Genomic DNA, 287627 nt, shown 5'->3' with positions numbered 1-287627 from the left:
ATGTACAGAGTGTATTTCTGATTCATTTAATATTATCTTCATTGAAAAAAATCAGTATTTTTCTGTGAAAAATAAGAACATTTCCAAGCCACCTCAAACTTTTGAACGGTAGTGTAAGTGTTGTGTTTTTCAGCTTGTTCTGCCGCCCACGACGCGGCAATGAAATAAATAAATATAAATCCTTAAGTACAGCTTTAACAAAGAGATGGAGGGAGACATTGCTTTGTGTTTGTGCTGTAAATCTCGCCAATTGCAACTTTAAGACTTCCAGTTCATTGGAATGGATCATAATGTGACTTGTGCTTTCAGGAGTAGATGCCACTGAGCACTGTTAGGCAGTTTGTTCACACTCACAAATGTAACAGCGAGCCAAGTGGCGCTCGTGAACAAGACAATAGTACAAATCAACGGGCCGCTCGACCCAGCAGGTCTTCCAGATAAGATCCCTGTCGTTCGGCGACCGCGTTGCGTATTTAAAAAAAGTACATCGACAAATTCCTGCGTTTCTATATCACTGTGCAAAAGAAAAAGAAGAAGAAGAAGAAAAGGCTTCTGAGCTTTTGTGGCAAGAGAGATTGTCCTCCTCTCTTGTCGTGTCCGGTATCAGGAGGAAAGTCTCCTCGGCGGGACCGTTTGGACGGAATCTTCACTACGGAAGATGCATTTGAGTCCCGTGGGAGAGGACCAGGTTTAATAAAGATTATACTATTCAATATTAGGTTGCAGGTGGCGTTTGGCGACGTTTCCTCAGACATCCTGAACGATGACATTGACAAGTGATTTCCCCAGAGTCGGGTGAAACTAATGGCTTGTTCCCCTCAAAAACAGTAAATCCAATAAATAACGCGCGGTGATCATCTTACACCTTAGTACAGCCGCCGGATTGTTAAAGTAATGTTTGACGATGTCTTGCCTAACATGGAGGGAGGTTTAATATGAATGGATTCTAACGCAAACACGTCAACGTTTCAGTTAACGTGCCGATTATTAAGAACTGAGCGTGCGCTGATGGACAGCCGCCTGAACCTTCAAGCAGCCGCGTAGCTTGTGTTATATATTGTACACGGGCGCCGCGTTGGCCTCTCGCTCTTTGCGCTTGTTGTCCCAGACCACGGCGTGCGTGGCGGGCCGCGAGCGAGGCTGCGCCGGGCTCTGATTGGCCGACGAGGGGGAGGTCTTGTTGTCCTGGTTGTGGTTGTCGCGCGCCGCGAGCCTCTTGCCCTGCTCCTCCTTCATGAAGAGCTCCACCATGAGGATCTTCTCCTTGTGGATCTGGAGGCTGATGTCCTTGGGGATGTCCGGGATCAGCCAGTCCACAAAGTCGCTCATCAGCATCACCACGTTCTGCGCAGGAGACAGAAAACAGGTTGGAGCACCTCCCGAGGGAACCGGTTCTCTATTCTAGTAGCAGCAAACTCAACAAGCTGGCGCTCAGAAACTAATGGTCACACCAGGCCGAGTGCGCTCTGAAGCTCCTGAGAGTGCTGAAGTGATCGTTGTTCCATGTTTTATACATGTTTCATACATGTTTTATACATGTTGCCTTCGGAAGAGGAGGATGTGTTGTTTTGTGTCTTAGACTCACAGGATTCATTATTGATTTGCACGTTTTAAGATTCACATTGAAAGGACTGGATGTGATAACAAAGCTACCCGAGCTATCCCAGTTAAAACTGAAACTAGTCAAGCGTGATATATACTGTATATATATATATATATATATATATATATATATATATATATATATATATATATATATATATATATATATACTGAAAGTCATGAATCAGTGAAAAACAAAGATATAGTTACATTTTTACTACTTTTGTGAAAATGAACGGGTTAACTTCTGACTGACATATTAAAGGACAGTTATGTTAAATATTTATTTTTAAAATCTCTCATGATTATGGCTTTGAATGCCATAGTTTCATGATTATAAGGTCGCAAATCCTCATTTTGATTAAATAAAATCTCTGAAATTACAAAATCCTAATTTATAAAAAAAAAAAGAAAATCAAATAGTGGAGACCACACAGGAGAGTAAAAATGTGTAAAAACAACTTGTCAGTGCTCTGTGTTGGACAAAATTATGGGATGGTGACACTGATCGATCAGTCGAGCTCTAATTTAAACAGATATATCGTAATCTTTTACTCTCAGTCATGAGATACATTATTGCATTTAATTATGATAAATCAAATGATTTCTTTTCAGTAGCTCAGTACAAAAATCGACAAAAAGCCAGAGATGAAGGTCCAAAGAGGACAGAGCAGATGGTGAAAAACGTTCGCCAGGAACAAAAGAAGCCATGTGGCTCCTTTTAGATGGAGCACCATCTCTAAAGCAGCAGCAGACTAACAGCAAACAGGACCGGTGGAAGTTTTATTTTCAAGGTGAACAGCTTGTTGTCTTGTTTGTAAATCAATCACGCTGGGGAAATGCACGGCGGAGAAGCAGGCGGCATGTTTCTCTTCATCGCATGCAACTCCGCAGGGCCTCGCGATTCACTCGGAGCCCATTCGTTCTTTCAATATACATGAGTTGTTTGCTCGTTTGTTTGCTTTTCCCGCATGAAATATGAATACCGAAAGTGAGCAACGCGCGAGTGAGGGAAAGCATGTCGAGGCGTTAATATCCACGCGTTGTTCCAAACCTGAAAGACGACGACGAAGGCGAGGCGGGCGGCCAGGACGGCCCAGAACTCCTTGGACAGTTCATAAGGTGTGTTGGACAAGGGGAGCTCTCTGTAGTCCTTGTACCTGCAGACGGAGAGACGCGTTTCAGAAGGTTTCATTCACCAATAACACAAAAGGTCAAGTAGACATGATGAGTTGTGAGTAAGTCAATGTGTGCTGAAGTTATAAACTGTTTGACAATCAATTTTGTTGTTTTTTGTTGCATGTTTTTGTCTGGTGTAAGCAACATACATTTGGTTTCCTGTTTTGCTGTAAGGTGCTTTTATTTTGAAGGAGAAAAATGATAAAAGAGGTGCTCTGTTGGAAGGATGTGAGCTGCTCTCTCTTGGTTGTTGAATGAGAGATGGTTAAAAGATTTAACAGCAAGTTTGGCTCCTGAAAAAAAATGCGTATAAGTTATAAGAAAGCGTCTGAGTTTGGTAACTTTTGGGAGATATTTTTCTCATGAATTTGTAAAAGATTGTGACACTGAAGAGGCGTTGAAAGTGTGAGGAACATAACTTTGTTGTATTGTGAGGAATGTGTGCCTTACTTTGTGCATTTTTCATGTATTTTCTTTCATGTATGTTATATTTGGGGTGAGACTGTGGATTTTCTACCTGCGCCTTCAGTCAGAGTCGATCAGCCGTTCAGACGCGGCACATTTGTCCCTTTTTAAGTGAAACCTCACCTGCAGATCTCCACCTTGTAGCCCAGGTGCATCGGCTGCAGAGGGTCGGTGCCCGGCTGGAAGTCGCTGACGTTGAAGTAAGACAGAGTGTGGTTGACGAAGCCGTGCATGGTGCCGTCCAGGCTGTACATGTACTGGTAGACCAGCCGCGGGATGAAGTCCGAGGTGAAGGAGATGACGAAGGCCTAGGGGATGAAGAAGGGCTCGTCAGCTCACTGTCATGACATCACAACAGTAATGGACCTGTACTGTAACGCTTTCCACACATCGCAGGCACAGCTACGGGAGCAATTTGGCATTAAGCGTCTTGCCCAAGGACACATCGACACGGGCTAGCGGATAGCGGAGCCGGGGATCGGGCCGCCGATCCCGTACGGACGCCAGACTTACATTGACGATGACGGCGACCTTGCTGAGGCCTCGCAGGAGGTTGTACCAGATGCCTGCAGGAAGACGGAGAGCAACTGTCAGCTTCAACGCGTCTATGTAGAGTCAGTGAGTAGCAGCTACCACCAGATGGCGCAAGCACAGAGAGGGAAAGACTTCCCTGTGTGTCGTAGGAACTTTACCTTTTGACTGTTCGGTGCTCTAACTATGAACCGCTCTCAGATATTAGTGTTGAACGAGCCTCCTTCAGGGATGTATCTTCCTTTTCAACCTTTAAATAAACTTGTATCAACCGTTTCTGCATGAATGGATCTTCGTTTGCCAATTTTAACATCGACTTTCTTTTGCTCCAATAGATTTAGCTTGATCAATTATTGTTTCTGTGCCCTACAAATAAATAAAACAAATTAGTATTATGACACATAGGAGACATATCATGTTCTTTTCCAGGTTGTATTTGTTTTTTTTTACATGCTTCAAAAAATGTAAATTAAATAAAACTTGCTCATCCTGTCTGAATATATCTGTATTCACTTTTTCTCTAAAAGGCTTCGGTTTCAATATAATTTCATTGCTAAGCAATGGCGTGGGTCTATTTTTACTTCCTGTGAGCTGCAACCAAGGCATGCATCAATATATATTCCTTGACTGCAACCAGAAAAGAAGAAAAAAACTGGTTGTGCCGAGTTTAAAGGCTCAGGTTCTGACTACGAGTTACATGTTTTTATACTTTCACAGAGTTTATGTAGCACTTGGACCTGTTTTACAATAAATAAAGTAAAATGATATTTTAGCACCTTCCGTTGAAGAATAGATTAACACAGAGGGAGGTGAAGTTTATCAATATTACCCGACGTATACGCTTCGTACCCTCTTCGATTTTTTTACCCTGAAAAAGGCGGTGTCACTAAAAACATCTAACTTCAGTCGCGGTTGGTTGACTCTCACCAATGTCTTTGGCTTTGGCTGCAATCGGCCGTCGCAGCTCCATGACGAACTTCTTGGCGTCGAGGCGAATCTCGATGATGTTATTCAGAAGAGCGAAGAGCGGAGCCAGAGGGAAGGACGCCACGAAGAGAGTCACCATCCCGAACTGGATGACTGCAGATACAGACAAGGAGGAGAAATTAGCAGAAATTAGCGGACACTTTGTAATTATTTCTTCAAAAAGGGGAGACTGCTTGAAGTTTTTCTGTCTCAAACATTTGGACAAAGTAGCTGCTGATGAGATTTGTTCAGAGTTGGCGCTCTAAGAGCTGCAGCAACGACGGAAATCTCCGTTAAATTAACCCGTTGAAAACTGTGGAATAAATGTTGTCTCCAGACCTGCTTTGTCCCTGTGTTTGAGTCGTTGTAGGGACCCCAAATTAATTCCAATACTTGTGTTTATTGTATGTATTTGTTCAGCAAAGTCTTGGGAAAAAAATGTACCTGTGCAAAAAAATCACTTTTAAAAGATATTTTGGTCATAACTATGAACATCCAGCATGATATGAGCCAGATTCCCCAAAAATGCCTCCTGGATCGTCAATAAGACACCTTTTTGGAAAGATTAGGACCTAAAGAATCAGAATCTGCAACAAAAATCACAATAAAACAAAGCATTGGCCTGTTAGGAAGGAGTTTCAGTCAAGAAACTGCTAAGTTCGGTTCAAAAATGGAAAAATTACGTATTTTATGCCAAAAGATTGTCTGAATGGGGCATGCTGGGACTTAAAATTGGCGCAAGAGGATTTCCAAAAGGTTAAAGCTTCCTTTGTTACTCTTCGGTCACTCGGGAGCAGAAGAACACACAAAATATGACATCTGACATTGTATCACCCTTAAAAGCTGTTATGGCTAACATGTTAGCAAGCAGTTGCATATTCACCCTATTTGTTGTAAAGCTAACAAAGCGCACAGCTAACGCAGCTAAACTCACAAGCAGGACCGACAGATTCTGTTCAGAGGAAGCGAGAAACAGTCAACAAGAGGCGTTATGTCATTCACTTGAGTGTCTGTGCTTCCCTACACACTCTACATCTTGCGTAACGCAGGGTGAAATGTGTAGATCGTGTGCACTGAAACTTGTAGTGAAAAACAATTTGTGAGTCGCAGCAGTTGGGTTTACACTGGACGGCCATCAGAGACACTTTACGCTCTGCCGGTCGCGGCTAAACATGGAATGTAGCACTTCCTCTGAAACGATAAATATTGAACAAGGACACGAAGAAGTGAGAGTACTGAGCTTCAAGTAGCTTTAATCATCTCTGTCAGTCGCATTGTTATCAGCTGCGCCAGCCTCTATTATCTCCATCCCTCCTGGGATGCACTGCCAAACAATATAGATCCAAAAAGAGCAATTACACGACCGCAAGACAGCCGCTTTCATCTGCTTATCTTCATTAAACGCTCACGCGCTCAGTCACGGACAGAAATCTCTGTTGCGCATGAAGCGCGACCCATCCAAGTTCCCCCATCACTGTTTGACAGATTGTGTGAAATGTTCTTGTTCTTTCTCATTAAACCCAAAGGGGAACCACAGAGTACCTCAACATGGACAGGCGTGAAGCCGGAGCAAACACTGAGGAACGACTGACCGTGTTTGTTGTAACTTGGTACATAGAAGGCGACAATTTAAGTGATTGTTTCAAAGAGCCTGCAGCCATTTTGCTCGTTAGGTTTGACCTCAGCAGGACAAGCTCCCAGAGGGATGGAGTGTTAAAAAGGCGGATATTCCCACAGGCATTTCTCAGGGGGGAAAACCCTCTGACAGAAGAGAGGAGGATGAGGATTATTCGCTGTTAGGGGACATGCAGCAATGCATTACTGAGGAGGAAGAGCAGCATCAACGAGGATAAACCTACAACCCCCCACAGATGTTTAGGCTCACATGTTAAAGTACAACCAGTTAGGGGGTGGAAGGTTCTGGTAGTCCTCTAAATTTAAACCGCCAAAGGAAACCCTTTGAATATAAATGGGCCCTTGGGAGAACCCCTGTGGTGGGTTCTAGATGAAACCCTTGGACATGAAAGGGTTCTCGGTACACCTGAGTGTCAGGTTGGGTTCTTATGACCGACCTTCGAAGGTGGAAAGGTTCTGGGTAGAACATCTAGAGATGCTCCTGGGTGGAACCATTACACAATAGGGTTCTTTGGAGAACCTCTCGAAGGGTGGAACCTTGATAAAGGTTCTGCCAGGAACCAAAACCTCCTCTGAAGACAAGCCAAAGAACCCCATTAGGTTCTACTGTGTATAGATCTTCTACGGTTTAGCACCCTTATTTCTACAAGTGGAAAGCCAAAGAAATCTGCAGCGAGTCTCGTGTGCTTGTGTGTTTGTTCCTCGTGTGTGGACTCACTCATCTCCATGTACTCGGGGCTGAGGCCCGTGAAGGGACCCAGGATGTGGTCTTTCTCGTGGCGCTGCAGCGATTTGTTCACCTCCTCCTCCATGGCCGACTTTCGCCTCCGGAGAAGTTTCTTCAGCTTCCTGTACGGACCAGAAGCCAATCATTCAGACTCAGAGAGGTATTTCTTATTGATGGGAATGGGGACAAACAACAGGAACACCTCAATGCAGTACGATTAATTTTGTGAAATCTGTGGTATTTGTGATATTCTCCATCGTGAAACATGCCAACTGGGTTATTGGTACGCTAATTTGATTATCTGACATTGTTGGACTCATGTTAGTGCAATAAATTTAATCCGTGACACAGTTTTGAACTGTGATGAAGAGTTGGAACCAAACACACAGCACATTACACGTACAAGCCTCCATTACAGTGTACTGTGTGAACAGAGCACGACAGAGAACATTGCAGTACAGTTGTCAGACTTCGGCAAGGTGTTGTCGAGTTCCCAGGTAAGTGTGTCTGCATACCAGACAGGCGTTTCAATGAATCATCGCCGGCGCAAGTACGACTGAGTGGGTGTGCATAATTTGCTCTGTGGCTTGCCGAACCCACGTACTGTTGTGTGTGTCATGGGAGGGTGTGCGCGTTTGAGCATGTGGGGTGTACGTTCTGCACTCACGGTATGCCGATCTCAAACAGGTTGTTCTGGATGAGCTGCTTGCCGAGCATAGTGATGCACAACTGGATGCACAGCTCCATGAGGCAGCCGGCATGGGCACACTGGAGGGAGAGGAAGTGAACAGGTGTCGGAAAGGGAAGTCAAGCGTGAGGCGCGAGGGAGGGAGGGAGGGAGGGATTTTGAGGAGTTGATGGTGAGGAGTGAAAAGTAAGCAGGCAAGAGAAACTGCCCGGATCAGACCGGCTATCTGATCTCTTAAAAGCCAAGTGTAAATGTATCCAAGAAGCATTCAAGGCATATTAAAATCTGATTGTCCGAGCCGCCTTATCCACTCACTGTCTGAGCATCTGAATACACAGACGGCCTCCTCTGTCCTCGTGATAACAGCGGCTGAAACGGGCCGTTTGCTTTCTGTCATTACGTCGACGAGGAAAAACACACTCCCGCTATTTCTACCCGTACATCTGATCCCCGATCAGCTCAACCACTGAATGATCTGCGTGGGTGAGAGAGCAACATGTGAGCCCATCTATGCAAAGGTTTAGATGACGTGTCTGGTGACGTTCTGTTTTGCGTATCCTTGATTATTCTCATGCACAGCAGACACCAAACCAAATGTGTCATCATCAATGTGTGAATATTGTGTGTGTTTCAAAGCCTGATAGGTCTTCTTCCGCTGAGCCGTTGTTGTCCAAAAACGATTAAAAACACATAAATGAGCCACAGTGTTGCAATGGGTGACATGTTGCTTCATTACCATGAACACACACGCTGTAGTTTATTCCACAAACACCGTCCTGCTGCCACAAAGACTGACCAATGTGGATTAATCCGCTGCTGAAAGTAGTCCCCAATGATGACTCTATTTCCTCTCATTTGAGTAACGTCTGTTTCAAACTGCAATAATCAGCTTTATGGCTTCAGTAGGAACCAATGGGCTTGAGCTTGAGAGCCACATAAAAACGATTAAGATAAGGTGTAAGTCACACTGTATAAGTCAAGGAATAAGTCACAGTGTGCTCAGTGTTCATTACCTCTTCCATTCGGTACGATCCAACGACATACAGGTAGTTTCCGGGCCGCCCAACAAGCCTGTGAATCAAACACAATCACGCACACGAGATAAGTAAAGCTGCTAGCATACTGTAGTGTTTTGGGAAAAAAAAGTGTCTGAGACAATTTTTGAACACAAAAATGCCCCAAAACACAAGAACATAGAGAAGTCACGGCTTTACCTGCCCCTGAAAAAGGCCAAATAAACGATGGGTGTGAATGCGTTGACGAACTTCAGGACAAAGGTTTTGAAGATGAGGCGCTCTTCGTAGCTCTTGTCTGTCTTTGGAACCTCTGAAAACGAGACAACATGTGGCTTAAATATCTCAGATACACACGAACACATCCAGTGGATGGATATTATTGTAAAAACCCAGTTGCATCTCTTAATAAACCGGGTCATTGACGGTGTTTTACTTTTCTAGATGTCTAGCCAAATGCTTTTGCCACTAAAGTTATCCCACGAAATGCCGAAAATGTTGCATCTCCTCCTCCTCATTGGACAATCTGGAAACATTTTATTTTTTTTACATTGGTGTCTAGTGTGAAAAGTCTGGTGCTTTCAGGGTGCTCAACGTTGCCCTGGTTCTTTGGAGACTTGGGGGTAAGAACAGGTTAAAAAAGTTTGTTCTCAGTGTTTGTGAGCCGGACTCAAACATTTGAAAATGGGCCTCACCCAGTGTGTTGAGCCAGCGCGCGATGGCGGCGTAGATTTCATCCATGATGATGATGACGATGAGGTTGATGATGGCGGCGGTGGTCTTGACCGTGGCTCTGATGTTGGACCTCGCTGAAGGGTAGGAGCTCATGTGCAGCGCCGCCTTGATGCTAATCCGGTACAGGATGACCCCGAAGACGATGGCAAACGTCACGAGGATCTAAAAAGCGAGGAGGAGGAAGAGGAGGAGGAGGAAGAGGAGGAGGAGGAAGAGGAGCAGGAGGAGAACGAGAAGATCACCTCACAATCTGCTGAGATTGACAAAACGATCAACGTGAGGAAGAACTTCCTATTTTGATATGTCAGTTATATATTATAGATAAATAGTTATTATAATGTTTCTGAAAAAACTGTCATTTCTACTTCCTTTAATTGGATCTGACCCATCATGAGCACAAGAGGTTGTTGCTGCGTTGTCATTGTTATTTTTGAAACATGTCAATGTAAAACTGCTGTATTTGGATGTATTGAACACCATATATAATATGCAAATTAAATATATTGTTGGTTACATGAGAAAATTCAAATGTCACAGATGTGCAAATGTGCCCCAAGGAAAATATTGGAGTCCTCGTCTGAATGTTCTTTGTACTAAACCCTCTCTGACTTTGTTCTGCTTCACTTTATCAAAGTCAACCTTTGCAGAGAAAATGTTCACATGTTGAATGTTCACATGTTGAATGTTCCCGTGTTGAATGTTCACGGGTTGTGCTATGGTTTGGGTTAGAGTTGGACTTTACAGCTGCATCATTTCAAACTAGTAATCATCCTGAAAGTCATATTTTTATAGACAGACCTGAAACCTTTTCATTTTTTTCTGACTCATTTTCATTTCCTCTTAACCAGAAACATATAGACTGATATTTACACATCTGAACATAATCTCACATGTGTACTTTTTATCATAACAACATTATTCAAACAGCCCTAGTGGCTGCAGAGACACACACTTTCTAGTTTGATGAGAGGGGCCCAACAATGGGCTGGTTTTCTTGCCCGTCTACTTTTTACACACATCCGAGATGAAAATATCAATATGCATGAAAATTGTCAAGTGATGCAGAGCGCCGAGTAGATAGTAGATCACTCGATAGCTCAAAGAAAACATAAGAGCCCCAACTGTTGAGTTAAGTTAAAAAAAAAGAAGTGTTTAGCTGTAAATGTCATACTTTAGTTAGAAATAGAAACGCTGGAGGAAACAACCCTGCAGGGAGGCCGCTGAGACTCACCATGAAGCTCATCATCACCACGGTGGTCAAGTAAGCTGGCATTCTGTCAGTACAGGTCAGCTTCACCTTCTCGCCCTGAACACACACACACACACACACACACACACACACACACACACACACACACACACACACACACACACAGGTACGTGAGGGACATGAAGAACACAAGAACGTCTGAAACATTAATCGCATCTCCAGCTGTTTGGACCTGTGTGTCATATCTCCCTGTAAGCAGGAGCAGCTCTTAATGCCATGGACACACACACACACACACACACACACACACACACACACACACACACACACACACACACACACACACACACACACACACACACACACACACACACACACACTATGTGGCAGCAGTGGAGCACAGATAATTCTGCCCAGAGCCATCATGTCACATTCAAGCCTACTGAGAACTGGGTCAGAAAGCTCAGGAGTGTGTGTGTGGTGTGTGTGTGTGTGTGTGTGTGTGTGTGTGTGTGTGTGTGTGTGTGTGTGTGTGTGTGTGTGTGTGTGTGTGTATCTGATAAGATGTGACCTTGGTACAAGACAAAAGTCATCAGGATGATAATCCAGACAGACATGCTCATGTTTAACATGTCGCTGCTTGTTTTAAAGCTTGTTTCAGTGCATCAGGATGTAAAAGGCGGATGAACCTAAACGTTATAATCCGCCGATGGACAGTGTGTGTTGTTGTTTAACCGTTGCTGTGTTTGTGCGTATGTATATATTCATCAGAAGCGTTCTGTTTTCTGTTTGTAGTCATTGTCTGATTCTTTAGTTTGTCTCTCTTAACGTCATGTGAATGCAGTGGTTGAACTCCAACTCGTTTTTTTGTGTCTTAAGTTTCTGATCGGACTGTAAACAACGACCAGAAATATCCCCCGTTTTCTCTGCAAGTTCAATACCAAACTGCTCTGAAATAAGTCGAATGAAGCCGACGTCAAAGTGTCCTGAAACTATCGTTCTCTCTTCTGACCCGCAGGGGGCGACTCCATTGTTAGAAGTCTTTTGTTGTGAAGGTTTTGTTCACATTGTTTAACACAACCTTGTCTCAAGTGATTCTGACAGAAAAGAAGACACTTTTTTTGAATCAACGATGGCTCATAGTTCACTAAGTTACAGGAGATATAGACTCAAGAATGAAACTATTCTTTTCACTACATAAAGAAGCCAAAATTCCCTCAGGTAGGACAACCCCAAACCCAGATTACTAATCTCTAAAGGATGACGTTGCTCATCTGACTGTGCAGCAACACTTTAACTGGTTTTACCTTCGGGGTGGCGTGCTCCTGTCTCATCGACTTCTGCATGACCCGGAACTCGTACTCCGCTCGGTTGTGGTCCTGTAAAAACAAAGCAACAGTCAGTTTGCGTGTTACAGTTCCTGCTTACCTCACATGTTCTGAAGCAGCGAGTGCACAAGACAATAAACCGTTAGAAGAATGTTCATTGTGTGTGTTTTTTTTTAGAATGGAAACAAGGTTAAAATGAGCAGCCTGTTTGCGTGAAGCTTTTGCCAAATTGTGTGTTTAAATTAGGGAACAGCCGCCTGTGCAAGAAAAGAGAAAAAAAATGTGCCGACCCAGTCCACAGTAAGCCAAGAGAATGAGAAGGAAACTGTCACAAAAAATACAAAGCCGAGGGGTTAGACGGTCTCTTTTGGCCCAAAGGTCCACGTGTCAAGCGGATGTGCAAAAAGACAGACAAAGTTAAGACACAAAGACCCAAATGCAGAGAGAAGCTGCCTGTAGACAAAACAATGAAGCAAAATCTTGACTTCTTCTAGATTGTGGACTGTTCAAAGTTATATTCAATAGCAATAATAACCGTTCTGTCTTCATCATTATTGCTGCGTTACTTCTAGCAAAAAGCAACAAAAAAAACATTCTGGCTGCTTTGCACAACATGGAGATGTTATCGCCTTAAGTTGACACAAGAGGAGACCTATGGGTCTGAAACATGAAGCCAATGTGGAACTGCCTTAAACCTGCATTTCTTTTCTCATGGCCAGCAGGGGGCGACTCCTCCGCTTGCAAAAGTCAGATTGTATAGAAGTCTATGAGAAAATGGCTACTTAACCGCCAACATGCGTGTGTGTGGTCTCAATCGCTCTCTCGATCTACAATACAGCATGATGTTCATTTCGGAAATTATGATTACTTTTGAAAAAAGCAGGAGATGCTTCAGGGTGTGGCTACAAGGTGATTGACAGATTGCAACCACTGCGTTGTTCACACACAAAAAAACAAACAATTTTAACCCCTTTTTTAGCCAGCCAAAATTAGCATCCGCAATAATAGAACTGTTAACGGGAATCACGGATACGCATCGCTAAGCATGCTAGCTCGAGCTAGCTGGTAATGTAGCGTCGACTACGCACATCTGGCTCCAGAAAACCAAGATGGCGACGGCTAAAAGAATGCCCACAAACCCACGGGTGAGGTGAGGGCGTCCACGTCCACTCCTGATACGGTCTGTGAGATCTTGCGGTGAACGTCTTGGCCAACAGCTGTTTACACACGAGCTGACACAGACTCTAGGAATTACTTGGTTTCATGGTTGTAGCTGTCGCGTCTAAGTCACATATTTCACTGCCCTCCCAGCTCTGTTTTGGTCTCCACTGACTCCTGAGAGCAAGACCTGTCTCTTCTGCTGCTAAACGCTTGATGTTGAAGAGAGAGGGAAGGAGTAAGGAACCAAGGCTGTGAAGCAAAACAAGGAGCTCGAGGATTCCGTTGTTTTTCATTACTACAAGCGACACCTTTCGAATAAAAGATCTGTTCGTATTAAAATCAGTTTTTCCAAAAGGCTGTACTTGTTACACCGATTCAACCTTTATACAAGGCGCAAATTAGAACCAGCTGCCCGCATCTTTCATCTCTTTTGGTCACAGCAAAAACATTTTAAAGGTATTTGGGAAATGTGCTGGTCTTCCCAGCCAACATGTCCACATGGGCCCAATAAGAAGTGAGCTGAGAGTGCACGGGCCTTTGGAAGGTGTCTTGTGGCTGAGGACAAAATTGGACAAAAGAATCCCCTTTGATAGTCGCTACCTTTATTGCACCATTACTCAACAATATTGGAAACTTCACTGTCAAAGAGCTGAAGTAATTACACCAGCCACATCAATTATTTAAAAAGAAACGTTGCATGTAAAGTGCTAGAACATGCAAAAACTTCTTTTATTGTATTTTTAAAATGGTGCTCAGTTCATGTTTTGTCTTTTTTAAGGTACATTGGTTCACTGTGGGTCTTAAGAGGAGCAAGAAGACCCGACAATAAGAGCATTACGCAGAGAGGCCACACTAACAACATGGCCGCCAGCGCCACGACAAACCTCGGAGACAAAGAGAAATCCACAGAAATAAAAAACATAAAATTGAAAAAAAAAATAAGACGGGAGCAAAGAGATGAAGAGAGGGTGTCAAGTGAAAAGACCGCAGGCAGCTTGAGGGAGACAAAAAAAGGTTAGTGTTAGCGCCTGCAGAGCGGATCTATAACGCTCAGGCAAACCAAAAAAAAACAAGGAGAGAAGGTGAGTTAAAGCAAATATAAAGCGAGTCGGATCCAAACCTTATGCTCCTCCTGTAAAACACACACACACACACACAAAAACACACACACACAAGACAAAGATGTCAGTCAGCGATCGTTGTCTCTGAAGATGAAAACAAAGAGACGTGGTGGAGGTGCAATGTTCCGCTTCATCACAATGTTCAAAACACGCCCTGAGGCCAGAGATGTGTGTGTGTGTGTGTGTGTGTGCGTGTGTGTGTGTGTGTGATCAGTCCGGCTCAGGGCTGACTCACTACGCAGCACAGACCAGGTGCATTCCCATCCTAACCTCTATGTCGTCCTCGCTGCTTTGTGACTTTTCAGCTAAGTGCGGTGATAAATCGTGAGGTAGGAGCTGAAAAACATTCTTCCCCCTTTAAGTCGATGGCCTCGGGCTTGCCAACGTCTCGTGTATCTTTTGGCGCGTTGACGCCAAAGTCACTTGTAAGCCTCACCTCCTCCTCCTCTCCGAAGCCCGTCAGGTCCCAGATATAGTTGAGTCGCATCTGTCGCCGCTTCCAGTGCTCCATGAAGAGAACGGCTGCAGAAGCAAGAGCAGACACAGCAAACTGAACACACGCGTGCACACCACACAGTGTGAGCGCGCAATCTTCCATATTTGTCGGTCTTTTCTGCACTCGTGGCAGTTGTGTACACACATACGGTGAATGGACTTCTATTCATAGGACGCCTTTGTAGTCCTCCGATCCCATTAAAGCGCTTCACGGTTACATTCACCCATGAGCACGCCCAAACTATACAACGGCATATTAGGGCCATGGCTAGTTAAAAAAGATGAATGACCCGGGGGAAGAGAGTAAACATGGACATTTTCTTCGAAATATGTGACAAATATATGTGAAAAAAACAATGTCTGTACGGATGTGCTGCTTGGCCACTTGAAGACGTGTTGGCAGAGTTACACGTCGCACCTATTGCAGCTAAACCTCACTGGGAGCCTTTAATTGTAGTGTTTGCAATGACATTGGCGCTACAGATTCCACACTGTACCAGTAGTAGACAGTTTAATCCCTCAATACGTTACTAATGTAGTCTCTAGTCTTCTGTCGATTGCTATAATAAAATAAAAAGCTCAAACTATTTGATTCACACCCTCTGTGAGTGGAATTGTTGGTTTTGGGTCTTTGCACGGGAGGAGTTGAGAATATGTGCAACAGTCTGCAGCTTGATGAAGTACTTTCATCTTGTGTACATCCAGTGATTTTCAACAAGTACACAGAGTTTGACGGCATCCCCCTCCCCGCCCCTCCCATCAGGTCTGCGGTACGTGAGCCCAGATGGCCGGCGTGCTGGTACTCGGTCAGACGCCGGCTTCATCCAACACACACGACTCCTCTCCTGGTCCGCAGCCCTGCTGCTGCTGAGCAGATGGCGGCGAGGCTTGGCAAGACATCAAGACGAGGAGCGGCTCTGTGTTTACACAAGAGTTACCTTTGAGGGTTCCTATTGTACGCTCCCTCTGCGCCTCACGGGGCCGTACTTGTGTATTTCTATCCAAAAGCTGCCCTGAATGGAATTTATGGGCTTTATTGGACTCCCTGGTTGCCGTCCGTATGACTGGAAAGCGAACATGTCCTCACCCGAAGGGATGAGGAACACGCTACAGAGCAACACAGCTCCTCCTAAAGGGAGCTACTTGTTGTGCTGATCTATTGGTTTTAATTCTGCTCTGACAGCCTCTTCCTTGGATCCAGCGCCCACCCTGCGGAGCGCTGGATGTCTTTTCTTTCTTTATCTCACCCCAGAGGGCCATGAAGATGGAGAAGAAGACAGTGGCCGGGTTGTCGAACAGGTGGCTGGCTCGCGCCGTCCCGCACGCCGTCACCAGCTTCCAGTAGCTGCAGGCGCGGTCGCACAGCGGACACATGGTGATGTTGTTCCTGGGATCACAGATCTCCATACTGACAGAGGAGTTGTTGAAAAGGGGCGCAGGACAAGGAAAGAAAAATCAATGATGGTGGAGATCAGAAACAAGGGTTTGGATTTAGATCGCATGGCGAAGAAAACAAGACATAAGAAACAAGTTACATGTTAGAAGCTTCATGTTGTCTGTCTAAAGATCTGTGTGAGTGCGTGTGTGTGCGTGTGTGCGATTTGCATATCTTCATCCGATCTACTTCACAGTCGTTGGGTGTAAAATAGACGTGCAACACTTTCAATAAGGAACAAAAACATTGTTTTTAATGCACTGTCAATTTTGACAATTTTCATAAAATCTCTTCTTTCAGACTTAAAAAAATACTATAATAAAACTATTTAGGTGTTCTTTTAATTGAACACCAGTAGAGTTATACTAAATTCCCCAAAGCGGTAGATAATGGCCCATATATTTAAACGATGTGTAATGAAAAATCTTTTTATCGAAAGTAAATCAACTTTTTCATGGAGATTTCAATTAGACCATTAGTATCTTTAAAGGTTGTTCTCTCAGATCGTGCTTGTTCTCAGACTCTGAGTCGCAGCAGGCCGAGTTCAACAGGATCAAGAGGCCGGCAGCTTCACCGGGAGTCCGGCTCGCCGCTAGCGGGTTAAACAGAGACCGGCGGGGTCGTGACAGGCGAGCGGTCCGTGGGAGAGAGCTGCAGAGTCTGGCACGAAAAAGCGAAGCGCAATCTGGCTAGGCATGTCCGGGAGGCAGGAGTCTATATCAAGGCTGATTAATGATCAGAGGCAGCCGAGTGAACAGGTGGAGGGAGCTCGACTTGGCGAGGAGGGAGTGACCAATGAGTGAGGAGGGAGTGGAGCTGAACTGTGAGCTTACACTCACCCAACTGTCCAATTAAATGCATATCCATGCTCTGAAGATAACGTGACAATTTTCAGTCGTGAGTTCAGGTTGTCTGCCTTCCCGACTAGAACGGTAACCTCTTCCCAGGCGTTATTTCCTCCACCAGAGTTCGTTTCAGCCGCCTTTCTGACGGTGAGCGGCTGTGTCTTGGGTGTCGTGGCGTTGCACTACAGTCTGTTTTCAAACAGCTGGTATTGGGCGAACATGCAAACTCCATACAGAAATTTGGAGAACAAATAAACCTTTGTACGTTTTTTGTACCCGAGTGATACTGATGAATAGGGCCCGACCTCTGTGAAATGGATCTATTTGGGTGTTCTTACTGCTATTTGTCTTTCTGTTGAAAAGTACCAGATGATAAAAGGTTATTTCTGTCTTTCAAAGCATGGAAGCGGTCGTCTGCAGTGTTTCATGTGCAGCATGACCACGTGCTGTTTGTGAGGTGTATTGAGTAAGTTGCACTCCAGGGTTATGGGTCATAATGAAGGTATTATTGCAGATGAATATCCTCCTATATTGCTAAACACCCATGCGCTCTGTGCTCGTTAAGTCTGTAATGAGCTGGTGTCTCAATAAACCTAAAGCTTTAGCGTTGAATGGGTGGTCATGGGAGTCGGGGTGTGGTCTTAAGCCGGGTGTTTACCATCAGGCTGCGAGAGATCTGCATCTCGACATGCCATTTGTCTCTGATGAAAGACTGCCACGCTGTTTTCACAAAGTCCTCCTGGTTTCCATATGAATCAACCAGGTTTTAAGAATCATTATAAATGATTCAACAGTAAACAAGACAACGCTTGTTTCACATTAAACTCTTGTCACAAACACATTTGGGCTGGAATCAGGTGAAACCAGACGGCTGAATTGTGTCTGCTCATCACATAAAAAGCTTCTATTTTCATGCTGGCAGAGATCAGGGGAAGTGATCCAGATTTGCGGGTCCGTTATTGAATTTAACCATTTACCACCACTTGTTTTTAGCTTGCTGGCTAGATGGAAAGCTAACAAATAATAATGCAGCTGCAAAGGTATGAGACACAAACTAAGAGGAGATTCAGTAGGACGTTGTGTGTGTTGTGTACCTCGGTATGTTATCGTCGACAGTGGCACATCCATAGAGGAATACGATGACTCCAACGATGGCTGCGGGGATCAGCATCTGTGTGTAGACTCCCAACCAGGCAAAATATAGTCCAACCTTCTCCCCAAAGTACTTCCTGGAGAGATAGAGAAATGTGTATCAGTACACAACTGATGTCAAATGACACTCAACCCATTGAAAACTGTGTCTCTAGACCTCCTTTTCCCTGTTTGAGTCATCGTAGGAACCCCAAATTGATTCCAATACTTGTTATATATTTATTGTATGTATTTGTTCAGCAAAATCTTGGGATAAAAACGTATATCTGCAAAATTTTAACCGTAACTTTAAACATTCAGCATGATATGAGCAAGATTCCCCAAAAATGCCTCCTGGAGCGGTGAATAAGACACCTTTTTGGAAAGATTAGGACCTAAAGAATCAGAATCTGCTAAAATAAATCACAGTAAAACAAAGTCTTGGCCTGTTAGGAAAGAGTTTCAGTCAAAAAACTGTGTCGTTCAGTTTAAAAATGGAAAAATTATGTATTTTATGCCAAAGGATTGTCCGAATGGGGCATGCTGGGACTTAAAATGGGTGTTAAAGTATTAATGATACGGGTTGGATGATGAGGTTAGAGCATCTTTAACTTCTGTACTGTGAGGATTCATTTAGTTAAACGGCATTAAAAAGGAGGAATAGGAAGTCAATTTACTTTCCACCTCGACTTTGACAAATGAGATCACGGTCGATCTGCGACGTGAAATCAATATCAAAAGCCTCATCGTTTGTTCATCCAGTGTTTGTTCGAGCGACAACCGAATTCAGCTCAGCGACTTGACCGAGGAGCGAGGAGAGCGGCGCAAAACGGATCTGACCTGATGAGTCCGATGGGCTGGTACTTGTAGAAGACGCTGTAGCTGGCCCACTCCTCGTACAGCAGCTGTGAGGAGAAGCACAAGTCAGTAATTACACGCAATCAGAGAGCGGCCATTATCTGCACATCGCCCTGATTGATGAGTGAAGCAGCTGTTCAAGCACAGAGATAATTCCTCTATATTAACATGTCCGTTTGATAGATCCTGTATGATGCATATTCTCTGACAGACAATAGATTAATCCTTCCACTTTGCCATTTAAAAAAAAACTAAGTAGCGCAGTAGCTAACGATTATGTTCATTAACAATTAACCTCGTGGTTATTTTCTTGACAAACTGATGATTTGTGTCAGTAAACAGTGAAACGTTCCCAGAGCTTTCAACAATATCAAATATAAAACACATACACATGATAAAGTGAGGTTGGAACCAGTGAGCTTTTGCTATTTTTCCTTTGAAGAATAATCAAAACATTTAGTCGATCGCTGGTGAATATGTTGAGTTGAGATCAACAAGCTGATCATTCAGTGTTGAGCTAATCGGCCGCTACAGAAACGTCCTGCACACGTGGTTCACAGCAGCCGTACAGCGATAATAAACAGACTATTAACACCACTAGAAAGAAGTTGAGTAGTAATTATAAGGAGGAGAGGAGAGCATCAGAGTGGAAGGTGTCACATGACACCGTTGTTGCTGTGGAAACATACTGAATACCATGAGACTTAATAGACCTTTTATTAGCCCTTAGCTTTCATTTTCCTTATTCTTTTCTTTTTTTACGGTGGTCATCTGATTTTAAATCGCACCACTGGCTTTTTATTTGACAGTTCATTATTCATCACTGTGAATCACAGCCAGGTCACTGACGCACCACAGATACATATGCAAATATGTTTGCGATTACATTTTTTTTATATAATGCATCATGAACCCACTGATGCAGCGTATTCATGTGTTCGGAGTGCCAAGCTCGCTGTGTACGGAGAAAACCACAACGCACCCCGAAGGAGGTGACGACTGCCGAGTGATGAGAAATCAATTCAATCCCAGACAAACCTGCAGGCCGGACCACATGTCAGCATCAACCTAAAAGAGCGGCGACCCTGCAGGGACTTCTGTCCGCTCTTTAATGTGAAACAGACCGTTCTTGACAATATTAATGTTCAACGTTGTGCTCTTCCCTCCTATTGACAGCAGTATTGTTTTATTTGATGAAGTAAAGATTTTTAATCGTGACCAAATGCGGTGAACCTGAATGGAAGGCAGCCATTTTTATTATAATCAGCTGACCTGCCAACATGGATGCATTTTGTGTCGCAGGTGCAGGTTTTGTCTCCAGACCTCCTTTTACCTGTTTGAGTCATCGTAGGAACCTAAAATTAATTCCAATACTTGTGTTTATTGTATGTTTTTGTTCAGCAAAGTCTTGTAAAAATAAATGTACATCTGCAAAAAAAAAAAAAATTATGATAACTATGAACATCCAGCATGATATGAGCCAGATTCCCCAAAAATGCCTCCTGGAGCGTCAATAAGACACCTTTTTGGAAAGATTATGACCTAAAGAATCAGAATATGCAACAAAAATCACAATAAAACAAAGTCTTGCCTGTTAGGAAGGAGTTTCAGTCAAAAAACTGTGTCGTTCGGTTAAAAAAATTACGTATTTTATGCCAAAAGATTGTCTGAATGGGGCATGCTGGGACTTAAAATGGGCACGAGAAGAGGGCAGTTGTCATTGTTTGGGTTTCTTTTGTCTCTAAAGTGGTACTAGAACAAAAGTAGTGCAGGGTTGGCAGTCTGGTCCTGCAGAGCAAAGAGACGGCCCTCTGCATTAATAACTGCAGAGGTTTGATTCCTTTTCATTCTTCTTTCTTCATATCTACTCTGTAAGATCTGCATTTGCAAACGTCGACCTTATTTAATGCAGTGAAACAAAACTAAGACAGATGCTCTCTGTGGATTGATGCTTCGTATTGTATCGGGGGCCAAATGTGCCCCTCAGGCGGTCAGTTAGATGGGCGGGTGACATTTAGAAGTGATCTCATCTCGTCTCATTACCGCCTGCAGCCGAGTCATCAGCAAATGATACAGTCAAAGCTGCGTTTTCCCCCAATTTATTGTTTCAGTCCAGTTGAGTTTGGGGTGTTTTATCCATATCAGACTTCATTTATTGCGACGTTAAATATAGTCAAGTACAATTTAGGATGTTGGATGGAAAAATGTAAGACTGTGAACATCGCGTTTTTGGAGTTCAAACCAAAATAACACCGAAAACCTCTGTGCGTGTGTGTATGTGTGTAAGTGTAGGGGTGTGTGTGAGTGTTTCCCAGCATAATTTATACACAAATGACTGCTGCATGTTCCGGTCTTCACAATGGTCATCAAACAGCTGACTGCGTATGTGCTCTGGCAACGACTCGCAGGGAAAGATCACATTAATCACCGTGAAAGGCTTTTTTTTTCTTCCTTCTTTTTACACACAGGATCACACTCCGTTCACAGGCAGAGCTGCGAGGCAACAAGGCTTTGAATCACAGGAGACGGGCCTCCAATCCAAGCTTCTCCTTCCGACTGTCGAGGAAAATATATTCCTTAATCGTGTATACGTGGGATTGCGATATATATATATATATATATAAACGGCTGTGTGTGTATGATATTTATATATATACACATATAAGTATGTTGCTGTGGAGGCACTTGAAAGCACCAAGCCGAAGCGTTTTCTGATGCTTGAGAACAACAGAGGGGGAATTATTAGGCTGTTGCCTTAGTGACACACAGCCCACAGTATAATTATGGAGCGCGGTAGCAGGGGAGGAGATGACTTCAGACTCAACGTGAGCTCTTGTTTTCTTTACAGTCGCCTGGTTAATTTTATTCTCGTACAGTAGGAGGTAAAGGCTCAGAGATGCAGGAGCGCTGTCGCGTTAGCAAGGGAGTCATGCAAATGTTGCTAATCTAAAACGAACATTAAAAAAAGATCCCTCACGGCATCACTAATCAAACGGCGTGTTTCTTGTGCGCTTATTGATTTTGTACCGCTGGGTGGCATTCAGGTTGGAGACGAGGACAACAGCTCGACAACTCATTTTAAACACGCTGGAAATATTCATCTCCACGAGGGAAATTGATGGTTTCACAATTTTGGAACTTAATTAATTTAATCTGCTCCTCTTTGAGGGTCAGATATAAAGCGTAAGATAAGTTCTCATTTCTGTGATGGCGAGGAGATTTGGTATTACTTTGGGATACTTTTCTTTTTGTGTTTTACTCCTGCATTTTTTACTTGGGTCTGGTATCTTTACGCTGAACATCTGCGTTGCCTCCGGCAAGTTTTAAAGGCCTGGATCGAACTTCAAATAGCTGAGCAGTGGCAAATTGACAAATTCTTTATAAGATTTTTGAAGTGCCGTAAAAAATAATTTAAAAAAAGCCCTAGCAGATAGTTTAGAAACTTCTTAAATCTGCAATCTTTAAGTAATAATGGAACGCTATGTTTAATTTTATATTGTGAATTTCAAATGTTAATTTTCCTATTGCAAGATGCCAAAATGAAAATATAAAATTGCTGACAAACAATTTCCAGTGTAGCATAAAGCATAAAACAGATGATGATGATGGAAAAGATGGATTCCTGTTAGTTTTGAGACGCAGCGCATGGACGAGCCTCATGATGTCTTTTCAGGCGGCGGTGATGAAATGAACCAAATTGGTGGACAAATGGGATTAGAACATTTGAATCATGTCCTGCTTGTTGCTCATATCTGGTAAAAAAAAAAAATCAAATGTTCTTTTTCATGTCATTGTTCCCTCTGACCTCATTTGAGGAACCAGACAAAGTCCTCTATCCAAACCCCTGGACGGGATGAGGCATCCCATTGGCTGAAACGCACCAATCAGAGGACACCACCGCTCTGGTTGCTAGCCCAGGTTGCCGCGTCTGCGCAGTCTAAGTGAATTTGGGCAGCTTTATTGAACATGAAGGCACTGCCGTCGTTCCTTTGGGCTGATGATTATCTGTTAATGGACCAGAGGTGTTGCTGTGGTGACGTCTGACTCAATGTATTGACCGGAGGAATTGATCGACTCACCTTCCTGTCGTTGGGTTCTGCGTTCGCCCCCTCGATGTCTCCCTGTAACGACGAACACGCTTTGCTCATCATGCATAATGAATACTGACTGTAATTCAACATTTAAATGCGAGCTGCTAAGCAGGAGAAGGTTGTGTGATTTTCACATTAAGAACTTGCTGAATGGGAATCGTCCTCTCGGCCCGTAAGCAACAATTTATCAACTGATCTCTGGCCGGCAGGGGAAGTGTGACGGAGATACTCACATCGTGCAGAGGATAAGCAGACGTGTAGACACCGTTGGCGAGCAGACTGGTGATCCCTGTGAGAAGGCACATTTAATAGGATTATAATCCAGGAGGAGACGCAGCAGCGGCGGAGAACTGAAACTGAAGAGCTCTGCGAGTCTTATCCATTACGTTTTCTCTTCGGAGCTCAGACGGAAGACTTCATGGTGAAGGAGGGGGGATGTTTTCCAAGATGGATGAACCTCCATCATGGATTTGTCATGGTTACAGGAAAGCAGGAAAAAGACCCTAAAGGGTCATTTCGACTTCATCGTTCCTATTATTAATGATAACGATTCAATAGTTGCGTTTGCCCCTTGATTCGTTCGTCTCGTTGGGTCTCATTGGGTCTCATTGGTCCCAAATGTTAGAAGATCTGCCTCTAAACACTTTTTTTTCTCTTCTGGAGCACCAGCAGAAGCATGTATGTTCTCATTGCGTTTATGTGGGCACGTCAAACGTTACGAGTTAAGAGTTAGGAGGAACTTGAATTTAGATTTATTTAAAATTAAGGACAGCACAGATTGTCAGTAAAAATCGAGATTCCAGACATTTAAAGCGAAGAGTTTTGAACACGTGTTGGCACACTGAGCCCCCTCCTGAGGTCGTGATCCTACTTTACTCCAACGAACACAATACCTTCATTAATTGCATATTGATTCATCTTGTATGAGAGTTCCAGCCAGAGGTCTTACCCATGATGTATTTGGCTCTGGTGCACCTGGTCCTCTTCAGTACCTCGTAGACCTGACGAGACAACAAAGCAATCAGTCTCAAAATCATCAGAATGGATGTTGAACTTGTTAAGTAGCACAGGTGAAGTTGCAGAGCTCTGTTCTGTTCGTCCTCAGAGAGGTGGAGAGTTTTATCGATGGGAGCTGAGGCTCAGCTGGGAGCCAACGACGGCGCTGATTGAGGAGCTCCATCCAGTAATGAGAAGCCAATCATATTACCCAGTCATTAGTCAAGCTCCAAGAGGTGCTGTGTAGGTGTATGTGCGTATGCCAACGCAGCAGCACATGTACGACACAAGATTCACAGAATTAATTTGTTTTTCGTGGGAGTCACTCAGAAGCGAAGGGTCTTATTGGATGGGAGTGCGTATCGGGGATGACAGGGTCGAAGTAGAAAAGCACACTTGTCAATATTAAAGGAGGGGAATTTACATGTCAGACACATGCTGTCACTGCGCTGAATTAAACACAGTTTGTCGGCCTTCCAACCGAGCCTTTCTCAAGCCTCCATCGTCTAACACGGCGGCTTGGTCTGCGGTTCTGCTTCTGGCGATGGCGCTCGGCGCTGCCACAGTAATCGTGGGTGTAAAGAGTCAGGCGACATAGTACGGGTCAAACCCAGGAGATCCCTGTTGTGTGTGAAACCAGAAGTCAACATTGACTTATTTAAAGTTACGTATGCAAGTGCAAATAAGTAGCGTTACCTAACAGCATACGTTCTGTACGGACTTATAAAGTTCTGGATTTGTTACCTAAACTTAACCCAGTAGTTTTGTTGCCTAACTTAACCCAGTAGATTTTTCCTCTAAACCTAACCCAGCAGTTTTGTTGCCTGTTAAAGTTGTTAAAGTCCTGGATTTGTTGCCTCAACTTAACCCAGTAGTTTTGGTGCTTAAACTTAACCCAGTAGATTTTTCACCTTAACTTAACCCAGTATGTTTGTTACTCCAACTTAAGCAAATAGTTGTGTTGCCTAAACCTAACCTGGTAGTTTTGTTGCACAACGCTAACCAAGCAGTTTCCTGTGAACACTGAAGTTTATTTTAAAAAGTATGGAAAGAGCAGAAATTGATACGTGTAAAAACTCTCGAGGGCGACGTAGAGCCTCGTAGTTGGAAGCGCACAACTACGGATCACACCGCCGCGTTTGACAAGTAGGAAGTAACTAATAATACTTCAACTTAAACTAATACTTACTATTGAGTTCCTGGTCTTGCTGTCGAAGAACTTGTCCCTATCAGACAAGTCAAATCTAGAAACAGAGAACATCACATGTTAAACGGCTGGCAGCTTATTTGTGAAACAAGCTTTTCTTTACTTGTCAAGTAGGAGATAGAAAGAGGAATTAGGTAACACTTTATAATAAGTACACACTATTTAGCATTAATAAAGCATGAATAAACACTAAATTCATTATTCCAACTTGGATTTGTAAATATATGAATAAATAAAACCTGCAATTCCTGATTTATTGTATACTAATGAGTGTTCATGTTGGAAAAATGCTTTATAAATGATGAATTAAGTGTTTATTCATGCTAAATAGTGTGTACTCATTATAAAGTGCTACCAGAAATTGAAGTGAGCTGAGATGAACAACATTCGTACGATAGCGCAGACTAATATTATTAATTAAATGCTGAGGTTGTTTTTTTTTCTGTCCACCTCGCAGAGAGATTAAAGACCTCTACAAATAGGAACAAATGTACAATAACCATGAAGTCACGTGATGTGTGTTGACGCACACGTACAATGAGATGGAGGCTACGTCACGATGTTTCAGTGCAGGCTGCAAGTCCACATCAACAAGATCAAATGAAAGAAAGACAGACAAGACGGCTGTGAACCCTTCAGTCGACCCGGTCTCCTGCCATTCGGGATCTACTGTATGTGGAGCGATGTGTGTTTGAGCTCCACAAACCTCAATCAATTGGAATTAGTTTCCTTAATTACCTTCCTAAGTCAGGCTCCAATTGATGGCTCAATCTTATGAATGTAATCCTAAATTATGGGCAAGGTAAACCTCTGGGAGAAAGAATCTGTGAAAGAAATACAGAACATTTCCCATTTGTACAGTCTCTGTAACACTGTTAGCGTTAGCGGCTAACCTGTTGTTGCTGCCTCATTAACGAGAGTCCTAATTTAGCGTCTAGCTTAGCTTAGCTTCCTAGCTGTTCCAGTCACCCACCAATCTTCCACTCGTGTGCATGAGCTAAAACCACCAGTCCTTCAGTACACGTGGACATAATTATTAGAAAAAAGAGCACTTGGAAGTGTGTGCACTGAAAAGCATCTCATCACAGTACTGAGTGGGCCGCCGCTGTCAGTCAGTTCGTACTTAGTGTAGCTGGTGGTGCTTGTTGGCACTGACGCGGTCCTCATGTCCCCGCTGCCTCCAATTCAAGACGAGCCTAAATGTAGAAGCAGCATGTGCGAAAGGGCTTTGAAAGCCACCTCACGCTGTCGTCTATAACTCGGCTTAATCTCAGAGAACAGGCCTGCCGTGTTTCCATGTGTTTCCAGAATGGATGAAGTCGAAGTGATGGAGAAGATGTGGAGGGAGATCTCCCGCTAGCTGTTAGTCAGAGATGTAAATATAGCTGCCCGCTGCCCACTCTCTCCTCCATACGTCCCAGCAGGCTGACGTGGATGCGAAGACATTCTTCTCCTCTGATCACCGCCTTTTGGAAGGGCTTGTTCTCGATGGGACTGAACAGGAAGCAACAGTGAAGTCGTGATTTCTGTCCTTAGTTAATCCAGTTAGTGAGTCTAATCTATTTTCGTTTTTTTTTTTTTTTTTTAAAAATCCTCCAACACAGTGAGAAATGACTTGTGATTCAGCTGGATGTGTTTATTCCTCAGGGGAGAGAAGGCTGAGGCAGCAAGGGAGTGTCACGCCTTCCTGTCACGCTGTTGGGAGGATTTTTTTATTTTGATTTGTTTGCTTCAATTCGCTTCTCTGTGGTTGTTACCCCTCCGTGCCGTCTGCATGGGGAAGCTGCTTTAGCTCACAGGGGAAGCAACATGAAGTAATGGAAATACACTTTTTTGACGTTACAAAATGCTGCAGTTGATGGAGAGAATTCTTCCCCATGATCTCGATATTAATACCGATTTTGAAATATCGGACTGAACTGGGAGATTGTTGTAGTTTGGGGGGCATTTTGTCTTTCTTGAACACGCAGACTATTGTAGAGTCACAAGCAACACTGAGATGATTTCCGCCTTTTCCCTTAAATTCAGATTACGCTGTGCAACATCATTTGCTTCTGAGGATTTTTCAAATGGCGCGTCTGTCCCACCCGTTCTCCCTCGCAGCTCGTCTCAACACCGCCCTTGAGCAATGCCCCTCTGCGTCTGCAACCGACGCACCGAGGCACCCTGTAACGTCTGCATGAGTCACACCGAGCCTTTCAACTAACTCACGATTATTAGACAGTCGTGGCAAAACAGATTTTACATGCTACGATGGACCGTGGCCGTCTGAAGCTGGCCCTGACCCCCACCCGAGGAAAAGATCGTCATTTTGGTTCTCTAATTTGCTCAAGTTACGTGACAAATAAACCAATTTTGACTTCTCGCTTTACAGGGGGAACGAACAGCAGCCTTCAGGTGTGGACCAGCGTGGTTTTGCGGTCTTCATACTTCCCTGTTCATGACGATGTGGATAACATACATCATTATTTCCGTGGAATATCTACAGAAGCTCCGAGGGTTGAGGGATAGTTCTGCGTGGGTCCGTCAATAAATCAACCTCTTTCACCTACTCATTGTCATTTGTCCCCTTAAAATAAGAGTATTGATTTAAGCAGCACTGTGAGTCATTCATATCATTAAAACTCAGCAAATTAGCACTCGCATAGCTTCACATGAGCTACATAAATGTACCGTTTCCCTCAGGCAACTGTGGACTGAAATACAAATGTATAAATCAGTAAATAGAGATCCCCTGAGCCTCTGCTGGACTGATGTCAGAACTCGTCAAAGTATTTTTTGTAACTTTCGCCTCCTCATTTCTAGTTTGAGTCTATCTTTATCGTAATCTATTCCATAATCTGCCCTGAACACAAAGCAAAAGGTGTAAAAGTCTGAGAGTCTTCACGAGCCGAGCTTTTACTCACAGATGCTGCTTCTCCCTGGAGAAGGGGTGAGACAGGGACTTGACGCTTTGCGGCCGGTTGGCGTCCACTTTCGGGTGGAGAGGAGTTGTGACTTTGTGAATGAACAGTCGGATCTTCTCCACCAGATTGCTGCTTTGTTTCACCTCGTAAACCTGCAACAGGAGGCGAGAGACACTGGGATTGCATCCTTTGCATCCTCTATTTATACACTTGGTCTCATTGACATCCACATTTATTTTTCAAGAGTTAAAATGTTCTGTGAGCTGATATTATTACGACAGAGGCAATTTGTCAGTTTTTCTATTCAAGCCTATGTCTATGAGGGTCTGCTTACTCACTTTGAGAGGGCTCTGAAGTGTTTGGATGTGGGCAAAAAGCTGGACTATCTTCTGTGTTGTAAGCATTTAAAACAAGCTTGTCTTTTATAAGACTGATTTGAAATGCGCCAAAAGGAGACTGTCGGTTTGCAGTGGCCAGATAGAGAGAGAATAAATACTTTTTTATGTACAGTAAATAAATAGTGAACAGAAAAGGGCCTAAACTTGAGCCTTGTGGGACTCCTTTACTAACATGAGGAGAGCTTGACTTGAACCACTAGCACTGCTTCAAATCTACCTTTAAACCTTTAACTGTGTTGTTCCCCTGTAGTTCTAAAAAAACACATAGTCTAAATCCTGTCTGCTGAGTTTGTATTATATTTTATAATTGTGTTGATATTTGTCTCCAAAAATCATGTTTTGAGCTCCTATCCAATACATCTGATCAGGTACGCTGTCGTGAGGTGTTCGATGGTTATTGTATTCCTTTTTAAAATCTCTTTCCAACACATTCGTGTATGAGCCATTACTAATTGGCCCCATTGAGGTGTTGCAATACACAAAGGCATATGACAGATGAAACATGATATTAATCATCACGCTCAGCAATGCAGCTCTAAGAGCCAATTCATTTTGCCCCAGGGAAAGCAAAAGCTGCAGCATATAGGCATGTGACGAATGAAGCATTAAACCACAGGAGGCGTACCTTCTTTGTCGGCATCTTGAGCTTCATGAACTCAGCCTCTCGACACAGAACGTCCCAGGGAGCATGGATCTTCAGGAAGCCGATTCCAGGGATCTTGCCCTGAAATGCAACAAAGTTTTGTACTTGTGAACGCATGAATCACATCTAACAATACGTATTTGGACAGAACATTGCAGCCCGCGCAGCAAGCAGGTTGCCCTTCTGTTAGATTCAGATTTCTACCGTCTGGTAGAGTCCGGTTTCCTGTCAGGAAAATCCACCGCATCCATTTCAGCACAAACACGTCTTTATGCCGCATATGGGATCTTTCTCTCTCTGCAGCTTGTACAGTTATGTAAAACCTCTCATGCACTGCCAGACTCACTTCGCACCCTCCAGCTCGGCACACTGACCTGTCTGGATACAGAAATACACAAGAACCAGTTCAAACTCGCTGACTGGCTGTGTACATCACACAGATTGACCATGTTATTTGTTATGCCTGCTGACAGGAAGCAAAATGAAGTCGCACTGTTGAGAAGTAAGGTTGCTGCAGCCAAGGCTACTGTACTGTAAACATGGAATATTACAAATGAGGTTTACATGCATATGCGTTTGAAAAAAAACAGCAATTATAGGTGGATGTCAGTTACTCACATCGTGAAATGGACTTGCAAATTATAATTGCGCCGGCTAATGACAGCTCCTGTTATTGATCTGCTCTGGTGCACCGCGGCCAGCTGCTGAACAGCTGATGGACTCTGAGTGAAGGCACAAGTAGAAAATCCACGGCTCCGCCACGAGTGGAAGCCAGCAGGTTTTTTAAATGTTTATTTGGTCGGATGACAGAAATACGGTCTGTGGTTTAGACGCGCTTGAGAGATTTTAAGCTTTTGTTCTACGACATAATCCTGTTCTCGTGGGGTTTTAAATCTTTAAAGCCTTTGCGTTCTTCCATGGATGATACGCCGCATGAAGAGTTAAATGATCTGCATTTGTCTTTTCGACAGAAGACGAAGAAATGACAAATAGCTCTGCTTCCCCGTTAATGAAAACAAATCTCTTTGCGTTTCACGGGAAAAACAAGCGTCGGTTTACCACCCGACGTCAGCTCAAATGAGAAGTGTCGACACATCCAACTTAGAAGAATCAGCTTTAAATATAAAAACATATTTTAAGTTTATTTTATTATATTATTCAAATGTGTCATGAGGTTATTAAACAGACACCAGTAGACTGCGTTGGGTCTTTGATGTGCAGCTTTAAGGGCAAAAGATTTGTTCAGTTCCACTTTAAAACCAACAAAATAGACAAATTCCATATCTAGCTTTTCTAATTTACTTTTTTTTTCTGAATCAAATTTGGTTTATTGCCAAATCAGATGAATGAGCTTGAGAATTACAGTCAGAATAAATACAGTAAAGAAAATTGAAATATAAAAAATTACTGGAGATGAATCATAAATATAATATCATTTTACGATAAGAAAAAAAACGTATGTGATATATATATATATATATATATATATATATATATATATATATATATATATATATATACATTTATATATATACATATATATATATATACAAATGTATACATATATATATACATTTATATATATATATACATATATATATATATATATTTATATATATATATATACACATTTATATATATATATATATATATATATATATATATATACATATATATATATATATATGTATATATTAAAGGAAAAGACCTACACTGTGACTGATTACACATCATTCCCCTGAGATAACATGATGTTACATTATAACACACACACACACACACACACACACACACACACACACACACACACACACACACACACACACACTGTGGCAAACCCTGAAGCTGTTTGTTAAAGGACACTTTTTGTTGCAGCGCCACAGTCTGAGTCTCCTGTTTTATTGCTAAATCTGGCCTCCAAGTCCCCCGAGTTGCAACAACACACACACACACACACACACACACACACACACACACACAAAAGGTCATGTAAAACACCTTCTGTTGCTGACTGCACAGCGTCACACACTGAATCTACAAGCTGAGTCTCCGAGCTCAGCTCGTATGTACAACATTAAATATTCTCACCTTCTTCATACAGCTTAACCCCAATTTACTAAAGCACACGCACATATTCACTCAGACTACTTCACTTTGATCCTAAATGTACCTGAAGCATGAGCTCATGACGACAGCTATTTTATGGCAACTAGCTCCTCTTCTGTCGGGCGAGATAATCAGGAAAATCCATCACGCGCATTAAATTCACAGCTGATCTCAAATGAATTGAGACAAAAAGAAATGCAACCTCGCTTCCGCCACGCGACTTGCTCGATGTTAAAGCTGCTGTCTCGTGAACCATTCTTTACTCTTTTAACCCCAGAACACTAACACCGGGTGACTTTCAATTGTTGTTGCTTTATTTTCATTGTGTTGCTTTTGTCTGAGTTGTGTGGGTCTTTGTGTAGCTTCATGCTGCTCACAGATGTTGTTGAAGGTGGGCGTGTCTTAATGAAGGTGGGCGTGTCTAAATAAAGGCGTCTTCCTGCTCCAACTCATGTCCTAGGAACACGTGAACCAAATAACAAGCTTATAGCTCCTTTATTTATTATTAAAATAATCTTTTATTGACGATTCCCTATTTTTTCACCAGATTTTGAGCCTTTTTTCAGGGTCTCCCCCTGATACCTGTTTTTCGTTTTATGAGAAGTTCTGCAGGGTAAAATAAAAGAAGAGTACTTCAACTTGCCCTATATATTGCTGTATTTTATCAGGTACATATCGGGTGAAATTCACCCGACGTTATCGATTGTGTGACTATTTTCAACATTAGTGTTCTTGGGTTAAATGTCGACTATCAGCATAAATGCCTCGAAAGACAACTTTCGAAGCAAACAAATTAAGGAATAGTTGATTTTTGCAACTTCAGCTGAACGAATTATAAGAGATAGCTTAATGTTTGCAGACCGATTGGTTGGATCTCATCCAAAAAGCCTTTTTTTCACATTTTTGCAAGAAAATACAAGCAAGTAGGTATGCTAAACAAATTTCTATGAGTGTTTTTAGGAATTCCCTTTCTTGGTACTTGCAGCTTTACCTTCAGTCTGCAAGAAGCCGTTGATTTAAAAAGCACTACAAATGCCAATGAATGAATTTGCCTCTGTTGTAACCGCAAGCTGCCTCGGCGCAATGCTAATGGATAGCTTGACAGACGCGGCAACGGTAGCTCTCGAAAGGGTCAAGTGTCAGAACGCCACGTCACATTCGGCTCTCACCCCTTCGTCCTTTTCCAGCTCCAGCCCCGTCTCCAGGAGGTTTTCCTCGAACTCCTCCCGCCTGAAGCGCTTGTCGTCCTCGTGGTAGTCCGTCCGATGCTTCTGGGCGGCGATCTCCGGGTCTTCCTTGGGCTGCAGCGGCGCGCGGCTGCTCCTCATGCTCATGCTGCGCCGGAGCCGCCGGACGAAGTTGTTGTCGCTGAACTTGGAGGACTGGCGCCGGATGCTGGCGGGCTTCTGGATCTGGTACGCCAGCACGTAGTCCACCCGCCGCCGGCCATCAGTGAAGTACGGGCCCAGCCGCGGATACAGAGGGGAGCCCTCATCCGCGTACATATTTTTCATGGGCTGAGAAGCAAGACAAGACAAAGAGAGAGACTATAGCTTATTTATAGAAGCATCTTTTATTTCTGAAAAATAAGGATAACGTCACCCAAAGGCCAACACTCTCCAGTACTTTGCTGTGTGATAGTGATCTGATGGGTCAGTTTCATGCAGACTTTGATATGCAATCATTCTTGGCGATCACTATGCTAGCAGTCACCGGTAAAGGACTTCACCTTGAGAGCATATCTGAGAGTATATATTATGGAATTTTGACTAAAATGCATTAAAGACAAAGTGAAAGGAAAAATAAATGTTCCCAGTTCTGATCCTGTGTCCCCTGGCTCATGTAAAAAATGTAGAAGACATCTGTTTGGCAACGGATGATTTCCTTCTGGGGGAAAGAAAATGCTTTTGTCAATCGAGCGACGTCTCGGGAGTTTCAGAAATCAGTTCGGCAGCTTATGAATAAATATATAAATGTAACAACAACCAAATATGATTTTGACGAGAATTTCCAATCCTCTTGAATAAACAATATGTAAATATGTGTTTTTCTATTACACTTATTCAATAAAAAAGTATTTGTGTGAGCATCAGAAATATATTTGTGAATCCTATTTGGATTCTGTTTATATAATGACAACTACTGTGTGTGATTCATAAGGTACCAGCGACAGTTCACACTCATATGGTTAAGTGCATCACGCTGTGGAATAACTGGTTCGGTGTCGATCACAAAACAACTTGAATATGATGAGAAAAAAGATCATGGTTTGTGTTCACAAAAATATCATAACAACAAAGTGCAGCAAACGTAACAAAGTAACTACTGCAAATAAGTAAACACCCTTTCTCTGTTGACTTTCTTATGGAACAATATGTAACAAGCACAAACTCATCTTTCACTTTTGGTGTCAAAGGGGACATGAACAGCGGTCTCCTGGGTGTAAGTCCAGTCTGTTTGACCCTCCCACCTGTTGCTCTTTATAATTAATATTTCACTATTTAACTTTAAATAATGGACGCTCCATAATTCCCTAAGCTCTGTATGTTGCTCATTTTATTACACATCTTGATCTGCCAGAATGCCAAAATGTCCAGATTAAAAAATAATAAAAACATGTTTTCCCGACAACTGGGCTGTTTATCCACAAAGCATCTGCCCCGAAATATGACACAAAAGTGGCCAGTGGTTGTAGAAATATGTGAAAAGAAAATCAAAACACAAACAAAGATGGAGACTGAGTTAGAGCGCTGGGTGCGGCGAGGGAAGTAGATCACATAGTTGCTGTTTGTCACTTCAGGCTTTTCAGTCTCTGCAGTTTATTTACATGATGGTTCACTGGACTAATGCACTCCTGGGCCCCGTACACTTTTACACATGCAGTGTAGCACCATTTACCGTCTCCAGAGACGTATAGAAGAAGGCCAGTAGAGATAATGTAGTGCAAACAAACATGTAACCTGACCCGCCTGACAGTTTGTCACACGCAACCTGAAGAAAAAAAGCTTTCAGGGATGTTTTTGCCTGTTCAATACTCTCCTCTTCAGGCAGAGCATACGCTATCGTAGCGTCGACGCTAACCTCTGCAGGAGCCGCCATTGTTGTGCGGTCACTAATGCGTTATTTGAGGCCTCACAAGACGGATACGTGTGTGATGTGTGATTCACGCGTGACCCTTTGACGTGGAGAGAATCCATCAAAGAAAACGTGTGCTTCTCTCCAGCTGGATGATGTCGTTCGCTATTTCATAAATATGCTGTGGATTATAAAGCAATGCAATATGTTGATAGGCAGTGTCCCTGCACAGATGGCGCCTCATACATTAACACACATGTTTTGCATTTCACTGGGTAATCATGTTGCACCTGGACACTGAGAAACCATTAGCCAGGTAGTTTATTTCTGCACTATAACCCACGTGGGGGTCAACATGCTTCTTGAGCAGTTAAGGCACAAGGAGCCACACCGTCGCACCGGGTGACATTCTCCTTCTTTAACACTCACAGCACCGACTGTGGATTCATCCGCCTGTTGAAAGTAGTCCCCCGTACAAACAAACTGTTCCTTCTCGCCTGCGATAACTTCGCTAACAGTCGATACCGCATCCTCGGCCCCTTCGCTGATTTATGTCGATGCTCAGTTGCAGGCACTTTGCATTTCTTAAACAACAAACACGATTACATTCAGCGTTTATTTCTAGGTCATTTATTGTTTCGTCAATCCCTCGAGTCGTTTGATGGTTTGGACCGACAGCATACATTTCCCCCTCATGTGTCATGAATAAAGTCAGCTGTGTCTCTGCTGAGGACAATTAAGTCACTCAGGTTAGTAGTTTAGTTATATTTTTCTGACGTCTTTTAGGGGTTAATTTTAATTATTAATGTTTTTCTTCGCCATCTTTATTTTATTTGAGAGCTGTTTCTAAATATTTACCATGACAATGTGAATCTAATATACCTGGTTATTGCGAATGATCTCAATAATTTGAATAAAATATTTCAACCAGACAGTTTTGTGCAGCCAGGTGACATTAGGGGCTGATCCACAGTTAAAGTCCTTATTTGAAAGCAGCCTCGAGAATAAAAAACATCTGTGTTTCAGTGGCAGGAGTCTTCCATCTACAACACTCGTAATCAGCACAGTACAATAAGGATCAGGGACGAGAACACGAGTTTAGAAAATGGTATTGATATAATAAGAAAGTTAATGGCGGTGGAGAGAAGACGATTAGCGTCCTGCAGGGTTCAGCAGCCTGGTTTATTAAACCTGGATGAGCCGTGGGGGCGTGGCACTAGTTTGGCTTCAGAGCGTTTCTTGTCCTCTCCCCGGTTGATTTAATCCACCGGGACACTTTTTTCTTTTGGGATTTTTACATGTCTGCTCCAACGAATGTGGGATTACGGCGGTTATGTGAAGATAATTTAAAAAAAATCAGCATTTACGTGACGTGAACATTTGAAGATCTAGGATGTAGATTTATTTTTTAATTCAGTTTTATTTTCTGACATGATATTCCAGAGTAAAAAACAACAACCTCTGTTTGTCCTTGTCCAGTGTTTTCTCGTCTCATTACAGATGACACCACTTGAAGTTACCTCCAGGCTATTTGTTCTTTTAACCCTGCGTGTGCGTATGTGTGTGCATGTGCATGTGTGTGTGTGTGTACTGGCTAAGGTTATCTGGCGAAACCTCGAGGCACACATCGGTCAAACACACACAGATCCTCCCCTACTTCCACTGACCCCTAGCAAGTTGAAACACTGGACAGAAAGCGAGCTGTTTATCGCGCTATCTAAACTCGTAACAGAAGAAGAAACTTTGTTTTGATTACGTTAGATGAGAATTTATGATGCTAGCGGGGGAGAGGAGCGTATGACGTCACTGTGTCACCAGAACGCAGAAGGACACCACAGGGGAAAAAATAGAACATAGACATAAAAATAGAGTATAAACAACTGTTGCCTTAAATAAACACATAAATCTAAAATTGAAATTTGTGCTAAATACAGTTTTGTCGTATAAATCCGTGTCTAAACAAAGTTAAACAAGAGTTTACAGCCATGATAGCCGCTCCATTAAGTTGAGGGTTAGAATGTCTTGTTGTTGTATGGAAATAAATGTAAATAAATAGAGACGATGTTTTGAATGTGATGTTGCACGTTCACTATCTTAGTGGAGCATGTTAGCATGCTGACATTTGGCGGCGTGCTAACAGTCTCCAGCTGTGGTTTATGACATTTTTTTGAGCAGGTATTTGGTCATGAACCAAATGAAATTATTATTCCTCGAGTTCTGTCATTTTGCCGTCGCAATCTTGGATTACCCCCGTCGCCATGTTGGTTTTTTTTACAACCAATGGACAGAAGTGACCATATTTGGAATGTGGAGGAGTGATGCAGAGACGCCGTAGTCTCTGGTAGCTGCAGCGACCTGTCAATCACACTAAGCCCACCCTAATGCATACTCTACTTTATGGTCTCTGCTATAAATTGAGCATAATTTGCTAAAATAACACCCTGCTGAATTAAAGGAGATGTTGAAATAAAGAATGAGACCTCAAGAATCAAGTGAGAAGGAGGGTCATATAGACTAGTCTGTAAAAGGTTAAATAAATCCTTTTAAACTGCAGTGTTTTCCCATCAGCCATTGTGTTCTTTAGTCAAACACATAGAGACAGCTGGATTTCTACATTTTTTGACATATTTATTGATAAATGAGAGAAAAAGAGCTAGGCTGACCATCATCATTACAGATCTAAAAGGGTTAATCACCCGAGTAAATACGTGAGTAAATACGCGAGTGCGCCGCAGACGAGGTTAGCGGCGAGCTGGTGAACACGGCGCACAACAGTGTGCGACAGTGAGGTCGCCGTGCGAGTCTGAAGACATCACACTGCGTGGGAATTTGCGTGAAGCACTAAAAGTAGCCGCATGTCCAACACGGATGTTTACATGGTGATAGCGGGACAATTACAAGGCAATTCATGTAGAAGATAACACAACCCGCCGTCAATGAAAGAGCCATCAACTCTGAACTTGTGCGGAAAACTAATATTGACACAGCGGGCCCCACGCTGACGTGCACAGAACAGTGTGTGTGTGCGCGTGTGTGACTGTTATAGTAGGATAAAGGTCTGGTGTGTGTGTGTGTGTGCGTGTGTCTATATATAAATATATATATATATATATATATATATATATATATATATATATATATATATATATATATATATATATATATATATAATTTGTGTGTGCGTGTGTGTCTGTGTGTGTGTGAATCTCCAGCCCCCTGCCTCATCCCTCCCCCATACACACACTCATCCTCATCCTCGCTCGACAGGAAGTAGTCATCGCTGCAGAGGTCAGAGGTCGCTCCTCAGAGGGCGCATGAGGATGTTGTGGTGTACGCATCGTTCTCCAATAGGAACTCTTTTCTCACTAAGCCACCGGGAAATGAGGTTCTCCTCTCCTCTGGGCTTCCACAGGCACACAGCCACCCACACACAAACAAACACACACACATACACACACACACACACACACATGAGCCATAATAAGCTTAAGGCTGAGACAACCCAGCAGTTTTCAAGTCAATAACGTGTTCCACGGCAGCAGTAAGCTGCATGTGGCAGCTGGATCTCTCTGTTTTTCAGTGTTTTTTACATGTTGAATGCAAATCACAGTTTTAACTCCAGCAACCTGCAAGGTCACAGCGCCGAGAATACATGAGGCATACGTCTCCCCAGCCCAGACAGGTAGGGCGACGGGAACTTAAGGGGTCAGTTTGATCACTCATCGCTCCCAGATATCTGTACAACGCGACGCGGTGGAGGTAAAGTTTCATTTGCTCGAGACATTAAACAGATTTGGATGTTTGAAAGTGGAACATCCGCTCCATCCAAAAGGCCTCGTTACTGCGGACAATCCACGGACCTCGATGTCAGCAGGTTTCGCAGCGCCCGTGTCTTCAGTCGGAAGTATTTTCAAAGACAAACACCACAAGAGGGAAGTGAGAAACACGCCATCCCACGAGAGGAAAAAGAGAAAGCAGCTTTCATTTTGCTGCCAAGCAGAAGCACATTTGGCACCAAAACTTCCTCTGAGCCCGACAACATAATAAGTGTCTCGCGCCAGTGGCCGCATATAATAATCAATTATGCAAATACCCCATGAAGCAATATTTCATATGCACTGTAATTGGCCACGGCTGCTTTTCTGTTAGGCCCACTTCAGGATTTGAGTAATATTAAGTCCTCATCATACCATATTTTCTTACGCTGTACGTTTGACAGATTTCTTGTGATTGCAACTGATTAATCTGAATTATCTCATTTTCTCAAGACAGCAAATGATGTGTGGATTGTTTTGTCATGAGCGATATCAAACTTTTACCACACCGAAAGCCAAGAATCTCAAAGAGAATTGAACAGAACATGAAGCACAGGAGAGATAATACGTGGATGATGAGATATTTTCACTGTGAATAACAGAGTGCAACACTTGATCGATCATTCGTCTTCTTTTTATTTGAACACTTGATATTTTATGTCGTTATTTCTTCAGTCCAACAAAACATACGACACTCTAAAGTAAGAAAGAATGCAAGAAACTAACCATGAACGATCGATCGTCCATCTCTTGCCACTTGGGGTCGGCGCTGCAAGCTGTTAATGCAACTATGACATATAAACTATCCTGAACTTCATATGGGGAACATGTGTTCTCCGGTGGAGGAGGAACATTGACCCGTGTGCTTTTGTGTGGGTCTTTGTTCCGCAGTGTGCAAGATTTCTCTCATTTCTCTCGTTTTTCGTGGCAATGGAAGAAAAAAGAACGCCGGCCGATTAAAAGAGAGCCGCTGAGCTGGAAGAATATCCTTCAGCTCAAGTGGCACTCAAAAAGCGCTGCTCTCTTATGAGCCACTCCACTGCTGCTCAAGCTCAAAAATTCTGTCCAATTCTGAGTCGATTAACATGTAAAACAAATCACTTCCTGTTCCCCTGACACTGCCTGGTTCTATAAGCAAAAGCAAAAGCGCAAGAATGTGCTGAAGCCCGGATCCCCGCTGTGTTATTTATCATACGGAGCAGAACACTGTGAATGCTTTTAACAAACAATTTCATCAATGCTATAAAGATATTAACTAGTAAAGCGTGAGTTATTAATGGCTCTTTGAAACGACGTTACTTTGAGTTGCTTACTGGTCATGAACATTTCCATTGAACAGCAATGTCTTGTGCAGAAATGTAACATGCCCAATATACAAATATATCAATTATTCATCAATTATTTCCCACCTGTGCTGAGCCCGGTCATTAATCATAACCACGACTCAGAGGTGACGTTGGTTGGCTGCGTACGAGCTCCCGACCTTTCATTAGTTCCCACAACACAGCAACGCTCCTCGCAGGTGAACAACACTGATGCAATTTACTGGAAGAGACAATTGCAGTCAATGGTTTGCAGTTTCCTTCAGGAAATCTTTTTTTTTTTCCTATAGTGTTCCCCGTTGCTGTGTGGGCAGATACACAAATCGTTGTGTGAAAATGTTGTGTCAGCACATTGACGGTGCGTACAGTGTGTGTCAACAAAGTTTTAATGAGTACTTTTCCCTCGCAGACACTAGATTTAAATTAAAATATGTCTTCATAACCTCCCTTGAATCCGAGCTACCAGTCCAAGCAGGGAAATGAATTCATTTCTCATGATATGAGCTTCATAACCAACTGCTCTACACACGGGACCCACATACATGTAGAACCTCCACGGACCGTTAAAACTATATTACATATATGTACTACACCGCGTGTCTCGATAGATGAGACTCACAGCTGCAGCTCTGAACCATAGGCGGCTGGGAGTTATATTTCCAGGTCTAGGCATCAGAAATGTTTTTAAAATAGATGTTTCAGATATCTTTTCTCGGCTGAAATGTAGAAAAACAAAGTAGGAAACCCTCCATGACGTCAGTGAGAGTGTGGTTGAGGAGGGAACGTGCGTGGCGGTGGATAAATAAGGCAAACAGGTTGTTCCTGATTAGGAGCATTGATTGTTGCTCCAGTGGCCCTGAACGCGTTGCGGGTAAAACCGTTGGGTTCTTGGTGAAACTCCCCAGGTGAGTTATCGTTAGTACTTCCTGGAAGGTGGAAAGGTTCTGGGTCAACCCTCCGAGGAAGGAAGTTTTATTATAAAACCTCTCATAGCCGGCTGTGAGTGTAACCTTTCACATACGGTTGAAGGTATAACTCATCACACCCTCAAGCGAGGAAAACCTTTAACATATGAGGAAGTTTTTATCGGATCTCTGCGTTCCCATTTCAGCTTTTTGATTGTGACACAGTGAACACAACGCGGCTCGTGCCGAGGTCTGGTACTCTAAGTGTGACTGCAGATCCTGGAAAAACTTCTGGCCCTCACACCATTCATTGTATGTCAGCGTTAGTAGTAAGTACATGCATCATGGGCCTTTTATGCTTCATTAATCACAAGTCTTTAAATCATCTCCTTGGAAAATGCAGCTTTCCTCATGGGAAAACATTTCACTGCCTCCAGCCGCTGCCCGACACCACAAATCATGATAATGACAGCGTGGGCGTCGTGTCTTACTATGGACTCGTTGCTCCTGCCGTCGGTGTTGACGAAGTCCGCGCCCAGGTTCTTCTCCTCGCCGGCGACCGGCAGGTAGTTGTCGCTCCTCCTCATCGTGGCGGGCGCCTCCCGCTGTTGGCTGCCTGAGCGATCACGAGCCGGAGAACCTGGGGAAGAAACGAAGAGAGGGATGTCCCGTTAGCCATTTGAGAGAGAGAATGTAATGCAATTTCATATATCTCTTTTTAATGCATTCATTTTCTAAATTATACTTTGAAATGTCTATCATAGGGAAGGAGAAATTCCTGCAAAGCCTGCCTGTGTCGAGGGTAGAGCCGTGCACAGATTACGAGGCAATGGAGAACCTCCCCCCTCCCCTTAAACACAAAACAAACACAGATAAGGTGTTTGTAGTTGACACACCTCTGCTTGCATATTACACCCAGAGCACATTAAAGAGGAACCATCGGAGACACCGCGTCTGTCCTCTTAAAGCAGAGCCGTTCTGGTTGAAATGGCTTTTTGTTCATGCGTCTGTGTTTGAAGGGAAACGTCCCGGTGGCCTCACTATGCAGCGCCGCTGTCATACAAAGTCAACAAAACCCGCAAAAACAAACATCCAATTCATCCAATATATCCAATTTATTTGGTCGAGCACAAAATCAGCAAATTGCCTCAGACGGCCTTCGGGTCAGATTTGCTTGTATGATATTAAAAGATGTTAACAGATCGCCCTCACCCCTGATAATTAATCCATCGAGAGCAAAGCTGTATGGACATTGTGAGAGAAACATAGTGATAACAACATTGCCCACTCATTTGAGCTGTACACTGTATTGCACAAACATTTGGTTATCATGTTGATCATCATCACATATTCCAGTCATAGCAGCCGCTCCGCATATCCTGCATAAATGTCCAATATCAGAATCATTAGGAAACCTTTTGGATTAGAACAATCCTTTGTGTCTTTAACGCCCTCGCAGCCCAGCGCCCCGGAGGATTTGACATGTGAACACATCACGGACGAAGCCTGGTGGCTCTCTGCACCAAAGAAAAGGAAGAAACACCCTCTCTCCCCTCCACCCTTTACAGGAAACATCTGTCCCCATGGATACAGACGGACGCCCTGCTCGCATCACACGCTGCTCCTCTGTGACGTGTCGGAGACGAGCGTCTTCCTTTTCGTCCAACGATCCAGCTGTCAGGTGATTAATACGATGTCATTACTGTACGACCGCGGCGAGGTATTTTCTCAGAACAGGTTTATGGGTTTTGTGTTGGTTTTACCCTGAGGGAACACAAACGGCAGAACAAGAACCTGTAATGGAGCTCGGGGCTAAGAGAAAATCAGTCACAGACACAGTAACAGAGTTAATTATCTGAGTCCCTGCCTCTACCTGCTCCCTCGGTGGGCCACGGTCTCATAGTAACATCTCCAATCACCTCTGACGGATATCGTTAATGAATAAAAACCCAAGGGGGAAAGAAAAAAGTTTGATGTGGCTCTTCTGGGTTTTTGTAGACGCATCTCCTTTTGCATTACCTATTTAAAGAGGAAAACCTATTTTAATTTCTCAGATATTCACTTAAATGACAGCGAGCATGAGCACAGCGGCCTCTCCGAGTCTGGTCAACACAGCGTCACATGTTTACTTAAAATGTTAGCCCTTAGTCTGCTTTTTGGAAAAGATAAACCAGGCTGAACGTCCAGCGCTACGTCCTCCACGAGCATCTGGCCTTGCTGGAAATTGGGAAGCAGCTTCCATACAATGTTGGATCCACACTCCAGGAGAAGCTGCGCAGCCTGAGCCCGCTACGAGGAACACGACCACGAAGCAGAGCCGACCACGAAGCAGAGCCGACCACGAAGCAGAGCCGACCTCTACCGATCCAAATGAGGAGGCAGTGTGAGAGGAAACAGAGACGTAAAAAGCTGGCATTCATTCTCGGCTAAAGGCTAAAGGCTAAAGGCTAATCTCGGCAGATGTCTAATCTCGGCAGATGTCTGATCTCGCCAGATGTTTGTTCCCTGGACAATAAGCTGGACAGATTGTTGTGTCTTTACTTTCACTGAAACGTGGCTTCATGGGAGTATCCCCGACTCGACCCTTCAGCCGAACAGATTACACCTTTTTCTAGCAGATCCCATAACCGACCTGGCTTGTTGACTTTGAGACATTATTTGCTTCTGTCATTAAATTCTCCCTCCAGTGTGTCATAAACATTACACCTCCATTAATCACAGGACATTATGCTGCTGCAGTCGCTCAGCTATGATGCATCTCATCGCATTTCAGCACAGTCCAACTCCATTGTGACATATTTTTGCAGTCCTATGGGAGAACATCCGAACCCAAACACATACTTTTGTATTTGCGCTGAAAAACGGGTGAGACAATTCGAATCCATCCCAAACAGTTCATTTCAGTAAAGAATGAAAATCAACTTGTCGACGTTGCCAACTCAAATCGATGATTTATTTGCAATGAATAGAAGTGAAAACGCATCTGTCTGCAGGTTAACGTGTGTCTGAGCCCACACGGTGTGGTCGTATTGGAGAGTATCCGCTAATGGGCTTAAATACACAAAACCACCATTGTGGTCCTTTAAAGCGGCACAGGGCGGGTCGTCAGCCGGCTGAATCTCGGAAGACCTCGAAAATGTTGCTGTTGGTTTTCTACTTAATGCGCTGAACCACAGCACAGCCCCTCCACCGTGTCTTTAAAGCTTCACATGCTGGTGGCCACAGCGAGGAATCTTTCAAGGAATGTTAAAGACTTTCTAAAAGTTCTCAGCAGTGATGTCTATTCTGTGCACACACAGACACACTTTAAAGTCAACGCGTCTTGTCCCTTTTCGTTACAATTTCTTGCAATATTGAAACAAAAGCAGTGGTGAATGAAGCAAATGCCTTCAAAAGCGAAACAAGTCGTCGGCACTAGAAAAAGGACTGCGCCGGTTGTTCCTTCTAGCACTTATACGATCTTCCAGACAACCGGCTCTTTGTGGCCGTGCACATAATGACTGACTCCTGCAGAAGTAGCGTGGTGCTGCTACGCTGCTGCAGAAGCTCTTAGGCGGAAGGTTGAGGTCGACGGTCGGGCGGGCAAAGTGTCTGCAGTTCACGTCCAGAGCTGTGAGCACTTGTTGCATCGAAGTTGCCCATAAGATCGACGTTAAATCAAAAGGGATGTGTAGATGGGACATGTTAGCCTGCCTTCTTTACGGCAACTATATAAAGAGCGAAGTATCTTTAGCCGTATTTTCATTCAATTCTCCAGCTAATCTTGTTGGAAAAAAATGGAGAATTAGCGGATAAACTGAGCTACAGCAGAGTTTGGTGAGATGTTGGCACTTTCGGCTGCGCGTGGCTGCGGAAGACGCCGACAGAAAAGAGTTGATCAGTCATGTGAGTTTAAAACTTTTCTTTGTGATTGAGTTTGATTGAATTTTGCCGTTTCCGTACAGCTTTTGCTTTCCATCAATGCAACGCTTCAAAATGTGCACAAACAGAGAAATGGAAATGAGTAAATGGATCGTTGTCCTCAAGTGACTCGGACACGTGAGGCGGGCAGCAAACATGAAGGAACAGAACGGTGTGGTTTTGTTTGCGCTAATTAAAATACCCAAATAAAAGAACTTGATGCTACATGACTGGTGCGGCAAGTTTGACTTTTTCCCTTCTTTTTTTTGCACTCAACTCTTTTGAACCCAAGTATGCATCCTTAAGTATACGTAGTTAAGGGTATTCCACGACGACACAACCGCGCCCGTGACTAGATATCACCTGCCAAAACGTTTTGGCAGGAAGCCCAGGCAAACAAAACCGAGCGTGGGAGTCTCGTCGGCTTTTGGCAACACTGGAGATCTACACAAACTGTAATTAGTCCACCTACCAGAGATCTGAATCTGCATGTTCAATTACGTTAACTATTAGAGCATCGCTTAAACATCCAGGGTAGTGGTTAATATCTCCAGGCAAGAAAAACAAACAAAACAAGTTCATTGCCTTGAGAACTGTAACTGGGAACATGTTGCCCGCTGAAGGAGACCAGCCGCGCCCGTTGTTGAGGAGGAGTGGTTTCAACGGAGTGTATTGGCATCTCATGACAGTATTGACGCTGATGGGTTTTACGCTAGCGGCGGCTAGCTCATATCGAGTCATATCCACGCTACAAGAAGCCAGCAGCTCTCATGTTATGGCCCAGAGTCCATGTCACGGCAGTGGGTCCCGGTGCTGGTCACCTCCCTGCCCGATGGGGGTGCCGTTGTGTGTTTGGCCGTGCTTTGTGCTTGCAGGCGAACCTCTGGAGGCCGGCTCTCTCTCCTGTCTCCAACCTGGCCATGTTGACACAGAGTCTTGGGTGGTGGGGTTGAGAAGCCTTTTTTTGTTTAACCTTGTTTCTCCTGTTTTTCGGTTAGGGAGATAGGTGAGATACCTGCACTTTGTTTTGTTACTTTGTGTGGTCTAGGGAAGTTGGGTTACTTGCACAGATTGTTTTGTGTGTTATTTTGGGGCCAGGCTCACCCTGAAGATGATGTAAGATATGTAGTATTGAAAATAAACAAGCGATTGTGACCTCAAACTGCAACATTTGGTCCTAATTTGGGAGAAGGGGAGACTCATCGTATAGCATTGTGCTCGGGTTCCCCTCGACCGGGTTTAACGCTCGGTGTCGTAGGATCGCTGAGAGCGCCGTGTCACACAAACCACCATGAGCGCCATGTGCATGCAGGGATTGTACAGGACAGGTGAGCCAGAGCCAATGAGCTCACTGGGCAGCGGCGGGAAATATAGAAACACGTGACAACGGGGCACTCCCTCAAATCTGCTTTTACTCACATGGACTCTTCCTCTTGCCGAACACACTGCTGCCGCTATCAGCCGCTAGTTTGTTTCCGTCAATGTGATTCTCAACGTCAAAAATTACAAAAAAGTCTACGTTGGACTGAAGCGACAATCAACACAATGTTTATTTTAGTTGGTTTAATAATGTAATGCAGCATAAAGAATTGTTGTTATCATTGCTCATAATTAGGATGAGCATGGCTATTGCCAGCGGCCCTCATACATTGATTCTGTTCAGATTACTTTAAAGTTTAAACACTGATGTTCAAATATGATCAAATGAATGCTTAATGGTAAATGTGTGGGAGTAACAAACATATAATGATCTATCTCTGTTCCCCTCAGTTCTAGACCTACAGGGGGGTTAGGACCCGCAACTTTATTGTTTCAGGTTCACTGCTCTAATGTTTCCAGCAGCAGCTGGATTTTAATAATTGATATCATTAAATTGTGAAGTATCCCGTCATCATTGGGGTGAAACAATTTGGGAAATCATTTCAATGCCAGCATAAAGACCACCACGTCCAACAGCAGTGCAGCGTCTGACTGTGAAAAGCTAATTAGATGGAGTCCAGGTGTGCCAGGGCTCCCATCCGGCATCGTTGCGCCCATGTGAGTTATCATCAGCAACAATCCACCTGCAGCAACAATCCACCTGCAGCAACTGCAGGGAATATAAGGACCTTACTGGAGCGCCAACAGACGCACAGCTTTATTCCCCCGCTACGCGCTCAAATCACCCTCATCATCACCATCCTCATCCTCATCGTCGGCATCATAATCCCGCGTTTCTTTCGGGTTTTTTTTTATGTGTGAAAAGTGTTCATCAAAGCGCTCTTACCGGGCTCCTCTGCGCTCTCATGACTTACGCTCCCGAACAGCTCATCGTCTCCGTCCTCCTGTCGCTCCATCGGGTCCAGATCGAGACTGAGCCGACGCTCTCTCAGCTACAGCATCGATCCCCCCTCCGCCCCCAACCCACCACCCCCCGTGCGTATTCCGGGGCTTCACAGCCGCCCGCGCTGTTGCATGGAAACGCAGGACGGACAGATACAGCACTTCATTCCTTAAGAGGAGCCGCTGGACCTCACTGTCAAACTGCCCCTATGTCCAACGTGTCCAAAAGAAAGTACCTGTCCAATAGGCTGAGTGTTAAACCTTCAGTGCGATTGTTACAGAGGATGGAAACAAGTTCTGCCTCCATGCATCGTCTGTCAGCGTGAGTCTACTCTGTGCTGGAGCATCTCGTCCGCGCGTGAGGGCGTGCTTTGTCTAAATGGGATTAACCAGTCGCGCACAAGACAGCAGAGTGATAACGCGCAGGGGAGCTGAGCCAATGTCGTGCCAAAACTGTCTGTAGCGGTGGTGCCTTCGGGTCCCGTGGGAAAGCCGGGAAATGTGGGCTGCCATGCCTCACCTGGTCCACAGCTCCTCTCCTTTCACGTGATGAATTGAAACTGCTCGGCTTGTACAGTCCTTGCTGCAGAAGAGCTGTGGCTCCGCATTGTTTTGGAGAATTGAAAATGGAAAACTCTGTGGCAGAGAGGTATAACTTTATCACCCTTAAAGATAAAATATTAGGCTAGTCCATACAATATGAACTAGCGAGCATTTAACACAATTTATTCATAATCTGTTTGTTGTGCAAAAGGTGAAGTACTGTTTTTTTTCCTCTTAGGATTCTGGGAATGCCTTCAGAGCATCAGCAGCTGCTGCCAAAGGGGCCAGATAGGGAATCCCGGGCATCTCCATATTGCATCCACTCGGCTCTCAACATGGCGGCGGCTAGCAGCGAGCAGCGCATACCGTGTACACAGCGACAGTGCCGACAAAGCTAACGGCTGAAACCAGTAGAGGGGAACCAGCAGGTGGGCGCTACACGCACTCCATGTGTATACTCAAAGATACGCGTGGCCCTGTCTACATGTCCGATATGTCAACAAAGCACAAAGAAGCTCCCACAGCTGTACACACAGAGGGAGAGTGATTTAATGATCTGATCAGGTTCCTCCAGTCTAGTATACATAACGAATGTCAGGTCTTTTGCGTGTATCATATTAATTGACCTTTCAGATACTTCCCCGTACCTCATTGTTCATTCATAATGGAAACAGGGGGGGCGCTAACACGCTCTCCCAGTTTATGTTACCTTCTGTTACCGCAAGGCGCACGAGTATTGTCATCCCCTATGGGGCGTGAACGCAGCATTGTTCTCGAGCGGCGCTGCGCCAGCTGGTGCCGCCCACTCGTGCCAGAGTCCTCCAGTCTGCGCGAGGCGGCCGGGGGCGCACGGGCGAACGGCCGCGGCGGGGTCTCTCGCGTAAAAGCGTCTCGCGGCAAGGAGAGAAGGGAAAAAAAGCACACTCGTGGACGCCTTCGTGGCGACGTTACACACATTAGCAACGCGGAGGGATACGTACACGGAGCGGCTCTCTTGAATGGGGAATACACAGCCTCAGAATGTCCTAAATATCTGCAGCCACGTTACTACTGCGTGTCCCCAAAACAAGAACTACCCAAAGTACATCATATTATTGTGTTGTTCCATGCGTAAATGAGTATTTTCCTTCTATCTGCACAACTATCTGTTACGCCGCCTGTCCGCGTGCTGCGAGTCGCGAGGACGCGCTCCCTGCAGGGTGAGAGATGCCTCGAGCGCATTGCATCCATACGACAAAGCAGCCTTCCCCTGGAAACCTAGTGGAAGAACAAGTATTTAAACCCGACGTTACTTCCCGCGTATTTGAGCCTGTTCCTCGGTTAACCGAGGAGTGGACTCGAGTCATTTGAACCTCTCGTCGGTCAAACTGTCCTTCGACGAGGCGCTTCAAGCAGATCTTATTTCCACCTCGTTTTTCTTTCTTTTTTTCATACTGGAGCCCAAAAATGCTCTCTAATTAGAAGCATTAGAAGAATTAAAGTGCCTTTAAGCCCCCCCTCCCCACAAACAAAACAAATAGATCATACATAGCTTAAAAGGTGGGGGTAAACTGGCAAGGTGCCATTTTACACCACTTAATTAAAGGGGAGCAAACAAGTGCAGGGTCCTGACCATAGTTTTAAAGGAGCATCTATGATTTGATTATAGGAAATGGATGATTTACCTGATGATTCTCCAGAGTTGAAGTGAAGAAGCCGCTCGGGTTAGAAGGTGGACTGTAATAAGAGCAGGTTTTGACTCAGGTAACACTTCCCACTCACCTGTGTGTGCATGTGTGTGTGTGTGTATGTGTGTGTGCCTGTGTGCAGATGGGGCGGAGGAGGAAGTGCTGTTGGCCTCCTCAGGTAAAGTCTCTCCTCCCACACAGCGGCTCCGGGAGAACAAGAAGTCATTGGTGGGTTGTGAAAACGTGACAAGGTAAAGGCGAGGGACCTGCCTATCGGCCCCCCGGGGGGGCAACGGGGGGGGGGGGGGGGGGACAAAAACAACACAACCTACAACAGACATCTCGTCAAGGCCCGGCCCGTCCAACTGTCTTTTTATTCCGGTGTTGTTTCTTATCTCTGTGTCACATTGAATGGACCCTTGGCGCTACGATTTCAGCCGTGCTCACAGGGAGTCTCCTCAGAGGAGACAGTCATTACAGGCGTGTGTGGACTTGCAGTAGACTGCCAGAAAGCATGTCAAACACACCCCTCCCACTCTGGAGGAATGGAAGAAAAGATGAAAAAAAAGTGACACAGAATTTCCAGGGAAGCCAGGTTTTTTTTGGACGATCAGATAGAGGTTATCAGTTTTGCCACCAGCATCTCCACGGTAGAGCAGGATCAGCCTGAGCGGACCGATCAAACAACAACGAGGCCCTCTTGCTGTATTTTCCTAACAAAACGGTTGAGCAATATATTCAAACATTATTCAAAGTGTGGCTCGGTCTGCATGCCGTCTCATCTGAGGACAAAATGCGGGACTTACCTTTGCAATGCTGGTCTGGGAGCAGCGATCCAGATGCTTTACAACAGAAACACTGGAGCAGGACAAACAGCAGTAGCCGTGGCTTTAGCTCTGTGTTACTGCTGTTTGTGGCAGCGGCGCTCAGGACAAGGAGCGGCGCTCAGAGTAACAGATGTAGAGTAATCCGCTGCCGTATTTGGATTTATATATGTGGTATTATAATGAGTATAGAAAGCAAGAGTCCCTAAGTGCAGGTGGGGGTGGACAGAGCCAAACACACAATTTTCACCCCGTGGTTCACGTCCAGTGTGAAACCAAAAGTCAACGCTTTTTTTGTGTATAACATTGTTATGCTGGTTACGTAGTTTAATGAAGTGTGCAACAGGTTGTTGTCTCCTCCCCCTCCTACAAAGGAGCCAGGCTTTCAGACTTTATAATAGTTTAGCTTCTTTTTGTGGTCATTTTGTGTCTCTTTGTAGTAACTTTGTGTCTGTTTGTAGTTCTTTGGCCCTGTTTGGTCTCTCTGTGTCATTTTCTAGTTGTGTTATGTTTGTCTGTTGTCACATGGGTCTGTTGTCACATGGGCAACAGGTACAGGTCTCTTTGATATTCTGTAAGTGAAGGCTAGAGGGGTCCCTAACAATTTGGCCTGACCGGCCGTTACACAATCATTACATTGTTCTTTTAACTTAAACCATGATCTTTTTTCCAACCATAACACAATAGTTTTTGATGATAATCAAAAAGCATAAACCTCGTGGCATTGTGCGTTGCTGCAAATGTGTCGTGTAAAGTACCGATCGAAGCTGATAGAAGAATAAATCAGCAGGGAAGGAAGTCTGCTTTCAGACGACAGATTCAGCATTGTCTCTTGACGAGCTCCGCTCGCTTCTTTACACACACACACACACACACACACACACACACACACTCGCAAATCAAAAGGAAAAGGGTGTGTTGTTTGCGAAATACTTCCCAAATGGGTGTCAGTGTGGACACTGGTGGGAGACTGAAATTCAAGCCTTCCCAGTTCTGCAGGTACGGGCCAGTGCAGCACATGCTCTGATGCTCTGAGGGAAAGGAAAGGGGCATTTGCATGAGCTTAGTGCTGCTATTGTGCTTCTCCCTAATACCAAGACTTTCATAGCCCTGGGTGTTGTTTTACACACCACACCCAAACCTTCATGCACAACCATGAGAATGGGCATGGCAGTCTGAAAATACGGGGCGTTTTTTTTTGGTATTTGTTTTAGCTAAATAGCAACAGAACAAATTGTGCATTTTTTACATACAAATAAAAAAAACAGGTCAAATACTGAAGAATGCAGCTCAGCTTTACGGTCAGTGGAAAAGATGCGAGTAAAGTTGAAGTAAAGGATCATAAATCTCCATCTATCTTTAGCGCTGCAACACTTAGAGGAGGCCGCGTGGCTCTCACCCCACACAAGCCCTCTCAGGCTTACCTGCGAGTCTGTACATCGTCCCACACAAACGCAGATTTTCAAGGAAAGTGCTCGGCGCTGTTGTCACTCAAGGTCAGGAAAGGCCATTCCACGCTTTGAGTCATGGCTTTTACAGTGTCATTTAAAGTGAATCACTGATGACACTGAGCCCTGAGTTGTAGCGTTCAAACCAGTTCTGGTGGACGAGTTCACTGCAACTGTAAAATTGCATCACAGTTTCCAGTCAGCCGCAATCCAACAAGGTGGGTTTCCGTGGGAGGATTTGTCTTTTCATCTGAGCAGCAGCTCGTTTGTGAGGTAGATAGTTGATTTGTTAAGCCGGCTGGAAAACAGGACGAGCAGCTGTCATTGTTTCCATGTAAAGAAACCATGTTATTAGCACAGTTTTTAATGAGAAGGTTTTCTGTTCTTATTTGATCGTTTGAGTCAATCAGAATCATGTGGGTTCGACACGCGGTGTGGGATTGAGGATGAGTGGGTCTCAAAACCCAGAAGTCACGGTTACTTCTGTAATTGACTGGTGCAACTTTCACAGTTGTTTTCCTGACTTATAACCAAGTTGCGGGCGCATTGGTTGCTGGAGTTGCCGGACTCAAACGCACAACAAATAACAGAATCACTTTTTTAAAACTGTTGTGCGGCGGTGCGTTCGAGGACCGCTCAAATGGGTTATGTATTGGTGCTTACGGTGTAGCAGCAGATCATGTAACACCACTTCTCTGGATCCAGAAATCCCAGAAACTGTGAAATCAATCGTGTCCTCAGTTGGCATTTGCGGAAAAAAAAGTCTTCTACTTCTTTCTGAGATCACCATAAAAACAACATGACCGCAGATTGTTTCCCGTCTGCTTTCGACTCTGATCATTACAGTAATGTCCTTCCTTTAACCATGACTGAAGGTGTCATGGCCGCAGTGTTTGAGTTGTAAGTGTTTTCATGAATCATTGTTTCCTCTTGCCTTTTAGGCTAAAATCATCTATAACAGATAGTGTTGAAGTGGCATCTACATCCCACCAAACCTGTAACATCCAATCGCCAATAACCAAATCAATCTGGATGTGTTGAGATCCGTCACATCTTGCAGGATCAAACACCTCCATTTCTCAAAAACAAAAAAAAAGCACAGAAATGACTTATTCGAGGGAATGTACTGTTCCCACCCACTTGAAGAGTTGGCCGACTCAGACTGAAGGTGTGAGTGTCTCTCACCTCTGTGTGCTCACGTCTTCTCACCGCGGTACAAATTGTGCTCTGGACCTTTGGTGGGAATGTGAAGAGGAATATTTGGACGACTAACACAGCAATAGTGTGTTTCTGACCTCAACACGCTGTGTGTAGGTGCGGTGAGAGGCCTGAGATGCACCTTTTCGCTTCTTTTATTGAAAATGGCTTTCAGTGGAGTGCATTTTTGTTAGTTTGATGACCTCAGAGGTTCCCTGCTGCCGCCCACTGAAACAGAAGATCATTATTTGTGCTGGACGCAGATACTGTCAGGATTTTTTTGAATCTTAAGGGTGATAATGTTTTGAGCCTGAATTATACCTTTGTGTCAAGATCTAGCTTTACCAACAGCAGAGCAAGTGATTTATCTTTCCCTGGCCTGTATTAATTCAGAAGCATGGAGTTAATGCTGTTTCAGAATCAATCTGCAGACTTTAACGTTGAAGAATATTACTGAAATGGAGTACTGGAATTTAAAAAACATTTGTAAGTTGGAGACCACACTGTTCACTGTTTTTTATATGGATCTTTACAACCCAGTCGACATAAGAAGTGTCGGCCTTGTGCGTTTCTGCAAACCACTAGGTTACTTGAATGTTGCTGTGTAAATCAGACCATGTATCCTGTCTTCAAATACGCACAATGCCACACGGTTATCGGTGTGAAGCCGTTGGTTAGGTTTCGGCAACCAAATCACTCGGTTAAGGGTAGAAAAAAGATCATTGTTTGTGTTCAAATAGCAACATAGTAACGTAAAGGTACTTTAACAACACAGCGTGAATATGTAACAACCGCCCCTGAGCGCAACAAAGTGATCAACATCACGCAACGACCGCTACAATGTAGCTAATGTGACTAAATATCTAGCGGACTTTCGTTGTTACGTAACAAGTGCAAAGTAAAAATTCACATTTTGGCTCGACACGCGACAACAGCAGTGTCCTGGGTGAAACTCCTGCGTTTACTTGACCCGTCCACTTCCCGCGTAACTTTTTTAAAAAAAGTTGCTCGGTTATAATACGTCATTTGCTCTATGCATCTCTCGTGGGGAAAGCTCTCTCGCCCTTATCAAATGCAACAAAAAACATCCACGATCAACACATCTCTGGTTTTTCCCAAAACTAATTCTGGCGACCGGGCTGATCTTTGACAATGAATGAAGCCGTGAATGAACCTGTGGATGGAAGATGTACATGATGAATGCGAAAGGTATGGCGAAGCTGATGCAACTATATCTGTTAAGTTGCGACAACTTAAGATTGAGTTTCCCTTCGAGAAAGAAGGGGCCCCTCCACCCTGATGATCTACCCATTTCCTGCTGTGACTCCAAACTCTCTCATAGCTGCAACGTCACAACTTGTGGTGCATGAAACACACAAGTCATCTGTCTGTGGTCCTGTGTGCCGCCTCCATCGCTTGTTTGCATGAAACTGGCTTTTCCAACAATAGTGTAATGTTATCCAGGCATATACACGCAGGGTGTAATAGTTTAGACGTGTGAGGCAAGACATCAGTAAGTCTTTGTTGTTTTCTTATTGCAGATCGTCTTTTCCAATGTGAGTTTCCCAATCGTGCTCCCACCCAATGGATGTAGTTCTTTTTTCTCTTTAACTCTGTCTGTCTGCTGTTTGGTGCTCAGAAGGTAGTGAGTCGTGTTTTATTCATTTTTTAAAGAGCTTTTACTCTGAAATGATGATGAGAGTGAGGTTGCGGGCTGTAAAACATAACAGGTGAGCTGAAAGACACTTAAACGCTCCACCGAGCTGAGGGGAATTGCACAGCAGGCGATCATTTTCTGTGGGTTCATCACCACAGTTGACCACTTTCACATTAGACCAACACTGATATCATAACCCTGATCGGTGCAGCTTCAAGGTAACACAAGTGAAAAACGCCCAATGCAGACAAACAGCTCCTGTGAGTGTTACATCACAATATTACACACAGAAGTTCTCTTCCACTCTTTAAACTGGGATGGTGTGGTGTAGTCTATATACTACTCAGTAGTTTAGTCTTCAACAATGCATCCTGTTTATACAACTAATGTGTTTTGCATGTGGCATTGTGTTGTTGTAAAGTATTAATACGTGTCAAATAAATAAAGTGGAGTGGCGTAAAGGGAATTTCTGCATGAGAGTTGTGCTAGTACAAGTAATGAAATGTAAATACTCAAGTAAAGTGAAAGTACCTCAAAATTATGCGTAAGTACTGTACACAACGTACATGTGATTCGTCCAACACCAGAATCAAGATATGAAAACTTTGCATGACCAAGCTCATCTACATGAAATAAAAAATCATGAAAGTGTTGCATGTGAGGACGAGAAGCTCTTTCCATATCTGTACTGAACTTCTGTTCCAGCTATGCAAAACACACACACACTAAACCTTGATAACAAACTGCAGTGACACAAAGGATGCGACACACACTGTTATTCGAACCGCACAGTTCCTACTTTGGCTTTCTGTGCATTGCGCGCAGTTCAGCATACAAATACTGAAATATGCCAAAAAAAATTGACTTGGGAAAGTTCCTCTGCAATTATTTCTGTTGAAGCCGAGTTCCTTATTTAATTGTAATGCTGCATGCGAGTCCAGCAGAGAAACATTGATGTTAAAGTGTCTAGTGAACCTGATTTAATTTCTTATTTTGCAATGCATGTGTGTCCTTATCTTGCAGTTATCGTCGTCACTAACTGAACGATCCAGAGACAGATGACTGGTCACACTAATATTAGTCCTGGTTGCAATATTTAGCATCAGTGTGAACAGGACCCGGGTCAAGCAGCCCTCCTAACACCAGTGTCCCCAGCAAAAATAACTCCATTAACTGTTTCCCATGCACCGTCCTCCCCGCTTCCTGTTGTCCCCCCACGCCTCCAACACACACACATACACAAACACACACATATCCACACGCACACAGACTTCCTGTCATGACAAGGCTGAAATTAAAACAGGCTGTTAGTTTGGACCCCTCCGCAGCCGACGGTGAGATTAGGGGCATTTTCTCACAGTCTTACACTAAGAGACTACTGTTGTTGAGTCACACAATGTCATTTTAGAACTTTTTCAGGCGAGAAGTTAGTTGTTTAAGCAGCAAATCTGTGGTCGGTTTGTCAAGAATCAGCCAATTGAACCTTTTTAGTACGGAGCTTGTTGCCGGCGACAGAAAGTAAAATGCAAACTGGAGGCAAAGCTCATTTGACCGTAACTCCTCATATATTTACGCCATCAACGTAAAACCAACTGATTCTGAACGCTAAGAATGTCCATTACGCTAATGGTGAAAAAAATAATTCAAAAAACAGCGGCAAACATGTCTGTGGGGGAGGAAGTGAGCAGCTGCAGAGAATCAGGGGAGACACTTTGACTGGCATTTCACTTCTTTGGAAATAATATGTTGGCATTGTAAATAATAGGCTTTCATATGTGTCCACGTTCAGGCGTTTTAGAGATTTGTTTATCTCCCTGAAGCAGTTTTCATCAGCTGAAGACAGGACCCATTATTATACTCCTCACACATCCAGAAAGGCACACTGATTCCTCCCAGAACGACTTTCTTTCCGTCCATTTCAACTGTCTTTCTGTGTGTTTGTGGGGACATGAAAGTGTCCTTTATTTGGGGGTGTAAGTGGGGCAGAAAGTGGCAGAACTCTCATGAACTATAATACTATTATTTACAATGCCAACATATTATTTCCAAAGAAGTGAAATGCCAGTCAAAGTGTCTCCCCTGATTCTCTGCAGCTGCTCACTTCCTCCCCCACGGACATGTTTGCCGCTGTTTTTTTGTGTTTTTTTAATTATTTTTTTACCATTACCGTCATAGACGTTCTTAGCGTTCAGAATCAGTTGGATTTACGTTGATGGAGTAAATATATGAGGAGTTACGGTCATATCAGCTTTGCATCCAGTTTGCACTTTACTTTCTGTCGCCGGCGACGAGCTCCGTACTAAAAAGGTTCAATCGGCTGATTCTTGACAAACCGACCACAGATTTGCTGCTTAAACAACTAACTTCTCGCCTGAAAACATGCTAAAATGACATTGTGTGACTCAACAACAGTATTATTCAGAGAGTTTTCTCATCAAGTACAGAGAAGATCGCATATAACAAGTAAATACATAAAATACCGACACCTACTGGTAGAAAGGTAAACCTTTATTCTGGTCTCATACAGGCTCTGCTCTGTGTTCACTAAAGAAACAGCACAATGCGAGAGAAAAATTAAATATGATCAACTCTACACACACAAATTACTTGATTAAACTATATTACGAACTGTGTTCATTAAACAATGCAGCGATTAATTGAACAGTTGATTCTTGCTGTGTACATATATATATATATATATATATATATATATATATATATATATATATATATATATATATATATATATATATATATGCATATTAAACTGCCTGTAGTCTCTACTGTTGATAACTTAACCAGGTTTATTTATTTATATTTATTTATTAATGTTCTTCTAACATTACTCTGCGATGTGTTTGCATCATATACGACTCTAAATAAGAATTAAAACACTGTAAATAATCATATATATCGCTGGCTTTTATTTTGGATCTGTGTACGCTTTGTTCGTTGGTTTTATCGTTCATATGCCAAAGTTCCTGACAGCCAATACAACAAATACTTGTTTTAGTGTGTGTGTGTGTGTGTTTTACCTGTGTTGTTGGGACATTTAATTGTTTACACAGTCATATTGTGGGGAAAGGTTTTTTTTTATGAGGACAAAATGCTCATCCACATAATGTAAATCATTATATTTGAGGATTTAAGGTGAAGATTAGGCTAAGATTAGAGTCAGGGTTATAATTAGGCGAGTGGGGTTCTGGTACGTTAGTGTAGTGTGTGTGTGTGTGTGTGTGTGTGTGTGTGTGTGTGTGTGTGTGTGCAGGAAGAAGTGGCATTCAGTGAGGTTCACTGAAGTTTATGTCAGCAGTGGACGCGCGTCAGGACCTGACAGTGGTGCACAAGTGGAGTCAGTACGAGGTGCCCTAGTTGTTACCAACATGATTCTGACATTATATTGAAACGTATTTGACTGGACAGCCTCAAAGACAGTGTAGAAATACAATGCATTCGCTCAGTAACCATTTACATTTGTATTCATAATATTAATACAGCACATAGCGGATTGGTTTCAAATTGCAGTCATCAGTGTTTCATGGGAAAGCTAGGGTTGATTGTGTTAAAAACTAACAAGAGAACGCTGGATTTAAAAATAATTGAATCAACAGAAAACCCCAGCCCAGTGTTGCCAACGATTTTCCAATGAAAGTAGCTAGCAGCGCTAACTCCTAGCGACCAGCGAACCGCTCGCTGATTAGTGACAAGTAGACTTAATTCTTCAGGGAACCACAAACATAACTCTAAATGAATTTTATGATTTCTTCGTGTCTGCTGGATGTGGAAAATGAAGCGTGCTAGGTACGCCACATGTTCACTATATCAGCTTAAAAATCCTTGAAGATGAAGGAAATTCATTTGAAAATATATTTTAATATAGACGTAGTAAATAATGATTCACACATTGATCTGTTTCATCACTCAGCAGGTGAGCGTGCCACATTGAGTGTGGCTGAAAAGAATGTCACTTTGCTTTACTCATGCCATGACTCAGGTGTTTGTTTAGCCACAAGTGATGAGAGGATTATGAGTGCTGTTTAAAACAGATGAAAAGATTAAGACATGCAGCATTTCTTTCATATTAAACCTACTCCAGGGAGACTGCAGCTAAACATCTGCTTGCTCAGAGTTGAGTTGTCTTTCCTGGATCCTTCTCAAATGGTTCAAGTTTCAAGAGGTTTTCTTTGCCGGGCTGTTTGGTTTTAGCCAAAAAAAATAAAGCTTCATTTTACCGAAGAGCAAAAAAAAACTTATGCCGGAGGTAATGTTTAAAAATTGCACACTGCATTTGGCCTCTAGATATTTTGTTGATGTATACTGAGAGACAGAGGATTCACGTGACTAATCCGGTACATGTTGGTAAGAAAATGTATAATTAATATGTTTGCTTTGGGTAGAAGAAAACAGGACGTTGCTCAAAGGCCAACATAAAGGTGTAAAATATCATTCATAACGAGATAAACTAGTCATTTTTCACATGAACTAAGTAAAATGTCCCAGAAAGGAAAGCCCATTGTCCAGAGCTCAACAGAGAAGAATGTCACACTTTTTATTGGGAACCAGTAAAAGCACAATCTGTGATTTAAAGGAGCAGTTCCTCATTGTGGGAAACATATTTAATTGCTATCTTTTGCGAGAGATGAGGACATGAGTTAAAAGGTGAATTTAGAAATGATGTAAAATCGAGAAAATTGACCTCCCTGAGTCCCTGAAGGGTTACGGTGCAGAGCTGGAGGTAGAACATGTTTAAACTGGCTTTGCTCTTAATACACAGTCAAGAAGAGAAATGCAAATTATGTTTATGACCCATTAGAACAACTGTGAAGTTATTTTCAACAAACAAAACATTTCGGTGTCAGTGGAAAACTACCAGGCTGTCGGGACCACGCGCTTCATTATTCAGTGCATCCACAAGACGTGGCTGAACAGAAACCTGACAGGCGGGTTGTATTGTGTCGTGCAGGTGGTGGTGTTGGTGGGTGTGGTGTGGTGAGGGGAGAGAGATCATCAAAACACAGCGTTACGCTTCTCCACCCACTCGCCCACTGGCTATTCGTTCAGTCAAAACAAAGTCTGCAGCTCACAGAGGCGCCAGCATGCTGCACGTGGTTCATCGTCGCCACCGTGTGGTGTAAATCAACCTTTTATTTGTGATTTTTTAAATAATATCTTGTTATATCTCTTTGCACAAGCTCCTGTCTCATGTGTTCCTCAGCTCAGGCCAGCAGCAGTGTGCTTGACAGATGGTTAAGTAGAGCTCAGCTCAACAGTAGTGCGTTAAACGACACTGTGTGCACACTTTGTAAATGCTTGAACTATTGTGCACTGGGGCCCATTATAACTACCTTACTAGTGTACAAGTAACACATCTGTCACGAGTCATGGGTTCAAATCAAATGTGGTTTAACGAAGCTTTCATGGCTAATGTTAATAGGAGCAATAAAGTGTATAATCCAAGTGCGGCTACTATATCCAAAGCATCTTCTACAGCATATAGCTGCAGTCCAAGCAACATCCATATCCACAGCTTAAACCAGCACAGCAGCTGGATACCATCAGGGCTCTGTCTCTTGGAAGGAGGAATGAGCAATACATGAATCATGCTTGCATCATATCTCCTCAGCTCTGCAATAATCAATATCTTGACATTAACAATAAATCAAATGACTGTGCGTAATGTGAAAGGTGTCAGTCCCAGCTATGAACCCATAAACAACTTCCCCGTTCTGGGGATCAGCTTCACTGCCCTCACCGCGGTTGCTTCCAGCAAAAGCAGAAGATAATACCAATTTCAGTAGCTGGTGAGCAAAGATTGATTTCTCTCCTCATGATTTCCCTGAGGAGTCAGCAGAGAGCTCAACGGAGCTGAATAAGAGAGTGAATGATGGGAGTTCAACAAACACAACCCCAAATGAATGCTAATGACACCTCCATTGGTTCCTCGCAGGTCCCATGTATGTTTGCTCCGTAGGGCCGAGGCGGGTCACGAGAAGCAATCACCCTCATGTCCGACGTGGGCCGCTGTTATGAGAGTTCAGAAAGCGCCGATACTTGGTTTAAGAATGCGTTCTGAAAGTAAAACAGACAAGCAAAGACATAATAAAACGCCCCTGTGTGGCCGTGCACCAATTTAAGTGATTGTGTGTTGACGTAGCGCATTCTTGACCAAGCCTGTGCAGGTAGACTATGCATACTCTGCTATGGCGAAGACAAGGCCCTTCTCTGCCTGAGATCATTGGGTAAGAATATCTGTCTTTCCACTGCAATGGGATTGGTAATATGGTGTGCAGGCCCGGCTCAGGATGCTGCAGAACTTGGAAATCGACACTTGCAATTGCAACTGCGAGTAACACTCACGCCTCTCCTAATACTGTGCAAATCAGTGAAATACAAATGGGGGGAGGTGAGGAGAAAGAAACCTCACCGGTATTTGGATAAATGTCACTTTGGAGAATAAAAAAAAGAGAACGGTACGTGCCAGCACTTGTACCCCCACACATGATTTTTGGGTACACAGTCAACATGAATGACTCCTTTTGTTCAAATGTGGGACATGAGAGCCAATCAAAATACGTTTTCTTAAACGCACGCCCGATTGGCCCAATAACTATTTGAACTTTCTTTGAATTACACGGGCTGTCATTTTCTCTTAATACACCCAAATGATCTGCATTCTACTTTTCTTGCGTTATTAATTTAGTTAATAGCGCCACATTTACTTCTCCTTTAGGCTCTGCGTTATGTTATTAAATGTCACCTGTGAAAAAAATGTTGTCGGTGAGAGACCAACACCCTAAAAAAAGTCCCAGTGGCACGTGACTCACTCCACCGCGTCCGGGTGGAAAACAACATCACGTTTGTTTTTGTCGGTGAAGCAGTGTAGCTTATACGTTCAAATCCAGCTGTGGGGTTTATGACATCACCTGGTTGTGATGCGTCACCGCGTGCGTCTCATCCCTGCCCTGGGGCCAAGAAACCCCTAACTTTATACGTTAATCCCATTAAATCTGACATAATTTTCACGTTTCATTACATCCTCACGTTGCCCACATGGACACCCCATTGGAGGGGAGGGGGAGAAGGAGGCACGCCACCCGGCGGCCACCGCGCGCTTCCTTCCGCCTCACTTCCTTGTTCCTCTGTGGAAGGAGAAAACTTTTCACGGAACCGGATACGTCCGGACTTTTGGTGACTTCTCTGCGGCCATCCACAGCGCTCACCGCTGGAAGCATCGTCCTTATCGCCCCGAGAGCTCTTGCTCCGCGCTGACCGACATTATTATTTTTTTTAAGTTATGGCCGACCGCCGGGAAGCGGGGAGAGAAGACGCAGGCGGAGACCGGGAGCCTCAGGGCGCCGAGGGAGGGAAAGGTACGTGAAGCCGTGTCAGGTGTACGCACAAACTCAGCTGCACCTTTTTTTTACGGACAGAACTTCGGTGAATTGTCATAATTGTGTTTTAAGCTTTGGGTTCCACGTTTTCTCGTCAACAACGGAGGGACCGGTGTTATGCGTTGCCCCCTTCAGCCTTTCCCCAGAAACTAGCCCGGCGCTTTAACCACAACAAGTCGTCTGGTTGTGGCGCTCCTGGAAACCTTCATATGAAGGACGGACACTTTTAAATGTCGGTTCAGAAGGGACATTTTCGTAACGTGAAACTTTTGAGCTCGGGTTTGCTGTGTTGTGAAACACTACAACGAAGTTTACAGTGTCGCCTTGTTACAGAGACAATAGCTTCCTCCGCCCCGCGGTTCATTCATAAGGCGGCTCTCTGCGGACGCGACGCTACAAAGTAGCCAAGTGTTGAAACGAGCTCATTGGATGTATGCCGAGTCAACGTGAGCATTATGGAGACCCGCAAAGGCCTCGTGCCCCGGTGCTTTTAAGTACAACGGGTGACAAAACAAGGTCATAAAAACCCGGCTGCTTTTGGCCCGAGTCCGGGACACCGAGGCAAGGGTCACTGCGTTTCACACTTTCGTTTGTGTGCTACCAAGCGAGGAAGACGACTGATTTATTGTGTCAAGAGACGGGACTGACGATGTCACGGTGTTGGAATTGCCGCGGATGTTTTTGGGACGGTGACGTCACCCTGTTGGACTTTTTTTTTTTTAAGAAGTTGGACTTTCAAATCAAAGAATAAGAAAAGACGCAAACTTCTGAAAAACATGAGTCTGTGCGTTACATAAAAAATATCCCCAACTTTTGTCAATGTTCAATGTCTTATTCTACCTTGTTTCATTAATATAGATTTTAGAAAATATAATTAAAAACATATACAACTATTTGTAACAATGTTGTCAAACTTAAGCCGCGAGAATATTTGTTCAAACTTGTTAAAGTTACGAATAAATCAACCGACAAGAAACTGTTTCCCCCGAAGCTGCCCAGTGAAACAGCTCAGTGTCCACGCTAGAAATGATTATCACGGGTATGAATAATAAGTCCTCTCATTGTTCCAGATGTGGTCGATGACCCCATCATGGAGCAGGGCGCCGTGGTCCTCAGAGGGTGAGTCTCATCATTACAACATGAACGATAACACTGATAGTGAACTTAAATCATACGGCACATATTAAAAACCAAGGTACACAGTGCAACAATCATCCAAGCACATGTATGATCTTCTAGGCATCAGGTCAGGAGAGAAGTCTTCTGAGAGACTCGATGAGACGTTCCTCACACGAATTAACAACTTTTGTAGCTTGTTTTTCAAACAACATGTTGCTGTCAGATATAATTTGGCTGCAGTGTTGACGTGTTAGTTGACGGGGAGCCAACGTGTTTTTAAAAAAGATTGACAAAGAGTTTGTTTTCTTTCTTCTTAAGTCGGTTCACAAACAATTGCATACTTAACGTAGTATTTTCTCCTAAAACAACCCATAGTGTATCAGGTGTTTTTAAGTATTTGTTTATTTTTGCACAGCATGAAACTTTGCTTAAGATGCAAAGTCCATCCAGGGCTGAGCCATACAACACATTAATGATAATAAAAAACTCTTCTTCACAACACGTGACATACTTATCAATTTGATCCGGTTGAGTATCGGAGGTCGGTGGGCATCGCATAGTAATGCACATATTTGAATACTGAATCAAATACATGACATTTGCCCTGGGAAAAGATCATCACAATTCATTTTTTATCAATATTGAGATCACGATTGTGGAACACAACATGTTATTTATTGCACGTTTGCATTTAAAGAAGCACTCCCGTGTTGTGTGGTCCTGCAGAAATTCCCACTGCGCCACTAGTTTACGACCCCGGGGTTCCCCGAGCTCCTGGTGCCGTCGAACGGACGTCCGGCGCTGCCTCTGCAACTCAAAGTCTCAGAAGTTCAAAGCACTTGTTGTTGTGTATTCTTGCGACCTTTTTAAAAAAAGTCAGAGAGACCGGAGGCCCGTGAGACTTACATGCAAATAAATACATTTAAGTACATCACATAGAAAACTCTGCTGCGTATCCAATACAGCGCTTCCTGAAAAAAATTCTCCTTGGGGATTAATAAAGTACTTTTCATTCTTCCTAAACTACGTAGCCGGCCACCAGGGAGCAAACCACATGTTTACGCTTCACTTCTGGGGAGTCTGCCTCAGTCTGAAACACTTTTCTTTGCAGTTGCAGTCAGAAGAGTAATTTACTGTCTATTTCACGGGCAAAAGGAAACTAAATTTAGGCAAAAGAATAACCCTCTCGCTCTTCCCAGGTACGTGGTGGCGCTTGTAAATTCGGAGGATCCCACTCGACACCTGTCCTCGGAGCAGCTGGGAGGAAGTCCCAACGAACAACAGGATCCGCAGGTCAAAGAGGTGGTGCAGCAGCTGCTCAAGATCGCAGATGAGATCAACAGGAATGCCGAGCTCACACGGTACGCCACACACACACACACACACACACACACACTGGTCATCAGTTCATTATACGGTGACTCTTTCATCAGTATGTACACTCGTGCTCATCTGCCAGCTGTTCTTTTAGTCTCAGTCAAATGCCCTCGATAGGTCTCATCATATTGAGTCGTTCATTCTGGTTCAGTCATCAGGACTATGATTGCACGTCTAGTCAATCTACCGTTCAGGACCACACGGCTCGTGATCTCGGACAAGAAGTTTGGCCGTCAGTGAGGTAAAACGTTAACTATTGACTGTGTGCGTCTCCTCCCGTCAGGCTGATCAACCAGGTTCAGGACAACTGTGCTCAGGACATCTTCATGCAGGTGGCCAGGAACATCTTCGCTGACGGCATCAACTGGGGTCGAGTGGTGGCTCTCTTCCATCTCGCCTACAGACTCATATACAAGGTAAACACATGAGTCACATGAGAAGGAGGTGGGGGGGAGCCCCGCGTGGCTCACCAGGTAAAAGAGAGCACCATTAAAGGCTGAGTTTTTTTTTTAACTCAAAGGCACTGACAACCAACCACGTGGAGAACATCAGAGTCATCATCAGCTGGGTTCTCCGGGTCATCAGAGAGCGACTCTACCGCTGGCTCGTGCAGCAGGGAGGCTGGGTGAGTGTCGCCTCGATCCCACAAAAGATCGGGTCAGCCGCGTCGCCTCGAGGCTTTCTGGACTCGTCGGTCGGCTGTAACGCTCTTTGATCTCGCTGTCTCCGTCTCTCCAGGTGGGGGTGATCCGAGACTTTTCTCGGTGGAGGAACGTAGCCATCGTAGCGTCGGTAGCGTTGGTGGCGGCCCTCGTTTACTACAGGACGACGCGCTGAGAGCAGCGGACCTCACAACCCAGGGCTGCGGTCCCATCTCCTGGGAAGAAAACGCAGCTAGTTCATATATAGACTTTCTAATTACAACCACTCCTCACACTCCATCTAATCATCCAGCGGAGGATACCGTACTGTACTTAAAAGGGGGGAGGGGGCTCCTCCCTTCTCAGGATCCTAAGAACAACAAAAACAAAAGTGCACTGGGCGTCTCCATCCTCTTTCAGCGGATGCCGTATGGAAGCTACACACCTTTCAGCAGCCATGTTGGAGGCTGTAGATGACTTCATACCAAGCTGAACCAAGTCTCGGGTCCACATTGGTCCTGGGTGAGGGGTCCAATGTAGATTTTTCCAATAAATGTATGTATTTATGTAGTTATTTAGGCAAAATGTGGAGCTCTATATCTGAAAAGACATACAGATGCTTGAAAGAGTCTAATGACGACGTCAACAACAGCAGCAGCCAATCAAAATTAAGACTATAATGTAGCTTTATCACGTCTGCTTGGTTTTAGCATATTGCAGCCTCGCTGGCTCTGTTGTTACTCAGGCCTAAAACGCAAGTTTCTGTCACAGGCCACAAAATTAAAAGGAGCTGCACAGTGGAGGAAAACGCTGAAGAAGTGTAACGATTCCCACTTTTAAAGTTGTTTCTTAATAATATCCTCAGGATTGACCCGACTATGCAAAGTTTCCGGAGGATCATTTTATTATAGCTATAGTTTTTAATGATTTTAGTCTTAAGAAATGGTGAATAATTCTCAGTCACTCCGCTTGTGGAAAAGAAACCAAAGGGCACACATGTGGAATTGAATGAATTTAAACATTGTAATTTCAGACTTGTACAAAAATAATCCATTATTATTCTTATTATAACTCCATTATTGGAAGTTTTTTACACAAATGCTTCTTCAGAGTCGTTTGATGACTTACCTCCAGTTTGTATGTGCCTTTTGACTATTAAGAAAACAAAACAAAAACAGATATTTTCTTACAGAGTTGCTAAACATTTGTACTGATAATTCAACCAGAGATTATTTTTTTCCCTACGGCCATCATTTCAACTTCTATAGTTGTCTTTCTAGAAAATGAACTTTTAACTTTCTAAGTACTAACTTAAAGTCGTGCTTGTTGCCGCAGACCTCCTTTTCATGCTCCTGTCATAACTGCTACCGCCACTAGAGGCCGCCCCTTCTCACAATATTGGTTGTGAGAACTTGTACAAACCACCTGTGGGGCCATTTTTAAGGAGGAGGACAGTTGCAATTAAGTCCCCAAATAAAACGCAACGAGAGGCAAAGGCGACGGAACAAACTTAAACAGAGCAACAACCCGTAGCAGACATTTGTCAAAGTTGATCCAGTCACTCCTTTCCACACAATAAGGGAGAAGACACTGTCGCTATTATTTTATTCTTCTTGTTTTTTTTTTTTACTGTGACTGGTAATGTTTTTCGAGCTCAATCGTGAATAATGCTAATGTGGATTATTTAACATTTTTGTTTGGTCGTATACAAGCTTAGTGTTTCCACATGGACTTGAGCTGATGCGGTCAGACTGAGACTGTTAACTGTGCCTACATCTGGAGCATGTGCAGAACACACACACACACACACACACACACACACACACACACACACACACACACACACACACACACACACCATCACAACCATCACAACCTTGTCATCATGCTCCAGCCCAGTTGCTCCCTGCAGTATTTCATCATCATCTTCACACACTCAACACTTCTCTAATGTATTTTTTTTTTCTTTTACAATGAACAGATGCTGGTTGACTTTTTTTGTTTGTTTTCAAACCTGTAAAACCTCTGTAACTGCTACCAAAAGGGGAGAACAGGGGGAAAAAGTGAGATTCATTGTTTTCTAAATTTGCAATAATCTTTATTTATATTCTCGCGCAGGAAGACCAGACTTTTAAAACGTACTAGAAACCGTTCTCTGTGGTTCATGGATAAAGATGTAATTTGAGTGAATGTCTTTGGGTGTATTGAGATGTGTCGGGGTCAGGTGACCTGATGGATGATCTATACGGGAACAGTCGGGGGCTGATGCACACCTCGGTGCCACGCAGGCTTTTCTCAGGTGTTTTGCTTCCCAATCCGTTGTGCACTTTTGAGAAAGATATCACACTATGTATCTGCTTGTTCCAATGGTGGTTTGAAAAAGAAAAAAAGACAAATGTAATTGTGACCAGATGATTAATTTATTGTTTGAACAATGAACTCATTGGACTCCATTTCTGTGAATAAAAAAATAATAAAGTGTCATACCACTCATTGCTGGCTGAGAATGTTCTGAGGTCGTCGTGGGATAACAATGAATGTGTTCACTACAATGTCTGTTAACGGGGCTGTAAAGTACACAGTTTAAAGATGTTGATTGAGGTATTTGCAAAAATATAATCTAAATTAAAGCTAAGAGGGAAGGGCGGGGGTGGGGGGGTAAAACAATGCCTACTTTGAACCTAACTTCAACTAAATAAATACAACATTAACAATGGATATTTAAACTTGGAGACAACCATGTGAAACATCCTTGACTGTCCACAAGAGGGCAGTAAAGATTCGTATTCTGATTGTATTCTGGAATATGTCCCAATTTCTACCTGTAGACTGTCAAGTTTAAAATGAAGGCAAAAATGCCTTTACAGTATTTTAAAATAAAAAACACCTCTATAACTAGCATTCATGCCAATATTCAAGGGGATTTGAGTCTTGTGAAATAAATTTAAAATGTTTAAACCTAAGTCGAACGTATGATGCACCCATTGAGGTAATATTCACTTCAGGGCTACATGTTGGTCCCTCAGTCGGAGGCTGAGTGGGCGGGAGCAGGTTGGGGAGTTTTTGCTGGTATGTGTGACGGGTCAGGAATGCTGAGGCCGAGGGTTTCTGAGGTCGGGCTGCAGAGCATGTGACTGAAGCAGATGAAACTTTGAAGCTTCGCGAGTGGGGGTGGAGGGAGGAGCAAACTTCACCTTTTGTCGTTGTTTTGGGCTATTTGTACATAGCTACAGCACCGTGAATTAAAAAAAACAACACATAATCAGAAAATGTCATCTCAGGTATTTATTCAAATCACACATAACACTATTGATCAAGGCCTTTGTTCATGTTGAGGGGGATGAGCACTGTAGCGAAATACAGATCAAAAACTATTTACATATCTTTCAGTCAAGACCTTATTGGTTGTTGTTTTTTTGTCAAAAAATGTACGCAGCTCCTTCATTCATACAAGCCCCCAATTGTTTTTATTCAGAGATATACAAATATCCTTTTCTGATGTCACTTCCTGGACACTTCTCAATAAGCCCAAAACTATTTATTGTTGTATTTGTTCTATTTGATTTTAAAAGAATATTTCCTTCACATACATCTATTTATTTCCTTTTTTTCCAATAGAAATTATATGATTGATTGTTAATTCTTATAACTCCACACTGTCGAAGGATGGGGAGACTGTCATGTGATTCCATTGTGAGTGACAGATGACATCAGTTTCGACGAAGTAGTGATGCTGGGGCAGCATATACGGCTCTGGTAGCGACCTGTCAATCACAGCAATCTGCCCTAAAACATACTTTGCTTTATTGAACATCATGCTGTCATGAATAAGACTTGAAACTAGAGATTGAGACATAAACTCATGTTTGCAATACTTACTGAGGGATTAAATCAAGAGAGAAGTCTAGTCATTTTCTATAGACTTCTATACAATCTGACGTAGTTTTTGCAACTGGAGGAGTCGCCCCCTGCTGGTTAGTAGAGGTAATAGAGCCTGAGGGGTTGAAGCCCCTCTCTCCAGCTTTTCCCAGGACACATCCAGGCCTTCCCTTACCAGTCAAGCCGGCCCCTCACCGTCCTCCATCTGCTGGATAAGTGCTGCTGCTGGTCTGCAGTTTCCTCCAGCAGATCCAGAGGTTAAAGCGCTCTCCCCCACACGTCCTTCCAGAGAAATCCCCTCGTTGACTCCCACTGGCCTCTCTTCTCCTTTTAATCTAACATTGTTTGACTAGATGGATTATATGTGAAAGAGAAGGAGTTTCTGATTTAATTCTTAAATAGTATACTATTTTCTTTGATCCTATTCCGCTGCACAAACCGTATATTTTTCTAGGTCATGATTTTACTTATTGGGAGCCTCGAGATACTGTCCTGTGTTTTGGTTAATTTGTGTTTTGATTTCACGTTTAGTGCGTTGGTGGTATTTCTGCACTGCTCTTCTGTGGTCAAATGTTGAACAAGCAGTTGTTTGGCCAATAATTTGTATGTCTGCTGAGGTGTAGTTGACGTTCCTTACTCAAACTGTCACGGTGGGCCCTCGTGCTGTGTCTCCAGTTCTTTTATCAAAGATAATCAAATGCATAAGGTCCTGTGCATACGAGCATTCCCAGGAAAGATTTTTTTTTTAAAAAAGCAGGTAACAAAATGCAAAACATCAAATGAACAAGATGTGAATAGCTGATATCTAAAGTTGAAGGTTCTCCCTACAATATTCAGAGCATGAATATAGCAGCAAATAGTTATTTGGGATGTAAAAATGATAGTGGAGTAATGTCTAGCTGAGCAGAGAATGAAGTCACTCTAAAAGTCAACTCCTCTGTGTTCTTATCTGAGTTTCTTTGTGCTTTGTTGTACCTAGCTACCTTGCTAGCTTGTACCTAACTAGCTAGCTACAGCTAGCTAGTTAGGTACAAGCTAGCTAGCTAGGTACAACCGATAACGGTGTCCCGAATGAGGGAAGTTTAAGGAAGCCCCAGCTGGTAGCTGTCAGCACTGTTGCTGTCGTTTGCACTGTTAGCCCAGTTAGCTGTGAGCCGCCAGCTTAGCTGTGGCCATTTTAAGAGCTGTGTGGAGGCAATAGATATGCTGAAATGTTTTAGTTTAGCACCATTTAATGAAACCTGGAGCTGCTTCCTGTTTTATTTTGAATTAAAAGGGATACACCCCAACTTTAACATCTGAAAGAAAAACACATCTGAGCTTGTTTGTTTAAAAATGACTCACAAACAGCAACGTTAGCTTCTCCGTGAAGCTGTTTAGGTAAACATTGAGCTACGTGCCGAGGTCATTATGCAGACACGCTCACAGTGACAATGCTAACACGCTGATATTTAGTCTTGGGATTAGTCTTAGCCTAGCGAGTCAGTACGCTAAAATTCGCTAAATAGCACTAAAGTAGCAGCTGAGGGAGATGGGAACTATTTTTTTTGCTATCCCTTGAGCCAGTATAGAGAAAGATACCATCCCTAGTATTTGCTAGCCTTATCTAACCATGATTTCAAATATGACTAGGCACTATTGTTTGGTCTCTCACTCTAATATGCAGATCATTTATGCATATCAGCAACATTCATTCAAAGGGATTGGAATCAGTATCAGTGTCAAAAAAACTTATCAGTCAAACCCTAATATACACAACGAGTAGAACTTTTTGGGGTGAAGTCCACTGTCTGTGTGGACACCATGTTCATGTCATTACAGGCTATCTGCTGCAAGCTACGCCAAGATAAACACACCAAGAGCATCAACCTTTTATGTCCATCGTTCGATTGGCTCTGGTCCATTTTCTTTTCTCTCTTCCCGTAGGTCCATCACAGTGAAGTCGGCTCTGCCCCTCAAGCCCGACTGTCGTTCTTCGTCTTTTCCTCATGGCAACCGTGACGCCGAGGCCAAATCTCTGAATGAATCGCATAATGTGCTGCGGCCTAGACGGTGACATCTGTGAAGTCTCGTCTGGCAAATCCTTTCTGAAAAACATGAAGACACAATACAAACAAGATAAGATAAGATAGCTAGCTTTCTGACATTTCTAACATTTATTGTAGTGTACTTTTCACCTGCATGTTTGAGTCTTTGATCACCTTCAGCTTGTTCAAAACTCTGCTGTCACGTTGCTTTGATTTAAACTTCATTACACAATGCCTTGAAATGTTACCACAAACTAAACATAACTCAAGTGTAAAAAGCCCTGCAACACCGCACCATGTATGTGATTCTTGTTTAATGACCTTGTTTTCTGACACAACACACCCATATCTTTGTATATATTCTTGTCTGCCACCCAGTGCGTTTTCATATTACAGTGTCTTTTGTTTTTCTGTTTAATCCACCGTTTTTTATTGGCTTGGTTTGCTGTTTTTTGTTGACTGGAGTAATTTAGGATGCAAGAAAAAGCCAAGTAATCGGTCCTTACCTATCAAGTGTGATGTTATATATTCGAGAGATGACTTGAAATGAACTGGAAAGGGGTTAAGTGTGGGAAGGCATTCGCCTTCTGGGGACCATGGAGAGCCACAAAAAGCAGCTGATTTCATGGTGTACTGTTTGTACAGTGACTCGTGAAGACGGCCCAGAGTGCACAGCTATCTATCAAAATGTTATAACTTTCCCATAGCAAACAAAACTGTTAGATAAACACGGCTTTTGGTTTTGCTGTGTCAGGTTCAGTGTGTGTGGAGGAGGGAGGTCATGCAGGGAGAACACAGGGAAAAGGGGCTGCCAAGTCCACATAACTAAACTCTCTTTTTATTCAACCCAGAAGGCACAAAAGAGACAAAAAGCAAAACATCTCGGGCCAGATCCTCAGCATTCTTGCTGCGAGCGGTCACTCAAACTAAACCTCTACTAAACCCAGACCAGTCAGTTGATGTTTTGGAGATAAAGCAGGGATCCTCACAAGAATGTTGAGAGAAGAAGCGGCATCACTATGTTAGGAAAAAAAGTCTTTAAAATGATGTAAGTGTAGTTATCGCCATTTAGAAAACACAAACCCTTAATATTTAAGGTAACAGAGGAATAAAGTGTTATCTAATTCAATCAGTGGGACATTCCTCAGCAGATTGGTAAAAGTCCTTCCATAAAAGGAGCTGCTTCTCTTGTTCGTGCCAAAGCTGCTCTAATCCATTCACCGTGAGTCTTCATCAACTTCCTGAACTGTTGAAAAAAAAAAACAGCTTGTGCTTAGTTGTAACATATTGTCTGCTTTTTATGTTCTTTCCCAATTTAAATAACTGCAGGCATTGGTTTTCCTTCTTCATTAACCGACCAGCTGATGCATAAACTCGGTTCCTTTTCCAGCATAGATGATGGAAAAGCAACAATAAAGTGCAACCTGGAAGCAACTTAAAAGCTGCTATAATTTATAGTTTCATATTGACACTGGAATAACTTACACTGGTCAACACTTTCTCACTTTCACTGTGACGCTCGGTGGAGTTTCGTAGCATCCGCTTGGACGTTGTTTCAACTTTTGCTTGTCAAATGCTGCTCGTTACATCCATACACCGTCTTTCAAAATGAACGGTTAAGTGTAGGCAAAAAAACATCTCGGATGCTCGGTTAGGTGTATGCCATTTAAATTAATTGAGTTTTGTCAACTTTGCAATGTTACGTAACCTTACGCAACTTAACTCAATTTGCAATTATAACGCAAACTAAGTCAATAAAATGACTTTTGCTTTCACACGGGACAGGAACAGCGGTCTCCTGGGTGCTTGTTGTTTTTTGACTCATCCATCCCAAACTCCTTCCTTCACATACTTAATGTGTACCGCTGGAATATGTTGTACGTAGAATTATAAATCAAGCATGAACATGTATTGGTCTTTAGAGGATTGTTAAACTAACAAGACAACATCTTCACTTCCACAAGTTCCCTGACTCCACTAAAGTCTGTTTGACAGGTTTTGTATCATCATTTCACTCGATATTCACTGGACATATTTCACTAGATACGTTCGAATCTGCTGCTGGTGCACTATGATCATCAAATACTTCTCAGAATCCTGCTGTATTTCAGCCAGAAATGATGAATTAAATCATTTAAAACGGGTTGTTTGGAGTAAAAAAGATGCATCACCAGACACTACTGATTTCCTAACGTCTGGAACGGCCACGCCGACGCAGAGAAGAACTTTAGTAACTCTCAATCTAATTACCGTCAGCTGCAGAGAAAATATTTACATTTGCAGAGCCAAGTATCACCAGATAAGACCCGTCTAGAGGCTGAAAACAGGCTTTCAGGACAGAGCATACGAGGACCAATGGGAAGAGAGGAGTGGAGCTCAAATGAGATACAAAACAGATGTGTGCAGACGTAGACGAGAAAAGCATCTGGTGAAGACAAACGTTGAGAGCACAATGTCAGCCAACACCCACGCGTTCTGCTCTCCATTTTAACTTCACTCTTATGGATGAATTCACTCAAACAGCAGAGTAAAAATAACACATTAACATCATGTTTGGTTCTTCTTACATGCAGTTCATTGTAGTCCAACTGCAAACACAACTCAGTAAATCTGGGGGGATTAGGATTGTCTGTAACAGCGATCATCCAGATATATATCTATACTCTGCATATTGCAATGCATATTGTATATTAATTTGCAATTGGATACACTTAAATATGTGTTTTTGAATGCAGATTAATTAATTAATTCCACTAGACTCCTGCTAAGTGTGTTTGCAGGAGTTTATTTTTTGGGGTTTAAACAATCTCTCATGAATAATTCCTCAGTTCATCAAATTGATATTTTTTAATCAAAGTTACCAGCTCAGGAAACATCTGTAAGTTAATTAAGTTTGAGGCTGTAACTCACCAGCAGATCTCCCTTGATAGTGCTGTTGCCCTTTAGCTGTCTAGTTTGCTTTTTTTCTTTGAACGGTAAACAATATTCGACACAAGCACACTGTCCTTTCTGATTTTGTGGGACTAAAAAGATTATAAAATGTGCCAATTGTGTGAATAAAGTTCTGTGTAGATGAGTCTTCCAACATATTTGCACGTTTGTTGTTATTGTTTTGGTATTACAAGTTGAGTATATATGCAGGAGAGATCTGAGAAAACCTTTTTTTCTATCTTGCACACAGAAAAGTCTCAATGACAATCTTTAAAACAGGAAATAGGTGTTGTGGACAAACAAGGAAAGAAGACGCCGGTGGTGTGGAGATACTTTGTCTACTTAAAGTTCTGTTTAACCACAAAGTCCACGAGACAGTTTGAGGGCTTTGAAAGCATCTTCAAGTCTGATATGAAAAATAGACTAAATAGTTCAAAACAATTGTTTCTTTTGAAGGCCGACCGTTACACTGTTTTTACTGGATTCAGGATGACAAAGTCTTCTACTGATCGACTCAGAAGGTCTTTTGTTCCAACAGCAGTTTGTCTTTTTATTAATGAACCAATTGAGTTGTGTTGTTTGTTCTTTATAATGCGTTTCTTGTCTGCTGTACACTGTGAACTTCTAATCTAATCTACTGCTGAACTAAACCAAAAACATCTGCCGACAACAACTGACGATGTCATCATCAGCTGAAGCGTCAGAACCTTTAAAACACATGCAGGTGTTCAAATACTAGCAAATAGACCCCAAACAGGGTTTGAGCTACACAAAGAGAGGTTGGGGATACAAACAACGTTTCTAGATGTTGTGAACACGAGGCAAACGTCGGCATGGCCATCTACTCCTGAGGGGAAATGGAAAGGTCTTGAGGAAAATGTTTCAAAGTTGTGATATTCAGCTGGCCATGCGTCATCAGGTCCCTGAACAAAGACAACATGAACATACATGCAGGAAGAGAGCGACAGCAGGAACAGCTGGTTGGTCATGTGCTTTAAAGGTTACAAACTTACCCATAAAAGGTGTTTCCATATCCCGTGTAGTGCATCGAAGCGCCTCAAACGAGCGCAAACTCAATTTTGCACAATTGAGAAAGATGAATTTTGTCATTTCCGTACGAGTTTTATGTGGTATTTTCAAAATGAGCGTTAAACTACGTGAAATGGAACCACGGCAAGCATCAACGGAGACGACGTGACCATTGTTAGCAACCGCAGAACGAGCAAATGACTCTTTTGTCACAGTTCATCTTTTTTTCGATCAATCGCCAACTCTGGTTTGGTCGAAATGAACCCTTTTAACTCTGAATTAAATGTGAAAATAAGCTTCCCCGTCTCTCTTTCTCTGCAAAGTGGGCAGCGGCCGAGTAAAAGTCAAATGTAAAATGACAAACATCGCCCCAGAAAACGCTTAAAAACCTAACCGGCGATGTCGTCGGCTTTTGCTCATCATCTGATCGCCCGACCTCACCACCCACGCACGAATAGGACCCGAGCCATGATGAGTGAATGTCCTGAAAGCCTCCATTACAACACCGGGGGTAAACGACTTTAATGAAGACTGTTGTGATCTGGTGTCTGAGCCTTAACCGATGTTTACCCCGAGCCGCTGGATGAGGCCGTCGGGTCACAGCGCAGTGACGCTGCAGAGCTCACTGAAAGCGATTAGTGGCTCAGGACCGAAGCCAAAGGCCTTTCAGTTACTGCAACATGTCCTTTCTTATGATGGATGTACTTAAGAATGAGGTCCTTCTCTCAAATCACGGTCAAAGACAAGACCACAGTGAAATCACGGGTGCGACTAACCAGAAGCCCTGAGAGAGAAATAACAAGCCTCGCTGCTGCCACCCAGCAGGAGCTCTGCAGCTGTTTGCACTTTAAACAAACAACTGTATTCAGGAGCGTCCAAGTGAACTCTGTGTGTGCTCAGCTGTCAGCAAGAGATGAAACACTTACTTTCAGCAACGACAAAGGAGCCTTACAGTTTATAACATCGAGTAAAATGTGTCAACCTTTAAATCTGTCGGATGTGAGAAACCATTATGTCCACTTCAGTTTTCAGCTTGTCAAGGCTTTGAGGTCCAACGAGGACATGAGAGTTATAACCAAATGTTCGCCGGCTTTTAGTTTATTTTGTATATGTTCAAAGTTTCAAAAACCTGATGAACCCGTATTCACCAGCTGCTCATGAACGAGCAGCAGACAGAGTTACAACTGGGTGAGCACAGTTAGCGCATTTAAACTTTTATAAAACCACACAAGAAAATCCTCCTGCCTCCATTTTAAGTCCCAGCATGCCCCATTCAGACAATCTATTGGCATATAATAAATAATTTTTCCATTTTGAACCCAACAACACAGTTTTTGGACTGAAACTCCTTCCTAACAGACCAATACTTTGTTGTATTGTGATTTTTGTTGCAGAATCTGATTCTTTAGGTCCTAATCTTTTCAAAAAGGTGTCTTATTGATGCTCCAGGAGGCATTTTTGGAGAATCTGGCTGCTCATATCATGTTGGATGTTCATAGTTACCATCAAAATATCTTTTAAAAGTGATTTTTTTTTGCAGATATACATTTTTTTCCCCCAAGACTTTGCTGAACAAATACATACAATAAACACAAGTATTGGAATTCATTTTGGGTTCCTACGACGACTCAAACAGGGAAAAGGAGGTCTGGAGACAACACTGGTTCCACAGTTTTCACTGGGTTAAAGCAGCTAAAGAGACCGATGCTCCCATAAGAGTTGGTGTAGACCAAAAGTAATTTTATTGAGTAAACAAATAATCAAAAAACTTTGTGTTCTGTCTTTTGTTCTGTACCAAGATTTCAAGATGTTACTGCAGAGCCATGTGCATGCAATGACTCAACATTTTGTGGTGTTTGTGTACGGTGTATCGTGACACCGGCAGCTGTGGGTCTCACCAGTTTGTAGTCTTTGTGCAGTTTGCTGTACTGGAACATGTTGCAGAGGACCGTCGAGGCCGCTCTGGCAGCTTTTAGACTCCCGGAGCTAAATCAAGACACAGTGGCCGACGATTAGAAACAAGCAGGAAATACCAGAGCGGAGGCAGGGGGAGGCATGAACACTTGAATGACCGACAAATTAGCAAAAGGTCATGTTCTTGTGCGGCCAACGACCACAAGGGAGAGCAGTGACAACTCCATCGAGAGGAAAGTCATCGACAGCACACAGAGGTCACAACGCACAAGTACAAATGTTCAGTTTTCGTAGATTTAACATCCATGGTGAGTTATTTTACTCAACTTGTTTTCCGCGTTCTCACTGGTCAGCGCTGATATTTGAGGGTTTGCAGTCGGAGTCGGTCTTACCTGTTATCGTGGCTCGTCTTGATGCCGATGAGTTTCGGCAGGCCGTTGAAGTAGGAGACGTCGCGGGCTGCCAAGGAACTGCAGGTGACCAGGTGATTGAGGGCTCCGCAGATGTTGACCACCACCTCGCAGGACGGCGTCTTCTGAAGGCCGTCGCTGGGCAGCTTGGACACCAGAACGTTCACCATGATCTTAGCTGTGAGGACGAAGATTGAGGGTTTGGTTCGGTCATACAGAACTCTTTCAACAGCCTCTTTCCTTGTGTAACATTGAACGCTTAGGAAAACTCATGAGGCCGTTATGTTTGTATCCCACGAGGGAGATGATCATTTCAACACCTAGCAAACACACACACACACAGTACCGTGTTGCTTCCACGTTATACGCAGCAGGAGTTCTTACTCGTGTTAGCTAATTGATGGGTCCAACCATTGGGCCTAAATTGACCAAGTTGTCCGTCTTAAATTTGCTCTCTGCCGAGTCTAAATTAACTCCCATCCAGTCCTAAGTTGCTGAGCATTCAAGTGTAAGTTCCCTCCTTCTTTGGTCCAAGTTCACTCTGAGTCAGGTCAAAGTTAACTCCCTGCAGGGCCATAGCAACTTTTACATTTTTAATGTATTTATCAGTAATAGCAAATAGCTTATTAGTTTAAATAGATCAATAGTCACACCATAAACTTGTGATCTGACTCCATAGAACTAAAGTGTAAAGATGAACCACACACACAGACAGCGTTTCCAGCCCAAAGAGGACTGAAACACCTCCAGTAATCGTTGGTTGTGTCTTAAGGCTGATTTATTCTCGGGTTTTACGCAGAGACGCAAGCATGCAAGACACGCATGGCCGACCTTGCGTGGTCAAACTGGCCATTTTGCGTGCTTGCGTGCGTGATATCGGCTCTAAACGGTCGTTGCGCCACCTACTGTTCTGGCATATTGAAAACGCACGAGAACTATAAACCAAAACGAGTCCGTCAATCCGACTGTGTGGCCAGCCGCAGTTGGAGTTGCAGGAGTATAATTCGCCCTTTACCCATGTCGTCTTTACTGGCGGAGTGTCTGGCCAGATTTCTCAGCAGGCCGGTCAGCGGCCTCAGCTCCATGTCGCTGTCAGTGTCCAGCAGATCCAGCAGGACGGGCAGCATCTTCTCCTTCTCCACCACCACTCCACTCAGCACCGACGCCCACTGGCAGAGAGGGGCGAGGATCACACGAGTCTGTACTGAGTTCTGTTGATCGTTTGCTTTGCTTAAGGAAGAAAATCTGACAATTTTAGGAGTTGCACCCTACCCTGGCGTCTCCTGCAGTGATATTCTGCAAGGCTCCTATGGCCGCCTCGCGGCTGTTGCCGTTGCTGTCGCTGTTCTGCAGGACGAGCTTGTACAGCGCCACCACGTTAGGATGCCACAGCCACTCAGCCCCCCGAGGCTGTCGAGACACCTCGGACAGTATGGACATATTCTGGTTACGCTGTCGGGGAGGAGATAAAAGAGGAAGAAAATGTCTATTAGTGTACAGTTACATACAGTACATTCTGTTGTAGCTACACACAGTTTATTTTGAGACGCCTACATATCAAAAGACTGCACTGCATAGAGCTCATACCGATGCTACCACCGATGGTAGCACCGATGCTAAGGGCCGATGCTAACGCTACATGCCCACGCAGAAAAACGTCATATAATAAGAGCGCTGTCCTGGTATTTCTGTGTAAAACTAGCTACTCCGGGTGTATTATGTGTGCGAGGGCACCACAGCTTTACCCTGTTTGGCTGCAAAGTTTACATACGTGGACAAAAGAGATTTAATTAACACATTTCACACCGAACGCTTCAATTACATGAGCACACAAACAGACAAGCGTACTGTTTTTGTCTCTCTCTCTTGGGACACCACCCTGCAAACTCTTTAAACGCAGAGTACCGCGCTTAGCTTAGCAGGCCTGCACAGTGCCAGTTAGCGTTGCTAGGCTATGATAGCACAATTACTGCTACAGGGGGGGGCTCCGCACACAGTTAATTTGGCCATTGGGGTTTTTCAAGGTCTTCCGTCTCGAACCAAAGGCAGGTCACAGCAGTTTAGTCAGGAGTTCAGTCAGAGATCTGTCTCCGTCTCCGGGCCCTTCTGAAGCATCACATAAATCCTCCTCCTCGATGTCGCTTGGCTAATAAACTCCTCCAAGCAACATGGAAAAGCATGTCGTACAGTCAGAAGGGTTCTCTGCCGACTCCAAAGGCGACTATGAGAACAATTATGTGACGATGGGCCTCTCCGCACAAAGCTGCTCGCCGGAGAAAGGAGTCATTTGATCTGCCGATCGTGTGTCATATTGGAACCTGATCCTCCCTGAGGTACCGACGCCAGGTCTAGAGTTTCCACCTCGCTCATTATCTGACTATTACTGAGATACCTGAGAGAGCCTGACTTGCTGGATGCCAACGGCTTGATCTAAAAGCAGAATATCTTCAAAATCACTTGCATGAAAATGACTCAAGCGCATTACAAAAAAAAATATTCTAAATGTCCGATAAGGACGGTGCATCAGATAAAGGGCGCTTGAGGTAAGAGGCATGTGCATGAGCAGTGTGGTTTGTTTCAGGCAACAGCATGTGCACATGACAGGAAGTTAAATGACCTGCATATGCACAACAATGAATCCTCAACCATGAGGATGTTGTTAAGCGTGCAGGATGTTGTCTGGAAGAGTCCAAAAAAGAAAGATATCATAAAAAATAAATCAGAAAAAAAGCATAGAACAGCTGTAAGGATGTTTTCAATATTAGTATTATTGGTAAAAACATAAATCAGTGACTGAATATAACCATACAGATGATTTCTAATCAAATTAACTTACTTATGCTCAAGTTAATTGACTATAAAAATACTTCATTTGACCTTTGATGCAGTGTTGATACAGCAGTAATAGTTTTCATTTTTCCCACTAAGGGAAACGGAACATTGACATATTATCACTTTCTAAAGTCACACAGAACATCAACAGCAAAGGTTGTGTATTATCAACACGTCTTGCAGACACAGAGCTTCGTCTGCGTTGAAATTGTGCGTCCGACGTGTGATCATTTTTTACCTCTGTGTCTTTCTTGTTATACAGAGTGAAGCAGCCGATGGCCTCGCCCTTCCTGGAGGCAGAGGCTCTCGTCGGGCCCTCCAGACGGAGTCGGACCGAGGGAGGAAGCTCCGAGTACAGCTGGTAGGACAGATTCCTCATCACACACAAAGAATTCTCCAAACCCTGAACACGAAGACGGACAGAGAGGAGAGAACGGAAAGTAAACAACCAACTGACCCAAGTGTCAAACTGTAACGTAGCATGATGAGTACATTTCAAAGGGTTCAGTGGTTTATGAGCGGGCTTGCACAACCCTAGTCCAGAGAAAACAGACCGGACTACCGACCCGGGAGCGAAGTGATTAAATTTTTTAATTTTTAGACACTTATTGAGTCCAGTACATGAGACATTTTCAAGGCTCATTTAAGAAAAAGCAAAACAAAATCATTTTTTCAGGTTCCTGTTACACGTTGTGCACAACAGTTTCAAAAAAGGTGAAGTAAAATGGGGTTTGAGGGACTCTCCACTGCAACGTTTTTGTTTTCTGTTGTTGACGTGTCTTTAAACATATAATCAGTAAAGATGTTCAACATAGTAGATTTAGCAACAAATCCATGTGGAGCATAAGGATCAAAGGGAACAACATCAGTTGAAGCCTACTTTATATTCAGAATATTTTTGCAGTCTGGGAGAAGTCATGCAAAGCCTGACTGTGGAGTCGCAGTCAGAATCACCTTCATTGGCAAAGCACATGTGCACATACAAGGGATTTCCTCTGTGCTGCAGAGCTCCATTGTTGTCAGAAAACTAATAAAATCCTTCAGTGAGCCACAATGTTTCACTGAGTACAGAACGGCACCGGAGTCATTCGTTGACAATAAGAAAAGTTTAGAAAAGCACATGCCTTTTTCTTCCACGTAAATACGTTATTAAAAAGTCCTGCGATGCCGCGAAGTCTTTCATTTGGTGTAATATTTGCTTTTTGGTCTTTTAAACTCCAGCGACTGATGTCCTGAAGCCCATGGTGGCTTCCCAATCAGCCGTGGTTATTGACGGTGTATCACCTTGTCGTCTGCCCTGTCCTCTTGTTGAATGTAGGACACCAGGGCGTCCACCAGGCCTCGCATGTCTCTCATCTTCTGCCTCGTCCTCTCGTTCACTGAGCTCAAGTTCCTACGCACACAAACACACAGAAAGAGACAGGAAGTGTCAGGACGCAGTGAAGCCGTCTTACTGGGATTCATCTGGGAGTCATTTTCTCTCGACGTTGTGAATCCCTCCCAAGACCCTTCAGTAGCACCTTCACCTCTTTGAAAAAACAAGGTACCTTTGGGACCGTACTGCACTTGCATGTAACTCTTTCTCCGTCCAGAAAGTCAGAGACTGCATTTACTACACAGCACAAAGCCATCCTCCATTCAAATGCACTTTCAAGGGGCGGCGCTTTAATGAATAAAGGGCCGGTTCAATAAATCATGCTGGCGGTTTGTTTCCAACAGAAGCGATCAAGTGCTGCTCCTATTCTCAACTCTGATTTGTGCCTCGGCCTCCAGCCAGCGACTCCATGGCAACAGCAGACGAGGTTCATGGATGCTGTTTTGTTTGGTGCCATTCAGGAGACCACATTGAGGGGGAGCAAAGAGGAGGACCATTGGAACATTGTTTTTTTGGAGTATTGCTGTTACTCTTTAAACTTTTCATCCAGCTCAATCGTCACGTCAAGATTCTGATTTCTCAAGACTTTGATTGATGACAAATGACTTCAAAACATGACACCCATCAGCCCCCGAAGGGCCGGACTGCTCCATCAGGAAGTTCGCCCTTTCGTCATGGAGTTTTTTTTGTTTTTGTTTTCTTTCTGATGTCAGTAGTTCCTGTATCGTCCTGGCAGATACATTTAGAGGGGTGGGATACCAGCGGCCCCTCCCAGTTTGGACTGACTCTAGTTTTTGTTGAAATCAATTTGACGTTTTCTTGCTAAACGTGACAAAATTGGCCAATTTGACAAATTTAAACTTTTGCTACGGTGACACACGGCGTTGAATCAGAGACGTCGGGCTCTGCGTTGAGCCAGCGCTGCCGAGGCGTCACCTGAGGCAGCCGCTGGTGTTGTAGAAGATGTCTCTCTCGGATGGACTCAGCGGGACGCTGCTGCACAGAGGAATCAGTACTTTCTCCGTCAGCTCTGACAAAGCTTCTTTGGACAGCTTCTCCTTCAGGTTGTCTCTGGAGGACAGATTCCACAGGACGCCTGCAGCCAAAAACAAACCAGATGTCACTCAGTTTGTCTGGATCGTGTTTCAAACCAACGCACGGACGTGAGATCGTATCGGCGTTGGCGTCGGAGCCGGTCCGAGGTCAAAGACCAGAACTACCTGTGATGGTCTTCCGGAGCTCCTCGTCCGGTTGGCCGAGGATGCCGACGAGGCGCGTCACGCCGCCGGCGTCGATGAGCGCCACCTTGTTGTCGGCGTTCTCGTAGATGAGGTTCCGCGTGGCGCCCGTGGCAAAACGCTGCACTTCCTGGTTGTCGCTGGAGAAAAGATGAACGAGAGCGGGAACGCCGTGCAGGACACGGACCTGAGGGGGAGAGAGAGAGAGAGAGAGAGAGAGAGAGAGAGAGAGAGAGAGAGAGAGAGAGAGAGAGAGAGAGAGAGAGAGAGAGAACACACACACAATATACTGTCAATACAACCGTGCAGACAAAAGAAAAAAGAAAACCGACAGTTGAACACATGAATACATTTCAGCATGTGACCATGTGACCATGTGACCCGACGTGCAAGCGCGTTACCTGGTGTTTGGCTTCGTTGCTATGGTAACACTTGTGCTGTATGTAAGCAGCTCCCAGAACTTGCAAAGCAGCGTCCGACTCAGAGAGATATCTGACCGCTGTAGCCATGTCCAGACTCTGCATACTGCACACAGACACGCACACACACACACACACACACACACACACGCACACACACAAACACACACACACACACACACACACACACACACACACACGTAATAAGTTGTAGTTAGTTCAGATAAACATGAACAATGTTTTCATATATATATATATGTATGCAACAGCATACATATATATAGTGGCAACGGCATACATATATTTGACGGGCCTACAATTGTATGAAGGACAGAAAATGACTTAAGTATAAATAAATAAATGCATGAATAAATACAGGAATAAATGAACACTTAAATAAATAAATACAGGAATGAATAAATGTATAAATAAATACATATGAATATGAATATAAGTTATACATAAACAGGACATCATTAAATAAATCTATTTATACATTTCTGTATTTCTCATTTATTCATGTCCACATGTGCTTCTTCATTTATTTATTCCTGTATTTATTTATACATTTATTTATACATTTATTTAAGCATTTATTGATTTATACTTAAGTCATTTTTTGTCCTTCATACGGTTGAAGCCGACCCGTGCCAGAGGCGGCCCAGATGTTCACCCGGGGAAATGAATGAATACTGTGCCTCACTCTTCCAGCGGGTCGTTGCTGTGTATCGACGCTCCGTCCAAGATGTCCACGCCTCTCCCGACGCTCCTCAGGCTGCGGAGCGAGGCGGCCCGGTGGAGCGAGGCCTGGCACTGCCCCGTCCCCGCGCCGTGGCCGGCCCTGGACACGTGCTGCTGCCACTGCGCCCCCCAGCCGTCGCCCGCCATGGGGACCCCCCTGCCGGTGCACCCCCAGCCCTCCTGAGCGAAGGCAGAGCTCTGCGGCTGCTGCTGCTGGTGGTTGTAGTGCTGCTGTCGGTTGGTGATGCGGCTGATGGTGCGGTGGGAGGGGCCCTTGTAGGTGTACTGACACGGCAGCTCCTCCTGCCAGTAGCCTCGGTCCTGGGCCAGTGTCCCGCTGAGACTGCGCCGAAGGGTGCCGAGGGGAGGCGGCGTGATCAAGAAGTCCGGAGGAGGCAACGCGGCGGCGGGAAGGGCCTCCTGGTCTGCTTGGCACAGCGACTTGGAGCGTCGGTTTCTGCTGTGGGACTGCTGGGAGGACAGGAAGCTGCTCTGGACCACGCTGGTTGCTTTACGGCCCACCTTGGAATTGGTTTCCACAGAAGAGCGAGAGGAGAAACCAGAGGAGCGAAGGGGTACTGTGGGCATCTGCAAGGTGGGTGGTGTGGGAGGAAATAAAAGGGTTAGCAGCAGGGAAAGACACCCGAAAGGGCAAATTGATATACAGAGAAGCATTCACGCTACAGAAAAGAAGACAAATGTAATACTCGTATATTCTTTTCTTAAAGGTGCTCAACATGGGATTAGAAGCATAGACATTGCCTCCACATGGTTCTCAACATGGAGAAAAAAGCCTTCTGTGGACAGGTGTTGGAAATTAGCGTTCGCTACATACACTCAACACAGTGCATCTGGTTTTCTTTTGTGCATTGGTATGTGCTAGGAATTTGAATGCCATTGTGAGGTCCACATCAAATAAATAAAGTCAAGGGTTGAACCGGCAGCGAGCAGCTAACGGTGCTAACTACGCCTGCAGTGCTGACAGAGCTAACAGTGCTAACGTGGCGCGTAACAGGCGGGTGGGAGCGCCATCCTCATCTGCACCACTCTGCTATATCCTTACACATAGTAGACACACAGTGTTCTGCTTTATTAGCGCCTTTAATAGTTTTTGATAAGAAAACCGTGTTTGAGGAGAGCGAAACAGCACAAAGGTGTCGCAGGAGGTTCCCCGAATAAAGAGCTCTTCCTTTTCTCCTCCATCAAAGCATTGCTACCGTACGCTGCAGGAAGCGCGCTGCTGCCTCTGCATTGTGAGGGCGGCGTCCTGTTATTTTTTTCTTCTGTCTTTACATTGTTCTGGATTCGGCCGGCCGGGTCAGACAATTACAACGGAGAGGAAACATTATTCATACACATTACTGGCGCATTGCCTTCCAGTGTGTGTGTGTGTGTGTGTGTGTGTGTGTGTGTGTGTGTGTGTGTGTGTGTGTGTGGTGTGTGTGTGACATGAACAATACCTTACTCTTTTAGAGAAAAGGCGATGTGTTAGATCACGATCGTTAAAGTACTATTACAACTTAGGTCATATTTTTATAGATTTGTCTTGGCTCACACTAAAATTTGGACAAGAAAAGGGGCAAGAAACATGTCAGGAGGTGAATACACTTGGACTCATTGCACAGGAAACCTGCACTCACAGTTTAGTACATTTCAACTAGTCTGTAAACTGTTGCATTATGTTTACAAAAGATGACTCAGTTGATAGTTTTACAATTGTCTCTTCTTCTTCTTCTTCTTCTTCTTCTTCTTCTTACTCATTTTTGCGGCCCTGATTGTGTCTGATAGTCTGCCCGCTCGTGTCCTATCAGACTTAGCAGCGTAGCGGCGCTCCCATATCTCGGCCAAGGTCACAGCTCTAACTGAGGACTCTGAGATCATGTCAGGATGGTCTGACTCACCAGGATGCAGACTGTTGGCATGTTGTTGGTTGAGCTGTTAGCGTTTTGCAAAGGCACCGTCGACAAAGACTATAGAAGCAAAGAGACGAATCGCTGATGCTTTTTGCGCTAAATGGCGCTGCAGTCGGGTTGCGGCCATTTTGGACTGACCGCGCCAATAAATCTGTCTGTATTTATGCAGCGATGTCTGTAGAGCTTTTCTTTTTTTGGGCTAACCACCTTCCCAGGACGAATATTTATATTAATAAAATTAATATTTATATTCTGGTTCTGCCGTCTTCCTTCCATGTCCATGTCTCACTTTAAAAGTTAAGTAAATAGGTAAATACATAATTACATTTATAGTTGTACGTTTTATTGGCGTACTTATAATATGTTAATCACTTTCTGTGCCTAGCGGCCGAGGCTTAGCTCTCATGCTTCACTTATTATCAATGTCTTGATAAGACGGTGCCCAAGACAATTGTGATTGCTTTATAAAAACACCTCAGAGCATTTTATTCTTCCTTACTGTGGAATTATGATGGCATCAGCCAGACCCTTTGGAGACAGGTCTGGTTATCTCGCCGAGCGTTCAGCACTTGACATTTTCCTTGTTAATTAGGCTGAGGGCATTGGATGGACTGTTTTCTAAAACCTCAGCAATTACCTTGGTGATCACAATCTCCCCAACCAGATTGTTTTTATTTCTGTCTGAGGGACTAAACCTTATGAATACCTAAACCAACGTGCACTTCTTGTACTGATATCAAAGAGCCATCCTTACAGGACACTGTAAGTGCAAAGTTAAAAGTTATTGTGTTTCCTGTCCTTGACCTACTGTATTTTGCACTGATCGGTACTGGGTGGCTCTTTACATATGTTCTTGCATGTATTATCACAGTGTAATGCAGTACTTAATAAGCACAGGCGGTACTCACAGCCATGACGCGGCTGGGTGTGTGTATCATGGATCTGGAACTGAAACCAAGGGTGTGGGAAAAGCTCTTGGCCTCAGGAAAGTTGTAGTCTAGAAAAAGAAAAGAAAGATCATCATGCCATTGTGTGAAAACAGATTAAATATACATCTCCAGAATGACGCCTTGTCTTATCCTGAGCTGCATGGATGGATAAGACCTGGAGAATATGAGACGCCCACTTTTCTTTTCGGGTTTTGAACCGATTCAGTTTTGGTCAAAACGCTCAAAACGGTTCAAATCATGTCTCTCTATTGTATCAAGACTATCTCTGAGAGGAAGAGCTGCTGGGATTTGTCTACAAGACCTAACAAAACAAAGAAGGGTCGTTCGTTATCGTCACTCAACAGGAATCGTCATGTCCGCCACGTTTAAGTCTTTGTATATACCAGCGTGTAGGTAGAACTACTGTAAAACTAATTAAATGTGCACAGATATTAAGGCACTGTAACCACATGTGTGAACACTCTCAGACTCATTATTCTGTAAAACAATGTATAGGACAGAGCTGCTATGAGTTGAGCGGCGAGAGGGCGGGGCAGCCTGAAGTAAACGCTCGGAAAAGTAAAAACAACACACACCATCCAGTCCAGCAGGACGGAAAGGAAAGGAGGGAGGGAGGAGATGCTGCTGGGAAGGGTGCTGGCCCTGCATGCCTGAACGTAAGCATCATCAGGTCAGGGGTGAGGGAGGCTCAGATACGACCACCACAGTAAAGAGAACATACACTGTTTATGTAAGCCGGATGTCTCATTACACAGCAACTGAACCACAGATAAGGCAGATTTATTTTTGCACAAAATAAGCCAATTTATTAGATTCAATGCATCAATGTTTAATGGAACATGCCTCCATTTTACGAATGTTATCCTCAAGCCCTGCCAAGAGCTACAGGCCCCCCTTTTTTTTAGATAGCTAGTAGTGATGCATAGGTTTGGGAAAACTAAGAAAATACCACGAGGCGACAAAGCACCGCTCCGATTAAGTTATAAACATTGTGTGCAATAGTCCTTCTCTTCTGAAGTTGTTCATTTACGGGACAGGTGGTTAATGGATATACATTGTGATTTGGCGAAGGGCTGGCAATATAATCTAGCAACACGCGTGGACATGTTGGGACATGCATGATGACGGCGGACAGATCGAGTGTCTTTACGTAGAGATAGCCTCACTTCCTCACGCGCCCCGCTGGCTCGCTCGCGGCCGCCGCTCCGCGCCGCTCTCATGTGGCGGTCACAGCCGGTAACGGCGTCTCGATCCAACGGCGTATCGCCCACCCTCCGGTTGGCCCTCAGGTAAACACCGCTAGCTCCGGCACAGGCGCTGCCATGTTGAGAGCCGTTGAGAGGCAATCCTTATCCCATTTCTGCGAAGAGTCCCTTTGACTTTTGAAGGTTTTTGAAAGTGTATTCAAAGTGTTAGATGTGAATTTAAAAAAGGGGCGCAGTAGATCCATTGCGTGTGAGACTGCCCACTTTGTTAGACTTTAGCATGAGGTTACAGAAATAGAATAAGGTTATATCTAAACCTTTCCCGCTGGCTAAGCTAATCAGTTACTCATCAGTACCAGTAGCTGGAACAACCAAGAGTCATCGACCAAACTCTAAACTCTGTAGTTAGGAATCAGTGCCCCTCCCCTTCCCGAATGAGCGGGCTGTGTCTAACGATACCTGTCACTTCTTAAATATGACATTAACAACCACTTCACCCTGTGATTGGCCAGCCCTGCGGAGGAGAGGAAAGCCAGTGTACTCCTCAACTCTTCCTCTCCACCGTTGACACAACTATTTCTAACCCAGTTCAATACGCTTCACTTATTCTGAGAGACAAACAATAAGTCAACCAGGTAGAAGGCTTAGTCAGCTAATATGCGCTTACATATTGACTGTGTGAACAAAGACCACTCTTGCATGCCATGAGGAATCCAGAATATGGGAGTGCTGCTATCTGAGGTATGTTTTTAATCAACTCCTCACTCCAAAGTCTTATGTCGCTGATTAAGCCCAGATGGCTTCTGTGAAACGAGAAGCCTCTGTCGGTGATTTATGTGTGTATTGCGTATGGAATGTGTGCAGCTCCTCTCCCTCGACATTATTGGGCGATAGCACCAAGCCGAGCACTTTCTCAACCATGTGTTCTCTCCATCTGCCCTTCGTCTCCAACTCATCTTCGGCTGCAGCTCCGGTCCTCTAACCCCGTGGTATCCGACACTTGTCTCAACTCCATACACAAAAAAAAAAACGTTTCCTCTCGTGTAACTTGAGAGTATACACACAACCCCACTTCAACAATTCAAAACTTGGAAAAACTTGCTTTCACATCATGCACAGCTGGATTTATCAGATCATCCTACTATGGTAAACTACGCCGCTACTCTATTTCCATCAATGGCTCATTGGGCGTTTCCATTTTAAAAAACTAATGCAGGTGTAGTCGACTTTTGCCACTGAACGCCTCTCAACATGTCAACGCCTGAGCATGCGGCTTGAAGCTAACGCTGCTAACAGTGCAGTCCAAACTACGGCCAAGGTGCTAACAGAGCGCTGTTCTCAGCTGTAACCGCAGAACACAAACACACAGATGGAGGCTGACTTCATTCTCTGTTCACGACATCACTCCACTAAACCTTTCCAAAGCAAAAACATGTTTTCCTGCTATATTAATGCTCTGGATGTCGGATCATACCAAACCAAAACACTGGAGACAGGGTTGTGTCTAGAAGGGATTCTTTCTCATTTCATAGGCTGGAACTGTTGGACCTTGGCCTTGGTGGTTAGGATGGTTACAGTATGTCCGTTGCTTGATATCGCACTCGACTGCGAATTCAGAATATGGATGTTTTCACAGCCTCTCGCACTTGGTAGGTTTGTATTACATCCGGTCGTGAAATCGAATCTCCTGAGAAGAGTTACACAATCTTTTGGACGTGGTGAAAAAAGACAGAGCTCTGAGATTCTGATGGTATATCCAACAATTTTTTAATTTAGGTCTCAGAATAATAATAAAAGGCCAGAGGCGCTTTCACTGTGGGGGAAATCTTCTTTCTTCAGCCGTCAAATGTTCTCAAAGTATATCCAATTTTCTCTGATGTTTCAGCCCATAAAGCGTGAGCTGTATGAGACAATGACGGCGCGCCTGACCCCGGTGCACAGCGGTCAAAAATAGCCTGCGATAACAGGCTGTGAAGAAGAGATTGGAAAGGAATGTTCCACACACAAGGTGGTCAATGAGCTCAGGAGGGTGTTGAACCAGACATCAGCTCACTTTTTTTTCTACATTATAATTTAAAGTCGAGTCCATTCACACTCACCACGAGCAGCGTCTCTTGTGACTGCGTTCACTTCCTTCTTAGTTCGCATTATTTTTTGCTCAGCTCACACGTCTGTTTCCTTTGCTTGCTTTTTTTTTTGGAGCTGGACAGCTTCTACTTTAGGTTGAATTTATCCAACTTTGTTCCTTTCAGTTGCATCCAACTTCAAATGTCACACAAAAAACTAATCCCACACTGAGGTCACAACAGGTAATGTGATGATTTTCTGACTACATGAAAATAAGATCCATTTCTTCATGAACTCAAATATGCAGACCTGACTTTAAACACCACGCCTATTTCCTGTAGAACAAAGTTGAAAGCCTGACTAACATTTCCATGTTCCTTAATTTTGGTGTCAGGAAATCTAAATTGTGTATGTTTATTATTTCAATTTTAAAAACAGGATAGCTTTGGGGTTTTTTGAGGCATATTTGAGGAAACAGCATTTCAGTCCCGGAGGTCTGACGTTTCCCCTCCAGGCGCATTAATATCTGTAAAGTGTGTTAATAATGGCATTGTTTACAAGAGCACAATGTTCTTTTTAGATCCATCATCTTCATTTTGCTCTTAAAGTGCACCACATTAATGCATTTAGTGTTTTATGTTTGAAGCAAAAACTTTTTTTGTGGCATTTCAGTTTGACTTTTAAAAGTTGTGTGTGTGTGTGTGTGTGTGTGCGTGTGTGTGTGTGTGTGTGTGTGTGGAGGCAACGCATCATTTGTGGGGAAACTCCACATGAAAGGAAAACAAATGTGGTTTTAGTTGCACAGACTAACTTAGAAATGATAATAATTCTGGATTTCAGCATGATATAAATTGTGCTTTGCTCTTATTGATGGCTTGGAGATATGGCGGTTAGTCATCCTACTGATGAAAGGCCGCCTCACACAAGCCTCCATGCGGCTTCAAACAACACCATGACTCCTGTGTCGGGTCAAACTGAGGCGTGGCCGTCTTATCAGACAGGAGAGGGAGTAGCGGTGGACTTCTCCTTCATCTCCCTCACTTTTCATTTAAAGAGAAGACTTTACAGGACTCGGCCCGCGATGAGATAGATGAGGATCGTCTGAATTTCCCAGCCTGGCTGAGAGAGTCAGAGATCGAGAGGCGGATGAAGCAGTGAACCCGTTCGACGTGTGTGGGAGGTCATAACTACGAGACGTCCGGACCGGACCTGTGATGTCAGGACTAAAGTTTCCATGGAGAGGGGGAAAAAAAGAGGAAATGAGCAGGAAATAACACACTCCTGTTGAGGTTCTCATTGTGCACAAAACACCAACCTGTGTGGAAGGCGAACAATACTCTGAGCATGAGCGGCTACTCCGCCCTCATCTACACACACTTTGTGACATGTCATACATTCATAAATGTGTCATCGCCGATCAAAATAATCAGCAAAATGTTCTTTTTAAAGTCCCATTACGTCGATCCTCTGGAGACTTTCAGGACGAACTGGACCTGCAATAATCACCGGCGTGTTTAGCTTTAACGCGGGGATGCTAACAGGGTGCATCGTGCAACCAATCGCAGTCCTGAGCCAAAGTCTCTATTTAGTTCAAAATTCAACACCATCACGAGAAGCTGCGCGCCCGTGTGAATAATAATGTCGCTGTGTGTTCGCTCCAGACAGTTTGGTACATGACATTAGATTCTCGGTATGAGGAAAACAAAAAAGAAAAAATAGCTGTTGACTCAATTCGGGCTAATGGGTTCGACGATACATTTCCCATCATGCAACTGCACGGCATGCCTCATTTGACCCTCCTTCCCTCCTATGAGATGCCAGCTTCTGTCACGCTTTCTTTCACCGACGCAGATCTTCTGTCAAACACCCTGTTGACCTCTCATGACATCGCTAGCTCGGGGAAGCTAGCGGGCGCGCTCGAGTCTTTCGGTAGAGAGTTGCTGACTTGTTGACTTTTTCTTCCTCTCTTCGGTATCGACCGGGTGCCAACCCTTCAGCATCTTTTTAGAGTACGAATCATTTAATGGTTATATTTACGCCCTGACATCCTTCCGCCTCCGGAGCAACAACCCAGAAGCTCCCTCCCGCCGCCGCCTCTGTGTTCAAACGGTGTACAGTTACTTTATAGGAAAACGATACGGTTAACCCTCAGAGCGCCGCGCTCAGATAAAAGAAAAATGACATGTATTATACACTGACCCAAAACAGATCCCTGCCGACTTACACAGAAAGGTCACATTAAACTGCTCGAGATCAATGTTTGATCAGCCGCTTGCTGAGCGAATGCCGAGCTTACACGCCGACCCTCTGAGAAAAAGATGTTCAGTCATGTTGCGTGAACAGCGGGCGGGTAAGGGTAAGTATGCATGTAAAAAAAGTATGATAAATAACATTTAAAAAGAAAGAGAACATGGTGAAGTAATGCTATAAATCACACAAAGCTGTAAACCCATCATCGAACACATGAACACTTTGGTCCCTACACAACATACACACAATTATCATGTTCAACCGGAGCAACAGAGAGTAGGATCAGGTTAGGGCGAGCAAGAAAATGCCCGATGGGGACATTTGCAGGAGCTTTGTGGTAAATGTTGGGTCATAAAAGTGTCACATTGCCAACAACCCTTCACCGAAAACCCACAATTCAATCCATATGGTGATGTTGTGTGTCATTATGGAGGTTAGGAGTGTGTCCGGCCCCTAAAGCAGCAGCAGGGCGGCTGGTTTCAGAACAAAAAGCTGTGATCAAACCCTCTGCTCACTACCAGCCCCGGCACCGCTTATGAAGCCAAGACATCAGATGTTTTCTCTTGGAGAAGTGGTGGAGACTAAAAACCGAGCAAAAACTCCTGTTCTTGGCTGAAGTCACTGTTGTGTTTACCAAAGTGGTCAAATAAGTGTATTCCCTCACTACATATAGTGGGCACACAGCCAAAATATTGGTGTATCCGTGGAAGTAGAGAGATATTCATCTCTCTGCCTTCTAATTCCTTATCCCTGCTGTCTGACCCGCTCCATGTTATTGCGTAACATGTATGTAATACTCTGGCAGCAGCAGCGCTTCAACCTGCAGTTTATTAACTGGAAAACAACTTCCATCTCCAGAGAAGCCAACTTTTCCTTCTTTCTTTCTTTCATGCGGCGGCTCACCTGTCGGTCCGAGCAGCGGGTCGTCCAGCCTCGGCATGGAGGAGCTCCTCTTCTCCGCCAGCCGCATGCGGACCTGCTCCCGGACCCTGCGGGCTTTGGCCACCGGGTCCGGGGACGGGCCGTCCCAGGGAACCACGTAGGCGGTGCAGGAGGTTTTGGGCTGCAGAGCGGACAGAAAACATCCCTCCGCCACCGCCACACTCATCCTGACAGTGGAGAGAAACAAGCGCGCAACCTCACGGGGTGAAGGAGGAAAAGTGGAGGTGAAGGGGACCCGATAGTCCTGCAGCGGAGCGGAGGGATGGAGGTGGAGGAGGTGGAGGAGGAGGAGGGGAGGCGGTGAGAAGCTCCGCTGTCTGCGCGTGTCTGCTGCGAAATGGAGACGGGTCAGCGACTTTGACTGTCTGGAGGCGGGACGTGCAGGGTGGGTTTATTTACGACCCACCGAGTGACCGTCAGCGCGAGCGCGCGTCCGAGAAGTGACGTTCACGGCGAAGTTGCGACAGCGGATGAAATGTAACGCCGGGTTTTTCTAAACGTGGTGTATTCCCACTATGCAGCAACAAGTGGGCCACTAGTCCAAGAAGGGAGGAAGATCCAACAATGTTGCACAGACTTTTTTTAATCATACTATTTTTTTAAATATATTATATGTTTATTTAAACTTTTACACTTGTTTACTCCATAAGGAAACTTAAATATCGAATTCAACGACACGAATCAGTAAAGAACAATCCAACAAATTAAGTTTAAATTAGCATTAGCATTAGATGCCGAGGACAAGTTTAACATCTTTCAACATACATTTAATGTCCAGTTCATCATTTATGAGTTATGTTTATATGTTTGTTTGGGTTAGGGGATAAAACTGCACACTGCTTCTTCGTTGCTTAAAAGACTTATATTAAGTCTGAACTTCTCAACCTGCCACACATAACTTTCCCAAAAAGGATGGCTGTTGCGTTAGTGCGTGGTGGGCACAGCTTACAGGTCTGATGAAGCCCAGATGATCCGTGGACTGGATGGTCTTTGTTGTTTTTTTATATTACATTTATTTGCAGATCATCCATCAGCCTGAACCTGGTTGCTGCCTGTTGAGTGTGTGAGACTTTGGTGACTCCCAGTGGTGTGATCAACAAACACAAAGTGGCAGACAATGCACACACAAAAACACAGAACAGCGCCTATTTATAAGGATTTAAGTCAGACAATGAGAGCCTCAAACTCGAGTGTTTTTATTGTGTGGATTCTCTGAAGTGCTGTGAAAGTCAGGAGATCACAAGGAGCAGGAAGAGTGTTTTTTTAAAAGGGAAAGAATGTGCTTTGTAAACTCCTCGGCCTTCCTGGGCAAAAGAAAGTGACAACATGCAGTAAGCGTGTCCTCAGATATTAGTACATCTGTTACGTCATGTGTGTGCAATATCGTGTTGAAGATGAATCATTCTTATCTCCAACCTGAAACATGATGGAGCCACAAGGAGGCGCTGGGCGGGGGGAGCTGCAGCTCATGTGACCATTCAGAAGAAAAGCGATTGCTCACAATGCTCATGAGAAGTCGAGGTTCATGTTTCCATGTGCACACACAACACTGCTGCTGAGGTGAGAGGTTGTTATTCTCTTCTGGCTCCAGCGCCGACATAACGGGCCTCTTTTTAACCAGCAGATCTCTTTGTTCAAGAGCTCAGGAATGTGGAAATAACCTCATCACCAGCACGCTGACATGAGGGGGGTTGTTCTGAGAAACTAGGCCTGGGTCTGAGGAGCAGTAAGGGTGGGGGGAGATTCCTGCAGCCTGCCTCAGAAAACAATACTGAGGCCCCCGAGGCGTTCACACGACACAGAGAGACTGTGATGCGTTGTGAGGAACAGAACTCGGGCAAAAGCAGGAAGCAACTCTTTATTTTTTGGTGGTAAATCCATTCCAGCTGAATTTCTCCCCTCATCAGATTATTTGGGGTTAAATCAAAAGCGACCGTACTTTAATGCTCAGCATCCCACAGAGGTGCAGCTTTGATAAACACGCCTGTTGCTCTTGAGTTGTTGTTGTTGTTGTTTACTTGTCGTGCATCCAAGAAGAAGATTGGGAGCATTTCCGAGCAAACGGTTTTGAAACGTCAGCCTTAAGTTAATTGACACTCTCCATATGTAATAATAATAATAATAATTACTCTAAAAAAAGCTTGAGTCGAGTGTTTTTTTCTTCTTTAATAATGTAAGTGATCTATTCCAGATGTGGAGTTTATGTTCTTTCATGCAGTTATTTTCCAATTTCCTTCCAAAAGAGAACTTGGACAGCGGACACGGATCTGAGGCGACACCATTTTCCCTCTTGTGAATGATGTTCATCAGGGTGTCGACTGGAATGAAAAGCTTCGAGTCAAATGTGAAATGTTGAATGTTGAATGCATGCCCAACATTTTCTCTAAAATGTTGTTTCGTAATCTCCCTCCTGAACTCCCCTCAGCACATTTCCAAACACAATGGAAAATTGTTGGAGCCATTTCTGAAATGAAGTGCATGTAGTGCATACTTGCTCCAGTAGGTGTCCCCCTCGAGCTTTGAGGGGACTTTCACCCAGGTGACAGGTGTTGCTGGACGGAGGGCCGCCACGCGGCGCTGGATGACGCTCGCCGTGTCATTCAGGATTCTTGAATGTGATGCGTTGATTGACATAAACGGTGGGAAATTAATATTCCGTAGAAGGCGGAGAAGCAGAAGTCGGATCTATCTCTCCAGACGCTTCGGGGCGTGCGACTGCTGCTGCCCGCCATGAACCCTTCATCTTCTGGCGAGAGGATTGTCGATGCCCTTGGAAGCCGTTTGGGGATTGTTCTGTCACGTTTATGGAGTTTATGGATCAAAATAACTTGGACTCTGGTGAAAAAGCTACAAGCTAAATCATGTAAAGAAAAGCGAGGGCTTCTGCAAGAAAAAAAAAAGATTACCATTTATTTGATGAAGCAAAAGGCATTCATGGTTCTTTGGATCATATTATCACCTGATGATGAAAAGAAAAGACATGGCACCTGGTTTGAAGCAAAAAAGGTGTCTAATATTAATTTATCCCGATGTGAAAGCAGAAGTAGTGTGTTCTAAAACATTATGCATTTACTGATTGTTGTGGCAATCAAGCAACAAAGAACCAGACGCCCAGTGAGACTCTGAGTCTTGCATCTGTTTTTCCTCCTGCAACTGAGGCTGTTTAGCATTTTGCACAAAGAGAAGTAGGTTGTCGGCTAGCTTGTCACAGTCTGTGCTTCTTTGGTGCATTCCATGCATTTTGCTTGCATTTTTCTTGGCACCAGCCTCTCTCATAGCGGACATCCTAACGGCCCCAAAGGTGTCGACACACTTTGTTTCGCTTCCGATGAACTGGAACACACTCGTGTCGTCAGTCCAGATGGTTGAATGTTCCAGCTGTCGTTGCAGTTCTGCTCCCAGAATCCCGTCAACCCAGCGCTGTTCGTTCCGTCCTTGGCGTCGTCTCTTTCTTCCACCGAGCAACTCAAGACTTTTCTAGAATGAAGGCGGAGACGGATCTTTTTCTGGTTTTGCATGGCGGCCTCGGTAACAGTGTGACAGGGTAAACGTGTGCCTTTAGCATCCTATGAACCATGGGACAGGAGCGTGTTGGATGTGTCTTCCATAAGCTCCCCTGAGTCCTCACCCAGAGGGGAAAGAAGTACTAACAACATGGATGTTTGGCAAGACGGCGAAACCTGTCAAAGGTACGAATTCCAAGCATAGCGGCTCGTGTCAACCCGTTAATTGGAAGCAAGAAAGATGTTTGAACCTTGGTAGTTCATTGACAGCCACAGGGATGGCCCATACGCTATAAAAACAGGCTTGGGATGGGTTGGTCGTGGCCTTTTGCAAGAAAAAGACAGCAGCTTGGAAGCAGAGGCCCCTTCAGAGGTCATCCACAGGAAAGAGCTGCAGGAGAAGACACCGAAGAAGAAAGTCTTCCAAAGTATCCTGTGTATGTGAAACTGAAATGTATTCATCATTGTATTAGTTTGATTATAGCTCCTTAGTTTGTAATTCTTAGAATTTTAATGTCATTACACTTCGGGGCCGGTAAGTACAGGAGCCACTGTGCCAGCGTTTGTCCTGTTTGATTGCCAGCTCGTTAAATGATAATGATGGTGTTACATCACAGTTAAGAATGGAAAAATAACACTATAGTTGCCTGTATTTAAACAAGATTCTGTGTCATATTTTAACTCTTCTAAATGAGGAAAGAAGAAGAAGAAGAAGAAGAAGAAGAAGAAGAAGAAGCTGGTGTGCCACATCCATCTGTTTGTGTCCAAAGTGTCAGTTGAAATAAAGCAGCATCACAAGTCTGTTTGAGTTGAGTTGACTCGTCTCAGTCTCTCGACGTGTCTTAGCTGTTGGAGAGACAAACAGTTTCCAGGCTGTGTGTCTTCAGAGACGTAACGAGCACCAGGTGTGCAGAAGCTCACCTGGATCCCGTTGACCAATGGATGAAAAAACACGGCTGTTTGTCTCCATCTAGTGGTTAAAGAAAGAACCACTGAGACTCACCGCTCCAATGGCATCACGCAACACAAAATAGTCCTTTATAATGTTATAATAACATCTAATTGGCATTATATATGTAAATATATTACAGCATAATATTTGTGATGCCCTGATGTCATAATACAGTTTCCCAAAAGTGGGAGCGTCACATTAAACAGACGTGGGGGTCACGTCTAAATCCCATGAGGTCCCCTGGTACGACCAGTCTGGAGCCAATGGGGCCGTTTTCTACGCTATTTGACCCCAAAGAGAGTCCACTTTTTTAATTTAGTTACTTCTTGTGGTCACTTTAAGATGCTAGAAAAGGCCTCGTTAGCCGAGTGGCCGGTAAAAAGACGTTTCCGTTCCTTTCATTCTCATGTTGGTCTTCTGAGTCACCGTTCATACTTTTCAAGTTAAAAATTCACGAAACAAAAGACAAGAACGCCCGACTGTATTATTTGTAAAATACATTTAATCCCTTTATATTTGGGCAAACCGAAGTCTACAAGAGTAGAGAGGGGCTGAGATGGAAGTGGCAGTGGGTCCCGAGCGCCAGTCCTCAAATTAAAAAGAAAGTACGGGGCTCAGAGGAACGCGCCCTCGTCATGGGGGGAAACCGGACTGGTGGCTTTTTAATTCATTTATCTCAATGATTCCTTGGGGGGAGAAACTCGCTGATGCGTTAAAAGTTTCGACTTTTTCACATTCGCCACTGCCACAAAACAAACCACCCCTTCCTTCTTGACTCCTTGGACGACGTACCAAACACTGATATCACAATACGAGAAGAAAACAAAATTAAAAAGAAAAAAAGGCATACATTGTCTTTCTACAGCCTTCATGATTTGTGTTAGTACGTCAACGCTGTAAATATTATAAGACACTTTTTTTAACAAGAGATGTTAACAAGACATTTTTTTTTTTTTTTTTCTCTTTCTTTTTTTTTTGTCGGCCCGACGAAAGCTGTGATAATACTGGAGGTTACGCGAGACGATATGACTTACGCGCGGTGCAGCGGGCGTGCGGCTATGCTACGTAGCGTGGGAACAGACCTCAGGACCAAAAGGTTTTTAAAAATGTACTCCCTGCTGGACAAAATAAACGGCACGTTCGGTCGACCGGGTGGGAGCGATCCGATTGGCTGGACTTCAGCGGACGGGTCAGGACTGACTCGCGGTGCAACACTGGAGCTGTTCATGTGCACGGCACAAGTATTCCCAATGCCATCAGTCAGAAAACAGGATTGCAGGGAGCAAACACGCAATCAAGACCACTTGTGAAATCCAACGCAACTGCCCACATGTAAGAATAAGATACGATACCGCAGGTTTTACGTGTTAAGCTACATGCTGGAACTACTTCTTCTACGGGATTCTCCGCTTTCTTGGCAGTAATTGGCCTCCATACGCCGCGCCCAATGGCTTCATCTGCACTGGTGTTCGTGTTAATCTGTCCAACCCCCTGTCCTGTGCGAGCGTACAAATACACAAGCGCTCAAACGGTTGTTTTTAGGTTGCATTCGGGGGACAAACCTGCAGCGAAGCGACAGAAGCAAGACGGCAAGTGCCGAGTGCAAAGCCCGGAGGCTTCTGACACGTTTCTCTTGGGAACAGTTACTACCACGAATGGAGACGACGGGGGAGGGTTAGCATGGGTCTCGGAGCCGGAGGGAGAGTACAATGACAACCAGGTCAGATGAGACTGGACTAGACTCAACCAGACAAGGCAAAACGCTGGATTTTCGGAGCGCCGATCGGAGGCTCGTTCTGCGGTAACGCCGGCTACGAGCTGGAGTTCATTACGTTCCCGCAGAGCTGAGCAAGCGGAGGACAGGCGGCTGACGCGCTGACGGTCAACAAGCTCGTTGAACAAGAAAAAGCACGCGACCGATACACGGACGCATCCGGAGTCTGAGCCGACCTGCTTCAAGGGTCGTGTTTCAGTTTGAGTCCTCTGATTTAGAGAGATTACAGTGATACACAAGTTGCCTCCACAAATAAGTGCACAGTTGTATAAAACTGAATGTTTCCTTTTCAGATTAATCGGAGTTCTTTCATAAAGATCGCACCAAAGGGGGCGGGATCACAGACGTGTCTTTAAACAGATTTCTCCGTCCGGCAAAATTGCGATAAAGTTAAACTTCCTGCCACTGGACTTAAAAAAAAATATTTTTTTTTATACAACTGAGCCCTCGAGACAGCTTTTGGACACACGACGAACGACAAACAGCCGAAGACGGATCATCGACACGCGGCCAAAAAACGACAGACATCGGGTCACTTTGACTTTGGTTCCAGCTTCCAAGAATAACTGAGATTCCTTCTTTAGTCGGCTCCGGCGGACGTCACACAGCGGCGTGGTTGTGAACCGGGACAGTGGTCTCGTAGGACAGGGTGTGTGTGTGTGCGTGTGTGTGTGTGTGTGTGTGTGTGTTCGCCTCCTACTTGGCGTGGTGAGGCCGACACGAGCGCCACTGGTTTAGTCGAGAGCGAGACGGACAAGCAGAGTGCAGGAAGGACACGGGGAGGAGGATCTACTGCAATGCAATTTCCATGCTTTCGGCAGTCATAAAGCACTGTTAATATATATATATTTATATACAGTTTTATACATAAAACAGTGAAAAAACATCCATTAAAACCAAGAGAGAGTATAAGAGCATGTTCATAGGCGAGGAAGCAGTAAAATCACCAACGGATTCGAGCACCAGGGCCGGTGGACGTCATTCATGTGTGACAGTGTGATATAATATCTACATATCAGGGTTAGGAGAGCACTGGGCAATTATGCACGACAGCATTTGTGACTAACGGAGGGGAGAAAAAAAAGGGACAGTGTAATTAAAACGCTCGATGAAGGACGGTCCTAAGAGCCGACTAAAAAAAAAAAAATCCAGCAAGCAATATATGTGACGTTTCCTGCTTTTAGAAAAGAAAGTGAGAAAAGAAGGAGACGGGCGGCGGCGCGCTCGTCCCTCCTCCATCGGCGCCGCGAACCGTCGCTTTAGTACACCGGGCTGTTGCGGATCCCGCAGCACAACACCATGCTGAAGATCATCTCGAAGATCTGCGGCACACAGAAGAGAAGAGAAGTTAGAAAATTGTCGATTTTTTTTCCCGGCCCATTCCTGCGATACACCGCTGTGATGTGCGTGCGTGAAGACTGGAAGTAAAGTTTGTAAGAACACTGAAGAGACCGACAACAACAATGAGACAACCCTGGTGACAATTGTTTGTGTAGCCAAACGCTGATAAACTTTATTTTCCACTAGAAACGAGACGATGACGACGTCATTAAATTCAGTCGGTGCAAAATATGTGAAATACTTTTGAACATGTGAGTCTAATTTACTCAAACGTATTATATATACTGCACCAACTGTGTTTGATGAAGTCAATGCTGTTTTTTACTAAACTTTAATGACTCGACAATGAAAAAAAAGACAAAGCACGACTACAATGTGACGACAACTAATTGACGTTAAGACCGAGATTGAATCTAGAACAGCGGCCGAGCGTAGAGCTCAATTGTATGTAAAGGTAATGAAAACACTTCACTACAATAAACTACACACACGTGTGCTGTAGTTTATTCTGACTCCGCTGCACACAACAATCTGCTGCGGAAAACATTCCCCAAACGCACAATTTGTTCCCGATCAGAGCGACGTTTGTTTAAAAAACGACAGCGCTCAGCTGTTCAAGGAACACGTGGAACAGTCGACTCTTTAATGCTTTTTAGTCCAATTGGCATGAGGCTCTTTAGCCATGTCGGAGAAGTTAGAGGGTATTATGGGATGGACATACACAATGTTGTTTTTGATCTACTTGTGGGGTCTTCTGACAGCAGTATAAATTTATAATAAGCCTCATCCTTTAACCCAGAACAATGAGTAGAAATGTCCCATAGACAGAAACGGCACCAAAACTTAAAAAAAGAAAAATCTAAACACTCGCGGCCATACAAGCACATTTAATTGACATCAAAACATTTGCACTCGTGTCACTAAGACGTTGAAAGGTTGGATATTCTCACCATAATAACTGCGACCACCAGGGCGGCGATGCCGATCAGGTAGATCTTGTCTGTGAAGAGTTCTTCGATCCTCTTGTGGCAATCCTGCAGAAGGACAACGGAGAGCACAACATGTATGAAGGCGTCATCGTGGCTTCATCGCCACTGGTTCAGTGGGTTCAGTGGTTTCAGTGGTTTGTGAGGTCAGGGGGGGGGAACAGACCAGCGGCACGCTTCACTTCAGCCTCTGGTGTTCATGTCACCGTCGTACCAGTGACCAGTTTGCCCTGCGGCTCGTTGTCTGAACGGCGTCTCTGGCGCCGCGCCCGCTGCAAAGTGTGTGAAATCAATCGCTGCAGCACTAGAAATGTTTTTTTTTAATTTATTATCCGGGCTCGGGCGTCTCGTGGAGGGAGTTTGGAGGAGCTTCAGGATATCACACGCCGCCGCCGCAGAGCTTCAACCACATTAGCATTTGAGACCTTTTGGTTTGCACTTAATGGTCCATCAGCGAGGCGCAGCGCCGCGAGGCTTTTCTTTCCTCACTTTGGATGAATGGGAACCGACATTGTCGGACACATTTATGTTTTTTAGAGTCTTCAATTGTAGACTTTATCAACTTTCAAGTCCGTGTCTCCTATCACCCGATGTGTCTCTGGGGGTTAAAGGCCAGTGCTTCTTTGTTTTTTTTAAGATGTTGGCGATATGCGCTGGAAAAATAAAACCCAGAACACAAGACAACCCTGGCAGGCTTGGATTGGACTCCGGTCATTTCAGTAATGTCAATGTGCTGCCAAGAAATCAAGTGAAGGCCCCTCCTCCTCCTCAACCTCCTCCTCCTCCTCCTCCCCATGCAGCTCGAGTGGTGAATGCAGATAACTTTCCTCTGCGTATCTTTCCATTAGGACTTTGCACTTAAGCGGCTGCCTCGTGTCTCTGAGTCTCTGCACCACAGGGTTTTTTTGTGTTGTTTTGTTGGAATTCAACACTCCCGTTTATTTCCCCCCATCAAAAGACGAGAACCCTTCTCCGGCCCCACAAGACCTTTCTCAGAGCAGTGGAACTGAAAAACACTGAAGAAATTGTTGCACTTCATGGCAAATACACACACTCACTGCTCCCACTCTCACATATCTGAGTCAGAGCTGGAGCCAGAACGATGTATAACACACAAGTTCAGCACGTCTTTTCTATTAAAATACTTAATATTCAGAAGAGAGATTGTTTTCTCCCCCGACCGGTAAGTGGAACATGTCATGTGTTCAGTAACACGCCTCCATGCATCATGAGTGCATCTTGACAGCGCTGTGGAATTAGCGACATTCACATTATTTCATAACAATAATCAACAACACATAATAAAGCTTTTTAGAGCGACTTATAAGGTCAAGTGTCACTGTCACTTTGTTATTTATTACATATTTTTGCAAGGATCAGTGCAATATAATTCTCATAGTTGTCATACATTATAATCTTTTTAGTAATGCGCTTTAATCTCTGCGGTATGGAAGCCTGTTTCCACCACTGTGATAAAAAAATGTACCTTGTAAGTCATAATTATGAGATCATAATTTCGATACTATCTCATAATTATGACTTACTATCTCTTAATATTGATGTACTATCTCATAACATCTCATGAATGAGATGATATCTCATAATTATGAGACAGTAACTCATAATTATGAGATAGTATCTCATAATTATGAGATACTGTCTCATAATTATGACTTACAGAATCACATTTTTTATCACAGTGGTGGAAACGAGCTTCCATACCGCAGAGATGCATTATAATGTCATTATGAATTTAAACATATTAAATCTATGCAAAATGTAGTGTGATACATTTGAACTTTGCTTACAGCAAACAATGAAAGATTATAATATAATGTATTATAACTATGGGAATTAGATGATACGATCCTATCCTACGATCCTTGCAAAACAATAAAACAATAATAGTCAGTGAGTGAGTCTGATACCTGAAATAAGACGTAATAAAATGCTTCATAAAGAATATCATAGCACATTTAAAACGCATGATAGTCATGCGCGTGTTGCATTATATTCGTGAACTTTAAGGTTTCTTCTAACATTGGTTCATGAAATGGGAGCTGCTCAGAAGCCGGTGTGTGGCGTTTCGGGTCCGGCTGCACGGTGAACACAGCGGCCCCCCGAGCCGGTGACGGCGTGGAAGTGTCGGCGTGGAAGTGTCGGCGTGGGCTGATCGCACTTACGATTGACAACCCGGCGCTGGGGCAGATATCGGTGATGCCGAACGCGTCCGTCAACTTCGACATGACGGAGGTGCCCACGCCTTTACCGCAGCAGTTCAACTGAAACATGAAGAGAAAACACAACACTGTGACGATGACGCCGCTACACAACAGCCTCTTCCCGCTCGGTGCTCACCCGCAACTCACTCCTCTCGTCATCCATCAACTGCTTCACTTCACATTGTCAGGCTTTGTTTTTTTTTATATACCTCTGGTTCGCGGAAGTTTTTCTTTTTCTCAATTCCTGCGAAGTAACTGATTACCTCGCAGGAAACATTTGAAAAGGGAATCAAGGTGACAATGACTCAAATTCACTTCGATGTGTGATCCGGGTTGGAAGCATCACATTTTAAAGTCACATTTCTTGACTCTAATGCAAGTCATTTTTTACAGAGTTACTATTTTTTTCTTCTAAAGTTGCAATTTTTCATCATTTTGGAACGTAATTACGAGCCGTAGCCACTAGAGGAAGAGTAAATATTAAGAATAAATGCTGTTGGAGTAAAACCGCGTGGCCACGCCCACCACGGTTCCTTAAATTACATTTCTGGGACATTGTTTTTGAGTAAATTGTACTGTGTAGTCAGCTCCATTTGTACATTATATGAAAAGCACGTAAACAAATGAACACATGTCTAACGCGCTGTGCATGAACACAACAGCGCGTGTTCGTACCGTCTCGTGGAAGACCTTGAGCACGGCGCCGGCGGCCTTCGTCTTCTCTGGGTCAGCGACGAGGCTTTGTGTTATGGCCTTATCGTACACCGAGTCGTAGTACTTCACCATCTCCGACGACACCTGAAACGGGAACAAAGAGGTTTCAGCCTCAAGCTTCTCAGGACAGAGACACTAAAAACAATGTGCATCGAATGACATGAAAGGTCCATTTGTACTGAAGACGACTGCGCTTTGAGCCTCCGGGTCCGAAAAGCGACGCTCATGCTAAAGTGTTTTAAACCTGCATTCTTCAAAATGGCCGCCAGGGTCGACTCCTCTCGTCGTAGTTCATGTATAGAAGCCGATATGACACAACTTCTCACTTCATTCATGACAATCTCTCTTTTATTCGCCTCATAATGAGTAAGCGGTGTTCGGTCGTACTTAGCTCCGCCCTCTCCTGTCACTTCTTTTACATTCAAAGCTCCTTCGGAGGTTTTCGAAACATTCAGATTGCAATTTAATCTTTTTTATCCGTGTCTATTCTTCTCGTTTGAAGCCGTTCTGTATTTCGGTACAGTCGCAGATGAAGTTTCACTGATAGTATTCAGCTATTTGTAGACGGTTCCAGTGTTGTAACTTTACTCCACTATCGTCTAACACCGAAATATATTCAGGAAAATATGAGATGTAACTCCAAGATTCTCAACGTGCATTTGTCAACATGGTTTGTTGCCCTTTATAGCCTTTAAAAAAAATGTTGCATTTGCAATTTTCTCATTTTTCACTAAGCACAAGAAGCTGCCGCTTATCGCACACAAAGAAAGACCCTCACCTGTACAAACTGACCAGTTACTTTTAATAAAGTTTCAAATTTAAAAAGGCAAAAAAATTGAAGGACGTTTAAGGGGGATGACATCATTAAATGCATCATTTAAACATTTCATGAGAAGCTTTGAATGATTTTTAGGGTTAAATTCAGATACTAGATATCCGGTGCAGCCCTCAATATTTCCACCTACGGTGTGTGTGTGTGTGCGTGTGTGTGCGTGTGTGTGCAGACTCACAGTGTCTTTGTGCATGTAGCCCCAGATTCCAGCAGCGACCTCGCAGGCGAACAGGATGACCAGGCAGGTGAAGAACTGCGGGAAAAGAGAGAGAAAAGTCAGATTAGGGCTCGCTTTTAAGTTTTTCTTGTCGGCAAACAAGAGTCCACAATGGGCGCTACACACGTTGTGTGAACCCTAAGAAACTTGTTGAGTGCATATCTGTCCTCACAGGACTTTTCCCTCTCCAAGTATTTCAAAATCCAGCACTGATACGTCCATTTTTGTTTTATTTCTAGAGCCCCAAACCATAACCGAGGTTACGTCATGACACTTAGAAACAGAGCAGGTCGAGCCTGTGCTCTTTAAGAACAAAACACACACAGCTCCATCTTTTTAAAACTAGAGATCTAAATTTAAATGTGACTCACGGTTCCCAGAAGACACTGGGACTCTTGGATGGCGCCGTAGCATCCGAGGAAACCGACCACCATCATCACCGCGCCGACCGCGATCAGGATGTGGACACCTGGACAGAAAGAAAGACAGAACGGGTTGATGGATCGATGCTCGTTGGCTTCACGTGGAACAGGTTGGAAACAAGATGGCCGACGGGAACGCTGCGGCGAACATGATGAGTCTTCAAAGCCACGTTAACGCAGACAGCGATTCAGAATGGAAACCACTAAAAGGCTTTCAAACCACGGCGGCTTTCAAGCCGTGGAAGTAGTTTCCCATCCCCTTTTTTTCTTTAAAAAAAGAACCATGATATGCGTGCAATAGCTTCTGACGGACAGCAGGGGGCACAATTTTGTATCCGTGCCAGTAGAATAAAGTGAGTCATGTTCCAGTTATGTTCACAGGAAGTTGTTGCTCCCCGGCTCCATAATTCAACCCGTTATTTGATTCATACCGGACATGAAACAGGTGCTGCACTTGTTTCTTCTTTTCTTTCTTCACCCTCCTCACAGCATCGTGTGTTTCCTCATCAAGCAGGAGACACTCTGATGCCTTCACGTTCATATTTGACTCCAAGAATATGTATTTTGTCTGAATGTCTGCTTTGGAAAATAAATACAAAAAAGAAAATACACTTTAATCTGCAGAAAAAATCCCTTCAATCCTGCTTTTTTCCTTAAAAGACCGATCTCTTTCTTTTTGGCGAGTTTCAGTCCAATAAATATAAATGATTGCCACAAGACTTTCCTGTGTTCTAGAGGGTCGAATGGGTTTTTCCGTACAGTAGTTTTAGTTTCCATTCAATGCGGTTAACATGAAAAAAAAACAAGAAGCAGGCGGAGATTTGTTTTGAGTGAGGTCATTTATTACGCTGATTACATCTGGTTTTTAACCGCGCGGCGATGCCGCTGGAAGTGCGGACGCCTTTCAGACAGGTCAGCTGCTAATTGGGGGTGTGTTCGCGTGCAGATGAAAGGCACGGAAAGGTCAGCTGCGAGCTGAGTCGTGGATCCTTTGACAGACGAAGAAGAAGAAGGCAGACGTGAACACGGAGAGAAGGAAAATGAATTTAAGGGCTTCTTGTTTGAAAACGGGGTAATTCAGCCTTCGTATATCTGATAGCTGCATCTTCTTCACGGACGCAACAGATGGCCGCGCATTTGCTTTCACGCCACTGCACATGCCCAGTTGGCTTGTGGGTCGTCGCTCCGCATCAAACTTCGATGTTCAAAGCAGCAACTGGCTGGTCGACTGTGGGGTTCGCTGGCGGTTTTGATTGCGAAGACGTTCAATGTTTTGGATCTTTTTTTTTCCCCTCTCACTACGACTGTTGAGTCGTACTTTAGCGGCGGCTCCGTCGATAACGCCATCTCGACGCGTATCCGACCAAAACCGCTTTCCGGCCTCCACGTATTGATGAGCGGGCGCGTCGGGGAGTGCAGCTCTTTGTGTGTTCGGCTCCAGCGTCATTACTCCTGCTTGTCAGCTCTCACACGTAATTAGATCCTGGACCACTAACTGGTCCTGTACCACATACCATCCATCCCCCACCTCTTTCTCTACCCACAGAGCCACTCACACACACACACACACACACACACACACAAATGCTAATTTGTAAATCGATATCTTGGAGACGGACCAAGTGCTTCTTACATCGTGGCTCTGCAGTCGGACACGGTCCCTCCCGGTCGCTCCCCTCCCTGCGCCACCGCCCATCTGTCCTCTCCAGTTAATGCATCTGCTCGTTGGGAATTATGCCCTCAATAATTCCATTTACTTAAAACGTCTTTTCCTGTCTGCCTTGATTTAATCTGGCCATGGATCCTCTTCCATTATGCTCTCGGTCTGCTGCTCTCGCTCGCCATCCGCACTCAGATCCACACAGATGTGTCAAGGTTTTCTTTACAAAAAGACGTCCACATGTTGCGCTAAGTAGCAACGAGAAATGGTTCCCCAAAGCCATGCGGGAAGAAGGGAGATAAATGGTTCTAAAACCAAACTAGCAGGAATGTATACTGATACTGACCGGCTTCAGAGACTGAGCTTCATGTGTTTGGGGTGTGCCTCAGCCTCCGTGCCTTCGAGCAAGTTCATGTTTGGATCTCTACTCCACATTAAGTATACATGTTGTTGCAACGCGGCGTTCCTCCTGTGCACGCAGGCAGAATGCATCTGCACACGCTGGAGAAGAGGACACGGTGAGCTTGTAGCCTGTAGTTTGTAGTTTGTAGTTTGTTGAATGAAGCGCTGCTCGTCGTTGTTTGGTTTTCCTCTGCAAGGCGAGTCAGTAAAGGGCCTGCTGGGCACCATCGTTCAGCATGGATTTCTCCGTCTCCATCTTTGCTTTTTTTTGCATCCGATTAGTTACCGTACTTGGAATGCAGAGGAGTGACGTAGAGACGGTGCACACAGCTCTGGTAGCAGCAGCGACCTGTCAATCACAGTAGCCCCGCCCTAAAGCATCCCCTGCTTTATGTTTGACTCCAAATGACCATAATTTACTAAATTAACATCACGCTGTATTGAAGAAGACTTGAAACTTGAGATTGAGACATAAACTCATGTTTACAATTTTTACTGAGGGAATACGTCAAGAGAGAAGTTGAGTCATTTCCTCATAGACTTCTAGAGAAGTCGCCCCCTGCTGGGCAGGAGAGAGAATGCAAGTCGGCTTCACTGCAGAACCGGAGGTTGTCGCCTGGTTGAGACTCAAAACACCATCGTCACGACCGTTCTTAAGTGTCAGAGTCGTGTGGACGTTAAGCACAAACAGAGCAAAACCTTTTCGATCTAAATCGGTCGCCTAATATTCATCATGTGACACATCTGGCACGCCGCCTCATTCTGTTAAACTGGAGATTTGTTTTGTTATCTGTTCAATACCAATAAAAATACAAGTAAATGGTTCCTTAACACGTACTCATGTATGGGAGGGAATTCACCTTATAGTTAACTTAAATCTAATCTTTCTAGTATTATTTAAGTCCTCGAAGAAGAAAAACACACGTGTCTTTCTTAATGAGCAGAAACATTAAGTACATGCTTCCACCATTGTTGATGAAATTCAGCCTATTGTGTCTCATCCGCTCACGGATACAAACCCACCGAGCCGGAGGGGTTTCCCTCAGATGACGCTGGTGGAACAACCCACCTCTAAATATTTTATCCAGATGCGTTCAGGTGCTGCGGTGGAGTCATCCGACTATTGTTTCTCATACAATGACAGCCTTTCTTTCTGCCGTGGGCAGTTTATTCTCAACACTGCAGCTCATTTAAGGACACCAGGAGTTCAGATCGGTGGAAAAGACCTTTTTTTGTTTTATTATGGAATTTCACGGAGACACCCGAAGGTCCCTGAACCCGCAGACGGCACGTCGGCGCCGCAGACTAAACTGTTAAAGTTTTTTATTTCTCAATTGTCCCGCTTTTCTTTGGGGGGGGGGGGGGGTCGGTTAGCGACGACGAGACATCCCTCCTCTGACAGACGTGCAGCTACACGTCCGTGGTGGCGGATCAGCTGGTCTGTTGGTAGCGGGCTCGATCTGAGATCACAATCCAGCGGCATTCTTGACTGGCGACACTGAAACATGGCTAAGCTGCAGCCTTCGGCGCCCACAGGATCATCTAGTTTAGCTTCATCACATGTGCGGTTAGTCCTTTTATTTTTCTTATCTCATAAGAAGAACAGTGTGTTCTTCTTTTACCCACATACACGTTATCCTCCAGTCCTGGAAATGTGGATCTGGGGTTTAATGATGGGAAGGAGACGTGTTTACTCCTGACTATGAGAGGAAATTAACCGGCGAATGCTTTAATCTTAATATAGCGTGTCTTCCTGGACAAGATGCCAAACGTGAAGCCCCGCCCCCGAGCGAAGTGGAGACGCTCCTCTGACTGCTTCTATTTTCGGTGGCGTGGTACCAGCCACAGGTCCGGTCCGCTGTGGGACTTCCCAACAGTGACTCATGCCAGTCTCATGTTCTGGGAATCACCTCGGTTGCCCGGCGACACTGAACCGCCTCACGGCGCGGTTTGCTGCTCAACAGGAAGACGAGCCGAGTGGTTGAAGTGATAACTTCCTGAAGCTCCTTGCAGAGTTCGTCCTTCATGGTGCACTCGAATGTGATTGTCTTGATCTTCTGTCAGGAACTTTTTTTTCGGGGCGGTGCTTATGCATCCTATTTGCTCTCATGTTTGTTATGAAGCACTGTAACTTGGTTTTGGATATATAAATATAGTTATTATTATGGTAGTTCTTCTGTCTTCCTGTCGGCTGCAGGACAGACGCAGAAAACAAACCCAGCGGCTCGGCCTGAACTGTGTTGTCCTCCGTTATCCCTCATCTTCTGGCAGTGGCTTCAAACTTGTTTCCACACATTCTGTCTCACGTGGTTGTGCGTCATCATCCGCCCAGTTTACGTGACGACGGCGCGTTGTGTGTTTTAGACGCGTAACTGGGAGTCATGGGTCACAGTTCCTCACCACTAAACTCATTCATGATCTGCATCGTCAGCCTCACGACGGTTGCTCACCGTGACGCAAAAGCTGCGATGATTACGTAACCTGTGAGGAAACTAACTGACCTTTCCAGTGTGACAATGTGACAACATGACTTTACAGAAACATCAAGCGTGAGCAACACTTACATTTCCTCATTCACTTCACTTTCAGTAGATCCTTGCTAAAAGAGTTTAGGGAGCAAACTTCAGTCAAAATGTTCTCCATTAAGCGAGCAACACGCCGTATGGAGGCGAGAGGCGGCCCCCGCCACCGGGCTATTGTGTCTGCGGGCGGGTATGGGCGAGAGAAAGGAGAGAAGCAGAAGTGAGCGGACTCCATATTGAAATGCTCCTGGCAGCAGGAGATAAAAAGAGGAGGGGGAGGGGGAGAAAAAGGCCAGACAGAGATAGACGGAGAGAGGGGAGGACGAAAGGAAAAAATAAGGAGAAGTGAGACAGCGCGACTCGGGACGCTAACCACAACCAGATGGGCTAGTAAGAAGGAGGAGAGAGGGAGGGAGGGGTGGAAATAAACCAGGCGGAGTGAGGGAGAGGAAAAGTTTCACAGAGGAGGGAGGAAGAGGGTGGGGCCGGTGGTGAGCACCGAGGAGAAGAAGAAGGGAGGGCCAGTGAGGAATTTTTTCCTATATACCGACAAGCTTTTTCTCCCCTCCTCGGGAATGAGAGGGAGGCTTTATGTAACGGGGAGGATGCAATCATTAAGGCCGGGGAAGAGAAAGTCCCTGATGGAGTTCCTCTCTGAGTAGCGAGCCTTTTCTTTCTCTCTGGTGTTGTTTTGTTTTTTGCATCGAATAACCGTAGCGATGCGGCCTCGAGGAGACGAAAACAGTGACTCAAACACGAGTCGCCGTGTTTTATAAGGAGACGGGGGCGGAGGAGCACACACACACACACACACACACTTATTTTGTAATAAAATACCATTATCCTCCTCCTCATCTCAGCGGCAGTCGTCCTCCTCGTGAGGACGACTGGTGGGCCGGTCCGACCAACTTGTGACGGAGTCAGATGACGGAGCCGCGTGTCCTCCCGTCGGCCGCGGTCACGAGTCGCCGGCGGACTGGGCGAGGCCGGGCCCCTCCTCGTCCCGACGCATTTCACACGACTTTAATAACGAGGGTCCGCTTTGCGTGTACGTCGTGTGTGTGTGTGAACGACGACGGACCGGAGTCCATCAAGCGACGGGAAATATTCATCAAATGCAGGAATTTGACGCTCATCCCCGTTTTTGTATCGCGGCAAACTTGTCGGCGAAGCGGTTGAATTAGAAATGCATGTATATTTAATAAATAATTAGATCATTTGTTAGCTGCAGCCTTACCGTTCAGTTCTGATAGATCGTCATTTATTAGGACAGGATTTGGTTTTGTGATCCTAAAATGTTTGCGGCTCAGAACAACAATATACAGAGTCACAAGATATCGAGCAAACATCCCAAGAAATGAGCAGTTTTTATGCATCGTATGAAGAAAGATGTGAATATGAGCGAAATGTGAGTTGTTTCTTCTTTTGTCTACATTTTTTTCTCTTTATTTTCTGGTTCAGGAGCGGTGATGTATACACCGTAATACTGCAGGGAGCATAGATTTACTGTTGAAGATTTTAGGATGGACTAATTCCCTATGTGTGGCGCTGCAGTCCACCGTGACAGCCGACAGCTCGTCAAAACTGTTGATTGATTACTGGATTGAAAACGGGAGCGACAGCCCTCTTCATTTATACGCTAAAGTCCTCCATCTCCAACTTATTCATAATGAATATCATATTGATCTCTGAAGGAGAGCCGCATATTGTGGCCATGAATAGTTAATGTGGACTTGGATCATTACAGGTACATTATCGCACACTTTTCTTCTCAGGACACGTCCCTCTGGTATCACACTGGTTCTTCAGTCGCTGTCGTGAAAGGGAGACCCGCTTTAGCTCTTTTTTTTATTTGGCTTTGGCGAGAATCCACGAATAAATTACACGATATATTAAATGTATTTTATTTTGAAAATTCAGACCAACGACACATTATATGGTCTTTCATCGTATCCGTAACCTAGAAAGACATAGAATGGGTTGTCTGTATGATAGGAGTTTGTTTTCAGACGGCTTCCTGTTTTCTTGCAGTCTTCAATTTCTTTTCTTCTTCTTTTTTTTTTTTTTACTTAACCGAAATTGTGACTTTACGTTTTTTTCTTTGAGCCCATGAAGCATTATTTTTTTTAAACCCGAGCAGAATGAGTCTAATGAGAATAAATAAAAGACTACAAAAAAAAAGTAAACGTAACCGGTCGGTGGACAAAGAGCGTGTGGAAATAACCGAAACGAGCAGAAATGTGTGTTTTTGTTTCCACTGAAGATTCCTCCAGCGGACAAAGACGGAGACAGGCAGCGGCGGTCCGGGACCGATGAGACACTTACTGACGTAGAAGGTGCTGGGGGCGTGGGCTCCATCCAGCTCCAGCTCCAGCAGGTTGCTGGTCTGAGGTTCATGTCTCAACCACAGGGCCACGCCCAGGATGACACCTCCCGCGAGCTGCAACACACACACACACACACACACCTCCGTCAGTTCAGTACATCACACTGCATTGTGCTGCAAAAACACAAATAAACCCACCTCCGCAAAATGTACTTATTCATGTTACTGTGTGTATTATAAGTGTTGCGTGGTGATGATATTTTCTGTGTTTAATTTAATCCAGTAACGTCTGTGAGGCCCCGGGGCCCCAGTCAAACTACTCTACTGGTTGCACTGGCACGACCTCTTCTCCTCGGGTCGGCCTGTCTCTGACGCCACACTTTCATCACCATTACCGGGACCTCTCGTGTCTCTCTCCCTCCTTATTCTCCCAATTATAATTTGGGGTTTTGGTAGCAATCAACGGCAGGCGACGGGGCAGCGTCCGAGACCAGAACGATCGGCACCAACAGTTTGTTTGCGTCTCGTCCCCTCGCCAATCTCACCATGAGGTCCTAACCCGGACGGCGGACGCTCATAAAAAGGTCCTCTCCTTCCCCTCTTTGTTGTCCATACCTCTTCCTCTAAACCACACTTCCCGGGGGAAGCCCTGCGCACACCGATCTGTGTCCCCGTGGAGCTGAAGTATTGTTCTTCAGCGGTGGCTTGCATTGACAGAAGCCGGCCATGAGCCCTCTTGTTTAGTCCAGGACAAAGAAATCCTAAATATAACCAGAGTATAAAACCAGTGTCTGTAAAAAGATTATGAACCAAAACAGCCTCAGCCGCCCTCCCTCCCTCTCTCTCCTCTTCCTCCCTCCCTCTCTCTCCTCTTCCTCCCTCCCTCCCCCTTCTCCTCCTCTTCCTCCCTCCCTCCCCCTCCTCTCTTAGTGAGGTCCATTCCAGAGCGAAGGCCAGCTGCTGCCCAGCAACCAGATCAACACCATAACTGGCAGGAGAGCAGCGATTCAACACACAACCACAGCGGCCCCCACAAAGTGACTCACTGACTTCAAGAGAAGTGAATGACTCGTCACTGAAATGCCTGAAGGTTTATTCACATTTAAACAGATTTCCGAGAGGCGTTTATATAAATGATGAGTGGAGGAGGGGGAACCCACAGGGAACATGTTCAAGCCCTTTGGTTTTTTTTTTAATGCTCCGCCTGAGACGCGACCCGAAGCCGGGTCAGCGCCGGCTACCGCTGACCGAGGTCAGGACCCGTCCTGGTGCCGGGTCAGCTGCGACCTAAAGGACGCGCTAAGGGGAGGGGTGTGAGTCTGTAACGCACCTACCAGCTGCTGCTTTAAGAGAAAGTAACAAACCAGTCCATGAGACGGCCTTTGGGCAAACTTTTTTTTTTTTAAAACATGGCATCTGGGTTGTTTTAAATCAGAGGAACTGGCAGACTTTTGAAAATATTAACGACATAGAATAAACGGTTTGAGAGAAACTTGAATGATATTCTGCCGGAGTAGTTTGAAGACTTCAAAAAGGTCCACGACCGCCCACTTGTGAAATTGTGAGTGACTCAGTAGAGCGGAAACAGTTTGGGTAATTCTCAAACGTCACTCCATTATATCTTAACATAGACGTGATCGTAGTTTGATGCTATATTCACGCTCTGAATAGCGACACTAACGCCTTTAAGCTCAACCTCTTTGCAGCAGAAATGTGAATATTTGTTGGGTTTTATAACTCCTCCCGAACCCTGGCAGGCCGATTAGTGATGTTGTTCACAAGTCAAAATGTCTGACGTGAAAGAGCCTTTTGTGAGAGAAACATCTGAACCGAGCGGCCCGAGGACGCGCTGCCGTTGTGTCTTCGGTTAGCTAATGACATTATAGGGAGAAAACGTAACCACGGCACCGCTGATAGGCGACCTGTTTTTTGAGCGACTGATAACATTGCTGGCATTATCTAACGGCCTGTTGCTCGTTAAACCACCGCATTTGCAAATGCCCAAAACGGGCTTAATCCTCCCGCTAAATGTCTAGCAAAGCGGGTAAAAGAGGGGGGAATCTCTGAAATTGCTTCAGGTGTCATCCCGTGTGTGAGGGATTCGCCCCCCCCACCTCTCCGGTGTCTATTTCTGCCCATCGCCCCTGAGTACAGGGGGTTGTAGAATGCTGGGCATGCTGGAGGGGAGGGGGGATGTCTGCTGTTCCAATCAGCCTGCTATACCACTAACCCCCCCACCCCGTAGCCTCTTAACCCTCTTCGTGTGATTTATGGGAACAGGAGGTCTCCCCACCGCCCCCCCTCCTTTTTTCTTTCTTAAAGAGACAGCCTCCGCGGCCGCACGTTTTAAGTGTTTTCTCACATCCAGCGGGCTCGTCCGCTCTGACGGATCCTCTCTTTAAGAGCTCTTTAGAAGCAGTCGATAAAACGCTAAAAGGGTTAAAGTGGAGTGCGTGTTGAAATGAAGGAAAGGAGGGAACGCTGTGACGCCTCAACAATCCCATTAACAAGTCACCTTTCAGGAGTTTGGTTGCGCATCGAGTGGAGACTTGGGACTTGTGTTGCAAACTGGGAGCTTCGTCTTCTGAACTCCCGCCGAAGGACTTCAACACTGACGACTTGACGTGTGTGTGTCTGTGTGTGTGTGTGTGTGTCTTATCGTAGAGTTGGGTACTGAAAACCGGTTCCTATACGCCCAAAACGCAACGCAGATTTTGGTGCTTCCTTTTGGCGCCTGAGCCAATATATTTTTTTGTACACAACTCTGATGACTCCGTCCTGGCAGCCGCTAACGATAGCCTATCATTTAGCTACAGTAGCTAGCTAGCCATCAACCATTTAACAGAGAGAATGCATAAAGGTAAACGATCAAAGGCGTGGCTGTATTTCGCAAAAAAAAGATTCAAACAACGCAACGTGCAACAAATGCAATAAAACGATTGCGTGTAAGGAAGAAGAGCCGAACTCCAAGAGAGACACGCTCTGTTTTCTACACCAAACCTCATTGAAAAAATGTCTGTTTAAACGCTGGAATCTGGACTCTGTTCCCTTTTTTTGTATATATATTGTTGATAGTTTGAAGTTCAAAAGTTTGAAGCTGTAGTTTGAAGTGTTTTGTATTCATTTATATGTATAGTATGTTTTAAACAGTTAATATATTGTTTAATTTAAAGAAGAAAATATTGGCCTTTCTTTAGTATAGTCAATTGTCGTTCTTCTGCTTTTTTTTTTTTAAAGGGACATTTGTTCTTCCAAACGTGGGTCTGGCACCTGAACGCGTCTTGTGTGGAAAGGCGGGTGCGCTGTCTGTGTGTGTCTGTCTTATCTGTGTCAGTGTGTTGAAACTGTGGCTTAATCATTAGCTCCCTGAGCCGTTAGACCGAGGTAAAGTGCAGCTTTTCAACGCCAGCACTGTGGTTGTCATTCATAATGAATGACGGCAATCGGAGATTGACAACCATCAGAGGAAACGGCGTTTCCTGTTGGGGTGTTTCCTGTTGGGGTGTTTCCTGTTGGGGTGTTTCCTGGGCTCCCACTGACGGCCAATTGTGAGGAAAACATCAATACGTATATTAAAATATATATATATATATATATATATATATATATATATATATATATATATATATATATATATATATATATATATATAAAACTGTGCCATGTCCATAAATGTTTCAAACTTAGACGTAGAGACGTTAAAAAAAAGAAAGTAATACACAAGACAAGTAATTGTGATATTTACCAAAAGCAATCATTGATGAATCAATAATAAAACATGTGATGAAACACAACGAAACTCTGCCTTTTAATTGGAAAACCTTAATTTCCGACACACCAACCACAATGGAACATCAATCTGCATTTTTTTCCGCAGACGTGTGACTCCGCACTACTTTACGTGTTTAACGTGTACTGAATTTGTGCTGTCTGATACAATGACACAGCAATTGTTATGCACGTCTCACTGGACGACTCCGGTACAAAGAAGCACAAATATCTTAAGAAGGAATCCAGTGGGACGTCGCAATTGACCTTTTTTTATTACATGCAACAAATGAAACACTTTCAAACTCTCACTGCGCTTCTTTATTTGCCAAATTAAGCTGTTTCTAAACGAAGGGGGCCCACCTGTACTGCACTTCAGCGTCCCGACTTCTCTCTGCAGAGGAAAAGTGTGACCTTTATCAAAGTGACTGATGGGTGGGAAACGCCCCCCAGCTTTAATGTGGAAGTCACTCTGGAAGAGTGTATTTTTTTAAACAAATGCACAAAGGCACCGTCGGCTCTCATTATCACCTTCTGTTAACCCCCCTCCCTCGCTTCTGCTCGTCTTAAAATACCACACACTTTCTCTTTCCCTGTCTGAAATTCTCGGCTGCGTTGCCCTTTTGTTCCATGTCCATGACGTCAGCTTTAAAAGGGTCTGTGGATTGCCATGAAACATCATGGCCCCGAGAAGATGAGCCCCACAAGCAGCATCACGACATTTATTGGCTTTTAGTCAAGCTCGACAACTAAATAAGGTTAAAAAAATGCATTCTGTTCCCCTTCGGGATGAATTGTAATTGCTTCATGTTACCGTTGATTTAACGTCTCATCTGGAGCCGCGCTTCAACTGACTCCTCAGTTTAAAGTGACAGTAGCCCCACGTTGATTTGAAGGTAGCCAGGTAGCGCCTAACGCTGGCTAAAGCGTTCGCTGCAACGCAACCCACTGCATTAGCCAATCAAACGGATGCATGCGCAGAACCACGATTTCCTACATCAGAAAGAGCTTTTTATGGCAGAAGTAAACACGGTTCCTGGAACGGTTTCCGACTGGTAGTCTCGCAAAATCAGAACATCATACCGTGCTCAAATCGTGTAAACAAAATGAAACATAGCAGCTCTCATGTTTGGTCCTTGCTGTGGATTTTGAAGAACAAAACATCCATTCACTGAGGACACTGACGTTTCAGTTACATTTGAGGCAGTGCCTTCTTGTTTGGATGATTATTCATTTAATTTAATGAAGTGATCGCAGGAGAACGAGATTGACTTTTCACACAGAGAGAGCGGCGCACTGCGCTGTCGATTCTTTCTATGCTTTCAAGGGAAAATATATAGTCAGGCAGGATTTTTTCTCAGCTCCCATCTTGCCAACAATGTTTATTGCCTCTTGCCATGAACCGAGACGGTGACTGCATGTGCACTGAAAACGGCTGACACACATTCAACACAGCTGGAAGTCGTAGCCAACATAGACACGCGTCCTGAAAGCTCTGTATTTCCTGAACGTAGCTGATATATATTTTTTTTACTTTTCCTATCTTATTCTAAATTAAATTTCCAAAGCATCTTTTGCTTCGTCACAGTGGGGGAAACTGTTTTCCTTATTCTCGTGTGTCTAAATATCCATCCTGATTATGAAAATGTGAAAGAAAGAAAACAAGTTATCCCAGTCATTTAGGATGGGCTGGTCGTGCAAGTGGGCGTGGCCTATGCCAGTTGGACCCGCCCACATTCTCGGTAGCTGGTGAACTGATATGGTGACTGATGACTGCGCAGTCATCTGCTATTTTGTAGTCATACAATGTGTTGGGATATTATAAAAACGTTTAATGCATCCATTTGCAACTCCACCTCGAGATCCGTGATTATATGTATTGTCTCAACAACAACAACAACAACAACAACAACAACACGCCCCTATCGATGCAGACCCTCCAACCAATCAGGTTGAGCCAACTCGTGTCAACCAATGAGGTTGCACCAACTCAGCTCCGAGCATATTGACAAATGTAATCAAATGTAGCCACTCTTTGATGTTTATGGGCAGGAAGAAAGAAAAAGTAGCGGAGAAAAAGGGGGCGGGGACAAACTCTACAGCAGCTCTCACACGTCGAGTCGAAGCTAAACACACGCACATTTTTTTCCATGATCCATCACCAGACACAGAGCCTGGACTCAACAAATGGAAACCACTACGAGCCCCCACCTTTCTCCTCCACTCCCCACCCCCACAGACATTGGGTGGAGGATGTAATCCAAACAAAGCCATTCTCCAAGCCCGAGCGGGGCTCCACCGCCCGCCCCGACATCTCCGCTTCACAGCGGACCCATGAACTCGATCCTCGGTATCCATGAATCAAAACTGTTCAACCGCGAGCTTTATTTCACAACAAACTCAAAGTATCGCGGGAACTTGTCTTTTTTTTAGGGCTAAACGTTTTTCCCCCTCTTTTTCCATTTTATTTTTCATTATTAAGTACCGACGTGACCACGCGAGGTGGCTTCACTCCGGCACGTTCGAGGTTTCAGCCGCACAGACCTCATCACCTCGCGGAGGTGTATTATAGTGCCATTAGATTAAACGCGCACACCCTTTTTCCCCTAGCTATTGGTTTGGTTAACCACAATTTCATCACAATCCCCCCTAGCTGTGAAGTAAAAACATCTATGAATATCCTCTCACGTGGTTATTCCGGCGGCATAGCGGTACAAAGATGTCACGTTACCGCGGATGTCGTCGGTTTCCCTCCGCGTCGTTCATTCTAACGGGCCGGCAGCGTAAACAACGCCAATAAAAACCCCGCTCGGACTGGAGGCGCTGCGCACCGACGCGAACGCATAATGTGTTGAAACAAAAACAACCATGAGGTTTGCTGCTCACCCAGAAGATGAAGTTGAAGAAGAAAAGCATGTACTTGATACATTTGGTGCAGCCTTCGACTCCCATGGTGGTCCGTTAGTCGAGTGTCTTTCGGAGGAAGATTTGGATGCAGGAGCGCGGGCCGGGTGTCTCACGAGGTGCGTAACGGGGACTGAGCCGCGGCTGGGAATCCTGACTTCAGCTCGAGACCGAGGCAACACCCAACTCCTCCCCTCCCTCCCGGTGTGAACACCCCCCACCTTCTCTCTCTCCCTCTCTGCCCCTCCACACACGAGCCAGTCCGGCTCACAGACGACTTCCGGTAAACGCCTTCCAAATAAACCATCAAATATGTATACACTGCCGTTCAAAAGTTTAGGCTTAGAAGTAGAGTTGTTATTTTAAAGAAAAGCACAGATTTAAAGTGAAGATAACATGAAATGAATCAGAAATATCCTCTCTGCATTGTTAATGTGGTAAAAGACTATTCTAGGTGTAAACGTCTGGTTCTTAATAAAATATATACAGAGGTGTATAGAGGCCCATTTCCAGCAGCGATCAGTGTTCTGATGGTACATTGTGTTTGATCATCGCCTTAGAAGACTAATTGTGCAAAACAAGAAACCTTGTGCAGTGATGTTACACAGCTGAAAACAGTTCTGCTAGATAGAGAAGCTATAAAACTGTTCTTCCTTTGAGCTAGTTGAGTATCTGGAGCATCACGTTTGTGGGTTCCATTAAACCCTCAAAATGGCCAGAAAAAGAGAACTTTCATGTGAAACTCTCTGTTTGTTCAGTCTGTTCTTGTTCTTAAAAAGGAAGGATGTTCTATGCCAGAAATTGCAAAGAAACTGAACATTTGTTTGGGTATAGTGTATATATTTTAGAAGAGAAAACTTCATTAATCCCCAGAGGGGAAATTCATGTGTCACCAAATGTCATACTGACAACAACAAACTCATATAGACAACAACAGACTCATACTGACAACAACAGACTCATTCTGACAACAACAAAGTTCACAGTGCACAACAGACAAGAAACACACACAAAGAACAAACACCAGAAAATACCATATGACACGTGACCGACATCAGAAAGATGCTAAATCTAAAAAAAACTAAAGGTGTTCATTAAAAAGCCTAACTGTTTTATTCATTTCTAATCAGGGCATTCGTAATATCCCACTGTTAATAAAAAACTAGCAATAGACTCCAACATACTTTGTAAACTCATGGACATAATACTTATAACCCTCAGCGGTATTTATGAAATGAAGAGGGAGGAGTGTCCTCTTCCCTCAGTCGTATGTCTTATTACTGGACCCAAAGCTACAACTTCATGAGCTATAAATGTATTTGATGAAACATTGATGAAAGCCCCTCCTCACTCCCTGCCTTATAATACTCAACACGTCTATGGTTTCATATTTAATACTTTTGCTTTTATTACTGCACTCTATGTATTTGTATCGCCCAAAATCACAAGTTTGCTCCAATCACGCAAAAATGTCTTCATTATTTAGTGTTGTAAAACAGAAATGTTTCATAAGACAGCAGTAGAATATTAAATTGGCTTAGACAACGATGTAATACACAAAACCAACAGCATCACACATGCACAGTCTGATATGAACCTTCCACAAACTCTCTGGCTCCTCTGTCGACTGATCCATATCAAGTTTTTGTCGCAATATTAGGTGATTTCTAAAGGAATAGACATTGTTCTCCTTTCTTTTTTTAATTACTTGACACCATTATGGCAGCCTTACAAGAGTACCCAAAGAAAAAGAAGTAAATTACCACTTCTGCATCTCAAAAATAAATTAAAAATCCCCCAAATATCCTTTTTCCGTATTTAATATGAACCCTGTTTCACTTTCAGCACAGTGGTTCAACAAACTGCCATGTCTTCACATCATTATATTGTGCAATGAGTCAGACTCTGAGCAAATGTAACCACAGACCCAATATGTTTGCACACATCAGATCCGTTATCCATCATTTATGAACACCTCCATTAAAGCTTCTCAAACCCTAAAGGTGGCAGGCCGACATGTACCTCTGTGCATCTCATTGGTCTCTGGCATCTTTCCAGGTTCAAAACAAGTTCAAAACATTGATGCTAGGTGCAATTTAAATAAAGTTATTATCTTAATTCACTGGTTACACTCATCAAACTCTCAGCTCGGGGCACTGGTTTAAAAACAGATTTCTACATGGGATTTTCTCCTCATTATTAATGATGCAAGCTCCAAGGTTAAGTAGTGCTCCCCTCAGGGGATGTCAGGGTTAAAGGTCATCGGATGACCCACAGAGCAGCCCATTGCTCGTGTGTGATACCCACCGGGACATTCTGACTGGGAACAACACTTTGCACTCTCTCTAAGGTATTTGCAGTTGATATGATGTACTTTTACTCTCTGTACCACCTCACGATACGTTGAATGTAGATGATACTTTATGTATGGTAAGGTTGAGGCATTTTATATTTTCCATATTTGTCGATATGAGCCTGTTTTTTCCAAAGTTTAGGAACTTACATTTACTCAAATGACGGGGAGAAGTCTATATTTAATGACTAAGATTCGACAGATGTTTGAAATACCAATTTGTATCCATGTACAATCAACGTGAAGGAGAATATGATGTATGAAACCAACTGGAATGTCACAGGGACCGGAGAGAGCAACATGAAGCATGTCTTCCTTTGCACATATTCACTTTTATTGTGAAAGGGAGAGATGAGAAAAGAAGACGTTTTCACATATCGAAGAAGAAGAAGAAGAAGAAGAAGCACATGTGTAAATAAAAGGCTGTGAAGCTCTTACAGCGTTTAGAAAGTCACACTTTCAGATATTTTTGGAAGTGACATGACAATTGTTTAACCATGGGTGGCAATTTGGGAGCATAATATGTACAATGTGCTCTCAAACTTAATGTAAATTTAACAATACATTTGTGGTTTCTTTACAGGGTTTGTAATAATAATACTCTCATTGTTCTTATCGGCCCCCATATGGACTCAGTTAAGTTCCCAGACCACCCTTCTTTGTGACTGATGTGTGCACATATTAATATAATTGCATGTTCATTCAGCTGCATTCACGTTATCTACAATCATGTGAATTGCTCCAAGCAGTTATTCACCAACTTCTCCCTTTGAAACAAAAACCTCAGGGACGGGTCTTTATTTCTAAACCACTGCCTACGCTGACGATGGAGCGGTTCCTTTGGGTCGTTGATGCCATAGAGGCGTCACGGTTCCACCTGGTGGTGAAGTTGTACAATGTGGTAAACCAAAAATATGTGTGTGCTTTAAAAGTCGTCTCATGCATACATGTCACAAGCAATGTGCTTGGGCGCCACATGCAGCTTATGTGTTTTATGGGATCGATATCCACTCCATGAAGCCTGTTGCACACCCGTTTGACCAAAGACATTGCAGTGCTCCGTTAACAGGAACACAGAAACACAAAGGAGCCATCTTAACACGGTAAAGTAAATTGGACAAATGCCATTAATTTTCTATTTTGGCACGACATTATCACCTCACGTTCCCCACATCGTTACACAGAAAAGACCCTGACAGAAAAAAGCACTCTGATGTCACTCGTTTCCAGTGGCGGGCCGTGGATTTTGTCACTGCGCTTGCTGTGCTGTTAAACTGATTAAAAATAAAATAAAAAAATTAAATGATAAAATAACTCTTAACTTTGACGGCCTGCCACTGCTTGTTTAATTCATTAACATTTACAGTTTACCATGTGCAGCCAAGTATGAAGCTCTTATTCTGTGACATACATGTCATGGCGTGTCATACATGGCATATCGACTAAACCAATGCTGCAGAGTTAATTTTGTTCTTTGTTCTTTTGGAAAGTCGGCAGCAGTCGGGGTCACCACACCCTGTGAACTACCTGGTGCACCCGCACGCATGTCTTCACTTCTTTTATGAGGTCTAGACCCCTTTTTAGAACTAAGACATTCACAAAGGACGTGTCCCATCGCTCAATTTTAATACAGCCCCGCCCTCCTGTAGCCCCCCGAACAGAGTTTCCTTTAATTGTTCCTTTTGTTCCATGGTAGCCACTGCATGACCTGCAAGTAGCCGCTCACAATGATATGGAAATGTAAGTAGCTTTGACGCTTTGTGGTATGATTGGCTGGCGTTACCTTCAATGACAGACGTTGGCTGAGTTGAGGCTAATTTTGATTGATGTATTATAGCTTAAGAAAAAAAATCCAGTCAAAATAATGAAGCTGTTGGGGGGCTTCAGTAAGCTCCACCCAAATCCTGGCCCAGCCTTTTTGAGTTGAAGTGTAACTTAAAGCCAAGTGCACTCTGCACACCATGTCCCATAAAGGAGGTACTAAGTACAGTATACCCTGTATATCTTGGGCTAAAACTGACTCTCAGCCCCCTATTCCCCATCCAACTTCTCAATCCCATTTCATTTATACCCACCCTGAACCCTTTCAACTCCATCTCACCTCTTCTGACCCCCAGAACAACCCCTCCCCTCAGACTCTCAGGTGCTTGTTGAGATGGTTCAGGGCGTCTTCTAAGATATCCAGCTCATGCCGGATGTTCTTCACCATGCTATTGATGCTTTTGGTGTCCTTCAGGACGTCCACGGTCTGGGTGTAGGGGTCGTAGCGAACTGTGAATGGTCGCCAAATGGTTGTAGCAAACTCCCTGCAGGCACAAAAGGTCAGTAACTGTACATCTATAGCCTTGAATATATCAACATTAACAACAACATTGTGGGTTAAGGAAGGCCTTGGTAGAAAAAAACCTTAATACAACTAAGTCTTGGGCTTGCAAACTGTCACTTCATGGAGACTAACAACGCACTTTGTCAACCTTTGCTGTGATACGGTAGATGCTGGTGAAGAAATAGCTAAACCTTTCGGGAATGGCACAAGATGGATAACACATTCAATGTGTGCACCAAGTTTGCAACTAGAGCGAATGGAGGGGATTAGCCTAATTTAGCTTAAAGACTGAAAACAGATTGCCTGGCTCATCCAACCTTACAAAGGAAAGCAAATGATGAAACTTGGTTGTTTCTACAGTCCTGACGTAATCCTTTCCTAAGCCCCGCCCCCCACTACTACTCTATCAAACTGTCAGAACTACATTGGAGCCCACACTGTCACTAACTGCACTCTTTGTGTCACAGGATTTTTCACGTCATTTGCGCCGCCTGGTGGAAATTTGCTTTTCTGCAACCTATCTGCGCATTGACTTTGCACGTGATCTACTCGCGGAGCAGCACTAGATAGTAGTTGGTCCCTTGCTTCCCATAGTAGTCCCACAAAGTAGGTTGTCCTGACCTAAGTGTTGCTTCTTTCATCGCCCATGCATGACCGGCACCATGTGTTATGTGACTGTTGCACCAGGTACTGTTGATTTTTTTTTGGATCAGTGGGCATCCTTTCGCAGAGGCAATATCATAGTCAATGAAGTTCTACTGAGACGTGATTGTTGCTGGTTGAAAACTTGACCCAATTCCCGCCGAGTTGACTTGAAATATAGTCAGCTTTGGCAATTTTTGTAAGTCTCTAAGGAGACTTTATACTCTGTGAAAATTAAACCCAGCGGTAGTTGGTGAAGCATATATGGAGTTTGCTCTAACAACTTTGAGCTTTCTTGTGGTGTTTGACTACAATTTACCAATTGTTTGCCATCCACAATCACACATGCCTGGCCATTGTTATTCTTGTGTACCAGAGTAGTCTCACAAAGTATGTTATGATGACCCAATTATCTGTTCTTTCATCTTCCATGCATGACTGCCTATGCATGAGAAGGCGTGGCTTAAAATCAACAATCAGATGCACCTTTGACATTACCATAAACCCTGTGAGGTTGGAGAAATGCACCATGTGTTATGTGACTGTTGCACCAGGCACAGTTGATTTTTTTGCAATCAGTGGGCATCCTTTCGCAGAGGCAATATCATAGTCAATGAAGTTGTACTGAGACGTGATTGTTGCTGGTTGAAAACTTGACCCAATTCCCGCCAGGATGACTTGAAATATAGTCACCTTCGGCAATTTTTGTCAGTCTCTGAAGAGACTTAACATCTTGTAAATATTAAACCCTGAGATTGGTGGTAGAGTTTGTTTGGGACATGTTTCCAAAAACTTTAGCATTCTTGTGGTGTTTGTCTACAACTTACGAATTGTTCGCCATTCGCGATCACACATGCCTGGCCATTGTTATCCTTGGTACCAGAGTAGAAAAAGAAAGAAAAAAGAAACATACACTTTTAATAATAATCCTTCTCTGCATTTGACCCATCCTTGATGAAGGAGCAGTGGGCTGCCCTGTGAGGCGCCCGGGGAACAACGAGGGGTTAAGTGTTGTGCTCAGAGACACTTCGACGTGTGAACTGTGGGGGGACTGGGGATCGAACCAGCGACCTAACCTGACCTAATTGTCGGTTCTTTCATCTTCCGTGCAAGACTGCCTGTTCGTGGAGAAGGCGTGGCTTAAAATCCACAATCAGATGCACCTTTGACATTACCATAAACCCTGTGAGGTTGGAGAAATGCACCATGTGTTATGTGACTGTTGCACCAGGTACTGTTGATTTTTTTGGAATCAGTGGGCATCCTTTCGCAGAGGCAATATCATAGTCAATGAAGTTGTACTGAGACGTGATTGTTGCTGGTTGAAAACTTAACCCAATTCCCGCCGAGGTGACTTGAAATATAGTCAGCTATGGCAATTTTTGTCAGTCTCCAAGGAGACTTTATACTTTCTAAAAATAAAACCCAGAGGAAGATGGTAAAGCATATCTGGCACTTGCTCCTTTTGTGGTGTTTGACTTCGCCATTCATGATCATACGTGCTTGGCCATCACCTAATGCGTCAAAAAAAAATCTTGACGCCTGTCGAGAAAAAGTGTGTTCACGCCAAAGCAGCAACACTAATCGCGGCGCCACAAAGGGGGCGTGGCTTATCGCAGCCGCTATTATCCGTGAAAAGAGCGATCTTTTCCATTATAAACTACATGAAATAACCACTAAATCTGCTTTATACTTGTTGTGGAAGTCACAAAAACGTTGGAACATCAAACTCTATGGTGTCTGGGTTCGTAATAGTATTTGTAGTCCCACAGCAGCGGCTGAATGAAGCCGCGTTAGGTGTGAACACAGCGTCATCGCTGGACAATGCTGCGCTGTGATTGGCCAGTCTGCGTTCGAGGGCGGGACTTAACGGAGAGTGAAGTGAGTTGGTTAGACTTGAAAGATTTTACCTCATCACTCACTAACTGAAACAGTGATGGGGTCAAATCTTAAGTCAGAGAATGAATCAGAGCGGCAGCATCCAGGGAGGAGACTTCTACTGACCTAATTTTGTTCTTGGCGTCCTCGAAACTCTCAGAAACGAAGTAAACGTCTTGGAACGTAGTTATCATGCACTCCTGATTACAGGTCACCACGGGGTCGAAAGGAAGGATATTGGCCTTGCCAGACAAAGCATGCTAATAGAGAAAAAGAGACATGTTTACATACTGAGAGAAGTCTTAACATGGTTAGTTAAGTAACAACTGCATGTAAATAATGGTACAGGATTAAGGTAACCTGGATTATTACCACATAGGATACATGTAAAGTATTTTGTCTTTCTGCTATAAAATCTGATGTGGTACGAAGCTAGATATGAATTTCTTCTGAACATCTTTTTGAGCCGATGCTACAGGAATGCGATTGGTTTAGCTGAGTATTGGTTTATCCCCTTAAATCATGATCACTAGATGAAAAGGTCAAACGCAACTCGGTCCAGGTGACTAGAACAAAATCTCAAGTCATATATAAACGTTACCTTGAGTTCACTGATGGAGGAGAGGAGTCCAGCTCCATAAGCCCTGAGCCTGCCATCCTGCTTACAGAGGCCAAACTCCACTGTGAAGAAATAACACTAGAACAAAACAGGTTTTCATTTTTACATCATCCTTGATATTTGTCTTAATCTCAGGGATGATATTGTTCAGACTTTATCGTTACGACTATTCTTATTGATCCTCTATACAGGTGTATAGATAAAGTAAAAACTTCCTCTATACACCTGAACCTTTCTTTTTATTGCTCGTACATCGTATTCAATGTACCGATCACAGCTGGCAGATAGCTTTTCTTTCTTCAATAAATATCAGTCTACGATCAAAGATGTGTTTGTGTAGGGCCACAGCTTCAGGATCTCACTGACTATTTTACTTGCTTCACCCTTTCCGTGCATGTGTGTTTACTCACTGTGGCCAGTTTCTGGATCGCATCGTCTGAAGCTCCCAGCGATGCTAAACCGATTTCTTGGGAGAACTGTGCGAAGCTGGGCTCGGCGAGCAGAGGAACGTGACCCAGCAGCTCGTGGCATGTGTCTCTACGGCCAAACGCGGGAAAGCAAAGGCTCGTATTACTTCATGGAAACACAACATGAACAACGACAACATGGTGCGAATGGCTGTTGTCCGTACATGCGTGTACTCACGGTTCAGGCGTGTACAAAGGATCGGAGCTGTGGCGAACGTACTGAGTGCAGTTGAACACTCTGAAGGCCAGGCCCGCGAGGAAGTCCCTGGGGGAGAGGTACCCCGCTACTGGCCGGATGATGAAGCCTGAGCGTTCTACACACACACACACACACACACACACACACACACGTTAGCTTGAGAAAAGTTCCATTGAAAATGTTTGACAGCAAAGTCTGTGAGTTCCTCATCAATTGGCCTCAATTAATTAGCATGATCAGATTTACACCTAAGTGAATGATTTAAAGGTCATATTGATAACATTTAAAGGTCATTGCGCTGATTATTTTAGTGTCATGAAGGTGCGTTACTTACACGCTGCTGTTGACATTTAGGTAGAAGCATTTCTTATTCTTGAGGTAAGACAACGTTACCTCAGTCGGGTAAGAAACGTAAGATTTTTCTTTGGAAAAGTTTGGTAGAAAATATTTTAATTCTTGATATCCACGTTTTGTCTTTCAATCTTTCTTGGCGGTCAATGCGTCCATTGAGGCAATCGAGTGAGAGAACCACCTCCCAAAACACACACACACACACACACACACACACACACACACACACATTAACAGCTCACCCACCAAAACACACACACACACACACACATCACTGAACCGTGAACGGCTGTTGTGACTTCATGTTATCACCATACTTGGACATTGTAGCAATGTTGTAACAATGCATAGTGTATGAAGATATAATGAGCAATACTATTATCATATTTTATCCCATTTTTATCATAACAATACTATTATCATATGTTTGTGCAATACTGTTATATCTTTTATATTTTGTGCCTTATTTTTTATTTATTTTTTACCTTAAGTTAATTGTAATTCTGTGTTAGGAGGACAGAGTAAAATAAGCTTTTCATTGTATAGAATAACCGTCTGTTATCTGTGCATGTGGCAGTAAAAACATCTTGAATCTTGAAGTGTGACTCCAGCGGTTACCCTTGAGGAAGTGCGAGACGTCCTCCAGCTGGGGGATGTTGTCCTCGCTGTAGCCGCAGTGTTCGGTCAGCAGGTGGAGGTTCTTCAGGTACTCCTTGCAGGCGTGGCTGGGGTAGAGCTTCTTGAGCTCCCTGAACACCTCGCCCCAGGTACGCACCTCCTCGCTGGTGAAGTCTGCGCGAAGAATAGGATCACCACTAACCAAACATAGAGATCCATCACATCCGTTAGCTCATCATTAAAATACAGATTAAAGAGATCAAACAGGATGGAGGAAACATTGTGGCAATGAATTCTTTACGCCGTGTCACTGTGTGGGAGAGTATTGGCGTATCTTCACAACTTATTTTCTTTGATTTGCCTCTGAACTTCTTCCCAATCAATAATGTGTTCATTTCATCTATTGGTCAGATAAACTGTTAAGAAGGCCCAACCAACACCAACACTTCTGTGTTTTCATTTGATTATCATTTTACCAAAGGGAGAAAACCAGACTAATGTCTCAAAGAATTATTTCCGATCATTGATTACAGTACACAGTACATAAAAGACACGAGAAAACAAATTTAAAGCACATCTTCATGCTTCAAATGTAGTTCACAGCGGCATCTGGACTGGTTTTCACTGGAGGCTTATTTATCGGTCGCTTTTTGCTTTTAAAGCATTTTTTGGTCAACTATTTAGCTTTATTTACTCATACACCCTAAATTAACTTTCTTAGTTTTTTTCTGATTTCTAAAGAGAGCCTTTAAATTAAAAAGCTCCATCCTACAGCAATAACTAGCTTTCTTATTTTCGTGACTTTCAAGACTCATTTGCTTGTTTACTCAAATATGTGTGACATTATTTTATTAGGTCTGGCAGTTGTTGATCCATTTTAAGAGACGTACTGGGTGTGCTTTGTGCGCTCGAGGGTCTCACCCTTTAATTTGTAACAAAGGCACCTAACAATGTATTTAATACATATGAAAGCGGAGCGCAACGGTTAAGAAACAGTCAAGGAAACAGTGGAACTCACAGTTTGTAGCTCTTCGCCAAGTCAACAAAATACTCTCTTCTTTTACGATACACGTTGTCTTTAAACCCCTGCAACAACAACAAAAAAAAAGACTCACAATCTCAGTTTTTACAATATCCCTTTCATTATAAAGGTAAAGAATGTATCAGTGCTAGTGTGTAACTAATCCTTACCGGATGGTCGGCGTCTAACTCAGAGCCATACATCAAAACCTTCGCAGACCGATCCAAATCAGAGATCTTCTTCGGGAACCAGGGCACACTACTCATGTCTGTCACACAATTCAGGTCAATTAGGATCCTGCCTGCGTCCCATTACATGACGGTAGTATTTACTGCTATTGAAGCATGAAAAGTTCTCTCATTGTAAATCCTGAGTGCCTACCGTCATCGGGGAGACTGGAGTTCCCAAACGGACTGATCTCAACTACATCGGTGTGCGTCCTCAGCAGCTGAGTCAGCTCCTTGAACTGATCGTGGTCAGTTTCGCAATCCACGAAGATCTCAAAGTCAGAACTCCTCTGCTTGGACTTGCGGGATTCGATGTGAACGAGGTTGACGTGCTTTTCCTGCACGCACACGCCATGCGAGACGAATGTGGGATGAGCTTCCGGTACGGGATCAGTCCCGTCCGGGGGTTGGATCATATCAACAAAATGGACTCAGCAGTTCTAATTTACAGATTACACATTTAAAATAAAAGACTTTTCAAATGAAACAACCCACCTGGAAAAGCCGAAGCGCCCTGACGAGACCGCCGACTTCATTTTTCAGTGAGAATATGACGGTCACGACTCCCTTCGCAGCGCTGCCTGGCCTTGCAGCGGAGATGCTCTGGTTGTCTTGCTTCTCAACAAATTTACTGAACGTGACCTCGAAGAAAGAAAGCATTAGTGAGTCTGCAGACTCGATCACCCAGCAGCAGCAACACTCTCCCTCGCATCGGGCCGCCGGAACAATGGAGGTTTGTTAACCATTGGGGTTTGGGCACGATGGGGCTGTCCGAAGAATAGCACTTTACAGCTCAGCCGTCGCCATGTTGAGAGCCGTTGAGACGCAATAGAAATGCTCCCAATCTCGGATACAGCATCTTCAAATCGTACGTTGGGTCCGCTACAGCAAACATATCTACTATAACGCATGTTCGCCCATGACACGTCAGCTACAGCCGTCTCTCTCTTTCACTCCGGTGTGACACTCTTTTCAGGCTGTCAATCAAACACATATTATGAGATGAAAAAAGGCACTTCTGATATTTCCCCAAATACTTTTTTTTTTATTACATTAACAATAATACCAGTAATATAAAAACAGGTTGAAATCATTTGTGTCTACCGAAAGGGACTTGATTTCCATTTTCAGATTGGCTATCGTTAAGAGTTCAAATAATGTGTGTGTGTGTTTTTTTTTATTAAATGGCCAGGTGGAAAATCCTTCAAAGGGATTTCCTCTCATCTTGGAGTTTGAGGTGATATTGGGTCACTGAAAATAAATGTTTAAATATTTCCTGAACTTACTTCATTGTTGAGCTGCTTCTCCTCATAAACAGGATGAACCGAGTCAAGAGACCCTTCTCTGCATGACCCGTGGTCTTCTGAGTTCTTGGAGTACATGCTGGTCTCCGGATCAGTAGCAGAACTGCACTTGGTTGCTCAGATCAGCTTGAAACTGGAAGCGTTCTCGGGAAAAGGAAGACAGCTCAAAGGCTTTGGAGATGGGCTCCAGCGTGCAGCGCCAGAGAGCAAAATGCGGTGGTGCTGATGAGCGGAGGGCGCACACAGTGCACGGACAGAGGGAGCGCCAATTTATGTCAGCAGGAGGGAGGTTAGGTCATTATTGACATCAGGGCATACACGTCACATGGCGGAAGCCTATGAGAAAATGTCTCTACTTTATTCCCTCAGTCAACATTTTGAAACACTTCATCAACTTCTTATTTACTGTATAGCGGCTACATTAGAGGCTGTGAAGTACGTATTGAATTATAAGTTAGCACATGAGAATCTTTACATATATATTTCCAAAGTTACAGGCTCCTGAAAAAAGAAATAGAACAAACCGAGGGAGGAATGAAAAGAAGCTCACAGCAGAGTGGACTCTGTAAACACACGGTTCATGAGGCTTCTGGTTTATTTTATAGTGATAATGTCATGTGGTGATCAAGCTTTGGACCCAAATGCTGATGGAAGTGAAAAATAAGTAACTTTACGCTTTGCAAAAACAGGCAGGATTCTCAAAAACAGGGTTCTCAAAAGCAATCGGTCAATGTCAAAGTCATTTTTGTCACATTGCTCTGGCACATGCTTGCTTTCCCCACACAATTTTCACATATGATGAGTAATTGTAATTACAGCGAGAGACAGGAAGTCTCCATCTGGTTCTTTAATTTTGTCCGAAACAGTAGCCAGTCTCCATATGAGACCTGGCGCATTAAAACACGTTTACAGCCGGATCTGACCTCCAGCAGCCCTCTTGAGAAGAGAATCACTGGTGCTGGTTTGTTCTCTATAGGAGCAACTTATCTGCAGCCTGGAGGGTTTTTTTCTTTCTTTCTGAGAGGTAAATCGGACCATCGGTGCAGCTCTGCTCCTTTTGGAAAGCTTAATGAAAAGCGATCTCAGGGTGCGATCCATCTGCTCTGTCTGCTTACACGATTAGAGCGCACAGGCCCCGTTTAGAGATAATTCACGCAGAGCACGTAAATATAGAGGTGGATCACTTCTCTGAATAAGGAATGATAGTAAGGCTCCTCCTCCTGTGAAACTCAGATGGAGACGAGGAGAGAGAATGCAATAGTGCATAAAAGCTGTGGTCCTTCTGGTCGGTAAAAGCAGCTTGAATGCAGGTTCCAGGTTGCACACTGTGCAGATGCTCGTCACACACAGTTCATCCGAGTTGACATAGTTTCAGATAACGCATGAGAGGGAGGAACGTCTCATTTCATATCATACTTATAGCGAGAGACACATGTCACTCTCACTGCAGGTGGCCTCGATGGATGACCGACACAGCCGGGATGGCAATGCACTAGGGTGGTGGGGACCGAAATGTACAACCATAGCTGTATGTTATATTGTGACGCACAACACATTTATGTTCTTGTTTTCCCAATGGCTTCCTTCCCCGTTTCAGCCAGTGAAGCCCACGCAGCTTTGATGTGGTGAATCAATATCTTATTACGAGAACGTATGAGAGAACTGTCTCAGATTTACGAGGAAAAAAATATTTACAATCATGAATGCATACCTGAGGTCATGCACTTTGGACTCCACTACGATTATTTGAAAATGAATAAATAAATCAGAATTACTTTCATTTTACAGACAAATTACAGTTTGGCCAACGAGTCTAAATACTACAATACCGATGTATTGGATTGTTAACGATGCTAGTTTACTTTTGCTTAAGTAAAGTTATGAATGTGGAACTGTTACTAAAAGATCTGCATCTGAACACTTTCTCTACTGATGTTTATTCACGTAATTGGCTAGTGTCTTCTGTGACTGCCTAATCTTTATTTATTTGTATTGATCCACTTACTGTTATTTTATTTTTAGTCATCTGTTTCTTCGAATATATTGCATTGCTTTTCTTTACACACACAGGTACCCCATATACGTAGACTATATTTATTTTTTATTTAAAAGTTTTAATGGCGTGAACACCTCGCACTCACCAAAGAGGAAACACGACAACAATAATTGTATGTATTGTATTGTATTTTATTTTTGCGGCGATTGCAAGGTAAAAGTCCCCAGTGGCTAAACAAACAAGTACGGGACGCGGCCCTCCTTTAGGTCGCAGTAGGTGAGAGCACGATGTACGGAACGCGGCCGCAGCCTGTCTGGTTCCTGTCTCCGGCTCTCCGTCATATATCGGGGCTCCCTGTCGGACTCAGCGCCTTACCAGCCGCCTTAGGAAACTTTGAAAGAAAGTTACTCCGCACAGCCGGACTATTTGACACGCAGAAGAGAACGCGTCCCATTAGCGGGGAGTGAACCAACATGCCTGCTGTTTCTAAAGGGGACGGGATGCGTGGCCTGGCCGTGTTCATCTCTGATATCAGGAACTGTAAGTTGTGTTTATCACCTTCACAGACCGCTCTCGGTTAGGCTAGCCACGAAGCTAGCTGGCGCAAAGAGAGAAAGGGGTGAGGGGGGATTAGCGGCGTGACCTGTGGTTTACCGGAACACTCCGGGGGGCGGCGTCCGGTCCCCACGATACCCGCAATGACGGGTTTAATTTACCGGAGTGGGGTTTGGACGACCACTCGGCAAGCCAGCCAGCCAGCTAGCTAGCTGCTGCTAGCCGCTAGCCTCCAGTTGCTAACGTCACGTAGAAGGGCGTGGACCGCGCAGCTAACTCCAGATAATGCACGCAAACTGCCATTTTTATAGAGTCAGTTTAGTTTACTAATAGGTTCCTGCGAGGACTTCAACGTGAGCGGAAACGCTTTTTGTTGTTGTTGTTGTTGTCAACTGACAGTTTAGCTAGCTTAGTCCTCGCGAGGAATAGTTCAGGTGGCGTTAGCATCAAGAGGACGTGCACATCTTTCAACGATTAACCTCCGCGGTGGGCTTTAAAAACCCGGCCAGTTAGTAAACTAGAGCTCAAAGGTCGGTTTAGACGTCCCGCCGAAGACCTCCGAAAGGGTCATGCTACACAACAATGTCAACACATGGCGGGACTGTTGCCAAATAGGTTGCCCAATGTGTCCCTTCTCCCCAAGTGTTCACCAAGCATCGTATAAATTATTCACAGATTTATGGCGCTCAAGTAGATACTAGTTAAATAACATAGTTCAATTGCACATCCGATACTTCTAATGTATAATCGTGTTATAAGGACATTAAAAAAACTAGTTAATGAAAATAGCTTGGATCTGTATGGCTTTATAATAACTTTTTGTAATTATGACATCTTTACTGGGTAATTGCGAGAAGAGGTAAGGGGGGGACAAAAAAGATTTAGGGACAATGCGAAAAGTCATCTCCATCCAATATCCAATATGACAGATGGAGATGACTTTCTCTGATTCAATTTGCCTTTTATTGCTTCCGTGGTTTGAGGCTTCAGAAGATGTGAATATCGTTTTGATTTACGTATTTCTGTCACCGTTGCTCAGACACTGTTTTGTTGGGAATGTCCCGTCATAACACGAGATCAGGGTTGCACTGATCTGCTTGTTGTCTTGTCGGCACACACTCTTGGGGCCCAAACTGTTTCCATAGCTATGCAATTCCAGTGCAATGGCCACAGTATGTAGCCTCGCCAGCGTCGCCACCCAGAAATGTTTACCACCACTTCATGCTGGTGCAGCTTCCAAGCAGAGGAGGTTGGTGAATGCAGGCTCACTGTCACAGAAGATAAACTCTGTTGGATCTGCTCAGCGCAGCGCAATCAGTTTTCCTCAACATCACTCGACTCATCTTTCCATTTCCTGAACGTCCCTGCTGCCACAACAACCCATGACCTTAGGTTCGACGTATGCATTCATGATTGTAGATCTTTTTTTCCCTCGTAATGCTAAGACGATTCTCTCATACGTTCTCGTAGTAATAAGATATTGATCTCCTTATTGCGGGGTGCATTATATGTATATTTTCGTCTACACCTTGCTGGTTACTTTGACAAAAAGCCAACAGAACGTTTCCATTGGTGCAGTAGTATCCTCTGATCATTTGTTTTATTGATTATATCTCAGAATAAATTGTTATGATCGCTTGTGTTTACCACAGACCTTACTTCTAACCTTTTAAAATCCTCAACTTCCAGACCAAGGAACTGCAACAAAAAAAATCGCTGACTAAGTTCAAAGTTTAGGGACTCATTCCTGCGGCACTCCGCAAAACCACACAAAGTAGCCATAACATTGTCTTGAGTTACACATTCTTTCTTTCTTTTTTTGTGACGACACACAGCAAGTGGACTTTATTTCTCTTGGTTCGACAAAAAGAAACGAAGCAGTGAAAATGGGGAATAAGTATGATATTCAGATAGGTGATTGCAGCGCGAAGTAACGCGGCAAATGTCTTCATCTGTTTACAGGTAAAAGTAAAGAGGCCGAGGTTAAGAGGATAAACAAAGAACTGGCCAATATCCGCTCCAAATTTAAAGGTAAGTGAGCACAGCTCGCTCCACTTCAGTGTACAGGATGGCCTCCAGTTCAAAAGACTGATTTGTAGAATAATTTGTAGTTATTTTATATTGTTTAATTATTGTTTTGATTATTTTAGGAGGGCGGACACAAAGCTGTTTAAAAACAACGTCAACTGAATATGACGAGTGTCACAGCTGCATCAGCTGTCCACTATTTTCTTATCACACTGTATTTTATGATCTCGGTCAGATGATCCTAACAGTATTTACATATTTACTTTGAACTTGGCACAATAGGACAAGAACGTTGCACTCCTATCTATAACGAGAAAGCGAATTGCAAGAGATTGTTGTTATTGATATAATAATGGCTTTTGCTGTCTTTTTCTAAGTTCCCGCACCTCAGGGTTTATGTCTGCATTAACGTTCTGTTGGTGTTGTTTCTTGTGCCACCTGTTACGCGCTGCCTATAATTAGTTTGCTCCGTAATGAAGCTGCCGCCTCCTGCCCCGCAGTGCCCACTCGTTCTGGCCTGTGTTCATTCACAAATTGATTATTTGACCATAAAAATTATTTAAAAGTTTCTTTTCTTCAATTAATCAAGGGTTTGGTTGTTTAGAGACTGAATCCCTGTGTTTTTAACTTCATGTAGACGTTCATATCCATACTTTTCTGTGCGTGTGTGAATAGGAGACAAGGCTCTAGACGGCTACAGTAAAAAAAAGTATGTCTGCAAGCTGCTCTTTATCTTCCTTCTGGGCCACGACATCGACTTCGGACACATGGAGGCCGTCAACCTCCTCAGCTCCAACAAGTACACGGAGAAACAAATTGTGAGTTCGTCCTCGTGCTCATCGAGTGTCTAAAGTTGTCATGGAAAATATGTTGGTGAGGAGGGGCGGAGACTAATAACCAATATTACAAAATAATTGTGTATGGTGAAATCGCACTCTGAATCCATGCTCTGCTTTCTAGGGTTACCTGTTCATCTCCGTGCTGGTGAACTCAAACAGCGACCTGATCCGCCTGATCAACAACGGCATCAAGAATGACCTGACCAGCCGCAACCCGACCTTCATGAACCTCGCCCTGCACTGCATTGCTAATGTGGGCAGCAGAGAAATGGCCGAGGCTTTTGCGTCTCAAATCCCCAGCATCTTGGTGGCAGGGTTCGTACACGAACATTAACGCAGTGACATTTCAACCGGTTTTGACATCTCTGAGAAGTCGGGACTGTGCGCCGTCCACATGAAGCATAAAAATACATCATTCAAGGAGCCATCGTGGCACATTTTGATGGGATAATACTAATTGAAAGGTTAAATTTGGTGTTTTGAAAGGGTTCAGTTTCACCAAAGTCAACTGTAGACAGTTTGTAAAACACTAATTGTGGATAAGTACCTTATACGAACCCACTTAGAAAAACATCTAAACTATCACTTTAAGTTAAACTCCTGAAGATTTCCATTATTTCAGACCAAATTCAGTTTTAATGTCAGCATTTCTTCTGCATTAGCTTCCCCCCTGTCTTTCCATTCTGTAATGGCCTCTTATGGAGCGGTTTTCATTGTAGGCGATGGCATTTAAATCACAATAATTTGAATATCAGTCACTCGCCCAGTGTTAAGAACAGAGGACAGTCAGTGAATAAGTTTAACAGCTGCATCTTCGCTTAAACCTTGCTGTTCAAAACCGCTTTGGACTCGTTAAGACTGTCGATGAGCTTTGGAGTACAGAACCAAAATCTTAAGGATTATAACTTTTCATTTGGACCATTCGTATGTTTTAGATTGTGATGAATCAAGTTGTCTTGTGCTTGCCGCCCCACAACAGGGACACGATGGACAGCGTGAAGCAGAGTGCGGCGCTGTGTCTGCTACGACTCAACAGGACGTCCCCTGACCTCGTACCCATGGGGGAATGGACGGCACGAGTGGTCCATCTGCTCAATGATCAGCACCTGGTGAGACGATGCACATACCTGTGTTTGCTCGGACTCTGGCAGTACACAGAGGTCCCGGCTTGGTTCGTAAACGGAGGTTTAGGGGTCATGATGCGGTGTTTGGTGAAAATAAAGTTGCATAAAGATATACTTCTTTTAAATTTATTCTGAACAGACCGTAGGGACACAAACAGACACAGTCCTTTTGCCCGGCACTGGAGTATCATTTTGCCCACTTACACTATTTTATTATGAAAAATAAGAAACATTTACTCCCAAAAGGCTACAAATCCTAAAATCGCTGCGCTGACTTCACACACACACTGTCCTCGTCTTTTCCATGAGTCTTCCGTCTCTGGTTTGTTACCGACTCGCACGCCAATCAAGCTCGCTACGCTAGCTTCAGCACACACTCGGTACACTCCTCAGCTTGTGAACTTTGGTTACTCATTATGTGCCTCTGTCGACATACCGTGAATTCCGCGTGCAGCTGCGTGCGCCGGACTGCAGCCAATGTGTGAGCCGTTACAGACCGACAAAACAAAGTAAATTCAAATCAGACAGTATGCATACTAAATATGTGTGCTGGTGTGCCACAATGGCATGTTCGTAGTTGCTCACTGCTGGAAAACACAAGCACGCTCTATCATTTTCTGTTCAAAGTTGTACTAACTGCTAAAAATGGTACACTGATGATAAGAATGCAGAACATATTGTATAAAATTAGTATGTAGTGTTTGTCTGTATCTGACGCTCTTAATATCTGTGAACCTGAAACGGTTCCCCAGGTTGATGGAGTCATGTGTCTGTAATCTTTGTGTGTTGTTAGGGAGTGGTGACGGCGGCCGCCAGCCTCATTACCACTCTAGCCCAGAAGAGTCCAGAGGATTTCAAAACCTCCATCTCTCTGGCGGTGGCCAGGCTCAGCAGGGTGGGTCTCTTTCTGCAAACCTCACACGGTGATCTTGAAATGATTCAATTCCGACGACGCACCAATGCGTTCTCTTTTTCCCGCTTGTCCAGATCGTGACCTCGGCGTCCATCGACCTCCAGGACTACACTTACTACTTTGTTGCCGCGCCGTGGTTGTCCGTCAAATTGCTGCGCCTGCTGCAGTGCTACACTCCACCCGGTATGGTGCAGTCCTGTCTGTGCACGTTTACAGTTTGAATAACATTGTTTCCCAGAAATCTTTCAATAGAGACTCATAACTTTTTTGTCTCATTGAGCATCTTGTCAGTGAGGCGGTGTTGGCGGTGTTGGACGATCCACTATATGTACCCCTACCGGCAGTCTTTTTGCTAAGCTAGGCTAAACACCGCTTCCTCTTTTGTACTTAACACACAGACGTGAGGTTGATAATGATCTGCTCGTCTTGCTCTCTCAGAAAGGGAGCCTAACTTGTCCTGTAAACGACGCCGTCAGCCTTGTGAGCTGTTCATTCCCTTAGAAGTGTTGTAGAAAACGGTTGTCATCGTTTCCATTTCTGAGCATGGAATGCAGTCGCATGAGGTGATCTCTGACACCAGATGGCGCCAGAGTAGAAAAGTCGAATAGGGCACCAAATAAAAACCAACCAATGGTGTGAGCTTTGAGTTAACGACATATCAGTTTATCTCATTCTTTAGGATAATGAGGAGTTTAGTGAGACACCCAGCAGAAATCCAGCAAAATGGGCATTGAAGTTTGTAATGTCTTTCTTTGTAATGAAACAGTGATTCATGGTTAATATAAAAATACAAATATTGCTATGGCTGCAGAGGATGCGGCGCTGCGTAGCCGTCTGACTGAGTGTCTGGAGACCATCCTCAACAAAGCCCAGGAGCCGCCCAAGTCCAAGAAAGTCCAGCACTCCAACGCAAAGAACGCAGTTCTGTTTGAAGCCATCGCCCTCATTATCCACCACGACAGGTAGGCCACGTTCTAGTCGAGGAAAATCATGTTATGGGGAATTTCTTTATTTGCTTTAACCATAGTACACTAACGTTCAAAATAGTCACACTATTACTAATGTCTGGTGAATTTCACCCGATATAATGTAGCCGATAAAACATACTTCTCATCGAAATGTATTCAAATACAACAAGACAAGGCGAGTTGAAGTACTCTTCTTTTATTTTACCCTATAGAACTTCTCATAAAACGAAAAACAAGTATCACGGGGAGACGCTGAAAAAAGGCTCAAAATCCGGTAAAAAATTAGGGAATCTTCAATAAAAAATATAAATACAGGAGCTATGAGCTTGTTATTTGGTCCACACGTTACTGTGACATGTGAGTCTTGTTCTGTGAAGGAAAAGTCTCCCAGAAAACTCATCCAGATAACGTTCACACTGATGTCGGGTGAAAATCAACCGATCACGTACCTGTAGTAGGAAGCAGGAAGACACGCCCACCTTCACTCAGACACGCCCACCTTCAATAACGTCATTGAGCAGCATGAAGCTACACAAAGAACCACGCAACACAAAATAACGTGACAACGATCGCTCGGGTGCAAATCACCGGACGTTAGTTTTCTAGGGTTAAGCGAACCCTTTTTGCCTCCGACATGCTGCGTCTGTGGTTAGTTATCAGTCCTTCTGGAGCCACCGGACTTTAACGCTGCATTAAAAACGCCAAGAAGCTTTTAACCTTTTGGACTTCTCATCTCGGTCTCAGAGCAAACTCAGCCGCCGTTAGCTCCAGTGTCGCGTAGCGCCGGGTTTGTTTGTTTTGGAAGTTGAAATGTGCGCGGGCCTTTATTTGTCTGGTCCGTTGCAGCGAGCCCACACTGCTGGTACGAGCCTGCAACCAGCTGGGCCAGTTCCTGCAGCACAGGGAGACCAATCTCCGTTATTTGGCCTTGGAGAGCATGTGCACGCTGGCGAGCTCCGAGTTCTCCCACGAGGCGGTGAAGACGCACATAGACACCGTGATCAACGCTCTGAAGGTGAGTCCTCCTCTCCGCTGTGAGTCTTCTGATGGGTCTGACCGGTAAGGGGGCTATGGAGGCTCAAAAGTGACGCCGGGATTGTTCTACACCTTTATTTTGTGGTTATGTGTGATCACTTAATTGATAGTTACTTTTAAAAACAAGTGAATGAGTGAAGTTTTTGCTCTATGAAGGATTCATAAATTCTTTTTAATACTAAAATAGTGTAACGGTGTAGTGTCTATCGCCTTAAAACTGGAAGTTGTTGAATCCAGGCTACGTTCCTTCTTTAATTTGTTCATTATAACTCTGTTCTTATTCCATTGAGGGTCATTGATCATAGCAGTAATATAATAATAGCGTAATATAATTTTCCATGAAATTAGGACATTTTCTGAGATGGTTAACATACTGTGAGAATCTTCCATCATTCCATCTCCAGAAGTTAAATCATCACTCCAATGTCACAGTTTTACATAAAATGAGTCACAGCTCGTATAGTTGTTGGTCAATTTATTTTATATTCATGATAATTCAACTTAATCCACATTTTGGTTGTCTACGACACGAATGAACATTTCTTACTCAAGTCTTTTTGTTTGTCTCTCATACGAAAAGCACATCTGAATAATCAAAATATTTCTATCTTGGCATACTTAAAGCCATGATTTACCCTAATTTGCAACAGCCTGGATTTAATTCAGCGATTTGTTCATTACAATCGGCCACATTGGCGTTTAAGTAGCCGAGGAGACGTCTTTTCACACGTTCTGTTCCTGTTTTGTTTTTTTCCTCCGTCCAGACGGAGCGAGACGTGAGCGTCCGCCAGCGGGCCGTGGACCTGCTCTACGCCATGTGCGACCGCAGCAACGCCAAGCAGATCGTGGCGGAGATGCTGAGCTACCTGGAGAACGCCGACTACTCGATCCGAGAGGAGATAGTGGGTCCCCGGCTCAGGCCCGTGCACCTTTCGCCCCCCCACCCCCGTCCCCTCTGTGCGCGGCTCCCGTCCTCACACGGTTGCTTTTTCGCCCCGCAGGTGCTCAAGGTGGCGATCCTGGCAGAGAAGTACGCCGTGGACTACACCTGGTACGTGGACACCATTCTCAACCTCATCCGCATGGCCGGCGACTACGTCAGCGAGGAGGTGTGGTACCGCGTCATCCAGATCGTCATAAACCGAGACGAGGTCCAGGGCTACGCGGCCAAGACCGTCTTTGAGGTGAAGATTTTGGATTTTGTGTGATGGCTCCTCGGTGTTGAAAGCCGTGGGAATTGGCTTCAACATGTGTAAATCTATACATGGGATCAGTCCCATAGGGCAGTCGTCCACCATCTTCTCTTTTTGGTGCACATTTAACATTCAGTCCTTCTTCAGTAGTGCAGGAACTATGAATGTCCTGAGCTGTGTTTTATTTTTTGAATGGATAGGTATCAGCTAAATATTGCCCTTTTTTGCTCTGGATGCTCCAGCTTCATGGTGGCTCTGTTAAATAACACTTGAACCTCACGAATAACAAGTGAGTCATTCAAAAATATTATTGGAAGCCATTGAAATCAAGCTGGGATGCCCTTTTTTGTTAATGCACAGCTTTGTAGCAAATTCCTTTACAAATATACATTATCAATACTCAATAGTACTAGATCGACTACATTGATTTTTTCTTCTTTTCAAAAGCAACAATAACCATACGAGACACTTTTAGCCCGATTTCTAAACTAAGAAATCCTCAAAAAACCTCGCCATTGGGAAGCAAGTGAGGATCGTATCCCCGTTGCTGGACAGTGTTGGCTGGCTGCTCACCACCACTCTGAAATCACACCTGCAGTCAGGTAGCCGCGTGCATTCCTAACGTCGTCCTTCTCTGTTTACACCCGTAGGCGTTGCAGTCTCCCGCCTGCCACGAGAACCTGCTCAAGGTGGGCGGTTACATCCTGGGAGAGTTTGGCAACCTTATTGCGGGTGACTCGCGATCCAGGTAAACGCAATCCAATATTATTTTGAGTTCAGTTCATGTTTCAGCTCCGGGGTTGCCTCAACCAATCATGTCCTCTCCCCCCGCCCCCTCTCTTCCATTCAGCCCTCTGGTCCAGTTCGACCTCCTCCACTCCAAGTTCCACCTGTGCTCTGTGCCGACTCGGGCGCTGCTGCTGTCGGCCTACATCAAGTTCATCAACTTGTTCCCCGAAGTGAAGGCCACGATCCAAGAGGTCCTGCGCTCCGACAGCCAGCTCCGCAACGCCGACGTGGAGCTGCAGCAGAGGGCCATCGAGTACCTGAGGCTCAGCTGCATCGCCAGCACCGACATATTGGTGCGTGAGCTGGGGTTGAAACACTGATCACACTTGACAGTCTCGCACACGCTCAAGCTTTCACAGACACAACTCCATGTGAGACGTTTCAGGGTGGAGGAGTTGTATTATCGGCCTTCACAGTATTGACTCCCCCCCCTCTCTCTTTCTTCACAGGCCACGGTCTTAGAAGAGATGCCCCCATTCCCAGAGAGAGAGTCATCCATCCTGGCGAAGCTGAAGAAGAAGAAGGGCCCGAGCAACCTGCCCGACGTCGACGACACCCGGTGGAATGGCAACGGCAACGTCGAGCACAGCGACAACGCTGAAAGCACCAACAAGGTAAACCCCGCGGTGGAGCTGTGAAAGTAGCTGAATGATATCCGACCGGTAGGGCTGAGCTTTTTTTTTACACCAAAGATCTTTTATGTCACTAGTTCCTCACACAAATGAGCACGCTTTAAAGATTTCTGAATGTGTTGGACTGTCGCATGCATTCGGAAAACAAGCCTGAATCTCACAAAGTTACATTCTTTCAGCATCTTTGTGTTCTTCACCTTTACTTGTCTTCTCTCCTTCCTTCTCTGTCCTCCCCCCTCTGTCCTCTTCTTTCTGTTCCTCCTTTTCTTTCTCCGTCAGTCTTCTCCTTCACTGATGGCCGACCTTCTCCCCACCAACAGACCCCGCCCTGCCTCCTCTAGTCCCACCATGCTCTCTGCTGGGACCATGGTACACTGCTAGCTAGAAAAGACACATCCTGTGATGAGTTGCATAATAAGGCAGCCACTTTTGTCTCTTATTAATCCCACGTGATATTAGTCCTCCATGTTCTTTCCACTTACTTCTCTCTTGTTTACACTAACCAGCACCGAAGAGCTTTGGGTTTAGTCGGTTTTGTCAAATCTTATTTTACTTTCTTCTGCGTCACCACACGCTGCACTGCAATAACGTCAAAAGAGGCGGCTGAAGTCACAGAACTACGCGCCGCAAAGGGTGTTTATGTTCTTCTTGCCGTCGCAAACACACAACGTCTCATCTCCACAACGTGGACAAACGCAACACACAAAGAGACGGGACGGGGCGTGTCTTCTCTTGGTAACCTGACGCCGGGGTTAAGCAGCGTCCGCCTGTTTTGTGTTGGCGGAATAGAAACTGAACAGCCCAGCGTTGAATGTTTTCGAAGCGACACACGTAGTGACACAAGTGTCAACATAATACAACACTGTAGTGATTTTCAAAATCAATGATTTGTTTTTTCTGTGTGCGTTTTTTTTCCCGCAAACCTTTTCGGTCTCGTTTTCAGAAGCGTTCGACCTCAAATCAACACACATGATGACGTTCTTCAGCCAGTAGCGCCTCACAGAACCTGGCAGGGCGTCACTAACAGATAGCTGTAGCGTCATTATAGTACACACTTTATTTCACACAAAGGGAATTCAAGCTCGAGTTTGATTTTGAGCTTTAGAAAGCAGGGAATTAAATGTATTATTATGGGATTGTATCTAGCCTTGCACTTTGAACTCGTATTAAATGTATCAAAAGCTAAACACTTCTGTTTGTTGTATGTAGATGCTGTACGTTAACGTGGTTTTCTTTCTTTTTTTTACGTTTCTCTCCCAGGGTTCTGCCCACCCCTTCACAGACCTGCTGAATCTAAACTCCGCCCCCTCAGCAGGAGCCAGCCTCCTGGTTGACGTCATGTCCGACAGCTCCCGCCCTGCGTCCCACGACGTGTCTGAGGAGAACTTCTCCAGGTGGGCGCGCGGCGCTGTGAGCTTTATTTGGCAAAAATTAGCAGAAAGTGTGGTTTCACGTGCTGTGGAGTAATCCTAGTGTTACAGGGACAGCTGGAGGACACACAAGAGACACATTCAGTGAAATAATGGTCAAAATTCATAGTGCAGAGGCCCGAGATACTAGGAAGGATCAAACTCCAAACTCACAGGATCTTGCGTTCCCAAAGACATCCTCTTGTGCTGATGAACTGATTACAATTTGGTGGTTAAAGGTCACCGTGACCTCCAAAAAATAAAAGTTGGCCTCAATTATCCATACACTGATGTCTTGATAGGATAAAATTAATTGATGTGATGTAACTTAACTGGTTGGCGGAAGGCAAACAACCGTAGGCTGGTAATTCGGGATACTTTCTTTTCCTTTCGAGCCACTTTTGCACAATGGAAATAGTCCAGGAGCCAGTTTAACAAACTTTTAGGGGGTTCAGTGGATCCTCCTTTGGTCCCTTTTGATAAATAAGCTGCAGTAGTCTACTTCAATGCTTTTATTTTATGCACTCTGGCACCTTTTCTCTTTAATTTACATTTGAAACAAAAAGTACAAAAACAGAACTGCCATCGACTGACAAATTCCCCGAGTTCTTCGTTGTACATTTGTGACTGTGTGCTTGTGAATTCCAGGTTCGTTTGTAAGAACAACGGCGTTATCTTTGAGAACCAGCTGCTGCAGATCGGACTGAAGTCTGAGTACAGGCAGAACCTGGGTGAGCAGCTCTCCGACAGTAATGCCTCCAATGTGTTGAGCTCCTCAGACCTCACCACTTTTTTTAACGCCGTTTCTGACAGAAGGGTTTCTATCAGTTTCAATGTGGTGGATGCTGATCACTCCTTTTTTTAAAGATTGAACTCAAAGATGGTTTCCTTCCTGTCCCACAGGTCGCATGTACGTGTTCTTCGGCAACAAGACCTCCACCCAGTTCCTCAGCTTCACGTCATCGGTCACCAGCAGTGACGCCCTCAAGACTCATATCCTTAATTAACCGCTGCTCGTTAGCTTCTTGTCCCAGACCTGACTGGCCCGTTCCAGCCTCGCACTCGTGGCTAGATCAACAACAAAAAAAGCTGTGGCACGTAGGCTGAGATGCTCGCTCGTGTCATTCAACTTTCCGTAGAATCCTTGACCCCGCCGTCTCCACAGCTGAATATCCACGCCAAGCCGGTCGACCCCACGGTAGAAGGCGGGGCTCAGCTCCAGCAGATCCTCAACATCGAGTGTCTGTCGGATTTCACAGACGCACCGGTGCTCGACATCCAGTTCAGGTCGGTAGACTCGTACTTTGTTGTTGTTGTTCTTCTTCATACTTTTAGCTCAGTTCCATATGCTAATTTCTCGCCGCGTGTGCAAACAGATACGGCGGAGCTCTTCAGAACATTGCCGTGAAACTCCCCGTGATGCTCAACAAGTTTTTCCAGCCCACAGAGATGACATCCGAAGACTTCTTCCAGCGCTGGAAACAGCTCGGACTGTAAGGCTCAATTTACATTATCAACGCACCAACGTTAGATTTAGTGTTTTATTGCTCAATGGTCTTTTGTCGGTGATGTCAGCAGCGGCCGGTATCGAAAGTGCAGTTCTTAAAGGGACGGCTCACCCGAAAATGTAAAATACACATTAGTGCTCATACCTGTAGTGCTTTTTATCAATCTCGATTAGTTTTGGTGTGCTCATCACAGCGCAAGATGTAAACATAAAGGGCGTCCTCCTCGGCTGAGCTGTAACACCAGCTAGCTCGGTGGCGCTAGGTGAGCTAGCCGTATCGGTTAGCCCGAAACAATAAACACGAGCCTCTCATCCGTGAGTCGTGCACGCCTCCTTCCTTCAATGCCAATTGGCCAGTGTAGTTTGGAAAATAGAAGATGGTTCCTCCCTGAAACTGCTTTCAACAAGGTCTGTGTGTTGTTTCAGTCGCCAGCTTATGATTTTCGTCAGTGAGCGACATCTCCTCTCCCTGTGCTCCCGGAGATAACTGACTCTCTTCTGTCTCTCAGTCCTCAGCAAGAGGTTCAGACAATCTTCAAAGCCAGACACCCGATGGACACAGACGTTACCAATGCCAAGGTAAAGACAGAAACACGTCTCATACGCGTGACTGTTTATTGAGCGAATCTGTGTGAAGGAGTTGATGGTTTATGAAGCTGAATTTATCGCAGCTTTTCTATTAAAAAAAACATGGCAATGCTGTTTGTTGTTTTGTCCAACTATTTAGTTACCGTAAGGGAAACGTGCATCAACAGAATGAATGCTATAGATTTATATACATGAGGACCTCGTCAACATGAACGGATTGTTGCCATCACCAGCTGGCGGGCGGTGGTCCACGGGGAGGCCATTGTTACCGGTTTACACCGGATAAGATGAAGTACTTGTTGATGCCAAAGCAGCCGTCTGAACGCAAATATCTCTTCTGTGACGTATTTCCTAGATCTTAGGTTTTGGCGTCGCTCTGCTGGACGGGGTGGATCCCAATCCCACAAACTTTGTGGGATCCGGAGTCATTCACACTAAGAGCACTCAGGTGGGCTGCCTCCTCAGACTGGAGCCCAACGGACAAGCCGAGGTAAAGCCGCACACACACACAGACACACACACACACAGACTCATGCTCGTATTGAACCTTTGTATCGTTGGTGCGTAACTGTGCGTTTCCTCTTCAGATGTACCGCCTCACCCTCCGGACCAGCAGGGAGTCTGTGTCCCAGCGACTGTGTGACCTCCTCTCCGACCAGTTTTAGACTCGACAGCACCAGTATTTCTACACCTTTCACTACCCGAGTCTCTCTTTAGATAGAATTGATGTATTGTACAGTGTAAATTTGTTTTCTTTTCTTTCTTTTTTTATTTGACTAACTCCTCATGTAAATGAAGTGAAATGTATTTTCCGCACATAGCTTTACTAATATATCACTGCTTTAAACCTGCCTTGTGAACACACACTGAGCACCTTAGCCAAGATGTTGCGGACGGTTTAAAAAAAAAAGAAAGAAGAAGAAAAAGCTCCGGATGCTTTTCTTCCGCCGCTCCACAGTTCAGAACAGTTCTTGAAATCGTGTGTTTTATTGCTCGGGTACTGCCTTTCTCTTTCTCGTTCAGACATTTTGAAGAGTTTGTTTGGTGGCATTATTGAGATTGAGTTAGTTGAACATCTGTAGCTTTGTAAGCTTCATTACCAGTGATCTCAGTTCGCCTTTCTGTCACACTTTGGTGAAAGAAAAAAGAAGGAAAAAAAAAAAGATGATTATTCACAGAACTGAGAAGCTTTCATTAACTTCTCGACTGTTTTGCACTTGATAGTTTTAAAAAAAAATCACATAAGTAGAACTACGGAAGCCTGGAGGGGAAAGCGAATACATCCTGGGATCCATTTTGTCTGATCTAAATAGTTTTCTCTCCTGTGCTTGAAAAAATAGTTTTGGCCAAAATTATCTCTCTAAATTTCCTAATTGTTAAATTAATAGTGTTTTTTTTGTAATCCTCATTTCGGTCACATGACTTTACGTCCATGTTCTGACTCAAAGTGTTTGTTGTCCTCATGGTGAACTTTCTGTGGCTTAACTTTTGATCACACAACAAATCCACACTGTTTGTTTATAGCGCGTGGAGATATTAAAACCTGGAAGAAAACATGAACGTGTTTACTAAAGATGAACCGACCGGAACTCTAAAAGGTTAATGGGAAAAAAAATAAGATCAGACTTTTGACATCAAAAGAAAGTCCTCACTTTCCTCCCGAGGCTTCCGTACAGATAGCTTTAGAACAAATCATCTTTTATTCTTAATGATTTCACTAATTTTACACATCTGTCATCTCAGGAGAAAAAGCTACACTTTGCATTGTGGTATTTTAGGTTTTGCAGCAACACACAAAAAAAAAAAAAAGCCTTTGGATGCAACCATTTTTTGGTGGTGGGATTTATGCGCTACGCTGTCCAGGAAGTTTACACACAGAAACCCGGCACTGCGACAAAACGGCAAAGCAAATCAACGTAGAACACTAGACGGCAAACAGATGGAGATCTGAGGCCGTAGTCCGATGTCGTCTGGGCTGCGACTGGCCCGAGTATTTCACAGAGCACCTCCCTTCCCTCCCCCCTCTCTCCCTCCTCCCTCGCCCCGCTAGCTGCGCGTCTGTTTGTAAGGGCTATTTGAGGACGACTGCAACGAAAGACAAGACGAGAGCAGAACCGCAGCGTTCTGCGGCGCTCACTGTGGAGAACATCTACCGAACTCCACGCAGCGGTGCCTGAGGACTCCTGCTACTCTGTCAAGAACAGAACTAAACCTTCAAATAGCAAAGAGTAATATTTCATTTCAATATATATATATAAACATATATAAATATATACTTTTACCTAAATGCATTTATTCACAGAACACTGCCAAACTGGTAATATTTCTACATTTCAATGACGTATTGGTGTATTTTGTGTTTTATAAAATGTACTTTTCTCATAATCATTGATTGCGTATTGATGCTTTGCGTGAGGCCGGCGCTGTCCGAAGGCAAACACGAAAACCGTCCCGCCGCCGCCGGGTCGGTTACGTCCTGAACCCCAGGAAACAACCTGTCACTCTCACTCTGCCTTTTTTTTGTGTGAGGATATTCAAGTAAGACATGGAAAGTTTGGTGGATTGGATTGAGTGACACAATCTTAATGCTAAGCTAACAACTCCTGGCTGTAGCTTCATCTTCACCAGTTAACACATTCTCTTATCTAACAACCAACAAGGGTCTGTTCCAACATGTGAAACTACTCTTTAAAGAGCTAAATATTGACGGGCATCTCCAGTTCACGTCTTGTATGACATCATAGTCATTGTTTTTTATGTACTTCAAAAGGGGTGAAACTTTATATCTTGATAACTACAAAGTATAGCTGTTAATTACCAGTTGATACTAAGCACTGATGTACTTTCCAGCCTGTTGTGGATCCAGTACCATGACCAGAGCTTAATGTCCCGGCGGCTCCTGGCGGGACGAACCAAATACTGAACTTTGATTAGTGGATGAGGTTTGATAACCTGGGTCTTGTTTTCATATATATTTTGTTGTGTCTAGTAAACTGTTCTGTGTTTAGTGCACAGCTTCATACCCAGAGTCCCATGAGGCCACCAACATACGAGCCACTGCTTTCATGGTTCACCTCCACTTAAGAGCTCCACTGGACTCCGACACCACGTGGAGCTCAGGGAGATGCAACTTCAATTAAACTACAGATATTTGGGCCTCAAGTCGTGACATTAGGGACCTCCTTCGGGCTCCTTGGTACTACATCCAGCACACACACTCAGTGCTTACTATCAGTTACTGTACCGCTTTACTACTTTACAGATTGTCTCAGTGCTGATGTGTTTTTTTTGTGTGCCTTCTAACGAGTGTTTCGGCCTCTGTGCCAGACGGCTGGATATCTTGTTGCTATTTAAATGTAATGTAATTTCAACATCCAAAAGTTGGCCTTTGTAAACAAATTAAAATATATACTACCTTTTTAATGGAAAAAAGATGATTTTATTATACTGTATCCTTATACAATATGTTCCAAATCCCTCAATGTCCAGCTGACTGCAGGGATCTCTGCTGCGGACGGTGGGCCGTCTCGCCCTCACTACTGTCAAGCACCTTGGCTTCAGAAGACTTCAAAGATGGCCGCGCCAGTTTCCCTTTCCTGCTATGCCTCACCTGTGCTTTAGAAAAGCTCTACACGCCACAGAGAGAGTGAAGTGGGAACATTTGTCTCAACTTAATAGTGAACCATCAATCTTGATGTTGTAAATCGGAGCTAAAAAGTTAGATATTTATCCTTTTTTGTCTGGATTGGGGAAGCGTGTTAGTGTCATTCAAGCCTCACTTGGGTCACTGAAGCTCCTCCCTCAGCTGTCATGTGGGTCCTACCCTCTCAATCTTCATTTCAAAATGAGGAAACTTGGAGTAATTAGTATCTAACGACCAATACTGGACTGGTACCATTTCCCACAGGCGTCACCTGGTTGATGTAAAAGACTCAACGTCGCATCCGTTCTAGTTATTAAACAATAAGACAAACACACGGGTTGTTGACTGCATTACAGGCTCTCGATATTAAAAGCCTTTAATTCGCGTCACAGTTATAATAAAGCCCAGAGTGCACGATGAGTCATAAACCTCAAATTAATTACCATCAGGAAAACCGGTTTTCTTTTTTTGACAAATAGGTGACAACCAGTGCAATGCATGTGATTTCAAAATAAATCTACTTTGAATTCTTTGGAACTTCAATTTAGGTAAAATCAATGAGTTACTGTCATAATTTGAACTTTGTATGTCATGATAACGTCCTAACTCACTCACCGTGAGTGTTTTATTTAATGCAACACATTCATCTTTTACTTTCAATAATGCCGGCAATGAGCTTCTATATAAAAGTTGATGTATAGAGGCTCAAGAAAAACACGTGGACGTTCATTTCTGACCTTTGGGAGCAGTTTGTAGAACATGATGGAAGTTTTTTTTTTAACTTTGATTTGCTTTAAGGCTAAAAAGGAAGCAATCGTAGAAGATGAGGGACCACACTGGCAATAAAGAGCAACAGTCTACTTTTCACAGAGTCCTTGGATAGCTTCTCCACGGCCTCGCCGCTGGTCTGGAGACGGCTGCGTGGCGCCGCCACAGAACATCTCCCGTGTTTGTCCCCGATGGAGCCGGCTGATGAAAAGTAATTCAACTCCTTGAACAGGAGTCAAACTGCGCAAAGCTCTGTAAGTAAGCGTGAGAAGTTTTTTTAAGTGGATCCTTACATGCTACATGTAGCCAGTGAAGAGATCTGATTATGGGGGTAAGGTGAGACCGGCTGTTGGGCCCAGTGAGTAGTCTGGCGGCAGCCTTCTGGACCATCAAGAGAAAAGTGCGTTACGGTCGTCCATTTAAAGAGATAAAGGCTTGTTTATGCGTCTCTTGTTCAGCCGTTGGAAATACACATCTCAGTTTACTTATACTTCTTAAGTACTTCTTAAAACAGATCTAGTTAGCGGCTCATCTTGGGTGCCGTCCACTCCCTAATAGCGTTAAGGCAGAACAGCAGCCGAGATAACCTAAAAAAGTCTCCCGAGGTTCGAACGAAGGGTAGAGTTGGGTATCAACTACATGTAAGTGATGTGCATTATTAAATCTGTTCATGTTCCATCCCGAGGGTCGCACATTTAAAGCCAACAGGACAGACGAGCGTTATCGGACACTGAAGCGCAATAATCTCCACCCTCGCTGTGCTTACTGTGGTGGTTGAGCCCGTTGAGGGATCTATGGTGGACGTTTTGAACCCTCTGCGCAAGTCTGAACTCTATGCAGGCTTTGCCAAAGGGAATTACCCACAATGCATAGCAATATGACACAAAACACGCATTTTACCACGATGACGTAAACGACACATGGCCGTTCAGTCGGTTTCAGTTACGCAACGTTAAGGATGAAAGGTGGAGCGTTCAGGGACCGGGCCTCCGTCTCTGAGAACAAGATGAAATGCAAGTCAATGCATGTTTGACAGAAAGTAGTTTAGTTACATTTTCATTCATATGGACTGGATATCTTCTAGATGTGTGTATTTTTTCTAAATGTCCCTTTTACAATCGAGAGAACTGTGAATATGAAAATAATCAAACAAAAGCACAACAGCTTTAACAGTTCATTTGAAAATTCTAAACAGAGGTTTATTAAAAACACTCCGATGAGGAGTGTGGGGATTAAGACACGGTACAATATCTTATTGTAGTTTTACAGAGTAAAGTATACGTTGACATTCTGTCGTACAAAACATGTAATTATTAAGTGTTCAGTAGACAGATAGTGTTCTAAACATCGACTTCTTCCTTGTTCAGCGGTTGATGAAGTACTCAGATCTTTTACTTAAATAAAATGATTGAAGTATTGACATTAAAATATATCTCCATGTACTCCATTTTCAGAATAATATCTGTAATACCACTAGTTTAGAATTGGCTTAGCATTACGGTGGTGACAATTTAAATTAATATATACACGTCTGGGTAGCTTAATCATTCATAATGCCTCATAATTTAATAGTTGATGTCAATTTTTTTTATTGAACTGTAAATACATGTAGAATAAAAAAAAATACAATATCTGCCCCTGAACTGTAGCGGAGTAGAAGTATATAGTGATATAAAATGGAAATATTTCAGTAGAGTACAAGTACTTTCAATATGTACTTATAGTACATAGATTCAGTATCCCTTCCTGCTGTTGGGGTAGACTTCATTTGGCACAGACATCAAAGGGAAACATCAATGATTCACAGTTCCTTTTTCCCTGCAACAAAGTACAAAAATATGCGGCGAGGACTCTAATTGTACTCGGCAGGCCCGACCCCCCAAAAAAAGTCCACGTGGCATCAGAGCTCAGTCTTTGTAGCGCACCTCTGCTCGGAGCTCTTTGGTGACGTAGTTCAGCAGCGCGGCGGTGACCTGCTGCTGGAGGGTGGCGTTGCCCATCACGAGGGCGATGAGCTGCGCCGCGTCCGTCCAGTCCAGGTTGCTCAAGATGGCCGCCACCTGATCGTAGAGCTTCTGTCGCTGGACGGGCGGCAACTCCATCAGGATCTGAGGCAGAGGCCTGAACGTACCGCTGGTCAGCCAGCTGCCCAGGAGACCGCCGACTGCTCCACCTGAGGCACATGAAGGAGGTGGGGGGGGGTTAGAGGGTCACAGCGGACACTGTTCTACCTGTGGGCAGGAAGGGGACGAGGGAGGAGTACTTCCTTTTTGTCTGGTCTCAGGGTTCTTGACATCAGGGGTCTATGTTCGAAATAAGTATTCTTACCAACAGCGATCCCTGGAGGTCCACCGAGCAGCCCGCCCACGAAGGCCGTTCCTCCCGCCACGAAGGCTCCTTTGGTGGAGTTTTTCACCGCCACCTTGATCTGGTCGTGATCAGACAGCGTGCAGCACAGATGCATGACGTCATCCATTCGCGGCGCCATCCCTGCACTTTGACACTGGCACCACAGGAAAGAGAAAAGGTCAACTTTTGGGTCGCCAGTAGACAAAGCGGGAGTCACATTTTTTTGCACACCAACAGTCCTCACAACTCTGGGGAAGAGATCAAGCTTGCCATCACTGGGAATATAAAAACTGTATTATTGTTAATACCGTGGTCGACAGACTGAAAGGGAGTTTTTATCTCTTATCTACAAGTGATCCCACTGAAACCCCACAGTGATGTGATCCTTTGGTTTTTTCTGGAATGACGACAAACAGACAGAATACATTTGGTTTCACTTTTGGTTTCACGGCACAAAAACTACGTCATACAAATCCTTAAATATAGTACGACTCCATTATATTTCTGAACACATTTGGAGTTGCATTTCATAACGTAATGCTTTTACACTGCGGGTACCTCAAATGACAACGCGGCTGCTGTTAAGTCATAAAGTCAAATTGTCAAAAAGTCATAAAGTCAAATTGTACGCACGTTATTGACGATGAGCAAACATCCTTTAACTTTGTACGTGTTTTAAATGACCTGGTTTCTGAATGGAGTTTGGCGGGAGAGATTTCAAGTTGCGCTCGTAAGTGAGTCAAAGTACCCTTCTAAACGTGATACAAATTGACTTAAAGTACGCATGATATGCTCGCGAAATGTTTTTTTTTTTACTAAAAGATAACTTAAAGACAATGACAAGGGGGTTAACTCGACAACGGTCCGCTTTGAATGCAACACATGTTCAAGTTTAGTTTCTATTTCAATACCGAACAAAATAATTCTTCCCAAGTACGGATTTCTTCGTCTCCATGTAAGAGATAGAAGACAGCCGACATCACCCTAAAGAACAGTCTAACGCTACATTGTTACCTTCAGTCCTGTCCTGGATGTGCTGCCAAGTGGAAATTCGTGCTCTTTGCGAGCTTTCGGCTTTGTTAAAATGCACAGTCAACCAAACTCCTTTGCTGGTACTGCACTCTTTGTGCCCTCCCTGCCTGTGAGTGGCGGTCGCCCCACTTCCTGCTTTCCAAAAAATAAAAAAAAGCAATCAAAGAGTATATACCGGACAGTCGAGGCAAGATGAGTATTTTTTTAAATTTGTTTTTATCAGAATGCCATTGAAATCACCCTGTGTGGTGTCATCACTCCTCCTCTTCTCTCTGCGGGTTCAGTTAGAAAATTCCCTCTTTGAAACCAAAGACGCGGTAGCAAGTGGTTTAATAAATAAAGAACTTATATTAGCACATTTTGCGCAGGCGCACTACACAAACTGGTTGTTTTGGTGCAAGAGGTGACTTATCTGGATTTGGTAGAGTCTTCAAACTCTTCAAAGATAAGTTAGTTACTTTGTTACTTATTTACTTTGTCAATATCCCATTCCTTCATTCACTTTTAGTTCCATTAAAAACTATTAAACAAGTTAATGTATGGGAATGGTTGTAGCATTACTGCCCACTTTTACAGCAATGAACAGAGACTTTGAAACTGATATCGCTTTTTTCACGTCATTTTCGGCGTTTGTGCGCTCGGTTATTGTCCCACCGTTGCAGTGTAAGAAGACACGTGACCGTGAAAACGGGGATATAACCGCAGGCCCTATAGTAAGAATGATGAAACATGGAACAAAAACAAAAAACGTAATGTTTCCGTCGACGCGGACGTTTCAAATGTCACTTTGAGAAGGAGAGAGAGCGCGTGGGTTGGCTCGTGGATACGTGACGCGCGCGCGCCCCGCCTCTCTCGGGCTGGGTTACGTTGACGCGGGGAGGACCCTCACCGATAAACAACTCCGACATCAAAACAGTCTCTGAAAAACAGCAACACAGCGGGATCCCTCTCTGCGCCATCGGCCACACCCGGATACCAACACACGTCTGTTTCTTGGTCAGGTACGTCAAAGTGCACACCTCAGAGCATTTGCTGGGATTTAATGAGCCCCGTATTGTATTTGTACGTTGTGTCCTATGTAACTACAGTGCAGTTCAACCCATGACGCGTTCATGTACATGTAAACAGTAGGACTAATGATGCATGTTCCTTCAGCTCCGCAAAACTCACCCGATGCGAGCAGCTGTGATTAAAAAATAAATAAAGCGACGATATAATATCCTCGCAGGCTGTCAGCTGTTTGACTCCGTAGATATTGGGCTATTATTGGCTCTCGGGGGGGGGGGGGGGGGGGTGTATGTCTGTGACGGCAAACACAGCAGTGTGTGTGTGTGTGTGTGTGTGTGTGTGGGGGGGGGGGGGTATATGTCTGTGTTTACATGGAGAGGTCTGGGGGCAAACACTTGACAAGCAGGCGGTAACTTGTGTATGTGTGTGGGAGGGGTGGGGGGGTTATGTATCTATGTTTTGTCATCGCCACCAACAGCAGCCACACGCTAATACTTGTGATTATGGCCATAATGTGTACTTTGCGATGTATACCCTCAGGGTACTGTAAACAGAAGAGGTCCTCTTGTAACATTCCTTTGCGATCAGCTGACGAGAAATCGACAAGTTGCACCTCCCCACATTATATTCAATAGATGGGCTGACGTCACGGCCTCGTGATCGCCACCCGGACGAGCTTCTTTGCTCATAGGTGACATTTCATCAGTTGCCCAAGAATAGCAAAGAGACTCACCTATCTTCGGCCAAAAGGTACCAGGGGCGAACTATGGGCCAGAACAGGGAGAGTGGGTCGTCTCATTTGGGACAAAAAAAAGGTCACCTGCAGTGTGAGGGTCAAAGTGACTTCCTCTTCTTCCCGGATGAAATCTGAGCCAGCGTCCCAGATTATACAATATGTGGGCAACCGGTGTAATTGCAGCCTCTTGAGTCACCCTGTTTCCCCTCAGCTGTTTTCCCCCTGCCTGGACAGCATAGCGACAACCAAACTCAGGCCGCTCAGGTTTCTGAGCTTGGCGCAAAGGAAGAGGGAGCACTTGTGTTGCTTAACCGACCAAAGACACAAGCACGCGAGGCAGAGGATGGATCCACAATCAACCGGTTGATCCTTTTCTAGTAGGGATTCGTTTCGATGTGGTCTGCTGACAGGAAACTCTCCGAGCTGCTCCACATGTGATCTACATGCCCACTTGTTGTTCTTTTCCCTCCTCAGATTGCTATAGAGGCACCAAGATGATCGGCAAGATTCTCTCTCATCTGCTCGGGAACGCCGGCGAGGACTTTGAGGCGGCGGATGACACGTACCAGGAGCTGATGGAGTTTGAGGAGGGAGGATGGATCGTTGTTAACCTCCAAGGTGAGAAACAGAACCGCATCCTGGCGCTTCATCCGCCCCCGTGTGTGAAAACTGATCCGCTTGAACCGGGGGTGTTGTGTTCTGTTCAGAGAGCGGGACGCTGACGGCCTCTGAGGTCGACCCCCTGGAGAACCTGCTGATCGAGCATCCCAGCATGTCCGTCTACCAGATGAGATGCGGGGCGGCGGGAGCAGAGGAGGAGCTGGGCTCCGACGAAGAAGAGGAAGAGGAAACCTCCAGGTTGGTCTCCTTTTGAGCTCTTATACCTTGATGTCTTAGTGTTCCAGACAATCATGCTTGTTGCAGGCTATAATATTAAAGGAACGCAACTCGTGAGTACATCTATCTTTTATTTTATGGATTCATGGACACATACCCCCTTCCCTGCATCATCATCAGTCAGCCATAATGATGTTTTTTTGCAACCGATAAACAGAAGTGACTATATTTGGAGCAGAGACCACGTAAACAGTCATTTATCAACAGCATATTCTAATTTATGGTCTATTTGGGTCTAATGGACCCTAATTTACGACTGGAACCGAGATTGAGACGATAAAGTCATGTTCACAATAGTGATGAAATGAAGTGAGGAGTCTCCCCCTGCTGGCCAGTAGAGAGAATGCACATTTAAAGACACTTCTGCATTGGTTGTGGCCTGGTTTTGATACTTCCATCTCCCACATGTTGCACCTGATGTTTTTAATGAACTCTCACCTCATCTCTGCCGCTGCATCCCTCCAGGCCGGTGGCGGTGAGGCGGCACGTGTCCTGGCGTCTGGCCGCCTGGGGAATCCCGCTCCCCTGCAACGTCCAGCTGCTGGCGGTGCAGAGGGCCGAGACCCAGGCCGAGCGGAAGAAGCTGAGCCGCGGCGCCCTGTGCAGGCAGAACCTGGCCAAGGCGCGTTTCTCCCCGGCAGAGAGACGCTACGGCCACTTCAAGCAGCGCCTCTGCAACTACTGAGGAGCGCTCTGGCACCGCCCGTCAGCGAGGAGAGCGCTGGGAGCTGCAGCGCGGCGCCGGGACTCTGAATCACTCAGGAGTGGTCTCTCACCACTATTCCACCTCAAACAGTTAATCCTCTTTCCACGACTGAACCGCAGCAAGTTTTAGTTTTTGATTTTAATAGAGGCAACCCGCACTGCAGCTCTCTCACGCCCCGAAACCCGCTGAGGACGATGAGTCTTGATCTCCTGACATCATGAATGAATCGCCTCTCCGGTTGGAAATAATTACAAATAAAAAAACCTCTGCATTATGAAATGAGAACAGCTGGGTGGATTTAGATTGCTTAGTTGTTAAAAGGGGGTGGGGCTAATCTGTGAAAGTACATCTGTGAAAGTTATCGTGTGACACTGATCAAAAAATTATGAAAAAAACAACTGTTTTATCTTATGTGCCTTAGCTTTAGACAATCTTGTGAATGTGAGTGTGTTCATATTTTGTTTCATACCACAGTGTGACATATTCATGTGGTGTGGGGAAAAAAACCCACCTGTGGATTCCCTCATATGGATGCTGCTTTTGTTTGACTCTGCTTGAGGAATCATTATCAAAAAACACTGTTTTGTATTAAGTCCACCATTTTGTTCTTTGGAGCAGGTGTGTACTGACTTTATTCATTTTACTCATGTTGGTTATTGAGTGTAAATACAGTTCAATATTATGTGTTTTTCTATTTGCGTGTGTTTATAAAATGTACCAACACAAAAAAATCATTAAAATCTTGTTTTCTTACGTTGGCGATACGTGTTTAATGTGCCACCACACGCAGTTGTAGTACAAGTACAAGTACACGTGTTCAAGCCTCTGGGATTCTCATTTGCGCAGGTCACATATCTTTCCCATGAACCTCTTCACCTGCTCCGGGTCGACTGCGTTGGCCCAGTGGCCGCCCTCCTTGAAATGAGACCCGACGATCAGGCCGTTTGCGTCGAGGTAGCGCTCCACGTTGTCGTACGTCACCCCGGAGCCGATGAGCACGGGGATTCTCACGGACTGGGAAACCTCTGAGGAAAGGAGCAGACGATGAGCAGTGGCAGTATTGTATTATTAATACCAAGGCAGACAAAAACTTTATATCCTACTCTTCTCTCCCCAGCATCTTCAACATATTTAGTTTGATAAACTGCAGCTCGGAAATTTATGCTTATGTTGCTTCAAAAACGCTGGGCAATGAAAATTTCTGTTTCAAAAAATGTAAAAGTTAATCTTCCCCAACTGCTCTGGGGGTTGAAATTCAGAAGTCCATCTTAGAGAAGTACTCAGATATCGTTACCGATCTAATGCTGAAAACCACACTTGAGTTAAATTTTTTCAGAAGTAAAAAAAATGAACTGTGTTTTTTTTTTTACTCGCCAACTGGCTTTTTCTCATACTGGATGTGGAGGAGTGAGCAAAGGGGTATTGAGTGTGTCACAATCTGCACCCACACCGCTAGATGCCACCTAGATGCCACCTAGATGCCACCTAGATGCCACCTAGATCCTACACGCTGTCGCTTTGAGTCTCTTGTAAATAATCGGGGCAAAATAGTAATTTTTCACGGGAAAAACGTTACAGAAAATGTTATCCGTTCATGTAAGACAGTTTATGCTTTGCTGCCCTCTCTCTCTCTATTGTGCGCAGCATGAACTTATATAAAAGTATTATAATATATATATATATATATATATATATATATATATATATATATATATATATATATATATATATATATATATATATATATATATATATATATATATATATATATATATATTCACAGTAAGAGGAGCCTAAATCAAGAGAGGCTGAGATACACTCAGTGAACTTTGGACATGGGAGTAGTCTGACCTCCACAGCGGCACGTGAGCTCAGTATCATTCTGTCCGACCAGTTTTAGATATTTGTGCTACCAAGATAGACTGCACGTGTGTGTGTGTGTGAAGGAAGGAGATGGGGGAGAGTGTTTGTGTGTGTTTGTTCACCTGTGTGTCAACACACAAGTGCTTGCGGGGCATGTATTAAACATGTGCCTGTTTAAGTGTTGACAGTCTCGCATGTCGTGTTGGGGACTCCGTTACGTTACAATCTTCTCTGTGTCATTGTTAATTGGGGTTTTTTAATAATTACCATGTATATAAACCAAATGATTCAGTCTAAAGATGGATGTCAAATCAAAAAATAGCTTGTGTTGCAGCTTTGTGTTGTTGTCCAGAGAGATGACGCCCAAAGCGTCCACGCGGCTGCTGCTCCTACGGGCTTGGAGGGTGTTCAAGGTGTTGGTACCTCTGAGCTGCCGCGGGTCGGCCTGCGCCCCCGTGGCCGCCCCCGTGACGATGAGTCCGTCCGAGAGGAAGAACTCTGCGGCGCGGGCCGTCTCCTCGATGCTCACGTCTGACGTCAGGGCGTGGGAGCTGAGGGCAACGCGGCAGACACGAGTACAACTAGTCTGGACACCAGGTTGACATCATCACATCACATTCAGTTGATGCTTTTATCCAAAGTGACTCACAATAAAAGCATTCAACCGTGAGTACAAACTCAGAACCACGAAATGATTTCCTCCACTCAAGAAAGTATAATTTCTTCAACAAGTTAAACTACAAAGTGCTATAAGCAAGTGCCATTTAAGTGCTACGAAGGTGCTACTTGAAAGTTATACGTGACCTTTTTTGAGAATGTGTTATTTGTTGAAGTGGGAAAAATTATTTGGGAAAATATCGTGCACAATGTGTAACAGGAACCTGAAAAATGTTTTTGTTTTGCTTTTTCTTGAATGAGCTTTGAAAGTGTCTCATGTATTGGAATAAAAAGATGTGTTTTTAGTTTGTGGCAGAAGAAACATCTTTTTTGACATCAGTTTGTCTCTCTCTCTGTCCTACACGGTCTTATAGGACTTTAATTGTTTTAATGATGTATAAATAACAAAAGAAAATGCAGCTGTACGTCTGATGAAACTGGGGCCGTCGCTAGAACTCTCTCAAATTGAAATGCATATTTAAAGCCAGAAGAAATGATGAATATGTCCTAGCTTGAATGCAAATGAAGGATTTATACTTTGACTTAATTCCACTTTCAGCAGTTTGACCAATAAGCTAGACATTTAAAACAAAACCCTGCCTGACCCAGTTGAGGGCTAATTCATTTTGGTCACCACAAAACAAGTTCTATGAATCTTCATTAGCAGTAAACGTGGCTGTATCATCACGTTGCTCACTCTGGTCACATGACATCTATTGCTTCTGTCCATCCTGGAGAGGGATCCTCCTCTGTTGCTCTCCTGAAGGTTTCTTCCCTTTATTCCCTGTTAAAGGGGTTTTACTATCTTTATTTGGGGAGTTTTTCCTGATCTGATGTGAGGTCCTGGGTCAGGGATGTCATGTGTACAGATTGTAAAGCCCTCCGCGGCGAATTTTGTATTTGTGATTTTGGGCAAACAAAATAAACTGAATTGAATTGACTGAGGGAGGAAAAGTAGTTCAGAGTGAACCTCATCAGGTTTAACTGTACAGATGGAGATCTCACCTGTGCTTCTTTTTGATGTCGGTGAAGATCTGCACGCGCTCGGCTCCGATCTGCTTGCGGTACCTCAGTAAGTCTCCGGCGCAGGCGTTCAGGAGGCCCTCGTCGGCCACGTGAGAAAACACAAAACCCTCGGCCCTGATGAAATCCAGTTCTACAACCACACAGTGACGTTATACCACGTTTATACCAAGTTCGACACACACACAAGTGGCCGACCTTTGACCATTTGTCGCCTCACACACGGCACAACAACAATTGAACTGATGTAAAGACCGGACCTGAAGCCAGCGCCACGGCCAGGGCTTGCTGGTTGGCAGAAGACAGTATTTGCACTCCGAGCGGCAGGCGAGGACAGACGCTCCTCACCGCAGCGCAGACGGCGGTCATACAGGCGGACACCTCGGGGCCCGCGGAGAAGGAGTACGGGATGTCGTGCATGTTCTCCACGATCACGCCGTCCTGAGAGAGGGAAGAGAGGGGAGCGGTTACTGGCTCGCACCAAGAGACCGCGGTGTGTGTGAGGAATGTGCACATGGTGTTGAAATGACCTACAATCCCTGCATCGCGGTAGATTTCGGCCTCCCTGCATGCTTCTTCAATGATTTGGGATACTTTCATGCAACCCAGAGGGGTTCCTGAGAAATCAGAAAGTACAAATCCCATCATATGCAGTGATGCAATTCAACCAAGTACGTCTGTTCAAGTACAGTGCTTGAGTACATTGTACTTTACTTGAGTTATTCCAATTCATTTCACTTTACACTTCTACTCCACTGTTCAAAGATGCTATTGTAGCTTTTTAACTCAACTACGTTCATTTTCTTTACAAATTTCCCACATGAAAAGTGTTTTTTATCAGTGGTTTTGCAATTTCTACAACTTTTTTTGGATTACTTCGTCTGACACTGCAAACATGTACATTTGAACATTGAAGGGCGCCGTTCAGTCTTAGTTTACCTGGTAAGGCTTTAACATGAATCATTCCAATAACCACGGATTTTAGGCGTCCAAAAAGATCCAAAAACTTCATGATCCCGTTTTTTTTGTGTGTGTGGAGGAATAAGAGAGCAGCGAGAGAAAGAAAATGTTTCTTGTTTTTGTCTTTCTAGGTCACGTGACTGGCCAAGGGTCAATTTTGGTAAATCAAACTAAAACAAAATTGAATAACAAACCGTCTCCAAAAGACACACAGTTTAATGTCTCTTACTTCACCGCACTGCAACTGGATTAAAAATATATATATTTTTCCCAGTCGAAATATGAAAACGGGGTTTACGTGACGTGTGCGCAAAAGGGGACGAATGCATCCGGCGACCCGCGCTGTTCGTGGGCGCGCCGGCAGCAGCATCGGCGGGCTAACGTTGCTGCTTTATTTGTGCTAAATAACAGATGCGCCTGCGGTGACGGCGGGAGACAACCCGGCGTGGAGTCCACGCAACGAAGTGGCACCATTGCTTCGCCATAATTCGGCCGCGTTAACCTTCAATTTTAGCCTGAATCGAAAGGACCGCGGCTTTGTTTACATCCGACAGACTAGCCACGCGGTGCCCGGGCACTTCCTCCTCGGAAGCCCCGCCCCCCGCAGCTGTCACAGCGGCGGTCACGCCTCCTCGTTTTGCCGGCTAACTTATAATCGTATTTTCCCTTTTCTTTGGCGCAATACGGATCTCCCGCATAGAAAGAAAGGTCCTCCGGGCGCGACACGGAGGCGAAACGGAGCAGAACAGAGTTATAATCCGCCATCGGAGAGGCGGCGGACCCGGAGGTTTAGCGCCAAGTTAAATCCACTCCTCTCTGACGTTGACGCTCCAAGTCATCTGTTCCCTGCTAGGCGCCAGCTCAGAGGAACTAGCCCCGGACTGGATGCACACACACTCGGACAAGAGAGCACCCCAGAGTCTGAACAACAAGTCTGGGAAGTTGCACGCTCTTCACATCCATCTCCCAGACGTGGACGAGAGTGAACTTCAAGAGGCAGAATCTGGAGGCGAGTTGTCGAAACCAAACGTTCAACGTCGAGATGCAACTTTTTTTTGTGTGTGTGTAGCCGCGCCGACTTGAATGCTAACTTAACTCCAAACCTCAACAAGTTGGACAATGAATTAAAGGTGTGCTTGCACGACATGGCGGGTGCTTCGGGCACGATGTTCCGGAGTTTGTCGCCGTTTAAAAACGGACAAATTGAGGAGGGAAAATACCAGCAGGGCCGCCTCAGCTGTGCCTGTCGATAGGCCATTATGTGGCGAGCCAGCTGTCCGGAGCTACTTGGGGGGTATTGGGGGGGAAATAACCAGCTTCCCCTTAAAAAATACACGAAATAACCACGCCGAGAGACCGACACGTTGTCCGGCGTTGGTCTGCGGGTGGTTTCGCGACTGTACTCGTGTGTTTTTGGCGACTTTTAGCGCCGCGCACCGTTTCCATTTCCCCGCGCCAGGCTGCGTCGGGCTTTGTCAGAAGGAGGGAGTTGAGAGTGGGGGTTGGGAGTGTGTGCAATGTGTTTGTTTAAACCCCCCGAAACCCAACTTTAAACACTTCCCATTCACAGGTTTACTCTGAAACGGACACCCATCCCAACCATAAATATAATGCGAGGGCAACGGTGAGTTTCCTTCATTTCATTCATGTCTCTCTCTCTATTTTTTTTTTTTTTAGCGCGTCAATCAAAGTGTGCGCGTGTGTGTGTGACGACAGAAAAGCAAAAGTTGAGTGGATGGAGCTTTAGCCATCCGGCTAGTTAGCTTGATGCTAAAGTATCTTGTTGTGTGGCCTCATTCGCGTATTAAACTTGTGAAAGTGTGTCTTTTCTTCACGTGTCACCTCTGGAGACTCACGTCGTGTCTCTTCTGTGTTTGTTTCCAGGGAAGAGACAGAACCGACGTCTGTTGCTCCCGAGGCGCCCAGAGAAAATACAGTACGGTCGAGAAAGAGGAAGGCAGATGTTGCCATTGTAAGTAACGTTGGTGTGCAAAGGGCTGGTCGGCGGGCCTGTAACGGCCCCCACCGCCTCCAGTGCAGGCTAGGCTGCTAATGTACCAACAGGCCCGCTTTGACCCGAATGTAAAACTGGTGATGTGCATATAAATCTATTAGTGCCATCAACTTAGTGTATTGCCCGTTGACCTATTACAGATCGATGCATCTGATTTAGTGTTTATTGCATGCAACTGTATAGTTTAATTTAAATAGAAAAATACTTTTATTGGAGCTTATGAAGCAAAACACCTGTGGGGCAGGATTTCAGTTTCTACCTTTTTCATGTGGAAGTAGAGTTGTTCTAACCAGCTTTGTTTGTGTGTGTGTGTGAACTGAATCGCATGCATATAACAATACATTAATGTCTTCCCTTTTTTTAAATTCTCATTTTTTTTGATAGCATTTACAGGATCTGGACGATGAGGTAGCAGAGATGACGAAGAAAAAGCAGCGTGACTGCGAGGTAGGCGTTGTTTTTTATTGCATTGGATCAAAATGCAGCGCAACTTTGACCTTGGTTGCTCATTCCAAGAGGAAAATGTTGGCTGATCTGTTAATTATGCCTCTCCACTCTGGACGTCCTGTTAGCTCGTTGGTTTATTTTTTTCAGGATTCAATGTTCTGTGCGTCATCTTTCCGTTCTTCTCTCTCTCCTGTGAAGCTGGACTGGAGTCCCGATGCCGGGTACACAAGTCCCCACAGGTGGATCCCCACACCTGACCAGGAAGAGGACCAGGCCGTTGCTCTGATAAACGCCGGTTTCCCCCACTACAACTTCAACAACGTGTTTGTGACACCCGTACGCTGCGCGCCACTTCCCGCGCTGTGGTGAGTACTGTTGTTGTTTAAATCTCTAACTTTGGCTAAACTAACTTAGCTCAGTAGGAAGTAGATTGAAAAGTGTCGACTCCGTATTTTCTTTGATATGCGAGGAAAATCATACTTTAAATGCAAGTGATTCATTGATGTAGGTTTGCAGGTGTTGTACAACAAATAGGGGAGCAGTCAAGAGTTTGCATTTATTTTTTACCATGGTGTTCGTCTCTGTTTTTGTTATCAGCTGGGCCAGTAAGGATGTGGTATGGAACAACATGTTGGAGAAGGACAAGACCTACTCCAGGGACGTCCACGTGCTGGACAAACATCCTCACCTGCAGCCCAAGACGCGGGCCGTTCTCCTGGACTGGCTCATGGAGGTGAGTAGCGTGTGTCTTAGTGTTGAGCTCAACAACCCTTTAACGTGCAGCTGATAGCAAGAGCGTCCAAATGCTTGAACCTTGGCGTCTGTTGAACTAACTCGCACTGTTATGCACTTGTTCGTGGAAACTACGACGAGGACGTCGGCAGCTCTCGGCTCTTACGGCTTTCAGTGTCTTGATTTTACAAGTGATGTCTTTTCATGCACCGCATTCACAATTTAGAGTTTCCTCTGTCTCAACCTCCTCTGGGATCAATAAAGGAGTATAAAATGGGAAAGACTGTAGTTGGCAGGGATATTAATTGCTGTTCCAAGTAGCAATAAAACTTTGCCTGAGACAGTTTTCTCCTGATTAATACGTGTTGTTCCATCATCATTGTGACCTTCCTCATGCCATTTTGTGACTGTGGTTCGAGGCTATGTTCGTGCGTGCGTTGACATCCTGTTTCGCGTCCACATTTTCTTTAGGTGAGCGAGGTGTACAAGCTGCACAGGGAGTCGTACCACCTCTCCCAGGACTACTTCGACCGCTTCATGGCCACGCAGAGGAACGTCTTAAAGTCAACGTTGCAGCTCATAGGCATCACTTGTCTCTTCATCGCTGCCAAAGTCGAGGTAAGACGGGCTGTTGCTGCCTAGAGTGTAGAGTGAGATGACGACATCTTGGAGTTGCATCACCTCCTTTCTTCTATAACACTTCACACACTATGCTGTTTGGTATCATTGATTCTAATAACACTTTTTAATCTCCATCCCTTAGGAGATGTATCCTCCCAAAATCCACCAGTTTGCCTACGTTACAGACAAAGCCTGCACTGAAGATGAGATTCTCAGTATGGAAATCATCATTATGAAGGTAAAGGACGTGCACACATTAACCGGCCCTCTCGTTTCCTGGGTCATTCATAGTCGGCAGTTGGTGTTTTCTTGTAAGACGTTACAAATGCTCGTTGGTGATGGTCCTAACACTGCCGGTTGCTCTTTCTCTGCGTCGCCACCACAGGACCTGAAGTGGAGTCTCAGCCCTCAGACTCCCATCTCCTGGCTCAATGTTTACATGCAGGTGGCCTACCTGAAGGAGTCGGATGAGCTGCTCATCCCCAGATATCCTCAGAGTACCTTCACACAAATCGCAGAGGTACGTGTCTCTGTGCCTCGCTAATATCCTGAGTACCATCAGGTACAACAACACAGAGCGTCGACCTGAATGTGTATCTTAAGTAGATTTACAGTTTGGTTAAAAATGTTTTAAAATCTAACCAGACTCGTGTCTTGTTCTTTTTCCATATCCTGCTCACTTTTGAAAAACTTAAAACTACAGAAGAGCAAAAATGTTTGTGTAAAAATCCAACTCTAGCCTTTATAAACTGCAGTTACCTCAGAGAAAAGTATCTAGTCAGCAGTGGTTAAGAAACTTTAAATGCACAGCTGAAGGTGTTCCACAACCTTTTGTTTTGTCAAAGCAAATGACAAAGTTAAACTTGAGAGTGACACATGGTCGACTTTGAATGACGACTTAATAATATATATATATATATATATATATAATATAATGTAATATAATATTACCTGGTCCAACTTATCCGTCTTAGTCATGAAATTTGACCTGAGAGACGCCTACGCGCTGCTCCCACAACCATCTGAGCTTGCCGTCTTTCCAGGAACAAACACATAATCAAACTATCTGTGCATGATGCTGGGCGATATGGACAGTGTCTTCTATGTAGGTCCTTTCATATGTCTAACAATATACAGTGTATTATAAGAAAAATGGGAGAGGATGCAACTCTCCTGATCCACGAGAAGCACCAACGACATCGTTCCTCTTTCGCGGAGACGTTTAAGGTTGAAAAGCGCTCTCTGTCCTCCATGACGCGTTCCCGCCATGACTTTGACCAACAAAGGAGCAAAATTAAATTCATTTAAACATACCAGTCTTTCTGCCCAATAATAAATTGTCGTTTCCGATAATCTATTATAGTGTTTGACAATAATCAGCTGATGTGGTGCAGTCTGGACCAGACTTTAGTCCCATCTAGTAAATACTATATAGATACGAAACCTACACAAAGACACCGTTATTCTACTTGTTGCAGCTTTGAAGAGCAAAAACAATCTTCTTTATTCTTAAGTCTTAATCCCTGTGATACGCAGTAGTTACTCATAATACTCCAAGACAGATTTACCATGGTAGTTACATGTTTGCAGTATTCATTTTGAGGTGTGCGCCGGCATTTAATTACAGTTGTTAACTCTTTTTTTTGTTGTGTTTTCCCTCCAGCTGCTGGACCTGTGTATGCTCGATGTGCGATGCCTTGAGTTTTCCAACGGCATCCTCGCTGCTTCAGCCCTGTTTCACTTCTCTTCTCTGGAGCTGGTGGAAAATGTCTCGGGTAAACAAACCTCTTCTTACAGAGAAGAAAAGTTTTATTAAAGCACAATGTTTAATTTAAAAAAAGTTGCATTGGCCCGAGGTCTCACTCCTTCTCCCTTTTCTGGCCCTGCAGCTCTGAAGAGGGTGGAGGTGGAGGAGTGCGTGAGGTGGATGGTGCCGTTCGCGATGGCGCTGCGTGAGGCTGGCGGGTCGTCGATGAAAACCTTCGCAGGAATCCCCGTAGACGACGTGCACAACATCCAGACCCATGCCGCCTACATCACGTGGATGGTACGTGACAGTATCACAGTTGCGATCTTTAAGGGATGGTTTTTGTGCTGTGAGTGTATCACACAGTGGTTGGCCCTCAGTTTGAAGAAACTGAGTATCTGCACAGGAGGGAAGCAATGTACAACATCTATTTTGGAGTGTACGCTACGTTTATATATTTTTTAAAGATGTTTTCTTTTCTATCTGCGTACAGGACAAGGCCTACTCGTACCAGGATGTGGAGCTGGAGCATCACGTCCGCTGCCCCGTACCTTCAGGCGTCTTGACTCCACCTAAGAGCAGCGAGAAAAGCGAGGAGTCGGTGCAAGAGGATGCCGCGCTGCTGAAAATCCGTCCCAGGATTCAAAACTCATCCCCGCAACTCGGCACCTTTCGACGGTGCGCTGCCAGCTCTGAACCTGACAAGACGACGGCAAATCCTAATTAAGAGGGTTTTTTAAAAACATTTTTAGCTGTGAGCGGAATTAAAGACTTAAATGTGTTCACTCTGACCGGCCTCTGCAGTGCGATGGATCTTCAGTGAGGCAATGAAACCTTTTTTTCCCCCCTTTTTTTAATTATTTTTTTTCAAAGCCATGCTGATAACTCAGATCCAGACACTTTTAAATATCTGAAGCAACACTGACGCACAGTGAGCAAATGGTTTGGATGGCGTCTGTCCTCACAGGAATCTTACTTATTTAACCCTCCAGTGAAGATGAAACCACAAAGCCAAGGGGCTGTTCGGACAACACCGCCCAAAAAGGATATACATAGATATATATTTTGAATAGCAGAGCACCTAATTGCTTGCAGAACGAATACATTTTGTGTTTGCCATTTTTATTTTCTATGCAGAGGCCAAATTGAATGGACAGTTCGCGGAGTCTCTACTTGATTTATTTTGTGTGTGTGTGTTTTTTGGGGGAGGGTGATTGCTGTTTTTAATCTATTCGTGGCCTCATTTGCCCAAAAACTATTCCAAGGGTCATATTTGGCTCTTTGTGCTGCTATAAAAGTGGGCTTTGCATGATGGAGGGAGAAGAGAGAGTGTGTCTGTGTGTGTGTAATGTGTTGTTCTTGGTTCTACTCATGCCATTTTTTATTGGACAAAACATGGCCATGTTTTGTTTAGGGACCAGTAGCTTGGCTACCTAAATAGACAAGTGAACCAGCCGGGCTTCAGAAGCTAAGATATTGATTGTATTTAACTTTTTATTTTCTTTCCCCACCACCAACATGTAAGATTTTTATTTGACTTTTAAAAATAAAATGCTGCTACATATTTTTCATGGAAGATGGTTTCTGAAGGACTTTGTTGAATGAAATCAGTTTTTGTGTGTTGCAGAGAAACAAATCATTGTGACAAATGTTTCCATGAGATCACAACGGTGTCAACACGTCATCAGTAGTGTGTCGCTCTCACGCCAGATGCACGCCGGCTTCAGGCCACTAGATGCCAGTGTGACGCTGTCAGCCTTTCAATGCTCTCACCAAGAAAGAGAAACGTGCAAATATACCGTCATCAAAGCGCCATAATACATTGACAAGATATAAAGACCATTCAGTCAAGGTCCCAGGTGTCTGCGGCTAAACCGCAGCTCATTTATAATGAAAAAACTGAAATGTGTATTTCTTCTTTAATAATAAAGAAATTGTTTGTGGACTGATGTAGGATTGAAACGAAAGTGGAACATCAGAGGGAGCAACTTTGGTGAAGCCTCTTGTGTAGAAGTGGTTGGCTAACTTCCAGTTTCTAAACAGTCGGCCCTCACCAAATGCCCGGACAAATGTCACGTTTGTTCGAGATGAAGCTGTTATGCGCAGAAATGAATGATCTGACATCAATGTACATTGTTCTCCTTGCTTACCAGAGTAGTCTCACATGGTAGGTTATCTTGACCTTATTGTTGGTTCTTTCATTTTCTACGCATGGTGGTGTACGGTGGCTTGATTAGCACAAAAAGCATTCAAACGAAAATGACCAATATCTCAATATTCAAACAGCTGTAAAAACAGATCCTTGTATTTGTAAAGTAAAAATACAATGCTCACATGTAATAATGATATTCACAACTTCACAATTTCCAATATTCAAAGGGGTATAAAAACAGATCCTTAATTGTTATCCTTGCCTACCAAAGTAGTCCCACAAAGTAGGTTGTCCTGATTAAGTGTCGGGTCTTTCATCGCCCATGCATGACTCGCACCATGTGTTTTGTGACTGTTGCTTCAGGTACTGCTGATTTTTTTGGAATCAGTGGCCATCCTTCCGCAGAGGCAATATCATAGTCAATGAAGTTGTACTGAGACGTGATTGTTGCTGGTTGAAAACTTAACCCAATTCCCGCCGAGTTGACTTGAAATATAGTCAGCTATGGCAATTTTTGTCAGTCTCCAAGGAGACTTTATGCTTTGTGAGAATTAAACCCAGAGGTAGTTGGTAACCCATGTTAGGAGTTTACTCTGACAACTTTGACTTTCTTGTGGTGTTTGACTACAATTTACCAATTGTTCGCCATCCACAATCACACATGCCTGGCCATTGTTATCCTTGTGTACCAGAGTAGTCTCAGAAAGTAGGTTATAATGACCCAATTCTTGGTTCTTTCATCTCCCATGCATGACTGCCTATGCATGAGAAGGCGTGGCTTAAAATCAACAATCAGATGCACCTTTGACATTACCATAAACCCTGTGAGGTTGGAGAAATGCACCATGTGTTATGTGACTGTTGCTTCAGGTACTGTTGATTTTTTTGGAATCAGTGGGCATCATTTCGCAGAGGCAATATCATAGTCAATGAAGTTGTACTGAGACGTGATTGTTGCTGGTTGAAAACTTAACCCAATTTCCGCTGAGGTGACTTGAAATATAGTCATCTTTGGCAATTTTTGTCAGTCTCTAAGGAGACTTTTCACACTGTCTAAATTAAACCCGATAGTTGGTGGTTGAGCTCGCTAGGACCTCGCTTTTTCTAAAATTTGAGTTTTCCTGTGGTGTTTGGCTACGATTTACTAATTGTTCTTCATCCACGATCTGGTAAAAGTTATCGTTTTCTACCAGAGCAGTCTCACAAAGTAGTTATCCTAACCTAATTGTCGGTTCTTTCAGCTTCCATGCATGGTGGTGTACGGTGGCTTATATAGCACAAAAAGCGTCCAAAAGTAAATTCTCAATATCTCAATATTATCTCCATTTAACAGCTATAAAACAGATCATTACATTTGTTAAGTACAATTTCAATGCAGTCTTGTTTAGGGGGACCTGTGCTCTGCACATGTTCTTGGCCATGAGGTTTTACTGTACAGTTTTGGAGAAAAGTGACTTCAAAGTCAGCTTCAATGACATGATAATATTAATCATGTCACAATTTCCAATATTCAAACTGCTATAAAATTGTCGGTTCTTTCATTTCCATGCATGACTGCCTATGCATGAGAAGGCGTGGCTTAAAATCAACCATCAGATGCACCTTTGACATTACCATAAACCCTGTGAGGTTGGAGAAATGCACCATGTGTTATGTGACTGTTGCACCAGGTACTGTTGATTTTTTTGGAATCAGTGGGCATCCTTTCGCAGAGGCAATATCATAGTCAATGAAGTTGTACTGAGACGTGATTGTTGCTGGTTGAAAACTTAACCCAATTCCCGCCGAGGTGACTAGAAATATAGTCAGCTTTGGCAATTTTTGTCAGTCTCGGAAGAGACTTTGCATCTTGTTAATATTAAACCCTGAGATTGGTGGTAGATTTGGTTTGCGACATGTTTCCACCAACTTGAGCTTTCTTGTGGTGTTTGGCTTTAATTTACCGATTGTTTGCCATCAACAATCACACATGCCTGGCCATTGTTATCCTTGCTACCAGAGTAGTCTCACATAGTAGGTTATGCTGACCCAATTGTCGGTTCTTTCAGCTTCCATGCATGGTGGTGTACGGTGGCTTATATAGCACAAAAAGCATCCAAACACAAATTCCCAATATCTCAATTTGTCTCAGTATAACAGCTATAAAACAGATCCCTACATTTGTAAAGTACAATTTCAATGCAGTCTTGTTTAGGGGGACCTGTGCTCTGCACATGTACTTGGCCATGAGGTTTTACTGTACAGTTTTGGAGAAAAGTGACTTCAAAGTCAGCTTCAATGACATAATAATATTAATTATGTCACAATTTCCAATATTCCAACTGCTAAAAAAATGTTGGTTCTTTCATCTTCCATGCATTACTGCCTATGCATGAGAAGGCGTGGCTTAAAATCACCAATCACATGCACCTTTGACATTACCATAAACCCTGTGAGGTTGGAGAAATGCACCATGTGTTATGTGACTGTTGCACCAGGTACTGTTGATTTGTTTTGGTATCAGTGGGCATCCTTTCACAGAGGCAATATCATAGTCAATGAAGTTGTACTGAGACGTGATTGTTGCTGGTTGAAAACTGAACCCAATTCCCGCCGAGTTGACTTGAAACATAGTCAGCTTTGGCAAATTTTGTCAGTCTCTAAGGAGACTTTACAGATTGTAAATATCAAACCGTAAGATTAGAAGTAAAATTTGTTCCCTAGCCTGAATTTTAAATTTTCCATGCGTGGTTGTGTATGATGGCTTATATAGCACAAAAAGCATACGAACGTAAATTCCCAAAATCTCAATATTGAAACAGCTATAAAAACAGTTCCTTACATTTGTATTTGTAAAGTAGAATTACAACACAGACTTGTTCAGGGGGACATCTGCTATGCAAATATACTTGGCCATGAGACTACAATGCAGCCTTGTTCAGACTGACCCCTGCTCTGTCCATGTGTATGGCCTTAAGATTTTACTGTACAGTTTTGGAGAAAAATGACTTCAAAGTCAACTTCAATGACATACTGATATTCATAATTTCACAATTTCCAATAATCAAACTGCTTTAAAATTTTTGGTTCTTTCATCTCCCATGCATGACTGCCTATGCATGAGAAGGCGCGGCCTAAAAATCAACCATCAGATGCACCTTTGACATTACCATAAACCCTGTGAGGTTGGAGAAATGCACCATGTGTTTTGTGACTGTTGCACCAGGTACTGTTGATTTTTTTGGAATCAGTGGGCATCCTTTCGCAGAGGCAATATCATAGTCAATGAAGTTGTACTGAGACGTGATTGTTGCTGGTTGAAAACTTAACCCAATTCCCGCCGAGGTGACTTGAAATATAGTCAGCTATGGCAATTTTTGTAAGTCTCTAAGGAGACTCTACTTCTTGTAAATATTAAACCCTGAAGTCTCAAGTAATGCTAGATTGTTTCCAACAACTTTATCTTTTTTTGTGTTGTTTTCCTACAATTTACTGTATTTTAGTGCTTTAGTCTGTTTGTCTAGTTCAAGACAGGAATTATTGTGAAATAATTCCTGTTATTCTGAGCCACGTTTGATCAACTGCCACTCAAACCATACCTCCACAATCGAGACTGTGAGTAGCCACACAGAAACTAGACCGGCAACGACGCCCAGGGTTGTTAACCAGATCTCGACTTGTTTGTCTCCAGTGGTTAGTTTATTCTCCGTGTGTTGATGCTGCCAGTGGTGTTGTTTGCTTCAGCTGAGCAGAGTTAAAAACCAGGCCAGACCTCCCTCAGGGCTTTGCCACCGTCCCATGTAAACAAGCTGCAACAGTGTGTATTAGCAGACACTTTGATGTCATTGCTGACTTAGTTTCTCTTCTCTTACTCTTAAATATTTTATTGACTTCGGCTAATTCACGGCGGCAGAGTGAGATATTGAATATAACAAGGGCTTTGATTGCTGTTTTTCAAGAACTCAAAGGGATAAGTTTATCTCACAAACATGGCGTATCAGCAGCACGTACTGTATGAACATCTAGCATGATTTCCAGTTGACCAATTTGAGTTGCTGATGGGCCGGTGATTGTTTAGGGGCCTCCAGACAACCTGAAGTACCCTTAGACTGTGAGAAGCATTTCTGTTTTAAAACGCTCAGGGACTCTTCATGTACAGTACACGCCGGTCGTTCTGCGATGCTCTTTTAAATGTGTGACTGCCTCCCTCTTGTGGCTCCTCTAATTAAATGCAGGACCACTTGCCCAACCCTGGATTCCCTCATTGGAGCATCGGGCGCTTCCCTCTGAGAGAGCATGCGGAAATCCATGTTGTCTAATTGGGATCAGAGCCAGAGAGCTTTCAACATACCATTAACAACTATATAACTGAATGATTTGCTTCAGTCACTGGAGGTTCCCTCTGTGTACTCACACATATTTGATGGGATGTGTAACATTTTTTTAAATGAAAATCATTGAAATGATAAGCGTCCACATGTGTATCCAGGGAGGTCACAGCATCCGGTCCAACGGGGAGGTTTAAGGCCCCCGAAACATTTTTAAGGTCAGCCATATTTCTCATACTTACAGCGTATGAAAAAGGTATTGCAGGGCTGATTAAGTTGAATCCTCTTTTGAATAAATTGTTAGGTTGAATCCAAAGCTTTGCATTGATAAACTTCCCTTTTTGTGGAAGGAGTGCTTTGACAAAGTAATCCTCACACCGGGAGATTTGTGTTGTGAAGATACACAAAACAACTTTAATAACCTTTCACTGTGATTTGGTTTGTTCAGATCTCAATTCTGGAGATACTTAAAGGTCTTTAAAGATGGTTTAGAGGTCATATCTTCAGGTGCCACAACCAGTAGAGGACAGGGGGCATCCAAATATTATAAAATATTTTTGTCCCATAGGGAAACAAAACGGTGCGCTGCTCTGAACAATGTTTGGAAAAGTGACCTCGAAGGATCACTTGATGAAGATACACAGCCTCAAGTTTGGTGATAACTCTTGTTCAGTGTCTTGTCAGTTTGAGGATGACATGTAATGTTGTTACTATTGCAACACCTGCTTTTGCGTATTGGGTGACGTAGATAGGAAGGGTTGCTGCGTATGAAAGGAAGTCATATAATTGTAACGGTGTAGAATAATGTCAGCTGAAGTCTGGAAGTTCTCTTGCTTTTTTAAGCGCAGAGATTGAAGGTGAAAGCAACGTCCTAATTTGTTTTGAGAATTAATACATGCATTATTTAATTTATTACATTTTCTTTACATACATATTTTATTCATGTCCATATTCACACAATACTGATGTGTTGATTGTTGTGCGCGCCTCTTGTTGAGTTGCACAGGGGGAGGAGGAGGAAGCAGTGGGGACAGATATATTGTGACATTGGATTTTTGACTGTTTTGCATATAAAAAAACGTACCATCAACTAAAAATCTCTCTGACAAAGTTAAAAAAAACAACTCAACTATCTCAAAGCTGTCGTTTTGCAGAACTGATGTATGTACATGCAAATATTGAAGCTGTTTATGCACAAGATGACTCGTCTTGGTTTGATTTTTATCTGACTGGCCTGTTTCCAATCGTCACAAACATCTTCATTTAGTTCTCCTTTTTCCAATTAGAACGTGTCCCTCTGCATAAAGTTTCCTAGTTGAGCAAAAAATGAATAAAAGAGATCATAAATCATTTGAATGATGTGGATATGCTCCACAAATACAATGTTTCTACATGCATTTCTTTACATTTCTCAATAACACATCAAATACAGAAACGTGAACAACATTTTGTCGCCCTGCATGTGGCAGTGCCTCAGAAGGTGCAGCACATCAACACAGCATCTCTGTGAAGGAGGGAAGGATCACGATGTGACGATGAGGATGACGAGGATGATGTGTCGCCGTTGGTTGGTGAGCCCCCTGGTTTTAAATCAGTGTGGACACAGTGTACAGACCTGTTTCATAGCAGATATGTGTGAGGCCGTCAAAGCAGATGTGTAACTAATGGCATTGATGGTGGCTCTGTTCCATTAATTTTCACAGTAAGCCGTGCCAGTGAGCCACACTCGTGTCCTGGACTGAAACTGGCACACCTAAATGGAATACAGTCATTAATAATGTTATCAGGAACACCTGTGCTTTTCTTGCTATGGTCCAAATGTCTGCAGTATAAAAGGTCTTTAACCCTGTGCGTGTGCCGAGGTTACACTCTTTTTGTGTACTGCAAAGCATTTAACATGAAAAAAACACTCTGTAATAATAACCACCATTAAGTGAAACATGGTGATGTTTCCCTATTGAATCCATTATTCTCTTTCCAGTCTTTTGCGATTCATATTCAGGATTAATAGTAAAAAGCAGATTTACAACAGCTTTAAATGGAACAGATAATTAGGCTTCACAGCTGTGTCCTGTGAGTACCATATGATCTGAAATATTTAAAGATATTTGTCAATGAGGAAATGCATCCCACCAGATACAAGATTTGGATTACATTTTCATAGATTCATGTCTCATTTATTACTATTATTGTTTTATTTAATTCATTGTATTAACTTCACAACGCCATTTAAATGACCCATCCCTTGTAAAATGACACTATATATATATATATATATATATATATATATATATATATATATATATATATATATATATATATATATGTATATATATATATATATATATATATATATATATATATATATATATATATATATATATATGTGTGTGTGTGTGTGTATCTCCAACATTTGGAAATGAAATACAAATCTAACACTCAGTCTTACGGCTCATGTGATACAGATCAGGAATAGTTTGTTGTCCATGTAAAGTTTGAGAATTTCACCTATCAAAAGTTATTTCTCTCCTCCTAATACGTGGTATTCAATCATCCTCAATTCTAATTAAATTGAAATCTGGAACATGAACTTTGAAGGCAAATCAAGACTGTAGAGAATAAAATTAAGTTAATTCTTCAACTCGTTCAGTTCTCATTAGTCACGGATTCTTCAGCCACACCTCTGTATCTTCTGGTTGTAATATGCAATGGCAGTATACCACTTTGTTTTATTATCAGTGAACACAGTCTAAAAGGACTTTATAATCCTTCTTCAATAAACATTAAAGTCCTCAGTTTTGGCTTTTGCCAGACATCTGCCCATCGCTGTGTGCGTCCAGCTGTCATTTGGTATTTAAATACCTCCACATTGGTTATAATGAAGATAATGTAACATTTTATAGTATTTTAAAAAGACTCTACATGCATTATAAACACGTCAGGTCTTAAATGTGACATAATAATGTAAATCAAATCTTCCAGTTGCAAGGGCATGATAAGTGAGTACAAAACATACATGTTGCATACATTAAATATTCTACTTATCCAATTGGAAGGGAATAAAAATACATATTCTTGTACTTTGTTGTCTCTTCATTCATTCTCTCAACAAACTGTTTGACATCGTTTCTGGGCTGCCAATGGCGCAACACATTTTGGTTTTGCTTCTGGAAGTTGGTCTGTTGCAGACACATGACTTCCAAAAATGTCTTGGCAAAGTGCTCCATCCTCATGTGATAAAAGGTTTATGGATATATTGGAGTAATGTCGATGGTTGGAGTCACCAGACTGCCGATGAAACCATATCATCATCATGCTACGATTTTATGCCAATACATAAAAAAAAGTACATTTATATTTCGTTATATTGTGATGGATTATCGTTTTCAAGTGCAGATTTTTCAAAATCTGTTTGATCTCATAAGATTAAATATTTTTCTCGGTTCATCTCACTTCAATTATTTTCATTGGAGCAGAACAGGTTTGTCTGTGAAGAAGAAAGACTGACCAACACTGTCCCCAGTGCATCCATACAATATTGCGATATTGCTGTTAGCATCGTTAGCTGCAATTTGCTGACACAGCTGTTGCCATGTTGCGAGCAGACGGCAACCTCCAGTTCTGACGAGTGAAGCCAACGCGTGTCCTAAACTAGCAGTCTTTCTAATGGCCAGCAGGGGGCGACTCCTCTGATTTAAAAAATAAGTCAGATTGTGTAGAAGTCTATGAGAAAATGACTCTACTTCTCTTTTCATTCCCTCAGTGATCATTGTAAACATGAGTTTATGGTCTCAAATCTCTAGTTTCAAGTGATTGTGATTGACAGATCCAAATCTGAAGTCCAAATATGGTCACTTCCCTTTTTCTGGTTCAAAATGGTGACAGCCATAATCCAAAATGGCAGCAAACAAAGCGCCAACCTCATGGCTTGAAAACGTCGGTCCACAAACTGCTGGCTGACGCCATGATGACGACGTCCTCTTCTTAAACACAGTCTGTGGTTCAGAGCCTTTGAGGAGCAATAGAAATGCTCCAAATCTCACTTATAGGACCTTTAAATACATGTAAAACCACTCTTATTACCCCCCTAGACGAACCAACAGGATCATGTATTTGCCTGTATTCATTTTGTCGTCCCTGTTTAGGCAAACAAATACCTTATTAAATAGTATTTAGGGATTTGTAATTTGTTCAAGACACATTTGTGATTGTTCTTCAGTGGGTGTCACGCTTCCAGACATTACTTAAGTATCTGTATCTTCCCCTACAATTTAGACTGAGGGGGACATATTTGGAGTAAATCTTAGAGCTGCATAGTACAATAGAGCATGTGTGGATTAGGCCTATTTAATAATGCGAGCACAAAGGCACTCTGTTCTTTTAAGTCTTTATGGGATTTCATAATGCGTATATGCGTGTGTGTGTCACACATGAGAGGCCGCTTCCTGTCGATACTACTCCACACATCCCCGGTTCCTTTTCCATTGTAATTCCTTTAATTAAAGTGATTTTATTCACAGGCACACAGCTGGCACCGGCTACTTTCCATTAGCCATCTGAGTGGACGCCTCGTTCAGTGGGAGGACCCGCACTGGGGCTGCTTCCTATGGAGCACACAATACTATTTTCATCTCCCAGCTGAGTTTGTTGTGTGTTTTGAATTTATTAATCATTGATTTTAATGTGCTGCCTCTTGACAGTGGCAGCTACCCACGCATTAATTAATTCCTACTTCCCGGCCTTACAAAATGGCATTTAAAAACAATGAGAGGTCGGCTGGTGTTTCCTCTGACCTATAAATGGAAGGCGTCAAAAAAAGCAAAATGTCAAAATTTGCTTTTATTTGTTCTCCTCTTGGCAGATTTTATTGCCTCCTTTTATTTGATAGAGCAAGATAGAAACGAGGTTATTTTAGGTCTATTGAAATGATGTGTAAATACAGTTGTGTCACCTTTAATATTCCGCTCGTCTTTTTGGGAGGTTGTGAAATGCAATAATGTCTCTTTTGTCGGGCATGTTTCCCTCGCTGCACCTGCTTTGCATACGGCATCTGCCAGCAGCACTCTCAAAGGAACTGTGGGTCTTAAGTTGGGGATAAAGGTGCATTGCCATCAACAATAGGTAGTCTGTGTTTATCCTTTGAGGTCTTAAACAACTATGTGTACAAAGATTTGCCTTCCGCGAATTGGTGGAAATAGAAAAAGGGAGATTAGATCTTAAATTAAGCATATGGTGCTGGAATTTGAATGGAGTTGGGATTTGAATGAATTTATGGAAGTACATTCTTTTTTTATTTATTGAGCAGACCTGAATTGTTCATCCATTTAAATGAGTGACTGGTCTGTGTGTTTGAAGAGATAAAAGCTCGCTCCTAATCCTTATTGACACTCCGGGATGCGTAAAGACAGCTATTGCTAAGTCCCTGCAGTGCCCTGCCCCATGGAAAGGGCCTCATCCCTATTCACACTGGGTTGTTTAAAGCTAAAGATTTCCTGACAGATTGCTCTCAACAGATTGATTAGCACATGTTGTGAGACAGACAACTCACCAAACTGCGCTAGGTGTGCGTTTTGCATGCACGCATGGCGGCGGCGGCGCTGCTGCCGTGCGCGCATGCAAGCCCCGAGAAAAAAGGGGGGAGCCGCGGAGTGCTTATCGCACGCTTCAAAAAGCATTCCTGCTATAATTAAAAAAGCAAACAACCACAGTCGTAACCTGATGGCGTTTAGTGGGAGCCCCGTGGAGCTTCGCCACAAAAAAAACTGCAAACAGTGCTGACAGCTGCAAAAGATAATACACTTGCTCCTCTCGGCTCACCTCTATCACACTCGAAAAACGACTGTTATGTAGGAAGAGGAGAGGTAAATAGATACTGTGTGCATACGCACAAAAAAAAGTGCTTATGCGCCACAAACCCACAGTACAGTGCGGCTGATCTGTTTGGATTGCAACACAATGAGCGTCTGATGCGCCCAGGGTTCTTTTGCAGGGCCACAAGCCTCCTTCTTCTTCTTCTTCTTCTTCTTCTTCTTCTTCTTCTTCTTCTTCTTCTTCTTCTTTCTTCTTCTTCTTCTTCTCCTTCTTCTTCTGGGAAACAGCCGTAAAATAATCAGCCATATTGGTTTCGATGATACAGAATCTGAGACCGGATTCGGTGAGCGTTGGCACATCCGCGCCACCTCGCGTCCCCCGCCGCGCGAGCGCTGAGTCGCTGAGTCGCTGTTCTCCTGGTGCGGATGCGCAGCCTCTGGCTCGGCCTCGCTACAAAGTAAAAGAAAAAGAAAAAAAGGAAAATCGTTCCCATGCAAATGCTGCACTGTTTGACATGTTCAATTAGACCCTTGTGAGGAAAACGATCGGCGCTTTTGAAGAGAGACAGTTCCCACTGTTAGTGCACCTATGAAGCCCTAAAGCTGCTTGGCCTTTCCCCCTCCCTCCCTCCTTCCCTCCCTCTCTCTCTCTCGCTGTCCTCCCTGTTCCAGCCTCCCCTTACTGTGCCTGGCCTCTGAAGGGAGAGAAACAGAGAGAGAGAGAGAGATCCATCGATCAGTGGCGATCGTTGAGGGCCCGCCCCGCCTCCCGCCTCCTGCCTCGCATTGTTTTTATCTCATCTCTCAACCCTGTTGCCATGGCACTGAAGATGGCACTTCAACCCTTGTGCTTAATGATCTCTTGGATGATAGCCTACTTGTCAGGCATTCATGCCCTGTTCTGTTGAAATGCAAAGACAGAGAGGAATGAGCCGCCGCTGCTGGTGGAGGGGAGGGTTATTTGAACATTTTATTCTAAGCTTAACTGGTAGTGAACATGGCGTTATGGGTTATTTACCAAATGAGCTGTCTTAAACAGCTGTTTTGTTTCCTCTTCCTGGCCGGCTGAACCGTGTTCCCCGAGATGGACATCCAGAAAGACAGAGAAGCCAATTTGCATTCATTTAGTGTCTCCCTTTTGTTTTGCGGCATTACTTTAAAAGCCATCCCTCTTTTCTGGCAGTTCAGCGCTGGGTGAGGGATTACCGCTCATATAAATAGCTGCCATTGATTTGACTAAGAGAATGCTTTGTGTCATTATGAAGGCAGAAAATCCTAATTTGGAAATTGGAACACACAAAAAAAAAAAAAAAAAAGAGCCGAGCGTTCAATTCAGATCCGTAATCCACCACATTGCATGAAATCAGGGGTGTTGCGCCACAATACGAGATTTTCGTCATCGCCGCGATGGAGACAAAGGTAGCGCCTGGAGCCATCGTGGTGGTGCTACTCAGCGAGGGAATGTGTCATTTTATTATGTTTTTAATCTGGCAACCTCCCCTCTGAGTGAAAGGCCTGCGCGGGGAGACAGCTCAGGGGTTGCGATCCTGGAAGAGCCGGGCTGTAGACGGCCAACAATCGTTACGAATCCGTGACGAAAAAGTCAATAATTAACAGCAAATATGTTCAAATTGCGAATGCAGTCATGCCTAATCACATATAACTTGGGGGAGATGATGTGTGCAACAATGATTTAAATATGGATTCAGGCATCTCGCCGAGTCAAACACATTAGTGACTGCTTATTGATTGAGATTCCTGGAAAAGAAGAGATATGCCGGCTCGCCATCGCTGGAGACGGAGCTGTTCGATCACATCTGACCTATTATTCATGTGAGGCAGGGCTACGGTTGTTGCTTTTGTCTTTGGCGCAATTCCCCTCTGCGTCTTTAGGGATTCGCGCTCATCGGCGCACGGAAAGGATCACTTTTCTCGATGATCAAAATATGTCCATTAAGAGAACGAGTTGCAGAGACGGCGTTCATTTAGAATGACTTCATTGGTTAAAACGCTGGCGTAGGAGCCGGATAACTTTGATGTGTGTCGTCACTTTGAGAGGATGAAGAGAAGTCAAAAATAGCCCCTGCCGGTCTGAGTTTAGTTAAATGTGATAGCTTGTGTTTTTGTCTGCTGAACACAGGCTGGCCGCATTAGAAAGCGACTTAATCCTCTCCTCCCTGACAGAACAGAACACAATGAAAAACACACTCCTCTTTTTATCTGCTTTTATCTCCTTTTGTGCCGAGGAGCTTTAAAGAATCAGCGTCTTTATCTCTCCCCCACTCCCCATAATGCAATAGGGCGAATGCTTCCTGTGTGTCATAAATAAGGTATTGAAAGGTCCAATTGAATTAAACTAAAAGATCTGGGAAGAAAATGGGAAGTACTCTCACTTTTTCCCTCTCATTTTTAGACGGCGGGAATTGCTGTAAATTGACACTGAAATGGTCCGTCTCGCCTCCCCCCCCCACCCTCGCTGGCTCCATACGCCCCCTCAGCGCAGTCGGATAACGTGCATATTAACGGGCTCTGGGCAAAGTGTGTTGAAATGGGACAGAAATGCAGTAAATGAGATACCCATTGTCTATAGCAGATAGCATTTCCCCTCATCAGAGCGGCTTGCTTGATTTCCTCCCCTACCGATGCCTGATGGGTTTATGACGTAGCCACTTCAAATTAACTGACCTTGGCCTTGCTGTCTGCACACACACACACACACACACACACACACACACACACACACACACACACACACACACACACGCACAAACTGGAATCCGCACAATTTGCACACGTAGAAATAAAGGTGCTAACTAGAATCACAAAGCGTTCTTTCTCAACCCTAACATTGTTTTTAGTTTAACAGGTTAGCTGCGGGCTAACACTATTTTAAGGAAGCAGAACTTCTGCCCTTCAAGAAAAAGCCTCTTTAATTTGAAATCTGTATCGTCAAAAACGATGGCAAAAGTAGCATAGCAGCAGTCATTCATATTTTCATAGAAGAAATAGATCACATGACGATGTGTGACGCTAGTTAGGTGAATAATTGGATCCTTACTCTCGTCTTCATCTCAATGTTAGCATCTTTTTACGTTCTGCGGTTTTACTGTTTTGATTCACTCTTTCGGCTCTCATGAGTGCCGTCCTTCAATCCTTCAGATTAAAAAGGTTCAGTCGACTGTTCCTGCCCCGCCTCAAACAGCAGACAGACAAGTTGGAAGCGAAATGTAGATTAGCATCATGACGTTCAGATGCTAAAGAGCCAGATGGGTTTTAAAGAAGAGATCAAAACAGAGGTAAAAAGGGAGTTACTGAACTTCATGAGGGTAAAACTTAAAAAAGTGCTAACGTTGCTATGTGTCAACGGTTTAATATGATAGAATAGAAGATCGACGCTGTGTTCAACATCCTCAAAATGCGAAAAAAAAGAGGAAGAAGAAAAAATAAATATATATACTTCGAACTGGGTGTGAATTTACAAATGCAAAGCTAGAGGTTGTTAAGATATGTTTAGACCATTTTCATGCTAATTTCATGTGTGCTGGAGTCTGGCCGCTGCCAGAGCTGCTTGTTAACATGTACGTGTCAGTATAACGCATGAACATATACATATACATACGCATATGTATAAATCTGAACAGCAGGCGGGACTTCAGTTTCCTCAGCTGGGAAGACGTCAGCAGTGCAGAGCGCTGGTGAGTGTCCCACCGATACCTGTGAAATGTAGGTTAGATGTTTCGTGGAACTTGCATCAGTGTTTAGTGAATGTCACTTCTGCATCACTGCGGCATTATGGGGATTCTCTCCCTTCGAGTGGCAACTGTCGCAATATTTTGGTGCGTCAAAAAAAAAAAGAAAAGAGCGACGCCTTGAATACACACGCTATTAATAATTAACTCTGTGCTTTATTCCCCTTTGAAAGTTATTATGCAAAATTAATATTTAATACGGGTACAGGCTGTACATGACAACTGTGCTAAGACAAAGGATAGTAATGGCACAAAGTTTGACAAGTCTTTCTGGGCTTGCTCAAAAATCATTGAGCCTTCATCTTATATTTAGCATTCAAGAGACGCCATGAGATGGATCCCTATTTTGGTTCACTTTCCTATTCATGAGCTCTTCTTTCCCACCCTATGTGCAAAATATAAGAAGTCTTCCATTTTGCATGAACACGCACAGCGGTGGGCTTTCGGGGGTTTGGAGATGGCAACTGTCATTAGCCCATCAGGATCTGGGAGCTGCTCTTGTGATCTACATCAGTCCTTAACAGGAAGACCTGCAAGCCACTTGGAGCTCTCCAGAGACGGGGGCGCAGCAGGTCGATGGCAAGCAGCCCACCTTACCTCTCCGGCACTTGAGGGGACTCTCTGCCAGCCCATCATATCCTGGGCCTACAGGGTCTATTGTGCTTTAGCGTTGAAAATCTGCCTCCTATTTGCACATCTGAAGGGATATCATAAACCTGGTGATTTTGTGACGCTCGCTTGACCTCCTTTGCTTCTTGGCAGATCCGCATCATATACTTGCTGTGCTTAAGCAGCCTGGTCTCACTCCCACGGTGTACAATACAGACGCTTTGCTCGGCGCCCCCTCTGGGTCTTGATACCTCCGCACAAAGGTGCCTTTCAGCATCTGCATGGGACGCACCGCGCTTTAATGTTAGAGGCAAAGCATCGGAGGTAGTATTTAAGAATGGGAAGTCCGCTGAAAGCGGGAGGGCCAAACAAACTCAGGACCAAACCATTATTTCTTTTTTACTCAACCTTAAGTGGTGTTGTTGGCTGAACCCAACAGCCACAGTTTCACTAATGAAACTGATCTCAGCTCTGCCAATAATACGTCGACTTTCACTCAGACTGTCTACGTTCGGTTAAAAATAGCGAGGCTGTCAGGTGCGTTTTCTCTGAAGTGCGATACTTTAAGATGCGATGCAAAGAATTTTCAGTCATGCACTCACAGGTACGGCGCAAATGGAAAAATGGGGCACATACTTTCTGAGTACATACAAAGTGTAAATGCATAAAGAGACGTTCAAATCATAAATCATTTCTAAGATAAAGCTTTTATAATAACAATAGTGAAAACGTTGGAGTTTTTTGGGGAACTCCCAAATCATACAGCCAACACAAAACGAGTCACAGCAATCTGTTAAAGCATAGTACATTACAAACCATCCTCCTGTGCAATGCTATCGGCTGTGATTACATCCCAAATTCCTTTTTTTAAATTTTGTACATCTCTTTGTCTCAACATTTCCCTCTCCCCCCCTCTTTTCTCTCATTTGGTCCCTCTCTCTTTACTCCCTCCTCCTCTCTCGTCTGACTCTCTTGTCCCATGATATGCCACAGAGAGACACAATTATCCACTTCATTTGAGTCGTGGTGCTAATGGTTGAGACTGGCCTCTTGGGGAGTTTGGGGGTGGGGGGGTGATAGGTAGCAGTAATTGTAAATGGTGTAATGAGTGTGGAATGGCCACAATCTAGCGCTCCGCCATTACAGGTGACCCACTCCTGCCCCCCCCCCCCTTCCCTTGAACATCACATCGACAACAAGTGAGCGCCCCCTCACCCCACCACACCCCCACCCCTCTCCTTCAGGGTTCAGCAGAGACAGAGGAAATATTAGCCTCACAGACCATTACTCCCAAGTGGTTTGGCTGTTGCTCCTTCTTGCCTCGTTCTGTGGGTGGCCCCCTCGCCTTCTCTTTCACTTTACCCCTGATCTGACATTTGTTTTTCATCTTCATCTTCCTTTTTCGTCCTGACTTTTGTCTTTTTTCCTGACGGATCAAATTAACCATGTAGCTCTGTGCTGGTTTCAGTGTTTGTACAAAGATGTCTCTTTGAGCCGTGACATCCAGAGCATTGCTCATTATTACAGAACGGATGTCTCTCCCTTCTTTTTAATCTTTATGTCTTGAATCTATTTAGCTTTTTATCTTGTAAAGGTATGAACTAGTGTCTCTCCTTGTATCAATAATGTGATTGGTTGATCTGTCCATCTGTCCATATATATATATATATATATATATATATATATATATATATATATATATATATATATATATATATATATATATATATATTCTTGCAGCTTTTAAACTTTAATATGATCATTATTTTACGCACATTTGTGCATGTTCGGGGCAACAGGGAGTTCAGAGACGCGGATTACATTGAGGCCAGGGATCAAAAACAACTTTATTCTGTAAATCTTTTAATCTGGAAAGCACTTTTGTGTAGCTTGGAAAGTGCTATATAAAGCCAATTATTTTTACAATTTGTATTATTATTATAACTTATTGCTAATTTCTTGCGTTCGATAAGAAGAAAAAAAAACCAGTGAAACAATTACCTACGATATTTCTGAAATACAATAACTCCAGGCTCTGGATGAGAATGAGCCTTTGCATCTGTAACGCGTCACAAGCTAACAAGCTAAGTGATGCTACGGCTAACACAAGCAGATCGCTATACTGCTCAATAACATAGGGACACGTAAATCTGAAGAGAGGATGCAACTATCTCTGCACTGTCATGATCGTCACTCAGTGGTAAAGTATTGAGGAGAGCTTTTGGAAATCATCATTGTATCATCATGTATTCTGGATGTTCACTGGTAACGACGCCAAGGGAGCATTCCTGTCCCGGACGGTCATTTTTGGCTCGGTCAAAACATGTCAAATGATGGTCATTAGCATGGAAAAAATGAATGTAATCAAAACTTTAATCATGGATGAATAGGAAATGGGAACAAACGGGTTGTCGCACCTGACGCCTCAGTGCTTCCACTAGCATCCTCCTTCCTCCTGTCGGTCTCTAGACCTCTACAGAACAGAATGAGCTATGAACAAACATTAAAAAACACATGTTAAATAAGTGAATATTAACATTCAATAAGAAATCTCTAAAAATATACCACTGAGCTTTGGCTTTGCTGCCTGGTAATTAGTCCAGTCCTCACTACAGTAACGTATAGAATTATCTTTGGCTATACAACGTGAACATAAAGCTGTGTCTGCTTTGCACCTGTTAATTATAGGTAACAATGCTGTCATGTTATCAGCTGCATTCAAGCTGACTCCCCCAGATTTATTTGATATGTTATTAAATACCAAATACTATTGATACTACGGCTTGACTGAATACTTGATGGTTATTATTTACTGAGCGATGTGCGTCCATATTATCCAGCATGCCCAGCTCATCAGCATTGTAAATATCAATCCATTGCTTTCCATCCTTTATTAGTCCAGAGTTTTAACTGAACCTCGACTGAGAGACTAAATAATCATTGTCTGGTTTTAAAACTATGAGGAGCGTTATCACGACCACACCTCGTCTGTCCTCCCAGACGTCGCTGCCGGAGTTTTATTTTCAAGTTTTATTTTGTGGAAGCTGAGGTGGCCCGGTTATGCCGAGTGAAGCCGATGCCGAAGTGTCTGACAATCAGCGTTTTCTCCACTGACCAGCAGGGGGCGACTCCTCTGGTGGCAAGAAAAAGTCAGATTGCGTTGAAGTCTATGAGAAAATGACTACTTCTCACTCGATTTATTACCTCAGTAAACATACGTTTATGGTCTCAATCTCTAGTTTTCACTTCTTCAATACAACATGACGTTAATTTTGTAAATCATGATCCACTTAGAGTCAAATGCTTTAGGGCGGGCTTACTGTGATTGACAGGTCGCTGCCGCAACCAGAGCCATACTCGGCTTCTCTATGTCACTCCTCCACGTTCCAAATATGGTCACTTCTGTCCATTGGTTTGCGAAGGATCCAAGATGGCGTAATCCAAGATGGCGTAATCCAAGATGGCGTAATCCAAGATGCCGGCGAAATCGCCAAATTCAAGGCTTCAAAACATATACAGTCAATGGGAGACATGCGAGTAGGCTCTGTAGCTATGCTTTAACACCGTACCACACAACGATAAATCAACTTTAAATTGCGCTATTGCACTTCCCAGCGGTCACAGATAATAAATGAATAACACGGCTTTAAATGAGCCCTCCCCATCCTGTGCCTCACTCAATCACATAAACAGCAGCTGTTTGGGTGGTGGGGAAGCAAAAGGGGAGGAGGAAGAGGAGGAGGAAGAGGAGCCGCTCCTCTCGCCGGTGGGCGATGACATCCCAGCACCTGCGCGGAGACAGGTGAGCGAGCGCGCTGACATTCCCCAATTATCACAAGTGACACAGTGTCAGCGAATTACCTCCCTGCCCGCCGACGCCTGGCGTGCCGGGGGGAGCAGCGGGAGGCCCCGGCGAATCTCAGGCAACATTCATCGCACGGAGTTTGCCCGGCCGCCTGCGGAGCAGCGACACTCGCAGGTTTTTCCCCGCTCCCCCTCACGTGATCCCCCTCGCCGCTATTATCGTTCTCCCTCGCACGTCAAACACACACTCGCGGACATCTCTTTCCTCGCTTTCGGTGCGACTGCCTCTCTCTCTCGTTGACTCTACCGGTGTTTTGAGATGCCTCGTGCTGTTTCCTGGAGTACGTAGGAGAGATACGTGCTCTCTTGAAAATTCCTCTTTTAATTGTCTGACCCTTTTACTCCCCATTGCACCGTCCGCATGACTCAAGTCCTTCATTTTGGTTTCGTTCGACAAGCAAGTTGAGTCGTTTCTTCACTGAGTGACGCTGCAGAAGTACAATTAGCTTCGTACGGCCTATGCTAATCACTTATGTGAACACTTGTGGCTGAATAGGCTCTCGGAAACATTATATAACTTTCTTGAGTGTAATCTAATTGTGGGGCCTTTAAATGCCTGGAGTGAAATCAGCACAACTAAATTTGGTGCCAAATGACGCTCTCGCGGAAGCTCAGTCAGGAAAATTGTCTTCTGCATTATCTGGAGTTTATTTTCGTACATACGCTGCCATTCGCTCCTCTCACGTATGCACACTCATTGTCCTTGCTTGTTGTCCTTGACAGGTGCAGTATATTGGTTGTGAGAATGTTTTCTGGTCAAGAGGTCAAGGGTCAGCTGTTTTCATCAGCTGGTCACATCTTGATGCATGATTGTGGAACGACAGAGACATGAACTCCACACAGTTTCTTCAAGGTAAAAAAAAGAGCTATGTGAAACTGGAGTCAAATTCCATGTATGTTTAAACACACATGTTGAATAAAGCTGATTCTGATGGTTGATTCAACCTGATCGTGTTGTGAAGTAGGTATAGTGTGCCAGATTAAGAATGACCCGCAAGGTCAGAGGTTAAACTCACGCTGCACAGAGAGATTTGCTCATTAGCATTAGCAAATGTATAGTTACTTCTTATGGATATAAGAAAGTGACTTAATGCAAAAGGATATTGGTAAAGTTAAACTTGAACAAGTTGTGGGAGGAGAAAGAGACAAAATTCACGAGAGAAGGCTAAGCTAACGTTAGCCTGGGAGATACGGTGGGACTGTCAGTGAACCACAACCTCCAGATTATCTTGAATTGAGAGAAACTTCCCTCTCGGTACCGAGGGAAGCCTTGAGAGTGAACCAAGTGAGGTGGTGATCGCCTCGTTCATGCCGGGTGTTTCGGTTCTGTGATACCATCGGACCGTAACCGGTATGTTGGGTGCAGGTAATTAAAAGTTCTGTACCTAAAGTGAAGAAAGAAACACACGGTGTGTATATGTGACGGTGCTCGAGGCGCTGATGCTGGGGGCGTGTCCGCTGAGAGAAGCCACGAGGCGCTCCGGGAGATCTTTGACTCGCGGTGCGTCTCTGGGAGAGGATATTAAAGGCTTCACTGCCAGAGAGACATCTTGTGTCACAGCTGAGCCCTCCTCCCCCGAAGCCTCCAGCAGCTCCCCTCCCCTTTGTCCTACAACTCCCAGAGGCCTTTGCTCTTCTGGAGAGGGCCCTGAGAGAAGCGTGTCGAAGAGCTACGGTGGCCTTTTGGGCAACGTCAAAACGCAAAAGGTCTCTCTCTAGAGCCAGTGTGCTGTCCTCTGACAAATACAGGAAAACATATGTATTATTAAATAAAGGCTACGAGTCTGTCCAGCCTGAAACACCCTCACACCTGAAAGACAGAGTCATTGTTTCCTTTCAAATCTAAATATGAGGAAAGACAAATACTAAAAAGACAACCACTGTCTAATATCTAACAGACCATGGGCACTTTTCTTCTTATAGCTTTTAGTTGTGGCACATTGGTTTCTAATAGCCTATTATGTATTTAAATATAGCTTTTGTATACTGAAACCTCATTGCAGACATTACTATTCATCTGTACGTATCAATAGCTTTCAAACGTATTAAAAACACGCCTTATTGTCTACTCGTGTGTAATCTGACCTCTCAGTGGGCTTTATTATAATTACATGGAGTTAAATAATTTAGCAACAACGCTTTGCTCACCTATATCTATTTGATCGAGTGAGGAATACATATCTCGAGAGTTTTGTCAGTACATTTGAATACATTCCGCGATAAATAATAAATAATATAGTATAATAATATAATAATAAGCGCTCCCATGCTGAGTTACCAGGGGCCCGGGTTCAATGCATGGACATTGGTTTAAATGAAGAAGGATTTCTTTGCACCAGGAAGTCTTTATTCATAACATTTCAGTCCACAGTCTGTAACCAGGTCAAGTTCATTTAGAATATTGGCACCATACATGACAACATAACAGTGGAAACTGCTGTATTTAGAGTTTGTATATAATACAGGGGATGTTTGTCTTTTTCTTCAAGAGGAAACAAAGTGAATACATTGAGACACAATCGCAGCTCACATGAAGAAGCCATGAGACAAGTCCACCGTCATCATTATTAGTAATATTATTTGAGGGCTCTGATTTTATTTGAGTTTGACATTGAGCTTCCATGGTGAAAGTCCTTCAATGAAGTCATGTTTTTAAATTAAACTAAGAGTAATAGACACACACTAAACCTGGACACACGTGCAGGTAGCGCTGGTTGTGTAGTGTGTATTCAGAGGGCACACACACAATGCTCAAAGAGCGTGAGAAGCAGTGCATCACTGTGTGTGTGTGTGTGTGTGTGTGTGTTGGGGGGGGTCACATTCCCACAGCTCCATATTGGGTTAATCCGGCTGTTGTTGGTTCACATGCATTTCTTCTTTAGTATATCGTACAGCACATACACAGAGAAAAGGGTGGACATAAAAAACAACAACCCAGCAGTGGCAAAGCGATCTGCCGTGAGTCAGTGCCCCCCGTCCTCCAGCAGGGGGTGGTATTAGCACTTGTTTCCCTTCAGCTGGGGCCTTTTGGGAGAGACAGCTGAAATGCCAGCACTGCCTACAGAGACAGAAGGATAGAGGAGGGATGGCAGAGCCAACAGAAGATAAGGGGGGAGGTAGAGGGGTCTAACTAACGCAGCGGTATCAGGCATGTAGTCTTAACGGAGTCAGGAGGAGCTGATTGTTATTCAAAGTTCTGCGTGCGTTGGGGTCGTTAAACGAGTCGATGACGGGGATTTCTACCGCGGCCCCGCCGCTCGATCCCACGCCGTACCGGGGGCTCGCATCCATCTCAATTCCCTCAACATATGTGTTTGAACAGGAAATAAATCACGGTTCATCATTGGTGCCTCAAAAAAAAAAAACCCCGCTGTCAGTCAGTCAGTCGCTCCCCGCTCGTCGTCGTGTTTCCTCGGCTCGGCTTCGTCCCCATTGTGTTCTGTTCCTGTTTTCTAGAAAGCCACTTCTCGAACCGTGCAGGCATTAAATCAGCCATCCTTAAAATCACCTCCTTTTAGAGCTTAATCTGGGTCTGGTCAAGTGAAAAAAAACAACCTCCTCCCCCCTCCTCCTCCTCCTCCTCTCCCACTGATCCACAGTTAAAGAAATAAGCTTTTTCTCTTCTTTTCTTTCTCTTTTTTGTGATATTCCAGTGGATTTAAAGTCAGTCAGGAGCATTATGAGGCCGGGCCCAGCCGAGCAGAAGCATTCCATAACCCCAACCTTCCCCGTCTGACCCCTCCCTCGCCTTTAACAACTGCCGACATAGTTTGGCTCTGTTATGTGATCATGCTTGGATGAAATCTGTCAAACAGCTCCCTGAGTTATTAGGCTGTCTGCGCCTGACCTTTCCGCAATCAAAGATATATGACTTAAGGGCTCGGATTTGCCATGGCAACGGCTCCAATTTGCCGCCGTGAGAAAAGGTCTAATTGTTGCAGAAATTTAATGATCTAGCCCCGACATCAGGGGCTGTGAGATTTTATGAACTGTTTACGCTATAATTTTCTTTTGTTAATGCATTCTGCCTTAACCCCTTCCCCGCCGGCTGCCTGCAGGGAGGGGAGGAGTGTGTGTGTGTGTGTGTGTGCTGAAGTAGGGAGGGGAGGGGGGGCATACTGGGTGAGGGAGGGTGGTGACGAGGAGGCGGAGGGAGGGGGTGATATTTCTGCCCCCCAACCTGTTAGCTTGTGTGTCTGGCGCCTCTTTAAAAAGGGCAGTTTTGTCTTTAAGAAAAGCAGCTGCCTGCCGCATTATCTGCTCTCAGCGATGTAGACATCAGTAATATATTCTACAAGGTCAAAGACAACTGAGATTAAAATGTCTAATCAGTTAATTTGTTTTATTGAGAAGGACTGCCGTGTGATTGGACACACAGAGAGATAGGGGGGGGGGAGAGAGAGAGAGAGGGAGAGGCGGAGCAGGGGGTGGAAGGAATACGGAGAGATGGAGAGATGGAGGTGGTTCGGATTTGCACATTGGTATTTTGACTGATGCTGGAAAAAATATGGCCGTGCCACCCAGTTATAGCATGTTGATGAAGCTCTGACACCCTTTGTTTTTTTTTGTCTCCCCCCCTCCTCCCCTGCGTCTCTCTCTCTCTCCCCCCTCCTCCCTCCTCCTCCACCTCATTCATTTTCAATCTATGGCACATTCATACAAGGCTGATTTTATTAGTTGCCGAAATAGACTTATATTTTATACCTCATTAAATATTCTAAATAAATGCAGCATATTTGGAGCCGTTCATACATATTCAGCTTCTGTAACAAGGATCAGACTATTTTGATTGAGCCTGTACAGCAGAGAGACATTTTTTGAATTTTCTTTTTTTGTGTGCGCAGATAATTCCATTCAGGGGGAATGAGTTGAATCACAATTGATCTCGTTGTTTTCTCCCCCCCCCACACACACACACCACCCACTTACAATTAAATGTGGAGGAATACATTTCTGTGGGTGAAGTGGGCGACCGAGGGTATTGGTTCGTGCGGGCCGGCACATTTAGCGGTTCAAAGGCTTCCGATGAAAAAAAAAAGTCTCCACGCCGAAGACCCGCTTGACTCCTGCGCCGTCCGTACGCCATCGTGTGTGTGTGTGTGTACACTGTGTGTTACATGTGTGGGCAACCTGACTGAACACACCATATCACAGGGATTACTGCGATGACCTTTAACGCCTCGCGATGACCTATATCATCACGCCGGTGCGGTCTGTGATGAAATGAGATACTCGAGTTGGATGTAACCGCAGTGTGCTGCCGTAACGATGTGCGACACAAAGTGAGATTTACCTCCATACGTTAAAAACAAAGGGAGGAAAGATTTTAAGGTTTCAATCGTGGATCGTTCAGGTGATCGCTGTGAAGTGGGACGTGTGGCACGCTGATTTGTTTGATTGACCTCATTTCAAAGTTGTTTTCTTTGAACAGCAAAAATACGAATATCTGAATTTAAAGACGTCACCTCCCCTCCCTCAAACATTTTACAATCCAACAGTCAATCAATCATTGGAGACATTTTCGTATCGATGGCCGTCAGCGTCCGCTCCGGTTGAAATTCTTTGAAAGCAAAAGCTTCAAAAGAGTTCGACGAGGAGCCGATTTTATTGAAGGGAGTGAAGGCCGAAGCCACTAAACGTGTCTCCGTTAACAGGTACAGTGCTGATGCAGTGATACAGCGGGACTCCTCCTCTGCTCGATGCGCTGCATCGCCTTCAGTCACGCGAGTGTGTTTGTGCACGCTGGTTTTAAATAAAGTAAATGCGTCCCTGTGAATGTGACCTCCATTAGGAGCAGCTGAGCAGATCCATCCAGGGGCAGTTTGTTTCCCGGAGAGGAGCAGCGACGGCCGACGGCCCTTGATTTATTAGAACCGCGAGCCGAGTGACCGTGATGAAGTGCATTTCCATTAAACAAAAAAAAACACACACACACACACAAAAAAAAACATACAGCTTCATCTGGAGAAGGGAAGGGAGGAAGAGCGCTTAAAGAGAGGAGGAGGATGAGGAGCGGCGAAGACGGAGCCGACCGCCGAGCCGCGATAATCACAAAGACGGGAATGGAGGCTGTTTTCAGTTCATCCAATTTCAGACATTTTTTTGGTGCTCAAATGAGATATCTTACTTTATGTTCCTAAAGCTAACATAAAGTAAAGCCGATGAGCGTGGCTGCCGGGGAGAGGAAAAAGAAAACGAGGAGGTACGCAGGAAGAGAGAAAGTAAACGATTTAGAGGCGGAGAGAAAATGTGTTTTTTAGACGGGACATTGATATTAGACATTTAATCCTGTGTGAAGTTGTTAACACAGAGTAATGCCTCATACTTAAGCGGGGGAAACATTTTGGGCTGGCCGGTGCCAACCCTTGCAATCATGCAAGGGTTGTGTAATGAAAGCAGGGTTTTACCACTACACGCTGGGAGATATTGCTTTTCCCCTTCTTTTAAAAGAAAAAAAGTCAATAAAATCTAAAAAACATCCCAGATCAAACCCAGCTGAACAACCCCGATGGATGCGCTGCAGAGCTCGCTGTGCTTCCCCTCCTCAGACGCACCGAGCGGCCTCCCATCCCGCCCGAAGTGATGGAGTGTTTCTTAAATGAAAATACACCTGTCTTTCGGACAAATATGTGCCACTAATTACCTGTCTAACCTAAATCTCTGGGCGCCAGATGTTGCTAAAACACAGCGAGACAGAGACAAATTGCGGCATGCTGTCGGAAGCCCCGCACGTAAATATAGTCGGGGCTTAAATCATCTTTTCCTTGACCCTGTTAGAGAAGTTGCTCAATGTGATTTGGGGAGTGTGCGGCACCTGTAGAAAAAAGAGAAGGGAAAAACTAATTGTAAAGATAGAGCAGAGTGTCACATAATCCCCCTCTCTCTCTTCCTCTCTCTTTTTCTCTCTTTCCCTCTCTCTCTCTTCAGCCGGGCCATATGAAGGATTACATTTTGATCTGTATCCTTGCTTCCAATTCAGATTTCTATTTCAGTTATGTCGCCGCCTCCTCCTCCTCCTCCTCCTCTTCCTCCTCCTCCTCCTCTTCCTCCTCGTCTTCCTCCTCCTCTTCTTCTTTCTCCAGTCTCAGGCCAGATGACAAGAGGTGGACAAAATACTGCAGCTTGAGGACTTGTTCAGAGCGGTGAAGGCTTTTCAAAGCTGGAGTCGTAGAGGACGCTGAAAAAGTTGCCAGGGTCGAAGTGAGGGTATCGCAGTAAGAAGCCCTCCTCCTCTTCCTCCTCTGCCTCCTCTTCTCACCTCACACCTCTGTTGCTCCTCTAGAAATGTATCTGATCCGTCATCCATCCGTCTGACATCAAACTGTTTTTTAAGATTTTGTTATCACGTGTTTTTTATCACGTTTACTCCTGGATTTTATAGATGAAAATACCTTTTAGTGCACTTTCACATTGAAATAAACGGCTCTCACTGAGATGCTGCACAAACCAAAAATACGACAGGAGATATAAAGAATCTCCTGAAAGTCAAATTGAATTGTGCCAACACTCTTTTTTTTTGTACAGCAAATCAAATCAACAGAGCGCTGCTCTCCCTGCGTCACATGTTACATTCCTGTCAATTCACACAAACCTTCATCAAAATGAGATTCCTCCTCACCTAAATTCACTGCTTTTTCTTTGTTTATACTTTTTATTTTGCAATAGCTCAGCTTATATTGAGTGTAAACGCTAACCTTTGCGTACACATCTACACCGACACATGCTGATACACAACCATCCACATATACACAACCACCTACAGAGGAATTCAGTGCATTTTGACATGTTTGATCACTCTTCTGCTGGACTGGAGCTTGCAACATGTGACTTTAGGGTTAGATGTGCAGCAGAGTTTTCATTTGCGTTGTAAACGTCAAAATAGCAGTCGATCGCGTTCAAATAATTGTGGGATTACTGAAAACCTGCAAGTTAGGGAGGATAAGCAGGCACAAGCTCTGGGGGCCCGGGGGGGTCAGGCGGCCCCTGTAAGCCGGAGCCTTTGCAGGAAGGAGCTGTCAGTGAGCAAAGAGCTGAAGCCAAAGGTAGCAGTGTACCGAGATCCGATGCTGAGGTTTTACTTATTGTTATTGCATGTATGCATGTATGCATGTATGCATATATGTATTAATGTATTAATGCATTCATGTATAATAGTATACAGCCACTGTGGCAGCTGTAAGAAGGGATTTTATTATCAGTGTCAACAAATCACTGAAGTTCAGGTGCAGTTTTCAGCATGAGAGTAAAATATAAAAACTATATGTCAAACATGGGAGGGGGAGGAGGAAGGGAGGGCAGAGAGGGGGGGGGGGGGGGGGGGGGGGCTAGTGATACAGTATGTAGGAAAGGGGAGGCCCCATTATGTGTCTGCACCGAGGGGACCCATTCACTCCAGATCCGTGCTTTATGCGCTTCATTTGCTTGCCAGTGTTGCGTCAATGTGACGACTGTCAGGCCTGCTGTCAGGAAAGATCCTCCTCTCCTCTCTCCTCTGTCCTCCCTCCTCTGTCCTCCCTCCTCTCCTCCTGCTCTCTCCGACTAAAAACAATCAGTCCCGACGTAGCCGAGCACCTACTCAGTCGTTTCGAGCCAGAAACTGAATCGCCGCCCTGACCTCTGACCTCCCTGTGGACCAGGTCGGATAAAAAAATTAAAAAAAACCTCGACTGCACTACATAATGTGAGGCCCAGCTGTTCTTGTAACATGTGTCAGATCCGCCATAAAGCTGTCAGGCCTCCCCCGCCGCCCCTCGCACATTTATCCCGGTCAAACAAGTGCCTCCGATTCTTCTTGGTCTTAAATCCCGTCTTCCTTTCCCTCCGTCTTCTCCTCTTCCCCCGACCATCCGTATTTGAATTAGAAGTGAAGGGGTGATAATAATAGGGGCGCCACAAACAGCCGCGTTCGGCCTTTTCCTTAAAGGACAGGATAATGAGACGGAGTATCTATTTGCACGGCGTAATGTGTGTGTCTCCAGACGCCAGTTAAAAGACACGTGGACATCTCTCTCTCTCTCTCTCTCTCTCTCTCTCTCTCTCTCGCTCGGCCGCGGTGGGATGCGGGTCCGGGAGGGGTGGAGGATCACACGGAGCTGTGTGTTTTCCGCTGTTCTGTTCTCTTTTTTTTTTAACCCCCGCCCACCCACTTCCACTGAACAGCCCCTTCCAGCAGATGTGGAGGAATTTTGCAGATCCGGGTGGAGGTTTCTGGGCGGTGAGCGTCGGGTGGAGGGGTCAGGAAAGTGCGAACGCATTGGTGCAGCTGCATGTCAATCTTAATCACAGATCACCGATATGCAGCAAAGGTAAATATGTCCATTAAAGGAGCCCCCACCCTTCTCGCCCTCCCTCAGGGGCGGGATTATAAGTGACGAGCAGCCTATGAAATGCAGATTCCCCCCATTCAGGATGCTACACACACCGCTCTCCTGTGTGATATCAGCCATGAGCGCTCATTCTAATTATTTGGGCAAATGTACTAATTAGCTATCAGGTGCCCTCCCCCTTACACACACACACACACACTCTCCCCCCACCCCTCCATCCTCACTTATCATCCTCCCCTGACATCTTTTGTATTCAAAATAGGTTCCCAGCATGGTTGGAATTTTTCAGGCCATCAGCAAATATTTACCAGTTCCATCTCATTATGTTCGGGGCTAAAATGCTGGCTGTGAATATCTTAAGGCCCCTGGTACGCGGCGTCTAAACTTTGCCTTGACCTTTTACTGCCGGCCGCCCGCGCTGGCAAACCGAGCCGGCGCTTCAGTTTGTGGGCGCGCACGCGCCGGGCGGCCCACGCATGTACGCGCTCACGCGGCATCTGTGTCATCGCGTGTCAGTGTGCTGTTTTCGCTGTGGACTTAAGACTCGAGCAAAGTGATGATTATGCATATGCACCTTTCCTCTGCATGGTTTAGCCTCGCCGCCCCTGCCTCCTGCTCTGATCCATCTATTAACTTACATCCTGTTGTGTGTATATACTGTATGTATGTATATATATATATATATATATATATATATATATATATATATATATATATATATATATATATATATATATATATATATATATTTGTGGTTTAGCACGACCAACGGAAATGCTGACGTTTTGTATTTCCTTTGCATTGGCGATTAGCAACTTGGTCCTTGTCAATACGCAGTAATGAATGAGCCAGATAAATGCAATTTGGGGGCATAATCATTTTTTTGTGATAGTTTGATATTGCTGGTCTGCATTTTTGCTTAAAAAGCAAAGTGATTAATCAATAATTAATTTTGAAGCAGGGGCACTGATAGAGGCGAAACGATGAAAACATTTGCCATAAATCTGCACTTTATTGCGGCGGCTATTGAAGGATCCGCGGCAAGTATGTTGTGAGCATTTTTCTGTATGGTTCGCAAAATGGCTGGGAGAAAATATCCATGTGTCTTATTTACTGCCAAATGTCTTTTTATGCGAGGGATATTTGTGTACTTATCAATTTTATTCCAGCGGGGGAGCTCATCTCGGCAGAGTGTGATGGTGGTAAGTCAGCCGGAGGATCACAGAAGTGAGGGTGCCGTGGATGTTAGAGTATAATCCTCTTTTCGTGGAGGCTTTTGGGACCACGTCCCGTATTCTCTGTGACTACTTAATGTGTGAATGTCACTTTGCAGGTGCTGCTGGTGGCACCTACAAAGGGCCCTCAACGTTGGACCTGCTGCTGCTCTTCAAGGCCTCCACACACTGCAAACTCCAGCGGAGGGTGAGTTACATATGAAGTGCCAGGAGACTGTTAGCCTAGCTTAGCATGAGGGCTAAACGCAGCGGGGAAACGGTTAGCTTGGTTCTGTCCGAAGGTCAAGAAAAAAAAAGAAAACCTTCTAACTAATCCTGTTGGATTCATCTGCACAAAAAAACAAAGGGTTTACTATTTTACATCTGTCCAAGAAAGTCAGGTCAGTGTTCGTTATCTGGATGGTATATGTATAAAATAAACTTTCGCCATGTTCACACGAAATGTACAGTGTCCACACCTTAAATGCATCCAGCGTCTTTTTTAAAATAAACTTCCAACATAGGTTTACTAAGTTTTTAGACTTGGTTTTACTTAAGCACGTAAGTTACGTCACAAGAGGGAAGGTAAAATAACTCCTCTACTTTATTTCACACGGGACAAACAGCATTGTTGTGTTTGTGTTTGTGTTTGTTTGAATCCTCCGTCCACACCCTCGCTAAGCAGACTTTCTCACTCCATATATTACGTCCACTGGATGGAGGGGTTAAAGATGGAGCTCATCCAAAACCCAGTGCGTCTCATACAGTTGCTTTAATGTTGGGAGAGACAACACAAACGGGACTTTTAGACAAAGCGACGCTTGCTATTCCTCCTCTTTCGGTCCTTATGCTAAGCTAAGCTAAGCTATCAGCCTCTTGGCTCTTGCTTCACATGTAATGGACGAATGTGAGAGGGCCATTGATCCGCTATGGTTCCCGCTGGTGAGGCATTTCCGTTGGTGGTCTGCAGAGGTTCAGTTTGCTAGCTAGCGGTCCCTCGGAGGCAGTGAAATGGATCGATTCAACTTTAAATCACAGTGGCAGGAAGTAAAGGGGACTATTTATCTTGGTCATTACAGCTGACATAAGCATAAACAGCCCGGTTTATTATTTCCCTCTTTTTTCTTTTAGTTGTGCAATGTTTTATCTTCTTCTTTTGGTAGCAATAAGAAGTGGACTTGAAGTCACAAAAGACAGATAACCGCTTATCATCAAACTCTCAGCAAGAAATAATACAAGTAATTATTCTTTGAATGTTAAACACAGCTTCCACAACATCTTATTGCATAGACAATCTGTGCTAATGGTAATTCCCTTCTCTGATATTTTACATTTGTCTTATACCAACCCTGCTCTTCAGTAGCTTATCCTCCTGCTTTATGGAGGCATCTCTGACTCAGAGTCCAGAGTTATGAAACAAAAAGGCGGTTTAGCCCCAAAAATATCCCTCTACATCATCAGAGATGTATAGACGTGTGTTTGTGTGTGTGTGTCTGTTTAAAGGAGACAATGGTGTGAATTTAAAGACAATGCTGTGTGCTTGCCAGGGCTTTGATGCCGAGCCAAGCGCCATCGTTCCCAGAGGTATTTACCCCCGTCTCTTCCTACCACATTGTTAAACACTACCTCTGTACGTTTTTATAACACCATTGTTAAGCTCAATAGATTTTTATTTGGCTGCTTTACCCCTCCCTCCCTCCATCTCCCCCCCGCCTCCCTCCACCTCCCTATACTCTCTCTCCCTCTCTCCGGCTAGCTGTGTTTGTGTGTTTGCGTGGCCCCGTCCTTTCACCTGGAAGTGTCTAGGTGAGTATTTATAGTTCCTTCGACAGCAGACACGGACAAGACCAAACATCCTCTTCCTCTCTGGAAATCGCAAAGACTGGAACGGCAAGATGTTGACTCTAAGATGTCTTGTGTCTCATCTTAACTCAGTTTGGCTTTGTGTGTGTGTGTGTGTGTTACTGTGTGTGTGTGAGAAAGACTCTTTAATAGTATTTAACTTAAATCAGACCTGTGATTTAAAAGAATAAATCGGTCTGGCTCATTTTCGGGTGCAGAGATCTCGTTCACTAAAAAGCAAATCTCACAGTCTTTTCTTCTTTTTTTCAAAGTAGTTCAGTTCAATTACACACTTGATGTATTCCTACTTGTTCTTATCTATAAAATGTATTTATATATACATATAAGACCAAGTTAAAAGGTACAGGCTATCCTGTGAAAGCCCTCCCACCAAATCTGCTTCTCATATTAAACACATGTAAACTTACTCTGACTTACTCAGTGAAGGGAGGGGGGGTTCATACAATTCCCTCCCACATTAGCTCATAGTTGGTTCAGGACAGTAAATTCCTCAGGTCACGCGGCCGGCTGCCGTTGCGGTTCCAGAGCCGGTCCCGACCCGTGAACCATGTAAACCATTTGTCGTCGCCACACGGTCACACCTGACAACCCGGCGCTCCCACTGCAGCCCTCCTCCTTCAGAGCGGCATGCTCCATCTGTCGGGCTAAGAGTGAGGAGACCCAGACAGGACGGGAGGAGGAGGGAACAAACATTATCCAAGAGAGTATTCTTCATAAGAGGTTAAGATGAGTGAGAGAGAACAATGAATAAGAAATTGCTGAACGTGTACCACTGAGCTTTGGCTTCGCCGCCTGGTAATGAGTCCAGTCCTCTATGTGAACATCAGGCAGCTGTATATTATGATAATAATGGTATTAATAATTTGATCCGCTGCATCAGGTTCATTTAAACTCCCCCAGATTTCCTTTTATATTTTCATATAATAACTACAACTTGGTACAGTGACTTGAGTGGAGACTTGATGGTTGTTTACTGAGAGATGTGCATTTTAAAAATCAAATCAACACATTTTAAATATCAACCCATCCAGAGTTTTAACTCAACCTCGACTGAGAGACGACGTCATCATTGTATGAATGAATTTCATGTATGTTTGAATGAATTTAGCTTTGTGACATTAAAAAAAAAACAGGGCCAGGAACAGCAGATAAAAAAATTTGCCTCTCTGGCTAACTTACAGTTTTACTGTAGATCAGTGTGCATTTGCCCCTGTACAATAAACAAATACAAATATTAATTGTCTTGTTTTAAATCTACGAGGAGAGCCGCCACCGGGACGACAAAAGTCGCATCGGAAAGACGAAGAAGTTCACTCGCCGTGCGCGACGCGTGAAGATGTTATTGCAGCTCTCGCAGCTGGAGATTTAGAGAGGTTCATTTTTGTGACTGACTTTGAGTTCAGTTTTTTTTGCAGTTAGTGGTAAAATCAGACTTTAACAGCAGAAAACCTTGTGAACATAGTGCCAACGTGAAAGCTGGGAATCCCACGCTGAGTGTTTTTCTTTACCTTTGCCTCTTCTTTGCGTCTCTTTTCACGCCGCCGCTCGTCTAGCGAGAGTTCAGCGAGGGTGGAAGAACGGCTTGATATGGGACTAAGGGTGAATTTCGAGAGCGGAGGGGTTGACGTAAAAAGAGAAGGAAGTGAGAAAAGGGGGTAAGGAGAAAGGCGGTTGTGCTTCGACCATCTGTTGTGTGTTCCACAGCAGCAGAAGAAGGTGAAGTCTGTCCACATCTATCCTCTGGCCGCACATCACAGGCCCTGCCGTTGGCCCGCCGTCGGCCCCGCTGTCTCTGTGTGTGTGTGTGTGTGTGTGTGTGCACGAGCGCAAATGTTTGTTTGTGAGTATGTACATGTGTGTGTGTGTGTGTGTGCATTATGTGGCCAGCATCGACCCCAGACACGAGCTGCTCTGGCTGATTTAATGAGAAGGGCTGGGTTGCCATGGCTAGGGCAGGCACTCTTTCTCACACACACACACACACACAAACACACACTCACACACACACTGCTCGACATGCCCGTCCGATTCCCCGCGGTCATGTCACTCCTCTCCAAAAAATCACACATGCTTGTTGAAACTCACACGGCTCTCCCGGAAAAAAAGTCACGGGGTAAAATATGAAAATGGGAAGAAGAGAAGAAAAAAGGCCCGTCCTGGAAAAGAGTCGTCACTTTTTTTTGCATTTCCGTGGAATTTGGGAGGGCGTCGAATAAAATGGTGGTGGTGGTGGTGGGGGGGGGGGGGGAATGCTAATGTACGTGAGTGTGAGTGACTTGCCCGGTCTCTCGCCTGGCCAGCAAGTGTGGCAGTGTTTTAATGATGCATCTGCTTGTGTCAAATGATTCTGGGCACATGGCTAAACCCAGGGCTGCTGGCCCCCTTTGATGTCACCGTGCACGCACACACACACACACACGCATGCATGTGCACACACGAACACGGACGCGCACATGCACACTTTCTGGAAAACGCTCACACAAGCACTTCTGCGCGTCAACCCCAACCCCCTCAACACACCCTTTCACGTACTCCCATCAACACACACACACACGTGCACACTCCCATACAGCTATGTACCGGGCAGCGGTTCACTCGGGCCCCCTCTGGTGCTGTGGTGGCTGGTTTTAATGTCCCTGCCTAATGATCTGGCAAGCGTCGAAAGGTAAATGATAATTTGCTTTAAGTGGAGCCTTTAGGCGGAAAAGCCTTGTAGGGCTTAGCCGTCTCCCTGACATGACAGTGTTCAACACCAAGCAGGCACCTCGACAGATTCCATTTCAAACACGATTTCCTTATGAAAATCCATCGGATCGACTCCGGACAGTGCTGACTGTTGCGCGAACAGACATGCATCTGTATGTGTGTGTGTGTGTTTGTAATTCTGAGAGATCCTCGGCGAAGGCGTCCAAGGGAACGATTGAAGACAATTCAGTTGGAGGCGGACGGACGGACGGACGGACGGCGGCGGACGGACACGGCGAGAATTAGCCACGGAGAAAGACAGAAGAGGAGAAATCACTGTTTTTTTGTTTTTTTTAAAGGCTGTGAAAGCACATTCTGAGGAGACAGCGCGAACATCCAGCCTCGGTGTCGCGTCCCTTTGTAGCAGAAATCTGGGCAGTTTCAAATGAGTTACTCATCACTGAAAAGGGGACTCATTATCACGTTTGTGTACTCCCTCCGTTTCCATTCTTCATCAGGCTTTGTAAGCACAAAAAAAGTGCTAAAGCTGTTTTTTTGTGCGTACGTGTGTGTGTGTGTGTGTGTGTGTGTGTGTTGCCCGCTTCTCTTCACTGTAAATCAGCCAGGAGTTACTGATGTTACGAGCGGAGTGGAGAAACTGCTGAAACTTGAACGTCTCGACGAGACGGCATTCTGGGATCGTGACTGATCTTTTTGTATTTCTTTTTTATTTCATTTTTTTGTGTGCATCCGAGCAGAAACTAGAACTGATCGTGCGACTGTTGTGTCGCGCCAGGCGCACAGACACCGTCGGTCGAAGCGCTTCCAACTCATCGACCACAAGCCCCTTCCTCCCCCATAATGAAAAAGAAAAAGAAGAAAAATCTCTTTAAACGAGACGCTCACCAAACACACCGCCAACGGCCGTCGCTCCGCCAGCGAGCCGATCTCAGACGAGGGGGATGTGAAGTCGGTGTAACGGGAGCGTGGAGCGGGAGGTGAGAGTAAACATCAAAGGGAAGGTGAGGAAAAGAGAGACGGAGGCTAAGTCAAACAGAAGGCAGTTTAGATCAGCGGGAAACGAGGCGAGGAGGTGAGCGCTTGACAGCCGGCGATACCACGCGTGGCTGCAGGGCGGATGTCCTGTCCCCTCGTCTCCCCTGACTCCTACTGTACTTTCATCCTTTTTTTTTTAAAACAAAAAGTCTTTCTTCATCCAACCCCCATCTCCACCGTATCCTCTCTCCGCACCTCTTTCTCCAACGATTGAAATGTTGCATATTCAGAAGCGTCTCTCGCACATCCGCACCTTCAACCTCTCATCGCCTTCACCAGTACATCACATTTCCAACAATTGAAAACGTCTTTGTGAGAAGGAATTTTAATCTATTCGGCAAATCTGTTCAGTCGCATCGCCATGCGGCGTGTTAGAGTCCAACTCGTCAGAACAGCAGCACGGTTTTAGTAAATTTAAGTTGGCTAGTCCGCGCAGGTTGAATCCATCTTACTGTCGTTTCCGACAGCATTTGACAGCAGGAAAAAGTTATCTGATGACAGTTTTTTGTAGGCCGAACCAGGAAGTTAGCATCACAAAACACCTTTTTGGACCCTCGGCAAAAAGCAGATGGTATATCTTTTTAATTTACGATTAGTGTATAATAAATAAACTCTGCGGCAAAACACAACTTAACATGTTTATTTCTGCGAGACAATCACTTGTGCGGTTTGAAGCGCGAGTGCGATGCTAACGCTACAACGGCGGTAAACGAGCTAAGGAGGACTAGCGTTGTGAGTGTTAACATTCAGGATTTAAGATAACATTTAAATAATGCCATGCAGAGGCTCCATTGTCTGGTTTATCGGTTACACTCGCTCGTTTTTGGATTCTTCACGGTACATTTTGTTTGTTCGCCCTCTAGCGTTTGGGAGAATAATGCAGCGCAGAAACGACGCTCAGCGAGAGTATAAGTAAAGTATGTAAAGTGCAATCGTTTTGTGCAACAACTCAACAGTGCGACACTGGAGTAGCCTCTTCTAGACACGTGTTAGCAACCACCTTTGACACCAGCTTTGCGCCCCACAACTACACCAACGAAGCTGAAGTTGCACCCTGTAGTTCTTCATTTTCACGTGACAACTGAGACAAAGTCTTTTCTTCTTCGGTAGGTTCCTGTTTGCAGGCCCAATCCCAATCTGAGGCACGCTCTGAGGCAAACTTCTGTAAAGTCCATGAGGGTTTAACGCTGCTGTTTATGAACCTTTTTGTGTATAGGTCTGCATTTCTGCAGAATTTCTGCATTTTCACATTAAAGATGGGGTCACCAGTGGCAGCATGGAGACGCCAAGCAAAGGTAAACACAGAGGGCGGCACGTGCACGTTCAGTCTGGCTAATTACATTTCCTCAGAAACATAAAAGATTAAATATGGAACATAAAAACACATGAACTCCGAAGAATGGAAGCGGAGAGAATGTTACACAGATTTATTTATCAAACATTTGTCATTGAAGCTGTTGTGAAAAAAAAAACAAGTAAATAGAGGATTTGAAATGACCTCATCTTGTGAGGAAAGTGCCTGAAAATCATCAAAAGAAATACGCTCAATTGAACATAATGTTGTTTTAACATTGTCGTGGATGTTGGAGCCATGAAGTTCTCAGTAAGTCCTTAAGGATTTAGGAAGGAAGGAAAGGACTAAGGAAAGGTGCGTCTGTGCTTCCTACTTAGTTCCACACAGGAGCATCCTTTCCAAAACTAAAGAAGATAAAGCCTTCTGCGGCCCATTAAAACTACTAACGAGATACATGTCATGAATGTGAGTAGACATTTACAAACATTTAATTTAATATTTATGTATTTATTAAGTATCAAAGTAAAAAAAATACGAAACAAAATGAACAGTAAATCCAACAAACTGTCAATCAAAAGAAGCATCAGTGAAGAAAACTAAAACAAGCTAGGCCTCCAAGAATGATTAAACTGTTAAAGAGCTAAATTTAACCCCACGGTTAAATCTACATTATTGCATAATTGTCAGTTTCGGCTGCAGGCAGTGTTGATTGTTAAGTGTGACAGCTGCAGGAAGGAAGCAGCTCCGGTTTCTGTCCTTCACACACTACGAGTGCAGCAGCCGCTCACAAAAGCAGCTCTGTGTGCCGCCTGCATGCAGCAGTGGAGAACAGTTCATGGGGCCGTGTTTCAGTTGCACTTTTTTAAAGTCCTTCTCCGTACATGGCAGACATCCACCGTCCAAACATAATTGCGTAGTTTAGTGAAAGTGGAGTAGGATTCTCTGAGCTCCGCGGGTATCTTTTCCCTCATAAAGTCTCCTTCACGTCTTTCCTTGACCTCATGACCTTACAGTCTATATATCTGGCTCGGGTCGGTAGAGCTAAGGTTAAAAAATAGCAAATTCTCCAAGCTTTAAAATTCCCAGGTGGGATATTTACAGACATACTTAGTGTCATAGAAAAAAACAATAAAATGTCTTAAGATGAGTCTGTGCTTGTGTCTATGTTTTGGGGGATTATACACTGATGAAAAAACTAGTTATGAACATGATATTCAATATGTGCCAATACATGTTACACAATGCTCCTGTTCAGGCATCTAACCAAACAACAACAAAAAATCATTGACTTCAAGCAGAGCAAAATGGCCGACTCATTTCAGTGCACGTGCTTGAACACTTTCAGTTTTCAAGTTGCTCAAACTTTTCGATCCTCTGTTTTTTTTAATAAAATAAAATATTCATAACTGAACTAAACACAAATAAGCAATCAAAGTTTCAACTTTAATTAGTTGAAGTTTGCAAAAACAAACACGCACACACACGCATGCACAGTTACACCCACACACACGCACACACATGCACACACAGCTACACACACACTGTATAGTGCTTCAACAGGGCTGTGTTGGTGTGGCTCATCACATTTCATTGGCAGTGGCCTGATGTTGGGGTCTTCTCTCTCACGGTGTGAAGATCCTGAAACATGTCAAACCAATTTGGAATCCAGCAGACGTGTTTGCTAATTTTGTTGAGTAGATTAATAATCCATGACCAAACAGGCAGGTGAACGCTGGTTTTAATTCCCCCTTTATTTTTCAATAGTTCAACATAACGGCAATCGTTTCCCGTTAAACGATTCAGTGAGACCAGACCTACATGACGGGGAGGATATTGTCGGGATTTCCCTTTTGAGACAAGAAAACGGAAAGAAAAAGAAGGGAACAACACAAATAGACACAGAATGAGAGACGGAGAGGTAGACATATGATCATACAACACAGGATGTCAGTCCTTCACTCTGTTTCTCCTCCGGCAGACTTGTCACTACCTAAACTATTCTCTCATTGTCACTCAGAAATGTCAAGTCTGATTCTTGACAAAACATCTTTCTTCTGGGCTATTCTTTTAAAAGAAAATCTCTTCCCTTGTCTTTAAACTCGTGGAGAAAAAGACATGCTTTTAAGAAGACGGGATGGTGGTAAAGTGGAACGTGATTCCCAGGCATTAGCAGTACATGTGTATGGTTGAAGTAGCCGCGGGGAAAAAGGAGACGCTGTTGCTTTAGCTGCTGATTTCTTTCCGTGCTCAGGGCGAATGGAGGGGAGGCCCTGGGGGCACGAAGCCTCGGGAAATGTCTGGATATCTCTTAAGAGGCTGTTTCCCCCCTCAGCTGTAATGGAGTGTGGAACATCGAAAAACGATGTATTTGTAGCGAAAAAAGTTCACTTCATGATCACTTAACTGTGCGGATCAGGAGAGAAAGAGAGAGAGAGAGAGCGAGAGAGAGAGAGGGGGAGGATGGGTGTGCACACTGTGCTTGAAGTATTGCTTTCGAGGCATTTAACGGCATCAGAAGCAACGTTGTGAGTCCGTTATAATGATCACAATCAAAGGATGATGTGGCGCAAACATGTCCAGATCTGCAGCTAATGGTTTTTATTACTGGTTATTATTTAAATGATATATTTCACAACAGTCCAGGGAATAGCACGGTATATAGTAAGAGTAAATAATAACAGAAGACAAGCGTTTTACCAAAGTTTTCACAATGACTGTTGCTTGATGATGTCAGCTGACAAGTCAGTTGTTTAAATGTGTTTAAATTAATTTTCTTTTATCAGCTAAACATTATTTTAGCTGTAAACATGATGCGTAATATTCAACATGCTCCTCTCCTTCCCCTATCTGTGATATTTATTTTGTAATCTGCACTTTTGGTTTAAAGACATACGAACAAGCCAGATATATATTATTACATATTTATTATTTTATTCCGTAAAACATGCTCGTCTACATGAACCATAATTTACTAAATGAACGTCACGCTGTATTGAAGAAGTCTTAAAACTAGAGATTAAAACCATAAATTCATGTTTACAATGTTTACTGAGGGGATGAATAAAAGAGAAGTAGGATCATTTTCTCATAGACTTCTATGAACTCTTTTTGCAATCAGAAGAGTCGCCCCCTGCTGGTCAGCGGAAAGAATGCATGTTTTAACACACTTTGGCATCGGCCTCACTCAGCCTCACCGGGGGTTGCCGCCTGTTAAAATCCTGGAGAATTGAGGGAAAAGCAAGACAACTCACACATCCATCTCATTGCTATGATCTGTAAAGTCATCAATAATTAATGTAATAAAAATAATGCAGCTTCAACAGCTGATGAACTGAGCACCGTGCATCAATGTGGTGGACTTCTCCCTCATGGCCAAAGTTGTTTTTCTTTTCCAGCTGCAAAGTTCATTAATCGAGTGAAACTTCTTGGATAAACACTTCTGCTGATGGCAGACGTTTTGCTTGTGTGTATGTTCCCGGCGTGGCCTCCGCCCAAGTCAATTCATTTAAAGACACCGGCTAACTCCGATTGCGTGGGACCCCTCCTTTGATTCGCTGTTTTCCTTTCTTCGCCAGCCATCTTTGATTCCTGGGCCGATCCGCCTCCTCTTGCACACAGCTGCCTCCTCGCTTGTTGTTCTTGGCACCGCATGCAAAAGTCCTCCAAGCCTTTCTGCGGTCCCCCTCTTAAAAGGAGAGGGGCATCAAAAGGGCTTTCGGCAGTGCTCTGTCGACATGAACATCGCTGAACCTTCCTTGTCTCTCAGACGGGCGAGAGCAGTCGATGTGTGTTAGTAGGGCTGAGGGGGGGTTGGTGTGGGGGGAAGCCTCAGACCTCCCCGCCCCCCCACACCCTTTTGGCTCTTTGTGTATGAACGCGACCGAGGAGGCTGAGAGCCCTCTCCTTTTCCAACACAAAGAGCCCCAAGGTTGAAGCTCAGCCACTGATCCGCTTCCAGCAGCCACGTTCCTTCCTTCTACCCCTTCCTCCCGTCTCATTCCATGCCATTCGCCGCCATTCGTTGCCATTCGTTGCCATTCGTTGCCATTCGTTGCCATTCGTTGCCGGTGGACAACAAACAGGTGCTGTTTGTCTGGCCTTGACTCTTTCAAGAGATCACATACTTCCTCCATTTTTTTAGTTCTTAAAACAGTTTTCCCCTTCTCTCTCCTCTCCTCTCTCAACTTATTTCTCTCTGTCCATCTTTCCCTTTTTAAAAAAACAACAGACTTTACAGTACTTCGGTCTCATTGTGTCCTGTATATATTGGATCCATTGCCAATTCTGGTCGTCCCTTTGCGTGGGGAGACCCTTCTCCACGACGCTGCGTCAGAGCTGAAGAAAGGTCCCGCTCCACACATTGGTTATTCTGCCGTAGGGGGGAAATGCTTTGGGTTGTTGGTATTTCTTTCAACCAATCACAATCGTGTTGGGCGGCGCCAACCACAGGATGCAGCGACAATGCTCTTTGAATAAAGACATCTGGGGATCAGACTAAACCGGGTGCAGCTATATGTTCTGCTCCGCTGTCGAATGTCACCACGTTGTCCTGCTGGTTTTTATGTTGGGTAATCATCTCAGAAAGAGCAAAAAAAAACATTTTCTCTGACAAGCCAAAGCAGTTTGCTTTCTTGTGGTGTTTAATCCAAAGTTTTCCCCCAAAAGACCGACTTTCAAGGAGGATAATTCCCATCGATCATGGTGATAACTGTCACTGTTGTCTTTAAGAAAATCCCGACATTGTGAGTGTTGAAGGCTGTCCTCATTTGCGACATTGGCTTCCGTGTTTTCCACACCAGACGAACGAGCCGGACCACCCAACGACACAATTTGTCCTCTTGACCTAATTTATTTTATAATAGGACATTTTCCATCCATTGCGTCTGGGCTCGCTGTGTGTGTGTGTGTGTGTGTGTGTGTGTGTGTCGGGGTTGTGAATATAACTTTAAAATAGAGACGAGAGCCGCAAGACACAAACAGCTGTGTCTAAGCGCCTCCCCCCTGCTGATTTGACAGAGAATTGTTCATAAATTCAATCTAGCGCTCTGCTAGCGCTACGTTCTTATGTGAGTGCTCTGATTTATAAATGTATTCTTTGATTCTGAAGCTCCCTGTGGCTATCAAGGCGTTGCTCCAATGGTCCACATTTGGATAGTGCAACTTACCGCGGTTATTTATGCACGCACACTGAGGAGTTTGATTGAAAGCACATGAGTTATTTACAAAATCTTTAACAGTATTATTAATAGGCAGATATTTATACCAAATTAGGCTATATATCATTATTTATTTGGAGAAACCAAGCGATTCTATGTAAATGCTAATACTCCCCAACACATTTGCAGCATTATTAAAAGGGCATAGGATGTAGCACGTTTAGCTTCCGCCTATAAGGGGCGAGATTTACGTTGTTTTTCTGGGTTTGCTGTAACAAGTACATGTATTTACCAATTAGCCCCCAAATTGCAATAGTTTATGAGTCAAAATGTACTGAAAGCACTTTCAAACGTCTCATTCAGTGAATACGCCATGAACCCAACATGGGCATCTTGTCATACACTAATTCACAATCTGGATTTTATTGTTTATTTTTTGGTAGACAGGATTTTATGTACACATCTTAAGTATTGTGAATTGAATCAGACTTTTTCGAGGTGCATCTCCCCTAAAAGCAGAGGTGACATCTTGGGTCCTGCTAATCGGAACAGTGGGCTGTTCGCTGCATATGTCTGGTAACTGGGTGTAAATGTATCTAGCTGTTGTGTTTTGCCCTGCAACGCATCCCGTGTGATAATAGACCTGGCAACAAACAGGGCAAAGGGGGGAGGCATGGGAGGGTTTTGCAGGAGGGAGGGGGGGGGGGGAGGTAAGGCGTTGACGGGGCATGGTGCGCGTGCGTGCGGCATCTACATATTCACATGGGTGCATATACATGTTTATATGCAGTTCGTCCCTCTGTGTGTGTCTGTGTGTGTGTGTGTGTGTGTGTGTGTGTGTGTGTGTGTGTGTGTGTGTCTGTGTGTGTGTGTGTGACTGGGCTCCTCGGTTACCAGGGAAATGGATGTGTTGGCCTCATCAGAGAGTCTCCAGCTGGTGGAGAGGCTTCGGAAGCGGCGCCTTGGCAGCCACACGGTCAGGGGGGAGTTTGCATCTGTGCTGCCTTGGCACTGGACTGGATTGTGGTTGTGGTGGATGGAGTGTGTGTGTGTGTGTGTGTGTGTGTGTGTGTGTGTGAATAGGGGTTTGTGCATTGAAGGTTGAGGGGGGCTGAGGGCCACCCCTTTTCACCTCTTAAGAACCCCTCACCTTGCACGTGCGTGCACACAACACAACAACCACACACACACACACACACACACACACACACACACACACACACACACACACACACACACACACACACACACACACACAAATTTCTTCTCTTTCTATTCTTCCGAGAACCATAATTGACATCATTTACACATTGAGTATTTATGGCGCAACATTATCATTTCATTTAAAATTGTGTCCCTGGTCACTTGCAATTTTCACTCTCCTTTTTCCCTGTTTAGCTTTTAAAAACGGGGAAACATTGCAGCGTTTATAAGGTTGTTTGTATGGATTTGTATGCGATGAGAGGATGCATCCACGAGGGCAATGTTGACTGTTGCAAGTATCCTGATGGTGCAGAACTGTGGAACCGAAAGTGTGAAAATGCTAAATGGAGGAAGCTAACGTAGCTTGTTAGCTGCGTTGCACAATCCACTTTCATTCATTTAGGGTTCATTCATCAAGAGACAGGTGCAATGAACATAGACAAACTGAAAACAGCTATCCGATGAAGCTATCATAGTGTTTACATAGCGGATGCTAATCTGCAGCTCGCTTCCCTGATGGAGCTTTGAGAGCAGTTGAAGGACTTGTAGTTGAGTATCTGTTTGAGTATGTCCTGTATTCCCATCACAGACTAAAGATATTTTAATACGGTATTATCAGACGACTCATTATGGCAGCCATTTTCCCAACATGAGTTAGCGAGCTAGCTAGCTAAAAGAGCCCATACTCATTAGAGTTGTTTTCAATGAAAGGACTCATAAAAATAATAAACAGAATACCAGCTCAGTACAGAGAAAACAGCATGACTTCGTAGTGTTAGCATATTTCCTAACTGGCTAACGTGTTAGCTCGCTAGCAACAACATGTTCCGAGTCATTTTCCAAAAGTGCACACACTTCTTGAACGCAACTTAAATCTCCACTCGCCTGGTGTTGTGTTGAAGAGACCAAGAGTAGGACTTCATCCTAATCGTATACAGACAGAGACAATGATAGATACAAAGAGACCTCTCTCTCCACATTTCCTCTGTTACCTCTTTACCCCCCAACACACACACACACACACACACACACACACAGACACACACACACCACCTTCCTTCTCCTTCTACTCCTCCTCTCAATCTGGCCTCCCCCTCTATTTTTTCCACCTCATTTTTCTCCCCTTCGCTCCATTATTCACTCCTTCTATTCACCCTCATTTATCCTTCTTTCCCCCTTGTCTGCTACTCTCTCCTTCTGCTCTTTTGAGCCCCATCTCCTTGAAAACTTCCCTTCTGTCCTCCTATCTATCTATCTATCTATCTATCTATCTATCTATCTATCTATCTATCTATCTATCTATCTATCTATCTATCTATCTATCTATCTATCTATCTATCTATCTATCTATCTATCTATCTATCTATCTATCTATCTATCTATCCATCTATCTCTTTGGATTCTCCACATGCGCACACAAACACACACTGTATTTATTTCAATCGAGCGTCTTATTCCTTGCTCATTCATCTACGTCCCAGCTGTTTTCATCTGCCAACGACTGCCGTTAATATGTTTTTCCCGCCACATGTGCTGTGGATTATGGAGCCTAATGACACTGACGATAGCAGGAAGTTGCAGGATGAGCGTTTCAGTCGGACCGGACAGCCGCGATGGTTCGGACCCCGTGCTTAATCACAGGCACTGGGTGAAACGCAAAGCCACCGGGGGGAAATGAACCTTGCCGGCGACCTCTGACCCCAGGCTGCTTCGCTTTGCTCCCGATGCCGGCGGCCGAGTGCGAGGGGCGCGCGGCCGCCGGGCGCGCGATCGCTGTGCCGCGTCTATAAATATGTTGTCTTTGAGAATGGAGCTGACACGGCAGCGGAGGGGGGAGCGCCGGAGACACAGCGCTCAAAGTGGCTGGAGTTAAGACAAGGCATCAAATAGGCAGCATGTCAGTTTTCCTCTAATCCCTACATGCACACACACACATATCGTATCATTATCCTCGTCCTCCACCCCATCGCTAATCACTGACTCGGCCCGGATCGGACATATTTCTGATTTTCGGTACATTCTTGGTGGAGCCGGCTGTCCCTTTTTGTTTCATGTCACTGTGGCCACGTGATAGAATAAGTGTGCAAAGTCTTGATGATAGTCATCTGTGGGTTAGATGAAGGATGGATCGGGACCAAGAGCCACGACACACCCCGTCACTTCACATCATCTTTTAGAGATTGCTGGCGGAAGGACAGAGAGAATTACGCTCCTCTCCTCGTGTTTCTGCCATCGATAGCTTTAAACAACGGGTTAGTGTGTGTGGACGCGTGGCGTCTGCGTTCCTCTGTGTCTCACACATGTGTGTCGGTGGAAATGGTTTTCACTGTTTGCCATTTCAGTGAAAAAGGTACTTGAGGTCTAATGACGCCAAGAGCGGAACCGCATAAAGATGTGAACCGTGTCGCGTCTGATATTAATACAGAGCATTTTCCACAGCCGGAACAAACCCCATGCATCGAATCTGTATCTGAAGTCCTTTGTCAGACGCACTCACAGCTTTTTTTGATTCAGATCTCACCGTGGAGGACTGATAAAAAAATAAAAGTAGGTAATATATTCAAAATGAGCAATTATTATTTGTGAAGAACTCATTTTATGCCTCTTTTGGTCACTACTGGCTTCGAGTCTAGAAATATATATATATATATATATATATAAATATATATATATATATATTTATATATATATATATAATATATATATATATATATATATATATATATATATATATATATATATATATATATATATATATATATATATATATTGCATTGTTGTGTGTCCCTTAATACCACAAAAATAATCAAAGCTAATAAATGTTTTATTCTTATGCAACATGTTATGTATTTTAAACCAGGACCTCCAGTGTTTCCAGCAACATTTAAGTAAATAATATACATTTCTCTTGGACTCGCTGCATTCCAGTCAAGCGACTCAAACCTCTGTACTTTCTGCCTCGCTGCATAAACAACGTATTACTTCTGATATTGATCGTCAGAATTGGAATGAGCAGGAATTTCGTCTTGGGAAACAAACATCTTGATCTGAATCAACGAGCATGTACGCAGTCAAGATGGTGTTTAGCCTCGATTAGCTCTTCTTTGCTGTTGTCTGGTCTGTTTGACTCTCTGGAGCAGAAGCAGCTCTCCTTGTTTTGACCCTTTCGCTGCAGCTTTGCTGTATTTAGACATCGCGGAAGAGAAGATATAGAAATGAATAGTTTTATAACATTTTGACAAGATGTATCTTCATATTGCCCCGCCCTAGTGTTCAGCCTAAAACCAAATAACAGTTGAATAAAAATGTGTAAGTAACATTTAATTGGCATGTAAAAAAAAAAGATACCTTTGTACAATTACGACCTAATTATCTTCCTAAATAGAAACTTTGGTCCCTTGCTTTTAAAGCCCAGGCATATGAATCAGTACATGACAGTCCATGTCTGTGTTTCACAGAAAGACAAACACACGAGGCAGACGGCTGCGCAGCAGTTATTTAAAATGAATCCAAATTGATGTTTTAACCTTTACTGTCTATTGAGTATTGACCTTTTAGTCCACGTTTTATTGAATCTGCCTCAAAGGATAATTTGGGATATTTTCCCCCAATGATTCCCTGCCTTCAGCACAATTGAAAATCCCGACGCCCGCGTCACCGCACAGCTTCACCGAGGCCTTCGACCCGTCACACCTGAAGCTTCAAAGAACCACACACTCTTGTGTCACACACTCCTGTATCACACATGTGCGTCAACACAACTGCTTGGCACTTCATTCCCCATTGACGCACCTTTTTGGTGCTCACCCATCTGAAAGTGAGCCTCTGTACTGTTGCAGCACTCTGTGTGTGTGTGTGTGTGTGTGTGTGTGTGTGTTGACTGGTTGGGGAAGAGAGTTTCTGGTGCTTCACTTCCATGTTCGACAGCATGTTTGCGTGTCTCAGCTCAGAGCGTCTCTCAGCCTAATCCGTCCTTATCTCCCAGCGCGACAACACAACAAGAGGATCTTTAAAGAAGACATTTCTCTTCTCTTTCCGCGGCGCTGAGCCGCTCCAGCGATACCGTTTCAGCGCCGACTGCTCGTTCCGCTGTGTCTTTTCTCTTCTTACGGATTCATTTGGTTCGAGCACACACACACACACACACACACACACACACACACACACACACAGACAGAGAGTGCCTTTAACTCGGCGGGAAGAGGAAGAAGAAGAAGTGTGTGTACGTGTGTGCTTGGGTCTGAGATCGCGTGGGATGTGAGCGCTGTTGTCATTCCAAAGCTCCTCCAACATCCAACTCAGACTAAAGGTTGTCTGCACGTCTTGACATTAGATAAATGCCTGGTCTGGTTGTACATACAGCTTTACCAATTCTCCGATAGGTCTCTCTCTCTCTCTCTCTCTCTCTCTCTCTTTCTCTCTCTCTCTCTCTCTCCGTCCAGGCTGATCTAATGACTCATAGGAATGCATCGAGCCGCTTGTCAGAGATCAATCATCTTTCGTCAGGTCGTTCTACCGATTGTTTGAGTAGCGGGCCATTAGAGAGGAGCTGTTTGGAGGTGTTTTGTGAACCTAAGCGGCTCCAAAGGTCAGCTGGAGAGAGAGAGAGAGAGAGAGAGAGAGAGAGAGAGAGAGAGAGAGAAAGAGAGAGAGAAAGAGGCAAGGGGTGAAAGAGAAACATACCAAAAAAAAAGAAAAGGAAAAAAGTGTGTATGTGTGTGTGTGCGTGTCCGCTCCAGACAGCGGGCGGAGGAGAGGCAGCAGACAGGTGGAGGTATGTGCAGATAGAAAGACAGGCCCTTGTCAGCCCGCTGCGTGACTCGCGCTGCCCTTTGTTAGTCTGAATCCTTAAACAGCTCGCCGCAAGTACAGAACCTGAGATTAATAATTCCCACGCACCGCCTGACATCCACGCCTGATCTGAAATATGCATGTCGGAGAGAAGAAGAAGAAGAAGAAGAAGAGAGACGGGTGGAGGAGGGAGAGCGGGGGAGGGGGGATGAGAAGGTAGAGGGAGTGGAAAGCGAGAGAGACCAACAAAAAAAAGAAAGAAAGGAGGCCCTGGCGGAACGGCGGCTGCCGACGCCGTTTTCCTTTCGGAGGGGCGACGGGTTGTGTTTAATGTGGCCTGTCAGTAGCCCCTAATGAGGGAACCCACCTGTGATTCTGCCGCGGCGCAATGCGAGAAACCCCTGGCCGTAAACTGCTAACACGAGGTGCCGTCAACTTTTTCAAAAGGTCCTCCCTCTCGATACAGACGCGTCTCCTCTTTTGAAATGAAGTTGCGAGACGGTGTAATTTAAAGTTGTTCAGTAGCTGGATGGAAGACGCAAACCCCCCCCCCACCACCTTTTTTCTTCGTTTTGAAAGAGACTCGGCATGTGTGTGATTGTGTGTGTCTGTGTGTGTGTGTGTGTGTGTGTGTGCGGGTTTGTCTCTCACTCTCTGTGTGTGTGTGTGTGTGACACCTTCTGTCCTTTGAAAAAAGGGAAGGAAAAAAGAAACGGACTAGGATTTCAGCAGAAACAACAATTGATGATTAAAAGGTTTTTTTTTATTTTTTTTATTGCCAGGCTGTCTGCAGAGTTACAATCACAATGCTGAGGTCATTTGAACCGACGGAAAAGTTTGCCGCTCATCCCTTTGCCGGGGCTGCAGGAAGTAAAGCGCTGTGGCATCTCATTTTAAAACAGAGGGGGGTGGGGGGGAGTGACACCAGATATGAAACTCTGAATTTTTTTTTCTGTTCGGAGGGGTTTCGGCTTCTGAACCTTTTCCGCTTTTCACGGTAATCTGACCGCTGCGGTTGAAGTCGTGTTTATAAACGGGAGCTGATTTAAAGGCGGTTGCGTCTCGCCAGTAATTGGCGGTGTGGCGGGGACCTTTGTTGCAGACTCGTCTCCGATCAGAAAACACTTCATAGGCGGAAAGCTGAATTAAAATCAGCTGTTTAGCAGATAACGTAAAGGCAGGTTCTCGGTACGAGGATGTGATGAATGGTTTCAGACGCGGGGAAAGGGAGGGAAAGAAGATGCTTCTGCTAATAAAAATCTTCATGCTACAGCTATCAAACTCCAGGCCCGAAAGTCATCATCTTTGTTTTTTTGTGTGGAATATGTGATAAACAAACGACACGATAAATACACAGGCAGGCAATTATCTTATTTCCTTTAGCTGCGAGTTTATATTCTTAATTTTTTTTGTTTATTCATTCTTCTGCCTTGTTTTTCATTTTTTGGTTGTTCCTTTCCCAGTTCTCACAAAGAGGAAAAGTAGGGCGCTCACTTTGCAATTACTTCTCAAAAACCCAGACTACGACTCTTTATAAGGCACTGAATTATTTTGTTTTAAAAACAAACAAACAAAAAAGCGACTTTCAACCCGGGGAAGAATATTTAATTGTTTTTTGATTACTTAGGAATGGGCCATGGGAATAGGCCTTTGTAAATATTTAAACAGATTCAGCGTGATGCCATGATTTCCATTCTGCCATTAATGCTTTTAAATGATTGTCGCTGTCATCCGGGTTTGACATTCGCAGTGAAAATGATTTACCGAGAACAGAGAAGACAAAACAACAAAACTTACTTTACAAAAAAAATACTTTTCCTCCCCTTTTTCTTCTTCTTGTGTGTCAGTTCAGGCGAGGCCAGAGGAAGGAGACGCAGAAGTGAAGCTGCAGTTATAACCAACAGCTCCTCACGGCCGCCACACAGTTCCCCTGCTCGCCAACGGGTGGCAGCGGCGAGCAGGCGGCAGAGAACAGAAGGCTGCCACTCAGTGATTATAATTTATGATCCACTTCTATTATAGGTGGGGTGTACGGAGACAGTTACAGTAATAATTATCTGGACTGAAGTGTTTCCAAGGCAACCAACATGCCCCCCCCCCCCCTCCCTCACCCCCCCCCCCCCCCCCTTTACATGGAGAGAGGGAATGTGTTTGTGTTTGTGTGTGTGCACATTGCTTGACATGGTGAAATGAGGAAAGCATGGGGCCTTGCTACTGAGCTTAGCATCGCTCCGAGCCTCTATCTCACACACACACACACGCACACACACACACACACACACACACACACACACACACACACACACACACACACACAGTGGCTTTGCATCGTTCTTTCCCGCGGCCTGTCTGTTCCCAGTGAAGAAATCGTTGACTTTTAGTTCTGAGAAAGAAAGCTTTTGTTGGAAAGAAGAAAAAGCAGCTTTTTTTTTTTTTTTAAGATCACAGTGAGTAGGTTTTTTTTGGGGGTGTTTTTGTGCTTTGATTCTTCGGTAAATTAATTACCAGGAACAAAGATGTGAACATTACAAGTGAACAACATTTGAATTCTTATCTAATAGATTTGAGGTGCGATTGGAGAACAGCAGTATCTCAAGACACTCAATGTCCGCTTTTCATTTCAACATTTCGCCGTCACTAAATCACCCTGCCTCTTGAAGGATAAATCCTTGTTTTTGTGTGTGTGTGAGTGTGTGTGAGGGTCTACGCCTGATTAAATGAAGGATTATGTTATTTCCTTAACAGAGCCTGAGGAACTTCCATTCGACTCTCCATCTCTCTTAAATATATGCTTTGATTCCCTTGAAAGTGTCACGCGCAATTACTAATTACAATGCTACCGCTAAAACGCAGGAAAGTAATGATTGCGTGTTATAATTCTCGCTCTGTGACGAGCCCCATAACAGGGATCTGTGGGTTTAACCTTCACCTCCACGAATACCAACGCCACAAAGAAATGAGCATCACGCTCAGCGGACCTGCAGATACAAGTCCTGTAAAAAGGTCCGTTTACTAGAAAGTTCAGCGCGGAGTGACGGGTCAGTGTGGAGTTATGGAGGGAGTCTTTCTTCATATAATTATCCGGCTTTATCAGACTCAGAAAAGGCCTCTACGTGGTGGTCATTCAGACGCAGGTGACTGAGCTTTATGTCTCTTGCGTTCTTCAGTAGTCCTTATTTAAATCATCGTCCTAAAAGTTGTGAAGGAGATTGTCTTTCCTCCGTTCATGTGAATGCGTCACGCCGACGCCGCGGACCACCGTCCCCCATCTTCCCTCTCTGCGTTGTCCTCCCCTTGTTGTTCTTTGCCTTCCTCGTGTCCGATAGGTCAATGTCAGCAATATTTGTTGGAGGTGAGCCTGCTCAGCCAGGTGCAGGCAGGAAATACAGATTGCTTTTCAAACTAAAAGCGTGCACATAAAACCAAGCAGGATCATACAGAAACATTTAAAACACAGTGTATACGTTAGCAACAGAGACTTTCCTTTCGGTGTGCTGCTGGTGAACTGATACTGCAGCCCTCCAAGGCGGACTTGACCTCGCTCACCAAAGCTAAGTTAAGTAGCATAAGTCCATTCTGAACTTTCAATGCACTCTCAAAGGCTGCGCGCCTCTGCCAGTTTAAAAGGTGGACAGGATGAAACCAACCATTGGACAGTTGCGACAACTTTTGGAACAAGCTGCCCCTTTTATCGGCTGTTGGAGAGATTTTCCTCATGTTTCCATCGGCGCAAAGAGGACCTTTTTGAAACGGTGCAGATGTTTTGAGGTGGATGAAGGGGAATGCTAGTAATTAGGAAGACAGTTGGGCTAAACTGCTGCCTACATGCTTGGCAGGTGCTGCTTTTAGTTACTGAGTTAGCCTATTTGATACAACAACATCTGACTCAACGGCAGCGAGATAAAAAACGTGTTTCTCGACAGAAGGCCTATCATTACAAGGTTATGGAAATGCACTCACTCTCAGTATTTCCTGCTGAAAATAGAAGAAGCTTTTCCTCACATATGGACAAAATGCTAAAGACGGGGAAGGAAAAAAAACAACATTCTGACTCTTCGTTGCAGGATTGGAGCCAGCTGCACTGTCGTGACCAAGGTGTAAAAACACCGGAGTCCTCGCTTCAGTTTGCGCTACACAGCGAGACCGTCGTACTACTGTAGCAGGGTGTCCAAACACTCGTTTTTCTCAGCCTCCCGCACCTGCTGTCATCTCCCTTGACACCCACTTACTTTCCTGTATCTCCCACTTCCGTCTGTGTCCTCGCTGCCACCTCACGCGATCTCTCCATTAAATGCCAACAGAGCCAGAGAGAGTTCTTAGTAAAGACGCACAACGCGGCTCACTTAACGATTCCTTAGACCTGAGGAGACTCCTCTTATGGCTCCAGACCGCTCGAACAAAACTCTAAAGCATTAAAGAGACCAACGTGACTCTGATTCCCACACTAGTGCTGGACCATCGGAGCATGATGCACATAACCCAGAGACTACACACAGCACTACCAGCACTGGTGTCACAGGTGACCTTCTGCACACGTTGGCCTCATGTCAGTCGATTGAACTATCGCCCACAAGCCAATGACTCATCATTACATCACCATCACATCCCTCCGTCAAGTCTGGTCTCCTAAAACTAACATTCCCAACATTGCATTGTCAAGTAGGTTTCGAGGTAAACATATTTTCTCCTGGATAACGCTTGGTTTCGATGTATCACAGAGACGTTTTACATCTTGAACGTTGGACTTTGCGTAGGCAGGAAGTTGAACACACACTCTTTGATCAAGGAAAGATAATTTCCAACTCGCTTTCGGCCGTCACAACATCACTTCAGACAAGGGTGAATTCAAAGACAGCTCGAGTTTGCGGGCACAGATATCACAGCCCAGTATCACGGCTGGTCGTGAAATAGCCTGAAATGCAATATATTGGATTTGTGTACATTGTGTACAGTTATTTTTTTCTGTGTCGCTCTGGAAAGATCTTTAGGATCATTTCTTCTGTGGAGGACGAACCAATTGAACGCATCCACACGCTGAGGGGAGGTGCATGGTACCAACAAACACAAGCCACTCTACACCACCACAAGTGTTGTTGTAGTTTTTGTTACCTAAACCTCACGTTTGTGGCGCGTTTTCTGAAACCGTCCCAGGTGGTTTTGTTGCCTGAACTCAACTGTATAGTTATTGTACACCCGACCACGAGGTTTTGAGTCATGAACGTGAGACTGTGTTGGATATTGATGAGCTCCCACTCCCATGGACATGCAGTAAGCGTGTGCTTTGTCGTGCAAGATCATTTTAAAGAGTATGTCAATATGTTTGCAGTGTCAGGTCCGATCAGAAAGCGACTCCAGGAGCACGACGACCTCGTGAGAGAGTAACCATCAGGCTTCTAACCGGCGTTGCGTCGCAATAGAAACGAGGAGTGTTTTCTGTCCTCTCTCTCTCTCTCTGTCTGCGTCACTGATGGATTTCAACACTTACTTCGCCGTTGAAGCCTTAATGAGCGTCACGAGCGTGAGGGACTCTCGCTCCCGTTTCTAATAGAGAATGAAGAGGGAATGATAATATTTTTTTTTTACATCCGAGTCATTATTTACTGTTCTGCTGCCTGCTTTATAATATCCAACGCGGACGTTCAGTTGGGAGGCAGTTTAGTTAAAGGATGTAAAAGGGCTCCAACACACCATCTGTATTGCAATATCTAATCCCGATTTAGGTGTACAAATACACACATGGAATAAATTGTTTAGCAATGCACTTGATGATTACAATGAAGTGTCAGCGATTGGTCAGCTATGAAGTATTTATTGATTCCATTTTCTCTCTAGTTTGATCTCTAAAGCAGATTCCTTCCAGACCATGTTTTAGTAGATCTCAATGACCTCTTCTTTTATAATGATTATGTGTTTCTTTTAGTTTTGAGGATTACAAAATTCCATCAAACGCACACAGAGTACAGAGCAGCGTTCTGCGCTTAAGGAGTCTGAGCAGGACGTCCACCTTGATGGATCAGTCAAGCAGAGACAACAGGGTTTTTTTTTTGTGTGTCTGTCTTCCTTTGTCAAATTGTCTTGTTGCCTTAGTTTGACTGCATTTTTTTGTTATGCACCTCTGCAATGCCCACTCATACATATTTCATATTTGACACTGTTGACCACCAAACATAAAAATCGTTGATTCACCTTTAAATTTGGTTTGATTAAGTTTAATTTATATCTGGCTTCTTACCTTAATAAACCCAGCGCTCCCAAAAATAGGGGGAGAAATCTTTGTCACTCTCAAAGTCCTCGTACCCCCATGAATCGATACCAAAGCCACTGATGTGACAGTAAAAAAAAACTTAAAAACCCGACCGTTTCAAGAGCTTATAAGTCCATTTTACATGTCTATAACACAACTCAACCATAAATATTAACATAAACTATCAATATGAGTCGAAGGACTCGAAAGTGACTCCAGAGAGCTCCCCAAGTTATGAAAATATACATTTGTATGTAAAGCTTGAGGCCACACATGAATGGTGCACCTTTCTGGAAAGCTGACGCCGCCGATTGCACTAAACACTAAATTAATTACTATACATATTGAACTTCACTTAATCAAAGTCACACCTTGCAGAGATACTGTTAACACTGTTAACATATGTTATAGTAGAAAAAATATGATATGCATGATTAAAAAGAGGAAATACATCCTAGAAGTTTTTACTTGTTTCTTCTTTCCTGTGTTCCATCAACTAATAAACCAGTAACACATACACTGCTATATGAATCTCTTAATTGGTATCACAAGTGTTTACTGTATTTTATACCTTTTAAAAATGAGTCAAATAGCTCTTGTGATTGTATTTAGTACCATTCGGATTTTTTTTTTAAATGGCACGAGTGGGGCTAAACGAGACGTTCTCATGGTGTGAATCCTTTTTTTCTTATCTCCATGAAATGCTGCAAAGAAAAATGGCTTTATCTCGGAGTAGACAGTTTTTTTCCTCATGCACACATGCTGTGACGCAGACTTTGCTCCGGTGCCCACGGGCCCTGACATGCCCAGGTTTCTTTACCATGCCGTACATGTGCCGGAGTATCTGTTTTGCATGTGGCCTCTCACTCCTGCTGGGTCTTTCTTATGCGCTGAGGCACCGGCCCCAGGAAGAGGCACGCGCATTATTGTGAACAATACCCACTGGACCAGCTAATGAAGAGCAGCTCGCCTCTTTCGGGGAGATGGCGTCGAGCATGACGCAGCTGCTAACTCCTTCCTGATCCGGTCTTCCCTGATGAGCGTGCAGTCGAGAGAGGACACAAAGCAGAAGCACTGTCCCTCCAGACATCAGCTTCACTCACTGGGTTAAAACAAAGGATCCTAGATGTGCACGTGGCTGCATGCGTCATTGGTCATGATCACCTGAGCCCTTCAGGAAGCATTTTAGGAGATGATGACTGAAGACAGTCCTCGCTCTTAAAGTGTGTCAAAGAAAATAGATGCAAATTCATGCCGGAGTGATACGAGCTTCTACACCAGTCGAAATGTCCGCGTTGAGACTATCCTGACATCACGAGTAACAGAAATGGAAGACAAACATACAGAAAACGCAGGATGCCTTTCTCTCCTTGGCCAGGACAACCTATATCTGTCCCTTCTGCTATGCCAATGCATTTCACCTGGGAAAATATCTACTTCTTCCTCAAAGGAAGGCAGTGGCAGAGGGCCGAGCTTTGTGCATGCCCATTTTATGGAGCTCACACTCGAAGGCTATTGTACTGTCTCGAGTCCAACTTTTCCCAGGAAAAAAAAAGCAACCTCAAACCTAAACGGCCGTTTTCAGCACTCGTAGCTCTGCCGGGTGGAGGAAGTCTTTTCCGTACGGGAGAGCATTTATGCTTTTAAACTACAGTTTCTTTATGATTTTCAAAATAGTTTTAATGAACAAAATAAGGATAGATACAAATAAAAAAGGAAAGGCCTCTGTTTTATGTCCATCGCCCTCAAACGAACCCCTTCTTGGGCCGATAACACAGCTGGACAGGACGCTCGCAAATCACTCTAACAATAGCTTTCAGGCAATTGTAGATTTATAAATTACAGGATTTAACTGCACCACAACTGCTGGCATAGACAACAAGGTCAGCATCACATGCAATATGTTATCCATATTGAATTAACCACCGGTGGTCAAGGCCGATGTTTGTTTTCATCAGGGAAGGACACTTTGTGATAAGAACCAATCAAGAAGCGAAGGTGGGTGCCTGTGTCATGGTTTTTTATTGATCCCTGTTGCTGCCCGTCCAGACTGAAAACACAACCCCCGAGTTTTAGAGGTTCTCAAATTCCCAAAGGTTCACAGGAATAGATGGAACATAAGTTATACGTTTTAAAAAAGAAAACATTAATGTGGATGTAGCCTCAGGGAGAGCACGTGAGAAGCGGCAGGGGAGGGAGGAAAATGAAGAAGTATAAGATAATGGCTAACTGACAGGTTGGTGATGGCTCAGTCAAGGGGGGAGCGGGGTAATAAGTGCAAATTAAGACAAGGTGAAAGCTAATTATAAAATAGGACTCGATACTGCACGATACACATATCTCGTAGTATACATAAACCAATTAGTTAAAATCTAACTTGAATTAAAAGTTAACCATGTCAGAGATACATTTATTAAGCACTTATTATTTATTGGAACGAGCCATGCAGTAAAAATAAAGACCAAAATAAGAGAAAACGTGACTATTAAATCAAATGAAGAGGTCAATCTGGAAGACGACGGCGCTGCACAATAAGATGAAGCTTCAGATGAAAACAAAAAGGAATCAGAGTTGCATCTTTAGCCTTGTGCAGTCAGTGCACATTACACATTGTCCCTCTTGGTGCGAGGAGATATAAGGTCTGGAGCAGGATGCTAATCACTATGCATAGGCCGGGCCAGATTATTGTATGTGTGGGTGTTGGGCTGAGCAGGGCCGGGCAGTCCCCTGAGCAGATTGTGTGGTAACTGGTAGTGGCTGGCATTAGCGGTGCCAGCAGGGGTGAATTAGAAACAGGATCAGTGGCACGGCTTGGCCTCAGGCATTGCGGGGTTAATGCCGCCTGGCCAGACCCTCCCCTTTCTCTCCCTCTCTCTCTCTCTCCCGCTATCATTCCACCTCCCTCGTTCTCATGCACTAACACACACACACACACACACACACACACACACACACTTTTTTGTCTCCCTCGCACACTCTGCCCCCCCACCCTCCGGCCATTGTACCCCCCACCCCAAGTGTGTGTCTCACTGATGGAGGCTCTTGGCTGATGTGTCACCAGCGGGCATGCAGATGGATGCAAGTCAACACATCCCGATATGAGGACGCGTTGGCACTCATAAACACAGACAAACCAGTTGCAAAAGCATGCACACACAGACACGAGTGCGATAATACCTTTACATGTGTAAAACAGCCGCTTGCGCGAACACACACACTTACACGCACACACATGTCAAGTCAACAAATATGTCTACATCGTGATGTATTGAAAGGATGTGTGTGGTTTGACCAGCCTTGACTTTTAGAGGCTGGTCAATGACTATTATCTTATTATCTGACTATTATCTTTAATGTCCAGGTGAGTAAGAGGGGAAAGTTTTGGTCGGAGGAGTGAAGCCAATGTTGAACTGCCTTGAAACCTGCATTCTCTCTGCTGACCATTAGGGGGCGACTCCTCCGGTAGCAAAATGGAAAAATGACTCTACTTCTCTCTTGATGTATTCCCTCAGTAAACATTGTAAACATGAGTTTTGGGTCTCAATTTCTAGTTTCAAGTCTTCTTCAATACAGCATGATGTTCATTTAATAAATTATGGTCATTTAGAGTCAAACAGGCATAAAGCTGGGTGTGCTTTATGCCAACTTGTGATTGACAGGTCGCTACCACAGCGCTGTCGGTGTGTTCTCGGCTCATAAAAAGCACTTGAAAAAGTTTTGGTTGTCTAAAAATGTCTTTCCGAGAGGTCAGTTGTAGCTCCACCTTCTTGTGGGACCAACATGGCGATGGACAGAAGTGCTGAACTTCAAAACGGTCATTAACAAACCAATGGTTGAAGCCACGGTCAACGTCTTATATACAGCCTACGTTTGTGATACCCGACATTTGCATGTCTTACACAGAACTGTAAAAAAAACACTGAGCTGTAGATATAGTTTGTGGTATAGCTGAGTGTAAGTGTTGTCTTTAAAAATGGCTGCCGCGCTAACTAGTATTTCTCTGGCTCTTCTTCCTTTCTTTTTCCTCCCTCCCACCTGTTTTTCCCTCCATCCTTTCCCTGATGTCGAACTCCACATCTCTGTCTCGAGGTGTTTGTGTGTATATGTTTGTGAGATGCTGTGCCTTTAAGAGAGCAGTGTGCCAGCTACTCCGGGCCTAATGTCATTACTCTGTACAAACTTGGTGTGACAGAGGCAGGAGGCGCCCACAGATTGATGACATTTTATTGTTATTGCAGTGCCACTATTAACTGTTCACCACTCCTGCTTCTGCTGCTGAGGGCTCCTACCTAGTGAGAGGGAGAGAAAAACACAAAAACAGCAAATTGAACACATCACCGCTGAGATACAGAGAAAAAAATATTAATTTACGTACACAATTGCTATTTTGATGTTATATTTTCTGTTGTGCATTTCGATACCACAATATAACAACCCTCGCTGTACATTACAGCGCATGGGGAGAAATATTTTGGCTGGCTTTATCAATGTGTTGTTGTTTTGGAAAAGCCTGGTGGTCAGAATGGCGTCTGATGAAATGCTTTAAATGGCACACAGTGTGCTATTAAAATGCAGCGACATAATTGTGTCTAATGCGTAGGTGGTTGTGTGACTGACAGAGATAGATGAATGGGGTTAGAGTTGCAATAATACAACAGCGGTCAAAGAGTTTACTTTCAGCTACGGATAGCATAATGGGTCATATCAGTATTTCAATGCAACTGATTTCCTGGATATATCTGTCTTCAGGTCTCTCAACAGACACACGTACAGTACAGTCATTCTTTTATCTACTCTCCTATGATCCACTTGTCTATCTCCATCCATCCATTCTTCCATCCCTTCTTGATATCACTTAGAGGAGAGGCCAGGGGCTCCCGCCCTGACTCCACATTGACCCCCTTCAAGTAATTACACTGGGGTTAATTCACACTCTGTGGATGGGCAGAGAAGGACGGGATCAGAAAAGAGGACGAGTACTAAGAATTAAAGGAGGAAGCCAACAAGAGAAACGCAGATGATAACGCAGTGTGTTCTGAGTTAGTATTATCTCTAATCCCGCTTTTCCATTTTCCTGTGAAAGCTACACGGTCCTCAAACTAAATCCATCTTAGCACATTTAGGGTGCTTTCACACCTCACCTGCTTTTGCGAGGTCCATTTGTTTCTTTTCTTTAGGACTGTCAATTGCGCTGCGGTTTAAAGTGGAGGTGTTGATCTGGTTCCCGTCAGGCTCTGGTGTGGTTCTTTTGTGGTGTGTAATAAGAGCACACCGACTACAGGATTTATTGAAAGTAGATATGTGTGATTTTACCAATAATTCACCACTGCAGCCACTTAATCTGCAGATGGGGAATTGTTCGCATACTTGTGAGGCCGCGGTTGCACTTGTCTTGTCTTTTCTGTGAGACTTTTGTCATCCCATCACAGGCAGTGACGCATTGACGGTCAACTCTGTACGCCCCGAGATCCAACCTGGCTCCCATTGGGATCCGATCAGTTGGACCACATGCCGAGGTGGTCCAGTTTTGCTGGTTCAAGATAAAAGTTGTCTGGCCTGTGATGGAGTGCCAACCAGTCCAGGGTGTACCCCGCCTTCGCCCCTTGACAGCTGGGATCGGCTCCAGCGCCCCTAAACCGGATAAGCGGTTCAGATAATGGATGGGACGCGGGACTTTCACTGTGAAGAATCTAGAGGACATGAAATGTATTTAAATGCCGTTTTCACAGACGCTCCTTTGACCACGAAATGTATACGATTACTATCTGACCAGGCAGGTCGCATTGAAGGGTGAAGTGTGGACACACACATGCGTGCAGAAGAGATCCACTCTGGCGCACTTTGCATGTTGCATTGAAACGTTTTTACAACTATATCATTCTGCAAGCTCGAGATCATTCCTTGATGCATCAGCTAGTGGAAAGGGGTTGAAACAGGTGTTTGTGTGGGTGTGTGTGTGTGTATCTGTGTGTGCTGGTGTCTGACTGCATCTATTTTGTCAGTTCCTATAGGAACATGATTTAAGGTTGCAGGCTTGATGAATAATGCTAAACATCTGCTATTTCTTCATGAGCGCAACACTTTTGATCCGTCCATTTGGGTCTGAAGATGCCGAAGATGCAGGATGAGAGTCATCAAAACTCTTCGAAGTCAGGAAGGACTTTGTCTCCTTTGCCTTGACCGTTTCTATCCTTGACCCGGACCAAACGAACTGGACCGCGGGTGTGAAAGCAACCTTTGTGACAATACACGACTAATCCCTGGAATGCACTGAATTCATTTCCTCCAACAGTACACGTGTCTTTAAAGCATACACTGAAGCAATAATAATGAAAGAAAACACGAGTTCAGATGGTAGCATACGCCGCTGACGTGTCGCCTCCCCGGCTCCCTCCGGAGTGCACCTGCCATGTTCCATCGTCGCGCCTCCCCTCGTTGATTGGCTGAGTGGCATTGTTGCCTTGGCATCTGGTTGCTACGGCCACCCGCAGCCTGGCACCGATCCACCGCTCTGATCAGGATTGGCACCCGTTGATGACATCATCATTGCCCATCAGTCAGCCCTGCTGTTACGATGAGTGTCCCTCTGTATGCCGCTCTGTCAGCCAAGCAGAATGAGGCGAGAGGGGGGGGGGGGGGGTTCAGGCGCTGATGTAGCGGCGAATAAAAAAAGGTGAACGTACCGATAACCTACGACCGTCATCATCTCACTGCAAAGCACAACAATCTACACATTTTGATATTTTTTACACGCGTCTTTCTGACCTGAATTCATGTTTTACTCGTAGCAAAATGAGGGTCTTTATTATCAATTTTGGCAATTCCACCATGATGAATATTTCAACCGAGACAGATAAAAATATCTCAAACATCCCAATGGATATTTTTGTTTATTACTTGTGGGTTTAACCATGGAACTATTGACATGAGTAGGCCTTTACTATGTCTTGGTTTTATTAAAATTGTCACTTAATGTCTTTAAAAATTACTATTTGTTGTTAGGTATTTTGTACATGCCTGAAGGATTCACTGGTAAGGTAAATATTAAATCAAATAAAACTATAAATATTGCTTTGCATGACACTCATCCTGAATGAACTCATGGGCATGAACAGAAATTGTAAATGTTTATATCAATGTTGAAGGAGATGCGCTACTACATCTCCAACGTCTCCTAAATCTACTACGACTATGTCTCCTATGTCTCCTTCATCTACTACATCTCCTAAATCTACTACGTCTCCTTCATCTACTACGTCTCCTAAATCTACTACGACTATGTCTCCTATGTCTCCTTCATCTACTACGTCTCCTAAATCTACTACGTCTCCTAAATCTACTACGTCTCCTATGTCTCCTTCATCTACTACATCTCCTAAATCTACTACGTCTCCTAAATCTACTACGTCTCCTACATCTCCTATGTCTCCTAAATCTACTACGACTATGTCTCCTATGTCTCCTACATCTACTACATCTCCTAAATCTCCTACGTCTCTTACGTGTCTGAGAAGATGCTGATTGGACTTTTCCGTGGCTATTTTTTGTCAGAACTGATATTAAAAGCACTTCTGGCTAACAATTAAAGGGATGATTTCAGACAACAAATATATTTTATTTCATCCAAACTTAATTTGAAGGCTGTGCAACACTGTGAACCTCTGTCTGACACGCACAATGTGATCTTCTGCATTTCATCTCTCGATCTCGGAAGATGATCTCTATTCACATATTCATCTGTAGTATTATTGCACGGTCCCTGCATTGTTATTACTCAATATTTGTTGTATTTACTCCAACTAATCTACATCTGTCCTGTTCTTATCTGCGGTATACTCTTCTAAACCCAATTTCCTCGCAGGTATCATTAAAGTCCGATCTTATCAAATCTAATTCTTGTTTATTTGCTGTGGAAAATGTGAAAGTTTTGCAGAAGCTCAGAGCGGTGCACTGCTCTGAGAAATTAGCAGCCAGCCTCCATTCATTCTGCCGTCTCCAGATAATACTGTCCCGTCCACTTGTTTCTGTCAACGGAGATTCGGTGAGTGAATAACTGTCAGGTGGGTTATCCTACGTGGAGCTTGTATAAATGACGCTGAAAAGTTACAAAGTTTGTAATTGCAGTTTATGAGCGGCATTTAGAGCGCAGGGAGACAGACGGACAAAGAGAGAGAGAGCCCGAGACAAAGCGAGGTGTAGGCCAGGGACAGACTTGATGGGATTTTAGAAATCTATGAGGCTGATGATGAATGTCTGAAATAGGTTTGTCGGCCCATTGAAAAGCCATTTGTTTTCATTAGCTCCCCGATGCTGGGGTAAGTCTGCGATGAGGGAAGAGGGTGGGTGGCTGAAGCTTATGCTGAGGATGGTCATTATGGGATGGACCTCGCTAGCTAAAGGAATTAGCCCAAAGCTGTGTCGGTCCTTGGTCGAGTGACGTGGAGCGGGTGAAGCATGGCCGCCGCTCCGCTGGCTCCATGAAACACCTACGAACAAGACTGTCCTCTCCAGGAAGGGCAGAGGTCACTGTACAGCCTTGATTCACCATTCAAATGCCTAAATCATCAATGTCTTCCTTTGCTTGCGGCTCTTCATGTTGTGACTTTTGCCTCCCAGAAGCAAAGGCAGAAGGAGAGGGGCTTCGTTAGACTGCCTCCAAGACTTGTGATCCATACACAGCCCCTCCTTGACACCAGCAACTACTTTTTCATCTATTTTGGTACCGACTGAAAAAGTGATTTTCTTTTAACCATGACCACAATCTTCCCCCTGACCCTCAAGTATTTTATCAACCCAAACCACTATCTTTCCCTGTCTTGGGAGACTTAGTACAGTTTGCTTCAGAGCAGTGTGCCCTGCTATTTGTTCGACAGGAACATTATTCTAAAAACCCTAAACATTTCTGATTGGGCTGAAAACCCATTTGTGTTATTCTGAAAAAAAAACCTCCAGTAAACCTAAGGCACATTGTAAAATGTAAACCCTGCTGCAACAAAAAAAAGTGCACTGCTAATTATTATGCAACATGACGTCATTGGACCTTGCTGGTCGCCCTACAACCTAACTAACCCAACCAACCATTGCAACGGGTAACAAGAGGCAGAATGGTGAGTCAGGATCGGGGAAGAAATCGCCAAAGTTCAATGACGTCATTCTGCATTTGTATTTCCAGAACGAGGGGCCTTGGGAGCCGTGGATGTTTGTCCATTCTCACGTCTGAATTTGCTAATATGACTATCAACAAGGGCCGGTCTTGTTGGTCTTCTCCAACGAGGAAGTCTTATCTGTCTTAAATGTTGTTTGTTGCCTCCAGAGGCTGAATCCTCTTCATTGAGTCCACTGCTCTTCAGCTTGTGCAGAGCAATGTTAAGTTTTCTAAAGCAACATTTTTATTGGACCATTTTCAACAGCGACTCCCGTGGAAGAAACCAGAAACAACCGGCTAGACTATGGCAATACAAGGCTGAGTATATCATTTAGAAAAGCAAAATAAGTATTACAATAAAATCACAAAATATATTCAATAAAAAAAATAATCACCTGCCAAAAATGCAATTATTTAAACATGTAATTTAAAGAATATATCCTGGCAAAACTATTTCCCCCAATCTGTTCATTACTGTCTTTTAGAAAGAAAATCTTTCTAAAATATTTTGTTGTCTTCTCATACGCACAGCAGAGGACACAATTTAGATCAGACCTAGAGAAGCGCATCCATAAAACCAGCTGAGAACGGTGTCAGAATTGATTTTGCATTGGTCATTTGTGCTTCGGAAGACATTGCAAATGATGTTGTCCTGCACCGGCTCAGACAACGCTCACATGGGTGCTTTTATAAGGCGACGTAAAAATGACATCTTTTGTCATTTAGTCTGCTGCGTGCACACTCGAGCAGGCGTGCACGTCAAATTGACCTCTTGATATCTGGGAGTGTGACGGATGTGTGACAATATTTTCAGCGGTTGTCTGGTGATGAGGGTGCTTGTGTGTGTTTGAGAGACACATAGAGATCAATGCGGGACTGCATCTCTTCCACCTCACAACTCTTGACTACATGCAGTGTACAGAATGGTGATAATATAGGAGTCAAGCCTTAGAGTAAAACCAGCCGAGGTAATGCATACAGTATCCACCTCTCAACACATCTACACATTTATCTATCAAATCTGATGTAGCATCTCTTATAATATAGCGATATCTGTAAGTAGGCAACATGAACAGCTTTGGATTGGCCTTTCCCCGGTCTGAAAGGGTTTGTTCATGTGGAGCTGAGAGTGGCCAGAATCAATAAGAGAGAAAAATAGGAAAATGACATGGCTCTCTCCAGATGAAAGATCTAATCTCCAATATCCATTTACAGCTCAGGGCCCTGCACTAAGGCAGCAACACTGCATCCCAGTTACAGTAAAAAAAAAAAAAACACAGATCTCACGGCCAGATTCCCCCCCCCCCCCCCCCCCCCCCGCTCGTCTGCACAATCCATCCTAAACAATGATGGAAATTTCGAGGCAATGTGCTTAAAGCAATTTCCTACTTTTGCTGTTGTCGCTTCCTTACATATATATATATATATATATATATATATATATATATATATATATATATATATATATATATATATATATATATATCATTTTATTTCATAAGCTTCCCATTCCGTCGTCCATAATGACTTGTGACTTGTGAGTGTGGATTTGCATTCGACATAAAGTCGTGGCCCTTTTCCCCGTCGACGTAGCTTTCACTTCAACGCGGTGACAATTTAATACCCTCAATATAGTAGTCAAACTTAAAAGTATTTCCTTTTCCTTTGCTCCCCATTACATTTGCGCTGCTCTTTCTTTTCTGAACGCATTAAAGTTGAATATTGGTGCGTCGCGGGCTCGCCGGGTCACATTAACAAACACTGACACGCATGTATTAAAACCACGGCACATTTCTGGGGCCGAGACTTTTGCCTGCCGTTTGGTTTCTTTCTTTCCCTCTCTGCTCCCTCCCTCGCTTCCTTCTTCATCCCTTCCTTCAGAAGGAGAGGCGCCTTTGTAGTTTCTGTCTGCTCTTATCAGTCCTGGCATGAAGCACTTGCCTCTGCCACTGTCCTCGTGTTCCCTGCAAGCTCCCACTTTTGTGTTGCCTAATGAACTCGGACCAAAATTAGACATACTCTTCAACTTTTAAACTGAAGGAGCCCCTTCAATGGTTCCTTTGTGAAGCGCTGCCACCGCTGTGAAGGGAGGGTGTGTGACTGAATGTGTGTGTGTGTGTCAAAAAGTAGTGGAATGCTGGACTGCTTTATGGTAGACATGAGGAATTTAGGCTTGAGCTTCAGTCAGCCCTCAGGCAACTGGAGAAGCCTGTGTTGTCTCCCTCTCTCTTCTCTATCCACACTTGACACACACACACACACACGCACACACACATTCAAGCTTGTGATTTTGAACATCCGTTCATGTGTGCATCCGTTCCTATATTTAAATGGTCACTGGTAAAAACATACTTTAAGCAGCTCAAATAAACAGGCTTATATTATTTAATTTTTTAGTGAATTCTTGCATTTTTAATGGTTTCGTTTGCCCACGAGGTCCGTGGCTTTTAGTCCCGTTAGCTGTTAGGGATGTGAAATATCTCAACATCTACTAAACTGTATGAACGTAGCAGTCACAGAATATATGTGTTGGATGTAAATGGTTCGGGGATCTCGGGGATATCGTTAGTGATATGAGTTAAATACGACAATCTCTAGTAAGAAGACTGTGAGAACAAATGTACATACGTACAATATGATGAATGAACGGTCCCCTTTCTAGCGTGCGGTGGAGAATGATGGACGACTGTGCGGTTCGTAGACACTCGTGGTTCATCGTGCCGGTCGGCTAAAGACATGGAGCTCGGCGGTGAGGCGGAGCTCTTAATAGGCCGTGACCAGCGCTCAACGTTCAGGCCGGTGACGTCTTCAGCCACATGGAGCTGATGGACGCAGCCGGTAGAGCAGCCATGTTGGCGCCGGTCAGAAGGTGGGCGACAAAGTCAGCTGCGAGGGGAACGTGACGAACGTGACAATACCGGATTAGAAATGCCTCCGATTTAGATGGAAAGGTTTAGGTGTCGGCCAGTATGCAAGTATGTCTGATATCGTTGATCATCGATCAGCTAATTTACATGACACAGGTATAATAACTCACTACCCGATCTGAACATCCTGCCTGATTGGTACAAACTAGCTCACCTGTGGTTAAACACAAAATATACATCAGCAAACTTTCTCCTGTAATGTTCGCTAAATAACGAAGCTAACGGCTAACGTACACAGGTCGCATTGCATTATGATGCGTTTAAGCGCTATTCATATTATATTTGACTGGACAAAGATCAATGACTTTACTTTGCTGAACTCTATCACGATGCGTTCAAATGTGCTCTCACAATTTGTACTTTTTGAAAACCTGAGTAAAGACAGTTATTTCACGGTAATATCAAATATGGATTCATGACCTGTTTAACTTCCTCACACCCGCTATAGGAAGCTTATAATACATGATTTATTCTGATGCCAAGATAGTTTTAATCAAAGCCAATATTTCAATAAAAGATGCATTTGAATCGTGTGTTTTAAAGGCTCGGCGTTGGGCGGCCTGGTTTATTTTGCCAAACGTTTGGAGAGGTTGGCCCAGCGCGAGCTTGAGAAGTTACAGCAGCACTTTGCTGTTTACCGGTGGCTCTTTTCAAGTGACAACACAACACACTCTGAACCCGCTTGACGACAGAACAAAACACTCCCATATTGATCGATTCGTTCGCCCTCAATATTACGCTTTATTTCTCATGGTCTTAATTAATTTCCATTCTTTTTGCTCCGTGATTTCCCAGCATCGCTTTCTTTTTTTTGTTGTTGTTGTTGTTTGGCTCTCTCCTCCCTCCCCTTGCAGTCACGCCTCACCCCTCCGTGTGGGGAGGACGGGGAAGAGCAAGGGAGGGAGGAGGCGAGGGGAGAGGAGAGGAGAGGAGAGGAGGAGGATTATAAATCAAGGTAAACGGTGGCTGTTTAACCCCTGCTATGATGTCATTTCCAGCAGAGCAGCGACACGCTGGCTTCCCCTTGCTCTCCTCTTTTCAAAGCCCCCACCGTACACTGCACTCGCTACCGTGCATGTCACCTTTGTGTAGCTTATTATGCCCCCCCCCCCCCCTTCACACACACACACACACACACACACTCACACAAACGGCTCCCTACATACTACTCCCTATGCACTTGACATGTGGCTATTAAGGCAGGCTGGGGGCATATTGGGGATGAGAGGAGGGGGAGAGCCGACAACCTACAGCTGCAGTGAGGATGCTAGCACACACACACACACACATACACACACGCACACACACACAGAAGAAAGACACAAGAACACAAATATTAAAGGTGCCCTAGAGTGGGGGGCACAGGGACTCCCCTCTCTCTCGGTCTCATTTACAATTTTACCATATGGATGAGCGTTCGAATCCGATAGATCCGTCCGCCTCCAGGCAAACACATATTTATAGCTGTTGATAGAAGTCCGAGGAGATTTGCTCTCCCTCCACCATTAGCGACAGTCACATTGTGTGCATCTGAACGGAGATCCTCAACCTTCTGCAACGCGAAGCTCGGATCAAAAAAGATTTCCAAAGGACCGCCTTCGCAAATAAATACCAAGAAAAAAACAAACACAACATGACAGGTATATTTTCTCCCCTTTTTTTCCTGTGTTAAACCACTGTCAGCTGTAATGACCAAATATCCTGCTTACCCTCAGCGAGCTACACATAGAGATGTCTTTAAAGTGGCTTTTGATTTGATATATATATATATATATATATATATATATATATATATATATATATATATATATATATATATATATATATATATATATATATATATATATATATATATATATATATATATATATATATATATATATATATATATATATTAATGTTGTGATGTTGCTCCTTGGTCTTTGGATGACGTCTTTCCATCGATGTGGATCCTTGAGCACATAACCAGCTTTGCAAACCGACCCCAAAAGATTACAATAGTAATTTAATTGAACCGCTCTGCAGCGCCTCTGCGGCCCACCAGATGGCGCTCCTCTGGGTTTTTTTAATAACTGCCTCCGAGTCCATTTAAGGGCTTCGTGTAATGCAATCCTGAGTCCGTGTGCGTGAAAACGAGGCCGAACGTGAAGTTCGTTATTGATTACGCCTAATATGTTTCTGTGTCATTAAGGGAGCGTCGGATGTGTTAACGCCTGTGATTCAGCAGGACGGCATCAAATATTAAAGCCCAGCAATATTAACAACATCCGTTTCTGTTGCAGCTACTCAACAGCGGGTTCTTCATATTTCCTCAGTAGGCCTGTTGTAAAAGCAGACCGGCATCAGCACCTGGCGTTCGTGGCGTTATCTTTCTGTGGAGAGCCAGTAAATGTTGACCGGGGATAAAAAATAAAAAAGTCTCCTCTCACAGATACATTTGCCAAAAAGCCCAATTTGCGTCTCACCCTCCTGAGCGTGACCTAAACACTCTCCACTGTCCGCTTCACATCGCTCTGACGCGTCACATGACGGCACAGCAGCGGCAGGTGAGGGGAAGTGTGTGAATGTCACCGCCGACTCGGTGTCAGCCGTCCCTTGAACCTTTTCTTTTTCTTCCCCCTCTCTCTCTTTTTACTCGACGTGCGTACCCAACGGCTCGAGGTCTCCGCCGATCCACTTCCGACAGAAAGCAACGGAAAGAGGAAGGGAGGGAGGAAGGGAGGGAGGGAGGGAGGAAGGAGGAGACAAGGGAAACCCATCGAGACTTGATTAGCGTGTTGGTGTGTGTATGTGTCCTCGCGGAAGACTGATGTGTACTTGAGATGGTATGTGCTTTGCCCTCAGGTCAATGACATTTAAAACACCGGAGAGTGAAAAAAAGAGTCACAATGTGTGTGTGTGTGTGTGTGTGTGTGTGTGTGTGTGTATTCCCATAGACCTGTTTATGCTGGAGGCCCACTCTGCCACTACTCTGTAACAGTATGATAAGGTTGTGTATGATAATGAGAATCAGGTTACTTTAACCTTAAAGAACAAATGTTTGCTAACGCGTGAGAGTAATCTGGTCGCACCTGTTGGGGAAAAGGCGTCGTGTCGTCGGGAATGTTCACTGACACATTTTGCGCCTCTACTTCGGATTGAAAAGTCCCGTTCTGAATGGCGTTCAGCGAGATCGATGACGAGGCGGCGGACCGCGTCCGGCTCTAAACGCACGTCCGTGTTTATGGATCTGCATCTTGTTTCTGTTTCGCACACGAACCTGCGGGACAATCACCAGGAATCAAGTTGATTATTCAGCCCGTTTGGTTTAGTGAGGTCTCGCAATTTGCTATATATATTTATACATATAAAAAAGATTATTCTAATAAAAATAGGGCAATCGTTATTCAAGCATACAATGTCAGACTACTGGAACAGTGGACGGGTGAGAAGAAGTTTGTGTTTGTTAAACTTGAACGTGAACTTGACCGTGAGTGAACTTTAGAGTCAGTGCAGGTTGACAAATGCACTCTTCTTTCTTTCGATAAGACGTTTAAACGAGCGTTCATTTATCTCTCTATTAACAGCTGCCATATTATCACCATCTCCCCCTGCTGAGGCCCCATCTCTCCTCTTCCTCTTCCTCCTCTTCCTCCTCCTCTCTCCACCGGTTGTGTTTCTTTCACGCGTCCCTAATTTGTCTCATCGTGTCGCCATAACTCCACTTACATTTCCCTCCAACGTGTTCGGCGTCACTTCCTGCTTCACTAGTTCCACATAAAGATTATGACATTATACCTTTGATAAATAAATCATATTTTTGGATAATTGTAGCAATTTTTTTCCTCGGGTGGAGTAAACACACGCAGACTGCAAACACGTATTCCATTAAAAAAAAATTAAAAAAGCACCGTAGCATGTTTCTGCAAACGGCAAATGTGCCCGAAGACACATTCATAGACAAAATGCTATCATCGGCATGCTAACGTGCTAACGTGCCGAGCGTGGAAGGGACGGCGGACGCACGTGCGCTTCGCCAAGTACGGCAATCGAGGCCACGGCTCATGCAGAGACGGCCCAAAGACACGCTCTGGAAAACATGACGCCGACCTCCTGACAGCGAGAAGAAGAGCTCCTTTGTTGTATTTTACTAAACAACATGAAAAAGTAAAAAAACAACAACCCAACAACACCAAAAACCACTTAACTCAAGAAGGAGACCAAGGATGGGGAACATAGGACGCACATAGAAGGAAACAAGAGGAGTCCACTTCACCGGCGCGTGTACCTCGTGAACTCGCCGGTTTGTCAGCGGGAACGTTAAACGCATCGGACAAAGATGGCGCTCGACGCATCGTGACGGATTGATTCATGGAGCGAGGTGGACGTGCATGATGTTCAACGGCAGGTTCCCAGAAATGTAAATGTTTCTTAAATCATTGAAAACTGTAGAACCAGTGTTGTCTCCAGACCTTCTTTTCCCTGTTTGAGTGTTTTTCCCTGTGTTTGAGTCGTTGTAGGAACCCCAAATTAATTCCGATACTTGCGTTTATTGTATGTATTTGTTCAGCAAAGTCTTGGGAAAAAAATGTATGTCTGCTAAAAAATCACTTTTAAAAAGATAGTTTGATAATAACTATGAACATCCAGCATGATATGAGCCAGATTCCCCAAAAATGCCTCCTGGAGCATCAATAAGACACCTTTTTGGAAAGATTAGGACCTAAAGAATCAGAAAATGCAACAGAAATCACAATAAAACAAAACCTTGTCCTGTTGGAAGGAGTTTCTGTCAAAAAAATGATGTATTTTATGCTAAAAGATTGTCAGAATGGGGCATGCTAGTAACATTTCGCACAGTTTCCAAAAGGTTAAATTGACTGTTTTCACTTGTCTTGTTCCATGTTGTCTGTCTGTAACTATGTGTTTTTGTTATGCTGCTGCCTGTCTTGGCCAGGTCTCCCTCGAAAAACAGATTTTTAATCTCAATGGGACTCTCCTGGTTAAATAAAGGTTTGAATAAAAAATACAAACGTGACCGAGCTTTTGATTCCAGATGCAAACGGGTTCGTACAACAGAAGACTCGCGACCAAAAATATGAAGAACGATGATCTGTTGTAGTCACAGCACCAACATCCTGACGAGTCGGTGACATCACTTCATATGATGTTATCTTGAAGCGCTAAAGAGAGAAATGTCCTTCAGGTTATAATGTTTTAAATGCTCCCGCATTAACGCATGTTTGACTGTTTTGTCAGATCATCTGTTAGTTTGAAGAGTACCAAGGACTTTCCATTCACTGCATGAGCATCTCATCAAGTCACACACATGGCATCAGTCCTTGTGATACCACGACACTTCTTTCCCGTGTAAACTACATGATTCAAGAGTTTTTATGTCTCAATTTGTATTTCCTCCATGATTTGATATTGACAAAAAAAAACTGACATTAGTGAATTGGCATTGTGAACAAATATATTCAATGATAAACTGGTGCTCAATACATACAAAACTACTACAAGGGCACCACAAAAGGCCCTAAATCAAGTTTCCTGCAGTGCATTTGATCCCATATTCACAACTAAGGGCACCCTCAGGGTGCTGCACCCACTGGAAGACCCACTGGAAGGTTTTGTGGGATACACAGCAGTGTTGAACTTGTCAGGGACTTTCCTTGAACTTGGTATCCATCCCTACGAGGAAGATCAATGAACTATTTGCATCCAGTTGCTCCATCACCAGATGTTTCTAAACTTTTTCTATAAAACCTTCATTTCCAGTATTTATTTGGTTGTCTCTCACTCTTAATCTGTCATTCTGTCTCTCCACAGAAGGATACTACTACCAGTGCTGCCAGGGGCATGGAACACACACACACTCACACACACAGACACACACACACACACATACAGTACGGACAACATACACAGACCGCTGCTACACACATTCCCTGGCTAGGCTTGATGAATGGGCCTAGTTTAAATTATTTTGTGCAGATCTCATTTAGGCCCTTGAAGAAGAGATCCAGCCTGTTTATTCATTTCACATTTGCACCCGGGCTTCAATATCTCTGTCTATGCCTGCAAAGGATTTACCCTCCTCCCATCCAAGAGGAAAAAGCCTGTAAAGAAAAGACAGAAAGAGACAGAGAGACAGGGAGGGAGAGAGAAAAAAGCAATTTACACAATGTACATAAAATGATGCGCTCAGAGTTTGATAACCTGCATAAATTATAGAGTATAATTAAATATTATACCCCGTGAATCACCAAGGAGAGAAGATGGTGGGAGAACAGACAAGAGGATAAAAGCAGGGAGTGGGGAGGGAAAGAGATGGAGAGGGGAAGAGAGAGGAGGAAAAAACAAAAGCTGGGGAAGAGGAGAGGATGAGGAGGGAGCGCTGGTGCTAGACTTGGATCTCATAATTGTTTTTATTGATTATTTCTTAAGGTGAAATGGTTTTAAGATAGATAAGAACAGGAGTCAGGTGAGGGAAGGACAGAAATCAGAGCGATGTAATTCCTGATTTAGAAGAAAAAAGAGCAAAGAAATCAAGGCAGCTTTTTGCCTTTGTCAGATTGCCTCAGTGGTGGCCCATATAAATTAAATGGAATATTAAAAATTTAAATTGTTCGGCAAAGGGTAGGCGTGGAGGCCGTTTCTGGTGAGCGCACAATTGACCCAAAAATATATTCAAATTAGCAAAGCTCACAGAGGGAGGGGGTAGAGAAGTTGTGTGTGTGTGTGTGTGTGTGTGTGTGTGTGTGTGTGTGTGTGCGTGTGTGTGTGTGTGTGTGTGAGAGAGAGAGAGTGTGTGAGTGTGTGTGTGCTGAAGAACACAGACATATTTGTTCACTCCCTTGTTCTTCTTTGACCCCACAAGAGAGAGAGAGAGAGAGAGAGAGAGAGAGAGAGAGAGAGAGAGAGAGAGAGAGAGAGAGAGAGAGAGAGAGAGAGAAGGAGAAGAAGACAGTAACATAAAAAGAGAAGGAGAATATATGTTCAGTATAACAGCTGTCATTCTCCTCTCTGCCCACAGGCGACTCTCCCATCGGGACGATTGGACGAGGATACCAATGTACCGTCTTACAACTTGTGAGCTGTTAGCTGGAACACATATATATATATATATATATATATATATATATATATATATATATATATATATATATATATATATATATATATATATATATATATATATATATATATAATCCAAAACTACAGGCTGTAATGGAGAGACAGAGACGACTGTTAGCTTGTTAGCTTCTTGCTAGCGCGGCTTCTGTTCGACTGGGATTTTTTTTACCTATAGATGCAAAGTGCTATCACCAAAGTTATAGTAATTAATCCGGAGGTGAACGTGGACGTTTTAAGTACTCGGCAATCCAATAGTACATAGTTATTGAAACAATTCACTAAACCACAAATGTCAACCTGATGGTGGCGCTAGAGGAAAAGTCAGTGGGTAACCAAAGTCGTTTCATTCGTGGATTCATTGTCGGGCAACCGAAAATATAGAAAATGGCACAGCAGTCTAAACTTGTTCAGTCCGGCTCAAAGCGGATCAGTAACTGGACATGGCTGCCTGAGAGTGACTTACAATTGGAAGACTATTTAAAGGACAATTTAGTCAATTGCTAATGTCTGTAAGCAGAGTGACTACAACCAAGTCTCATGAGGCAAGAAACACTTTGTGTTACAGTTACATATTAAAGATTGTGTGTCATTACGATATCATCTGCATTGACTTTGCCATGTTATTAAAAACGCTGCTTTGAATGAGACAATTTCTTGGACACAAAAATAACCGCGTTCATCAAAGACTGTTGCCTACCGATCACTTTGGGCTGAGCCGGGTATTTCTGAGCGGCGTCAGTCACCAGTTGATCACACAAAGAAAAAAGAGCGAACCGCAAAACTTCCCGGAGTGACAGCTGACCTGACGGCAGCCTTGAGAACTGGAAGATGGAGGGAGCGAGGAGCGGCGTTAAAACTACAATATGGAGGAAGGAAGCGTCTCCCAAATGATAGTAACCGAGAAAGTACTTCTCCCACGAGGGCCGTGCAAACTCATACATCAAAGATGCCCGGAGTTCAAAGCGCACTGTTCTTAAACGACGGCGGCTTTTAAATCTACATGGACGCGTAAGTGATGGCTGATAAGACGAGAGACGACAGCACAGGACCGGCGCGAGCCGAGCACAGCGACAGTCTTTAGCTCTCAAGTAAAAACACAGCATCTAACGGCCACTCCGTCTTTGTCTCTCTCCCTCCCTCGCCCATTGTTTATTCAAATTTTACAGATGGGGTACTTTTTCCAGTTCAGCACCTTCACCAGTTTTGTGAGAGAGAACGGCATTATGCCTGTGTTATTATGCAATTCATCACCAATAATAGATTTGTTTACGGGGGCCCCCCGTCTCTCGCCCGCTCTCAGCGCTGCATTTTCAAAAATAATAATAATAATACATAGTGTATAATGACGGTAATGGTACGAAGGCTTTGATAATAGATGTGCTGGGAGGGATAAGGGAGCCCTGATCAGCCCGGGTCTCAGCTCAATTGTCTTCAAAGCACTGTTTAATGTAGAATAGGCATCCTGGGAGATTGTCTCGAAACCAAGAAAAAAGGTGGGTGTACGGATAAGAGAAATGAACGCACCGATGGGACTACGCACGCGCGCGTACACACACGGGCAACAAGCGCACACACCCCAAGCAGACGTACACTACATACTCAAATAAGCTCTCACACAACCACCCACTGGTGCGTCTCTCCTCAGAGGGATCTCTGGTGTAAATGTGTTAAAACTCTCCCTTGGTCTTTGGCTTCTGCTGAATAAATCTGTGTTTTAGTCTTCACTTTAGCACTTTAAACTCGGGGTATTTCCAGCATGTTTTCTCTCTGCCTCCCCCGGGGGCTTCGACTGAGATCTCAAGCTGCCGACGGATATAGCAGCGCCGGTTCTGCGAGCGTGCCGCGGTACATGTAGGTGAGAATGTTTCATTGCGTTCCCGAGGAAAAGCACAGCGCAGCCGCTCGCTTCTTCATATTCAAGCAGTAATAAGAGAGTTGGGAAATACGGGTTTAACTTTCATTATCACCACCTCTAATTCTTGTGTTGAGGATGAAAACACTGTCTCACCCCGAGCACACAATTTAAGAAAGCGTTACTGGGGGATGAAACACCAGTTCCAGGCTCTGCAGAGGTAACACAGTCACATGACCACAACTTTCTTTCATAACTTATTTAAATTAGATGATGTTGAGTGTTTAATAAAAGTATGTAAGTATGTGTGTATCTGTGATGAAGGAAAGCCGGAAAGAGCTGAGCAAAGTTATATGGCTGAGAGGAAAAACTAAAGGACATTTAGAAAGCTGTATTAAGAACCAAAGACTGTAAAAAATGGACATAGTCTCCATTGATTTGATGATTTTGGGGCTTTAAATCCAGAATTATTTTGGGAACCAGGAATGACACAAGAGAGTGGAGCTATACAACTCATTGCTTTTTAGGCGACCAAAAATATGACAATTAACTTTCATGAGCTGAAAACACTGTGAAAGAGTTAAACACTTAAACTGTATTGACTTTGAATCACAAGCCGCTTCATGGTCTGTTCTCACTGTACAACGAGACATCAGTTACAGAGGAACCCCATGCTGCACTGAAGAAGACTTCAAAACTGCTTTATTAAGTTTGGCTTCAGTCACACGGGGTCAGAGACTACAACTACTGCTATAACTATTACTACTGACTACTACAGATATTAATATGACTACTATGAATACTACTACGACTACTGCTACTCTTACTACTGTTATTTCAACTACTCACCCTCTCTCTCTCCATCTCTATCTGTCTCTACGCTCATTTCTAAAACCCTCAATAACACATCTTACTACTGGTAATGTTGGCATATATATATATATATATATATATATATATATATATATATATATATATAGTTACCGGTAACTGGATTAGTTCTGGTCCGGAGCCTTCGCCAATGGGATTTGCCGACCCAAACCGCTCAAGGTCAATGACTAATCTTACTCAATTGTCTCTGCCTGGACCAGCTAGGCACAGCGGGGGTCAAGAGGTGCGATGGGATTCATAATTACCTCTTGATGTGTGGACATGTATGTGCACGCATGTCCGATGCAGCAACCGCTGGCATGCGCATCACTCTGAGCTCCTGAACGCATCGTCAGTGAGCGGGCGCCGTATCCTTTTACACCGCAGTCACATAAACACATAAGGGCTTTAAACCTTTATTAATCAATATCATTGATATTCAACCCACTGAAATGGCTGTGTACGATGTTGAAGTGTCTCTTTGCGATGAGGCCGCGGAGGATTAACACCGAAATCTGCAGCCACACGCGTCTCCGCAGCCTGTTTTAGCTCCTTGTTTTCATTTCACGTCACATCCATCGTGCGGGTCAGCGTTGCATCGTTTATGTTTATGTGTCCAAATATTGGTCTCGCTGGTCTTATCTGCTGGATGTGTAACCAGGCAACTGTTGGCAGCCTCGTTCACCAAAAACAAGTTAACATGCCAGTACTCTGAAGTCCGTCAGCTTGTTTTGATGTTTTTCTGTATCAGAAATAAGACTCCTAATTATGAAGTGTCCCCTTTTGAGGGTATTAAATAATAAGTACGAGTCTTTCTTTAATAGTGTACAGAGATGTATTTTATTCTCTAATTGCGCTTCGACGAGAATTGAAACGCTGGGTCTCGGCGATGGTCCATTGCTTTGATATTATTATCATTATATTGTTGCTGTTGCCACTCCAGCTGCTTCGCTTCTCCTTATTGCTGTTGTTGATGCAAAGCTCCCGTTTATCACCGCCTTCAGGGTCAGCATTTATTTGAAACAATAACTGAGTTAAGAGGGAATGTGTTTTTTTCCTCTCCCTCCGTTCTTTTTTAACTCCTTCTTCCTCTCCTTTGTAGGTGCAGCGCTCTGCCGTCCTGCTCGGTCGGCACACGTGTCTGAATCTAAAGGTTGAATTGCGCTGGCTGTTTGCTTCTTAATTGGTCGTTGTGGAATCAGTGAAGAAGTGTGGAGCGCGCCACATGTTGGCTTTTTGTGTTTTTGTTTTGCGAGGTGTTGTAACTGTTAAGATAAATATAAAGGAGGTACATAGAGTTACCTTGCTTCTTTGATTTCTTCATATCTCTCTATTGAACCTGTTTTAAATGTTTTCATCTATTCTGAGGCACACAGGGCCATGTATATAAATATATTAGCAATAACAAAGAGTTGTTTTTCTTGTAAAAGGATGGAAGTAGCTGGTACTTCAACTTAATTTGAATTCAAAAGAGAATTTGCCCATCAAATAGGCCCCATAGGTCCAGGTACTAAATGCGTTACATTTATGTAATATTATTGTTTTAAATGAGAAATTGACTCAGGTACTGAACTTAATTTCAGTTTTGATGTACCTCCATGTTGTGCTGTACAAAAGAAAACATACTTTTTGTCTCTCTTTCTTTCCCTTTGCTTCCTACTTTGAGGAGTAAGGGAATGAACGAGTCTGTTCCAGGATCCTCTTTCATGTGACGACACAAAAAGTGAAGGACAAACACACACGCTGTTGTGCAGTGACATATTTATGACATGCAGATCATCTGCCTGAGTCCTCTCTCCCTCGTGTGCATGTGTGTGCATGTGTGTGTGTGTTTGTGCATATTGAGTTTAACTACAAATATAAGTCAAAATATTGTCACTTACTTACACAAAAGCACAAAAACATCGCGCACACAGAGGATAGACAGAGCAACAGAGCAATGTAGGACAGGTATGGCCTATTATGACATGTAATAGGAAATCACTGAGACACACACACACGCGCGCACACACACACACACTCCATATGTCGCCAGGTGTGGCTGTCACCCTCTCCTGCCCTGTGCACCACTATAATCAATTAAACAGGATAGTTTCATCATCAAATATCCAAATGATGATTGCTTACTTTACCTAATCTCCTAATGCCAGTGACCTCTAAATGCGTGGAGGGTAAATCATGTTTTCCCTGCTTGTTGCTATACTCATGCGTGTGTGTGCTTCAAGCCGCCTGGATGGGTGCACGTTGCCTGCTTTATTTTGGTAAAACACTGGGGAATGCTGAAGCACCGCAGAATGCCTCTTGTAATCAAATTTCTTTGTGTGTGCTTGTGTGAGTGTGTGTGCGTGTGTGTGTGTGTGTGTGTGTGTGTGCTCTTTTTTTCTGCTGTTTGTGATTGGCGTTGAATGCAAAGTGACTGTCAGTGATCCTCATGAATGCCGAAGTAGCTCATTGACTGTGAACTGGGTCTTGTTAGCAGTTGGGTAAGCAGGAATAGAAATATAAGCACTTAGACTATTTATTCATGCCGACTGCCTTCCCCTGGCTTTTTGAAGGTAAAGAGGAGTGTTGTGTTGTGTGTGTGTGTGTGCGTGTGTTTGTATGTCTGTCTCTTTGCATGTGTATGAGAGAGAGAGAGGGAAAGAGAAAGGTAGAGATTGACTAAGACGACAATGTGATCGTCGTGGCGGTGTGAAGTTCCTGCCATTTAATCAGCCGTCTCTTGCTTTGGAAACAGAATTTTTTCGCAGGTGAAAACAGTCACTGTCTCTGGGGACGTTACACTTTTTTTTTTGATGTAGAGCTTTGTACAATTAAGAAATAATGCCCTAAATAGCAACAATGATGAATCGTACAAAGAAAATAATGCTGGAGGCTTGTTTTGGTTTTATTGTAATACAGGTATGTGTTCATCTCATTTCCCATGAGACACTTATTTGCACTGCACTGATGATATGAACCCTAAACACCGATCCTAACCCTGTGCCGATACGCAAGACTGGAAATGGCTTGGTTCCACTCTAATGTACCGTCTACCAGATCAGTCAGGAGGCCTGTTCCTCACTTAGTGGAAGTTTAGGCCTGACTGGCCTGGGATACACTTTGCAAATCTTGAGCTCTTTAGTAAATCGCTGTAACTGCTGCAGGCCAGGGTGTTGACTCTTAGGGAAGTCCTTGCGTACAAGTTAGCTGCAGGCTCTGGTCGCACTCAACATGAGACAGAAAAGTGCAACTGAGTGTGTGGAAGAGGACCGAGTGCCTCTGTAGTCCAGAGGGACCCAGCGTTTGTTACTGATCTGATCGTATTTTTAACCAATAGAAAACCAAACTATTATTAGGCATCTGCTGGAAAGTGGCATACCCAATTGAAAAAGGGTGTGTCTCTGCAACCACAAGGGCTCTTTCAAAATGTTGGGTGCTATAATAAAAGGTACACATGTGAGATGTTGTACATATGTGTAAATATCAGTGTATATGTTACTGGTTAAGAGGAAATGAAGATGACACACAGCTCAGTCGCTCAGTCCCCCTCTGTGGGCTCAGACAGCATGTCTAGAGCCACACCCATCAGCTCTGCCCCCATCTACCCCACCGCTGAGGCCTCTGCTCTCCTCATAATGGACCACCAGGACCATATCAAGAATCCTGTGACCTTTAAGAAGCCGGTTCTGGGCTTTGCTTCATGCTTTCCTGGACCTCCTGCAGTTTGAATAGCAGCCACACTCAGGAGAAGAGGATGCCGTCATCTTCCAGATGCGCAAGGTCCCCTCGTACCTAAAGGATCAGGGAAGCCCTTTGAGAGTCATGTTCTTTGACTCATCCAGTGGTTTCTATAGCATCCAGCCCCGGCCCGAAGGGGACGGCTTCTGTCGACGTAACACCGACTAGCCAGAGGGAACTGAAGCTCTCTCCAGGGCTGAACGGTCTGCATGCAGCAGCATCTTGTAGATGGATAAATACATAGATGGATGGTGAAGTTTGCTACTTTTTTAAGAAAGAAAATACCTTTTTTTCCTCATCTTTTTTTTCATATCATCCAAGTTCTTGACTACAAAACTCAGAGTAAATTCCATGCCGGTCCTGGTTTCTATTTCTGACCGCTGCCTCTACTCTCAAATCTGTCAAACAACAAAGAGAAAATGGGCAACGACAACACCGAGCTGGTTGGTTAACTATCATAAAAGCTTTTTTTTACCAAACAGCATAGTAATCAAGATTTCCTGCCTTTCGGTATCAAAGAGTGGCAGAATATTGGATCCTATAGGAAAACTTCAGAAAGCAAGTTTCATGGGCAAAGGTTATTATATGCTAACTTCTCAGCTGTGGATTCAAACATGCTGGTTCTGGTGTTTTAATGCACTTATTAACGGCATGGGTTGCATATGCTGTGTTGAGGAAGAAAAAACAAGTAGGTTTTCCAAGTGCTCGCAGCAATTAAATCTTCTTCTCGCGCTGTATACAACTCTCTGTTGTGACACCAGTGGGTTTTGTCAATCCAAGTCACACGGGAATGTGACATCCTTTTCTAGTTAGGTTCAAGCACAATATACAGAGAGGGAAAGAGAAGGAGAGAGTGAATTGTTCCAGGGAATGTGTGTTCGTATGCATGTGCGAACGCACCCGTGAATATGAGCGTTATATTTTTTTTGTCTAAGTGAGTTCGTAGGGTGAAGTGGGTTATAGAGGCAAGAAAGAGAAAGAGAATCCTTTTATGCATTATCAAATGTTTCCCTTTAGAAATTCCTCACTCTTTTCAATATTGAGTCTAAAAAGAATGTGCTCAAGACTCTACCCTGCCTGCTAGAATTAGTCGGAGGACCATTTTTAGTCATAAATTATGCATTGAAACAAAGAGATAGTCTCTTTTTTTGTTCTCTCGGCGTACGGGCCCGAGCAAACGCCTTTTAAAAATCTTTAAAATTGTCCATTCAACTCAAAGTTACTGAGTGTAGCAAAAATGTCGAAGACATAAAGTCGGGGGAAGATTGAATAAAATAATGCGGGGGGACAGATTAGTCATGGAGTTGAGCCCACACGCTCTTTCAGCCGCCGCACAATGCCACTTTTTATAAGCGGCCCCCATCTCCACAAAGGCTGCGTTCAATATATCGAGGATGATACATGGTCAGACGTGTAATCTCTCTTTGATTCTCTGCTCTCATTCATCCCACAACCTTTTCAGCCCTGACACTGATGAGCTGCTGGGCTCGATCACACACACAGAGACAGACACACACACTGTCAGACACCAACGCTCGCTCGCGCGCAAATGTACACTCCGGCGCTGGCGAGTGTACATGCGCTGACATACTTACACGCGCGCTTGCCCTATTATATGCCCGCGCACACGCATGCACGCAACACACTTCCTGGTCTTAAGAGTTCATTACAGCCACAGCCAGTCCCGGCATCTCTATTGCGGCTCCACGGTCTCTCTGTGGTTTTATTGACCCGAATGTTCAGGTGGTACAGAGACGGCTATTGTTGCGGCATAATGGCACTCAGTGTGATGTTAGCGGGCGGTGTGAAGTCGTAGCGGTTTAGAATTATAAACGATATTGGATTTTTCATATTGTGAAAATGTTAAGGTTCCCTTCTCGGCCAAATAACTTGGGAATGAACCTGCGGGGGATCTGCATTTCGCTGGCGATGTGTCGTGGAATTTGCCCATCTTCATTCTTATACTGTTAAACTGTAAAAAAAAATTTTTAAAAAGCGGGTCAGTCGCCCCAAAGAGCCAGCTATCTCTTTAAATAATCTGCTGGACTGTTTTTCTTAAAATGATTTATGTGAAAGGTATTTGTGAATTACAAAAATCCACGTTCTTCCAAAAGATAATCTCCTTTTTTGAGAACAATTTGACTTTCCCCGCCAATGCCAATGTCAAATAAAATGTTTTTGTCTGTCACACTAGGTAAATGGAAAAGAGAAAATTTGTGACGCATTTCCTGATCTCCTGCATCATCGAGAGCGTGCTCAGTAGTTTGTTTGCATACTTTGACCTCAGCAAGAGGGTTCTTCTCTGTAGCTGTTTTTGAATGAGTGTAACGGTAATCCAGAGTGTTTATTTCCCTTAATGCGCAACCAGTGTGTTCATGGAAGTCAAGCATAATGGGCGAGTTAGCATTGAGTTCATGCTAGCTAAACTGTGTTTGCAGAAGTGAGTGGCTAGCATAGACGTTGTTCCAGCGTCTGCTGGGAGCAGATTTAACGCAAAAACTATTCTGTCGCTTCCTTTCATGACTGTAGCTCGCTAGCCATGAGCTTCATCAGAAGATGAAGTTAGTTCCTGTGGTTCCAATGAATCCATTACAGACGCTGCTCTTCCAGCCTTTGTGGTTTCAACCAAAGTTAAACAAAATTCAGTGAAATTACAAACCTCACTCCACTGATTGTACGTCCAGTTCTGAACTCTCCACGGCCCCTGGACCCGTTCATTCAAACTGAACCTGTGAGATGACACCTGGAGAGGAAGAGGACAGGAAGATGAGACAACATGAGAAAAGATGAGTCGACAGAAACAAAGAGACAAAGCCTCTCCAGCGTGTGATGTGTCACGCTCACATACAAAATGCTGACCGGCCGGAATCAGCAGAATTCCCACAACCGCTCTGAATGACGCTCCCTCAACACTACGGACCGCCTCGTGTCCCAGGGTGACTCAAAGCATCCCGTGTGCCTCCAGTGTACACGCTACACACGTGTTAAGTGGCATGCGTTCATAAATGCACATGAGCGCGCCCCCGATGCACACTGTACGTTTGCCATTTACCTCCTCCGAGCTATTCATTTTACAAATTCCATAGCCTCTTAGAATTTCTTCATGTGAAGAAGATTGCCGCCTGGTCTCAGATTCATTATGGTGATTGAATTCCCTTCAATAGAGAACTTTTTAGTGACAGAGGGAGAGAGGGAGGAAGAAACTGAAAGAGAGAGAGAGAGAAGCATAAAGAAAGAAAGAGGGGGAGACAATCAGAGGAACAGACAGAGAGTGAGCAGTCTGTCTTGCCTGACTGGAAAGTGAAGGCAACACAGGGTGAAACGCTCGTCTGGGTGCTTCAAAGAAACAAAAATGCTGCATTTTTCACCTCCTCTCACCTCTCTGCCGCCACCACCCTGAAAATGATCATTTGTGCCACTGTCATATTATTAGTTAGTATTAGTTAGTCATTTCCACGAGGGGATTAATAAAGGATGACTTTCTTTTCTCTTTAAACTGTCACGTCACACAACTTGTACGCTCGGTGCTTTTCCCGAGAACACGCACACTCGCCGAATACGATTCGGAACGCTTCCGCAACTCGTGTCGGCGCCGCGAGTTCGACTCCCATCGGGTGGGAGGGGGGCGTCCTCACGGTTCGCCAGGAGGATGCGTTTCTATTCTATTCCCCACCTTTTGCAGAGCACATTAGAAATGGATCTCCTCGTGACCAATGGGAACAGGAGGAATGATTACAGAGGCCAGTAATTCTCTCAATATTAATAATAACAAGATGGACTTGAAAAACAGGAGACTATCCGTTACAATGGGGCCTTGTTTATAATGGCTTACATACATCATTAGCATACATATGTAATTGTGCTTTTCTCTGACTCTGTCTTTCTCTTTCTATCCGTCTCTGTCTCTCTCTCCCTCCCTTTTTCCCTTTCCTTTTTTACACCAGTAGCACCTGGACCTGCACTATTCATCATGCGGATGACTCGGAACATGAATTAGTTTTCTTTTTTTTACAGTGGAAGATGAGAGGGCCAGATGGCATGGAATAAAAAAAAAAAAAAGAAGTCTGGAAATAAAAAAAAGGGAGGAAAGCGTGGATGAAGGGAGGAAAGGAGTTAAGGAAGGAGGGATATGGTTGAGGACGACATAATATAGCCCCCCCCCTCTTAACTATACCGTCTTCTGCTCTTTACACTGTCTTCTATGTTATCATAGAGGGCACATGGTACTGTTGGATTAAGGTCTTGGATTTTTTACGGCATTACGCACAGCCTTAGAGCTTTTCACATGACCTCCATTGTCGTTTCTTTTACTTCAAACACGGAAATTGTGAAACTCTAATTAGTCTGTATAATTGAGGCCGGATGAAGCGCTGCCAATCGGCGCTCGACTCATACAAGGTGGAGTGGTTTTGTTCACTGGCTGTCTTTTCACGGCGGCCCGTCCTCTCTTTATTTCCCTTTTTCCCTCCTCGCTCTGCGCGCCTCTCCCAGCGTTTCTCGTAGCTTTGTGCTCGTCTCTTGTTTTGAATAGCAGAGAAAAGGCTCTCTGCTCGGCGGGGCCGGGAGGTGAGGGTTGCGTCATTAGAGCGCCAATTGTCGGCAATTACAGTTGTGCGAGCGCACGCTCGATACCTGCCGCGTGCGGTTCGGCAGCGGGTTTCAACCGGCAGCGGGCCGCGCCACCGCGTCTACTTCCTGTTTTCACCGCATACCAACAAAACCACGCTCTGTACGCTCTGTTTGTTTGCGCAGCTCCTGTGTTTGTCCTCATCTGCATTCAGCTGAATGGAAAACAAGTTATTTTTCTTCTTTATCCTGTTGTATTAAGCGCAAACAGACAATGGCTGCTCCACAGTGATGGACTCATGGAGAAGACATGCTCAGCGGGGAGCCGGAGGTTTGTTCAGGGAGGATGTGGCAGTAAATTGGACTAAAGAGGAAAACGTACTGTGGATAACTGATGCCAATACTCTAGATTAGGTCTTTCTGGAAATAAAAAAATTCATGCACAATTATTTTGTCCCTTAATAACTCAAATGATGTGTTTCCTCACAACAAATTCAACATTCCAGTGGTGAAATAGCCAAATAAATAGCCTGACGTCTGCATTATTTTGGTTAATATGATTTACTACCAATGGACTGACCGAAGCCGTGATGCCTTTTGGCGTGAAGAAGCTTTCATATACACAGCTGTGAGGTAAGAATAATATAACTCGATGATTGTTTAACAATAGTTTAAAACAGGCCTCAGGCCCAGCATGATAATCAGTAGGGAATAAACAGTGGGAGAGTTTTTACATTTTATATATGTTTAGGCAAAAAGACACAAAAAAAATATTAACAAAAAAAACACGTATTGATTGCTGTTTGATTGTGTGGAAGCCTTTGAGAAAATACAGCATGTTCATCCAGTAAATGATGGTAAAATAGACCAAAAAGCGGCACATGTTTCAGGGCGTGGCGAGCTGGTGATTGACAGGTGTCTACCGTGTTCGGCGTCTCTTTGTCCCTCCTCCACAGTACAAATACAATTCCTTCTGTTCCACGGCTGCAAGAAACCAAGATGGCTGAAATGCAAATCTCAAGGCTGCAAAATAAGCTAACAAGCTAAAGGCTGTCGCGGTAACTCCGCCCACTTCTTCTATACAGCCTATGGCTGTGAAGCTCCACAAAAAGCTTGTACGTTGACGTTAAGGTAAAAGGACACATAGAGAATATTATAACACAGTTAAATGTACTTGTGGATGTAGACGGAGCGTTTGAAAGTCTTGGATGGGAACCTCTCTCATCGCTGGAGAGAACTTTAACAGTGAGCCAGCGTTACAAATCCTACTGATGGGGTTTTAAAGAAGTGAGCATTCAGGAGGCAGGGAGGGAGGCCTACACCCTGCTGCTTCCATTTTGATCACATTTAAAACAAGAATCTGCCTCCTATTAGTCCCCTGAAGTGCAATATTAAAATTGCAGAAGAACAATACATTTTTTTTGTAAATAGTAGTATAAAAACGTTGAAGTATCGCATCAGAAAAGCTGTTTGGAAACAGACAAATTGGATCAAACTTTCTCAAATGCGTAAAAATCTCGCTTGAAGTTGAGTTGACGCTCTACACAGAAACCGATGAACATTTAAGTCACATGACCGATCAGCTGTTTCTGCTGCCACCTTCTCTCCAGATTGGCATATACAAAGAAATTAAATAATATAACTATTAAAACTTGCCCAATCGAAACTAAAACAGTCTCAGCAACTAATGTAGCATTTATTTTTCTGCGATATCTTAAAAGTTTTCTTCAAAAACACCTGACAATTCAATAGAAATGCATAAATGACCGACAGACGATCACAAACTATGTTTCGCACACGTCACTCAAACAGCACAGAAAACGCAACGCAATTCCTCTTCAGCAACTTCCATCAAGAGTAAGCATTGCGATTGTCTCATTGTGCAACTTAACAAGTAAACATTGCATCAACACTCATACAAATCTAGAAAAGGAAGGAAAAAAAAGTTTCAAAAGAATATGTGAGTGTAAAACTCAACTGACCAGTTAATACAACTGGGAGCTGTGGTAAACGCAGAGATCATCCACTCCACAACATGTCATATCCACCAGCTCACACGCACACTCAGACACTGAACAAAAGCATGTACACGCGTGTAAGTGCCGGTACGACGATCAGTGGCCGCTGTCATGCTATCAATCACGGTTACGAGGCCAGCGCTTCCCTGCTACATTAACTTTGTGACCTCTGGACCCCGTCGCAATTAAATTTCTGATGAATCTGTGATTCACACACAGTCTCCTGTCACCAGCCTGTCATTCAACACTGTCCTTTTCTTATTTTTAGTTTTGGACCAGATGCAAATAAGCCAATAGCTCGGGGATTCAAGCGAAGAGAGGAGAGGGAGAGGAGAGATGGAAGAGGATGAAAACATCAAGGAAATGATTGCGGGGAGGTTGAGTCTGTTCGCTGCACACCAAAGGGGGTTAAGACAGGGTTTGGCTGGCGAAGACAAGCCAACAGAGACACAAAACGCTAAATCTAAAAAGTTTCTCAGGCATTGTTCAGAATCCCTAACAAGGGGGACTGTGAACAACAAGGAACATAATTTGGATTTCCCTCACTCCCCCCTCCCTTCTGTTTTCCGTTTCCATGTACCCAAGCACACAAATAGCTATCTTAACAACTTGATGCTATTTTGAATAGGGGCTGCGTCTCCCTGTGGATTTCCATGAGTGAGGCAATTTGCTGGCGAACAGGTGCATTTTTAATGCTTTCATACAATTAAAACAGAATCTACCTTCCTTTTCCCTTCCCTGTTTTCAGAGGCGCCCTCCTTTCATACTTAGGTTGAATTGATTTAGTTTGTCTAATTAAACTCAGAATAAGATGTTAATTACCTAACAAGGTCACCTCTCTCTACCACCAAACTTACCGTTGGTATCCTTTCTTCAACGGTATTTTCGTCGAGGATTCAAAGGGAAAGTAGAAGAATGGTGTTAATTGCCTATATGCCGTGTCCCATTTTAAAATTTGAACGTCTTTTTCCCCCCAGAACTTTTCTTTTCCTGGGTCTTTTTAAGCTTTGAGAAAATGGGGATTCATTGTGCCATTGTTCCTTTCTCTCTTGTCCTCCACTCAGAAATGATGCGTCAACTCATCACAATATGGCCTTTGTCTACATTTACCAAGTTTCCCGTAGTCAGAGTGGAGAACTGCTGGGGACAATGCTTTGTGTTAAGAGGGAGCATGGATCAGAGATAGGCTGCAGAGTGATTTTTCTCCACCGTAGGCCGATATTTCACCCCGCGGCACGAGATTGGTTTTCCACAACGTCCTGTTTGCTCAATTAAGACAAGTAGTAGTACAAGAGCAGTATTATAACCAGTGTTGTATGTACAAAACAAACAAAGGGTCCCACAGAGATTGATAATCTCTTCTTCCAGTATTTTGGTCCAAATTTCACCACCACACCGACCGTAAAAACATAGATATTAGAAAGCATATACGTAACACAGGCGTATACAAAATTTGAGAAAAGAATATCCAAGGTTTCCAAAACACATAGGATCCAAAGGATTAATTAAAATAATAGAACAGGTGCACAGGAGATTAAAACCCTTCAGATACATGCACAAATAATGGATTAATAAAATCAGCACAGACAAATCACACTGAAAAACAATGCATCGACTAAATGAATAGTTTTAGAAAACATCAACAACTAGATGAACCCGTCTCCAAAGCAAATATTAGCCTTAAAAGTTTGCAAAACAGGCTATTTTTCCTTTTTCAGGAGGCACTTGAGAAACAGCTGTTTCCTTAAAGTTAAACAAACAAAAGTTGAGGAGAAGCAGAAAAAGTTAAAGATGACGCGCAACATTTTGCGTGTCATGTCTGTGCGTTTAAAGTTTCTGCATGTCATGAACGCTCATCACATACACACTGTCTCTGTTTTAAACCTCGTGGTTATTGTTCAATTCAAATAAAAGGACTTGGAGATCTCGATGCAACACAACTACCTGATTAGGTTTGTAAAACGTTGTGGTTTGGGTTGAAATATAGATGTTTGTTAAGCAAATCAGTGTAAAAAAAATCCAAAATATTTCAGTGTCTGCTCACTTTTTGAGGGGCTCAGGTTCTGCAAGTGAAATTATGACGTTTTAGAAAAACCTTAAATAAAGAGGACGGCATGGAAACAAGCCAAATAACTACGAGATGAATCCTGACCATCGAACGTTTAATTCGGTCAAAATAATACAAGTTAAAAAAAAGCAAATGTACAAGATTGTGTTTATAAGCATCTGCAGAGTGATGGACCGCTCATCCCAGACACAACTGTGAAATGCGACTCGCCGCCTCTGAAAACTAATTACTTTGATGATATAAAATGAATCACCGACTGCGTGGCTAATTTCTTGCCTCAAATGTTTAAAAAAAAACACATTTTGGTGAATTTAAAACATATAATTCAGATAACATAAAAGAAGAGAGTGGTTCCGTTTAGACCAGCGTATACGAGCATGATCACGATAAATAAAGTTAGTTCGTGCTTTAACGTGACATCACGAATAAAACAACGTTGATATCATATAGACTTGGAACATTATTATTTCATAATCTCAGAGCTTCTGGTGAGTCTAGCTTGGATCTTTACAACATAAAAACCCTTGATTCAGACTATAAATGAGATTTTCTCTTCTGGTACGTTCAGTCGGGTTGAGATCGGGTGACTGTGAAGGCTAAATCATGCGATTCACATTATTTTCATACTTAATGCATCACTCAGTGAGCCCTCGTGCACTTATTTATTCAGGTTTTACTTTAATTTGTCACCCATCTGTGTGCCTATTCACATTCTGGCCACTTAACAGCACTCGAGCCTTTTATTCACAACACCAAGTGGTCAGTCAGTTGTGCATTAGCTCAGTAGTTAATAGGGCTGCCCTTCTCCCACTGTACACAATTGGCAAACATGTGAGGTGGTGGTAATATCTACATGAGCTCTCCAATGTTCCCATGTTGGGCCAGTAATAGAGGGTTTGCCTCTTCTCAAGTTTGATTGTGCTCTTTAATCAAATCAGTGAGGTGCCATATCCACCGCAGTGCGACGTTCACCTTCTTCCTTGGCTAGCCTTTACGTGAAAGTCTGTGAAAATCCATCCATGCTGATTGACACCTTTGCACAGCGGTTGAAACATGCAGTCCTCGATGTCCTGATGACAGACTTTAACACAATAATGTCTCTCGGGGCTACAACAAATCCATCCCAAAAAAAGGAAGTCACATGGATCCATATACAGTACGATAACTCCAAACACAAACGCACAACAGAAGGAGTAAGCCTCCTGAAACTGTGACTCCAGGGGACTTTTTCCAGCTCGCTCATTTTAATATGCAAACCGTGACAATAGATCTCTGATGTTGTATACCCAGACTAAGATAATCCAAGCGATTAAACCCCAACGCATATCCAGAAAAGTGTTGAAGCACCTCGTCCGGAAAATTGGGAGGGCTGGCTAGCGTCTAGGTGGTTGGGCCTTTACAAAAGAGGTTTGGCACAGCTTGAAAAGTCTACATGGAGCAGGGACAGGCATTGGGGTCGGGAAAGGCAGGTGTGTTGATCCCTAAAGTATCAGACAAGGATCTGGAGACGTGGACTGTCAGCTCTCTGGTTGTGGAAGGAACTGGCGCAGGATGTGATACCAACGAGATACCCAATGCTTCCCCAGTTCTAAACGGGAATTCAACGTGACTGTGATTTGCTGAGAGGAAGTCTCCGACTATTGTTTGTGCTTTTGCCCCAAATGGCAGTTCGGAGAAGAAGGATACCTTTTGGGCTTGGTTGGCCCAGCGGTCTCCAGAATCAGCAGATACAGTAGCTGCTGGTTAGCCAGCATTGCTGCAGCTGCAGCTGCCGCCGCTGCAAGTGTAGGAGGAGTTCAGAGAGACTATGGAGAGGGACTTTTAGTTGGCCCCAGGAAGTTCTGGCAAACCATTAGACGACTGAGCAAGGAAAAGAAGGGGCTTGCTTCATTTTGTGTTCTGCTCCTGAACTCCTGAACCCCGCCACACATCCTCCATGGAGGAAGCAGAGTTTAAGAAATGCCCCGGGGTGCTCCAGGAAGAGCTGGACAACGTTTCCAGGGAAGAGGGACATCTGGAATGCCCCGCTAAGTCTGACGGCCCTGGATAAGCAGAGGATAACGGATGGATGGGTTTGAGCTGATGTTAAAGCAGACACAGATTAATTCTCTTGTATTCTTGGGTTTGGAAAGGCAATGCATGGCGACAACCTCTAAACTCTGGAGGTATCGAGCATCGCTCTTACTCCAGCACTCTTTAGCATCGAGAGGAGGAATCAAAATGATGTGAAAGGTCAATTCGTCACTGAGAAATGTGTCATGTGAAACAAATGGCAATGAGCTAATTATATCATTAAGATGAAAATGCCTTTCTTTGCTCTGAAGAGCAGAACACACAGCAACCTGGACGCTCCACTCCTCGGGCAGTCGTGTAGGAAAGACAGAGGAGGAGATGAAGATGTGAGGAGAGGGAGGACAGAGGGGAAGAAGAGAAAGCAGCGGGGGGAAAGGAGAAAAGGGGACGTTCAGGGGCAATAGGGAAAGGAGGAGTGGGAGGGGAGCGGGAGGTAAATTAGGTGTGTAATGTGAGGTTGATATGAAGTGATTGAGTGTGGTGACCTCCTGTCAAGAATCGGCCCTGCTCTTCGACAATTCTTCCTCCTCACTGACACTCAGACAAACCTTCTTCTCCTTGTCCTCCCGCAGAGATTTCTTCCACGAGATACAGACTCTGCGTGGACCCGGAGACCCTCTTCATTTCCTTCCTGCTGTTTCTCAGTGGCCTTTTATATCCAAGAATAACCTGTTCGGTGTAGTAGAATCTACAATTAAAGACGTCTGCTCGCTACACATTTTTGAGAGGAATGCTGTTTTCTTTGACACATTTATTGCAGTTTATTGCAATCCATGTTTTTTTCCTTCGGTGTTAAGGGACATCAGTGAAAGCCAATAATTCCTGCACAAACGTTTCCCATTAAAAGCCTTCCAGTGGCTCAAAGAGCAGAAGTCCCTGACCGCGACAGAAGGTGTTACGTTTTGTTGGTCGTATTTTAAACCTGTCGACTGCCATCGCAGAAGCAACTGGAGTATTTCTGTTAAAAACAGTCACAGTAAAGAGTGTGACACGACTTGTTGATTGATGAATTCGCCGTCTCATCTTTTATAGAAGAGGGATCCTTCCTGGTTTTGCAATGAAAGTTCAAGCTTGAACTTATAACCCATACGTCAACTCATTTAGCATGATCACATTAATATACAAACCTAAAAACACCAACAACCAGCCACAAACATCCAAAACAGAGGGAAAGCCAAACCTGTAGAGATCACCTTGCGATGGAGACGACCTGAAACCCCGAACAACGACCACGGCACCGTCACAATCACACCGACGCTAAACCGGACCTGGGGGCTTCAAGTGGGGCCGCCGGTGCCCCCTTCCTCACTTCTACAAACACACACAGTGAGTTTACCGAACACCACACATGTGGAAGTCTGGTCCTTCTGCACTCAGTGTACAGTGTGACCTCTCAGCATTTCCTGATTTTTATTTTCTGCACCTTGCAGGTAGAATCCATCTCTCTCTCTTTTTCATCCCTTTCTCTTTGCACCGCCATCCCATCCCCACCATTCCTCCTCCTCCTCCTCCTCCTCCTCTTCTTGCTCCTCCTCTTCCTCCTCCTCCTCCCCCCCTGTCCCGCTCCGTGTCAGCCCGTGTGTGTCGCCGACGCCTCCCCCTTTTGTGAATGAAGAGAGGAACAGAATGACAATTATCTAAAACACAATTAAAAAGTGTTAATCTGATTATTTTTTTCTTACTGGATAAAGCACTCGAGTGACATTGGAAGGTGTTTAGAAATAGCCGTGCATGCCCTTGTTACAACATAGATAAAAAATAAAGAAAGAACTGTGTTCAGCAAGGCGATCCGAGGGGGATTTTATTCAGGATAAAATTAATATTTTGGGGGATCGCACTTTCCATGTCTTGATTTGTTGATTCAACACACCGAGCAGACACGAATATGATGCCTGATTTCTTGATTTAATCTTTATTTATACTGTTATGGATGAAGTCCAACAGAAATATTAGTGTAGTGCATGTTTGTAATATTCGGGGCGATGGGGAACTAAGAGAAATGTTTAAAACTAAACCCCAGCTTTGGCACTGTTTCACACTTATCTTACATATTTTGAAACCCACATTTTAGCGTTTTTTTTGTTTAACAGAGACGCAGCTTAGCCAATGAACTCAGACATCACAGTTGAGACCTTGTGAGGTCACAGGGGTCACGCTGTGGCAGCAAGTCTCGCTCTGCCCGGCGAGAGGCCGCACTTTTCCCCTGCCGTGTTTCCTCGCCGCCGCCCGCTGCTCTGGCGCTTGCAGTACTTTCAAACTTAAAAAACATCAGACTTTTGTGACGTGATCGTCAAACAATCTCTTGAGCGAGCTTCTGGTCCGATGAAAACACCCTGCAGACGCTCCACTGCCGCCACACACAGAGACCCACCGTGGACGCTGTGTGTCCAGGTGAGTGTGTCCAGGTGAGTGTGTCCAGGTGAGTGTGTCCAGGTGAGTGTGTCCGGTCCTCCGGTCACAGGCCTCGTCCAGCCTCCGTCACGCTGCAGTGCATGCTGCTCCTCTACTGTTGTTCCTCCCTCCCTCCCTTTATCTGGTACTGTATCTTTCCCCTCTTCTCCCGCTATCATCCCCGTTTTCCACCCCCCCTTCCCTCCAATCCCCATCACCCCGCCCCCCTTCCTTTTGTATTTATTGCCGTATTTATTTCTGCTGAAAAGCCAGTCTAGTTCATTTGCTAGTCGACCGGGCAGAGCAGGGCTCCTATTCTTAGGCTTTTATTAACATCATGGACTGCACAACAGCTACAGAATCTATTATTCATTAAGTGTAACCAATATAAAATTTAAAACAGTCTGGGCTTTTTTTTTGTGAAATTATGTAAGGTCAGCATAATTTTCTGCCTATTACTAATATCTATATCATCTTTTCCTTAGTCAGCTCTATTTAAATATGCAATCATTTACAGCTTTTGACTATATGTGTGTGCACACCCAATTTCCAATATTCCTCTAGTAGACTTTTTATGCTGACATCAATGGCAAGCTATTAAAGACAGTATTTCATTATTGGTTCTTCTTCCCCAGTGGTTATTTACAATCCCATATATACTAAGCACTGATATTAAAGGAGACCATTTTAATGAGGTGCTATCTGCCATGGCAATATGTCTTTCTCCGAATGAGATTGTGTTTAAAGATTTTATCAAGAAATGGCTGTTCGGCAGGGTTATGTTTTGTCCATGAAATATGCATTTCATATCTCTTTCATTTCATTAACATAATTTAATTTGTGCTTTGCATTCTGTGCATAATACATATTTGATTTACAAAACAAATATTTCCATTAGAAAATGAATTTCATGCGCGCAAAAAGGCAGAACTGAAAGATGTATTGTAAGGAAGTAAGAGGAGAAGAAGAGGGGGGAAAAAGGGAATTGTATTATCTTTGACTCAGGGAAAAGAAAAAAATCATTGGCAAGAAATACTCTCAATAGATTTCTTATGTGCGAGTGTGTGTGTGCGTGTGACGCGCCGCTATCCGTGCATGTTTGTGTAGACAGTATGTAAATGTGCATTATGGAGGCAATGAAAGCCGAGGGTATATTGCACGGAGTTTAGAGCAATATAACACAGATTGATTTACACGGCGGGCATCGGGGTCCCCTCCCCGGTGTTAAGTGCACCGTTGCACTTAACATCAGAAGAGGCACGAGGACCCGTTTTGAATCTTGATTTGGTGTCACTCCTTTTAAGAGCGGGACCGGCCATGAGAGGGCATCCTGTTGGGGGAATAGATCGTGTGAGACGCCGCGCATCAAAAGGCTTTCATTTCCACCGTCTCCGAGGTGTGTGTGTGTGTGTGTGTGTGTGTACCGCGCACCTCTTTTTAAAGTGGCCATCTTTTATGCCTCTACTTAAGAGATGTTTAGCTCCTCTTCCTCTTTTCCTCGAGCCACCGGTGGGAAAGCCCTTTGGTATGATGAATTATGAAGCCGCCCCCCCCCCTCATCCTCCACCCCCCATCTCAGTTTCCCGTTCCCTTTTTCCCATGGAACGCTGCTAGTTTTAATTAAAGCACTTCACCTTGCTTGTTTAAAGGCTATCACGAGCCCCATGATAACTTCCAGAGTGTGCGAGCGTGAGGGAGATGGAGCGCGGGGCTTTGGATAACACAAAAGCATTTAAAACCGGCCCTGGCGAGTTCATATTAATTTGGCTTATCTCTGAGAAGGAGGAAAAAAAAAGAAGAGAAATCCAGGTAGAAGTGAGACAGATCCCAGGATTTAATGAGCTCAAAATGTAAAGTCAATGTCAAAACACTTTTTTTTTTTCACCCCCCTCCTTAACTTTATTCCTCTCGTGGCAGGGTGGGAGGGTTGGTGATGGGGAGGGGGGGGGGGGGGGGGGGGGCTTGTCTAAGCTAAAAACCAAACAGTAAGATCAGTGTTTCAGGGGTAACTAGTATTAGCAGGGATTTCAGGCTTGTTTGACACGCCGCGTTGAAGGAATGGCTTAAAATAGACGGCGGCAGGTAGAGGAGGTATTCGCGGCAGGAGAATGAAGGAGGGGGGGGGAGTGAGACAGGAGGAGAGAGGAGGCTAATACCTGGGCTTCACTCCGCTTTGTCGCCCACTGATAGGAGAGCGCGCGGAGGATGTTGCCGCTTTCCAACCTAATCGCTCTCCTCTATCCCCATCTCTCCATCACTGACTTATTTTCTCTCCTCTGCCTTCGGAGTCGCTCGCTATACGATTGTCTCCCACTCTCCCTCTCACTTTTCAAAAAAACCCACCCACAGTCCTCCCTCCGAGGTGTTTGCCTGCCCGTCTGCCAGCAGCTAAGTATTTGTATAAGTCCGTGACAGGTGCATGCAAGTCGACGGCAGGTGGGGATGGATGGTGGGTGTCGTGCGCGGGAGGCGAGGGAGGCGATGGCATCGCGGTTCTCTACCTCCCCCCTCCCTCCCCCCTCGTTTTAAGGCGGTGGGTGAGTGTCTCAGGATGACTCCTTTAACATAAGCCTCTTCTGAACTGTAGTTTTAGTACTTAACACGCAACTCTTCAAACCAAATCCCGAAGGAGAGGCTTGGAGATGGGAGTTTAAAAAGGGAGAAAGGAGCTTCTTGATATCATAATATGTAACTTTTGCAGGCTGAATCCTCGGCGTGAGCGGCGCAGTGCTTATTACGCATGCACAGGGTGCGGGCAGCCTGTTATTGTATTGATTTTCCTGATATAGAGTGAAACCTCATTTGTTTCAGTGCGCAGTGCAAATATGTTTTATTCTTGTTTTGCCTCATATAAATCATGCAACATGCATTTTCCCCGCTGTTCCGCCCTCTTGATAAGACTCTGTTTGTCGCGGCTGTAAGAGATCTGCAGCCTCCCAGATACCGACGCCCAGCACATGGAACTAAATACGTACTGATAACTTTTTCATATTGTGATCCTCAATTCAGTTCAGCTCAAGAATACTAAACTCAAAAAAGACAACGACTGCAACATGTTCGCTATACGCTTAAAGACGAGAGGTTACTCTCGAAGCCTCCTGGTGACAGTTGAAGGGAAGTCCTACGATGCGAGTACGAACGCTCTTTACAAAGAGGATGGAAGGAGTTATGAGTCTTCACAACAGTAGTTTCCATCACTAAGTAGGTGTTTTAACCTTGACAGTCAAGACGGACTAGATCAATATCTTTTCTGGTATTAACAAAACATTGACTGCTCTAGTGTATATTTGTGAGATTTCTTTAATTTCTTTGTTATTGAATATACCTTTCTTTGCCATTGTACTTTAATTTCATATACTTTACTACTTTACTGTTATTTTCACTGTCATTCATTTTTTTATTTGCACTTTAATATCTCTCTTGATTCTCCTGTTTATGTGTGAGTTTGATATCGTACATGTTTGCGTCTCTTTTGTTATTTCCACTATGATAACACGTCTGCGGTCCACTTGAGTACTAAGTGCAATATTCTGGAGCAACGTGTCACATGACCTCTTGATTGAGTATTAATTTAAAACACCGGCCCTCACTGACGGGTTTCCTCTCAGCAGGTTTTCATCACAGTGAGCTGAACAGTCGTTTCAGTCGTTTTCATGCACAAAGTATCTCGAAAATGTTTATTCCACTAATATTCCCGTGAAGTGCAGACTTACATGAAGGAGTTGTTCCTCCCTCGTTCCTTTAGGCAGCTTCTTGTCCGGAGTTGCATCGTTTGTTCATACTCAAGTCTTTCATACTTGTTTTAAAGCAGCTTGTTTCTCCTTCCAATCCATAAATCTGGCTCTTCTTTTTGCCCTGCAGCTCTGGAAGCTGCCTCCACCTGTTTGTTTGTCCACACCGCACAGAGCCGTCCGTAAAAAAGACAAGAGGCTCAAACTGCTGCAAAACCCCCAATTGAGACACGTAGCACGAATGCGCTGTACACGTGTCCAAAGATTGCTCCCGAAACCCAAATTAATATCGGCATATCCCACAGGTCTGAATCAGAAAATGCTCCGTTTTGAATTAGAAAACAAAAACAAGCTGTGAGCCGCATCGAATTCAGAATATTGTCAAATTTTGAATAATTGCTGTATAATAGTTGAAGGGCAATTACAAACTGTACATGTAGTTTCTTCTGGAGACGAGCTGCTCTTGGGTTTGGACTTCTGTGTGGAACTAATAACACTTCCTTGACTCAAAAAACACAAGTCACAGGAGTCCAGGCAGCAGGTTTTTGACAGACCAGTTTTGTTTTTGTCATATAGAAACAGTTTTTCGGAGACAATAATAATCTGTAGACCCAAAGTCTGAATGATTGGGGAGATTTCACAGAGTCCAGAGTCGTGCGACACAGTCTTGAGTTATCCTAAAGGTGCTGCAATATGTGTGGAGGGAAGAAGTTGTCTTTAAACTAAGAGTGCTTTCTCTCTTCCTCCTCCGACAGAGTTACAGACCTGCAGCACTGTTTCATAATCACAACCAATATCTAATCTATTCATCTGTTCGGCATCGGGACGACTGCACTTGTGCATATGGCGCGGCGGCGGCATGGGCCTTCCCGTGCAGACCCAAACCGGCTGTAGATAAGCGCCGCGTTAAGCCCCCCCCCCCCCCCCCCCGGTCCTGGATATTGTGCGGCTGCAGACGCCGCCAGCTAAATAGGCGAGGTGGGAAGTACCTCCTCAGAAAAACAACACACAACAAACATATCCCCTTCCTCAAACAAACATGTCCCCGTCTCCACATTATCACCTTAGCCTGAACAAAATGCCTCTCTTTGCTCTCCTCTGGATCCATGAGCGCAGGTACCTCAGCTTGTTTGTTAACATCAACACCAAAGAGAGGGAGAGAGGGAGAAAGGGGGGAGAAGAGAGAGGGGAGAGAGAGGAAAAAAAATCAATCTAATACTGCAGAACTATCAGATCATATGAAATTATGGATTCTTGGTCTGAGCATTCAGCCCTTGTCTGCCGAGCTGTGCAAATCAATTCAAACAGACACAAAGAGCAAACACGCGCCGAACGCCACAATAGGAAATTGAAGCGAGCAGAGCCTCCCTTTTTAAAATATGCCGCTACATATTTGTTTTGTGGATTACCATTCTGAAATGAAATTTGAACAGTTACTTAAAATAATATGCAAAAGATATTTCCAGCTTCTTTTTTTATTTTTTTTTATTATTCCTCTGCTCCATCCCGTTCTCCACCCCCCCCCCCCCCCCCCCCCATCCTCTTGTTTGTCAGAGGAGAGGGGAGCGATGGTCGGGGCCACAATGTAAACAGACACACAGAGCTGCTATGATGCTGATTATGTTTCCAAAACATATTTTCGGGGCCTTATCCCCATTGCAGGGAGTATCGAGTATTTATCCCTTTTTTTTTTTCCTGTTTCCATATTGTGTTGCTGGTTCTGAAACATTCATGACGGTATCTGAGGCGCAGTGAAGAGAGAGGGAGAGGAATCTGTGTCATGTTAGTTGCAGGCAACATCCATTGACATTGCCTGTTAAAAGGCAACCTTGCTCCCAGGTGGGAATCCCTCGTATGAGTAATATGAAGAATCGGCTGCTTCAATGTAAGCATTCTTCTTGGTGGCCTCATTTTCAGCTGGAGCGTTTTGCTTCTTTATATTTTTGTTTTATATCAGTTTTCTCTTTGTGCGAGATGTTATATCAGATTGATGTCCCTTAATTGTATTTCATCTTTGGTGACACCTGAGCAGAATACGTATTAGAAATGCTGTTTGGAATGAAATCAAATTCGTGCACCCACTCAATACACTCACTCAATTGAAGTGGCTTTTTATGAACCAACAGTATCACGTTGCAAAGAGAACAAAAGGCCTCTTGGATTATGTTCCACTGAGCTGCCTTTACACTCCTTTAAACCCTCGCCCTGTCAGATCTCTGCCTCCCATCTCTGAAACGCTGTAAAGGCACTAAAAATTGATGTCCCACACTTCTTCCCCACCCTTAACTGCGTTTTAAAGGGACATTGTCCTACTTACCTACCTTTCAGGGCTTCAGCACTGCTTTGTAACGCTCCCCCTGTTTCCCCCGAGGACACACTCCGTCCTACCTTTAACCCTGCTCCGCTGCTTTACCACATTTTTCAAAGAAAGTTTGGGGAAACAAAGAAGAACTGGTAAAAGAAGAAGCGGATCAGCATAACGCAGAATAGTTTCAACCCAAAGCAGGTGAATCTGGAGCTGCTAATGGGTGAAATGCTCGTTCACAAGAGACACAACATCAGCTTTGTGGAAAGAACAAAACCAAATCGCTCACAGCGTCAGATGGGGAAGGATCACGCACCAACTCAGTGGAGTTACTACTGAAGAAGTGAACGTGTGAGCCTGGTGATATCCTTATTAAACAACTCATTATTATTACATAAGTGGTGTCATTGTCGTGTGACTTCAGGATCCAGGAGACTCGTTGGGTCGGCGTGAGGCGGCAGTACAGCTGGACTATAACACCATCAGGATGAACTCCTCCACCATCTTAGCGACGGGAAGTAATGTCACGTCAGCGGGCAGGAAAATGGATTTCACCCCCACAGGTGATCCACAGAGAGAAAGCCCAAAGACAGGAAGTCAAACACACAGAGGACACAGGAAGGGAACTTCAAAATAAAATAGAAAACAAACGAAGCAAAAGCCAAGATCATGAAAGCTGGTATTAAATCTGTTTTCCTGTGCCTGCAAAAAAACGCTAAATGAACAGGCAATGCGTATTTAATTTATTATTATAATTGTTTCATTACAGGGTTCACAGTCTCTGTAATCTCTATAATATCTGTGTGAATCCCGTATTGGTCTGTGATGCGGGTGCATCCTTCTCGCGGTGTCATTTCTACACGTCCGATATAAATAAACTGATAAAATGAAAGATAATATGAGTGCTCTGCACAGCACACCTGGTGCTGAAGGTAAAATACTTTTGGCTTCAAAACGTTTTACACTTCATGTGAGAGTCTCGAAGCTAAAGCGCCACAAAGAGAAGCTGTGAGGAAGGTGTAATCATCAAGTGCGAGCTTTCACAGTGAAGGAGAAAGGTAAGCGCATGTCAAATTGACGGCGCTGTTTGGATGATTTCATGGTCGTGTGAGCTTTGTTCAACCCGTTCAGATTGACGCTGAACTTGTTGCTCTCTGAAGCCGCCATTAAATTAAACGTGGCCTTGACTGGATACAATGAGCACAAATAATTCACAAAATACACAATGCAAAAATAATTACAAAATATCCGGCTGTCGATAAGAGTCTTAATAATTAAAACTTCTATTACTCATGTGCTTCTTATATCGCCGTTGTAATTGGTGTACATCTGAAGGAGGAATTCACCTCATTTAATGTATGAAGATTACAATATTTAAACTAAATATTGTCACACTGCAGGTACATCTCTAGCGTCGGTTTCTGCTATTCACACGCACAGTGGCCTTTCAAAATAAAGGTCTGTGCTCACGGTGAATGTAAAGTTTCCTCGTTTTAAGTTTGTTTTTTTTAGGATTACGCAACAAAAGTACTCGTGGCCCCCAGCGCCTGATTTTTGAGAAAACAATTCTCTTTTTTTGTGTGATATCGATCAGTTGTTGCAGCCTACGTTGCCAATTTTGGTTAAGCAGTAAATGTCCCTTTTTATCATCCGGGTACGCCACAGAAAAACAAACCAGTGTTAACTGTAGTTAACATGTCGTCTAACATCCTCATCTTCACCCTGTTCCCTCCACCCCCAAATGCATCAGCCTGACAGGACACACAACATGGGATATGTCTTTTGTTGCCCTCTTTCTGCTCTCTGTGTTTCCTTGCTTTGCCCCTCACCCTTCCCTCAGTGTACCCCCCCTCTCCCTCCCTCACCCACCCTAAGAGCTCTGAAGGGCACCCAGGTGCCCAAGAGGTCGCTGTAATGAGCTCTAATGAGCCCATTGACAACCTCAGTACGGGCTGATTGGTGCTGCAGGCTTTCACCATGTGCTTTACAGAGCACTTCCTGGCACAGGCCCCCAGCCTGCTGGAGCTCTGCCCTGCCGTGCCCTCCATGTGAGCTTAAAGGCGAACACAAGAGGAGGAGGGGGGGTGAATCTTTGAAGCGGGAAACTGTCAGGGTCATGCGTCTTTCGCCAGGAATAGCCGCCAGCTATATGGGGCAACTATGCACATAAAAAACATTTACAGCGGGTTGAGTCGGAGCTGACGTTTTGCTTCCATCTGCTCTCCTTCTCGTCTGCATGAGCAACATCAGTACCGGCCCACTCCCTCCAAAAGGTGTCTGGATGACACCACCCTCCAGAGGCATCTTGAGCGCTTTAAGAAAGCCTCTCGTGTCGTTTGTACTCGACTGGCTGCAGATGTAAACACGTCTGCGTAGCTGTGATACGCTGCGAGTGACGAGGTCTGGAGCAGGAGGGAGCTTCTGGTGCACGATGGTGGAGGTGGAGACAGCAAACAAGCTCAGGACTGCAACCAGAAGAGTTTGAGACCAGCGGCGTCAAGTTTTTACGTCGTTGGCGAGTTTTCTATACGAATGTGACGTTGTTGACGTATTTCTTATTTTACCCTTTTGGGTAAAATAAGTTTTTTTGAACTGAACGACACAGTTTTTTGACTGAAACTCCTTCCTAACAGGACAACATTTTGTTTTATTGGGATTTCTGTTGCAGTTTCTGATTCTTTAGGTCCTAATCTTTCCAAAAAGGTGTCTTATTGACGCTCCAGGAGGCCTTTTTGGGCAATATGGCTCATATCATGCTGGATGTTCATAGTTATTATGAAAATATCTTTTAAAAGTGATTTTTTTTGCAGGTATACATTTTTTCCCAAGACTTTGTTGAACAAATACATAAAATAAACACAAGTATTGGAATTAATTGGGGTTCCTACATCAACTCAAACAGGGAAAAGGAGGTCTGGAGACACAGTTTTCAACGGGTTAAGCCTAATCTGGATGTTTATTCCTAAATCTAACCCAGTGGGTTTGTTTCTGCAGACATTTCCATTAAATAATAATCGAGACTAATGCGGTAACCTTTCCACAATGTTAACCCCGTAGTGTCAAATGACAGAAAGTGGAGGATACATGACATGCAAGGTTTTGGAAATGTTGCTTTTTTCTCTTTCCCATAAGATGAGGTCGTCAATAAAGTGAAATCCGGTACGCTAATAAACAAAATGCAAATGACCGAACGTTTTACAGGAATCTGGACGTACAGGTCTGCTTCAGCCCCGAGCGTATTGATGATATATGGAAATGAATCACCTAAACAGGATCCACATGTGACTGATTATTAGCGATAATTCAGCAACTGTTTACCTGCTTGATTGCCGCGTCGCTGCACCGCGGTAACCTCAGCGCGCGCGTTCTGTCCTGCACGATGCTTGATTAGGTGGCGCAGACGACCAGCGAGCGGCAAAAGGCTTCGTGCGGGTTTGTTTGGATCTGTGCCAGATCTGTGCCGCCCCGCATCACACCAGCTCCTCTTTAACCCCTCACAGCACAAAGACAGCAGTCTAACGAGCCGAGGGGAGAGTCCAAGCTCACGTTTCTGGAGGAAAATAAACCCGCAGATGAACGTACAGCAGTTATATCAACGTCACGTTAATATCGACAATATTCCACTGAACTTTACAGATTATCTGCGCTCCGAATGTATCACACAAAATCCTAATGTGCTTTTAATGGCAGAGGATGTTGACTAGACTTAATGTCTTGAAGTGTCCTGTTACTGTTTGTGATAACTTAAGTAGTCCCATGAGGACACACATGTGCACAACAATAACACTGCTGTAAATACCATGAAAGAAGCAACCAGCAATTTATGAAAAAAACATATTTAAATGCTGCTTTAAAATTAATTTCACTGTAAAAACGTAATGTGTACAACGGCTCATGGCTGTGCAGAAAAAGCACAGGTCAATTTCCGCCATGTTCAATATCAGAATATTTGAATAATAACATGTTTATTTAACTTCATATATAATAATTACTGCAGATGAAACTCATATTTACTGGCTACAGGTGTTTACCTGAAAAAAAAACACATTCCCTCCTCTCTCTCCAGTACGTTTAAGGACTTTTATCCCCTTTTTATTCCATCTGTATATTTAATATTCTTCTGTTTAATTTAAAATGTTGTTTTATTACCATTCTACTGTTTATTTATATTACTTGATTTTTTTAATCTTTATTTATTTGTGAGCAATGCTGCTGTAATCCTGTAATTTCCCCACCGAGGGACAAAGAAAAGATTCTCATATTATCATATCAAGCTCCAGTGGAGTATTCCTGTGATCGCCCTTAAACTGAAGATACTGACTAGTGCATGTAACATATACCTGATGCTATTGCAGCTACGCTAACCTCTTCAGGAGCCTCCATGGTTGATTTGAACAGCTTTACCTGAAGCCTGACGAGATGGATTTAGTAGTCAGCAGTGACAATGTGTGACTTACATGATGTCTTTAAGTACTTATCTTAAACCGACTTAACTAAGTGGTTTTGTTGCCTCAACTTAACGTGAAACAGTTTGCTGGAACAGAATGTTCAGAGGTTGTGGTCATCTCACATATTTTATTGAGAAGCAGCTGCTGAGAATTTGGTCAGAACTGAAAAGATCATAAAGCAAGGCACACACACACACACACACACACACACACACACACACACACACACATAAAAAGCCAGAGTTATGCTCCAACAGGTAAGCAGAGCAACAGGCCAATCGCTCACAAACTTTGCGTATTCCCTGAAGTCCCACAAGCGTGGAATCCACTTTATTAGCGCCCGTCAACGTGGCCAGTTATGTGCTCTGAATGTGATCGCTCGCGGATGTCCCGCTGTAGTGCTTGTCAGATGAGGGATATTCCTCTCTCTCTCTCTCTCTCTCCCTCCTCTCCTCCTCTCCTCCTGTCCTTCCTGTCATCGCAGTGGCAGCAGGAGACATCTGGACGACTGTCACGGTTGACACGGTTGGTTGACGAGCACTGACAAATCCCCACGGACCCCAGAAAACAGGAGTAGAGGACTCTCATTGGTGATGATGGACCGCGCGTGTGTGTGTGTGTGTGTGTGTGTGTGTGTGTGCACGGTGTATGGGAGTGCTGGTGGGAAGATGATTGAAAGATTAATAATGAATTTAAACGATCATGATCTGTGTATCTGATCAAATATGTTCAGTGGACACACTGTGAGTTTCTACCTTCATGGAAGGAGCCGCCATGTTTCCCGGGACGTCTGTCACAGCTGGCGCCGCCCTGATTGGTTCAGAATGAATCGATCCTGATTGCGGCATTTGGAAAGTTTTCTTAAATGGCGTGACACCGAGGGGTTTGCAGCAGTCTCCGCTCAACGCCGACGCCTCCATTTGACCTCGCCGAGTAAACGAGACCATTAGAGAGGAGATTGGATTTTTCTATATAGTTATTCTTGAAGCTCCTCGTTATCAATACCTTATAGGTCTTAAGGGAAAGAACTCAAAAGGTGCACCTGGCGTGTGCTAGTCATTAAATGACACTCAGCTATTTTCTTTGCCTATACTATTAATATGCGTTTGATAAGTACACTCATCCGTTCCTTTTTTTGTCAAATTATATTCCTAAACTAGGAAAAAAGCTCCAATGGGCCGTTGCATTGAGTTGATCACTTTGTATACACAGCACATCCTTCAATTGATGCTCGATGTCCCTCCACTGTTTATGTGTTGGGGAGTTTGGTTTACATGAAAATCTATTCATACAGAACTGTGGTTTGGAACTGATGACATTACCTAAATATTTGAAGGAAGTATTGCCATCCGTGGTTTATTGGGCGAGATTTATTTCTCCTTCTTTTCCTTCATTTTGTCCGCGTTCATATTTCGGTCTGCGGCATGGGAGTGAGACGTTAAAATTGTAAAATATGTATCTTTATTATCCGGCTCAACGGGAATAATGTGAATTGAGAAACAAAGTGGTGGAGGTAGAGCTGCTTTGAGTGGATCTGAATTACCCCCCCCCCCCCTCCTCCCATCACCCCCCTTGTCGATTTGCTGAAACACCCCTCAAAGAAACACTGTTTGTCGTTTATAGCCCCCGGCACAGAGTAATGCTGGATAAAGTTGCATTGTAATGACATATAGAAACGGTGATTACAGCCTAATTCAATTGCTCCCTAATCTCATTTCCATAATGGCCTTTATTTGGAACCTCAATTTATTGTTTTTCCCAGAAATCATTATACAATTTAGCCTTTAAATCCATTTTGAATATGCGTGCCCACTGTACAAAAAGACGCATAAACATCACCTTCACCGACGTGCAGAACGGTGTGAGCGTACAATGCATTAAGAGAGACACACAACAAAAAACTGCACGTAGCCAGACGCAGTCATAGAGACGCACACACACAGACACACACACAGTGATGGCATTATGGTAATGGATAGGCGGGCCCAGCTGGTATATCTGGTGGCAGCAGTGTGAGAAAAGAGGAGGGTTATAATGTGCAAATATTAATGATCCCGGGTTTGGGACTCTGGACACGCATGCATCTTTTGTGTGTGTGTGTGTGCGTGTGTGTGTGTGTACGCACGCGCATGTGTGTGGTCAAGTGCCAGAGGGTGGGATCCAACAGCCTGGATTTAATCACTGGGACCCCTCTCCATAAGATGACTATCATGATCTGCCAGCTTCGCTGAGCTCCTCTGATATGTCTATCCCTGGTGACACAGCTCGATCTGGGCTGCGATGTTTGGCCAAGTCACCAAGATCACCATAAGTCCGCGGTAGGCACCGGACCAACCCCGGTCTTAGAGCCCCGAACGCTGCCTGTAACCCCCGTACAAAGCTTTAGTCCAAATAACCCTCGGTCCCCGCGCGCCGGGTGGAGGCTGAGCCGCTCTTCCGAGGGGTGTGTGTCGGGGATTTTCAGCGACTCCGGGATGAAAAGATCGTCTTGGTGCTTCTTTTTTTTTCTTTCCTCCGGCGTCTTTGTGCGTGACGGGCGCTCGGCGTATGATATCTGCTGTGCAATTTCTACATGGATAACCCGCTCCCACTGCCTCTCTGTGAGGCACTATGAGGGGCAATCACGCGAGACTGATTCCTGTGCTTTCTTAAGAGGATATATAATACAGTTCACCTCTGCATACTTCTGCTGCCGAGAACCCTTTTGAAAAGACTCTTCAACGGCAGCCACCAAGGAGGATCCGTGTGTTAGAGAATAGAGCAAAATCAAGCAGAACAAAATGGAATAATATAGAAACTGGGGCGGGGTGGGGGGGGAAATGAATAGAATAGAAAAGAATAAAGGTGTACGCTGATATCCACTGCTAATCTTTTACACTCACCTGTAGCGCTGCTGTGATATTAACAATCATTCCATGAAAGAATCAAAGCCAGGTGATAAATCATTGGTCTTCTGACTGACTATAGTACCATTTATCATTGTATTAGATGTTCTTATCATGTATTATTATACATTTAATCATGACATGACAGCTCTGGAATAACCCCCCCTGTGTTTTCTGGGCTTCACAACGTGTTGTCGCAGTTTAAACGGCGTGCGCGTCGGCTCCTCTTCCAGCCTACTTTACCCATAACAGCCATCTCCAAACAGAGTTTGAATGCAGAGAAATGCAAGGAAAGGTCAGCCTCACCTCTCGGTCGCTGTGGTATTGTTGTGAGGGCCAGGCGGTGGCGTCCAAAGTGTCTCCTCGAGGTGTCCGGACGGTCACACGTTAAGGCCGTCGTGGAAAGGTTTGACGAGTGGCTTGAATACACGGATAACGCTGCAAATGATCCGACGGGCTCTGCTGGAAGAGACGACAGAGAAAGGCGATGTGGCAAATGGAAAGAGAGAACATTTTTCAAATTTGCCTTCCTTTCTCACCACTGGACGACCACCGTGTGGGCGTTTCACTTCGGATCGATCTTGTTCCAACCGTCAGCTCTTCTGTGTTCCTCTTTGAGTTCCCGGTATCCCACAGCAAACCCCTTGCTGTCAACGATCCCAGTTTGGTTTGAAATAAGTATGTTTGTTGCTTAACGTCACTTACGTAGGCCCCATTATGTAAGTTAAGCACTTTACTTAACCCGCAGGATGTTGTCATTGACTTGTGATTGCACATAGGACACGATCAGGGATCTTTTGGGCAATAGTTCTGTGTTTGTGTGACCTCTCCATCCAGCCGGACATCCTGCTTCCACGGACTTTGTCCCTCTTTTAAATCCACCAGTGGCGTTGAGCTAATAGCCCGGTACGTCTCATACGGATGGTAAAGAGTCCCGCTTGACTCGCACCGGGTATCAACCTTTCCTTCAAGCTCTGCAGTTTACTTGTATTGTTACAGATGTACATTTCCAGCCTCACGGCAACAACGTCAGCCTTCCATTGTGTCGGATCTCCGAACGTCCTCGAGACGTGATCGCCTTCCTGAGAGATAAACAGGCAGCGCGCGACAAAAGCTTCGCTGAAGAAGAAGAAGAAGTAATACAGGGAGACAGTATGGATCCTAAAACGTAAAATCCTTCAGATCAAGATTTCAAAAATAACCAGTCACAATGCACAGAAACCTGTGAATGCTTTGATAAATACCATCCAATGTAAAAAAGAGCGAGTTCACATTGTCCTCCAGCATATTTGATCAGAGATGGTTACAATTAAACATGCTGGCACATTCCACACACACACACACACACACACACACACACACACACACACACACACACACACGCACAGTGTCACAGACTCAGGCACTGCTTGGCCACCAGACGTGGGCCACTGTTGCCGCCGATTGGTTGGAGTTCTGTCAGATAGCCAAGCTCTAATGGAAACGCTACAACGCAGCCAAAGTGCGGGAATCATTTCAGTGATAAAGTTATATGTTCAGCCTAGAACAACCACTGGAGATAATGTTTGGCCTCATTATAATTCCCACCATGTTTAAACAGGCGGCCGCAGAACGCAAACAAAAGCAGATGAAATTTGAAAAAGTATTATCAATATTGCAGATAGTGGATGCCCTTTCCAATCACAAGCTGCATATCTCTCACGGCAAATATATGGTTGAGCAGTTCATTCGTTTCTATTAGGCGCCTTGTATGTTTCCCTGTGGCTCATATATATTTATGCAGAATTGATGAAAAGGCCAAACAAGCTACCATTAGATATGGGTTGAATTCACTAGCCCGGCCGCGCTAAAGGTACATTTAAAAAGCATTACTCTGCGGTGACGGATCTCTCTCTTTGTTCTGCTCTTGCCGTGGGATCATTCCTCATGCGGTTCTCCGGCCACGAGCCAGCTTTGTGTTGCTTTGTCGTACAGTTAAGTGTATGCATAGGTGTGTGTGTGTGTAATTGACAAAAAGGCAGGCGAGGAAAAGAGAAAACAAACTGCACAGTAGCTGCATATATGCATGCGTTTTCATGTATTTTGGTTCATACTATATGTATGCAGTATTTACTTGTATGCATGTGAGGCTCTCTGTAGATCCATGCATGTGCGTGTGCGTGTGCGTGCGCGTGAGTGTGTGTTTGAATGCAATGTCTTCTTTTTACACTGCAGTTTCCACTCGGCACGCCACTCCATGTATTCTTCAGCTCTGTTAATAGCTGGCTGCTGGAGCAAAATAATTGTCATTTTCCAGCCAGTGGGTCTAAAGTCATACAACATAATGAAATGTATAAAAAAGAGGGGGAAATGGCAGACAGGAGGCATGCTAAATCAAATGTAGAGAGATCTGAATAATTTAAGGCACAGGAAGGCGAGAAGAGGAGGAGGAGGTGCAAATGGAAAGATGGTGAAAAGTATCATTTAGGTTGACAGCGCTATGTGCTAATGTGTGTGCATCTATGAGGGCAGTGCAATATCCAGGGTAATGGTGAATAGAGAAATAAATATGAAAATATAAAAGGGGGGCGGGGGGATCTATGTCGAGTGATCACCGCTGGCTGTTAAGCAAGTACAAATTTGATGACTTTGCTCACTGATTGATCGATCAATAGATTCATTCATCTGCCCTCTGCTATCTGGAGTCTATATCCCTGATGGTTGCTTTCTTTCACTGGCAGGTGTGTCTGTAACTAACACATTAACTAACCGGGCCAGAGCACTCAGTGTCCTCTGACAGCCTGTCATTTAAGCTCCGCGGCTAGAGAGAGAGAGAGGAAATAGTGAGGAGGGAGGGAGGAGGAGAGGGAGGGAAAACAGAGGGAGCAGGGGAGGGGATGAACGTGTAAAAGAGAAAGAAAGACGGGGTGAAGAGGAAGAGTGTGATGGGCTGACGCGTTCTCACTCCAATACGGCAGGTTTTGTCAATGGCCCTCCCCGTCGGGCGATGACACGACGTACCCGTCGAGTGTCAGTTGGTGCATGTGTCAATTTCTGCTACAAACGCGTCATTTCAAAATAAAGCTCGGTTTGGGTTGAGGAGTAGATCGCAGTGCTTATCTTACATTAACTTAACCTTTTAGCTTCATTCGGGACTTGGACACCGGCCTCCAAGGTGAAAGTCATGTGCACTTGTGACACACGTGTCGTACGTATGTGACGTATATGTTACACACAGCTACATGACATGGCTTGCATTACTTAACTTAATCCGTTGGAAGCTGTGGAACCAATGTTGTCTCCAGACCTCTTTTTCCCTGTGTTTGAGCCCTCGTAGGAACCGCAAATTGATTATTTTTTAACGGAAATGTCTGCAGAAGCAAACCCACTGGGTTAGGTTTTGCAATAAACATCCAGGTTAAGCTTAACCCGTTGAAAACTGTGTCTCCAGACCTACTTTTCCCTGTTTGAGTTGACATAAGACATTCCTATACTTATGTTTATAGTTTGTATTTGTTTAGCAAAATCTTGGGAAAAAAATGTATGTCTGCAAAAAATCACTTTAAAAAGATATTTTGATTGTAACTATGAACATCCAGCATGATATGAGCCAGGTTATTTAAAAATGCCAATTGGAGCGTCAATAAGACACATTTTTGGAAAGATTAGGACCTAAAAAATCAGAATCTGCAACAAAAATCACAATGAAACAAAGTCTTGTCCTGTTAGGAAGGAGCTTCAGTCATAACACTTTGTTGTTTGGTTCAAAAATGGAAAAATTACTTATTTTATGCCAAAATATTTCCAATGGTTAAACACATAACTTAAAATGAATCCACATTGCCTTTTGCTTTAACACAGAACACCAGACACCAGTGTCCTGGGTGAAAGTCCTGTGTTTTTGTGACACACGTGTTATGTAAGTTACTTAACATGATGGAGCGTCATCGTTTGACGCAGAGGCCACTGAGCAAAACGTAGTATTTGACGACGGGAGCTAGAACGTCCCGGGTGGAGGTGATGGGGGAGGCACTGAGGGGCAGTGAGGATAGAGGAGGCTGACCTTGTCCAGATGGATGATTCAGACACACACACACATACACACACAGAGGCACAACACACATGACTAAGGGATCAGGTAGGTTGGGACAAAATCTGGTTTCTGGACAAAAGACAGTAAACAATATAAAATACTTGGCCATCTTTCTCTTTTTGCTTTTATCTGTTTTTTTGTCTCGCTCTTTGTCTCTCCTCTCTTTTTTTTCATACACACACACACCACACGCTCACGTACACACACACACACACACACACACACACACACACACACACACACACACACACGCGCGCACACACACTCGTAAATCCCTGATTACCATGTTGTACACCTGTCCAACATTATGAGGGTATCTGGCACAGACAGCAGTTAGCTCTAGAAAAGGTACAAAGGACACACACTCGCATGTGTACACACACTCACACACACACACACACACACACACACACACACACACACACACACACACACAATGACTGCGGACACACTTTCTGCAAGGACACCGTGTGGATGTGTTTCCTTTTGCACATTTTTCTGAGCATGTGCCTGATTACTGTTGTGTGCGCACATGTTTGTCTTCAAATTTTATATGCGTGTGTGTGTGTGTGTGTGTGTGTGTGTGTGTGTAGGGCCCTGCAGAGGCCTGTCTAATGGAGACACAGTTTTATTGTGCGTCAAGCAGGCAGGCAGACAAACAGTTTGCCAGTTTTTCTGGAGCTGAGCTGGGCTGCAGCTGGTGACGAAGTGGAGCCAGCATGTCGTCAAGGCTGACATATACCATCCACTGGTGACAGGAGCGTCAGGGATACACACAAAAGACGCGCACGAGCACACACGCTCCAACACACACACCTACGCGGCGACCAAAATGTGTCTTTTGCGGTATACTGACCAAAAACAAATAGCAGACGACTGGAAAAGGGACTTGATTGTTGGAACGGAGCGGTAGCGTCTGAGGTTACCACAACAAAGGCTGCTACTGCGGGATGACCTCGCTCAACATTAAATCACAGATGGCGTCGCCTCTCATTGCTCATACGTCAAAAATAAAGCTTAAATGTCAACGTGGATATTGTGTTATGATGCCAGATAGCTAAAGTGCTGTCTGTTCACGCTGAGTTATTGCATTAACTGGCTTTGCAGACGGATCACAGCTACAGTAAATTTGAATTTCCTAAGTATTTGTGAACTTTGTCTTTTTTCTTTTTAACGTCTGTAAAGACGTCACATTGTGTATTGTGTGCAACCCGGTTCCACAATTTTGTTTATTTACGTTCGGCACATAACCCTCCAACAAAACCACAACAAGTCATATTTAGACTTTGATTTTACTGAATTAAAACAAACAACATAACATGTTAAGTATTTCTAAAGGTGCTGGTAGGCGGACTCTGTTACCTGGCAGGCTGGCTGGACAACTATACGCTAGGAAAAGAGCTAGGAAACGAGCTAGGAGCAGAGCTGGGAAAAGAGCTAGGAAGGAAATGAGCTAGGAAAAGAGCTATGAAGAAAAAGAGCTAGGAAGAAAAAGAGCTAGAAAAAGAGCGGGGAAGGAAAAGAGCTAGGAAAAGACCTAGGAAAAGAGCTCGAAAGGAAAAGAGCTAGGAAACGAGCTAGGAAAAGAGCTAGGAACAGAGCTAGGGAGGAAAAGAGCTAGGAAAAGAGCTAGGAAGGAAAAGAGCTAGGAAAAGAGCTCGGAAGGAAAAGAGCTAGGAACAGAGCTAGGAAAAGTGCTAGGAAGGAAAACAGCTAGGAAAAGAGCTCGGAAGGAAAAGAGCTAGGAAAAGAGCTAGGAACAGAGCTAGGAAAAGAGCTAGGAAGGAAAACAGCTAGGAAAAGAAACCTCGTTCTTCAGGGTCAGTCCAGCTTCTTGTGCCCAAACGTCCACCCCAACTCACGGACGGCATAAGAAGCTCACACGTCCTACATGTGAAACATTTTGCCAAAACAATGTAATCCAGGCAGAGCATAATTTGAAATGGAAGCGATGTGTTTGTGTGTCAAGGTGTTCAAGAGGAGGTTGGGCCATGACGGCCAAGGAGTTTGCTCCTTGATTTAGTTTTTCGAGGCAAAAAAAAATAATAATTGTTTGAAATAAACTGTTTCAAAATCTCACCATCAATGATAAAACATGTACGGAGGCCCGACTGGACCCGCTCATCTGCACGCAGGGTGTCCCGACTTGGACCGAAAGCTTCAAGTGACACGTTCCTCCGGAGACTGCGCTGATTGTTTTTAGGAAATCCTGTCGGCCATTGTTTTATTGCCCAATTTTCCATTGAACACAATGAAGTAGAGATTAGTGGCCAACTAGTGTAAAATAACACGGCGCCGTGGGTTGGTTTCCCTCCAATCCTTCCAAATGTTTTGAGTCACCAGCCGCCGCTGGTTAAAACGCATTGTGAATGATTAAAAACCAAAAGGCTCTTTGGTTAAATCGTATCCCCCTTTTATCCCACACTCAGACCCTGATAGTGACCATAATGTTGAAAAGCTGTTTCTTTTTTCTGCTAGCTGCAGAACATTTCAAAGGGACAATCAGAGAAGACAAAAGAGGTGGATTCAAATGATTATTCCTGTTAAATATGTGACTGTGTGAATCACAGAGCTACTTGGCTCTCTCAAAATAGTCCCAGTAGGCTTATTTGAGATGAAAGAGGGGGTTGGGAGGGTATTGTCACTTGCTTTTTTTCTTTCAACAGTGTCTTTGGCAAGGCAGAGCTAACAAGTAGGTCCAAAAAAACGATATCAATTGGTATATGTAGGGATACTAAATTTAACTAAGTCTTCAGAGGGCAAATATTACATTTAAATTTAGTTATCAGATTTCTGGATGATTTACTGCATCGGCTCACGTCCAACAATATCATATCCTCCTGACACATAGTCGATCCATTTCACCCGAACAACCGCAAATGTTCCCACAGAAAGCGGTACGTACAGTCGCTCCCCAACGCGAGGCTATTAGCGTGATCGACGGTGTTGATGGCGGAGCAGGGAGATCCCTCTAGTAAAGAAGGGATAAGAAAGGACTGTATGGATGCCATAACTCAGGCCATCTGTTACACATGTCGACAGTATGACCAGATATATACGACTCCTGCAGTGCTGCAACCCACATGCATGCTGTATCGCCATAAGACCGCAGCGCACACACACACACACACACACACACAGTCGCGTTTCCATCACTTTCAAAGACACTACATTGATTTACATTTAATTTCTTGGAGGTCTACTCTCACCATAATCATAACTGCTACTTGCATCCCTAACCCTAAATCATAATCTTAATTTAACCCTTATCTTAAACCAAGTCTTCATCCTAAAATTTCAGGATTTACGCCTTGGGGACCTGCAATTCATCCCCAAAAGACAAGCGAGTCCCCATAACGTGATGCGTGCCTCACCCACGCACACTTGCACCCACACACGAGCACAAAGGAGTGTTTCTTTTTGCTGGGTTCTCAAACTGCATTTTGTTTTCATTTCAAAATAAAAGCAAAACAATAGATCTGTTTGTTTACCACATCATCACGCACCGTGAAAAAAAAGGGGATTTAAAAGTTATTACGTTGTCGCTATCTGTGTGTGACATTTTGTAAAACTGCAACTGATTTCCATAAAACCATCGACTGATATTCTAATAAAACATAACGTGTCGTCGTTCTTCAGGAAACGGCAGCAGCCAAAAAGCTCCGGTGAGCTCGGTCCTTCCACCCGACTGTACATCACACAAACCCAACCAACAGCACACATCCTGATGTCTGTCTGAGGAGCCGGTGCAGACCAAATCAGAGCGAACATTGAGACCCAAAAGAAAAAAGAAAAGGAGCCGGATATGTAACAGCAGATGCAATCTGGCACCATGTGACACGGCCAAATGTGACCAACTGGGAATATTTAGTGAAACAGACCAGTAATCAGTGTCAGTGAGGGGAGCGATCACCAGAGGTATCAGTCCATGAAACAATAAGATTCATGTGGTTGCAATTTGAATGGAGATGTGAACTGTCTGCTTGTCTGTCAGCCGCTGCTCCTTGGGTGTTCCTGCAGATCATAGAGAGAGAGAGAGGGAAGGAGGGGGGAGAGAGGGAGGGAGGGAGGGAGGGAGGGAGCAAAGCAAAGTCCTGTCCAAGAAGAAGTATTATGGTCCAAGAAGTATTAGTTCTCTTTTTAATTTTAGCAAGACGAGGAAGTCGGAATTCAAATGAAAGAATCGGTTTCCATCCAGCTAATAGTAATCCATAATCCCACCGACGTGTCTAAAGCACAATGTGGTCGCTGTGATTAACGTTAATGCCTCCCCTACTCAATTTATTGAAATGTTGGAATGAACACATTCGGTTTGGAACCAATGCGCTGGCTTGTGTTTAAAAAATGTGGACGGGAGGAGGGGATGGAGGGGGGGGGGGGTGAGGGATGAGACGAAAGTGATGGAAACACTGTGAAAGTGAGAGAGGGGAAGAGAAAAGACAGAGGAAGTTAGAAGAGGACAGAGAGGAAAGAATAAGAAAAAAATCAGGAGCGGATACGGAGGACGTACGGATGATTTTAGGGGGAAAGGAATGAGAGAATGAAGAAAAAGAAAAAAGAAGGCTGGAGTGTACAAGCAGAGGAGAGATGAGATGGACCGGAGGAAGACGCCAAATAAATTGGTGAAAATTGGTCCACCCTGGTCTCATTTTAAGGCTATAGCCTGATGATTTTAATTTCTCGGAATGGCACACTTTGCAGACGGACAAAAAAAAAAAGGGAGAAAGAGAATGAGAGCAAAAAAAGAAAGTGGTATTAGAATAATTAAACGCTGGAAGAGGGTCGCGGTTTCATTTTCAGCAACACTTCAAATGAATTCCTGTAATGATCCTGAAACCTTGAAAAGAGCAAAATCCAATCAAACAATATCTACTGGGCTTCATTTGGGCTGCTGGGGGGAATGACCCCTCTTTGTCAAAGGGCGAGTCACCGAGAATGTGGGTCGCCGCAGACATACAAATGAAGGGCGGACAATTTGGTCTAGTTAAAGCTATTATGCCTACAAGTGCGTGTGCGATAATGGTCGCGGAGCGCGCGGTGGCGTGCACGCGATCGCAGGGAACGCGACTTTGTGTGTGTGTGTGTGTGTGTGTGCGAGCGTCTGCCAGCGAGAAAAAAAAGAGTGATTATCTGTGTGTTTAAGTGTCTGTGTGTGTGTGTGTGTGTGTGTGTGTGTGTGTGTGCGCTGCAGCTTTAACACTTTGTGGCTGTGATATGACTCATTGTAAATGATGCCATGGAAGGTCAATTGCGGAGATCAAAATGGCTGTTGATGGAGGGGAAGGGAGAAAATGTGTCATGTTTTTCCCCCTCGCTGCATCGCCGCTGCCGAGGCATTTTTGATTTAAAAAGAATAAATGGATCTGCTCAGGGGGTTATTTCTCTCTGACTGGCGCCGTCCAAAATAACACCCCTGGCCCATATTTCTTGGAGGAGCCTCATGCCTTGCACCCATTGTTTTTTACCCCCCCCCCCCCCTACCTTTGACCATTGGAGGGGTAATCAGGCATGAGTGCCGTGGATTACCGCACGAGTGGATGAGCAGCTGCAATGCTCCAATGACCTTTTGTCACTCATTACTGGACCTCCGGAAAAAAAAGAAGGGAGAAAAGAGAGAGACGGCAGAGAGAGAGAGAGAAGAAGGAGAAAAAAACGTAAAGGAAAAATGCAAAAGACGAGGCCTCCTCTCCAAAATCTTGAGGGAATTCAGTGCAGTGACCGTGATGTGTTATTGTCTGCCTCGCCTTACCCCAGAGCAGATGTTAAATGGACTGATTGACAGACAGTCATAATCTGGTGGTCTGCGGGGGAAAAAGATGAAGAGCGGAAAATAGAAGAGATGGTGATGAAGGGAGGAGGAGGATGACGAGGTGGTGGAAGAAGGGTAACAAATCAGAAGGGTGATGATCAGGAATTGTTAAAGCAAGTTGGAAGAAAAGCAGAAGTGGACGGGGAGGAAGAGAGGGGGGAGGGGCTTAGGGAAAGGTATTAACATATGGTAATTGCGTCACCACCGGAAAAGAGGAAAGGGGGGGTCTCATACGTTTGACCTTCGGGTCCTGCAGGTGTTTACACCCACACACACACACACACACACACACACACACACACACACACACACACACACACACACACATATGACAGTCTCTACTCCCCTCACCATCCATCGAGGAACACTGCAAACATTGCAGGCATTTGGCAAGACTCTCAAGGCCAGCTCTGGCACATACGTACACACACACACACACACACGCACACACACACACGCACACACTCTGGGACTTGTGCCAAACAAACAATAAAAAAATAAAAAAATAAATCAGTACTTAAAAAAACGGGGTGTTGCTCCTCCTCTGATATCCTCCGTGCAGATGCTTCCGAACCTTCAACCTCCACGCTAAAAGCAATTCGGATGTGAATATTGAGTGATTGAATGCGTGCCAGTGAAGAGGAGACCCCCGCACCACCGCCACCGCCCGTCCCCACCACTCCCGCCCAGCCCCCCCTCCCCTTCAATGAAATGGTTTCTCCCACAATTAATGCAGTGCACCTGTGATGCTCGATAAAGAGCGCTGCACTGTGCACAGGTGTGGAACATTAGTTCTGGGGGTGTTCCTTGAAAAAGACAAGCTTCTGCCGCTCTCACCCCCCTGTAATAGCACACTATGACACACACATTCACACACAGTCACACACACACACACACACATGCATGCAATCAGTGAAGGAAAATTTGTAAGGAGAAGAAGAAAAAAACATTAAGTGTGCTGATGCTGTGAGAAAAGTAAAAATATGTAAATGAACCCGGTGCCCAAGAATCAATCCCGTCATTCACACATCCAAGCTCAGGTCTCCAACTTTGAGTGCAGGCGTGTGTGTGTGTGTGTGTGTGTGTGTGTGTGTGTGTGTGTGTGTGTGTGTGTGTGTGTGTGTGTGCGTGTCCTCACACAGGCATTCGTTGCAGCCTGTGTGTGCATCTGTTTGTATGTGACGGTGTGACGGTGTGAATGCAGGGTGCGCGCAGAGGCCGTGTGTGTGTGTGTGTGTGTGTGTGTGTGTGTGCACGTGTGCGTGTGGGAAACGAAGCCCGGGTGGAAAAGTGGGACAAAAGTGCGTTGCATCTGGCTGTGCCGTTACAGCCCCTATACTTTCATCACGCTGTAAGACTTAAGTAGGTACCAGTGACGATCATGCACTGGATGTAAAGTTCAAAGAGGATCTTTTCCAAAGAAATTAGATCTCGGCTCTAAAGAGAGCGAGAGAGAGAGAGAGAGAGAGAGAGAGATGGACCGATAGAGACGACATGAGATACTCGACCTCAGAGATAGACCTTTGAGATAAACACAGTAATAGACATATTAGAAGACAGATGCAGAGAGAGATAGCAGGAAGAGACGCGCTAATGAGTCGTGTGCTTCTCCTGCTAATGTCTATTTTGATGCTCTTTGCTTAACCCAGTCTCTAACTAGGTCATTAAGTAGCCTACCAAACACAGTCCTAGATAATCCTTTAGAATTAAGTGTGTCTGCGCGTTCATGTTGAATATTCAATAAAGAGTAAATATAGCTTCAACACGCTGCGCGGCTGCTGTTCAAATCTGTAAGTCAGTAACTTACAGCGCGTGCAGTTTTTTTAATTATTGATTCACACTGTGGTGAAAGAGCATTTTTTAATCGCTGCTTGCGCGCCGATGTCTTTGCAATAAGCAACTAGAAATAACATGTTATTTTGTCTTTAATGAAAGAGGAACAAGTTGAATGCTCGCAGGGAGAAGACGTTTTCATGAGCGGGTCACTCTTTTTGCACGCGGGCGCCGCGATACGCTCGCCCGCCGACGGCGCCTCAGCATCCGGCTCATCGACAGGTGGCGGCAACGCGCCGAGAGAAGCAGCAACGTGCCAGCGACGGAGCCGCGGCGAGGAAGAAGAAGAGGAGCAAACACGGGTGTCAACAATGCAGAATGTAAAACGGGGTTTTGCAAACGCTCC

General features: G+C 44.2%; 10 protein-coding genes and 8 non-coding genes across 20 annotated transcripts in view; 12 read left to right on the top strand and 6 right to left on the bottom strand.

The window, feature by feature from the left end:
* The window catches only part of ano1a (anoctamin 1, calcium activated chloride channel a), a 49483-nt gene extending 2598 nt beyond the window's left edge, over positions 1 to 46885 (bottom strand). The window contains exons 1-25 of the mRNA XM_068576172.1: positions 46756 to 46885; positions 41081 to 41229; positions 32642 to 32989; positions 29349 to 29447; positions 28326 to 28477; positions 25402 to 25456; positions 24166 to 24217; positions 23450 to 23505; positions 23205 to 23246; positions 19108 to 19172; positions 18231 to 18365; positions 16104 to 16264; positions 14798 to 14883; positions 12059 to 12130; positions 10773 to 10847; positions 9502 to 9703; positions 9008 to 9119; positions 8807 to 8864; positions 7773 to 7873; positions 7097 to 7227; positions 4705 to 4857; positions 3760 to 3812; positions 3370 to 3554; positions 2657 to 2762; positions 1 to 1344 (exon numbers count right to left, since the gene is read on the bottom strand). The exon at positions 1 to 1344 is cut by the window's left edge and continues 2598 nt beyond it. Of these exons, the coding sequence (XP_068432273.1) occupies positions 1051 to 1344; positions 2657 to 2762; positions 3370 to 3554; positions 3760 to 3812; positions 4705 to 4857; positions 7097 to 7227; positions 7773 to 7873; positions 8807 to 8864; positions 9008 to 9119; positions 9502 to 9703; positions 10773 to 10847; positions 12059 to 12130; positions 14798 to 14883; positions 16104 to 16264; positions 18231 to 18365; positions 19108 to 19172; positions 23205 to 23246; positions 23450 to 23505; positions 24166 to 24217; positions 25402 to 25456; positions 28326 to 28477; positions 29349 to 29447; positions 32642 to 32989; positions 41081 to 41229; positions 46756 to 46825 (3012 nt within the window). The 5' untranslated portion in view covers positions 46826 to 46885 and the 3' untranslated portion in view covers positions 1 to 1050. The remainder of the gene's footprint in view (positions 1345 to 2656; positions 2763 to 3369; positions 3555 to 3759; positions 3813 to 4704; positions 4858 to 7096; positions 7228 to 7772; positions 7874 to 8806; positions 8865 to 9007; positions 9120 to 9501; positions 9704 to 10772; positions 10848 to 12058; positions 12131 to 14797; positions 14884 to 16103; positions 16265 to 18230; positions 18366 to 19107; positions 19173 to 23204; positions 23247 to 23449; positions 23506 to 24165; positions 24218 to 25401; positions 25457 to 28325; positions 28478 to 29348; positions 29448 to 32641; positions 32990 to 41080; positions 41230 to 46755) is intronic.
* A 14459-nt stretch (positions 46886 to 61344) lies between these two features.
* zgc:153993 (uncharacterized protein LOC767645 homolog) lies at positions 61345 to 67168 on the top strand. Its single transcript, XM_068573024.1, has 6 exons — positions 61345 to 61517; positions 62609 to 62657; positions 63857 to 64018; positions 64318 to 64450; positions 64555 to 64659; positions 64773 to 67168. The coding sequence occupies exons 1-6, from the start codon at positions 61442 to 61444 to the stop codon at positions 64869 to 64871; spliced, it is 624 nt and encodes a 207-aa protein (XP_068429125.1). The 5' UTR covers positions 61345 to 61441; the 3' UTR covers positions 64872 to 67168.
* Positions 67169 to 67945: 777 nt separating this feature from the next.
* Positions 67946 to 93081, bottom strand: LOC137785105 (plakophilin-3-like). Of its 2 annotated transcripts, XR_011077458.1 has the most exons (14): positions 92759 to 93081; positions 86292 to 86380; positions 83433 to 84058; positions 82712 to 82835; positions 82293 to 82497; positions 82009 to 82168; positions 80982 to 81090; positions 79936 to 80100; positions 78138 to 78317; positions 77881 to 78034; positions 76848 to 77043; positions 76440 to 76527; positions 69606 to 70641; positions 67946 to 69552 (listed from the first exon to the last, which is right to left on the bottom strand). XR_011077458.1 is itself a non-coding variant. In XM_068576150.1 (13 exons), the coding sequence occupies exons 1-13, from the start codon at positions 92961 to 92963 to the stop codon at positions 70600 to 70602; spliced, it is 2343 nt and encodes a 780-aa protein (XP_068432251.1). In that variant the 5' UTR covers positions 92964 to 93081; the 3' UTR covers positions 67946 to 70599. The 2 variants fall into 2 exon arrangements, 1 of the variants encoding a protein (XP_068432251.1); XM_068576150.1 differs by having other exon boundaries at positions 67946 to 70641.
* Positions 93082 to 97736: 4655 nt separating this feature from the next.
* LOC137785095 (CD81 protein-like) lies at positions 97737 to 119536 on the bottom strand. Its single transcript, XM_068576138.1, has 8 exons — positions 119325 to 119536; positions 112670 to 112784; positions 105710 to 105807; positions 105300 to 105374; positions 104251 to 104373; positions 103537 to 103635; positions 101318 to 101401; positions 97737 to 100348 (listed from the first exon to the last, which is right to left on the bottom strand). Exons 1-8 carry the CDS (start codon positions 119388 to 119390, stop codon positions 100286 to 100288), a joined length of 723 nt encoding a protein of 240 aa, XP_068432239.1. The 5' UTR covers positions 119391 to 119536; the 3' UTR covers positions 97737 to 100285.
* A 4290-nt stretch (positions 119537 to 123826) lies between these two features.
* LOC137782757 (tryptophan 5-hydroxylase 1-like) lies at positions 123827 to 131425 on the bottom strand. The gene is made up of 11 exons (XM_068572358.1): positions 131330 to 131425; positions 130539 to 130685; positions 130198 to 130381; positions 129987 to 130084; positions 129814 to 129881; positions 128796 to 128992; positions 127806 to 127941; positions 127571 to 127697; positions 127143 to 127238; positions 126668 to 126801; positions 123827 to 124001 (listed from the first exon to the last, which is right to left on the bottom strand). The coding sequence occupies exons 1-11, from the start codon at positions 131423 to 131425 to the stop codon at positions 123827 to 123829; spliced, it is 1458 nt and encodes a 485-aa protein (XP_068428459.1).
* LOC137787834 (U4 spliceosomal RNA) lies at positions 124740 to 124879 on the top strand. Its single transcript, XR_011077675.1, has one exon. It is a non-coding gene; the product is annotated as a U4 spliceosomal RNA (small nuclear RNA).
* On the top strand, positions 125248 to 125387 carry LOC137787841 (U4 spliceosomal RNA). Its single transcript, XR_011077676.1, has one exon. It is a non-coding gene; the product is annotated as a U4 spliceosomal RNA (small nuclear RNA).
* On the top strand, positions 125925 to 126064 carry LOC137787850 (U4 spliceosomal RNA). The gene has a single exon (XR_011077677.1). It is a non-coding gene; the product is annotated as a U4 spliceosomal RNA (small nuclear RNA).
* Positions 131426 to 133665: 2240 nt separating the features above from the next.
* Positions 133666 to 150360, top strand: LOC137785080 (AP-2 complex subunit alpha-2-like). 2 transcript variants are annotated; one of them, XM_068576120.1, is made up of 23 exons: positions 133666 to 133883; positions 135861 to 135929; positions 136602 to 136744; positions 136887 to 137080; positions 137745 to 137874; positions 138683 to 138784; positions 138877 to 138985; positions 139614 to 139764; positions 140617 to 140785; positions 141570 to 141707; positions 141807 to 141989; positions 142649 to 142746; positions 142849 to 143080; positions 143237 to 143401; positions 143699 to 143788; positions 144680 to 144813; positions 145477 to 145559; positions 145732 to 145822; positions 145993 to 146115; positions 146205 to 146321; positions 146845 to 146914; positions 147279 to 147413; positions 147511 to 150360. In XM_068576120.1, the coding sequence occupies exons 1-23, from the start codon at positions 133817 to 133819 to the stop codon at positions 147586 to 147588; spliced, it is 2871 nt and encodes a 956-aa protein (XP_068432221.1). In that variant the 5' UTR covers positions 133666 to 133816; the 3' UTR covers positions 147589 to 150360. The 2 variants fall into 2 exon arrangements, with proteins under 2 accessions (XP_068432221.1, XP_068432228.1); XM_068576127.1 differs by lacking the exon at positions 143699 to 143788.
* Positions 150361 to 152507: 2147 nt separating this feature from the next.
* On the bottom strand, positions 152508 to 154865 carry LOC137783910 (protein C19orf12 homolog). Its single transcript, XM_068574260.1, has 3 exons — positions 154698 to 154865; positions 153663 to 153837; positions 152508 to 153507 (listed from the first exon to the last, which is right to left on the bottom strand). The coding sequence occupies exons 2-3, from the start codon at positions 153820 to 153822 to the stop codon at positions 153242 to 153244; spliced, it is 426 nt and encodes a 141-aa protein (XP_068430361.1). The 5' UTR covers positions 153823 to 153837; positions 154698 to 154865; the 3' UTR covers positions 152508 to 153241.
* Positions 154866 to 155603: 738 nt separating this feature from the next.
* Positions 155604 to 158401, top strand: si:ch211-260e23.9 (uncharacterized protein LOC555795 homolog). Its single transcript, XM_068577552.1, has 4 exons — positions 155604 to 155716; positions 156934 to 157077; positions 157167 to 157317; positions 157822 to 158401. Exons 2-4 carry the CDS (start codon positions 156954 to 156956, stop codon positions 158039 to 158041), a joined length of 495 nt encoding a protein of 164 aa, XP_068433653.1. The 5' UTR covers positions 155604 to 155716; positions 156934 to 156953; the 3' UTR covers positions 158042 to 158401.
* A 443-nt stretch (positions 158402 to 158844) lies between these two features.
* zgc:162297 (uncharacterized protein LOC555865 homolog) lies at positions 158845 to 162947 on the bottom strand. Its single transcript, XM_068577542.1, has 6 exons — positions 162545 to 162947; positions 162140 to 162222; positions 161866 to 162046; positions 161588 to 161738; positions 160349 to 160476; positions 158845 to 159087 (listed from the first exon to the last, which is right to left on the bottom strand). The coding sequence occupies exons 1-6, from the start codon at positions 162615 to 162617 to the stop codon at positions 158897 to 158899; spliced, it is 807 nt and encodes a 268-aa protein (XP_068433643.1). The 5' UTR covers positions 162618 to 162947; the 3' UTR covers positions 158845 to 158896.
* On the top strand, positions 162901 to 169693 carry ccne1 (cyclin E1). Its single transcript, XM_068577531.1, has 12 exons — positions 162901 to 163574; positions 164136 to 164189; positions 164450 to 164537; positions 164964 to 165026; positions 165225 to 165391; positions 165624 to 165759; positions 166230 to 166376; positions 166522 to 166617; positions 166765 to 166899; positions 168043 to 168154; positions 168269 to 168426; positions 168620 to 169693. The coding sequence occupies exons 2-12, from the start codon at positions 164176 to 164178 to the stop codon at positions 168851 to 168853; spliced, it is 1350 nt and encodes a 449-aa protein (XP_068433632.1). The 5' UTR covers positions 162901 to 163574; positions 164136 to 164175; the 3' UTR covers positions 168854 to 169693.
* A 978-nt stretch (positions 169694 to 170671) lies between these two features.
* Positions 170672 to 170811, top strand: LOC137787895 (U4 spliceosomal RNA). The gene has a single exon (XR_011077687.1). It is a non-coding gene; the product is annotated as a U4 spliceosomal RNA (small nuclear RNA).
* Positions 170812 to 171178: 367 nt separating this feature from the next.
* LOC137787857 (U4 spliceosomal RNA) lies at positions 171179 to 171318 on the top strand. Its single transcript, XR_011077678.1, has one exon. It is a non-coding gene; the product is annotated as a U4 spliceosomal RNA (small nuclear RNA).
* A 660-nt stretch (positions 171319 to 171978) lies between these two features.
* LOC137787939 (U4 spliceosomal RNA) lies at positions 171979 to 172118 on the top strand. Its single transcript, XR_011077700.1, has one exon. It is a non-coding gene; the product is annotated as a U4 spliceosomal RNA (small nuclear RNA).
* A 668-nt stretch (positions 172119 to 172786) lies between these two features.
* On the top strand, positions 172787 to 172926 carry LOC137787881 (U4 spliceosomal RNA). The gene has a single exon (XR_011077682.1). It is a non-coding gene; the product is annotated as a U4 spliceosomal RNA (small nuclear RNA).
* Positions 172927 to 173513: 587 nt separating this feature from the next.
* LOC137787933 (U4 spliceosomal RNA) lies at positions 173514 to 173653 on the top strand. Its single transcript, XR_011077699.1, has one exon. It is a non-coding gene; the product is annotated as a U4 spliceosomal RNA (small nuclear RNA).
* Positions 173654 to 287627: the final 113974 nt, after the last annotated feature.

This window comes from Clinocottus analis, unplaced genomic scaffold, assembly GCF_023055335.1.
Source record: "Clinocottus analis isolate CAN_PGR_092001 unplaced genomic scaffold, fCliAna1.0.p SCAF_1, whole genome shotgun sequence".
Lineage (NCBI taxonomy): Eukaryota > Metazoa > Chordata > Actinopteri > Perciformes > Cottidae > Clinocottus > Clinocottus analis.
This window is presented reverse-complemented; position numbering and strand designations above follow the sequence as displayed.

Coding starts and splice junctions, on each gene's coding strand:
- LOC137785105 (XM_068576150.1), bottom strand. CDS start 92,963: ATGAGTGTGGCGGTGGCGGAGGGATGTTTTCTGTCCGCTCTGCAGCCC. Junction 84,059..86,291: donor CACCCAGCCGCGTCATGGCT/GTGAGTACCGCC, acceptor CCCACCTTGCAG/ATGCCCACAGTACCCCTTCG. Junction 81,091..82,008: donor AACACCAGCGGCTGCCTCAG/GTGACGCCTCGG, acceptor TTGTGTGCGTAG/GAACTTGAGCTCAGTGAACG.
- ccne1 (XM_068577531.1), top strand. Junction 165,760..166,229: donor TCCTGGACTGGCTCATGGAG/GTGAGTAGCGTG, acceptor CATTTTCTTTAG/GTGAGCGAGGTGTACAAGCT. Junction 166,377..166,521: donor TCATCGCTGCCAAAGTCGAG/GTAAGACGGGCT, acceptor TCCATCCCTTAG/GAGATGTATCCTCCCAAAAT.
- LOC137785080 (XM_068576120.1), top strand. CDS start 133,817: ATGCCTGCTGTTTCTAAAGGGGACGGGATGCGTGGCCTGGCCGTGTTC. Junction 143,789..144,679: donor TGCTCTCTGCTGGGACCATG/GTACACTGCTAG, acceptor TTTCTCTCCCAG/GGTTCTGCCCACCCCTTCAC. Junction 147,414..147,510: donor AGCCCAACGGACAAGCCGAG/GTAAAGCCGCAC, acceptor TTTCCTCTTCAG/ATGTACCGCCTCACCCTCCG.
- LOC137783910 (XM_068574260.1), bottom strand. CDS start 153,822: ATGGCGCCGCGAATGGATGACGTCATGCATCTGTGCTGCACGCTGTCT. Junction 153,508..153,662: donor ACCTCCAGGGATCGCTGTTG/GTAAGAATACTT, acceptor CATGTGCCTCAG/GTGGAGCAGTCGGCGGTCTC.
- zgc:162297 (XM_068577542.1), bottom strand. CDS start 162,617: ATGAAGTTTTTGGATCTTTTTGGACGCCTAAAATCCGTGGTTATTGGA. Junction 162,223..162,544: donor TCATGTTAAAGCCTTACCAG/GTAAACTAAGAC, acceptor CTGATTTCTCAG/GAACCCCTCTGGGTTGCATG. Junction 161,739..161,865: donor GGCCGTGGCGCTGGCTTCAG/GTCCGGTCTTTA, acceptor GTGTGGTTGTAG/AACTGGATTTCATCAGGGCC.
- si:ch211-260e23.9 (XM_068577552.1), top strand. CDS start 156,954: ATGATCGGCAAGATTCTCTCTCATCTGCTCGGGAACGCCGGCGAGGAC. Junction 157,078..157,166: donor GATCGTTGTTAACCTCCAAG/GTGAGAAACAGA, acceptor TGTTCTGTTCAG/AGAGCGGGACGCTGACGGCC. Junction 157,318..157,821: donor GAGGAAGAGGAAACCTCCAG/GTTGGTCTCCTT, acceptor GCATCCCTCCAG/GCCGGTGGCGGTGAGGCGGC.
- LOC137782757 (XM_068572358.1), bottom strand. CDS start 131,425: ATGTACTCCAAGAACTCAGAAGACCACGGGTCATGCAGAGAAGGGTCT. Junction 130,382..130,538: donor GGGCGCTTCGGCTTTTCCAG/GTGGGTTGTTTC, acceptor GTGTGCGTGCAG/GAAAAGCACGTCAACCTCGT. Junction 127,942..128,795: donor CGTCTCGCACTTCCTCAAGG/GTAACCGCTGGA, acceptor GTGTGTGTGTAG/AACGCTCAGGCTTCATCATC.
- LOC137785095 (XM_068576138.1), bottom strand. CDS start 119,390: ATGGGAGTCGAAGGCTGCACCAAATGTATCAAGTACATGCTTTTCTTC. Junction 103,636..104,250: donor TCAAGGTCTTCCACGAGACG/GTACGAACACGC, acceptor TTCATGTTTCAG/TTGAACTGCTGCGGTAAAGG. Junction 101,402..103,536: donor CCAGCGCCGGGTTGTCAATC/GTAAGTGCGATC, acceptor GTCCTTCTGCAG/GATTGCCACAAGAGGATCGA.
- zgc:153993 (XM_068573024.1), top strand. CDS start 61,442: ATGGCCGACCGCCGGGAAGCGGGGAGAGAAGACGCAGGCGGAGACCGG. Junction 64,451..64,554: donor CCTACAGACTCATATACAAG/GTAAACACATGA, acceptor TTTAACTCAAAG/GCACTGACAACCAACCACGT. Junction 64,660..64,772: donor TCGTGCAGCAGGGAGGCTGG/GTGAGTGTCGCC, acceptor CCGTCTCTCCAG/GTGGGGGTGATCCGAGACTT.